This window comes from Lethenteron reissneri, chromosome 9, assembly GCF_015708825.2.
Source record: "Lethenteron reissneri isolate LAM-NWPU_2019-01 chromosome 9, ASM1570882v1, whole genome shotgun sequence".
Taxonomy (NCBI): Eukaryota; Metazoa; Chordata; class Hyperoartia; order Petromyzontiformes; family Petromyzontidae; genus Lethenteron; species Lethenteron reissneri.
The window spans coordinates 3,396,170-3,641,041 of NC_083787.1; the positions used below are offsets into that span (position 1 = coordinate 3,396,170).

Consider the following 244,872-nt stretch of genomic DNA (forward strand, 5'->3'; position numbering starts at 1 on the left):
TGTACCATTGTTACAGTTGTCATTCCACAGAATAAAGTTGGCTGTCACTTGTTTGATTTCACAAAATCTTTTTTTTCCCACAAAGATAAAAAAAATCTTAAACAAAACTCATCAACGCACCACTGCTCCTCCCAAATAAATGGTCGTAATGGGTCATTGTCTATCCGTTGCTGGATCTACTCTGAAATTAGTCGCTCAATCTCCTTGGTGGATATATATTCCGGAATGCATCTCTCCTTTGCTGACGCTCTGTAATTAGTCTTGACCTTTCAACAAACACGTCTTTCCCCAAGGCCGGTTACTTTGATTCACAATCAATACGATGATATGTCATAGCACTGTTTCAAGTTGCATGTCAAGTGGTTTGTCTCTATCTTGGGATAATAACTTTGCAAACGTGTCTGCTACCCGGTACTGGAGAAGATGGGTAAGCGGAGAAGTGTGGATTCGGCAGGTGTGTTTTGAAGTTTAGAATTACTCTTTCACAGAATAAATGTAGTTTTTTTTCCCGATGGTGTGTTAAAAATAATGAATAAAAATAATCTGACACTTGCCTTGAGCACATCGGTTGTGTCGCATCGCTGATCCCACTGGGATTCTGTTGTGAGAAGCCTCTAAGGGAAGGGTGAACAGGGCATGATTCTGCTGGCTATGATTCTCATGTATAATGGCAAGCGGCATGCTGCGATGGTGATCTGCAAGCATTGAGCAATGGCAAACACGAGTTCATTTATTTTCCTCTTTAAATTTGTAAACGTTAATCACAACGTCCGTGCGCGTGTCCATGGATAAATATTTACCTCAGAAACTTGTTTTTTTCTCCCGACACAAGATGTACCATCATCATTATTACTTTGTTGTGTGTTCCTGAGGTATGCACTATGTACTTTCCCCATTAAAACGTCTCATTCGATACCCTGGAAGCACAGTGGTCATATTCATTTAATATAACATTGAACCATGCAACCCGATTTAATATTCTAACTTTAGAATGAAATAAAAACTGCGAAATAAGATGTACTTATTATGTCATTGCTACGGTTATAACGAAAATAAAAATTTCCGCTGGTATTGATTTGAAATAAAAAAAGACGACCAATTAATATGTAAAGAGGATAACGAGCTGCGTGTGAAACAAGCACGAATGGGAATTAATCGCAGCAATTTCATCAACTAACTAGTGACGGTCGCCCTAGATTTTCTTATTCTTTCATTATTTTACACATTTTATGGCGACTTTTTTCCCATTGAAACTGTGGCTATAGGGACCGGCGGTATATGCCACGTGATCCCTTGGGATTGCCTGAGAGATTTCTGGCTCAAAAACTTTTCGTGAAAAAAAAACACTTTGCAAAAAAATTTAAACACCTCAAACTTGTGCCGCGTGTCCGCTGGGCCGTTACGACGTGCAATTGTGAATCATTCACGGAGCAGGATAACACAGTGGTGAAGCAAATGGGAAGCGTAGTGGAATTACGCGACTCGTGGTGGGGTACAGGAGATCTCTCCGTCACGGAGGGTGTCTGGCCCTGCTAGGATTGGACGAATGTCAATGTTTACAGCCGATCTCACCCTCGCCGTTGGCTTAACGTTCAGCGCATTGTGAAAGGTGAAAAACGCGAATGGTTGCGCATCGCCAGTGATTTGCAATGCAGTAAAACAGTGCAATGGCTCTTTAGAATTGGGAAATTATTTTAAACTGTTCTGTGAAATGTTTCGTTGAGACGAGTTTGTCGGTACATTAAATGCCTTGCTGCTATTTTTATTGCTATGTATGGAGCTTTGCTTGTTGTGCTTTAGCTCACTTTGAATTACCTTAATACCCGCCAACTTTACACCAGCAGTTTAACACGTAGGCTTTCGCGACCAATATTATTCATAATCAACGTTTTTGGGTTAGATCGCATTATTTATAAATGTGTTGTAACCCTACACCACCCGACACGGTCAATCAGCAAAGAAGGGTCACGTTGACAAAAGACAAATAGTTCACTGCTTTAGCCCACCGGATGTGTTGAAGCGTGAAACCACAACATTTACAATTTTTGAGTACGACGTTTCGCTGGTAATTGCATCCAGCATCATCGGGCAATTCGCCAGAATGATTTACACCAGCAGCTGTTAGCAGATAATAACCATAACCATTATTTGTATGATTATCAGCAATGATGCATCCACCGCTGGATGAAGGCATCCGCACACCATGACCGACACTCATGGGTCTCATGATTCACAGATCCATCGAGCACCTGTGCATGCGCCAATTTCATTGCTCCATCTCCACGGTTTGGAAGCCACTGGAGCTATATCACTTTTAAATCTAGATTGAAAACTAATGTCGTTCGAACTGCGTTCTCTGTCTCAGTTTGTTGTCCCCCCCCCCCGCACCTCTGATTAGCACGGTTGGGTACATACGGTGCAAAAGAAGTTCAACATACGGGTGACATACCTCTGAGTGATGTATCCTCTTTAGGCTACCACTCCATCATTAGTCTCGATCACCTGACCATCATCTCTTCCACTGACTTGTCTTGATCTGGTCCGCTTACTGAACAGTGAATACGACCATGCAATAACAACCAGTAGTTTTATGCCCATGTACGTACATATGTTGAACTTCTTTTGCACCGTACGTAGCCAACCGTGCTGATCGAAGGTGCTGGGGAAGGACAGCAATATGCCCATATTAGATCAATCGTAAATGGTTGTGTTCAGTAAATGTGTATTAAAAAAATAGTTTAGTCTAAAAACCACATACGTTTTTTCTTTTCTTTTTCCATACCACATCCAATTTACCTTTGAAATAAGAGCATTGCTAAACACGTATTTTAATATAAAAAGTGCATGTTGACCCACAATTAAAATGGGCTTAAGTAGACCCCGCATGTCCAGAATCCACAAAAGAGGGTAGGTCAAAAAAAGTGAAAAGAAACAGTCTTCCATGTGATCATTACAAAAAAAACATTCTGATTAGACACCAGTCAAAGCCCCACATCCTTACCTCCCTCACCATTTCCCATGCTCCCTCCCTCTCTACACCCGCCCACTCTTGCCAATAAATCAGTCGAGCATAGATTTACTCACCATCACCAGCTCCTCCACATTCCCCTACTTTCCACCCATCAAAGAAAGAAAAAAAATCGTCTGTCCTCCCCAGATGATTATTCTCAAAAGTTGGCAAGGAAACTGTCTATTTATCTATCTGTCTATGGGCATGCGTCTCTCCACACATTGGCCGATTGTCTGGCCTGACTCCTAATTCTGGGATGCATCATTGCAATGACGCATACTGTTTGCAGTTTAGTCCTCACAACATCGTACAACAACATGCCTTTCCTGACAAGGAGAATGATACGCATTTAAGAGCCTTAAATCATAAAAAAAAAATTCAAAAACATATTATACTTCGTGATTAATTACCAAAGGGCAGACCTACAGACTTAGCACCCTCCGAGCAAGCCACTGTTTCACGTATTTGCTTACCTTTACACTTGTATACAACTTTTTTTCTTCTTGGTTCTTTCGGTAAAGTCACGTAGAAGGGAAGTAATAAAAGAATAAAAATAAAACATTATTTTTATTATTTTACTACTTCCCTTCTACGTGACTTTACCGAAAGAACCAAGAAGATGAATCCCTGCAGTCACGAAAGCTTTACATCGGAACTTGTATACAAATTAACCCACGGCTCATTTTCACCTTTCAATGCGTTTGGGTGAAAACGTAAAAATGCACGAAGCAGGACACAGGGAGTAAAGTTGAGGCAACATTGTCAGTAGAGATATATTACTTCTGTGGGCATTGCTAATAAAAATTCAACTTTAATAATTAATGTGTGTACCAAATGGTGTGCGCGTGTGTAGACATATATGAGGTTCGCACAGCTAGAGCATTCGGAAACGCATGAGTTTCTTTTTTTCTGTTAATTGCTTTCCCTCTGTAACTCACCATATCAGAATCAGAATTGTTATTTATACTGCAAGAATCCGAAGAGCTATACATCTCTTTTTCACAGATGTCCAGTAGGAGTGCGTCAAAAAGTTAAAACAAAAAACAATACAAAAACATGATAGGAGTGAAAAGTATAGGAAAGTGAACCAAATTACAAAACAAAAATTAGTTTTGTCCTCGATAAGGCCCACTGAGCTATTAGCTTCTTTATCAGAAGCAACCTGGTCACAAATGACCGCTCAACGAAGTGGCTTATCACGTGCAAATTCATAGTAGCCAAATAATCTAAGTAATCTAAACGCAAATTTATAAATGTTGAGAAAGAAAACCAGATGACCCGGATAAAAAAAAAGAATCCACGCGACCACAGGGAGAACATGCAAACTCCAAGTATTGCAGGCGTTAGGGTCAGGATAAAACCCCCAACCTCGTACATACCAAGCAAGGAAGATAATATCACGCAACCATAGCGCCCCTTAAATAAATAAATATCAAGAGTATATAAGTTCAAAATGCATAGAGAGAAGATTGGTGCCGTGGCTGTATAAAATGTACAACACTGAGTCATTACCATCGTGTCAATTTACATTTATATACAGAAAACAACATGTTCTACCTAAAATACACTTTTTTTTGCTTCGAAAATATTACCTTTTTTACCAAAGGCCAACCAGTTTTAAAGTGAAAATCTAATAAATAGTTGTGACAACTTGTTAAGTGATTTATTAACAACTATATGTGTGGTCATAATCTTGGTTCTTTCGGTAAAGTCACGTGACTTTACCGAGAGAATCAAACATATGAGTCCCTGCAGTCACGAAAGCTTTAAATCGAAATTTACGTGTGTTCCCCGTCTTTTAATCCCCCGCTTTTCATAACCGGTTTGGCTTGTGTTGATGGTGTGTGCAGGTGCGTCACGACGTGATGTATCGGGCCCACACATTGCCTCGATGAAAATAAATAAATAACTATTTTACGTATCATGTATCATCATTATCATCATAATCCACGATCAATCTACGACTGGATTAAGGCCTCTCCAAGCCATCGTCATCGATCAATCATGGTCTTGGCAACACGACAATCCATCTATGAACTGCATACGAACCAATCTCAGACGCTTCATCTGCCGGGCACACGTGGCCCACGTGCGCGTGTTTTCCCACCTTTGGATGCCACTCCACTGTTAGTCTCGACCACCGGGTCATCACTACATCTCGCGACTGTGTCCTGCCCCTCGCCCGCTGACGTTTCGTGACGGTCAATGCGATGCCTCTAACTCGAGTGCGTGCCCTAATCCACGTGTACGTCCTCTTGCTTTTCATTAAAATTCCAAGCATGCACGTCTGCGTGTGCGCCTGTACAAAGCTGTGTTGTGTGCCGCTAAACTGAGACTGCCCACTTTGTGTTGTCCTCTGTTCCTTTCCAGGGCAACGCACGGGTTTCGTTACGTGCTGCGTGCGTGCGTTTCATTTGATAAGTAATGTATACGCCCTGACGTTGATGAACTTTATTTAGCTAAAATGTTAAGCTTACATTTTAAAATATAGAAAATAAAACTCTGAAATGCCCCGACAGATGATTCAGCCAGAGGCAAAGTGATACTCCCATAGGCTTGCCGAAGCAGCCGCTGTCTGCTCTCATAATGTGGCAATAAGCCTCAAAAGTTGGTCATCGGTCATGTTCGGTGATATTAATGATCTCAAACGCGGTGAACATCGTTCACCTGCACCTTCACTCTCAGCGTTGTGAAGCACGCCGAAGAATGAACAATTGATGCCCAGCAGCTTCGTTAGAGCAATTATTAATGTCATTGGTGCGCAGTGGTGCTAGACGTTTGTGCTGTTGTGACAACGCATGCAGATTATGCTCTTGTGCTAGGGGGGGGGGACAAACATGCATTACAAAAATATATAATGAACGCATTCATTCACGCCAACGTGCAATATACACACACACACGTGTATGCGGAGTAAAAATAACACCATGCACACATGTAAAATACATCACTCAGTAGATTGCCGCATGAGAGTGAGTACACCCAGCATGCATGCTGTGATAAGGGCAAGATCTTAACGTCTAATGCAAACCCGCATTCAAAATCACCTTAATGCTCAATTACTGCAAGTGCAATCGTACTGCAGTACCAGCTGGACTGCCGCTGTGTAATCATTCAGCGATTCAATATTTAGCTGCATGTGATGTATGCTCCAGTACCACAAAAAAAGCACGACGTTGAAATAAGCCAATTATTGTTTTTATAAAAAAAAAAAAACCTTGATGGGGCATTCCTATTGGGAGACGCGGTTTTTTTTCTTGCAGTTAATAATTGAGTGTGCCGAAATCCCCTGCCCCCCCCCCCCCCCAAAAAAAAAAACACAATTATGAACAGCCTTTGCTTTTCATCGTTCAAGAAGTTTTGAAAGGCAAATACAACGAAATGTCGATGAGTCTACATTTTAAAACCGGGGTACAAATGCGCGCGGCTCTTCACAAACGGACGTGCCCGTGTCTCGCCAGCGTTGTAGAGAGATTTTATTCGGCAGCTGAAATGTGGAAATCTGCAGAAGGGGACTAAAATATGCACATTTGCAGAAGGGGGGCAGCCGTAATCAATGGTGTCTATAGGGTCGGATGGTTCTTCATTCGCTGTCATTGCCATCGATAATGCGAATGATTCACTCGATGGTTTATGAAGTTCCCTCTTGGGAATCAAGACTGCAGGCCCCTTTCCAACCTTTGAGCTGCGTTAAAGCCGAACGGTGCAGATATTCCCGATGGGCCAAAGTCGCTGTTGCGACTGAACGTGTCAGTGACGAGGGTGAACCTGCGTTCATTGGTGCATCTGTGCGCAACTTATCAGTCAGCGGTCGTAACAGCGATCGACAGGCCCGGGTGTTGTAGAAGTTAACATCTGCACCGTCTATTTAGGCAACGTAAATTCCAGATTTTGATTACGAAAACGCGAGCGTACATGCAAAGCTCTTCTTTGATACAATGACAGTGGGAATTCCTTTGTATACAAATCAGTATATGGTATTTAAGACTACGCCGTGCATTATTTTCCAGAGCCGTGTTGTTTTTGAAATAAATATGTAACGAAAAATATATTTCATGTGTTTCTATTTCAGTGTACTTTCATCTAAAATGTGTCTGGAATATCAGTCTGCCCTGACTTGTAAGAAAGCGGTGTCTTAAAACTGCCCGCAGTTATATTACCCGGTGCAATTTATTGGGTGCAAAAGCCAAAAAAAAGCTAGATTGACAATTCAATTTAAATATTTCATTAAAATATACTCTCCAGCCCACGAACTGCAATCATAGCTAATGTTGAAAGGGTGAAGGAAGGGAGGGAGGGAAGGGAGGGGGAAAACGAGAAAAAATGGTCGAGTAAATTGCCTCTGCACCTCCCCTATTTGTATGCAGTTGACGCTGTATGGAATTGAATGAGCACGGCAGCTGTTAGACTTGTGCCGTAATCCTGGGAAATCTGAGCAGCGCTCGCGCGCGTGCCGCACTGACCCCCTCGATGAATTATGTATGATACGTGTGTGGGGGGAAGAGGGATGGAGAAGCAGAAGAGGAGGGGCAGGCGGGTAGAGGGAGGATAGGGGCTTGGGGGGTGGAGGTGTGGGTGTTGGAATGATGGTACGTGTGTGGGAAGGGGGAGGTGGAATTTTTGGGGGCTCGTGGGAGGTGCCGGGGGGTTGGGTAGGGGGTGCTGGGCCGGGCAACCGCGGAGACTCAGATGGATGAGGAGTAAAGTAACGAATATCCGCTGGTTTCCAGGGGAATGACCGGTGTCAAAAAGGCAAGGCCCCTTGCGTTCTGGTCAGAGGCCCACCAGCATTCAAACTTTACCCCTTCCCCACGCGCACCTCCTCCCTTTCTCCCAGAAGCCATCTCTCCCGCCTCATCCTCCTGCTCCCACCCTTAGCCACCCTTCACCCCCCCACACCTCACCGTCAAAAGCAACCCACCCCAGAATTCCACCTCCTGTCTGCCCGAACGCACAGCCACCCTCCGGCCCCCTTCCCATGACGTCATCACACCCCCCGTCCCATAATCACCACCCCCCCCACCTTCCTACGCACGCTCATTCTCCCTTCCCCCCCCAACCAAATCTGTGTCTCGCTGACTTAATGTCCTCCAAAATGTCTTGCTCTGCCTTCATCTCCCTCGAATTATTTCGCGCTCCCCCCTACCCCCACCAGCTCCGTCCCTGCCAGCTTTCATCCCCCCCCCGCGCGCCCAGCCGCCCACGCCCCACCGCCTCCCACCTCTCCTGCCTCGTCACCCAACACCAATCCACCTTATCCTCACACAACGGTGGTGCAAGCCACAGGCACCACCCCATCGGACCACGACGCTCGGTGCAGCGCTGATTAACGCACCGTCCCCATCCCCGTTAATTAGAGCAGCGTCCGGGCATGACGAGCTCTCAGTAGACCAGCCCATCCATTAACCCTTTAAAGCATTACACTCAATTCATCAAGCCCGGCCGGTTCAGTATTGTTAAAGCGCCTCGCTCAGGAGTTGCACCTTTCGGCTCGGGTGATGAATATTCATTGGGATTTCATGAGTTATATTCAAATCTGTGTAGAGCATTGAACTTCCTCTGACCTCTTGCATCTGCGGGGGATTCTCGAATATTTTCACGGCAAAAAGTCACCCCGGAACAAAAGCATGCTGGAGGTAGAGAGAAGATCCACGATTATTAATAATAATAATAGTTCGTTTATTTCGGTGTCGGATTTGTGTTGTTGTTGTTGTTGTTGTTTGCAGCTCACGCACATCGAGAACATGTGCCAAAAAAAACAACAGATTCTGTAATTAAATCAGACAATGTGTGAGCTTGTTTGTGTCTACGGTAGTTGGATCGCCCCGTTAAGTGTATTAGTGTCGAGGCCTCACAGCAGGGACAATATTACACTCACATCTTGTCACGTTCAAATTCAGTGGAAATATGCACAAGCACAAACTTCGCGAAAGTAATTGTTCAAATTAAGCAAAGGGACGTCGTAGCGCAGGTTTTCCTCGGAGTAAAATATGCGCAGACACATTTCGTGTGAAGAAAAAACCAACGTTGGATTTTTATCGAGCAAAATGTGTGCCCCAATCCCCTCCATGTATATGTCGGCCTGAAACAATGCCTACATTTGCATGTAATTCTTTTACTGTATTTGAGTTGTATTTATCTTTTACCGGGTGGGTGTGCATACGGCTACGAAGGGTTATGTAAAAAAAAGATCAATGGATTGAGAAGTCTCCATCGTCCAGCCGAATGCTGCCACAATTGTTGCGGCAAATGCTCATACAACAAACTGTTGTTGCTTCAACAGTTGTGTGTACGTTGATTTATCCACGACTTTTTGTTACTTTACTGAATTTAAAGCGAATATATCTACTGTACCTCGATTATTTGCGTTGGCAAAACACTTCTTCTTTTTCGATTTCGAGCTTTCGTGACTGCAGGGATTCATATGTTTGGTTCTTTCGGTAAAGTCACGTAGAAGGGAAATAATAAAATAATAAAAATATAACATAATAAAATAAAATTCTCACGACGTTTCGGCCACAACGCAAGCAGCCTGAGGAAGGCACGAGGAAGGCTGCTTGCGCTGTTATTTTATTATATTTCATTTTTATTATTTTATTATTTCCCTTCTACGTGACTTTACCGAAAGAACCAACAATATGAACACTTATTCTGTTTGTACTTCTATGTATGTACGACTTCTTTCGCACCGCACGTTGTCAACCGCGGCTAATGGGAGGTGCGATAATAACCTCAAGACGAGGTGAAACAAACTAATTTTGTCATCTCTTTTGAATATAAATTTCATCTTAGCTGTCTTCGTTCAAGTGTTGGTAAAATTACATTTTCCATTGACGTTAGGTATCAATACAGCAACATCTATCATAAATAATGGTAGTTTTGTCATTTTTGCACCGTATAATTCCGTGCGGCTTTCATGGCTGTGCTGTACAGCGCTGTGACATGTTTGTGGGGCGTACCGGGTATTGTTTGGCATGATATCCACATTCCGGAAGCTTATTGAGGGACGAAATTAATTGGAGGTGTTTCTGGGACTCAAATAAAAGCGCTCTGGGCATGTGGGGCAAAACGTCAGACATCGTGTCCAAACAACACGTGGTATGACCTGAAAACACACCAGAGAGATACATTGCACGATATGTTGGCGAAAAGTATTTTGATTACAACGCATTAATTATTCTGAGCAAGATGCATTCTAGAATATGAATGGTTCCCCATAATCTGGGCCTAATAGGGTCGTACGTGTTCATGAATGCACATTACTTCGTAAAATGAGAAAATCTCTCTTTTCGCATTCAGTTCGTGAAATAATGTAATATTTATTATTTAATTTACAATTCACTGTCAATGTTTACGGTATTGTCACTGAAACTGCTAAGGTGATAATAATGATGAATTATCGAATTAGCAAAATCAACCCCTGTGAATTAGTGTTAATAGCAGTGAAAGTTAATTAACCTAAATGTTAACATATAGAAAGCATCGAGCTCATTCGTCAATGGCATTCTCAGATTAATAATAAATGCTTCAAATTCTCGGGATGTGAAAAGATCGTTGAATCTATTACCTTTTCAATGCAGTGCTCCCAATCACTTAATGTCAATCGACGCCTTCGGTTTAACTTTCAGAATCTTTATTCTGGAGAAATCCGATGAGCTACGAAGCTGTTCTTCACAGATGTCCAGGAGGGGCGGGTAAGAAAGTTACAACAACAGACGATACAAAAAAAACACGATAGGAGCGCAAAGCATGGGAAAGGTAAACGTATCACTAAAATAAATACGTTAAATATATAAAAGTCTATAGTTCAACTTTTTCAATTCATCCAGCAAACAATTGACTGAAAATTACTTGTGTTATTACTTTTATATACATTGTAGTCACAGAGGGCTTCCATCCCTGTAGTATCCAGGTTAAACCCAGCTTAGCTTCTGAGATATAATGAGATACGGAGCTTGCTGGGTGATTTGGTCATCGGCTATAGATAACGTTGTGGTTACAAAAGGCCACACAGTGCAGCAATATTTACTTTTCTCTCCCTTCCATGTTCACAGCCTTCAACAAACCACAGTGTGGTGAAGTATGGTCAAATAACCCCAAATGACACACACGACGAAGGGAATTCCGCATCGAGTAGTGGATTTACACAAGGGCTGTACTCACACATACATTATATAGGAGCAGTGGTGCAGTGATTCATGCACTGCGATGTGAACTCTAATGACGCCGATTTGATTCTTGGCCACGGGCTAACGTCGGTGGCGAGTGATACCTGAACCAGTCCTGGGCACCCCATTACTGACTCGATGTCCCAAGGTTGTATGACGCCCGATTGTTAAAGGACGTAATGCATTGGTGAGGACATCCACGAAGGAGATGGAGGAGTGAAATAAGCTTGAGTGCGGGAAAGGTGTCGGGTGGATATTGCATCATGAATTTCGATAGATGTGGGAGGTCTTTAAACCATAAGTGGATTGGTCAAGGCTGATGATGACGATAATAGAGGAAATACAGTTCTTCATGATGCCAATGTGAGGTTTTACTTAACAATTTATAATCCATTAGATTGCTTTAAACGCTTTTGACCTGCGATAACAATAAACTCCACTTTAAATACAACATTGTACATTCCACATGTGAATATGAACCTACATATTTAATATTTATTTCACCGAATAAATGCATTTTTTTTATTGAAAGTTAATATTTTGATTCTGTGAAAAATGTACTTATATTTCACACGCGATTAATGATTTAAAGCATTTTTTTTGGTTCAATCCCACCACCCTTCAGAATTCTCTCATATTTTGTAAATAAGGAAAACATTTACCCGGGGTCATTGCGATGGCAGAGTATCACCTTTAAGATTGAAATCCGCGAGACCGAAAATGTCAGGGACGCTTCCGTTTGCGAATACGCTGGGCGTGTAGCCGTCTCCGTCAGGGGATGCTTATGACGATGGAACCACAATCAGCGGTAGACGGACGCTGGAGTGAATAAACTTCCAGGCAAAATTATGCATCAAGATGCAGGGCGGAATTGAAGGACAGTGCCCCATGATAGCTATCACTTTCCAGGGATGATAGAGTCGGCAGGTTTGTGTCGGTGACAGGTTTTTGTGTGCGCTGCAAGTTCCACAATTTGCGAAACGCCTCGGTTTGTTAGCCGCGATGAGACCTCCCTCCTGGCCACCGGAGTAAATTTCACAACTTATTGTCGAGCTGGATGAATAATCAAAGTCACGAAATAATAAATAAACACTTAAAAACCACGCAAAGTGTGCTTAAATGTAACAATTACCAGCAACCCGTGCATTTTACAATTCTTCACGGTATTCTTTGTTACTTTTGTCGAGCTGGTGTCGCCCTGTGAGACGTCCTAATCACTGTCCTGTTTTGCAGGCTCCATTCACCTTGTAGAAGACGAACGGCCGTGATCACCAATCAACGCCATGCGGCGCGGGGTGGACACGGCAGTAGACAACACTTCCACTGGAGGCGACCTTCATCCTCCCAGATTGCATTTGAGAAATGTCCTTCTTTAAATTACACAATTACAGGCAGGCACGCAACGGCGCATTTATGCATTGACTGAAATAAGATTCCGACGCTTGCGACACCACACATGCGTCGCGTTGAATTGTGCGCTTGAGAATCGATCTTTCGCGATTCATGCAAATATCATGCAAACGATATGCTAATGTCACATTTAGGCTAATGGAGCGAGCAAAACTATACCAGCGAGATGGGGGGGGGGGGGGGTGGAATTGGAAGCAACGCCAAATGAGATGGCGATAACAAGACAATACAACGCGGAAAAATTATGACGTCCTGAATCGAATCACGGTGCCAAAATGGGACAATTTATTCAATTGCTTTCTGTATGGGGGGGGGGGGGGGTACATGCTAAATCACAGCAGACTAGCATTGCCATCATCAGCCTGTGTGCTGACGACAAGAATTGTGGATAAGTCTTACTGTTTGTGATATGAAATAGGGTAAGGTCGTGTCATCACTGCGAGCTTACAAGCGCGAAACACCTAGGGAGGTTAATGCACTCTTCACAATTCTGACAATCGCATGAGGATGCTGATTTTATTAACGAACGAAACGTCGTACTCAAAATTTTAAATGTTGTGGGTTCGCTCTCTAGCACGCCGGTGTGCTAAAGTAGTAGCAAATTGGTAAATTTTTTTCACGTGACAAACCTTACGAATTGGCTGTATCGGGTGCTGGTGGGTTTATGAAACATTTACATTGACGTGATCTAACCCACAAAACGTTATCATGACAAATAATAATGGTCACGAAAGCCTACATCTTTAGTTGACGCCAAGCTTTGCGGAAATAACCCCGTACCGAACTTGACTCTTCATCGTTGCGAAATGATCTTGGCACCCAGCCACATCCATCTCACCTTATTCTGCCCTGGTGATGTTTATGATTTATAGGATTATAGGAATATGGGGTACAATAATATAGGATTATCGGAGGCGGCAGAAGGCAGCAGTCAGTGGCTCTGGATGAAGAGGAAAGACCCCAGCTGGGCCCCAAAGTGAGAGGGCCAGGAGGTATGCAGTCAACAATGCTTGACTCAGGGAGGAGGACGCCCCTGCCATGCATAGTCCCATGGGATGTTGGCTATCAACAACAAGGCAACTCCTATGACTAATTGGGAATGGGACGCAAGCGTAGGATTGATCACCCTGTCGCTGGCCGCCTTTAGGGAGGGTGTATAGTATGAAAGGCCGAAACACCCTAGGCCCCAAAGGTTCACTACTGACGATGCGCTCCCCAAATTTCACCAGGCTCACTGTTCATGAACTCTTGGAAGTGCTTGCACAAAGGATAATAACATCTCATCCTGTGTTCTTTGGAATCTGAATTAGGAATATGGGGTACAATAATACAGGATTATTATAGATAGTTCAACCAAAAAATCCCGACTCCAGGGCCAGTCTAGCAAGAAATTAGCGCCGTGTTCCCATTGCCGAAAACTTAGAGCTCACTGTATCTCATCAGCGACACCCTACTTCATCATTTTCTAAGAGACAAATTAAGTTCCACCCTAAATCCTTTGCTCGGAGCCTTAACGAGAATTGCCACTCTCTCACTCACTCTCACTCTCTCTCTCCGACCGAGTCATTTTGAACCAAATAAAACCACCCACGTTTGGGACTGCCTCTGCACTTATCCCGGCATAACTCTGTCGGTTAATCTATTCGGATCTATGTAATTACACGGCTGTGCCATTAAAGTGTGGCTTGTTCCTGAAAAAAAAACCCAACATATATATACACACAAACACATAAGGCTTAGAAGATAGCTCTGAGTGGCTCTATATGTATGATCGCCCTCAGTACCCTCTTCTCACAGCCTCGCCTTTCCTCTCATTCCGCCAGTACAGGACACACATGAAGATGAAATCAGGACGCAAGTTTTGATATTTCCCGGTGGACTTGAATTATTGCAATCGTGATTTTGCTCGTCCATACTGGATGTAACGGGCAAGCATTGACACGTATGTGTTTTGTGTGAAAATAAAGTATAAAATATTATTTTGGCATCCACGTGAAGAGGTCATCCTTCTTAGCAACGCACTATCTCGTCAGTTTGTAATGTTCACTGACGTATTTGCCATGTGTGCCTCTATTAAAGTGGTTCTAGATTGGAAGCTTTCGTGACTGCAAGGATTCATATTCTTAGGTTTTTTCGGTAAAGTCACGTAGGTAAAAAATTAAAATTAATAAAAGTAAAATAAAATAAAAATCACGACGTTTCGGAGGCAACACCTGAAGACGGAGGCTTGTGTTGCCTCCGAAACGTCGTGATCTTTATTTTATTTTACTTTTATTAATTTTAATTTCATACCTACGTGACTTTACCGAAAAAACCTAAGAATATATCTATTAAAGTGTTTTTTTCCTTCAGGAATTTGCCGTGGCTTCTTACCTCCGTGGCCAAGCCTGCTGGCTCGAACCCCAAAGGCTCCGCTCGCTGTCTACCCGTGCCCTGTTTGGGGTGCGCGCCCATGTGTTGGGTACAAAACGCCCCAAATCCAATCGTCTCCAGATTGGGAGATAACTCAGTATATCCGAGAAACTGCCGAGACCACCAAGGGAATTTTAATGCTACCAATGGAGTTGATCTTCTTCGAGCTGTATGCTGCTGCAACCAATTTTAATGTCAGCATTCAGCGAACAGTGGTGAGTCCTAACATGTTTGAGCGATGCATGGATGTTGCGTAAGGGTACACAATTAATGTCGCTTTAATTAATGGGGCTGTAGCTTGGTTGAAATCAGCCATGGATTACATCAGTGGGGAGTGATATCTGAATCTGTCCTTAACCTCTCCTCTTCGCCAACCTGCACTGACCGGCAAAGAACTATGGACCAAGAGCCCCCGTGACCAACAGAGTTTTGATCCAATAAGGGGCTGACAAAGGGCTGATATCTTTTTAATATTTTTTATTTAATGATTTTGACAATGATGAATGTATATATATATAGCGATGGAGTGGGTGTGACGAGTTATACCCAACTGGCTTTGTGAAACCAGTCCAAACGTTGGGCTTTAATTATTGGACAATGTTGCGTTACGTAAATGATGCACACGAACATTGTCATCGTCAAGAGCTATGATCAATCCACTGCTAGATCGAGGCATCCCCATGTTATTCCCATGCCACGCGGTCTGGTGATGTGACACTCCTGCGCAGGAGCCGGTCTCCTTGATCCATCTCCACGATGGTAGCGCGCTCTTTGGCGCACTGTCCTTTGGCTGCCATTTTGTCACGAGTCAATTGACCAGCATCCTCTAGAACGATGTGTCCGGCCCAAGCCGCTTACTTTTATTAAAATTTAACACGATGACTCCCATTTGCATTTGTGCTCAAATCAATGCATTTCTCTTCCTCTCCCCATTGTGTATATCCAATCTCTCCGTGCACTTTTCAGTTTTGTGTTTCGTCGTCTGTGTTAAGTCCACATTCCCTATTGGGGAGAAAAAAAATATCTTCTTTTTGCATGCATTAGTTGCTTTTGATGATCAAATTAAATTTTCAAAAAAATTACTTGAACCTTGCAAGCGCCAGCCTCGCTATTTAATCGTTTTGATCGCTATCTGTCCTCAAATAATTATTTAAAAAGAGAAGAGGAAAAAAACCGCTGTCACTTTTACTCAATTTCTACAAAGGGGGATGGTGCGGGGGGGGGTAGCATTTACACACTAATTGAACGAGAACCTTCGAACACCGGGTTTCAAAAATAAAACACTGCGCTTTCTATCACCCCAAGGAAGGTTTTTTTGTTTTAAATAAGCCACTCACTCCCAGCGCCATGGCTTTGGCAATCAGAGGTGACGTCCCAATAGCATTACGAGACAGTCCATCTCTTCCAAGCACTCACCCAGAGGGTGTGTTGAATCTCAGGACCTACGTGTTGGTCGTTTAGCATTGTCTGGCAGAGAAGATGCATCTCTATGCAATAAAGGAAATCCTTTTCCCTGGATAACGATCACCCTGGGTTTCCCTGCGCGTCTTGAATGCATGAATATACCCTAATCCTTGAAACACAACCTTCTGTTTATGCCTATAAATGTACCGCGCTGCAGTAAGCGCCGAGCGGTCGTGTTTTACAAAACGAAATTAATTTGATCCGTCTGTTACCATTGCATGTTAATGGTGGCGTTAAACCGTGCGGACGTTATTCTGAAGAGCGGTGGAGCCCAATTGCCTGTTCGTAATCCTCGTCATCTGTCTTTTTTTCGGCAACTCATGTGCACCGCTGTGGAGGAGCACAATCCGTTCGCCCATTCCAATGTGCGTATGTGTTTATCGCGTGGGTTTAGACAACTCAAATTGTCACAATTATGCACGGTGGGAATGGCCGCAAGCCGCAGTGTGCGGCTTAAACAGGATTATGCTCGAGTGGGGTTTGACCGCTGACGATAGAAATCCTGCACGCGTTCAACTACAACTGAGAAATGTTACATTCAATTCCAATAGGATAATGCAAAAAAAAAAACACGCGTAGGTGTTTGTGGGAGGCCGTGGTGGTGACTAGGCGCGTGGCCTGTAATCCAGCACTGTGGAGAAAGCGAGGGTTGGTAGATCACACACACGGGCGTTGTTAACACCCCGCAGGCTTAAAGGAGGTGCCATAACCCCTGGCTCGACAGAAGGCAGGCAGTACAGCAAGTGTGGACTAATCTTCATTTGTTCCGACTGTATGGGATAGAGTGTTGCCCCCTCGCACGCGTGAGACAAGTATTTTTCTAGCAAGCACTTATCAAGTCCAGAGTGGCATGCAAGTGCATGTTGTGGACAGGACCTGCACACCTCGGATGCCTTTGTCTCCCCAGTGTTGATGTTGACCGCGCCACCATTCTGGGAACTCAATTCAGGCTTAGGCCACCGCTAGGAGGCCAAGACGAGGTTCAGATACTCATCACTTCTGGTGTCACAAACCATAACAACAACAACTGCCATCCGCCACTAATTAGCAGAGACTTGATGACGGTGTTTGTGCCAGGCTAGGTTACACAGGCAGAGACAACGATTCCCAGTAGTCTTGTTGACTGTCGGGGAGAGGACTGCCAAGTGAGCACCTACTGAGACTATAATGGTGCATGACGGGTTTGTGTGGTCAGACAAACACCTGGCCACATTTGTAACTCCAGCACTGATGCATGCGCACCGATTTAAGGCTGAGTCAACTTGGGGGAGGCCAAGGACAGGTTAGATAACACTTGCCATCGATGTTATCTATGGAAGGCAAGCAGAGTTTGTAGCGCAGTGGAGGTCGCGCACACAAACACAAGGAGGGCACCAGTTTGCTCAAATATAATAGGCAACGTTTCAGGCAATGACACTGTCATAGCACCACTGCCAAAGCAGCAGCAGCAGCATCAAAGAGACATCAGTTACACAACAGCACAGATGAGGTCTTATAACAAGACACTTAAAGTAATCTGAAAATGATGAAACGAGCTTCACCAAAATAACAACAAAACATTCGTCAGCGTCAATACTAAGAATGAAGGGCGTTAGACGATTTAACTTGAACGAGCCACATCATTGTCCATGGCAGTGCATCTTCAACCTTTATTTATTTATCTAGCTTTCTAAATTCCTGCATGGGGATGATGGGAGTGGGGGGAGGGTGAGGATTAATTCGGTTTTATTTTTAAAATGTTTTCCGCATGCGAGGGAATAACGGCGCACAACCTTTCACACTCAATTGAGAGCCCGTATATATTTGTTTATATATTTCTCACATGTTAAAACCCATATGCCTGGAGGGACGGAACAGCACCAAAATGATTGACTTGAATTTATTCACATTACAAGGCTCCATATTTGGCACTTACATGAGCTATGCGAGGCAATATATCAAAGCCGCGTATTTCACAGCACCCCTTTTATTGACTGTAACATTTTTTTTTCTTACACGTTAAGGTAATAAGCTTGAATGTGCGCATTTTCGCCTCGCTGCGAGGAGGTACAATACAACGTGGACATCACCACTTTAATTAATGACGCCTGGATATGTCGAGATGTATGCGTCGTGGGACGTACTGCGCGTTATCCCAGCGCGTTCATTTCTGCCGGGGGTGTCTCGTGGCGGGCAGAATGCGATGTCCGTGACGGCTTCATCCCCTCCCATGCATTCTACAAAAGAAAAATCCTCGGAGCTCAACGCTCGCTCCGCCGGATGGACGACTCTGAAGCCGCGTCATCATCGACATCATCATCATCTTCTTATTCTTGGGTTTTTTGCGGTAAAGTCACGTAGATAAAAAAATAAAATTAATGAAAGTAAAATAAAATTAAAATAAAATACTATAAAAATCGCGACGTTTCGGAGGCAACACAAGCTTCCGTCTTCAGGTGGAACCGTCACAGCACGCTTGCTGTATCAAGTATGATACACGCGTGCTGATACAGCAAGCGTGCTGTGACGGTTCCACCTGAAGACGGAAGCTTGTGTTGCCTCCGAAACGTCGTGATTTTTAATGTATTTTATTTAACTTTTATTAATTTTAATTGAAATTTTTTATCTACGTGACTTTACCGAAAAAACCCAAGAATATGAATCCTTGCAGTCACGAAAGCTTCAAATCTAGACATCATCATCGTCGTCATCATGAGCCAGTATCTATCCACTGTTGCATCAAGGTCTTCCCACTCGGTCGCCATCTGATATATGGTCCTGCGATGACGCAATACCGTGTCCACACCGGTCGCCCCCATCTCGAGCACGTTCACTCGTTTAGCTGTCGTTCCTTGCACCCGTCTCAACCATTGCTATTGGTCCCTTCAGGTAACTAGTATGTATCCCGCGCAGGCCCACTTAGCTTCTCGTTATTTTTTGTGTTTATTCATTCGGAATCAGAATCATCTCGATTCGTCCTGGAGCAATGCGTTGGGCTATAAAGCTCCTTTTCACAGATGTCCAGTAAGGGGCGCGGGTCATAAAGTTACAATGACGAGACACTGCAAACAACGTTAGGAGTGCAACGTTTAGGAAAGGTAAGATAAATTACTGAACATAAATAAAATCGATAAAGTATATACGTTCAAACTCCATAAGTACACCAATTCCCAAAGCTTGCTGAAAGGCATCAAACGGCAGCAAAGGGAGTGTCGGGATTTTTTAAATAATTATCATTGTTCCTCATGCTCCATTCCGCGTTCTATCTCTGAGTGTAGTTCCAAGCAATAGTCCTCATTTTTTGCAACACTTTCAAAGTTTTGCTCCACGCAAAAAAAATGATAATTACACGCAGGCTTAAATTCTCTATCTCACGTGTTGCACCTTCTTACATTCCTCTCCTGACGCTTCCGTCTTTAAAATATAGAGCATATACATCGTGGGCAATTTACGAGGCCAGCCAAAAAAGTTTATAATACATGTTGAGTTACATCAGCTTCGAGTTCGGCTTACATAGAACTCCTCATATTAATATGCAAATCACGTAAAGTCACATGAATAATATATTAATATGGGTGACCATATTGAAATATCAAGTGCAGTCGTAACTGTAAATCAGTGCGTACTATCTTGTTTGCATAATGTTTTGACCGTCATATAAATGTCACATTAATCACATTAATCCTCGGTACTTATCTTAATTTTATTTGTCAGGCTTTTTTTCTTTCCCGCGACAATAACGAAGCAGTCGTAAGATTACTTTTTTTCTTACATTTATATAATAGAGTTAATATATCATCGCTGAAAACCCCCTCTCTTTTGCAATGACATATTCAAATCGATTGACACGTATTCCAAATGGTTACCAAGTTGTAAAATTACGTCGGGATCCTGTTTTCTAGATGTTCGAATGTTTTGCAATATTCGACAACGGGACAGATATTAATTAGATGAGACGTCTTTTGTTGTTGTCATATTGCATTGGCAGTGGTGTACACGCAACAACAACACCGCTCAGCACATTCGTCAATAACTCTGTACTCAACGGAAAATACATATAGATATGGAAGAAGAGCCATTGCCCCAATGTTGTCTATAGCACGATATAAATCTTATATTTTTTCCATTGAGGGCAGTATTATTGTTCCTGAGATTAGGTTATTTTCAAACAGTAATGCCATCATTATACGCTCTCCACATCCAGTAACACAATTCTCACAAGTTGCATCTGTCAGCTTAAATTCAACGTCACCGGGGATGATGCTGTGATGTAATTCTCGCGATGTCGTAGCATCCGACAAATATTATTGCCACTTCCATTTTGCATTTTCATTTATGTATGTGTATGTGGATACGTAAATGAGTGTACGAGCACGAGCTGTCTTCACACATATGCACAAAGACCAAGATTACACCCCCCCCCCCCACCTCCCGTATACAGCCTTCACGAAAACAAATTGAGCAAAGGGCTGTTAGCGAGCACCTATAGAGACCAGCAGAGCACGGGTGAGTTGCGAGGCCACTGCTACATGTGTTTCCCCAGTGCTAAGATGTTTTAAACACCGCACTAAGTACTCATTTAAGGCGGAGTCGACCTAGGGGAGGCCCAGGACTGGTACAGATATTCGCCATTAGTCTGGTTCAGATCATTTCATAGGGCAGTGCCGTAACAACTACACCACCGCTCCCCACAAGGAAGACAACGATCCTCCATATAGCTGTAACAGACTGTTGGGGCAAGTGCTGTTACCGAGCACCTGTAAAGGCTGGAACAAGCACCACCACACATGGCCACCTTTTTCTTCCTGGTTGCAATGTTTACACATCACACCAGGTACTCATTTACACACAACAATTGAAGCGGTGATGCACATGTGTAAGTCAAAATTATCTTTAGAATGTTTAAGGTTAAAAGTTAGTTCCCAAGTCTCACATAATCCAGAATAAGGAAGCTTTGGGCCAGACTTAGGCAACTTTTTGATTAGTGTTCGAAATGATTGCCCAAACTTAAGAAAGCCTTACATCAACAGGGGCAGAACGACAAACCCGCCTACGATCTCCATAATTGTTGGAAGTGACTCTATCTGGCTTTAGTGCTCATCTTGCAGTCTAAGGAGGAAATGTGCCCATGAGGACATCCACCGTAGACGATGAGCAGTTAAATCAGCTCATGTGCAGGTCCTAGATCAGTGTTCTTCACTTACTTTCAGGGGAGGGCATTTTCGCCAGTAACATATCATCGGTGTAAGGGCCGCCACACATTTTGAAACCATTGTTGGCTTTGACAGCAGCACGATGATGATGATGATGGGAGGAGTGTTCACTATTTGTGTAGTGTCGGGGGCCGCACCAAAGGCCACCAGATGCTGCCAGTGGCCAGCGGGCCATGCAACGAAGGCCCCTGTCCTCGATGGATGTTTGCATCAGCGGTGAGAGACGGTGACAGCTCAGGGAGCCTTTCATCAAATGATGGCATCGTGCCGAGGCCCAGTATTCTGAACACTGAATCCAGAAAGGTGCTTGACTGACTGCGCGTTGCCTCTGCTAAGGTGAGGAATTGAAACGTGTCTCTTATTCCCTCCACCCTGTAATACAAGAAGGGGGACAGAGAGAGTGAAATACATAGCGAATCTGTCTTGACGTTTATTGAGGATTTTATGACATTTATCTCTGTGGTAACCCGGCTAGGTTGCGGCGAGGGTAAGTATGGGCTCTGGCGAATGACTAAAAGTCTGCAAGAAGGGTTGCCAACTTTGCAATCATGCCGTGGCTCTTTGGAGGAGTAAGTTAATCCTGCTGTCCCATCCGATAGTTGTTGCAGAGTTGTGAAAGGAAAACCAGCCGAGCAATATAGTCTGCGAATCGAGTCTAGGCTTACTCTTGTGAAAGAACTTAAAAGTTATGCCCCACAACATGAGTCAGCCTAAATCCCACACCCACTGAAACGGGAAGGGCTTTATATTTGTCATGCATGAGCTCGTGATTAATAAATGCGTTACTTGTTCGTCCTGGTCTTTGTAATACGTCCACACCGCTGCCGGCTGCCACGTGCCACGCAGGAAAAGCAACACGACCGACAATTTAAGAAGCAATTCTTTTTAGCACCCGCATATGTAATATAGCGTTTGCAAAGGTTAACGTATTCTAACCTGGGATAGATATATATTTAAAAGTTGTGATTAATTGTTTTTGGCGTGGCGTAATGCGTTACAAAAGTCAGGTGATGTTGCGAGTAACACTCGCCAACACGAGTCGTGTGCACACGCGAATGCACGCGTGCACACTCTGGGCGATTTTAATAAGCGCGGGTGCCTTTGGAGTCTCTGGAAAGAAAAGAAACGTGCACAATCCAACTGTGCTCCATCCAATAGCGTGCCATTGTGTGCCTGTGTTGTGGCCAAATTCATCTTGCCAGCGAAAGTAATATAATACCACACTGCTTAAGAGGGTGGCCTTTGATTTATCACCGTACCACGCTACTGGGTATCCCGGCACTGCAGTGTATGAAGGTAAATAAATCTGTTGCAAGCGTGATTGACATCCAGCAAGTGTAGGCGGCACTGCAGACACTCCAAAGACGAGAGCGAGGCAACAAACACCTCCATGTCCTGGCACCACGAAGTCGCCGTTTCAAACTTTCGCTTTTCATCCGAAGGACCCTTTGCTATAAGTTCGGATGGACGGATGCGCGAGTTTTCCACAGTTCTCGACACTCTCGTCCCTTATCCCCGCTGCGCCTCGCCACGTGTCCGTCTTTTGCTCGGCCGATCGAGATCGGTTCCGCCTCGACGCCCCGGATGGCGAGGTCGCTCGCGCGTCTTCCTGTAAACGAAGCGGACGCCGCTCGCGCCAGTCTGGCTGTCTCTGTGTGTGCGTGTGTGTGTGCCGGCATCCGAGTGGGTCTCCTCGATCGGTCGAGTGAAAACTTTCGGCGATGTGACCTTGTCTTCTCTTTGTACTAACTACCTTGCCTGGTATGTCGGAGAACGTGGGTCCGATCCCGACCCTGACGCCTGTATAGTTGGAAAAGTGTCACGTTGACCAAAGACAAATACAGTAGTTCACTGCTTTAGCCCACCGGTGTGTTGAAGCGTGAAACCACATCATTTACAATTTTTGAGTTGTGTTTGCTGGATGCAATTACCAGCGAAACGTCGTACTCAAAAATTGTCTTTTGTAAACGTGACACTTTTTTACTGATTGGCCGTGTTGGGTGGTGCAGGGTTACGACACATTTATAAATAACGCGATCTAAACCCAAAAACGTTGATTATTAATAATATTGGTCGCGAAAGCCTACGTGTTAAACTGTATAGTTGGAGTTTGCATGTCTCTCTCTCTCCCCGTGGTTATATAGATTTTTCTCCGGGTCCTCCGGGTTTTCCCTCCACATTTACAAACATTCCTTTAGAGTATTTGGCTGTTAAACATTTCCACGTGATAAGCCATTTCGTTGAGCTATCATTTGTGGCCAGGTCGCTTCTGACAAAGAGCTATGTAGCTCAGTGGGCCTTACCTAGTAAAATAAAAAAAATATATAGTTTAGTTTTAGTATACTAAAGTTGCTCCTTGCTGGGCATGTGTCGACTGTTGTACCATCTTTCCCGGATTATGAAGATCAACCCGCCAACATTTGCTTTAAAATACAAGAACAAAAACGCGCGCAATAATCTGGAGAGTACAGCAGCAGTCGCAGAAGGAATGAAGTGACGGTGTAGCGGATTTGACGGCTTAAGCCGTGATGACCTTTTCACGAATTTTCACTTGCTTGCATGGCGTTGATGCCCATACATATGTGTTGCCACCACCGCCACCATTAGCTAGTGGCCCGTTCCAAGGTCACACGGAATAATTATGTCGCTGTTATTTTCGGTGTAAACATTTCTGTGATAGCACAGTGCCGCTGGGAGATTAAATGTTTGGGAACAATTTTTGATAATGGGCGCACACCCACACACAGAGAGCTACAAGGGGCCTTAAGAATCAGACCCAAAACCCATTGCACAAGCTAAGCTCGCATTTAAATATAAAGCCTCATGTTTAGTTACGAATCATGAAATATGGTGAGGGCACGTCACTGATGTTAGGGGTGACTTTACTGAAACACAAGAGTATAATAATGAGCCTACATAAACATGACAATAAATATCTTGTTCTAACAAATGCCATTCATCACCACTGGTGAATGCACATCTGTTGAAGTAACAACGGTAATCGCTTGTAAATAAATACAGTAATCTAAAAACAATTTAGCGCGTGCAGATGCATAGTCTTTTAAATCTAGATTGAAAACTCATTTCTTTCTCACTGCTTTGTGTGTTTCGCTTGTTGTGTCCGCACCTCCAATGAGCGTGGTTGGCTACGTGCGGTGTGGAAGAAGTCAACATACGTAGATGCATCACGTTCACAGTTTCTTTGGTGAGCGTATAACCTTGAAATTAACCCGTGTGCCGCAGTTGTTCTTGGAACCTCATTTTAAAACACAAAGCAGAATGTATGATGCGAGTGTGTCAGGGACGGGGTGGGAGGTGCTTGGGTGTGAGGGCGGTGTGGCGTGCTGGAGAGGGGGATGCGAGAATGGGGACAGATTTTTCCATTTCCAATAATGTGAATCGCGTGATTTTTTTTTACTCATTTTTTTTTGTTACCACGGGCACTTGGTTTTAAAACTACCGGCACCCCGGGGGAATAAGCAGGGACACGGGAAATAGATGAGTACACACCATTTAACAACATTTATTACCTATTTCAGTACATTTGAAAATACGGGGACAATATCCACTCAGTATATTTAAATACAACTACCCAGTTTACCTCTTTTTAATCTGCAAAGGCAAGAGCTGTTCGCAAGCGACTGATGTTTGCGTTTAGTTTAGTCTCCTTCCCTTGCACCTCCGATTATCACGGTTAGCTATGTAGAGTGTGAAAGAAGTTCAGCATGCATACATTTAGTTCAATTCTTCTTTCGTATGGCTGATGTAAATGCAGAGCAACATCTACAATTCCACATTCAGGTGGGACATTGAGTCGTCGTTATATGCTGAGATGTTTTTTTCTTCCCATTTGTGCATCAGGTATCCGCAACTGACACGGTGTGTGCGAATGTGATTTAAAGTGGACTATGAGCTTCGAGGAAGATCAAATCCAGGGATCTTCTTGCGTTGGGTCTGTCACAAGGTGTTTGTGAGTTATTTTGAACTCGATTCGGCTCTCCAAGTATCATTGGCGTTGAAATTGCATTGTTTCGAGATACGTGCATATTTAGGTCAGTGCAGCTATTCCGCTCAACTTGGCCTTACCTGGTAAAATGAAAATTCGTTTTTAGTTTAAACTCAAAGTTTGATGCGGCCAATACTAATTTTGACTGCAGATTTCTTCCAAGTTGTGGTGGTGGACACGCCCATAGCGCAAGGTTCTCATCATCAGGCTGGCAGTATCTACTTGCAGGTCTCCATTCAGATACCGATTGCAAGTGGAGATCACGTCCCGGAATTGCTGCCCCACGTTCCACGCATTTTCTATCATACACACCTGGACAGACTACATTCACAGCCACGAGTTGGGGGCATAACGACCCTGGTTCCTCATCAAGTGAGATGGCTTGACTGACTAGTTTAAAGAATTTACACTATTAGATCTCCTTTACCAGTGGCAAAATATAGTAATAGATTTTTACCCTTTAACTGGTACACAAACTGACACCTTTATACAAGGCATCATGTTTGCAATAACCTCAACACAAGAAGTCAAAATGCAAACAAAAAGAAACAACTCTGATGATGATAATGATATGCACTGTCCTTGAAGTTGATTGGTCCACACCCGAGACAGCTTTCTTTAGAGCCTAGTCTCCATTGGTGTTGGACCAGATGTCCTTGTATAAAGGTGTCAGATTTTGTACCAGTTAAAAGGGTAAAAACCTATTACTATTACTAGTTTAAAGAAATTAAGAGGCTTGAATAGACCCAGATCCCACCTTGAGTGGCGGTGTCCGCGGTGTGAGCAGTCACATGGCGGTGGCGGACATTGCCCCACACCCCCCCGCCTCGCAGTTCAATGATAACTGTCGTCACGATTCAGAGTCAAAATTTAGGGTCACGATTGGATGCAACAACGTTCGCGTGTATATTTAACAACGTGGTGAACACAGTGCCGCTTCTAGTTTATTCAGCTGGTCGCGTGACCCAGTCACCCGCAACGTAGACAGATTACAAATCGTTGTTTATCTGCAAGCATTTTTCGCTGCATTAATCGTGAGCCTAAGAATATATTTTCATTGATCAAATCGACGTACCATTGCAACAAATTATAGCTACGTGTATGTACAGTTCGTTTCCAATACGATCAAATAATTTCTCATTCGTACAGTTTTATCTGCTGCATTGGCCTCAATGTAACATTCACGTACAACAGTATTTATAACAACTTAGAGGCCTTGTTTAATCAATTAACTGCCGGATGAAGGTCTCCCCTTGCCATATTGTTCACGGGGAAATATTTTGACGAGACACTACCACGCTGATCAGTGTAAGTTGGCGAAGGGAAGAAGACACCAGGATCGCTTCACATATCACGCACCAAGGGTGATATCCGGTCAACAGATTCACAGTGAGGTGCGCTGCGCCACCGCCGCCGCCACCCACCGTTAGCACATCGTTTGCCGATGATTCGCTAAACGTTCAAATAATTGATTCTCACAAGCACGATTACACGTGCATATCGCGAGCGTGAGAATCAATTTCGTCCAACGAGTCGGCAGGACGCCGAACGCCGCGCGCACGCTGATTCCACTGATTGTACTGCTACCGTTGTGCACGTCCTCTCGCTGCACAAGTGACCATGACTGGACTATTGACCTCCCAAGGGAGTACAACGCACGGACTCATCAAACTAATACATCCGATGTAAATTCACAAATGCACATTGTGGGGTAGGATTTGTTTTGGGCGGTGGTGGACGGTAGAATGAAAGCGCATGCTGGGCAAGCGTCCTCGTCCTTGCTCCCAAATCGTTTGCTCGCCTCCCACTCCCCCCCTCGCCTCTACCGCATCACAAATTGTCCCGGTTAGAAATATTAAGTCTCTGCTCTTGGGGGTGGAGGGGGAGGGTGGAGAAGACACGGACGGACCCATTCCCCGTCGCCGCTGAGGCTGCACGTGCATGTCCACGTGGATTACAATCTGCTCCACCTCTCTTTGTGGCTCTTGAAATGAATGAAATGTTGTTGTGGTCGCCTCTGATGCAGGACGGGCCGTAAGGCTCAGTGGTCCTAATGCACCGTGTCAGGCGACTGAGCCAGCAGCTCTGTGATCTCGGGGTTCAAGCCTTCGGGTTGATGAAGGCAGGAGGAGAAGAAAAAGAATAAAACTTCGCTCCACTGGGCCACGAGGGTGCTATGATGTAGCAAGTTTGATGATCTTGGCTCAGCCAGTAACTGCACGACTTTTAATTTTTATTTCTTGACCGTATTTCAAGTCAATTGGGACTACGAGGCTCCGTTATTTCCTTTACGTATATATGCATACAATGCATATTTAAAGCCATGCCGTGTTAAGCCCCTTTACATTAGGGAAATTATTTTACAAATTGTTAAAGAAATCGTTTCTGGGGAAAAAAAACTATTGATATTACTGGTGGACTTATTTAAAACTCGACGAGGACCCATACTTTCTCTAACCCAATTTTTGTCAAATACCTTCGAATGTTGCTGTGAATGGCCCTGGTGAGAGTGCCTCCCCCCCCCCCACCCCTGCCTTATTCGGCTTTTGATGAGCACATTTTCGTTCTCTTTATGCAATCTCAGTGTAGCCGGTCCCTTCCTCGCAAATGGTTTTGTTAATACAACGACACCGAAAATGGAACAAGAACTGAAATTGCACGCGGAAGCATGAACAGATGCACTCCCGTGTTTAGCAGCGCACATCGCTGGGCCGTATGAAGGCCAATAAACAAGACTGCCGATGGCATGGCGAGACCTCGCTAAGTAGGACACTCACCGTGGAGACGAAGCGATTGGATCGGCTCATGTGCGGGAAGAGCAAGATGAAGTACGCCGTCGCAGGATTGTGTAAGGGACGGCAATGGCATTAGGGGAGGCCTTCATGCAGCAGTGGATAGACCACGGCTCATAGTGATGATGAGAGCCCTTTGAGAATAATAATTTTTCGAGAGACAACTGGATCGTAGTTTTACTTGAGCATGGTAAGAATTGGACATTGTCAACCTACACATTTCATAGTCACGTGTGCCTATATTCGACGATTCAGGGTGGTTGTGTATTATCGTGGCTTAATTGTAATTAGGTTCGACCTCATGAGATTTTATACGACCGGCCATATATATTGTTTTTTGAATAATTTATAAAATTTTAATCCTATTTGCAGTTCACGGTTCGTGTGTGCGCTAGGTCACTGGCCTCCAGGTTATGTGGTTTGCAACCAGTGGTGCGCAGGCCATGGGAGGTGGTCTGCAGACTGGTTGCAGATACGAGAGCTTAGAGTAGTTTTCATTAAGACAAATATATAGTTGGGGCATGGTGATCCCATCAAATGTGTTTTTTTACACGCTTTCATTTAACTCACTGTCTGTTGTTGTTGTTGTTGTCGTTGTATCCTCAAATCTTGTAACTCAATTTTAACCCACTTCCCAATGTGGTATCGACTGCAAACTTGGTATACTTATGTCATACTGATGGAAATACTATATTCTATCATAAAAAATAAGACATATATATTTTTAAACATTATTTTTTATATGTTATGTTTCGACTTGGGTCTAATTGTCCACGGTCAACTGAGGGCCACTTCCTGGAGTCGTGGAGTTCTTCCATTACTAGTACATTTAATAAAAGCGTGTTTTTAAAAACGTTAAAAAAATATTACTTATTTGTTGGACGGCTAGCAGTAGTGTGCAGGCCCAGGAAGGTGTATTGACAACTCCCGTTGTATTTTATTTGACGTTTCCTTATACATTACTTCACGTATGCAGTTATTTCTCAGTGGGCTTTACATGGCAAGATAAACCATCGTTGAGTTTTTTAATCTATTTTAAGTGATTGGTTTACTTTCCCTATACTTTGCATTAATATCGTGTTATTGTATTGTAGTTGTAGCGTTCTTACCCCTGTGAAAAAGAGCTTCATAACTCATCGGATTCTTCCAGTACGAATAAATATTCGGAGAGCGAACGTCTGTTGATGCACCTATTGATAATACACCATAACAATGTATTCTAATTATTACATTTAAGTGCATTTCGTATACATTAGTGGTGTGGCACATGATTGGAGCAACCCAATTAACACCAACACCCGCGGGATGACGCGATCGAGGTGGGAGGTGGAGGCGGAGTTGGGGAAAGATCACGCAGCGAGCGCACGACGACACTCAAGTTTGCAGAGCATGTTCAGAAAGCGTCGTAAATAACCACTATTTTGAGGCCACTTCCCGAGGTGGTCTCTAAAGGCTTATTTACAGCCATTTCAAGCCTCAGCTGCTTCAGCCCTGGATGAGGCGTACGCTTGATTAAGCGCGCCGCCAGTCACGCTTGTTGAGTGTGCGCTGTACGCAGTCACGTGACGCCCCTGAATCGGCCGCATGACCACGTCGGGATATATCATGAGCGGATTTTCTTTTTTCGTATTTTTTTATGAATATATTATTTGGGGGGGGGGGGGTAAGGGGTGGGGGGAGGGACATTTCCCCCCAGATTTTGTTCCAATTGTTCGATCGGTGTCATGTCGTGAGATGACGAAAACCATTTGGATCCATCGCAGAGCGGTGTTCGGCAATGGCCCGCGGAAGTGGATGACTCAGAGCTACCTCCGCGATCTCTTCGAGTAACCTCTGGTCCACACGGGGGGAGGAAATCACTTTCCCCGCCCACTTTGCTTACGAGAGTAAACGTTCGTAGCACATGCAGTCAAACACTTCCTTAAATTCTCAAAGCCGCACTGTCTGGTGAACGGGCTGAGGACGTCAACTCACTCAGTTTCATCAACGGGTGACTTCCTGCATCGGAGCCCAGGAGGATCTCAGCTCGACGATCTGACGTTTGAGCCACCCGTGGGATGTGACCGTGCACCGCAAGTTTCTTATTTTGTTATAACGGCGTGATTTTGGTTCACATCATTGTTCGTATCCAAGTTGTTCCACCCCAGTCAGGTGATGAGGCGAATACATTTTTGTTGCAACGTTTTTTTTTTAACACCGACAGAGCGAGCACACGTGGCATGTCAGAGGATGATCCTGCTAAATGTCTCCATAGAACCACTTTGAGAGTCACTTTAATGGGCCTCTAAACACAAGACAGTGCTCTTTTATACTCTTTAAATCACTGTTCATCAAGTGTCAATGAAATATGTATTTGGTCTCTCTCCCCACCCCCAATGTTATTGTGATTTGACTTTTGGCACCATTATCATGACACCGAGTGTCCATCCAGAGGTTTTATACAGCCATGCTTCACCCTGTGTTAGGGGGTAGCCTTTAACAGCAGATATCAGAGATCTGCTTTTGAGATGCCTTCAAGTGCTTTTAAAAAAATACAAATGCACTACGAAGGGGCATAGCTACCCAGATGCGCTTCGCAGATAAAACGCTCGTCACGTGCTAGTCAATCCAATAATTCCAATTCTCGCAGCTGCTAGTTAGCCAGATTTAAGTGTCAAATCATATTTAATGCGATGTGGCATTTTGTTTGCGTGTGCAGACAGCCTCCAGTGACTGCCGTGAGAACATACGCCCACTGCACTCGAGAATCTTCGCTGATAACGGGCGCCTGAAACCTGAAATAATAAAACCTGGATCTCAGTGGGGCCTGCCCAGTGCTCTGACCTTTGACTTCCGAGCCGCTTAACCGCTTCGTTAAATTTCACGCGATCCTTTTCTTTTTGCGAGCAAGTTTTCACAGTTGACCTTAAATCGAGATGCTACACCCTTGCGAGCGTCGGGTTGTCACTGCGATATGTACCGCGCGTCGTCAAAGATCCCCTGTAGAGCCTTAACGGACTCCATAATATAGGTTGTTGGGGCAAGTGCTGTTAGCGAGCACCTATGAAGGCCAGAACGGCACACGAGGGGGTGGGTGGCCAGCACAACGCCCAGCCGCCTTTGTCTCACTCGTAGCGATGTTTTCACGCACCAGGTACTCATTTGAGGCTGAGTCGACCTAGGGGATGCCCAGGACCGCTTCAGATAATCGTCACTGATGTTGGCCATGAGCGGGAATCGAACTCGGGTCGCCAGGTTCGTAGCGCAGCGTAGCGCTAACCGCTGCACCACCGCTCCCCACACACTACCACCATAGGGCACAACCACAGACACACACACACACAAAACACCCACGCAGTAGTGGTGGTGGTGGTGTGTACGTGCTTGTGAGTTATTCCCGTTCAGCATGATGGGGACAAGGGGGGGGGAAAAAACACGCGAATGTCGTTTGCATTTCCATTGAGATGGGACGGGCGGGAGGGGAGGGGATGCAGGTGTCTGGAACCGGGGCAAGGCAGGAGAGGTTTCCAGGGATTTAAACGCTCAGGGATTTCGATTGAGAGACTGCACATCCCCTAGGCTCTTGTGTCCCAGTGTCGCTCGGAACATCTGGGCTTGAAGTCACGCAGCCTCCTTCCACCTTCTCCCCGCAGCAGGAGGCGTCTGTTTGCTCGCTTGCTGGGTATGATGTGGCAAGGGTTGTTCTCTATCATTTGCGGAAGCGTTTGTCTTCGGTATAATTTCTTGTGACGAGGGACGTTACCCATGCCTCAACCTTGACACAACAAATCGGGCTTCACCAGCTGCGCATTGTACGCGCAATTGCAATCTGCTTTAAAAAAAAAAAGGTGTCAAAGTGTGGAGCGGGCACACGCTAAGCTTACGCAGAAAATAATAGAACACTCCCACTCATTGACAGTGCAAATTGAGTGTGTCTCTACATGACGTTTGACTGAACACTGTGAAGTCCCACTGAGCGCCATGGCTCTTCTTCAGAAGCAAAATGGCTTCATCACATGGAAATTTAGCGCAGCCAAATAGTCAAAACGCATGTTTCTAAATGTGGAAGGGAAAACCGGAGGATGCGGAGAAACATCTACACTACCACGGCGAGAGAGACGCCGCACACACCAAACATACAGCAGGCGAGGTAGTTAACTTCTCACCACGTGGCTGGTGATTGTTGCTTCAGGGAAAAAAGCAACTTCAAGCTGTAAGCTCTCTTGCACCTCCTCACACTCTACTGATGGCTGGCAAAGTTACCTGCACAGGAACTGAATAAAAAAATGTACAAATTTGCAGCCGTGAAAGTCGTCTTGGTTCTTTCGATGAAGTCACGTAGAAGGGAAATAATAAAATAATAAAAATAAAACATAATAAAATAATAATTCTCACGACGTTTCGGCCACAACGCAAGCAGCCGTCCTCAGGAATTGTTTGCTAACACCACTCCTGGCTAAGGGGCCTCCGCTAGAGGAAGCTGATCGACTAATTGCGGTGAGCACCATTCACACCACCGGGTGGACGCAGGTTTGAGGGGGATTTAAGAAACTGGCACAAATGCCGTGCAGTGTGCTGGCCATTGCACACCACTGCGGCGGAACCCACATCCTTGCTTTGCATAATTGTTCAAGTTGACGGTTGGCCGCAGACATTGCAGCGTGGAGGGCGTAAGATAGAGCATCTTTAAACCATCTGGGAGTTGGCGCCCGCGAGATGGGAGAAAGCTGCCGTCAGCTGAGCACAAAATGAGTTGCGTGGCACCTGGGCCACGCACACACACGCACGCACGCACGTGCGCTCTCTCTCTCCCCGCGAGCGCGGATATTCGCACGAATCCATACACGCACCGGCAAACGATGAACACGTCCGTGCAACACATTACAAATGAAGAACGCACGACAAAACTTTCTCACCTGATGCAGAACCACATTGGCGAGGGTGGCACGCACGGGGGTGGGTGGGGGGGGGGTACACGAGCCAAGAAGAGGTCTTTGCCCTTCACGCCACGACACGTGCCCTTTGCAGCCTTTTAGAGGCAGCCAATTACAGCTGCTGTAATTTTATATTAAGCCTGCAGCAAAATGCTGCCTTTCCCGCTCGTTCACAGCCCCTTTACAGCGGAGCAGAAAAGTAGCACGCTGACCCCATGTCCTCTTCAACCCGACCTGGTACTGACGACGGGGGCCCCATTTTGCACTCGAGTTATTGGCTTTGCCAGCCAACGCTTTCTTGATACGAAACCAGGATTTCGTAATATTTTTGCGAGCGAGAGAGTGAGCTGAACATGTTGCTGTATGCTGGAACATTAGCACGAGAGTAACACCTGCGTGAAATATTAATGCTTATCCAACTATTCGGAAGAGACCAAATTATCGCAGCTCCTTAGATATATTTGATTAAAAACAGCACAGAGGGAGATTAAATTGCTGTGATGTGTGTGTGCACGGGCCAAAATAACTATGCAATACCAGTTGAAAAGTTTTTAATCTGTAATTTTGTTTTAATGTAAACTTTTGTAAACCCAATGATTAAGTAAATGTTTCTTTAAAATATTTAAATTACCCAGAAACATCTTCTAACATGACATCAACCAATTGTGACCTAAATTGCGTCCAGCTCGCGTCTGTAAAGTTTTATACTTTAATTAGTCTCTGTGTGTGTACAACAATTCGCGTGCGTGTGTGCCTGCGTCCGCCTGTTTGTGGGAGACATTTCAGCCAGTTAACCAATTATTCCTGAGCCTGACCTGTCACCTCCTGCCCGCAAGCCTTCGACACAACACGTGGCTATGAAATGCCCCTCGCCTGGTGAGCAGCACTGCGGTGACGTCACTGCCACTAAGTGGCGAATGTTGTGCGAATCAGGCCTAATTCCTGACCATGTGCAAGTAGCAGCATCGCCAATTGGTATCTAAACCGGACCCGAAACTTTCCGAGGTCAACTCAGCCTAAAATCAACTCAAACGCAAGGCCAGCATTGAGGCTCACCGCCGCCAATGTGTTATCCGGTCCAGAGTGGTTGCCTCGCTCTCTAAATGCCATGATAAAATTAGGCAATGTGAGTGCAATCTTTAGCAGCGAAGGTCACCGACAATAGTTGCCTCCACAGGTTTACACTGTAAGAAATGTCGTTGCCCAAATGTGAACAAATCTGATCACCGCTCCCCAGTATGCAAATGCGCTGGAAACTTCCAATTATATCGGAGACAAACGTCTCATGGCTACCCAGAGGTTGTGTGTTCGGTATAATTATCACCGTTCATCACATTTCTCAAAAAACTTGGCGTGCATTGCCGACACAAAATTCCATCTGTCCTACTACTACACTGAATTGCAATATTCTGCTCAAAGTGAATGTGTTGGCGATGATTATTGCCAGGGATAATTGTCTTTAAATTGCCCCAGTGACCGAATATTATAGCCTGAAGACTAAATGGGAGTCTTTGATTTTGACAGGTTTGTAGTTTTACGCGTGCATTATATCTCTTCATAATAATTACAGCCCTTTGTCAATAGGCCACTGGATAAAGGCTCCCGAATACTGTGTTGGTCACGGGGGTTGTTTGACCATACTTCAGCAAACAAGTCTGCTTGGGAATAGGTTTTTCCTCTTTTATTTCTGGCAACAAAACTGAAACCTTTCACACAGAGAATCATGTCTGCATTAACCACGATACTTGTGGTCAGAATGCAAACAAAAAAAGACTCTGATAATATATGCAATGTCCTTGAAACTGATTGGTCCACACCTGCTTGGGTTGGTTAAGGCAGCTGGGGGCAGATATGTGTGGTCGAAAACGATCATTGAAAAAATATAAATTCATACTTCCACGCGCTTATTTACATGCCTTTGTTACATCAAAGAACAAGGACACAATGATTGATATTAACGGCAGTATCATTTGCATGCTTAGATGTCGGTACAGTATTACCAACGACACATTTGCAATTATATGCACTCGATTTAATATATAGAGCTCAAAGTTATTTGAAAGTTACCTCGGTTTAATTGGTCCGTATTTAAGTTGAGTGTACAAAACACCTACAAATTAAATGGTGTTTTTTTAATCCCCCCTTCTGCGAAATTGTTAATATTCCAAAGTGCGTGCATGTGTCATACATGATTACTACTCAATTCATACTCTATTAACGGTGCAAGAATGTGATATTTTATCGCGTGCAATACGGATTGTTGGTAGGAACGTTTGTTATTTTAGCTTTTGTGAAATACATCATTTTAGAAATCGGGTGTTATAATCTAATTGTGTGGAATAACAATGACACTTCACGAAACGACGGTCAGTATGCATGTGCAGTGGTGCCGTAGTTGCCCACACTGCACACACTAAACCTCGCAAACCGAGTTCAATTCCTCGGTACTGTGGGTCAACGTCAGCGGCAAGTGATATTTGAACCAGTGTGGTGAAGTATGGTTAAAACAACCCACATGACTGACACACCTTCATCCAGCAGCGGAGTGACGTAGGTTTGACAATGAGAATTTTTTAATTGTGCAATCCGCTTATATATTGGGCATTTTGTCCAACGTCTCTGAACGTAATTTCTGCGTGATAGATAATTAATAAATCAGTTCGCTTAACTTTGAACGTATCTGACTACCAAACTAATGGACCGATTTTTTGATGGGCGATGACTCATTCTAAAGGTCCTACTCTAATTAGAAATGGACTTGGCCGCCCTGACAGTTTTAATGTATCTCCTTGACCCTGAAAACTCGGAGAATTGTAGTACCACTCTTTAATGATTGTCCTGCGAGGACGAGGTGAAATATTATACAACCGGTGGCTTTTACCAGGATTGCATGCATGCTATTGAAATGTATGTGTGGGGGGGGGGGGGGGGAGGCAGCGTGGGGGAGTGCCACGCATTTTCCTTCACGCATGGCTCCAAAAGTATAATTCCTAAGGTTGTCTACTAAAAATATAACAACAATCATGATGGAAATACTCTCCAGGGTGGTCTCTCTTCAGCTCTCTCTAGCGGGAGGCCCTTCTGGCAGCAGTGGCGTGAGCCAGGAATCACAAGGAAGGCTGCAACGTTACCTTTTTTTGTTTTCGGGAAGTATCCGTGTCACCCTCTCCATTGATTAATATCAAGAACATCGATATTTACGCTCGCAATGAAATTGAATCGTACACGTGGTAATTGGGTATTCACGATTCGTGTCAATTATACGCACGTTATCTTTAGGCTAGTGGGCGAGAAAGTGAAAGCGTACAGGCAGCTCACAACAACTGATTTAAAAAAAATGGGTTTTAAAAATAATTGATTCAGAACCTGATTCGCAAATCGTCGATGGAACGAGTTGCTAAACATGCACTTAAACTCTGATGATTCACCCCGTAACTCAATAATCTTGTTTGTATATATATTGGAAACGTATGTATCATGATAATGCATCCCTTACAATGTATATGTATACAAAGATAAAGACCCCCCGCATAGCCTGAACAGACACTAGGAGCAGTCTGTTAAGGCTATGAAGGCTGGCACGACACACGAGGGGGTGGGTGAGTGGGTGGCCAGCACCACTCTCGGCCGCCTTTCTCTCCCATGTGGCGATGTTTACACACCGCCGGACCAGGTACTCAGTTGAGTCGACCTAAGGGAGACCCAGGACCAATTCTAACAATCCGTTACTGGTGTTGGCCGTGAGCAGTCATCGAATTTTGGGCCGCCGGGTTCATAGCGCAGCGTGCTAACCACTGCACTAACACATACAACTCCCCTTCGCATATGCCGCAGCCTCGATTCATCTCCCTGCTTCAATTAAACACCTAAAGGCGATGCCCCTGTTCCGGTGAGCTTCTTCAGTTGCTCCGAGCTGGGCTCTGCACCTCGAAGTCGCACGGACTTGAGTCGTAATCGCGATATTTACTGCGTTACAAGTCTCATCATCATCATCATCAGTAGAGAACAGATATCAGGTCAACGAATAAATGCATCAGGATACCTCTGGCAGTCACAACCACAGCTCCAAGCAGATGGGTCAGAAACCAACATTCTTTACTGCCCATTATGAGTCATCTCATTGTCCCATGGGGTGTCTATGTCGCACAGGTGACTCCGTCTCAGCACGATCCATCAACCCTCGCGTCGCTGGATCGCGTGCGTGCGTCACAGCGCGCCTGCCCGCGGCGCCGCGTTGAACTTCTTTCGCACCGTACGTAGCCAACCGTGCTAATCGGTTCAGCTGCACGTTGGGTAACGAGGCTGGCATCGCGGCGCTGGCTGCCCCCCTCTGAGCTGTGCCACGTGGGAGGGAGGGAGGGAGGGAGGGGAGGGAGGGGAGGGAGGGGAGGGAGGGGAGGGAGGGAGGTGCCTTCGCCGCTATGGTACTGGTAGCGCAGCAGCAGCAGGTGATCTGGTGACGGGTTTTTGAGGGTGATTTGTGTTTCTTGTTGGTGTCTATGAACACAGTAACACACAATGGGACTAATGTCACACGGGAAACCCGCGTTATATCTTTGATTAAAAAAAAGAGAGCACATAAGTAAAAAAAAAAATAGAAAAAAATACAAACAAACGACACGATGAACGAAGTAAAGTGCTGAAAGACTGAGCATCTTTCTAGTCTGATCGTTTTAAAAAAAAAGGAGGGAGGGAGGGGGTGGTGGTGGGGCTCCCTGACACGTGCCGAGAGCCCTACTGCCGTTGGCGCGCGCCCGCCACACTCCGCTACGCTCAGCTGCAGCAGTCACGTCCCCAAGACCGCCTGGGTCCCCAGTCGATGCTCGATGCGTGGGCATCTCCCCCCCGCCCTCCTCGTCCTCGACTCACGCGGTTTCTCAGGAGCGCGCTCCCACCCTCGGCCAGCGAGCCCCGGACCAGGTGGCTCAGCGGTGCAGCGAGCGGCTCGCGATCAGAAGTTTGTGAGTTCCAGGTCCCGGTTGCGGAAAGGTTGACTCGGCTCGCCATCTCTCTAGGTTCAAGCGAATTTGTATCGCTTCGTGGGGGGGGGGGGGGGGGGGGGGGAAGTCGACAGTGGTTGTCGTACGGATATACTTGCCCCCCCCCCAGTCACAAGAATGAGGAATTTCCACCCCTGGTTCAGGCCTGTAAAGAGATGGAAACATGAGCACCGCCTCAATGCTCATTTGAGCAAAAAACATTTAGGCGTTTGTCTTAACTCGCCTCTGCGAGTGAACGTCCCAATTAAATGTGTTGCATTTGTAAGAGTCGACGAGTGATTTCTCGTTGATATTTCTCCCAAGTGGGCAAATGTTTGCCGGTGCTCATCCCCAGACATATCTGGCTGAAATTAAGCTTTTATATTCGTAATAATAATAATAATAGATGAACCAAGAATATGAATCCCTGTTGCAGTCACGAAATCTTTAAATCGAAATAAAAATAAATGCCACTGCTGGATGAAGGCCTCTCTGTGCTGTGTTTGTTTGACCATATTTCACCACGCTGGGAATCCAACTCAGGATGCTGGTTTCAGGGCTCCGTTGTGCTTATACATGAAGGAGTTTGAGAAATCTAATCGTATTATAATTCACGTATTTTACACCAACCTAAGGTTCGGCCTTTTTTTAAAGCTTCATCTATGTTATGGGGGTTGCCTGTCGTTGAACAAAAATAGAATCCACTCGTAATTATAATTCACAGATTCATAGTCAGGCAATCCACTGCTGGATGGAGCCGGTTGTTGTGGTTGATTGATTACGAAGGATTCTTATATCTCCGCCGATGTGGAATTGAATTACGCTCACGCGTGTGCATTGTGCAGTTTTCAGCACTTGAGTGTTCCACCACTGCAGCGACCTCCAACATCCCCTCCCGCCCATGGAAACATAACTTCTCAAGTCGTTTTCTCCTTAAAAACATACCATTCCTCGTTGATTAAACCTATGACAAATTGGAAGCAATGTTGAAGAAGACCATTAGTTTGGAATGTGAAATTATTTATCGCTCGAAAAAATCAGATTTGTTTATATTGTTTTCTAATTAACGTGTGCATAATCCATTGAAGTGGCATACGCATAAATGCAACGAATTATTATGCAAAAACAAACGCCCACGCAGACGATTTGAGCATTAGGGAGCTCAAAATAATGCTTAATTGCCACTGGAAAGCAGAGGCAATGGCACATAACATGTTGGGTATGTCCCAAATGTGGTAAACAAACAAGAGAGTTACATTAAAAATGCCATCGGTGTTTCGCCTGATAACCAAGTGTGTGCCTCTTCACTGCTCCATTCTCCATGTTGCCGCTGTACCTCGAGAGAAGCGGTGGCGAGGTGTTAACTCCCTCGCCTGGTATGCCGGAGGTTGTGGGCTCGATCCCGGCCCTGACGCCTGCTGTATATTTGGAGTTTGCATGTTCTCCCCGTGGTCGCGTGGATTTTGGCTCCGGTTCCTCCAGTTTTTCCTCCCAATATTTAGAATCACGCGTTTTGAGTATTTGGCTGCTTATTCATATTCTTAGGTTTTTTCGGTAAAGTCACGTAGGTAAAAAATTTAAATTAATAAAAGTAAAATAAAAAATAAAATAAAAATCACGACGTTTCGGAGGCAACACAAGCTTCCGTCTTCAGGTGGAACTTGGTTGCTATTACTTCCGTCTTCAGGTGGAATTTGGCTGCTATTACATTTCCGCATCAAAAAGTCCCTGAATTCAGCGATCACTTGTGGCCAGGTCGCTTCTGAAAAAGTGCTGTCTAGCTCAATGGGCCTTAGCTGGTAAAATAAAAATAGTAGAAGCCCTCTGGAAAACGATTGCCTTTTTTTTTACTCTACAAAAAACCCTCAACTCAATAACTCTTTATCCACGTTCACCGACTCAGCATTGGCCCTGATTACAAGCGTTCATTTGCCTGTCTTCTCTGCTGAGGAGGCATCCGTCATGGGCTTCGCGATTGCTCGTCAGGGTAATGGGCATCATGAACAGGGTTTAACTGCGTTAGAAACAGCATTTGTTGTGTCGTGTTGTGGATTTTATGTGACCAATACACCACGTGAACGCTCTCGGTGTTTTAGCGTAATGTGCGGGCTTGCGTGTGTGCTGTGTGTGTGTGTGTGCACGTATGACCTGTCTCGAATTCCGATGTAAAACATTTCATTCAAGTTGACAGTGTGCGATTTTTTTTTAAAGATGCGTCGTACAAGGTGGGCCGAGAAGACCATCGTTGCCAAGCAAATTCCCCAATGGCTCAGTTGGCAGCTCACCGCTCACTTTGGTATCCAGCTTCCAATATTGCTCATTTGATACACAGATACAGAGTACAGACTCATTATTGACCGATGTAAATGATGGTGTTTGAGAAGAGTCAAAACGCCGTATAATTACACGTACATAGTCGAGTCTAATATTGCAACTAGGACGGTACAAAAACTCTTTTGTGGCCAAATTTGGGCTCCAAATATTCTGGACTGGAGGTCGATTGGATTTACTTATGAAGGGCTCTCGTTTTTGCGATCGCGGATCGATATCCAAATCACTCAAGCACTTGATTGCCACGTCATTAAGTTCAGTCAGCCTTTTCGTTCCACCCCCTCGCCGCCACCGTTCCAAAGTGGTCGACAGTGCGGACGGACATTTGCGTGAGCACCTCTGCTGGTACAAAGTAAAGGTGTAGGGTGGCGTGAAAACCAGTGGCGCATCGGCGTCGAGAAAGGTCATTCCCAAATCGTTCTGAATTGATTTCAGATATTTCAGTACTTGCTCGCCAGATACCCGCGCGCAAAGGAAAAGGGACGGAGCGCATCATCTGCGAAGACCTACAACGAGAAGATGGAGCAACCCACAGGCTCTCAGTTGCATTGTGACATTGCAGCACGGTGAGAGACGGTTGGAGTTTTTGGGGACGCCTGTATTATCCACCAGTGGATTGACTAAATGCTAATGGTGATGACCCTCGTGCTAAACACACGTAGACAAACTAAAGGATGCCTCATCATCAGTAAAGAAATTAATTTTCTGTGGAATGTGAGGCTAAAGCCAGTAGAACACTGACGAAGACCACTCCTGATAATTATTATTATTATTATCAGGATATATAAGCCTGAATTTTAAACTACACTTGATTATCTTACGCGAATTTGAATCGTTTACAAGCACCGTTGTATTTTTGACTCTATGTATGTCAAACTAAATTGCTGTACAATATTGGGGGGGGGGGGGGGGCTTATTTTCCTCGCGAGGTTTCAGTACATTTGAAGGCTGACCTGGTCTGTACAAATATTTACCTGGCCAAAGAGGCGTTCGTGTTATTCGTTGGTTCACATTTAAAAGGAAAATAAGGCGGGCAACAACAGCACTTGCTTCCAATGCTTAAGGACAACCGCAGAATACTCTTTGAGAATGGAGGACTTTGAATGCTCCGCTGATTCGAACAAATACATGGAGCTTTGAAATCACAGAGTGTGTGCCCCATTACAATAGCAGAAGCGAGTATGTAGTCACATGGAATCAAATGGCCCCTATTTGCTTGGATGGAGCTATTGCCCCTCCAGAATCATACAGATACCTCTGTTCACCCTGCATTGTCGTGGAATTCTAAACACAAATTTGAACACCTCTGTAACACAATCAAGAGGACGGGGGTAGTGGTAGAGCAGTGGTGAGCGTACTGTGTGAGAAAGCCAGCAGCAACTCAAGTTTGATTCGCAGCCAAAGCCAATATCAGTGGTAAGTAACATCTGAATCAGTCCAGCCAAACCACCACCCACATCTCCCCCCCCCCACCACCACTCCTTCATCAGCGTGGTGAAGTATGGTCAAACAACCCTGATAACACTGCCAATGCATGTGTTGGACTCCAATCAAGTCATGAACAGTCAACTGGTAGCTGAAAATAATGTTTTACCCATAATGGCAGAAGAAAACATATCGATGCAGGACAACAGTAATTGTCATGTATGCGTGCGTGCTTTTGAATAGATTAATTTACCGATTTCATTTTGACCATCAACACATTTTGTTTGCAAACATTTATAATCAACAGTTGTTAGCCACCGGGCAGCCAGATACAGCAAACCGTTTTCAGCCCAGCTGGGCGAGAGAAAAGGTTAATTACATTGATTACAGCATACAGATTCATCTTTGCCGTACCTCCTTGCGTTACCCCCCCCCGCCTTCCCCATTGACAGCTCGGGGCCTCCCAGGCCGTGTGCGTGTGTACGCCTGTGCTGGTCCTCCCCGATGTCGACTCAGCCTCAAATGTGTACCCGGTGCGACGTGTGAACATCGCCACTGTGGGGAGACAAAGGTGTCCGGGTTTGGCGCTGCCCCCCCCCCACTCTCCTGTGGCGTGGCAGCCTTCATAGGTGGTGCTGCTACTTTCTGCTAACGGCACTTGCCCCGACAGTCTGTTGAGGCTATACTGGGGGGGCGGGGGGGGAGTGGGAGAGATCGTTGCCTTTGGTGCGTGCGGCGCTCCAACACCGCGTGGCGCAGCAGATGCCACGCGGTGGCACGCAGCAGAGGGGGCGATGCGATCGAGAAGCAGAGCCCACGTGCAGAGAGAGAGAGAGACAACGATACTCGCAGGGGGACGCCGCCTACTAAATGAGCTGTTTCTCAAACTTTTCACGGATGAGGGCAGCGGGGGGGGGGGGGGGGGGCTGCGTGGCGTGCGTGGGAAGAGCCGAGGTGGCAGACGTCACGAGAGAAACGCGGTTAAATGAATAAAGGAACAATAACAAAATATGTAAAAACAAAAATGCGACATTTATAATTTCAACATTTGAATTCATGTAAGCAGTCTCTACTGATGTGGCACGGTGTTTTGTGTGTGTTTTTTTTGTGTATATTCAGGAGGCGTGCTTTGATGTGGCCTCGCGCACGGGACACCTACGTGCTCAACCCGGAATATTTTACTGTTACAAGTACAGCCGCAAAAAAAGGGTTGAAGAGTCATTGATAAAAAAAAATTCTCAGAAATTTGATGTTCCGCGCCATTCTTATTTGATTTCACCAGGTAAGGCTCACTGAGCTACATAGCTCTTTTTCAGAAGTGACTTGACCACGAATGAAAGCTCAACTAAGTGGCTTATCGCATGGAAATGCATAGCAACCAAATTCTCTAAACGCATGTTTCTAAATGTGGAGGGAAAAACCGTAGGACCGAGTGAAAAATCCATGGGACCACGGGGTGAGAGACATGCAAACTCCAAATATAGAGGCATCAGGGTTGGGATCGAACCCACGATCACCTGTATACAAGGCGAGGTAGTTAACATCTCGGCACGGGGGCATCCATGTTTCACAGAGAAGTATCGTCTTCCAGTAAGGAACGATGTTATTTACTGTACGTGGTTTTGCCCAATTAAGTACTTTTCAAGGAATGTTTATAATTTGGCAAATTTTGGACCTTGATTCTATTATTAATACAGCTGCGACATTAACCGTGGCGGCCACTAGGCTGGAACCGCGAATCTCTGCAACAAGCATCGAACACGTTTTTTTTTAGGTCTGCGCGCATGAGGACATCCCAGCTCGATGCACCGTGTAGGTAGCAGCCACAGCTAAAAGCCACACACATTATTACCATGTTTGCCAGCTGAGTGGCCACCAGAGGAATATCACTACTCAACCGATGCTGTTACATGTCCATCGGGCTCATGTAAACAAGGCCCTTAAGGCCCCCAATGTTGACTGCCCGGCGCATTCCATAATCCCAGCGTAATCCACGGAAGTTGCAGTACTTTGTCAGATCGTATCCTCAAATGCACTCGTGCTGAGGTGTTGCCTTCGCCGAAACACGGCCCGCGTGCGTTCATTTGAGTGCATGAGGGGACGTGCATGTGTGTTGTTCACGTCCGCGCATGTGCTTGGCCGGCTGATGCGCCATCTGTTGAGGAAGTGCATCGGGTTATCCGGAGCCCCAGACCAAGTAAAGCACCAGAGATGGCATTTCAAGCGAACTGCTGAGGGAATGGCAATTGTGTGCAGGCTGTCCTATATCACATAATTACAACCGTCTGGTCCACAGGACAGATTCCACATGATTATAAGTATGCCTTTGTGGTCACCCTTTTTTAATAATCTGTGGATGAAATGTTCCTTACAAATGTAATGTATTATTATATTCTCTGTCGGCTTCAGCAGAGGTGTAGGAAATGTCAACGGGACCTACACCCCTGCTTTTTTGACGTGATCAAGGCCTATAATTCCATCAATAGGCCAGGGCTTTGGGTTATTATTCGTCTTCTCAGGGTCCCTGACTCTCTTCTTGTAATTATTAAGGATCTTCATGATGGTAGGCTGGCTTACGTCGAGCTATGAGGATGGGAGGTAGCAACAGGGATGTCCGCTGGTTCCGACACTTTGAGGAATTCCTATTGGATAGCGATACAATTGGAGGTTGATTGATCCCTAGGTGTGGTCAAGCAATGGTTGTCTATAAGTTAAACAAGTTACGTATACTGATCATTTGGTAATTGCTGCACACTCTGCGGAGTTGGAGATGCTATTCTGAACCTGTAAGTGTGTCACTAAGAGATGGAGCCTTTACCGTCAGCCCCCCCAAAATAAAGCATCTGCCTGGATATTTTATTTAATCAAATACTCAACCCCTTCAACTCTCCATGAATAATGGTACTGTTGTGGAGAGAACGGGGAACTGTCTATACCTGGGCAGTGTGCTTATGGTAAACTCTAGTTTGGAAACGGAGGTTTCACTCCAAATTGGTTGAGTGGCATATTTTCATTAGCTGCTTAATGCTGTGTGGAAGCTACCTGACCTTTCCCTAGCGCTCCATAACAATCTCTGGATCATCTTGTCAATGTTGATGCTCTATCTTTTCTATGCTTGAAAAACGCCTTTGAAGGAATATCTGCAGCCAGTTTGAAACATTCAGGCAGGCCTGCCTATCGTCCATCCTGTGTTTAACCAGGCAGGATTGTGTGAGGAGCCCACAGATCTGGACACAATCTCACGAGTGAGCATCTCCGACAGGCGAGGCTGCATCGGCTAGGTCATGTAGCATGCATGCCCAGACACCACATGCACGAACAGCTTCTGTTTGCCCAGATAGAGAGGGATAAATGGGTGCAGCAGAGGCTGGAGAGCAGATAGGCTGATGCGGTGCAGAAGGATATGGAGCTGATTGGACTTGTTGATGACTGGTACCAGCGGTCTCAAGAATGGCCTCTGTTGAGGAGGCTCGTGAAGGACGCTATTAGGCAGTGCCAGGCTAGTAACAATTCGAGGCTACTGGGCAGTTGGACAATAATAGCTGATGGCAGAGGAGTCACAACAATAAGCAGAGTGTTGGGCAAACAGAACACGGCAAGTTGGCACAGTGGGGAGCACAGGCGGTGCATCTGCCAATCATCTTAGTTTGTGTGTCATGTGACTGCCTGCCAGCAAGCATTCGACACGTCACGTGGTCTCAAGGTGCACCAAGGCTGGTACAAGCGCCATAATGACGTCACCACCATTTTCGTGTTGAACGAGGTAGCCGTTGTGCACGTGGGTAGCACTGTGACCAGAAATTGATTCTCAACCACGGCTAAATCAGTGAGAAGAATATAATCCGGTCCTAGTCCTCCCCTAGGTTGACTCAGTCTTAACTTAGTACATGGTGCATTGTGTAAACATCAGCGTTGGGCAGACAATGGGGGCCGGGCAATGTTCTGTCCACACCACCCCCTCGCATGCCACGCTAGTCTGCATAGGTTTTCGCTAACAGCACTTGCCCCAAAACCCTATGCAGGTTATATGGGGGATATTTGTCTTTGTTCGTGTGTGCAAGCATGCACACATGTGAGCGCAATATGGCTTATTTAGCTAACGCGTGAGCAATGTGACGATAGGTGACTCCAGCTAAAATAGCCGCAAGGCCTAAAATGCCCTGCTATTGCACAAGCTGTTTTATCATTGTTACCTCTGCCTACACGACCTAACGTACCGTGCTGATTATGCACAAGTGACCACGGCAATGCCCAGCTGTGTCTGTTATTAACCCAATGCTGTTTCCGCGTTGTAAATGAGATGATGTGTCCCAGCTGTGGATCTTAATTTAGCTGTAAGCTGAATATTCCCGAAGTCGGGCCAAAGACTGATAACGTTAAAACTGCCGTTTATGGATGTCCGGATTCTTGTAAATTACTGAGTCTCCTCTTATTGGTTCTTTCGGTAAAGTCACGTAAAATGGAAATAATAAAATAATAAAAATAAAACATAATCAAATAATTCTCCCGACGTTTCGGCCACAACGCAGGCAGCCGTCCTCAGGTGGAGAACAGGTCTGTCGAGAAGACAGAGTCTCCGTCAAGAATAACAGGTTTTGGCTGAGCTATTGTTCTTTTTTGGTATCTATCAACAGCAAGTGATAATACAAGAACATGATGCTTTCGTGATTTTAACTCTTCAAACGACAGATTGGAAAGGGCTACGGCATGCATTATCACATATTTTAGTGGACATGTTTGTTCGCATGATTTAAATACCGCTTTGGTGTTGCTTATTTATATTGGTGTACCGATGACGAATCACATGGGTGTTCAAAAATTACAATTTCTTAAATATATGTCTCGATCGTTGGTGTGTACTCCTTCGTATTTCTTTAAGCCCGGCTATCGGTAGAGCTGAGTGTGCAGGCACGCAACACGAGGGCCATCTTTCTGCGCACGCCCTGACGTTCGCTCATGTTGAAAAGTTTGTGCTCGGCAACCACGTGCTGATGACATCAATCGTTAGAAAACGACAGCCGAAGTGATATTTTGCAAATGCTATCACGCAAGTCAGAAAGCCTTCACCCGGCAAAATCGCTGATCGGTAGAGATAGCCAATAAAATGTTACAGGTAATCCATGGAACTTATCCCCCCCCCCCGCCTCCGCCGAATCATACGATTCCACGGGGTAATATTTTTTTCCCCGCTCATAAAATTAATTTTCAGTCTCACGGGACGTTAATGTTCTGATGTCTAACATGCAATGCACATCTCCTGGAATTTAAACGTTTTACTAACGATCGGCATGAGATCGCGAAACATTATTAGATTCGTCCCATTTCTTTGTTCCAAAAAAAATTAACCGTATCTTTGACGGCAAGCGTTTGTCTACCCTCGTGCCTTGTGCGTACGCTTGCACAAATAATAATAATATTTTTTTATAATTAATAAAGACATATAAAAGCGATAAGTGGGCAATATCTCATCATATTCTCTCGACTGCTTGCATGCGCACGCCACTGCCATTTAACCACAAAGCCTGAGAGTATAACCTTTTTTTGCTGGATTGATGTAACGAAGAAGCCTCTGCATTTCGGAAACGATGACGTGGCAAGGGGTTAATGTAGCATTGCGTGGGCAGCGTGTTATTTTCTCATTTTGTAATTGAAAATAAATTATACCGTGTTGCGCCTTCCGTATTGGTGTGGAAGAGGTACTTGATGCACAGTCAAGCGGGTAAGTATATACGGAGAAAGGTTTTGATTGATTCAAACGACTGATCAGATATGAACCGGCGAACAATTTTGTTGGGCGTAATTTATCAGAGAGAAATTTTGTAAAGTGTGGCTATATGTTTAATTCTGTTTCAGTCTTTAGACGCTGCACTTCGTAACTTTATTGCTTGCACTTTTCTATCGCGATTGTTTTAAATTATGTTGTCTGTTTATGTTATTAAAGAGTGAGTTTTCATCTTTAGCACTCCGTGGACGTTTGCTGCTATGAATGTGACCGCTGTGGTGTTTAAACATGCACCTTTAATTTGCTACGCTGTAAACCTGGGTGCCCCTCCGATCCATTTGTCCCAATCCGGGTGTGCCATGAAAAATGCAACTCCCAGTGTCAGACACTGCTTGGGTGGCAGGGTGGCGCAATGGAAACACTCTTGGCGCAGAGCAAGAAAGTCCTGAGTTCGAAGTGCCAACTGGCACAGTTTGCACACGCAGAGAGACACAGGCACACAAAGACAATGACACACACACAGGCGCACTTAAAACACACAGAAACCGTGATTTCAATCCTGTAAAGTGTCCAGGGTGGTGCGGTTAACGAGCACGGAGTAGGGTGAACATCATCCCAGACTCGGACCACCTTTCTGTGTGAAGTTTCTATGTTCTCCCCCTGTTCTGCATGAGTTTATTCCTAAAGCTGATAGAAACGACCGTACAATATCACCGTAACTGCCATTAGACCAAACATCCTAAATTGGATTACACGCAGCAGCAGCAGCATCACCCTCCGCTTGTGAAACACCCGACAGGTCCGTCCCGAAAAAGGGTCTTGAGACTCAGCGTGGCTTTCCTGGGTAAACAAGTGAAACAATAATAATAATAATAATAATTAATAACAACAGCCTCTGAGCTGCTTTAAAATCGATGAATGATATTGCGCATCTACACTCGTGTGTAGCACAAAGTGACTGCCTGCAGACACGCCTCTTAAAGGCCATTATTATGGGCGTATATGAGACCTGTCAAACCCAGAGGGCGCACATAGGTGCTACTTTGCGATGGGAAAGGCAGCACGGATGATTGGACCCTGTCCGACAGTTATGTACTATATGCACGGACGAGGGGAGCGGCTGTGCATTGATGAGTCTGGTGACCATAATTTAGATTCCAGGCCATGACTATCATTGGTGACAAGAGGGCCAGTGTTTAAATCAATCTATATAAACACGAGATCGAGAGGGCATTTGGAAGAGTACCAAGCCATGTTGGACACCCGACGTACAACTATTTTACGAGGTCCACTGAGCTATTCAGTTCTCTTCTAGATTGGAAGCTTTCGTGACTGCAAGGATTCATACTCTTAGTTCTTTCGGTAAAGTCACGTAGGTAAAAAAAATGAAATTAAAATTCATTTTAAAAAATCATCATTCTTTTTATACATTTTAATTTCATTTTTTACCTACGTGACTTTACCGAAAGAACTAAGAGTATATTCAGTTCTCTGTTGCGGAAGTGACCTGGCTGCCACAAATGATAGCTCCACGAAGATGGCGGCTTATCACGTGGACATGTCTAGCAGCAGCAGCCAAATACTCTAAACGCGAAATGTCGAGTCTCAATGTGGAGGGAGAAAAAAAACCCGAGGACCCGGAGAAAAATCCACGCGACCACGTGGCAAGAAAGAGAGAGAGAGACACGCAAACTCCAAACACACAGCAGGTGTCAGTGGTCGGGATCGAACCGACGTCCTCCTGTATACCAGGCGAGGTAGTTAACATCTCACCACCGTAGCGCCCCTCATACGTAGATTGCACCCGCCCCCCCCCCCCCAACCTCCCCAACAGGCATTGCATGAAGCATAGATGCCTCATCTTGTTAGGTTTTTTCGGTAAAGTCACGTAGGTAAAAATAAAAATAAATAATAAAAATAATAGAAATAATAATAGAAATAAAATAACACCTCATCTGTCAAGCACCCTGCCCCCTTCCCTACCCCTGTACCCCCATGGGCTACATACGGTGCGAAATAAGTTCAACGCACATACATTTACCCAGCCCCACCACCGCGTGTATCTTCCCCTCGACGTTTCGCCTTCTTACCTTAATTTGTCTTTCGTCGCGTGGAGAGACTCCTCACGTCGTCGAGAGTGAGAATCGCTTCAACGCCGATTATGGGTTGCCCCATCCTCCCAGAGACTCACAAACAAAGCCAGAGGGTAGATCTATACTATCTTTTTTTTATTCACTCATACCATGTCATGTACATGGTGGTCCAGATGTGTTGCGACCCCACCCCCATACCCCAAATAATTGACCCCTAAGATTCTGTTTCCTTTGCTTATTCATTTCGGTTTTCACACCCCCATTGGTATACAAAAGTATCACGTTTTAAATAACTAAATAGGGTTCACAAGACGTCTGGACCACCCGGTATATTGTGACGTCCCAACATTAGAAGGAGTGGCGTGGTGCGTGTTGCGTGGTGCAGTGGTTAGTGCGCTGCGCCGTGAACCCGGCGACCCGAGTTTGATTCGAGGCCACGGCTAACGTCAAGTTAGTTGCAAGTGACATCAGTACCGGGGTCTTACCAGTCCTCTCCGTTCACCAACTCGTACTGACCAGCGTGGTGAAGTGTGGACTAAAAGAACGCTCATGTCTGACAACAGTGGGAACACGTTCAATCGTTGGTGGATTGATACAGGCTGGAGTCTATGCTAATTTTAACGTTTGTGAAAACCTACATGTAAACATAAATCGTTGCAGCCCTTTTCCCGAGTTCACACTCCCTCCCGCATGGTAGATCCATAAGAGCGGTGTTTGGTCTCACGGCGGAGGCTGTATTTGGCTCTCTAATGAGTTTGAATCCTGGCAATCATTGGGGCAAGCACTTGAGCAGGGGAACAGAGCCCTGTGGCGAACACAAAAATCCATATCTCGGCAAAGGGCTACCGGTGTGAGGGATATTTTTTTATTTTGTTTCCAAATTAGTTCGCATTTGCCCATTCCAGGTGTGCAATTGTCGTAATTTGAGACCCGCGTGGAAATGGACGTTTCGAGTGAATGTAATCGATCGCACCTGGCCCAGAGTGCCCGACAAATGACCAAATGAGTCACGAATTGTGCGACTGTTATCGTCATCAGAGGTCAAATAAAAAAACGCGTTGCCATTGGAGGTGGCATGAGGCTCGAGCACAGGAGGAGAGGGAGGGAAACGTTGAGGATACGAACACAGCTCCAACGGGGGGATGAAGTCAGTACACGGCGGGTTAATGAGTTGGTATGTATTATTTATAATCGAGCGAGAGACAACATCACTCTCTTGCTTGCTTGCTTTGCCAAGAAGAACTGCTATGCAATTAAATCGGGAGCTATTTTTTTTTAAACCAAAGAATAAAGAGTGAAAACTACATTCCACAGAGTAAATCGGTTTTTTGTGTGCAGAATTATTATTATTAGTTCAGATATATATATTGCCCGAGGCTGACACTCCAACGTGAACTAATTCAGCTTGCACTCCTGGCCAGAGCACTTGAGGATCTTGACGCCCCCCAAGTTCAAGCCGTCTGTGTGCGCAAGCGAAAGGTGGCAACTTGGTTAGGTGGTGCACCTCGGGTTAAGGGACACCACTGGCTGAGACGCGCTGGGTGGTGCTGTTCTGGTGCCTTGGAGAGGATCGGTCGCTAAACGCGTAAACACTGCCGCGAAAGACCTCGCCACCGGATACAAATGTTAACGGAGGGTGGTGGGAATGGGAATTAGGGGCGGTGCGTGGTGAGCGAAGTGTGGAGGGGGGAGAGGCGGGGGACGGCGCGCACAGTGAACTGTAGGAACTTGAGTTGATGGCACGGCTTGAATGCAGTCGCACGCGGCGTGAAGTCGCTCGCAACAGCAATTGGACGCGGCTCGCGCACCTGGCGTCAGGGAAGTTGCAATCGCCGCAGCGGATCGCCGGTGGCTTTCACGGAAGCCACGGCGAGCCTTCTCGTCGCCTCCTGGAAGTGTGCGTGCGGTCACGACGCGCGCCACGAGACCGGCCTGGCGCTACGTGGCACCGCGCCGCGCGTGCGAAAAATCGAGTACTCGCCGAGGCCAATTTGTCCTGACCGCGGGCATCTTTTCACCCTCTCCGCTCTCGTCTATATTGCCGAACATCCTCCTCGCCTTTCCCAGCCATCGTTACACGGGAGTGGCGGGTTGCGGGGAGGGGGGCGGGGGGCTGGTCTGCGTGTCTGTTTGTGGCACCGCGTGTTCCTTCTTTTTGGCCGAATAGAAAGTTCGGGGGGGCGGGGGTGGAGGTGGCCGGCGGAATGGCCACAGCGGGGTGGTGGGCAGGTAGCGAGAGGAGATTGTTTGGCGGTGGCGATGGGGATAGTGGGGGGGAGGGGGGGGGCAAAGCAAGCGGGTGCGCTGTGGGTGCGTGGAGGGAGAGGGGGAAGGTTACAGGAGGGGTGAAAATGAGAAAGAGACGAATGCGGAGAGCGTAACGCAGCCCGGATGGAGATGCACGAGGCAGTGCCCTGAAGGAGCGAGCGGAAGACACGGGAAGACAGGGGAAAAGCGCCACGCTCGCTGACGGATGTTTACCTCGGACTCCCCACGACTCTCAATCTTCGCCCCGCTCGCCCTACGTCTCATTAACCCCCTTCGCGTTTCGAGTCTTCCACGTGGAAGATGAGAAAAAAAAACCTTCGCCTCCTTACACAAAACGCAACTTGGCTCCGTTTTCCCCGCAGCCCGAGCGAATCCACTTCAAATACAACAATGCGAGAAAAAAATTCGTATATTTGCGCACGCAAAGTTTTTTCGCCATAAATCGGGACCGACAGCCACGATAGGAGCAGAAATGAGGACGCTCAGTGGCAGTGGCACTGGGTGTCTGGGCCGCGAGGCGTAATGAGATTTGCCACGTCTCCTCCATCGCCTCCTGCCAGCCGTCGCGCGCTGGTGCTGCACGCGAGCAACGCGGCTTCCAGATGTTTGAAGTGGCGAGGGTTAATTACGTGGCGTGGACAGGAATGAAAATGGGAGCAAAGACGGCCACAGGGACTGTGCTTGCGAGCGTACACGGAGGAGCGACCTCGGTGCTCCCCCCGTCTCCCCCCCCCACAACTCCTCCTCCTCCCCCGTGTCCGTAGCCCTCAAACCCTTCTCGGCATTGCGCCATCTCTCAGTTCTCGACAGCGATGTCTCCTCTCCCCCGTCTCCCATGTTTCCTGCCTCTCCCACACATTCCATCTTCTTTCTGGCCGTGTCTGCCTTTTGTCAAGTCATTCCCTCAGTTAACCCCTCTCTCTTTATCCCCCTCCCCCCGCCCTTCCTTCCCCCCCCCCCTTTCTCATCTTCTTCTACGTTTCCACATTATTTCTCTCTGTCTCTCCGCATCTTCTGAAATGCCCCAATCTTCTTCCATCTCTGAGTGCGCATGCTCTCATCCTGCATGCATTCTTTCCCCCTATTCTCTGCCATCCCTTCCTTCTGTCTCTCCGTCTATCTTTGTCTCCCTCTCTCTCTCTCTTACTTGGCCCGATTGAGTTAGGGGATGCGGAATTTGACAGGACATCAGTTTCCAAGCGCCCGGCAGGCCGGCCCGACAGTGATGAAGAGCTTGGCCGTGTGCAGCAAAGGGGGTTTCTGCGCCCACCAGTAGCCCCCCCCATCCTCCAACCCACCCCTCACCCTTTCGCCCCCCACCAATACATCCAGCCCCCCCCCCCTCCTTCCACTCCCCCATCAAACACGTGCCAACACCCCCCCCCCCCTCTTTGCTTGTTTACTTCTGATGTCTATACACCTTGGTGCAAGCGGGAGGGCAATCTCGCGTGCGTGGCTCTGTATACCCCGACGATTGCAGCATGGATGAGTGGGGGGGGGGGGGGCAAGAGGCTGGCTGTGGGGTTTCACAGTGAGGAGAAACTCAAGGACGCAGGATTACGCGCGGTAATCATCGAGAGGGAGATACCGCCTGGCCATGCTTTGCTCGCACAACGTACAAATGGCATTAATTCTCAGCCCGGCTCTGAAAAGTAATGGGACTCGCTAAGCCATTGTTGTGTTCTACTCTCCGCCTTAGTGATGAAACACGTTTCAAGCCTGTCTCCCACACTCCGTGCAAATTCCCCAAATAGCGGAATCACATTTATAATGGCACTGCACTGCGCTCGCTGCTCGGGGAGCTGTCGCGCAGCTCGCACGGCCAGGGAAACGACTGATGATGTTCGCGTTACCCGTGAGCAAAACTCACGATCCATCACAGCACCCACCCAGCGTGGTTAAATATACGTACGGGATAAATGCGCAGCGGTTCGCTTTGGAAGATGGTCCCACGAATGGGAGATCGGCGGCTCGTTGTCATCATCGTTGATATCCCACTTTACGCGCTCGCGAGCGTCTCCCACACCGCGTGAGCTGCCTTCTTCCACCCGGCAACGAACACGATAACCAAACCGCTCCCGAGTAAATGCGAATGTTAGGCATTGCCATTAATTCGCTTGCCATTCAATATGACGCCACGTTCAGTGGGTCATTACCCACACTGGCATTTTCACGTTTTACTCACACGAGGCTGTAGCCTATTCACAACTTGGTCTGAAAAGTGGGTGGACAGTTTGTGTGTGTGTGGGGGGGGGGGGGGTGACAGGGAGCGCTCGGAGAGTCGGGCTGAACGCCTCCTGGGGTGCAACCGTTGTGCAACCTCATTGTGTCGCAAATTGGATTATGTGACAAAGATCCACCCCCCCCCCCCCCCCCCCAGTATAGCCTTCACTGACTGTTGGGAGCACCCTTATGAAGGCCGGCACGGCACACGAGGGGGTGGGGTGGCCGACACCACGCCCGGTCGCCTTGTTGTCTCCCCATGGTGATGTTTACACCACTGGTATTCATTTGAGGCTGAGTCGACCTAGGAGAGGCCCAAGACCGGTTAAGATAATCGTGTTGGTGGCCGTTCGTGGTAACGTTTACACACATCACCACTGGTACTCATTTGAGGCCGACTCGACATCGAGGAGGCCCAGGACCGGTTAAGATAATCGTCACTTGTGCTGGTGGCCGTTAGTGGTAATTAAACTCGGGTCGAAGGGTTCGTAAGCGCAGCGCGCTCACCGCTACAAAGATAAAGATCCCCCGTATAGCCTTAACAGACTGTAGGGGCAAGTGCTGTTAGCGAGCACCTATGAAGGCCGGAACGGTACACGAACGAGGGGGTGGGTGGCCAGCACCACGCTCACCGCGAGAACACCAGACCGAGAGAGAGAGAGACAGACAGACGGAAGGAATGAGGGGTACGAGTGGACGCATAAGGCGGTCGGACGCTCCATCATTCCACGCGGCTCCGCCAGCATCGCGCGCACGGGGGTTGCGGAGAAGGGAAGGAATCTTAGCCATGCGGCGAGGCTTGATTCCATATCCATATGCCGAGCGCGCAGCAGCTTGTGGTAAATTCATCAAGGTGAATGCACATTAGTTATACACTGTATACATGACTTCCTTTACAACACTTGGCAGGCAATGCGGTCGCATTATGAATGATGATGGTGGTTTATTTTTCACACTACTTCGCATTGCGTAATGGTATGTGCTTGACCTTCAGCCATAACCTTTCTCGCCGCGCATCGTTCCTGCATATGGAAGCTCGTCGCGTTTTGCATGGGACAGAATGAACGTCGTTGCGGCGTCTCACTGCGGAGAGATGCGTGTTCACGAGCAGGACATTTCATTTTTTAAATGTGTATGCATGGCAATATTCGTTTATTTGATGTATATTTTCTTTACACCCCAAACCCTCTGTGATTTGGTTAAAGCCATCTGGTTTGATTCCAAAAAAATGCAAATAAAATTTGGAGCATTTATGTATTTATTTCCCGTGATATATAGGTGTGGATTTGCACAGGGTCTGACTTATGACCTGACACTAAATTGAAAATGTTAATGTTAAGATTGGGTTAAACGTTACATCAGATAGCACATCTCAGATTATGGAAAGGCTATGCAAAATACCCACCGGCACTGGAAGCTGGATTTAGTGTTTGAGGCTATATAACAGGAGTTCATAATGAAATACGTGAAATATGTCTACATTTCAGCATTCCAACATCCCAGTATATACACAATATTTTCTGTGTTTTAACGTCAGACGTTTACAGCTTTTCCATTTATATGAACATGAGCATGGCTTAGTGGGAGGTCAGCGGTGATTGTTCTTTGGAGAGATTGGCCTTTCTCACAGAAATGTGGAATTTCCACTTCTGGCTCAGGGCTACCAGCAGAGATGAGCAAGACCCATGATCGGTTTGAATGTGGAGATGGGATAAAAAAAAAAACGTGTCAATGCCTACATCATGATCACTGCTGTATAAAATTCCTCCCAAAGCCATCAGAATCTTTCATGGTCGCACGATGCAACAATCCATCAAACTCCTGCCCCAAGTGCTGATTTCATCACTCCATCTCTTCAGCGGATGTACTTTTGGGATGTTCTCTTCTTTGGCTGATACTCCGTCATTAGTTTTATCACGGGCCATCATCCTTACTCGCAACGCGTACTGCCAAATCCCACTTACTTTTCTTAACAATCCTTATGACCGATGCATCTCCCTTGCACACGTTCTCATCTCCATACGTTCACGTTCATGTCTATCAGTGTATTTCCAAACAGGCACCCTCCCGGCTTTTGTTACGTTCCCTTTGTCAATGTTCATGTTTCTGGCCGATACTTCACACGGTCGGTATCATCCATACGTCAATGTACGTCTCCATTAAAACTAGACAAATAATCAAGGGGATGTATTTTAGCTGATTCATCAAGATGTGATTTGACACTTTGACTTTCTGACCTACCATCCTCTACATGCTTACCTCTAGCACCATTATTGACCGCGTCATTGACACTGACCAATGACCACGCACAGTATCAATGGTTCAGCCAGCGGTTGAGTCATTGATATTCTGTATAGCCATCCGTATTGTCATCTGTATCGTCATTGACTCGGCCAGTGGCTGTCCAAAGCAGTGCAGCACGAATGAAATAGCTTTAGAATGTGGGCAAGCTGACTATTAAATATTCAATTGTTATCAGCATCCTCCCCACGGTGTAACCGTTAACGTAGCGGACTTGCAATCTGTCCACCCATCAGTGTAACATGGGTTCACCACGGCTAGTCCTGCAGTTCATGCGTTGGTGGTGTGTGGCTACTCCCACCTCTGCCAACGTCTGACCAACGGGAATTCTCTATAGGGGGCAGGGGGCCTCTCTCTAGCGCCGTCTAGTGGTGGCCCGTCCACCAGCGGTGCCCTGAGAAAGCCATTGCAGGGATGTGCCTTTAACCATGTCAGCATCTTTCCCCATATCTTAGGCGATGTCGCTAGCCTATGTATGTATGTATGATGCACTTCTTTTGCACCGTACGTAGCCAACCGTGCTAACCCAGCGAATAACACTGCTCTGGTGAATAACAACCCAGAGCAGGAAAAAAACCCTAACGCAGATAAAGAACAATCTACCCGCTTGTCAGCAACCTACTTGCTGTGCTGCATCCAAACAAGCAGCTGTTGTTGTTGTTATTGTTGTTGTTCCTGCAGGTAAAGGCATATCGCACACCGGCTCCGTCTTTGACTGATCCACAAACCCGGGGCACTCACATCGCCGCACTTATTGTCGCCATTAGCACTGGAAGGTCCGTGAATTATCCCTCGGGGTATATTCAACCGGGCCAGCTGCACCTCCTTAGTAGGTAATCTTCGCGTGTGGATTCTGTGAACCCTTCAAGGGACAGATGGTGATTCTTTCTCGTGTGCATGCAGAGGAGCTGCGCTTGGAGGTGATGCCCCGAAAACCATCTGCTTGCCACAAGTCACCCCTGGGCGAGGCAATTAATAAAAAAAAGGTTTGCTTCATTGCGGTGTTGTGTAGCGTGTGACACCGCTAAATTCTCCCACGCAAGGTGAAAGTTAATTAAGTGGTGCTATCAGCACGTAACCCAACGGTTCAGACAATTAAAATCTCAGAGGCGGCCGTAGCAAGACAGGCTGATAGAGGCCCGCCGAATTCATTTCTCTTTGTTGGGCATTTAACTGCCTTTGCACGGTCCACGAGCTAATTGGCGCATCATTTTTGGGTGCGAAAGTTACAGCTCCGCTGTAATTAAAGCTGACAAATGGGTGGCGTAATTCCAGGGCGCATAGGAAAACATGGCTAAGCGTTGCAACAGGGGACTATCTGTGTGTGCAGCGGGGGGGCGAGCAGGCATAGGTTGTTGCTGCACGGACGCACACACAAATACAAAAGTTCCGTGTCGTATTAACAGACTGTTGGGGCAAGTGCTGTTAGCGAGCACCTATGAAGGCCGGTACGGTACACGAGGGGGTGGGTGGCCAGCACCACGCCCGGTCGCCTTTGTCTACCCAGTGGCGATGTTTACTACTCATTAGAGGCTGAGTCGACCTAGGGGAGGTTGAGGACCGATTACAGACAATCGTCGCTGGTGTTGGCCGTGAGCGGGAATCGAACTCGGGTCGCTGGGTTCGGAGCGCACACACAAGACAAAGACAAAGATTCCCCGTGTAGCCTTAACAGACTGTAGGGGCAAGTGCTGTTAGCGAGCACCTTTGAAGGCCGGCACGGCACACGAGGGGGTGGGTGGCCAGCACCACGCCCGACCGCCTTTGTCTCCCCAGTGGCGATGTTTACATACCGCACCAGGTACTCATTTAAGGCTGAGTCGACCTAGGGAAGGCCCAGGACCGGTTCAGATAATCGTCAATGGTGTTAGCCGTGAGCGGGAATCGAACTCGGGTCGCCAGGTTCATAGCGCAGCGCGCTAACCGCTACACTACCGCTCCCCACACACATGCACACACACACGTACACACACATGCACACACACACGTACACACACACGCACACATACGCACATACATACACACACGCACACACGCACATACACACACGCACACACACGCACACACACACACACGCGCACACACACGCACACACATACGCACACACACACGCACACACACACGCACACACACACGCACACAAGCACACACACACGCACACACACACACGCATACGCAAAAGACAATGACCCTCCAGTCTTGTCTATTGTAGACCGTCGGGGCAAAGTGGTGTCAGCGAGCACCTATTGATGCCCGCGGGGTGCCTTCGGAGAAGCAGCAGAAGAAGGTTCCAATCGCGCTTGCCAGCGACGTCAGCGACCGGCGAGCATCAAACCCCCGGTAGCCGGGTTCGTAAGGTCGTGCGCTCATCGTAATGCCAGCAAACTCCCCACACAAAGACAACGGTGCCTCGGATTGCCAAGGGGGTGGGTTGGGTGGCCAAAACCACGCCCAGCTTCCTTTGTCTCCCAAGTGCTGATGATTACACACCACCCCATGCACCCGTTTTCGGGCTGAGTAGAACTAGGGGATCAGTTAACATACTGCTCTTGGTCGTGAATGGGATTTGAGCTTGGGTTACCAAGCTCGTAGTGCAGTGCGCTAACCACTGCACCGCCACACACACACACACAGGTGTCCACTTGTGCACGTGTGAAATGAACAAGAATAAATGGTGGTGTAGAGGAAATAGCCAAAAGCCGGACACATACATAGCCATGCAGCCACGTATCTATATGTGTGTCGAGAGAGAAAAATAAGACAATTGTTTTCTCCAGTGTATCCAAATGGCAGAAGTGTCCTTGAGAGGGGTGTCATTGTAGCTGATCCATGGTGGAGCCAAGCAGACCCTGCCTGTGGGATTTCTTCTCCCCGGATCTTTCTGAGCCCCCACCCCCCCTCGTCCACCACCTTCCACACGCATGCACCGGCGCACAAAGACAAAGATCCCCCGGTGTAGCCTTAGCAGACTGTTGGGGCAAGTGCTGTTAGCGAGCACCGATGAAGACCGGGCACGGCACGCGAGGGGGGTGGGTTGCCAGCATCGCGCTTGGCCGTCTTTGTCTCCCTAGTGGCGATATTTAGACACCGCACCGAGTGCTCATTTGAGGCTGAGTCGATCTAGAGGAGGCCCAAAACCGGCTCAGATAATCGTCACGGTTGTTGGGCCGCAAGCGAGAATCGAACTCGGCTCGCTACCGCTCCCCAACCGCGCACAAACACACACGTACGTAGGCTTTTAATAAAAAGGCTTCCTCCTCGACTGGACTGTGATGGATGCAAAAGCTCGTGCGATAGTGTTTGTAATGAAGATAAGTGTGCAGGTCGAGCAGCAGGCCTTGAAAGGAGGTGCCTACATGTTGGTTGTGGTGTACAGCTGACTGTTTGCAGTGCCGTGACCTGGGACTTAGGGTGTCATCGCAAATCACAACAGTGGCACGGATGTTGCTCTACGTGGCCCAACGCGATATAGACACAGAGATGCTTGGAGTTTACACTGCGAGGCAGCAAAGGGGACCGCGTGGATTGCAGGACATGAAAGCGCGAGTTTGAGGCATCGCGCTGACTTTAAAGGATTGTGCAGGAGATGTTGCTCCAAGAGATGACAGCTGCTGGTTGAGACTAACAATAGAGTGATAGCCACGAAGTCCCCATACCCCTTTTACCTGCGTCAGTTAATGCATGCTTGTTGAACTTCTTTCGCACCGTACGTAGCCAACCGTGCTAATGGGAGGTGGAGGGGAAGGGCAAAAAACTAAACACAAAAAGCAGTTATAAAAGCAGTTATTTCACTTTCTTGCTTTATTTATTACGTCCCAGATCGTTGCCGGGGGCTGCTGCTGTTGCATTTGAAAGTTTGCGTATCCTGATTATTTTTCTCTCTCTGCTTGTTTTTTTTTAACTCTCATTAAATGATAGTAATAATGATCGTAATAAAAATGCACGTGTGTAGAGTGGCTTTTCCCCCACCGCGTGAATGCACGCGTCTTTAAAGAACGTCAAATTGAAGGTGAGAACAATCGCACCAATTACAAATCTTTTTTAGCATGGAAATTCAACAAATATTTTTTTGTTATGCTGCTGCGTTGGCAGTGAAGCACCAGCACAAATAAATAAATAAAATATTCACAACACGCCTTCAAAGAAATACAATCTAACCATAATTAAGGGGTTTTTTTTATTAATATAAATGAGTCTTTAACCCACCACCGCCACCACACGACAAAGATTCGTCACTCAAACAAAACGCGCCAATTAGTTACTACTTCAGCACACCGGTGCGTTGGAGAATAAACCCGCAACATTTACAATTTGAATGCGAAGTTTCGCTGGTGATTACGACCAGCTTCATCAGGCGATTTTCCATAATTTTGAAAATATATATACAATAGGTGACGTTTCGAGCAAAGGCCCTTCTAATTTCTATTAAAGAAGGGCCGTTGCTTGAAAAGACAGCGATCACACATTTCTACCCATCTTTTTTCTTTATATGGCCACAATGTTAACGACAAATGTGGTGCGTTTTTGTCTTTTTTTTCCCTTTAAAAATGAAAACAACGTACTCTATTTTGACCGTCGATGCATTTTTACCAGGAAAATCACGAAACACAAAAAATGGGTCTTGAAATAAGCGCGGCTTCGGCGCCTTTCGACGTCGTTTTCATTTGCCTTGTGGACCTCACGCGCGCGCGTACTGCAGGCCAAAACACGGGGGTTATACAGCGCCATATTCTTAGGTTTTTATCGGGAAAGTCACGTAGGTAAAAATTTTTAATTAATAAAAGTTAAATAAAAATAAAATAAAAATCGTCGTGATTTTTATTTTATTTTTATTTTACTTTTATTAATTTTTATTTTTTACCTACGTGACTTTACCGAAAAAAACCTAAGAATATGAATCCTTGCAGTCACGAAAGCTTCAAATGTAGAATTATACAGCGCCACTCTGGGCCCAATGTTCTGCAGGCACTTGGACCCTGTTAAATCTGTGATACGCTGCTGCACGCGCAAACTAGGGGATGCACACGCGGCGCATGCATAAGCACAATGCCGAAGCCGAATATCGAACAAACTAATTTAGAAATCATACACACGTAGAGCTTGCGGTGCATGCGATGCATGAATGAATGCATGCGTTCAAAGAAAAAAAAACACGATGCACACAAAGGCTGGATATTCCTTTTTCAACCAGAGTACAAAGCAACTGCGTACATAACACACACACACGGCATATTCAAATGTTAATGATGTGGATGGAAGGTAATCGTAAATTTCATTCATTGTGCGGAGACCGACACTTTGGTGATATCCTTTCAACTAGAGATATGAATACACGATGTGTTCCCATCCCCCTTAACATAATACAGTGCAAAGATGTGTTTTATTATGTTGTCTTTTTCCCCACTGATATTTTCCCGATTGGGGATGGAGCGGTGGGGCATAGATTAGTGCACTGCGCTATGAATCCGGCAATCTAGTTCCACTCCTGGCCAAGGCTAATTAACGGCAGTGTCGGGCGACACCTGAACTGCTCCTTGCCTGCGCCCAACCCTCCTCTCTCTACCAACGTGCACTGCCGATGTGTTTTTGTAAAGAAAAGTCAAACAAACTCCCATGAATGACACGGCATGGTTGTGGCCTTGTGTTGAACCTCTTTAGTACCGTACGTAGCCAACCGTGCAAATCGGAGATGTGGGGGAAGGACGAAAAATGAACAAGATTGACGAAGGGCTGTAAATTGTTATCCCTATTGTGCTCTCGGCATTATGTCACGAGAGAAAGAATCCATTCGTAAATCTCACAAAGCAAATGAATCACCTCCAGTAAAAAAAAGAGGGGATATCACACAAGTGTTTGTGAGATCTCTTCAACAGGAAAGTTTTTGTCCAACTTGCAGGCAGCACCTTCTCCGCCGCATCTGCGACAGAGAACTGTTTAAATTGTGATTTAAAGCTTTTGTGACTGCAGGGATTCATATTCTTGGTTCTTTCGGTAAAGTCAAGTAGAAGGGAAATAATAAAATAATAAAATATTAAACAATACAAATTCTCACGACGTTTCGACTGCAGTCGAAACGTCGTGAGAATTTCGTGAGAATTTCTACTGCAGTCGAAACGTCGTGAGCATTTTTATTGTTTTATTGTTTTATTATTTTATTATTTCCCTTCTACGTGACTTTACCGAAAGAACCAAGAATAGAGAACTGTTCGTTTGCGTGACAGCCCAAAATGGAAATTTTTCCATTTTCAGAGTTGAAACGTTGCCAAACTGAATTGAACGTGACCATTGTGTTGCGCAAGTTAGGAGTGGTGCCGTACTGACAGTATCAGCTAACGAAACTTGAGAGCTCACTTTTCATCAAAAGTAGCTGTAAAAGTTTACACATTTGAGCTCAGGACATTCGCGCTCTGGTCTCCGAGCCGCCCGATTAAGCGTCCAGCAACAGCGGACAAGTCACCCTTCCTCGGTGGCCAAGTCTCGGGTAAGCCAAACACTCCGGTGTCCGCCGACTCTCGCTGCAAAAACAAAAAACAGCTGACAATTAAACGATGATATATCACCAATCGCACCATGGGGCTGGCACCGACGCAACCTGGCAGAACGATCCACCAGCGATGGTTGCCACCCTCCCAGCCCTCCAAACTGCCAGGTAATGATCAAATCTGTCCTAATTACAAGCCTCGCAAAGCAAGCAAGCTGTCATCACCGACGGCATTTAAACAGACGAGACACGATTACATTGCATTATGGTTTTAATGGGTTTGGTTTTTGCTTAGATCGTTGTATATTATTGTCATTTAATAGCGGACTGCTTACTTGTCCGAAGAGATGCCCGTTGTGTTGGCTTCATCGTTTTGGAGGATTACCGTCAACGGGCAGTGGAGTGCGCAAATGAGTTTGTGACAAACGAGAGATTGAATGAAGAGGGCACAGCCTGCGAAAGTCTTTATCTACACACAACAAGCCGGCTAATCTGTATGTGCATGTGTAAGTTGCATGTAAGAGCAGAGCCTAAGTAATTCCCAGACGCCTGCTGACAAAGAAGAGCGTTTTAGTTTAACACGGAGGCTTTCGCCACCAATATTATCCATGAAAGAAGTTTTTTGGTTGTGGGTTTACTCATTTTTGAATTGTGGGCTTACTCTCCAACACACCGGTGTACTTTACTAATAACGAATTGGCATGTTTAATTGACGTAAAAAAATGTCTGTGTCGGGTGGTGGTGGGTTTAACGACATTTATATTTAAGCGATCGAACCCAAAGAGCGTTTTAATTCCAGGGTCACGGCAGGTCACATATTTCTCAAACACATTTTACATCCACAGCACAGGGCTTCTCCCAGTCAACACCCTCACAGTCACAAAAGATCCCCCGTTTAGCCTTATCTGACTGTTGTGATCAAGTGCTATTTGAGAGTACCTATGAAGACCGGCACGGCACACAAGAGGGTGAGTGGCGAGCACCACTCCCGGTCGCCTTTGTCTCCTCAATGGGAATGTTTACACATCCTACCAGGTACTCATTTGAGGCTGTGTCGACCTTGAGGAGGCCCAGGACCGGTTCATATAATCGTCACTAGTGTTGGTCGTGAGCGGCAATCGAACTCGGGTCGCCGGGTTTATAGTGCAGCACGCTAACCGCTAGTCACCACACTCACAACCACAGCCACCACAACCACAACCACCACAACCACAACCACAGCCACCACAACCACAGCCACCACAACCACAGATGCAGCTACCACAACCACAGCCACCACACTCACAACTACAGTCACCACAACCACAACCACCACAACCACGACCACAGCCACAGCTACCACAACCACAACCACCACAACCACAACCACAGTCACCACAACCACAACCACAGCCACCACAACCACAGCCAACACACTCACAACCACATTCACCACAACCACAACCACCACAGCCACCACAACCACAGCCACCACAACCACAGATACAGCCACCACAATCACAGTCACCACAACCACAGCCACCACAACCACAACCACAGTCACCACAACCACAACCACCACACTCACAACCACAGCCACTACAATTACAGGCACACCCATCACAAACGCAACACTTCTCTCACCGATGCACAGGTGCCCGAATGCCCAAATGCAGCATGGAATGAAGCGTCTCTCTGCTTGAACCATTTCAGGAGACACGTCTTCACTTCGTCATCTGATTGGAATCATCACCCACTCAAGTGCTCCTCCGTCAGAGGGCCGCACAGATGGAGTTCGCAAGGCGCTGAGTTTGGACTGCAAGGGGGGTGGAGGGGGTTATCAGAGAGTATCCCAGCCCAAAGAACTCCTGTTCGACCAGTCCACCTATTTCAATGATTGAGGTGTCATTTGGAAGGTCATTAAAATGACGATTATGCAAATGAGGTCAACATTGTTTACCCTTGACCCAACAATTCAGCCCATTCGGCTTATTGAATCCGGTCGCATTTAGCCATTGTATTATTTACAATAGCCTGGCACCTGATGCGAGTCCTTATTGAAAATGATACAATAACCACTGACCAAGTTTAAACTTCAGCTCCTGTGCAGTTTACTGCTAAACAACCAGTTTATATTTACTCTCATAATCATATCCATGTTGATTATTATAATTTTACAGTCATATCCAGCCTGATACACCACCATCACTAAGGAAAAAGCCTGATTTACAACTGTGTTTCATTCCCATTCGCACCGTACATGCAGTGTACAAGCACCGTACATGCATTGTACAAGCACCGTACATGCAGTGTACAAGCACCGTACATGCAGTGTACAAGCACCGTACATGCAGTGTACAAGCACCGTACATGCAGTGTACAAGCACCGTACATGCGGTGTACAAGCACCGTACATGCGGTGTACAAGCACCGTACATGCGGTGTACAAGCACCGTACATGCGGTGTACAAGCACCGTACATGCAGTGTACAAGCACCGTACATGCATTGTACAAGCACCGTACATGCGGTGTACAAGCACCGTACATGCGGTGTACAAGCACCGTACATGCAGTGTACAAGCACCGTACATGCATTGTACAAGCACCGTACATGCAGTGTACAAGCACCGTACATGCAGTGTACAAGCACCGTACATGCAGTGTACAAGCACCGTACATGCAGTGCACAAGCACCGTACATGCAGTGCACAAGCACCGTACATGCAGTGTACAAGCACCGTACATGCAGTGTACAAGCACCGTACATGCAGTGTACAAGCACCGTACATGCAGTGTACAAGCACCGTACATGCAGTGCACAAGCACCGTACATGCAGTGCACAAGCACCGTACATGCAGTGTACAAGCACCGTACATGCAGTGTACAAGCACCGTACATGCATTGTACAAGCACCGTACATGCAGTGTACAAGCACCGTACATGCAGTGTACAAGCACCGTACATGCAGTGTACAAGCACCGTACATGCAGTGTACAAGCACCGTACATGCATTGTACAAGCACCGTACATGCATTGTACAAGCACCGTATATGCAGTGTACAAGCACCGTACATGCATTGTACAAGCACCGTACATGCAGTGTACAAGCACCGTACATGCAGTGTACAAGCACCGTACATGCAGTGTACAAGCACCGTACATGCATTGTACAAGCACCGTACATGCAGTGTACAAGCACCGTACATGCATTGTACAAGCACCGTATATGCAGTGTACAAGCACCGTACATGCAGTGTACAAGCACCGTACATGCAGTGTACAAGCACCGTACATGCAGTGTACAAGCACCTTACATGTAGTGTACAAGCACCGTACATGCAGTGTACAAGCACCGTACTTGCAGTGTACAAGCACCGTACATGCAGTGTACAAGCACCGCACATGCGGTGTACAAGCACCGAGATGGTTATCCCGCCCCCGACCCATTGACTCCTCCCTGCCCAGCACCCGATATAAACACGTGTCTGGAATAGCTTTCTTTACACGCTACAGTAATTTTACTGGAGCAGTTACACCTGATGATGGAGGCTTGCGTTGCTTCCGAAACGTCGTGATTTAATTTCGTTATTTTCATTTATTATTATTTTTAAAAAAATATCTACGTGACTTTACCGAAACAACCTAAGAATATGAATCCTTGCAGCCAAGAAAAAAATCAAATCTAGACTTAATAACCACTGAATCTCAATGAGTAGACGAAACGCATCACAGTTACGTGTGTCCCGCACACACTGAAGGCAGTGGGGCCTTGTTGGGAAGATGAACAAAGCGATACGCACCTCACCCATATGCTGCCCGACTACAACAATCAATCCCCCAGCCACGTAAACATTTCAAGGAAATGTTTGACGTATACCGTATAACAAAGAATTAAAACAATGTCATCCACTTCTTCTTGGGAACTAAAATACGACTGACATTTCAAAGCAGTCCGTTTAAAGGTGCATTGACGCACTTGGGAGTATGATCGCAAAAATGTGGATGTTGGTTGAAGATACGGGAGAGATTGATGTGACTGCCGCAAGGATTATTAAAGTGGAGGTGGGCGCTGAAACAGATACCGTTTTAAAGTCTCCGCTGACGCAATCTGTGCAGGAATAATATTTCAGGACGCCCCTGCTCTGGGTTTGGATGTGAAAATAATGTGAAACATGATGCTGGTGCCCATTTTGTCATCTGTAAAAGAGATGAAATGTAATGTTTTCTCATTGGGCAATCACTGATGAAAACACGTGCTTATTTATTTATTTATTCATGCAATTAAGTTAGAGGGAGAAAACCTAGGCATACAATTATTATCGTAATACTGCTGAGCGGCAGTTTTTAGCCCAAGTCTAATGCATGAATGGATGACTAAGCCATGATGCGCTATTAAAAGGTTGTTCCTTTGTCAAAGAGGCCTTGAATATAAACACGACTACGCTTCTTTTTGCAGGTCCACAAGAAGTGTCATTGTGTACTGCATGCAGAGAGGAGGAATTTCGTTTGGAACTCTTTAGAATTAATGGCTTCTCAAATACGGCCTGAATAACGGAGCAGTCACTGCAGTGAAGAGACAAAACCTTAATCAATACTTGTCATTTCCAATGCTGTTCTCTCTAAATCACGCTTTGCTAAAGCGGATTTAAATTGATATGAATTCAGGGATGACCGACGCACAACGCCAATAAAAATCGGATTTGCTCCTGAGCATCATCGTCTTGAATTGAAAAGAAGGGAGCGGAGTAGTGCACAGGACTGAGATGTTATTTGGCAAATTGTCCGCTCTGAGTTGCGCCGCATTAACGCAGACTCGCGATATCGTTTTTCCGAACCATCAAATTTAATGTTTGTATCTTCGGTAGTATGAAGTGAACATTTTAGCATTTTTCATTACATACCCAATATTATAATTGTATATATATGTGTGTGTTCGTTTGTAAATATATGGTTTATATATTAATTAAATCACAGGTGATGAGAGCAGTGTGGCTTAGCAAGGATGTACAGTGGTCGTGGGTTGCTAGGATGGTGGAAACTGCATCAGAGAATTTCTCGCAGAGCAATGGCGATTACTAAGCTTTACGGAAAGACAGGGTTGTAGGTTTTCTGGTCGTGTCTGTGAGGTCTTGTGGGAGGAGTAACCCCTTGGCTCAGATAGCATCAGGGGCAAGGGGCCGTCCATAAATGACGTCACGCACCTGGGGGGGGGGGGGTCCGACATCTGTGACGATGTGTGACGATGGGGGGGGGGGGGTTAATAAATGTGACGTCACATCAAAATGCGCAACTTTAAAATAATATAGACAACACGTTCTACTTAATAAAAAAAAGCGATTTGAAGCATGTTTTATTTTTATTTTTGGGGGGGGGGGGGGGGGCAGAGCTGTGTGACGTTTTTTAACCAGGTAAAGCCTTAACTGGTTGTTGATGTTTCTATCCTACCTGCGATGGTCAGCAGTTATTTCCGACTCTCTGAGTTACATTACCAATTTTCTTTACCAAGTTCAATGTCTTCACATTAACGGGCTAAATGTTTCACTAACAAAGCCAACGTGGCCCCTTTCCCTCGATGTGGCGGTGGCTCTCGGTTTTTTATCAGACTATAACTGGCTGTGATGTTGTTGTGTGTGTGTGTCTTTGTGTGTGTGTCTCTTGGTTTGTGTGTCTCTCCCTCTCTCTGTGTGTCTCCATATATGTCTCTCTCGTGTCTCTTTGTGTGTATGTGTGTCTCTCCTTGTGTGTGGGTGTGTCTTTCTGTGTGTGTCTCTCTCTGGGTGTGTCCCTCTGTGTGTCTCTGTGTGTCTCTCTGTGGGTCTTTCTCTCTCTGGGTGTGTCCCTCTGTGTGTCTCTGTGTGTGTCTCTCTCTGTGTATGTCTCTCTGTGTGTGTCTCTGTGTGTGTGTCTCTCTCTGTGTGTGTCTCTCTGTGTGTGTCTCTCTCTCTCTCTCTGTGTCTCTCTGTGTGTGTCTCTCTCTGTGTGTGTCTCTCTCTGGGTGTGTCCCTCTGTGTGTCTCTCTCTCTGTGTGTCTCTCTCTGTGTGTGTCTCTCTCTCTCTCTGTGTGTCCCTCTGTGTGTCTCTGTGTGTGTCTCTCTGTGTGTGTCTCTCTCTGTGTGTCTCTCTCTCTCTGTGTGTGTGTCCCTCTGTGTGTCTCTGTGTGTGTCTCTCTGTGTGTGTGTCTCTCTCTCTGTGTGTGTCTCTCTCTGTGTGGGTCTCTCTCTCTGTGTGTCTTTGTGTGTGTCTCTCTCTGTGTGTCTCTCTCTCCTTTTCTCGATGTGGTGTTGTCCCTCGTTTGCTAACGTGCTGGATGTCTCACTCGCACAGCCACCGTTTCGTTGGTTCGTTAACATTGACATGCTCATCTCTCTCGCATCACCCCCCCCCCCCCCATATCGGTTCCCATATTTGGATTTCCTACTCACTAGGCACAATCTCTAGCCCCCACCCTCGTGCCCGATGCGGCACCCCCCCCCCTCGTCCCCCCTCTCGGCTCTATATATATAAGGACTTGTTTCAGCAGCCTGTTTCTCTCTCCCACCTGAAGACGATTGCTTGTGTGGCGATCAAAACATCGTGATCTATTCTTTTTTCTACCCACGTGACTTTACCGAAAGAACCAAAGAGTATGGATTCCTGCAGTCACGAAAAGCTGACAATCATGACGAGCTAAAGTGCCTGGCAGCGATGACCTCCCAAGCAAACTGCTTAGGTTTGTGAGGTGTGGCTGTAGGCTGAACATAGCTTTGAGAAGCTTTGAGTGTTATCCCGAGTTGTGTGCATGGGTTTTCTCCAGCCACTGTGGTTTTTTCCTACTTGTTTAAGCATCCATTAATGTAACTGGCAAAACATCGCAATGCAGGACTATCCTGTTGTCATTTATCATTATTATAAGTGGTCGTATAGTAACTCACATAATGTGCTGGAATACCAGAGATCCTCGTTAATTTCTCGGCAATGCATAACGCCTGTAGAAATTGTTATTTCAAGTTTGGACTCACAACTCACCATAATCTGAGTACCTGGTATGGTGCGTGAGGGCACAGCTGGTGCATCTGTCAGTCAACTCGGTCAGTCAACCCATGGCACCCGGTCTGTCCCGTGACCTCGTGTCAAAGAACCTTCGACACTTCACGTGGCCTCAAAGTGCACCTAGCTTGGCACAAGCGCCGTGGTAACGTTACCACCACTTAGTGGCGAGGTCCGGGTGGTGTTGTTGTTGTTTATTGCAGCACTCACCCTTAGCTGTCTACGTGGATAATGTAGGAATCACAACGCACAGTATATACACACGTTCATGAAGTTATCAATTGTGTAAGAGCGTACTTTGATATTAACTGTGATATTAAATTTTTTACATTCAACCGAGTTTAATTGAATGCATTTCATTATATAACAGTGCTTTTTTTAAATTAAATAATGTGTGCAAATCAGCCTTACCAAATCTTTCGGGCATTTCTACATCAAATTTAACAAATCATTTTAAATAAAATTATCAATTTCGCACATTTCAAATTGCATTATAACTTGCCAAAAAACCTTTTTTTAATTCCTATAAATTCGACGTAATTATGCACTCAGATAATCTGTAGCCAATAGAAACAATTCTTTGTGTTTGAAAATAGGTTTTGATTAAGTCTTCACAGATAACTAAAATATTTTTTTATCGCGTATGTATCACATTCTTGCTCAGACATAATGGTTTGCATAATTACACAAGTAATCAGTGCTTCTGTTCATGTATTAACGATGTCCCTACACTTTTGAGCAGTTTAAATGTGCGACTTACCCATTACTATAACATGACATGAATTTGCATTACATGCAATTTACATTACATTTTGCTACAATAATATTTACATTACCTTTTTTCCCCTACAATACATTCTAGATTATTATTGTGTGTGTGCGTATTTATGTTACACTATATATGCCAATTATCCACATTGCATTAGTTACCACCAGAGAATGCCCGCAGCGTGTCGCGTCACAGGATTTCACGGCTCCAGATAAGTTGGAACATTTTCAGCAATTATTTTGGCAAACAATGGCTGTCTCTGGTGAGTTGAGCGATCACACGATGCCTCATACACACACGTGCGGTTATGTGCTGGGTTCATAGTAACGGCGCACACACTTTGTATTGCTGGGTTTTGTATTCAAATCAACGAACACTCGTTGTTTGTGCATGTATTATACTAATTTGCACGTGTGTGTCCGCGCACTTATGTGGAGAGCGGTGGCGTAGTGGTTAGGGCACTGCACTATGAACCCAGGCGAGCCGAGTTCGATTTCCGGTCATGGTCAACACCGATGACGATTATCTGAACCGGTCCTGGGCTTCCCTAGGTCGACTCAGCCTGAAATGAGTATCTGGTGCTGTGTGTAAACATCGCCACTCGGGAGACAAAGCGGCCGGGCATGGTACTGGCCACTCACACCCTCGTGTGTCGTGGCGGCCTTCATAGGTGCTCGCTAACAGCACTTTCCAATAAGTATGTTAAGGCTACACGGGGGATCTTTGTCTTTGTGCACTTTCGTGAGGAGCGGTACCACAGTGTGTTTAACACATTAAGCCAGAGTTTGATTCCCGGCCAAGATATCTGAACTGATCCTGGGCCTTTCCCTTTGTCAACTCAGCTTGTTCAATGTGTGCCTGGCGCAGTGCGGTGTGTGAACGTCAGCCACTGGGGAGACGAAGGCTAGGTTAGGCACGGTGCCAGATCCACCCCCCCCCCCCTCGTGTACCGTGCTGGCCTGCCGAGGCTACTCAAACGCAGCACCACTTGCCCCTTGCAGTCTGTTAAAGGCAATACTTGGGGATCGTTGTGTATTTGTGCACTTATTTTCAGACACAAGCATTTGGGTGTGTTATTGAGCAGGTATCAATTCAGCATTTTAAAATGAATCTGAAAATCATTATTACATGCATTAAATAATGCACATTATGATAAAAAATTACATTACGCCATGGAGCAGTGGCACTGTGCTGCGTAGATTAGCGCCTTGTGCTATGAATCTTGCAACCTCAGTTCGATTTCTCCGCCACGCCAAACGCGCATCTTTGTCGTGTGAGTCAGAGGCGTGGGGAGGCAGCCAAGAACTGGTACTGGGCCAACAATTTTCCCAAGCTCTGTGGCCCTACATTTGGGACGTTTGGCCAACTCCGCGCGGAAGTGGACAAAACTTCCCAAACGAGATACCGGACAAACGGGAAGCAACCGAAATGTTACATTCATCACAAGACAGGGGGGGGGGGGGAGAAACACGCCTAGAATAGAATCGTCACCACAAACCACTGCAATTCACCAAATAGCTGGTGGGGCGGGTGGGTGGTTGTTAAGGGGCGGGTGGAGGGGGGGGGGTGAATTGTTATATGCCTGGTATGTATAGATAAGTGGTAATCTGTAAAAAGATGTCTATTCAATTAACTTGGGCATGTTGCGTAGACCCACTTTCAATTTTGCACATCGCGAGCCGAGCGCTCTGGGCGATAGACAACACAAGTGCGCTCATTAGGTCCGAGCGTGATGCCGACATACGTTGACATATGTCGATACATGTGCAGTTTACTCCGAAATTGGACGCACAATGCAATTTCGGGGACTTGACTAGATTGGTAACATTATATCTGGCAATACAATGCAATCGACTCAACCGGCTGAATTTCCACGAAGTGGTAATCCCTCGAAAGGTGGCGTGCGGTTGCGCGTAGGCTCGCCTGCACGTGGCCGTGCCACCGCTGGTGCTGTGGTTTGTTTATATCGAGTTATCGACATTTATCGTCGGCTGTGGACAGCCGCTGCTACAAAGGTTTTATGAAGACAACATCAGCGCGTCCTTCGCGCGCAGCCGCTCAAAAGGTGAGTCGCGAAAAACATTGCGGGCGACAGCGGCCGCCAAAGCCGTTGGCATTTATGGTTTAATGAAAGGAAAACAAAACGAGAGGGTGTACGGAACATTTTTCGCCCGTGCACCAACTAGGACATCTTTTTCACTTGTCTTCAAAATCCCACGGCCTTGCCGCGACTTCACCTTTGTGATCTCATCTCTCCACGACCGTCCCCTCCCGCCCGCTCTTCCCCACGCCGGCAAACACCTGCCTCCACTTATCATCTCATTGGTTTCTGCACCTTTTTTTTTTAAACGGGGTAGGGGGGGGGGGTCAACTCTTTTCTGCTGCTGCTCCACGGTCTGGTTCGGCCCCGTTTCTCCTCCTCAAATCTCTGGTTGTTTAAATCCAACCTTTAGAGCGATCTCGATCGCACATGATTGATTGCCCTTAAACGTCACCGCTTTACTGCTTTTATTAATATTTCGTTGTGCATTTATGTGTGTGTGTGAATAAATATATGCTTAATTCCTACCTGTCTCTCATTCTGTATTGCCCTGCCATGACTGCAGAGCATCCTGAGATACATTTGACACTCTATAAAGACAAATTGTATTTTTCCCTTCTCGTTGCAAAAGCAGCAAGTTATTGACATTTCAGCCAGCTGGCAGCACGTTTAAGGGTAGAATTTTAAAAACGGAAATGAATGCAAACTTGGGAGGCTTAAAAAGCCAGGAACGAAGTGGCCAAAGCATCCATTTTAAACCCGTTTCGCTCAAGTGAGACTGGCGCTTTGCTGAAAATCATCATGAACCCATCCACGGCCACTGGAAGATACCACAACTCTGGATGAAATTGGGAAATTAAGTGCAATTCTACTCGTTTATTGCCTACCGATTAATGAATGCTGCTATGAAGAAGGACCGTTATCTAAAACATCACCGATTTTATATATATTTTTTCCCATTCAAGGCCAGTGTTCTTTACGAAGATGTTGATTAGTTGATGTTTTTTTTTCTCTGATTAATTTATGGTTAACTGCTTAGGTGTTAGATTTTGAGATTATGGATCATGTTTAGACTGTTCACACGGATTGTTGACTGCATTGTCTTGTCGTAACCCACATTCTCCCTCGAACATGAGACTTTTAGTCTGAGCAGGCTCTCATTATGGGTTAATTAAAGCATCACATGCAAGTGCTGTATATGCAATGTGTATGTGTATACAATCGGTCTGGAACAATGCACAATATGATCGTCACGTCACAGGATGGCAATTCGGTAAATAAAATAAAAAATAATAAAACGTATTACATCGCGATGAATGGACGGCATCAACACATAAAAAATACAACTATAAAACACTTTTTTATTTTACTAGCTAAGGCCCACCATATAGCTCTTATTTCAAAAGAGACATTGCCACAAATTATAGCTCAACTAAGTGGCTTATCATGTGCACATTTATAGCTGTCAAATACTCTAAACGCATGTTTCTAAATATGGAGAGAAAGACCCTAGAAAATTTCACGTGACCCTAGAAAATTTCACGTGACCACGGGCAGAACATACAAACTCCGTTTATACAGGCGTTAGGGTCGGGACCGAACCCACAACCTCCTGTATACCAGGACAAAGTAGTTAACATCTCGCCACCGTGGCGCCCCATTATATGCAGCATATGCGAAGCGAAACAAAAAATCAGTTATCACATGCACGATTCAATCGGTATAAGTGCAAAAATCGAACTTATGAAACATATTGCCGCATCACCACAACCCTAATACAGTGGTGGTATACACGATCCCAGTATCTCACTCATTCAATTCCCATTGCCTCCCAATTGCTCGCTCCGCGATTGGATCATTCCTCTTCTTACACGACTGAACTCAGATCGTTGCTCTGTGAATTGGAGTGATTCGCCAGTGCAGGAGATGACGGGTATCAGGGCTGGAATTGTTGTTAAGAAGGTCGCTGAGATTTGGCAATACTACAATACATTGGAAGTTCACAGGAATGGTATAATTCGTTTTGTGAATCGTTGTTTAATCATGTTCAGTAATTTAATGATTTCAACTGGTAATGCACCACACAGTATTTGCTGATGGTTTATGCTCCTTCATCATTCTTGTTATTTTGGGTTGGTGAATGTGAGACTCGGGACTCGGTCGGATGTCACTCGCCGACGACGTGTGTCGGCTTAGTTGGTGGGACAAATGTGAGAAGTGGGATGCAACTCTGCATGATGCTCATGATCACATCCGTCATTGTCATCAAGGACTACACTTTTTTTTTTATTAAATCCTTTATATTAAGTTCTATTGCTTGCTTGCTTGCGCGCTTACGACCGTGCAAATCTTTCGGTCGTTTTTTAACCCACTTCCCGTGATCCAATCGAGCTGACATTTTGCACATAGACTCGTTGTGCGTGACAATCTATTTTCGTGAAAAAAATTCCAAAATTTTACACTTTTTAGGAAAAAATAAATTGTATTTAATTGCCAATTGCTTAATGGTGGCAGGCAATCATCTGACCCATAGGTGGCAGCCATCTCAAGCCAGAGGACGAGAGGACTCTAGCCGCCACGCATATAAAGGATTTATAGTGAAAAACTTTGTTTTTACGGGTTAATTTTTTAGATGGATAGTAACGCTATCGCACTCATTACACACAAAGTGCTTGTCACAAATGAACCACAATACCTGATCTCGTCAAGGAGCGTACACCATCATGCAAACTCCGGTCATCCTCGCAGCGACTTTTGGCTCAGCCATCGGACAAAGACGGTCACTGCATCGCGCGCTTTCAGATGCGCTTCTGCGGCCGTCTGGAATGCTCTTCCTGCCGATGTTAGGAAGCCACTTGAGCCGTGCACATTTAAAGCGAGATTGAAAACTCACTTCTTTACAAATGCTTTTTTGTGTTTAGTTTCTTGTCCTTTCCCCGCACCTCCGATTTGCAAGGTTGGCTACATACGGTGCGAAAGAAGTTCAACCCACACACACACATACAGAGATACATACGTGACCGTGAATCGGCCAAACTCCGTTCTCCAGCTTCATAGCGCGGCGTGCTCACCGCTTACGCCACTGCTCCGCTGCTAAGCAATGAGTTATTTTAGCATGGATAAATCTGATATGAAATCGATGCATGAATGAATAGGAAGCCACAGATAAATTTAGGAATGGAAGGCTAGAAAGATAATATACACGTCGGCAACATAAACACACATTGCGGAGCCACCAGGTCTGCTTACGGGGGTCATATTTACGCATTAATTTGGCTCTTATAATTTAAACGCACGCCGTAATTCGATATTCTCCTCGCCTTGCTTCGTCCATGTAAACAGCAGCGACCGGCGAGGAATAAAACAGCTCGCACAATTTACGTTGCCGTATAATGGCTCGGCAAATCTTTATCGATATCCTCCTTACATGCAGCAATTCGTCACGAAGTCTGCAGCGCGTACATTTACCCGGCGAGGATGTAGCAATTTGCCCTCTCCCACCCCGCCAATTCCTCAATCGCCCCCACCCCCCCCCACCACGTGATTAAAAAAATTGCGTCACAAATTTGATTAAGGAATACATTCTTTGTTATATATCGTAAGTGGTTAATGTAGCGGCCTCTAGTGGCTGGAGGGGGTCGCAGGACGCAATTACATACGACAGATACGAATTGAAAAGAAGCATCTGTTCGCACAACAAAACAATGCAATGCATTGTGGAGAAATTAATAATTGATGACACGAATCGATTACTCATTCTACCCCAGTGCTTAGCAATAATTTGTTGCCTTTCATTCCATAGCCTTATTAATATTACGATCCCATAGGCTTGTGTCACGATTATAATTCCACTCGCTTCTTTTAGTATTTGGCGTAAAATAAGTCTCTCTACCATATAGTATGACATTTATTCGGCCATCTGTCATAGTCTGAAGTATGTTCTCTTTCTTTTAATTCATTTTCCCACGCCTCTGTATTTTTTAAAAAGTTCAATTTGTACGTGTTACAAATATCATAAATGATGATTGAATGAGTTCATTGGTATTCAGTGGTAATAATAATAATAAATGAGTAAGAACTCACAGTTTTTGTCAATCCATTGCTGGAAGAAGGCCTCGCCACACTTCTTCTATTATTGTGACCATGCTTCACCATGCTGGTCGGAGCACGTTAGCAAAGGGAAGAGCCAAGGGCCACTTCTGCTGTAATTCTCTGCTGGGGATAACCATGCCTAGCAGTTGAAATCAGGTCGCCAGATTCATAGTGCAGTGCGTGAACCACTGGACCACCACCTTCTAATGAGTCTTTTGTTTGTGCGAGGAAACGGGAGTAGCAAGAAATAATCCATACACACCAGGGGTCCGCGCTAAAAACTCTATGGAGATAGATTTAATCATATGTTGCTGTACTACCACAACGCCTGGTCACCTTGCAGCCAAAGATTAGAGCATCTGGTATTCCGAGGCAGTCCCCCATCCAAGAACTATCGAGGCTTCAATGTCTACTTAGCTTCAGAGATGTGACAAAGATCAGGAGCATTTGATGTGTGGTGAATCTATGCCAACTAATTTCTCAATCATCCTGACTGGGTATCCATATATATACATTTATTTAAAATGGATATTGGTTTGTCTGCAAGCATAAACCGTCAAATTAATAGTTGGTGTGGTGGCCATCACGTGAGCACGCCATATCGAAGATGCATTTTTTTTTAGTTTTTCACGTCGACGCATTTTTTTTGTTGGTCGACATAAATACACGTCCACCCGCCACCCAGGCTGGAGAAACATACGCGCCAAAGGTCAGCTTTTTTTATGCAAACGCAGCTATAGATACTGAGATACAAAATCTCCATATAAACGAGCCAGGCTGCTGCATTTATGTGCGCCAGCTATGAATTTTGAATATGACATTGTCAAAGTCGGGGGAGGAACTATTTGAACAGTGCACCGGCAGGGAACATATACTCTGGTCAGAAATGGTTGACCTTGAGGTTACCTTTCAGGATTTATGCACAGCTGCAATTTATATGTAACTGCATACTGACGGAAATTACAAGCTTAATATTTAGACATTAATGAAGCTTTGAATTTCATTTTTTATTTCGCTTAATTTTTTTTTTTCATTATTCCTTCTAATTTTGGCCACTGGTATTGATGAACTGTGGCGGAGAGGTTTGTAGTGTGAATGATTTAGGGTTTTTTGCAGTTTTATTTTCTTATGTGCGAACGTACATAGTGTCCTTGGAAGGCAGACAATATATCCCGGGCGCAATAATAAGTAAGTGTCCTATCTGGTCTCTTAAAAACAAGTCAACACATCGCTTGGGCGACACCAGAAAATGTCAGTGACAGTTAATGTGTGCGGTGCTCTGAACGGTAAAAAGCACTTTAAGCCCGCGCCGCTGGAGTGAGAGTGTCACTTAGTAGAGCAATAGCAGCGGGGCAACGTTTTTATTTTAGTAACTTGAGAGTCGCGCTCTTTTTTACGTAACCCAATAATTGAACGATTGAACATGTGATGTAATATCCGGATCTAGCACCCTTCTGTTTTGTAGGCCGAGGTTGTTTTTTGTTAAACCCATCCAAGTTAGCGGCGCATAGGATGGCGGTATTTGGGGAAGTGTCAGGGCTAAATTGATAATGCAGCTTTTACATTTGTAAAAAAAAAAATCTGACGTCATATTTAGATTTATGCACTGTTCCAAATGATCATACGCAGACTTTTGTGGGCCTAGGTTCTAAAAAGACAAAAAGGTCACACACATAAATATCGCCCCACCCACGCCCCCCAAAATTCGTAGTGTAAATGTTTTAAAATATTCTTTCAAATGTTTTTACATTTTTCACGTCATGTTTGCATTCTTCTAGTTATAAGCGTCGGTTGGGGTAAATTTGTACTGATTTGCAGCTCCATAGTTCTTCTAGACCGTCATTATAATCTACATCGTGCAGTCTCACCCACGCACAACTGCCTATAGTTACGAGGTGATGGTGTGTGCACGTCTTTGTGTGCGTGGATGTATTTTGTAGCCTATTATTTAATAAGGTTCCACCTGAGGTTGGATGCAATAGAATTTGGCCGTGACAAAAGCTATAAAGGAAGTCTGCTCAGCTTATTACAGCTCCTATTTTGTTTAATGCCCATGCCCGTGTATAGCAGTTAATTGACTGATGTTTCCAACGCGCGCCTCGTGGAGAGTTCATTGTTTGCGTCGAGGGAGGGGGGGAGGGGGGTGGAAATCGAACACAATTTTTTATGAGGTTTTTTTCCTGCAAAATCATTCACGACTGGAAACGCAATTTAAACTCGTGCAGATATATATATAAAGCAATGCGTTACATTGCAGGGTTTTGTTTGTTCGTTATCCCCCCCCCTCTCCAAGAGTTAAATTCCAAGCATAATATACCATCCCCGCAGGCGAGTGCACATTTGGCGTTAGCTTCCTGCCAATGGGCAGTGAACGAGGCGACACATTTGAAAAGCGAACTCCGTTCTACAAGTATAGTGACTGACTCAAGGACATTAAGAGGTGGAGGCACTCTGCTTATTAACACGGCCTTAACAGTTAACACGTGGTAACTACGGTTCCCAGTCAGGACAGTGAGTAGACTGCCTCTGACTGGCGACGCCGAGACGGTGAAGACTCCATCAGCACGACGGGGACCCCCCCCCCCCGAGTCGGATAACATCAAAAACGTTGGGGTGGGGGGGGGTGAGAAAAAAAAACTCGGATCTCTTTCCGCATGTGCCGCTGTACGGGAGGTGTTGAGTGGGGCTTGATGACGTCATTGGCTTGCATGCATGTATGTACGTTGAACTTCTGTCGCGCCGTACGTAGCCAACCGCGCTAATCGGAGGTGCGGGAGCTTCGTCAGCTCTGGGACGTTGATCGTCACTTTGTATTCAAACCGCTCTTTTTTTGGAGTGACCCGAATAATCGACCGCAAAACAAAGTCGCAGATTATGTTTTTTTTTTGTTTAGCCCCTGCGCCCATCTACTCATGGCCGCGCTGTCCTACAGCGAGCTGAATGCAATTACTGTGACGGCGAGAGAGTCTGCAGCATTATTTACATTCACGTTACACACTAACTGTAAATAATTGAGCTTAGACAACAGTGCAATGCATCATTTATCCCAGCTCTCTCCACTTAACCGAACACCGTCTTGTCTCTCAATCTCCCATCAATCTCCGCATGATGGAAAGTCACTCCTATGCATTTCAACCTCCCCATGATTTTGGAACCGTGGTGTCTGTTGTATTAACGCATAGATATATATATATATTACAACTATGAAGCTATGCACCTAATGTGTATAAAAATGCCTATTGAAATGACTTCTAATGTGTTTCACTGACATCATCCTCAGGGGATCTCTCTTTGACACAGGGTTGTGCGCTGCTCACTATGAGTGAGGGAAATTCCTTAAGCACATCACGATACTGATTACTACAGTTTGTAATAATATGTGTTCACCGGGTAATATGTTCACCTGGTAGAGCGGCAGGTATCAGTCTGGAAACGAGTCGGCTGCTTGTGAGGGGTGTGGCCTTAACTCTGATCTATGTCTGGCCTTCAGAGTAGCATGGCACGGCAGTCTTCACAGCATTATCATGATACCTTTGCCCTCTGTTGAGTATACTGTACCGCATCCTTTTGTGTTTTCTTCTGCTTTGGTGAAGTTATTAATCCTGTCTATTTCCTGATACTTTATTGTTTTTTCTTTTAAAAAAATTCCGGTTCCAATACTTGTTTGAAATCTATTGCTGTGGCTAAAACGATGTATTCGGTAAAATTGATATCTTGACGCAAACGATACATGCATTGAAACACTCGTCCAAAAATAAATGGTGCTGTATTATGCAGATCATATGCAAACAATATTCTATGATATGTAAATTGCATGCAAATGCACATACTAATGTGACACAGACAGACAGAGATGAAATGGTGGTAACAACCATGCACAAAACAGGTTAAAAAAAATACAAGTTTAATAAAATACAGAAAAGCAGGATGAAAATGCAGCGTAGAGGACAAAACAAGAATTCAGGATGAATGAGAATGTGGAAATTTGACATTGACAAAAGCAGTCCACACACTTAGAGGCTGTTTTCAACTCGTGAAGGAAGCAGTGGAAAATAAGGTAGGTCAGGGTGAAGTGAGAGTCACATTCAATGGGAATTATTGTATTTATTTATTCATAACCATGATTAATAGCGTCATAAAAAAATAAAACCATAACACCATCCCATTGACTGTAATGGGAAAGAAACCCAATTCGATTGAAGAATCGAATCATCCACCTTTTTATTGATGCATGCATAGAATTGTCGGGGGATTTAATTATCCCGGCCCTATCTCTTACGACAACATCCGCATGTTTTTACTGTTTACTTTTTGTTATTTTCCAGTAACCTTGGTTGTTCAATACCTTTCAAATGTGATATTTTTGTATTTTCGGCCATTGATCCTCACGCAGACTCACGCATGGCCAAAATCAGCAGTTGATGTCAAGGAAAGCATCGTCCCCTAATGAGGCTTGAGAAACGTTTTTAGAATCAGACAGATACATCTTCGCAAGCCTGCATTGGGCCACACTCATCCCCGCCTCCTTTCCTTTGGGCCCCAATCGTCTCCATGTACCTACTTGCCCAATTAACGCGCGCTTGCGGGAGTTGGTCTGTTAGGCGTCTTGTTTGGGTACACTTTGCAAATCACACGGCTACCCCACTCACGATTTTATTGGCCGTGCTAATGGCGCAATGCACTGCAACACGGCCAGTCAGAGGTTTGGCTGCAGTCAGAGCTTCATGTTATGGACAATTTGCCGTAATGCGTGTGGCCTTTGGTCGGTTGCTCCCACTTACTGAATCTTGATTTTTCCTCTCCCCCCCCCCCCCCCTCTCTCTGCAAACTCCCACCTCCGTTTCAGACTAAGAACGGGCTTTGGGAACATTGGGCATTTGAATAATTAAAAAGGGTGCTAGAGTGGAATGGGGGGGTAGGGCTGTCATCTCATAACGCGCGAAGCTTTAATGGCGGTTTTCGACATTGGTGAAAGTTGGCAAGCGCAGTTTGTGTTTTATGGCGGAACAGGATGTGGTCAAATTGTTGTTGTTGCTGCGGATTTTGGCAAAAATACATTCTAGAGGATTTGTCAAAAATACATTCTAGAGGATTTGTCAAAAATACATTCTAGAGGATTTTGGCAAAAAAATTATTCTAGAAGATTTGGGGAAAATACCTACTAGCGGATTTGGCAAAAAATAATTCTAGAGGATTTGGCAAAAAATAAATTCTAGAGCCACTGACTACAGTGGGAAAATGAAGATATTTCAGCGCTACACCTTTACTACTTTCACTAAATAGTTTTATGTTGAACTTCTTTCGCACCGTACGTCACTAACCGTGCTAATGGTAGGTGTGGGGGAAGGACAACACGCTAAACACACAATCTCAGGTCATTTGAGTCGATGGCAATCGCAAGGGCGTTCTGCAGAAAGCACAGAAGGACCTGTGGCTTCATCTCGATATGCACGGCATGCTGGGATCCGTGTGTTTTTTTGCCGATAAAGACACCTTTATTTGCGCGTATATTCTCATTTTTTTTCTCTCTCTCTCTCGCGATCATCGTAATGACAGCGTAATGAAAGCCTTTGCCCCGAGACGCGCACTTATGAACATTTATCGCAGCTCCCGCTGCTGCGTCAGACATGGCGCGTCCACAGCTGCCTCTCCCAAAGTAAGTGGAGCTCATATTTTCTCGAGCGTTAGGGGCCCGGTATCCTGCTCGATGTGAGCCTTCTTTGGTGGCTTTCAGCCGTAAGAGTGAATTCCCATCTCGTTGGCTCGGGTAATCTTAAAGTAACTCGTTCTCAGCGTTTTTCAGCAATGTCCACAGTGCGTGTCTTTTCCCATAAAGGGCGCCGTTTCGCGCCATCCGAGCCCGGCGGTGGCGGTTAAATTGTACCGATCGGCAAACGTGGGCTGCGTAATTGACTTGGGTCACAGCAGGTTGTAGCTTGCATGCCCGGGATCTCTACGGAACGTATTATCATAGAGACATGAAGCACTCTTTTTTTTTTGCCTTCAAGCTTTTGGTGCAATGACGCTGCTCTCGAAAATGTGTGTCAAACAACATTGTATTATTATTTACAATGGATTTTACTATATTTCACGTTTTGCACATTTATAGGGTACACAAAGATGCGTGCTACTTACATACATATGTTTACACGCCTCCTTTTGATATTGAAAATCCGTGCCTGACCTTCTGAGTTTGCACCCACTTTTCACTTTGTATATACGCTATGTGATTTGCTGGAACAGCTTGATGTCGCTTGGTCCTGCACCACCTTATCTTGCTTCTCTTTCGTATCTCTCTCACTACCGTGTCCCATCCCGCCCTCTGCACTAATCCAATCTCTACAGTCCCTCTCTGTGCCTCCCTCGCCCCGCACCAAGTCACGCTCTCTCGTTCATTTTCCATTGTTGCTCCCGTTCACTGGAACCAACTCCCACTGCACACACAAGAATCATCTCCACAAACCAGCTTCTGTTCCTCCCTTAAAACAACCCCCATCTCTTCTCCGTTTTCCATCCTGCTATTCCCTGCCCCGACCCCCAGCTACAACCAGGCCTCCCCAAACCCCTATAACTATCACGATTACTACCCCTATCACAACCCCTATCACTACCCCAACCCCTCCAAAACCACTCACGCCTGTCTTCCTCACTGTCACCGTAACTACACCACCACTTAGAATAGCCCCACTCCTACTCTGCCGTGGCTCTACTCTGCCGTGGCTCTACTCTGCCGTTGCCCTACTCTGCCGTGGCTCTACTCTGCCGTGGCTCTACTCTGCCGTTGTCCTACTCTGCCGTGGCTCTACTCTGCCGTGGCTCTACTCTGCCGTGGCTCTACTCTGCCGTTGCCCTACTCTGCCGTTGCCCTACTCTGCCGTTGTCCTACTCTGCCGTGGCTCTACTCTGCCGTGGCTCTACTCTGCCGTGGCTCTACTCTGCCGTTGCCCTACTCTGCCGTTGCCCTACTCTGCCGTTGTCCTACTCTGCCGTGGCTCTACTCTGCCGTTGCCCTACTCTGCCGTGGCTCTACTCTGCCGTGGCTCTACTCTGCCGTTGCTCTACTCTGCCGTTGCTCTACTCTGCCGTTGCTCTACTCTGCCGTTGCTCTACTCTGCCGTTGCTCTACTCTGCCGTTGCTCTACTCTGCCGTTGCTCTACTCTGCCGTGGCTCTACTCTGCCGTGGCTCTACTCTGCCGTTGCTCTACTCTGCCGTGGCTCTACTCTGCCGTTGCTCTACTCTGCCGTTGCTCTACTCTGCTCTACTCTGCCGTTGCTCTACTCTGCCGTTGCTCTACTCTGGGCTACTTGCCGTTGCTCTACTCTGCCGTGGCTCTACTCTGCCGTTGCTCTACTCTGCCGTGGCTCTACTCTGCCGTTGCTCTACTCTGCCGTGGCTCTACTCTGCCGTGGCTCTACTCTGCCGTGGCTCTACTCTGCCGTGGCTCTACTCTGCCGTTGCTCTACTCTGCCGTGGCTCTACTCTGCCGTTGCTCTACTCTGCCGTGGCTCTACTCTGCCGTTGCCCTACTCTGCCGTGGCTCTACTTTGCCGTTTCCCTACTCTGCCGTGGCTCTACTCTGCCGTTGCTCTACTCTGCCGTGGCTCTACTCTGCCGTTGTCCTACTCTGCCGTGGCTCTACTCTGCCGTAGCTCTACTCTGCCGTTGCTCTACTCTGCCGTGGCTCTACTCTGCCGTTGCCCTACTCTGCCGTTGCTCTACTCTGCCGTGGCTCTACTCTGCCGTTGTCCTACTCTGCCGTGGCTCTACTCTGCCGTTGCCCTACTCTGCCGTTGCCCTACTCTGCCGTTGTCCTACTCTGCCGTGGCTCTACTCTGCCGTTGTCCTACTCTGCCGTGGCTCTACTCTGCCGTTGTCCTACTCTGCCGTGGCTCTACTCTGCCGTTGCTCTACTCTGCCGTTGCCCTACTCTGCCGTGGCTCTACTTCTGCCGTTGCCCTACTCTGCCGTGGCTCTACTCTGCCGTGGCTCTACTCTGCCGTGGCTCTACTCTGCCGTTTCCCTACTCTGCCGTGGCTCTACTCTGCCGTGGCTCTACTCTGCCGTGGCTCTACTCTGCCGTGGCTCTACTCTGCCGTGGCTCTACTCTGCCGTGGCTCTACTCTGCCGTGGCTCTACTCTGCCGTTGCCCTACTCTGCCGTTGCCCTACTCTGCCGTTGTCCTACTCTGCCGTGGCTCTACTCTGCCGTTGCCCTACTCTGCCGTGGCTCTACTCTGCCGTGGCTCTACTCTGCCGTTGCTCTACTCTGCCGTTGCTCTACTCTGCCGTTGCTCTACTCTGCCGTTGCTCTACTCTGCCGTGGCTCTACTCTGCCGTTGCTCTACTCTGCCGTTGCTCTACTCTGCCGTGGCTCTACTCTGCCGTGGCTCTACTCTGCCGTGGCTCTACTCTGCCGTGGCTCTACTCTGCCGTTGCTCTACTCTGCCGTTGCTCTACTCTGCCGTTGCTCTACTCTGCCGTTGCTCTACTCTGCCGTGGCTCTACTCTGCCGTGGCTCTACTCTGCCGTGGCTCTACTCTGCCGTGGCTCTACTCTGCCGTTGCTCTACTCTGCCGTGGCTCTACTCTGCCGTTGCTCTACTCTGCCGTGGCTCTACTCTGCCGTTGCCCTACTCTGCCGTGGCTCTACTTTGCCGTTTCCCTACTCTGCCGTGGCTCTACTCTGCCGTTGCTCTACTCTGCCGTGGCTCTACTCTGCCGTTGTCCTACTCTGCCGTGGCTCTACTCTGCCGTAGCTCTACTCTGCCGTTGCTCTACTCTGCCGTGGCTCTACTCTGCCGTTGCCCTACTCTGCCGTTGCTCTACTCTGCCGTGGCTCTACTCTGCCGTGGCTCTACTCTGCCGTTGCCCTACTCTGCCGTTGCTCTACTCTGCCGTTGTCCTACTCTGCCGTGGCTCTACTCTGCCGTTGTCCTACTCTGCCGTGGCTCTACTCTGCCGTTGTCCTACTCTGCCGTGGCTCTACTCTGCCGTTGCTCTACTCTGCCGTTGCCCTACTCTGCCGTGGCTCTACTTTGCCGTGGCTCTACTCTGCCGTGGCTCTACTCTGCCGTGGCTCTACTCTGCCGTTTCCCTACTCTGCCGTGGCTCTACTCTGCCGTGGCTCTACTCTGCCGTGGCTCTACTCTGCCGTGGCTCTACTCTGCCGTGGCTCTACTCTGCCGTGGCTCTACTCTGCCGTGGCTCTACTCTGCCGTGGCTCTACTCTGCTGTTGCCCTACTCTGCCGTGGCTCTACTCTGCCGTGGCCCTACTCTGCCGTGGCTCTACTCTGCCGTGGCTCTACTCTGCCGTTGCCCTACTCTGCCGTGGCTCTACTCTGCCGTTGCCCTACTCTGCCGTGGCTCTACTCTGCCGTTGCCCTACTCTGCCGTGGCTCTACTCTGCCGTGGCTCTACTCTGCCGTGGCTCTACTCTGCCGTGGCTCTACTCTGCCGTGGCTCTACTCTGCCGTGGCTCTACTCTGCTGTTGCCCTACTCTGCCGTGGCTCTACGCTGCCGTTGTTCTACTCTCGGGCGCATTCTCTCCTTTGACTGCCATTCCATCACAACGTCGCCACGGTGGCGAGACGTTAACTACCTCGCCTGGTACACAGGAGGTCGTGGGTTTTATAACGACCCTGACGCCTGCTGTATATTTGGAGTCTGCGTCTCTCTCTCTCGTGGTCACGTGGTTTTTCTCCGGGTCCTTCGGTTTTTCCCTCCACATTTAGAATCATGCTTTGGGAGTATTTGGCTGCAATACATTTCCACGTGATAAGCCACTTCGTTGAGCTATCATTTGTGGCCAGGTCGCTGCTGAAAAAGAACTGTATAGCTCAGTGGGCCTTAGCTCGTAAAATAAAAACAATATATATTTTTCAATCTCATCCATCGGCCATAATCCCTTCCAGACCAAACCCACTTTACTCTCCTGCAAGCTCTTCCCACTGGCCAGCGTGGTGAAGCATGGTCAGATGCCACGACAGACATGTCTACTGTTTGTTTAACACGTAGGCTTTCGCGACCAATGTTATTCATAATCAACGTTTTTGGGTTTAGATCGCGTTATTTATAAATGTGTCGTAACCCTCCACCACCCGACACGGCCAATCAGTAAAAAAAGTGTCACGTTGACAAAAGACAAATAGTTCACTGCTTTAGCCCACCGGTGTGTTGAAGCCACAACATTTACAATTTGAGTACGACGTTTCGCTGGTAATTGCATCCAGCATCATCGGGCAATTCGCCAGAATGGTGAGGCTCTGCTGTGTCTCCCGTTCTTATATAGAGCAGCAGCAGAGTGACGTCATCATTAACTCATTTTGAAGGAGATTATAGCCCGAGGCAGGGATTATAAGTACCGTGGTGTCGTTTAAACGCAGTTGTTGTCGTGTGATATCCGCTCGGCGACTTTTTCAGAAAATGAATCGTTCTTTTACTGAAACTGAATAACTCGGTTCATCTAGAAGCTCAAATTAAGTTCATGGAAAAAAACGATCTTTCAACGTGCGGAACGAAACGTCGGACATCATGCAGAACAACACGTAGCGTCGTGTGAGCTTCTCTCATGGTGCCATCCCAATTCGTTTGTGAGAATGGTCGACGGTTTAAACTGAAGCTGGGTCGGAGGGCGGTGGGCGGTGGCGGCGCGGTGGAGGGGGAGCGCTCCTGTGCAACGGAATAAGTCGAGGGGATGTTGGGAACCTTCCCCCTGCGACTGGTTTTACAAATGGAGCGCGACAGGTGCGCCCAAAGGAGTTAGTGCCAATTGTGTGCAAAACCATCAATCATCCCATTAGCCACTACGGTCACACCTGATGCAGGGAACGCGGAAAAAGCCACACCGCATGATGGCCCTGCAATCTCTGCGGACCCCATAATTCCGTTGTATGCATGTATGAGTCGTGCATACTGTGATGACAATTTCAACTGACCGAATTGTATCAGGGATGCCGTATGCACGAATGTACGCCTTGTTTGCATCGAGTGTAATTTATACCGAGCGGCGCCGTGCAATGAACGCGTTCAAATTAATATGGGGCTTTTCAATTCCGAGCTAAAGCGCCGAGCGTATTCCGAGTTGTATTTTTGTTTTGCCGCATAGCCGACCCTCTGGGTCCCTCCACTTCACGTTGAGATTTGTGTCCCGTCAGATGCTGCGCTTCACTGCTGCGCGAACTCACCGGCGCTGAGGCCACCCCGTAAATATTCCGTGCTTAAAAGTCGTCGAGAAAATTGTTGCACACGTGGCCACCTGCATAGGTGTTAGGACACGGTCGTGCTTGTTCAAATAAAACCAACTCGCCACCCCATTGGTCACACTCCCCTATAAGAGATAAATATGTTCTACAGTAGTAGATTAACAGTTCAGCGATACTGAGCTAAACCAACTGAGCCCAAATAGTTTATTTCACCTGGTTGAGTCAGTTCTGAGCTAAAATGGTTATCTATTGTTTTACTTGACTTTTGTGTATTCATCTGTTTCAGCTGGTTTGGTGCAAATTTTGAGCTAAAATGCCAAGCTTATTTTGTGTATGTTTATGTATTCTGTATTCATTTATTTCACCTGGTTCAGGGTAAAACATTGAGCTTCATTAATATTTTTAGTTTGCCTCTGTTTCATCTGGTTCAGGCAATCCCCCGTGCCAAATCGCTGGGCTTATACGTGAAGGTGTTGCAAGCGACGCCTTCACTGTCGCTTGTGCTCTCGCCGATTCTGAGACACGATGGTGCGGGTGGTGGTGGTTGGTGGGGCAGTAAGCAGGCTAGCGCCCGGCGTGAGCGAGCATTGTGCAGCTGTGCTCGACACAATTGCAATCCGCGCGGCCCCAGAGCGGGGAACCGCGGGGGCCCCCCCAATGCCGTGGCGAGGTGTAACGGGGTATCATGAATCCGCGACAGAATAAATTATAATTATTCTGACGCTGTCTTTCTGACAGACTTGTTCTGCATCTGAGGACAGCTGCTTGCGTTGTGGCCGAAACGTCGTGAGAATTATTTCATTGTTTTATTTAAATTATTTTATTATTTCCATTCTACGTGACTTTACCGAAAGAACAAAGAAGATGAATCCCTGCAGTCACGAAAGCTTTAAATCGAAAAAAAAATGAAAAATTACTTGATGACATTTTGAATGCATGTGTCTATATGTTCGAGCATTGTTCGAGCTTTGGATCGTTGAAAATCGGTCGATTTCTGTTTAATCGACCTTTGGATTGTAAATTTTTTATTATGTATGTTGAACTTCTTTCGCACCGTACTTAGCCAACCGTGCTAATCGGCAGTGCAGGGAAGGGCAAAAAAGTAAATACATAAGTAATTACGAATGTTTTTTTTTCTATCCAGATTTAAAAGTGTATAGCTCCAGTGGCATCCTAATACCGGAAGGAAGAGTGTTCCAGACTGCCGCAGAAGCACATCTGAAATCGCTCAATGCGGTGACCGTCTTTGCAAATCCGTCTATTCCCCTTACAGTATTCCTTATATGGGCAAAGCCACGCCCAATTGCATCATATTTGCGCCTGACATTTTTCACGTAATTCATCATCACATTGCGTCGCTAATCCATTGCATATCCTTGTCGCAGGGCGTTGCACGGCAGAGCCGTTACAGTCCGCGCTGCCCCCGAGCGAGCCTCCCAGCGCTGTGGCGAGAGCTGAGGAGAGACCCTGCGAGCAGCGACCACCACCACGACCACCACGACCCTCAAGTCTCTCCGCTGACACTCGGCCTAACCGGAGCGGGCAGTGCGCCCACAACCCGGGTGCGCCGTCTTGAAATGCTCATTCGACCCGCGTGACCGCTCGATTTAAAGCAAAAAAAAAAACACAGATTCGGCCGGCTTTTGTGGAGGCTATCTGAGAAATCCACTAACACCGCAATTAGTCACGGCTTCGAGGCAAACAGAGGAAACGGAAAAGCATAAAATTGGGAAGCAGAAAGCCATGTAAAGGGTATTGGGCGTGAAGGGAGGGGCTGTGCACAATGAGAGGGCTTCTCTCGAGACTGACTGAGGATTTGTGATCATGAATGATGGAGGGAGAATGCGCGTGTATATACGTGGTGAATATAAATATATCCCCAAAGAGGCGAGGGCAAGGCACCGATCAAAACGCAGCGAGATGAGCCTTTTAGTAAACCGCATGAGAAAAGTGGAGGCGAGGGAGATGGGGAAGAATTGAAATGGGATCGAGAGCGAAACTGGCATAGCCGTGAAAAAAAAATGGACGAGAGCAGAGAGCGGGGAGCGCAGAAGATTGGGATGTGGATGGCAAAAAGCAAAACCAATTAAAAAAAATGTCAATGTAAGTGAAAATTAAAAATGTAACAAAAATGTAAAGGCATCTTTCGGAACGGATTGGAGTCGCTCAGTCAGACAGTGACTTCACTGCTTAACCGGCGGTGCAATATTTTGACAGGCAAGCGACAACGCATGAAGTGCACCCACACACCGCTTCCCATGATCCGCAACACACACGCACCCCATCACTATCCCCTATAGCCCATGGGCCCCCAACCGCATTGTTCGCCCTCACACGGGGCGTCCGTTACACGGGGAGGACTCGTTTGAGCGAAAAAGAAGAATAAGAAGAATAAAAAATGATTCCCCGCTGAGAAGTCGCGCGCGGGTAAGAGGCGACGTCTCGGCCGTGCTCGCGTTGTCAGGGCGCGGGGCGGTAATTGGAGCCAGCCCCTCGCTGCCCACGTCCTTCTTCGCACCTTTGCCGGGGGGGGGGGGGTCGGGAGGGGGGGGGGAGAGATTTCCGTGCCACTGTCGAACGCCGCAGTGTACGCGCACAAGCGGCAGGCGGACCGAGGCGGAAATAATCTGCTAAGGGGGCATTCCACTCGGTACGTACGCATGGAGGGGGGGTTAAGCCAAATGAGTTCGCTTGCGTATGGGGGGTCTACTGACTATGTGCGTACGAATAGGAAACGAGGTGGGGGGTGGGGGGTGAAGCCTCGATAATAATGTGTCTACGTTGGCCTTCAAATGAGCCACACTTCAGTGTCTCCAGCTGTCAGACAACAAGTCCTGCCAGGAGAGGTGGGACTGTGGGAGAGGTGTCACTCGTGTGCCGCCCCTGACTGCAGCTATCATGCAGCTCAGCAAAATAAGTGGCCAGGGTACGCAAACTTAATTCTTTAATGCAGCCGGCGTGAGATTATCTGTTTGCTTTAACACGTTAATCGTGTCTCCGTGGATTAAATATCTGCCGTTCTATAGGATTCAGGGGGGGTGGGGGGGGTGCGTCAGGTGTGCGTACACAGGCGGGGGGGGGGGGTGTAAAAAGTCCGCGTGCGTACAGGGGGGGGGGGGGGGTCAAGTTTGGACAGATTTTGCGTACGTACTAAATGAGATGTTGAGAAATCCCGCAGTAAGTCTTTACTTGATAAAAAATAATTATTTATAAATATAAATTTATAAATTTATAAATATAAATTATTTATAAATATATAATTATTTATAAATATAAATTATAAAAAAAATAATTATTTATAAATATAAAAAATAATTATTTATAAATATTTTTTATGTTCAAATTATGTTGGCTTGAACTAATTTGTATTTATCATGCTTGCTGTACTAAATAAGATACTAACTTAACTGTTTTGGTGTTACAATTCATCATTTATATGATGTCGGTGCAACATGACATTGTATGTACATTTGCATGTTGAACTTCTTTCGCACCCTACATAGTCAACCGCGCTAATCGGATATGCAGGGAAAAATTATCTGTTGTCAGGATCCTACATGGATTTCCCCTGGGCGACTTCTTCCCCCTCATCTCACTCTGCTCCCCTCCACGCACTCTCCTACCTCTCCCCTCTCATGTCACTCTACTCCCCTCCACGCACATCTCCTACCTCTCCCCTCTCATATCACTCTACTCCCCTCCACGCACTCTCCTACCTCTCCCCTCCCATCTCATCTCACTCTGCTCCCTTCCACGCACTCTCCTACCTCTCCCCTCTCATCTCACTCCACTCCCCTCCACGCACTCTCCTACCTCTCCCTCTCATCTCACTCTACTCCCCTCCACGCACTCTCCTACCTCTCCCCTCTCATCTCACTCCACTCCCCTCCACGCACTCTCCTACCTCTCCCCTCTCATCTCACTCCACTCCCCTCCACGCACTCTCCTACCTCTCCCCTCTCATCTGACTCTACTCCCTTCCACGCACTCTCCTGCCTTTCCCCTCTCATCTCACTCTACTCCTTTCCACGCACTCTCTTACCTCTCCCCTCTCGTCTCACTCTGCTCCCCTCCACGCACTCTCCTACCTCTCCCCTCTCAGTCACTCTACTCCCCTCCACGCACTCTCTACCTCTCCCCTCTCATCTCACTCCCTCCACGCACTCCCTACCTCTCCCCTCTCATCTCACTCTACTCCCCTCCACGCACTCTCCTACCTCTCCCCCTCTCCTCACTCTACCCCTCCACGCACTCTCCTACCTCTCCCCTCTCATCTCACTCTACTCCCCTCCACGCACTCTCCTACCTCTCCCCTCTCATCTCACTCTACTCCCCTCCACGCACTCTCCTACCTCTCCCTCTCATCTCACTCTACTCCCCTCCACGCACTCTCCTACCTCTCCCCTCCTCTCACTCTACTCCCTCCACGCCTCTCCTACCTCTCCCCTCTCATCTACTCTACCCCTCCACGCACTCTCCTACCTCTCCCCTCTCATCTCACTCTACTCCCCTCCACGCTCTCTCTCCTACCTCTCCCCTCTCATCTCACTCTACTCCCCTCCACGCACTCTCCGACTCTCCCCTCTCATCTCACTCTACTCCCCTCCACGCACTCTCCTACCTCTCCCCTCTCATGTCACTCTACTCCCTTCCACGCACTCTCTTACCTCTCCCTCTCGTCTCACTCTACTCCCCTCCACGCACTCTCCTACCTCTCCCCCTCTCATCTCACTCTACTCCCCTCCACGCACTCTCCTACCTCTCCCCTCTCATGTCACTCTACCTACTCCTCCCTTCCACGCACTCTCCTACCTCTCCCCTCTCATCTCACTCTACTCCCCTCCACGCACTCTCCTACCTCTCCCCTCTCATCTCACTCTACTCCCCTCCACGCACTCTCCTACCTCTCCCCTCTCATCTCACTCTACTCCCCTCCACGCACTCTCCTACCTCTCCCCTCTCATGTCGCTTGACTCCCCTCCACGCACTCTCCTACCTCTCCCCTCTCATGTCATTCTACTGCCCTTCACGCACTCTCCTACCTCTCCCCTCTCGTCTCACTACTACTCTACTCCCTTCCACGCACTCTCCTACCTCTCCCCTCTCATCTCACTCTACTCCCCTCCACGCACTCTCCTACCTCTCCCCTCATCATGTCCTTACTCCCCTCCACGCACTCTCCTACCTCTCCCCTCTCATTCACTCTACTCCCCTCCACGCACTCTCCTACCTCTCCCCTCTCATCTCACTCTACTCCCTCCACGCACTCTCCTACCTCTCCCCTCTCATCTCACTCTACTCCCCTCCACGCACTCTCCTACCTCTCCCCTCTCATCTCCTTACTCCCCTCCACGCACTCTCCTACCTCTCCCCTCTCATCTCACTCTACTCCCTCACGCACTCCTACCTCTCCCCTCTCTCTCACTCTACTCACTCCCCCTCCACGCACTCTCCTACCTCTCCCCTCTCATCTCACTCTACTCCCCTCCACGCACTCTCCTACCTCTCCCCTCCATCTCACTCTACTCCCCTCCACGCACTCTCCTACCTCTCCCCTCTCATCTCACTCTACTCCCCTCCACGCACTCTCCTACCTCTCCCCTCTCATCTCACTCTACTCCCCTCCACGCACTCTCCTACCTCTCCCCTCTCATCTCGCTTGACTCCCCTCCACGCACTCTCCTACCTCTCCCCTCTCATGTCACTCGACTCCCCTCCACGCACTCTCCGATCTCTCCACGATCATCTCACTCTATATTCTTCCTCTACATTGTTGGTGTCTTGCTAATACGAGCATAAGTTTGGTTCTAGAGTTATGAATATAATGTCGAAGACATTTAAATAAATCAGTAGAGTGTAATGCCACATATTTCACTCCCTGCAGATTGAGGTATAGTGGAATTTGTGATAATGTGATATCTGTGACCATCTATAGGAAATTACAGCTACATCACCAGGTACAAATAAGTTACTGGAAAAAAAAGTGTGCACACGTATGCGAGATTTATAGCTTCATAGTTTAGTTTCAAAATTCGTCCACCGAGGATATGAAGTGATGAAATCAGCTCGTGTGCAGATGCTAGATGGATTATTAAATCGAAGGATCATGAGACACGGCTACAGATTGGAGACGTCTTTTTCCAGCAGTGGATCGAACAGCGATAATGACAATTATGAACATTTGAATAGTGATTTAAAGCTTTGGTGACTGCAGGGATTCATCTTCTTGGTTCTTTCGGTAAAGTCACGTAGAAGGGAAGTTATAAAATAATAAAAATAAAACATAATAAAACAATTCTCACGACGTTTCGGCCACAACGCAAGGACGGCTGCTTGCGTTGTGGCCGAAACGTCGTGAGAATTGTTTTATTATGTTTTATTTTTATTATTTTATTACTTCCCTTCTACGTGACTTTACCGAAAGAACCAAGAAGATTTAAATAGTGCTAAATTTGCTAACTGCACTTTCATTGTGTTGTGCGGTTTAATTTTGGGGAAAACTTTTAAGCAGCGTCGTTAATTAAAAGTGAGAATTATTTTCCTTTATCAATAGATAGGTGTTTTTTAACTTGTGGCAAAAAGACAACGTGTAAATGTTCTATATCCCCACACGTGTTTGGGTTAATAATAGGGGGGAGCGTTAGTGTAGCGGTTAGCGCACTGCGCTGTGAGCACGGCGACTCGAGTTCGATTCCCGCTCACGGCCAACGCCAGTGACGATTATCTGAGCCTTCCCTAGGTCGACTCTGCCTTCAATGGAGTACCTGGTGCGGTGTGTAAAACATTGGCACTGGGGAGACAAAGGCGGTCCGGGCGTGGTGTTGACCATCCACCCCGTCGTGTGCTTTGCCGGTCTTCATCGGTGCCTGCTAACAGCACTTGCCCCAACAGTCTGTTCAGGTTATACGGGCGGGAATGTTTTGTCTTTGTGTTAATAATGGTAATAATTATCCCATCTAAATGTGTTCAGGAATCCATACGCTTTGGTTCTTTCGGTAAAGTCACGTAGGTATAAAATAAAATAAAATGTTATACCTACGTGACTTTACCGAAAGAACCAACGAGTATGGATTCCTGCTGTCACGAAAGCTTCAAATCAAGATTGTGTTCAGGAAATCAAGCGCTCGACATTTAAAAGCTCAGAGACATGGCATCCTTACAACTTGGAAACCCAACTCTTGATAAAGACATGACCCAAACCCTCCCCTGTGAATAGACTACTTGATGTTTAAGCTTTTATGAGCCAGTGGTAAACTGAACCATAATATCAAGAAAGTACAAGATGAATTCAGTTGTCGAACAGCTTTAAGACCACTTCAGTCAGTACATTTCAGGGTCCTGTGTTATAGCTGTGCTCATACCTCAAATGTAAAGATCTTGCTATTCTTTTTTTCGTCTACCAGTCTAGACATAACAAAGTGAAACCCTACTTTAACGTTTTATAAAAGTCTACATCATATACATCAATGCATGTTTGACACTCAAGTCGTTGGTGAATTTGTAGCTTGGAGAATTACGTGATTGACCTGCAAGCAGAATGCTGTGGGTTAAATGTAGTCACGTGCAGTTTAATGGTCAATCTAAGTGGTTACACACTTCATATGTCCGATGATTGTTTGTTATCCGCATCCCATGTGTTGCATAGAGGATGAAAATTGCATTCTCCCTGTCACGTTGGGGACACACAAACACTCAAACAAGATCTCTATTTTAAATTTGAATGATCGCTCTTTACATCGCATGGGACACTAAGCCAAATAACCCCGTATAACCTGCACAGGCTGTTTGGGTAAGCGCCATGAGCGAGTTCTTATCAACGCAGGTACGGAATATGAGGGGGGGGGGGGGTTGGGGGTTTGCCAGAACCATGCCTGCAACCCTTTCCTCCCGAGTGCTGATGTTTTGGACGACATGCTAAGTACAGCATTAATATAAGGCCGCGTTGACCTAGTGGAGGGCCAATCCAAAAAAATCGCCACTGATGTTGGCTAAGGTCGCTTGGTAGTGCAGCGCGCTAACTACTACACCACTGTTCTGTCGCGTGGGATACTCACGCTTTCACATGTACACACACGTAACAGATCTCAGTCGTAATGCGAATTAGTGGGCCCGTGCGTCACAAGGGATACACATGGAATGCATGCACAGGATCACTATCTGAATATTAATCAACTTGCTCCACATCCTAGGTCATGTTTACTAACCATCAGGCACGTGCAGTATGTAAGGACGTAATCTGAATGGGAACGGAGAAAGCCTGATGAACGGAGAAGGCCTGGTGAACGTGCAAAGGTGCACGAAGTTGGCTCGTGAGGACTGCCCGAGCAAATGATGATGATACGCTTTCTAGTTTTTTTGTGGCCATACTATTGAGCAATAAACTTAATTTGGAGCTATGTATCTCTGTGATATCTGTTTCTACTTTTATGTCTGTCTATATGTCTCTGGTTCTGTGTTTTATCAACCAGGTAGGGTGTTGACTGTTATGTTATCCGACTCTCTGTTGTATTACATTACATTTCTAAGTATACTAGATTTGTGTTTCTATTTCATTTATACCTGATGATGATTGCTTGTGTTGCAATCGAAACGTCGTATGCTAGTATTTAATTTATTATTTTATCTTTATACGTCACTTTAACGAAAGAACCATAGAGTATTGAGCAATAGTTAGTTGATCTGTAGGCCATGTGTGATGGGGTCAAGTGTGGGGCTTCTCCGACTTCTTCCAAAGAAGAGTAGACCAAATACCGCTCCAGCAGGGATCTTTATTGGAGACCCTTCCACCAGCAGTGACGTGAGAGCAAGACATTGCAGGGACGCACCTCTATCTCTCGGCGGGACGACATGAAACATCATTTGCATGCGGATGACAATCAAATTTGCTTTTAAATTTCAATTTAAAGCTTTCGTGACTGCAGGGATTCATCTTCTTGGTTCTTTCGGTAAAGTCACGTAGAATGGAAATAATAAAATAATAAAAATAAAACAGGTGGAGAACAGGTCTGTCGAGAAGACAGAGTCTGAATACATTCAGACTCTGTCTTCTCGACAGACCTGTTCTGACCTCCACCTGAAGACGGCTGCTTGCGTTGTGGCCGAAACGTCGTGAGAATTATTTTATTATGTTTTATTTTATTATTTCCATTCTACGTGACTTTACCGAAAGAACCAAGAAGATGAATAAAATTTGCATTTCGTCAAAATGTCGCCGTTGAGACCAACGTCAGCCGGTGGTTTACATTCTACCGCTCAGCAGTCAAGCGGCAGTGTGGGTCCGGGGCTCGTGGGCTCTCGGCATCCACTGCATTCTGCTGGAAATGCGAAAAGTTCGCGTTGGTATTGATGACCGTTTCATTTCGCCGCTTTCCAGTTGTTAAATGTCTCGGTGATTTTTTTTTTCTTACTCGGCCTCTGTCACTCAAGGCTCATTTTTTTTTCATTTTAGAAACGTCGCTCGTCTTAGTCTTTACTTGTCCATGTCTCATTTTTGGAAATGCCGATCCATGCCTTGGGGTGTCTCAAGGATTGATTGTTGCTATGGTGTTCTGTTTGGTGCCTCTTCCCAAGTCCTGGATGAAATACAATAAAGTCGAAGAAGTCAACTGGCAGAATGTTATCAAGAGTATTTGCGTGTGAACGTATTAGTCCGGTGCTGGTGGACTTCCTACAACGTTTTTAGTAGGTTTGAAGATTCTCCTCCTGACATATTAGGCTATAAAAGAGTGGACAACCAAGTTATCTCACATTTATTGACCACCACCCCCCCCCCCCCCATATGTGTGGCCTTCCTCTTTAGCTTTGTTTGTCGATGGCTGGTGTCCCCCTGTCCGCCCCCCTCCCTCCCACTGGACATCTGTGAAAAAAGGAGATTCACAGCTCATCAGATTCCTCCGGCAGTCTAAATAAAAGATTCTGATTCCGACTCGGCGCCTCCGTGGCGAGATGTTAACCGAAGGTCGTGGGTTCGATCGCGACCCTGACGCCTGCTGTATATTTTGAGTTTGCGTGTCCCTCTCCCCGTGGTCGTGTGAATTTTTCTCCGGGTATTTCGGGTATTTCCTCCCAAATTTAAAATCAACGTGCGATGATAAGCCACTTCGTCGAGCTTGTCTTTATGATGGCCAGCTCGCTTCTGAACAAACGAGCTAGATCGTTGAGTGGGCCTTACCTGGTAAAATAAAATAAAAAAAGTTTAGTTTCAATGGGCGACCGTGGCTTCTATTGTGCGGCAGTTCCGCGGCCTTGGAACGAGCGCCCTGCCCCCAGCGTCACTCGGGGGAAGAGGGCCTCGTTCAGACCCCTGCCTCTGCACGCGCTTTATTCTCTCTCGCTTTCGAGTCTCGCAATTGTCGCCTATTTATTTGCCGTCTTGGGCTTCTTTTTTCTCCGCCTTCGCCTGTGATATATTTTTTTGTGATGTGCGGTGTCTTTCTAGTATCGAGTAGAGGGAACACTTTATCAATTGTATTTTTGCCGTGTTATTATTATTATCGATACGGACATTCTTTTGGACAAAATTGCCGTCAATCAATACTCGACTCATTAATCGCTGCATCGCACGCCTTCAGATGCGCTTCTGCGACCGTCTGGAACGCTCCTCCTTAAAATATTAGGAAGCCACTGGAGCTGTGCACTTTTAAATCTCGATTGAAAACTCATTTCTTTGGAACTGCTTTTAACATTTAGTTTTTTGTCATTCCCCCGCACCTCCGATTAGCACGGTCGGCTAGGTGCGGCGCGAAAGAAGTTCAACGTACACGTGTAAACCATGTCACGCTGTCCGTAAGATTCTCTGGAAAGGGGACTCACTTCGCGCGTAGATTAACGCCTTGGCTTCTCTCTCAACAGAGAGAAAGAAAGAGAGAAAGAGGGCCTCGGCGAGTTTCGCAGAGTTCCTCCATGCTCGCGCCGGCGTGTGGCCCCCGCGTTCACTCTCCTGTAACCGTCAATTAGCTCCGCAATCCCAATGTTAATGACCGCAGGGGTAAGCCAAGCAAGCAGATGGCAAGCTTCTTGATACCGTGCCCACGGCACATTGGCGGCTTAGACCAGATGGGCGTTTGATTTCGCCGAACTTTGCACCCGCCCAGAGGTGAGGTCCCGATCCCTGCCCCTCCCCCCTCGCAAGCGCTGACATTTTTTTTGTCGGATTTGGCCAGCAGAGCGGTCAACGCCAACCGTTTTCATTTCATGGGCAGATCTGCTAACGACGTAAAATACATGTGCGTAGTGTTTATATATATAGATATTCATATATATTTTAAATCCCCCAAATGATATTCCAGTTCATCTTCTTGGTTCTTTCGGTAAAGTCACGTAGAAGGGAAATAATGAAATAATAAAAATAATACATAATAAAATAAAATTGTCACGACGTTTCGGCCACAAAGCAAGCAGCCGTCCACGGGTGAAGAACAGGGCTGTCGGAAAGACAGCGTCCGAATGAAAGTCATTCCGACCAAGAAGATGAATCCCTGCATTCACGACAGCTTTAAATCGAAAGAAATTCCAGTTGTCCGAAGAACCGTATCACATCATTCTACGAATACGATTCCTTCCAGTTGCGAAACTTGCAGTCAGCGGCGCATCACCGCGCGCCCGACGATGGCTCTGCTCCTGAAATCGCTGAGATAAAACATCTTCATCCACCAGTGCGATATGCGCCTTTTAATTCGTTTAAAAGCGTGCGCTTTGTTGAATGTCAATCGCACCGATACAGCACATTTACGTGGCATAGCTTGAGTTTAGCCAGGGTAAATTAAAAAAACATTTCGCGCGCATTTTTTTTGATGCAGTCATTGGTGACTGGGCACCACTGACTCACTCTGAACTCCCGGCATAACAAACAAAAATGGGGGGGGGGGGGGGGGGGTGTGATTTCTGGATTAAAACCCAGCGGCTCCGCATTGCCAAGCTCAGTGCTCTGACTCCTTCATCAAACCGGCCCAGCTCTCACGTCCCAAAGACAGCCGTGCACAGAAATCCGGGGCATTAAGGTGCCTTAGTTTGGGTTCTCTGAGCTTTGCAGACATTCTCGCTTAGTCATACGAATTTATAGCATACACACGCTGTATATATGAGGGGGGGGGGGGGTGCCCAGTCAGCTGCAGACACCGCAGTAAATTCCGTTGAAAAATTCTCCGGCCAACATCAATTGGCTCCTAGGGCGACTCACGTGGAGTCTGCACGGTGGTGACTTTCAGAGGAGAGAAAAAAAGTAAATCACGGACGAGGGTGAGAAGCAGGAGATGAAAAGGTGAGGGATGTTGACTGGGTTCGTTTTGGAGCGAGTAGTGTCCGGGGTAAAAACGTCGTGATTTTTATTGTTTTATTTTTTATAAATTTTAATTTCATTTTTTACCTACGTGACTTTACCGAAAGAACTAAGAGTATGAATCCTTGCAGTCACGAAAGCTTCAAATCTAGAGATTGGGGAGGTTGGAGCAGGGGGCATCGGCGAGGTTGGGGTGCCTCCGCTTTATTTTGGAAGTGCCGTGGGCGAGAGGAGACAATGGGAGAACGCTGGGGGAGACGAGAGAATGCTGGCGACTGTCGATGTGCACACAAACGGCGGTGGCAGATACACTTACACACGACGTTCAAGCTGAGAAACGTTTTACGTTGCTGCTGCTGCTGCCCAAACTCTGCCAAAATGGATTTTAGTGGAGGCTCGGGGTGGAGGTTGGAGAGTGGGCGGAGAGAAGGCGGTGCCGTGAAACTTGGGATTGTACAGCCGCTAAATTTAAGCTCGTTCCAAAAGACCGCCCCTCCTCCCCTCTCCCCCTTGCCCACCCCGTCCCCCGCCTCTACCCAATCAGAGTGCCGTGGACTCATAAAAGAAACGAGCATCTGGCACGGAATTTATTTTTTTGCTGTGGCGGAGGGATCGGGATCGTGATCGTGCCTTGTGCGTCGCACGTGGCCGAGACTCGATTCGTGGTTGCGCGGCCGACGACTCCGCGTCGTCGCCTGCCTCTCGCCAATGATCGTCCCATCACCCGCTCCTCGTTGTGTATCCAAAGAGCACCGCGGCAGCGTGAATATATACATTTTCGTGTCTTAAATTGGGTAAAATGCTAAGTCGTACAACAACAATAATAACGTTGCATATCCACCCATCGCATGTCCGCCCTGACCAATTATGCGGCCACATCCATGTCAGCAGTTGTGCGTGTTGCAACTCTCAGTTCACATTGTAGAGAGCAATACAAGGGGACCTGTCGACGTTGCAGATGGTCCACAAAGCTGAGCGAGAATGTTGCTGGCCCGACGGACGTTGTTTTGCAAATGCTTATTGTCAAAACTTGAACAGGACCCAGAACAAGTTTGCACAAATTTAATTAAGAGGACATATTGAGCATATGGTGTGAGGGATGACTTTGGAGAGCTATATTCCCATGGTTCCAGACTAATAACAATATACAGGCCTTTGTCAATTCATAGCTAGACGATGTAGGCCTGCCTGTGCTGGGTTGTTGGTGGGTATCGTTGGACCATACTTCACTAAACGAGTCCGTGCCGGTTGGTGAAGGTGGGAGCCCAGGAGCAGTTCAGATGCCACTCACCACCGATATTAGCCATGGCCACAAATTACAATATCAGGAAGCCAGGTTCATAACTCTGCGCTCGAACCGCTGCACCACTAATCCACCCCAATAGTAAGAACTATTCATAATCAACGTTTTTGGGTTTAGATCGCGTTATTTATAAATGTGTCGTAACCCTCCACCACCCGACACGGCCAATCAGTAAAAAACGTGTCACGTTGACAAAGGATAAATAGTTCACTGCTTTAGCCCACCGGTGTGTTGAAGCATGAAACCACAACATTTACAATTTGAGTACGACGTTTCGCTGGTAATTGCATCCAGCATCATCGGGCAATTCGCCAGAATGGTGAGGCTCTGCTGTGTCTCCCGTTCTTATATAGAGCAGCAGCAGGGTGACGTCATCATTAAGTAAGAAATATGCCAATTATTTACCCAGGAAAACCTTGCTGAGTCTTAAGGGGGTTTTTTTTCAGCAGGGTTTTACATTAGGAGAGTTTGACCAATTCTATGTATGAGTGCTTGGGTTGACTCGCCTTGTTGGAAATGAAAAATCGTTGTCAATTCATACGGAAGGGATGAAGAGTCAGTAAGAATCAAATGGAGAAATACTTCTGCTGGAGTTTTGCTTGCTGGATGGGGCTGCAAAAGTAACAGGAGTTGAACTCAACTCTGGAAGATGCCTGCGGTCGTGGGTGGCGACAGCTCAAGAGAGGAAACACTCAATGTGCAGCTAGACACGCAAAATCACACTATGTTCATTTTCGTTGATTGTTTTGTTTTTTTGGCACGGCCAAAAACCCATTTGGTAAATAAATGCTCATTTTTGATTGGGACCTGGTGACACCATAGCAACCGGGTTATCGCGAAAAAACACAACAAATGAAACGATCCAAAAACAACTGCATTTGTTCGTGGTATATTGACCTAAAGTCCATCACAGGATTTTATTTCGATTTAAAGCTTTCGTGACTGCAGGGATTCATCTTCTTGGGTTCTTTTGGTAAAGTCACGTAGAATGGAAATAATAAAATAATACAAATAAAACATAATAAAATAATTCTCATCCAGAGAATAATAATAAAAATAAAACATAATAAAATAATTCTCATACAGAGAATTATTTTATTATGTTTTATTTATTTTATTTTATTATTTACATTCTACGTGACTTTACCGAAAAAACCAAGAAGATCCATCACAGGATCTTTCTGAAAAAGAGCATTGCTATTATTCATTCACCGGCATCGCGATTGTGTAGCTCGCGATCAGTCGGAGTTTTCTGCTTGATTTACTGTCATACTCGGCAGGAGATGCATTACATAGTTCACTGGTGACAAGAATGATATTTATTTTTTATCTTTAGCATTAAACTTAACGCAATTTGGACCTTCACTTCAAACCTGTCCGATGTGTAAGAATAACCAACTTCCTGGATCATAACATTTTTTAAGGGTTAATATTCCAATGTTTTCGGTTGTCAGATTGTTCTGGTTATTAACAATACACTCGACTCTGTTTTGTGGAAATGACACTTTTGCAGCCATTCTAGAACACCATGAAAATGTTACATCAGTCACTCAGTCACTCAGTCATCATCTGTATTATGTATTCAACGTGAACGTGCGGCTGTGGTGTGTAGACATTGTTACACAGACACCTGTCTGGGTTTCAATGCCGATCATGGTGCGCTTCAGTAGCTAATAAACCCCTGGGCTGGATTTCAGTGTAAAGCCTTCCGTCCAGGTGAAGTCATGATCGGTGGGGATGCAAAGGTGGTTGGTGTAGGTGTATTTGGCACGAAAGCCATGTCGCGTAGCCAGCAGGCCACAATAAGCGTTCATTCGTAGACGCATTTCTCAGCCGTTTATCGTAAATTCATAGGTGTGTGTCAAAGTAGTGAAGGTTGCTTTAACAGTATTTCATCTCCAACATTGTTGTTGTTTTGAACTCCTGGTTACTTCCAACACACGCATTATGTCAAGTGGTTAATTTTGGAATTGATCAAATGATAATACTAATATAATGAGAAGAAAATTGATAATCGCCTTTATCAATCCAGGAAAGTTTAACCGAGCCTCAAAAGTATATTTTTTCAGGAGGATTCTGTAACGAGATGTTTGCCCAATTCCTTCAGCAGAGCCTTGCCACTTGGGAGGAAACTGGGGCACCGAAAGAAAGTTTTCAAGCAAAGTTGGTTAAGGCTCAAAATGTGTCCACACAGATGGGTTATATAATCTATTGTTCTACACTATGGGGACCTCATTTGCCAGTAAAAATATGATAATTGGTTCTTTACCCTTCTATCTGGCAACAAAACTGACACCTTTTTGCAAGGAGTCATGTTTGCATAGACCGCAATACCTGCAGTCATAACACAAACAAAAGAACATAACTCTGATAATGTGCACTGTCCTTGAAGTTGATTGGTCCACACCCGAGACAGCTTTCCTTCGAGCCTAGTCTCATATGGGTTGGACCAGATGACGCCAAAAGGCGCACCTTTTGGCGTCATCTGGCCTTTTGGCGTCATCTGGTCCAACCCATATGAGACTAGGCTCGAAGGAAAGCTGTCTCGGGTGTGGACCAATCAACTTCAAGGACAGTGCACATTATCAGAGTTATGTTCTTTTGTTTGTATTATGACTGCAGGTATTGCGGTCTATGCAAACATGACTCCTTGCAAAAAAAGGTGTCAGTTTTGTTGCCAGATAGAAGGGTAAAGAACCAATTATCATCTATTGTTGTAATTGCCAACCCCCTGGCTGCTCTGCAGCGCGAGCCTTCAACACCTGCTGTGGGCAGGCAGTGGCTCCCGTCCAATTGCCGAGCAAACTCATCTACCCGCTAAGTGCGTTGAGCTCTTCAAAGATGTGAAGAGAGAAGGGGCACATTCCCTCTCGGGGGCTTGGTCCTCGGCGGGTGGACGAAGCGAAGATGGCCAAATAAAACAAGGTGGGAGGGGAGGGGGGGCGATTGACTGAGTAGCCCCCTCTCTGGATTCGCCTGCCGCAAAGGGCACCACTCACAGCAGAGGGTGGAAGGGGCGGGAGCCATTGACTGAAGAGCACAAAGGGCGTGGAGGTGAGTGGTCAATTAAGGTCGAGTTGGATTGCATCCCGAGGCTCGCTTGTTTTAAGCAGTCGCTGTACTGGTAAAATCATGATGAGGATGATGACGACGATAATAATTCTAAATCTAGAATTGTTATAACAACACTCCTGCAACATCAGAGCCCAGCGCCACATTAAATACGCACTACAATGACAATAGTTGAAAGCGATTTGAAGCATGTTTTAATGGTTTTGGGTGGGTCTGACTTTTTTTGACGCCGTGTGACGAGGAGGGGGGGGGGGGGTCCAAAATCGTCCAAAATCGCGTGACGTCATTTATGGACGACCCCATACCACGAGAGACCGTTTGGGTCATTGTCGGAAGAAACCCGAGCAACCCGGAGAAAACCCACACGCAGCGACGCGAGGCCGTGACACTCAGCACCCCCCCCCCACCTCCTGACAACAGCTTGGAGCCTCACGCCCACTACGACATCTGGCAAGTTCGAGTAGTGGCCGATCCAAGCAAGTTCTAACTGGGCACGACAACTGCTTTAGCCTTGCGAGGCCGACGGGATCGAGCCCGTTAAAGTGATTTGGCCGCAGGCATAGAGAAGTCGTACGCGCGTGCACACACACACACAGGACTTCGTCTCTTTCGCTCTCTCAGTGCATTCGCTTTTCTCCACCCCCCTACCCCCGCCCTAAGAAAGTAGAGTGTGAATGCAGAAGAGCGCATTAATCATCGCCTGGACCACAGCCCGCTCCCACTCCCGTCGCACTCATGCGTGGAGAGGCTTCTGCACGGGCATGCAGATTGCGACTCGCACAATGACTTCATAGTGCGCTCCACCAAAGACTGTCGTAGCGGCTCAGATGGGAGGGGGGGGGGAGAGAGAAAAAATACAATAAGCACCACACTCGGCGTGACCATCAGAATGCTAAAGTTGCCGCTGGCTTTTTTTGCCCCTCGTTTGCATTTATCAGTGGACAGGCGCCCTGGGAGCGACTTTTCGCGATGAGAGAGCGAGAGAGATGGGTCGGTTGGGCTATTGCGCTCCTTGATCGCTGCAAGATTTATTGCTGCAAATTATGAAGTGAATAACTTCCCCGTGAGTGAGAATCGCCGTGGAAAAGTGAACGGAGGTGAGAATCCCCGTAGAGGAGATTAATTCTAGATTTGAAGTTTTCGTGACTGCAAGGATCCATACTCTTTGGTTTTTTCGGTAAAGTCACGTAGGTGAAAAGTAAATAAAAAAGAAAACAACTGAATTAAATCACGACGTTTCGGAAGCAACACAAGCCTCCGTCATCAGGTGTGACTGCTCCAGCAAAATTATTTTTCATACGCTACAGTAATTTTGCTGGAGCAGTCACACCTGATGACGGAGGCTTGTGTTGCTTCCGAAACGTCGTGATTTAATTTAGTTGTTTTCTTTTTTTTTGGTTTTCACCTACGTGACTTTACCGGAAAAAAAACCCAAAGAGTAGATAATCTCCGTGTTTGCAAGCTGCAGTGGTGCGCACGCGTGCAAACGATGTTTAAAATGTTTATTTCTTCCTCAATCCACTGCTGGATGAAGGCCCTCCCCACACTCTGTTATTTTTAACGTGCTTTGCCTACTTTGTTCAGTGCGGATTGAGAAGTGGGGGGGGGGGGGGCAGAATTGGTGTTAGCCATGGCTGGGAATTGAACCAAGGTCGCCGGATTCATAGCGCAGTGGCTCTTAGCTGCTGCACCACCACTCTGCTCACGAACTCTTTTACTGTGACCTAAATTTCAGTTTCATATGTTGTGTGTGTGTGTCCGTGACTCGCCCAGTGCCCTGACACATCGTATTTATAATTCAGTAGCATTGTAAAGTGCCTTGTTCTAAATCAAACCCAAAGACCCCAATTTCACCCTGGTCAGACCGTCGGTGCTGAAAGCTGCTGTTAGCGAGCACCCACATCATAATAAAGCAAATTATTTACCGGAGAAGGCTCACTGAGTCTGTAGTACAACACGTGTGTTAACATCCAAGCGTGATGATTATATCGCTTAACCCTCCGATTGGCCCCACAGTGGGGAACGTTATGTTGCAGTGTAAATAATAATAATACCACTAAAATACTCGGGAAAAAATTCAATGAGTCTCAGGACTTTTTATTTTTTTAATGAGAGTCCACGTAGTAAAGGGATGTTTTGGCTGATTCCACTGTGCGATTTGCTCGTGGGAGGCAACTGCATTTCTGTGCTTGGGTGAAACCCCATGCACACTAGGGGGTGACTATCAGCACTGCCAACTCTTTGCCTCACCTCCAATGAGCGCGGTTGGCTACGTATGGTGCGAAAGAAGTTCAACATACATACACCTCGCCCACCCCATGTCTACAACACGTGGCGAGCTCTGGTGGTCACCCGTCCGAGTATTACCCAATCTCGATCATGTCTAGCTTCCGAGATCTGACGAAAATGGGCACATTTATGCTTATCTGACTGAAGGATTTTTTTTTAATTAGAGCTGGCCTGTCGGGTGATTTACGTAATCGATGACCCAACCGACAATCAGTTTGATGACGTGACGAATCGATGAAAGGAAAAGGTTGGGACAAAAGTGTCTCCTGTGCCACCACATGTGACCCTGGACGAGAATCAGACACGTGATGAGCCCCTTGGTTGAGCTATCACTTGTGGCCAGGTCGCTTCTACATACGTAATATTTTAAAATACTTTTTTAAAAACACGCTTTAATGAAATGTAGCGTACTCGTAATGGCAGAACTCCACGACCTAAGGGACCATGGTGAGTTACAGCCAACGTTAGTTGAGCGTGGACAATTAGACCCAAGCCGAAACATAACATATAAAAAAGAATGTTTATTTTTATAGAATATAGTATTGTCATCAGTATGACATAAGTATACCAAGTTTGCAATCGATACCACATTGGGAAGTGGGTTAAAATTGAGTTACACGATTTGAGGATACAACAACAAGACACAGAGTGAGTTAATAGAAAGCGTGTAAAAAAAGAAGCTAAATGCTTTATCTGTTAAAATAAACGTAGATGTTGATTTGAAATGTTTAATGATTTGCCTGCCCTTCCGATACGTTGCACTCGTGTCGTATTTTCATATTGTTGTTGTAACTTTATGATCCACTCCAACTGGGCATCTGTGAAAAAGAGCTTTATAGCTCATCGGATTCCTCCAGTGTAAATAAAGATTCTGATGAGCAGGACTTGATCATGTCAGGCCTTGTCAGTTCATTTCAAATATATATGTGTATTGTAGCTTTGTGCTTATCTATCGTAAAATTGTGTTCCGTTATAGCTGTATAAAAGTTCTTAGTTTGGGTCTCATTGGGGTCTTAATTATACCCAAACACACACCACGTAACTCTAATGGTTATACGATTCACTGTGCTGGTGTGGACATGTATTATGTAAAACAAAGCGCATGACAGACACTAATTCTCAGGCCGTGCGCGAGCCCAGCCTTCGTCTCTAAGTTCTCGCAGTGTACGCTTCTCTAAACTAATTTGAGCTTCACCCAGACAACTCATTGGGGTGAAGAAAATATAAAGAAACTTCAAATGTTTTAATCAAAGTGTATTCAAATACGTTGGGCAACGTGTTTTGTGTTTTTTGGAAGCGAGTGGTTTCTCATCAACGGCCACTCCAGGCATTGTGCGCTGTGATTTACGCATTGTTTATGCCGCAACGGTTCATCGATTTGCGGATTGTGTGTGGTCGGGAATGGTGTGCGTATTCTCGCCTCTTCTAAGGCGTCGTGCCACCGTGGTAGAGTGGGCAAGATGCCCTCTGGAGGAGTGATCATGACCTCGCTTTAGTGGAGGCTGTTCTGCAAGCAGTGACGTGAGCAGGAAATCGCAGGGCTGCAGCTTGACTATTTTTTCCCCCGCTCACGTTTTAACTGTCTCTGAATGGATGGAATCCACCACGCGTTCTCTTATTTAAACTTAAATTATATTCACTACATCCTAAACTATTTTTTTCAATCAAATATATTTTTACGCATCGAATGAGTAATTTTGTTGTTGGTAGGGCGTCCACATTTGCATTCGAAGTGATCCTATCAAGTTTTACAAACGTTTTATAAATTTGTTACGTAATACAAATGTGTAAAACGGAAACAATCCGCAGATGTACATGTTGGCATCGCTTGACACAATGCTCGTACGTGCATTGTCGTGCGCACAGTAAATAAAGATGTAAGGGAATAAACATACGAGTGAAATGGTAACAAAGCGTGCGTCGTACGTAAGGGGTCTGCCCTGAGCCTTGGCATATCTCAGACAGATGGTCTGCGGCTGTGTTTGGCTGCGTGTAATGTGAGGAGCGCGCGTACACTCGCATACGGCTGCTCTTCAAGACGAACGGTTACATTTCCCACTCATCAGAGATGCACATGGAATACATAGATAGGATTGTTACTCACGGATGTACAATCTAATAATGCTCCACAAGGGCCAGAGAGTCGAGGCTTGGCACAAATGTGGTCAAGTGCATGCTTGCAATGAGACAAATCTGAAAACCTCCACAGATATATTTGTGCCCAATATAATGTGGCCCCGAGGTTGATTGGTTTCACTCAAGGGAGAGGATCAGCACACATTTCTACGTTGCTCAAGGCTCGTGATAAACACTTAATATATGGTCTCCATCATCAATGAACCTGGTAAACTGCCTCCCAATGGTGGGTGAAACTAAAGGCAATCGAATGAGAGAAAACAATGCAACTGCTTACAAATACACAAAACCCATGCACCAATTCACACTTAAATAGAACCTAAGCAGATCGGAGTGCAGTTCGTACTTTGATAGGAGACGGCCTGAAAATACCGAGTGCTGTAGGTTTGGGCTGCGAGGTGGCCTGGAGTAGGCAGTACACAAATGTACGCTTTGGTCTGTCCGTGCAGACCTTTGACTGTTATCCACTAATGTGAATGGATTTCCCATGTGTACTCCACTTTCCTCCTCCATGACAGATTCCTCATGGATGGAATTGTCCAAACATAAAAAAACACGTGACTCTCTTGAAAAAGCGAGTTCCTTAGGGCCCGTACATAAATGACGTCACGCACCTGGGAGGGGGGGGTCAGACATTTGTGACGATGTGTGACGAGGGGGGGGGAGTTTGAGAAATGTGACGTCACATCAAAATGCGCAACTTTAAATAAATATAGACAACACGTTCTACTTAATTAAATCGACTTTTTGATAAAAAATAATTATCCTACACATCAGAGTGCAGCGCCACATTGAATACGCACTACAATGACAATAGTTTAAAGCGATTTGAAGCATGTTTTTATTTTTTTTGGGGGGGGGGGGCAGAGCTTTGTAACATTTATATTTGAGGGGGGTCTGACTTTTGTACAAAATCGCGTGACGTTATTTATGGACGGCCCCTTATTGAGACGAAGTACAGGTTTCCTGGGCAATGGGTATAACTTTGTGATTCGTATTGTAGAGTTGAACAGTTCAACGCTGAGAATAGAATGAACAGCACATACAAAGATGTGCCATTGCATGTACAAGAGCTTAGCCTTGTGAAATGTTTCTTTCGTTGTGTCTCAGACCAAGGACTCTATACGGTTGGGAAACTGTGGCCAACCACACGGTCGCGATGGGACTTCTCTGCTGCCACCTGCTTTCTCGTCATTTACAGCTCTGAATTTTCAAGCTGAAAATGTGTACAAATAAAAGTGGTGAAACAACACACTCGGAATTACAGTGAGAGACTGGCGGCAGACCTCGTGGATATGAGAATGCATGCTAAATTATGGATCTCGAATTGAAATCTTACGGAAGTGGGGGCGTGCTGATGGAACAGCGGGTTAAAGCACTATTGGTGATGGATAGGAACGATGGCAGAGCGGTTAGCCAGAGGAAAGAATGTGTTTGAGAGAGGACGACCATCACGGAATATGGAGTGATGAGATGAACTCGCGTGCAGGAGTGAGATGGTACGTGGCATCGTAATACCACGAGGTATTGTTGACTTTTCAGGGAGACCGTCAACCAGCGGTGGACAGATCATAGCACAGACAATCCATACGAGTCCAAAAATAGGACGACCATGTATGTAATTACCTTATTTCCGGCAACACATTTCTCGTGCAGAAGTACTATTTGAGCTCCGGTAACAAATGCTCGGGGAGGACCGCAGTTACGGTTACAGTGTTCAAAGGATGTTGTGGTCTCATGCACAGGAGTGCCTGTTGGTGGTGCCTCTAGGGGGCAGCACTGAAAGCCTGTGGACGGGAGATGAGGGTCTGAGAATCTCCAATTTTCCACGTGGGGATTTCTCTTGGCACTGGTTAAATGTCCAAGGCAGGACCCCTAGTTAAAAAAAAACTGGTTTTGGAGACTCGGTGGTGCTATATGCTGTATTTGTGTTGTGAGGCCCTATTATAGCTCACATTTCATCACGACAATCATCATCATCAACCATGGTCACTCCACTCCTGCACAAAAGCCTCCCAGGCCACCACCAACCCTCGTGATTCAACAATGCAACAACCTACGCATAAGATGAATCCATCACTCCATCTCCCCCGTGGACGTAATTTTGGATGAACAGTATTCCCTTCCTTGACTTTCACTCCATCAATATCTTTAGCCATTGGCAATGATCCCATCTGAAGCGACATTTTACATTAAATTAAAATTCCATATAAAATGTTGGAATTATAGAAAGAATATTAATCAACATGTTCTGGAAATTATCCCAGGTAAATGAAGTAATAATATACAGTAAGTCTGTTTTATATGCGCTTTAATTGATCATACTAATATTATAGTACTATGATATACTATGATATAGTACTAGTTTACTTTAAACATGTTCATCATAGCATCATGATGGCATTGTCATGTCAGTTTTTATGATCCACGTTTGTGACGACACATTTGCAATGATATTTGACAAATAAGCCGTTGGCATACCACATAATCCCATTCATTCAAAAAAACATGCTGTTTCATAATCCCGTTCTCTGCACGAGGTTTAGTCTAACAGGCAAATTCAAGCCAACTGGTAGATCTGCTGAATGGAATATCCACACAATGAGAGAGCCCATTATAGTTTAGTTAGACAAACCGCACGCTAGCGTTTGGGAATGCATTCAAACTTTTCAAACGCATGTCAGTGAGTCCAACACCCAACATCACCTCCGACCTTTGCCTTCACCAAGCTTATGTTGTACTCTCTCTCTCTCTGTCTGTAAACCTAAATATTTCCCTGAGAAGGCCAGTTTGTTGACATGACATGGGGGAGGCCTTCATCCAGCAGTAGTTTTTCGAAGGGATGCAACTGTCACGTGCTGTTTTTTTCAACGTTGAAAATATTCTTATAGACTGACAGTAATCATAGTCATTCACAATTGAATAAAGATGGCTGTGGAAAGTTAAGGCTTAAGATACATGAGCAAAACAAACGTAATGTACAGCAAGTGCGCTCAACAAATATATTTCCTTAAGGGGCACAACTGCGAAACAAACACGGACCGTCTATGCCGAGGGGCTACCCGAGTTTACTTAATTACTGAAGGTGGACCGAGATACCAAAGTGATTAAAGCAGCGAGCTGCAGCAGCGTGGAGTGCTGATGGTAAACTTAACCTGATCGTTATGTTCCAGTGCGGCTACTATTAATCGCAGTACTGCAAATAACTGTAAGGTGAATCATCGTGCTACTGCAGTGTATACCTAACGAGCATTGTAATTGTACGAGTTTACTGCACTTTTATTAGTTACAGCCCTATCTATCTGTAGCTACCCATCTATCCACTGGTGTTGCGCATGAGATGGGATGGATTATTTGACCATACTTCCCCACGCTGGTCAGTGCGGGTTGATGATGAGCCTAGCGCCAGTCAAGATTATAATTTACCGCTAATTTTAGCCGTGACTAGGAATGGAACTTAGGTGCCTGGCCTCAGCGCCGTGTGATAATCACTGTGCCACCGCTGCACCCCAACTACTATGCACTATTTTTTTAATGTCATCAGGGTAAATGTAGGACATGACTTGATTGAATGAGAGGTACGCTCACTGCCGTGTTGTATCTTAAAATACAGATTCCCCCCATTCACCACTATAGGCGTAATATAATGTTGCGGCAAGCGCTGTTAGCGAGCACCTATTAAGGCATACACCGCACACAATGGGGGTGGGTGTCCAGCACCATGCCCGGCCGCCTTTGTCCCCCTGTGCTGATGTTTGCACCCCGCAAGCAGGTACTGTACTCCTTCGAGACTGAGTCGATCTAGGAGGAGGCGGAGGAGCTGCTCAGATTACCGTCACCGATGTTGGCCGTGAGCGGGGGAATGGAACTCGTGTGTGGTTCACACACACACTGTGTGGTACACACAGTGTGTGTGTGTGTGTGTACCACACACACACACACACTGTGTGGTTCTAACGCACACACACTGTGTGGTTCTAACGCACACTGTGTGGTTCTAACGCACACACACGTCTGTGCTTCACACACACACACACACGAGTGTGCTTCACACACACACAGTGTGTGGTTCTAACGCACACACACGAGTGTGCTTCACACACACACACTGCGTGGTTCACACACACACACACACGTGTGTGGTTCTAACGCACACACACGTCTGTGCTTCACACACACACACACACACACGAGTGTGCTTCACACACACACACACTGTGTGGTTCTAACGCACACACACTGTGCCACACGGTGACATTGGTATTCCAAGTCCTGCCTCTGCGCCTCTCGCCGCGACGTGCGGATGGATGTCTCTGACTCTCACTCACGCACAGCGGCAGATGCGCTTGCTGGCTCGTGCACCAGGCTCCGCTACATTACACGTAACACACGGGCATTTCTTGTTGTTGGTTGCGTTTATTCTACAACACGTGGCTTAATTTCTCGTGGAATGTTTTGCTTCCCTTGCGGTGAAATACTTTTCCGGAGCTCAGCCCCGGGCAGACTTGCTCCGGTTAAAATCACAAGCCCCAGATTGTCAGCACCCCATCCGCGGGCCCTGACAAACTCCAAAGTGTTTGTTGGTGTTGTGCCCGATTTTTTTTTTAAATCCCCCTCTTGCGTCGCGGGAGAATCGGGCGAGATGTGTGCTGGCCTCTTAAAAAAAAAACGATCCATCCCGCGCACTCCGATGCAGACACGGGGCTCGAATGCAGAATGTCAGTTCCCCGCGGGAGGATTCGAACATCGCGCTACAGATGTTGCCTCTCGAAAGCGGCATGACTTGAAACATATTTGTCACAGCCATTGAGTCTCACGCTGTGGTGTCCTTGATATATTAAAAACTGTGCGACTGGATTGGCGGGCGCTCAGGGTAGAGAGTGGTGGTGCCATGGGCGAGCCCACTGCCGCTGTATGTTATTATTCACCTAACCGATGCTGGGTAGGTGACCCCACTAGTACTCGCTCGGGTGGTTAAGTATGGGGGGGGGGTGTGGGTGAGATGACAGCCCCCCAGTGCAATGATGAACTCGGCATGAGCGAAAGCTGCATCCGGCAAGTGGCCTGCGAAATATATTACAGCTCGCGCGTTAATTACTCAACATTTAATACTGGTAAGTATCATAACACAAAACAATACGTCTATTCACTTGGGGTCGTGGATAGCTGTACTAAAATTTGTTTTTTTTTTATCGCCGTGCTGTGTTGACATATGGAGCGGTGTACACTTAGAGACGTGCAGCGTGACGCTTCCCCGTGTGATGAGTTGGGAAACAGCAGCAGCAGCAGTAGTCTCAGCGTCTGTGCGAGAATGACAATTGTGGTCGATACTGTGTCGGTCCACTGCCGTCGTGTAAAGGCGTGCACGACCAAGACTCCGGCGGGCTCGTATATAGGCTACTGTATGCCGTAGTGCCCCTCCATCCCTTCCCGGCTCCCTCCTGCTTTGTATAATTAACACGCAGTGGCAATCAATAAGGCACAAGGCACGCGAGCCGCGTACGATGAGCGCACATTATTTTTTTGACACACGCACGCACGCACTGCAATTGCGCACATATACATGCACAATGTTTGCATACAGAACGACACAATTGATGCTCATACACAACCGTGTAGTTATTAAATCACGTATGTAGATTGTGTGTGTGTGTTCTTAAGGCGCTGTGGGGAAAAAAAAAATTATCGGGCTCCGGAGCGCAGCGCACCGTGAGATGCGTCCTCCATCACAATGGCTCCTCGTCTCATCCAGCACGGTCTCCTCCCTCCAATGGATGCACAATGCGGCTCTCAGATCCCTCCCTCCCTCCGCCCGAGCCTGACTCCTCCTGCTGTGGTGGTGGTGGGGCAGTGATTCCCTCATTCCTCCCCCCCTCTTTCGCCCCATCGCCCATCCGTCCCATCCAAGCCACTGCCCACGCCTCCATCCCCGTGTCTCTCCCCACCCACCCACACAGACACACACGCCAGCTAGCCACATCTCCCACCCACCCGCCCGACAAGTCATCCAGCCCGCCCCGAGCTTATCTCAAGTGCGGCGGCTCGTTTCTAGCGGAGTTCAGTGCGGGACGGGGCGTGCATCCCGCGCCGAGTTGCGTGGCCCCACGTCGGGAATTGATCCCATGCAACGCCGCGACTTAGAGCATCGTCCTCGTCGTTATCATCGCCACTGTGTGTGGTGTGTGTATGTGTGTGCATCGAGATAAACACAATCAGCCGCAATGGGTCAGTAAGGCTTCGTTGAATTGTTAAAGCGCAAGAAGATTTCGTCCGAGCGCTTTGCGGCGAGGGGGCGGTGGAGTGACTTGGGATAAAGCGCTCGCTCTGATCGTCGAGAAGGAAGAAGGGAAGGAAGGAAGGAAGAAGGGAAGGACTGACAGAAGCACGAGAGGAAGAGACACACGTGAGCTCGTATAACTGAACGCACGGGCAAACAGGGAGCGAGGCGCTTGCGCGGTAGTGGGTGGTGGGGGGGTTGGGTGCCTGAAGCTCATCGCATCTCATCCTGCACCGCTCTTCGCCACAGCGCCTCAGTCTCTGCTACTCGCCTCTCCGGCTCGGTGTCTCTGCTCTCCGAGGGGTAAGTTGTGCGGATAGACGCGTGCCAACATCTGCCTCCAATTGATGCGCTCGCGGCTGGTGATGCAGCCGACGTTCTGGATGTTCCGAGACAATTGTCCCTATCCGCTGTGCGTGTGTGCGTGCGTTTGCGCACCTTAAGGTGCACCTAGCCTGGCACAAGCGCCGTGAATGACGTATTCGCCACTTAGTGGCGGGCGGCGGTTGTTGTTGTTGTTTTGCTCCGTGATGGAGAGTTGTGTGTGTGTGTGTGGGTTTTTTTTTCTTTAAGCTTCGTGCCAACCCATGCTGTGAAATCCGACTGTCAATCCGAATGCTTGTCTATGCATAAGTGCCTGGGTGCCAGTTTGTGTGGCATTGCTTGTTGTTGTGTGCGCGCGTTACCAAATCTCCTTCTTTAGATTTGCGTGCTTGTGCCTTCTGATGATGTTTGTGTGCGCGTGTGCGCATATGCATGGGTAGGTGTACGTGTGTATGTAGGGGAGCGGTAGTGTAGCGGTTAGCGCTACGAACGTGGCGACGAGTTCGATTCCCACTCACGGCCAACACCAAGTGACGATTATCGGAACCGGTGCTGGGCCTCCTCTAGGTCGACTCAGCCTCAAACGAGTACCCGGTGCGATGTGTGAACATCGCCACTAGGGGAGACAAAGGCGGTCGGGCGTGGTGCTGGCCACCCCACCCCGTTGTGTGCCGTGCCGGCCTCTCATAAGCGCTCGCAAACAGCACTTGCCCCAACAGTCTGTTAAGGCTATCCGGGGGATCTTTTTCTTTGTTTATGAATGCTCTGTGTTCACTGTATTTAAATACCCCCTGCGTCCGTTCGCAGTGTTGTATGTGAGAAGCCTGCAAACATCCATGGGCGGCGTAGCTGCCTTTGGGGGTCCAAATAATGGGCTGTTCTCATGATTTGTTCTCTGCATGAGCTGCTTTTCTTCAGAGCCGGCAAAGTGAGAAGCGATTGAAATAAGAGAGGGGTTAAAAATAAATTGCAATCATTGATTAATGAGGCAAAAAAAAACAATCTGAGCAATTTCTCCATCATCGTATACAATATCGCCGGCATTTGAAATGGTAATTTATGTTTTTCAAATCGAGGCAATCATTTCTCCCCAAGTTTTTTTTTGTTACACTAAATTCTGACGGCGTGATACGCTGCATACTAAAAGCTTTCAATTGAATTGAGTAAACAGCCCAAATACGCCATTTAACAGCAAATCAATATCGTTTTGCACCTGAAGTCATTTTTATTCAACAACAACAACAAGAAAACCCACCCCTGAAAATGTTTAGTTGACAGCTAATTAATCAATTTTGCGGTATTATAGAACAAATGTGTGAAATCTAGGATGATATTTGGAAACTGTCCACGTGTGATATGAGTGAATCCATCAGGCGCACACCTCAATGAGCTCCTCGGTCTCAGAGTTCATGGCTTGTAAACCACCTCGGGTCAAGTTAGAATGCCCAAGTGCATAATTATGCTTCACAATCGCCACGGGTTATCAATTACATCTTCACGACAAGTGTACGTGGGTATGTGTGTGTACACTCTTCACCTGGGCTTGTTGGTGTACAGTAAGCAAGTAAGTCGTAATGGCCACAGGGTGTGCACCCACCGTGTGAGATGTGATCGTGTTGACAATAATTGTTTGAGCCCTCTTTATTGTTTGACACGATTATAAGGTCCGCATTACACGGGCACTTAAATTGTACAGCCCTTTTATAAGTGGGATAATTGGCGTGGGTATGGGTGGGACTTAATTTAAAATCCCAAAATCACCAAATGCAACGATTCATAATTTGATGTGACGACTTTTAATCCGTATTATACCTATGTAATTTTAATTACGCTGTTTAAGCTTGACACAACAAAACTACTAAACTGTGCTGGCTCTCAGCGGAGGACCATTATTTTGTCGAGAAGTTCAAAGAAAAACAATACAATCTTAAAACATAAAATTGCTCGATAATAACCGCCAGTTACTTCACCTAGTTCCACAGAAAACAAACAAAACCGTGATCGTCACACACTCATGTTGGAAGCAATGCCCCACAGAGAGCGGCGGATACAATTAGGACAAGCTTGGGTCCCACGTGGTTCATGAAAAATCAACGTTATTAGCTCGCAGTAGATTATTACCGTGTTTGAGTCTGCCCTAGTGGCAACGAAGGTAAAGGCAGTCGGTTCACACGTGGGCTGCGTAAGCCCCCGAGATTAATCCCTGCAGGATATCAGCAAAACCACAGGCAAAGATTCATGTCGGGGGAGGAGATAAGGCGTGGAAGGCGTCTGTTCCCCACACGTTTTACTAGGGCATTGCCTAGCGGCGCACGATGCGAGTATCCGATCGTGTCCTCTATCTCTCCAGCCTATGGCAGCTTTGCGTTGACTGTAAAGGCACATTGTGTTGCCAAATCTGGCAAATGTAACGTGGACATGCAAATAAACAAACAAACAAACGCACCATCTAGAATAAAGACTACAACGAAACAAAAACGACAATTGAATTGCAGTGTAGTCGTGCAACTGACCTATCAGTGAGTTAAGTGAATTACAGTCAAGAATTATTTGGGACAATTCAGCACGTTTTCTTATAACGCAATGAAGGTGTGTGCTCTGCTCCATGTGCCCAGGTAACCGTGGAGGAGGTGATCCTCTTGAGTAGCAGTTGATCGTAAAAGGTGATTGGGAAGAGACATGGTGGTTGAGGAAATCTGTCGATATTTTTGTATCACCTCAATATAGGAATCAAACTGGGTCGGTCTGGATACTGAGTCCAGCCGTGCTCGCCTTCTCGTCCAAGTCGGCTCGACAATTTAATTGAGCCAGTGAAATAAGTCATACATTTCCCTTCAAAGAGCACGGCGGCTGGCTGTGTTGTGGTGGAAACATTTTCCGAGCTTGCAATCGGAAAGGGGAAGGGGTTAAAAAATACAATCTCACATCTCTGGCATTAAATTACATTTACGCTGAGTGTGCATGTGACTCTGGGCGAATGGGTTACTGATGCTTGTCCGATTGGACTTTGCGTGGCACGGGACGAGAACGCCTCACGATGAGCCGCTCGCGAAGTGGGCGAATAAATAGTGAATAGCGTTGGCCATTAGTGTATCGGCCTGCTAAGAGGGCCGGTCTTTGGGCAGATAAATAGTGGATGGAGCTGTCGACAGAAATCCGTCAGCTTGCCTAAACGCCCACCGGTGGGTCGAGGCGTCCCGGCGAGATCCGTTCTCCTTGAGCAGCAGGTCCTCGCTCGAATTGCACGCCCACCTTGCAACCCGCTCAACTTCGTAGCCGCTAATTACGAGGCTGGCTTCGCTTAATTGGTACCCAATTAATGCATTTGATGTGCACATTTCCGAGGGCGACATGAAAGTGCAAGGCGAGGGAAATGCATCTGCGGCGCGCGCGAAAAATGTGGGTCGCGGGTTTAACGCGTCGGGAAATCATTCATCGTGCATCATTTGTGCGCATGCGGTTATGCACATGGCATGTTTGCGTCGCATAATTCGAGCTATTCTGTGTGCCCTGATAGAGCATAGCCCGTGCCATATTGCGGTATGTGGTGTTCCAGCAGGAGGGCGTTCGTGTGGACATCTAGTGTAACAAACAAGGCTCAACAACAGGGGCCAATGGGTTTTATTTCTTTGTAAGTGTAGCGACTCGTGCATCACCCGTTGTGTTGAGGCTACGTTGTAGCCGGTAGCGCAGCGACACGCGGTCCAGCAGCCGTCTGAGTTGCGTTTGTTGGCGCTTGCGTTATGATGGGTGGGCGGGGGGGGCATACGTGCGAGTGCTACACTGTGCGTCGTGAGACCTGGCCTCGGACACGCCAGGCTCACGGTTGTGTTTGGGCGGTCGCGACTTACAAACAAACAAAAGGGCATTGGCATTTAATAGCCAGCGGCCCAACAGGCGCTGCCCACTCACGGGCAATGGATAGGCAAACGAGTGAGCATCATCCACTGCTGCGCTTCCGAGTTAAAGATGAACCTGCGTTCTCTGACCCTGGCGGCCAGAGGCTGATTTTCGCAGGACGTTGAAGTCCACCCTGTTCTCGTCTGTCCAGAATGGGTTGGCGTGAGCTGTAGCCGACCCACACTTTGCCCCACCGAAAAGTGATATCCCCCCCCCCGTACCCCCCCCGATTGGATTGTTGCAGTATTACGGTTTGGCCATGAGGGGGCAGGGGAAGAGAGGCAACACGAACAAGTTTCCACTCCATTAAGAAGGGACTGAACACAGCTGGGCACTTGTGAGGCGGTTACTTTGGAGGTCAGATGTCTGAGCTTTATATATATATATGTTATAAATGGGAATTTTGTGAAAAGTTTGAAAAGTTTTCAACTCAGAGCAATGCTTGCAAAATGATGTTGCTGACATTTTGCTAAATATGGTTCACGACTTTGATTCCTTACAACTACGACAACAAATAACGAAACAAGTATTAAAATAGAGAAGTCAATGCTAAAACACGATTAGTATGCCGCTACTTAAACATATGCAATGCGTGCACATGTTTCACTCGAAACAATTCCTCGCAGTTTGAATTGGCTCATACTCTCACCGCGTGTGCATAAACATCGGGAAATTGGCAGCGTCATCGGGATTCCATACGTCGGGGGGGACAGTTCTGCTGTTCTTCAAATCTGTGGTTGATTTTACACTTCAGTCCAGTGTACCGCTTGTTTTTTTTTCTCGTGAGGAACTTTCATGTCCTCTGAAGCACGTCGATCTATTGGCATAATGTATGCCGTGAGATCAAAAGTAATGAATATAATAATATAATGTAAAGCTCTTCAGAGGAAGGGGATGTTTTCTTTATACTTCAGATTTATATCTAGAGTACTTTTCTAAAAGCCTCCCAGTTCGTCGTGTTTTTGCTTTGTTCGTGCTTTCTCTGCTTGACATTTAGGGTTTTTCAGAAGCAGTTGTTTATGACCAGTTTTTTTCAAATCTTTTTCCTCCAAGGTCCATATGTGTTCGAATAGCTTGGCGATGTGGCCGGCTATGATAAAAAAATATTTATTAAGACACAAAAAACGTTTGGAAACGAATGCATGTGTAAATAATTCATATGCCATATATAACCATATGGGATATTGCATCACAGATATATATATATATATATATATTTTTCCCTGTGGACAAAACCAGCATAACAAAAAAACAGTTCCAGCCAGTAAAGTAATTTCCTTGCTGTCTGCGGCTAACATCTGTTGTGCACATGGATATGGGTTTAAATATTTGTTTGAAATCACACATAAATAAACTAATGCATTCATTCATTCAATAATTCATTTCGAGTCAAGAATTGCTTTTGATAAATATGGGATGCCCAACAGTGCCGGGTGGCTCATGACTTCAGTTTGCAACACAACAAACAGTACCTCTGGTTTTCAAGTTTCCAGCATCACATACAGTCAGATTAATGTATGATTAGAGTGTGAAGGCAACGCATGATAATCATAATAATAATGCTGCTCCCTCACAAAATGTGAGCCTCAAGATTATTTGTTCTCCTGGAAAACTGTGTGGGCTCAAAGATGCCTGTCTGTCTGATGGCGAATGCTGATGAGGAGGTTACTGGCATAGCGTTCCAGTTTCTCGATCCACCTCCACGCGGCATCGCCTGACCGTGGAAAAGCAGCGGGTACCGTCTGTTGCCTCCTCCAGCTGAAGCCCAAGAGCAGACACCGTTCCCAAATATGATGCCACCCACCTCACACCGATCTCTCAATGTACACAGTGTATGCGATAGGATGTCATAATCGTCACTGGCCGTGAGCTATCCACTGCTTGGATGAAGGTCTCGCCAAGCCGTTGCCATCTCTCACAGCCCTGCGATGCAACAATTCATTTGGTGCCCGTACAAGGTGCGGTGTCGTCGCTTCATCTCCTCTGTGGGCGTGATCACGGGATTGTTCCCTGCTCGCAGCAGCCACCGAACATCGCCCCTTCTAGCGACGCGTCCTGCCCAGGCCCACTTAATACGACGCCTCAAATCTGTGTTGGCTCCCTAATGAACGTGTTCCTCCTCCTGAGTCGAATTGCAAGCAGTTTTGGTCTATTTTCTCTGCCAATGTCCACGTTTCTGAGCCACGTGTCATCGTATGTAATATACTCATGTATCCATAATACATGCATTTTTTTTTGACAAACGATTCACCATGCATTGGCACAGCAGTATATAAAACAACACGATTATTAATAGAATCGAATGCCCGTGGCCTTATCCGAATCTTACGGGTACCATGTCACTTCTGTTACAGACATCGCAAATTCTCATGTACTCATGTTTGAATGTGCCTGCTTGTCTATGTGGCTGGCTGAACGGTCTATTTTGCTGGCTGACTGCACAGAGGAACGGCTGGATGGCTGGTCTGTGAGTCAGACATGACTCTTTTTTTGGCCCAATTGTTTTGGCAGATGTCTACACAGCATTAATGCAATCCTGCATGGCTTTCGTATGTTGGGAGCAGTGGCGAATCTCGGCCCTTTTCTTGAACGCCACCGGGACGTTCGAAGGGCCTTGTGGTATTTGCAACGTCAACAAACGTGCGACAGGCAAACACCGATATCTCCTTTTGCCGTGAAATCGCAACACAAAGAGCCAAAGCTTATGGCTGATATTTCAATCACTTTGTTGCAGCTACTGCGGCCTTTTTCACTCTTCAGGAAGGCGAATAAAAAAAACGATATATACGTATTCCGCTCTGGTATATACTGCGTGTGAATTATCACCACTTAGCTTCACATTTTTATTGTTTTGATTTGTATCGCCAAAACCGAATTGAGTTTTCGCGATCAATATGTGCTCCCGGCTTTAAATTTTAACTCGGCGGGGGAGGGGAGAAGGACTCTGTTTTAGTAACTAAAGTTATTAACTGTCTCTCTCCAGGGACCGCGATGTGTCCTCAGGATATAGGTGAGAGCGACGTGCATTGTCGTCTGTTTTAGGGGGATGTCGTTCAGTGGCTGCTGTCCAATAAATGTGTTTACCATAAACATTCTCTTCTCGAGTGTCAGCTCGCACGCTGTGTGCCTGGCTGACGAAAGCAAGGCGATGAGTTGTCTCATTCAGCGTGCCAACATCTCCAATAGACTTCGTCCAGAGGCACCCGGCGAGTGAAAACGTGTACGCTCGTGAGCATTTCGGCCCATATTAAAGCGGGATCGATTCGGATTGAAAAACGTCTATAAGTTCAATTGTACGAGTCACGGTGCATTTTACGGCATTAACGTGCTCAGCTGCAGATTGACAGCTGCTTACAAATCCATCTCAAAATGCGCAGTCGTCGCTCTGACAGGACAACCCCACGTTTTCATAGCGCACATTGTTCGCAAATCACTGCTTTGCCATCTTGCGCGGACACATTGGCGTGACAGGTCCTCTTGAAAAAAAAACCTGTCGGGGGCGTTTGTTTTCCAACAAAATTTTTTCGTCCGCTTTTCAAAGATGCCGATTCGCATTAATCCCCAATGTCCATCGCCGTGATCATTCGCGCCTCTGGAACCCCCCCGCGCGGCCGCGGCTCAGCCCTCCAAGACGAGAGGCGAGCAGGGCCCGTCACTCGGCTCGGCTTCTGTCGCGGGCGGCGTGCGGAGCCCACCACTCCGGGGGGGGGGGGCTGACTCTTTTCGTCGATCCTCGCCGCGTCCTCCCTCCCCTTTGCGCGCGCGCCGCTGCACGTCGGCCCCAGGCTGTCGCCGTGAATCGCGGGGGGAGCCGGCACCGGCTGTGGCGACACGTGCCGCGCTCGCGCGTTATTCCGCGGACTCCGTTCTGTTTTGCCTGGCGGTCGCGCTGTCCTCGCGACTGCTTGGCGTCTGTTTTTTTTTTTGCCCGCGGGCTGTGACCAAAAATCGGGCGGCGTCGTTTGTTTTGGGGTGGTAATGGGTGGGGGGGGTCTTCTGTTTTTAAACGAAACGTCGGAGGATTTCAAAGTGACGTTTCACTCATTCGCACGCACGCGCGCGCGTTTGTTGTCACTGAGCGAGCAAAACAAACGAATGGACGATAACGACAACAAAAAAGCGGACCTACACGAGCTTTTTAGCCGTCAAAAAGTCAGGTGCCGTGAGCGAGCGTCTATTAAGGCTGGAATGGTGCTCAATGAAAGGGGGTGATGGCCCTCTGCCGTGCATACCTCACCACCTTTGTCTCCCGAGGGCTGGCATCTGGCTGCACCTCACCTGCATCAGCTGTTCATTTCAGGCTGAGTTGGTTGCGGCAAGGGTCAGGCCAGAGACAGAGAGACCTTAATAGCTGGGACCTGAATCCCAGTCGCTGGGTTCATAGCGCGGCGCAACATCCACGGGTCAACAGGATGCACGCTCACGGAGTTTGCAACCGCAACAAAAAAAAGAGAGACAGGATTACACTGAGGTTAGCAAATTCTATCTTTCGACACTCTTTCATTGTGTCATAATGCAACTCCAACACATTCCGACTTGTGTGCCGTCTCCTCGCAAGCAGTTCCTCATACGGCAAACACGCACAAGACGGCGCTTTTTTAGGTAAAACCACGGCATGCATTGAACGGTTGCCGTTGCTGCATTGCGCAAGCGTCGCATTTGATGGACTACAGAATAACCGAAGTAATCTTGTGTCTGAGATTAATTTTGGAGACGACAAAAAGCAACACACGAATGCGCTGCGACGATTATAATGGGTGTTGTTTTTGTACGGAAGTTAACAGCGTTAACTGGAGTTGTTTTAGAGTCCTATTAAGGCATTGTAAAGCAACTACATTGCACTTATTTGAAAGGAAAACATGAAGATGTCTCAAACAATATTGTGAGGAAATAACACCATTATCGTAAAACATGTGGTTAAACATATTGGAACAAATCACTGAACAAAGACGCACATTTCTCATTGCAGGGCGATAATGTTTTAATAACTGCGGTGTCTTATTGCTGAATAAAAAATAAACATTAAATACATGTTTCAGTTTAACATTTCTCACGCAGAAATCAGTGCAATTAAGATTGCGAGCGTTATTGTGCTAAATTCTGATGAACATCAAGAGGCAGGGAAACCTCAAGAGTAAACGATTTGGGGTGAGTGCTTTTCTGTCCTATTCAATTCCAGTTGTTGAAGCAGATTTTCATCTATACAGCATACAATAAACAAACAAATAAATAAGCGTCACGATATATCTATTTTGTGAATAATAGCGAGTATCTATCTCGTGATACGTGCATCGAATTGCATTCGTAAAAATTGTATGACATTCATTGTGTAAAATTTGGATGTATTGGCTTAATGTGACCCCTGCAGCCTCTGGAGTCCGCTAGAGTCACTAACATATGAAAATAAAAATATATCTTTTGAATCGGATCATGAATGTGGATAACGACAATTGATCAAATCGCCATCAGGCTAAATTGCTGCACGCCAAAAAGCACAACACTCTGTGCGCGTGAATGGCATCATCTGCACGCAGAGTTTGTAGAGCAACAGCTCCTCCTAACTTCACATTCGTGAGAGCCTGAGTTCAAAGATCAAATCAGTCCATCATCCCTGGAAACATGACCATCACCGTGTAAAAAAGCATTTGTCAATAACACTGCGAAAACAATATATAATAAATGACATATCTGGCAATGGCGATATTTTTTTTTTACAGCACATGGCCTCTCTATGTGCTCTAAAGAAGGACCATTGCCTGACAAAATTCTTAATGCCGCACCACCCTAAATCATTTGTTAAATCACATAATGAAGCTCAGCAGTGCTCATCTTATGGACGACCTGTCCTCTGTCATAGAAATGTTAAATGTTCACCCCCTGGCTTAGGACGTATATTGGTGATGACATTCCCCATTCCTCACGTGAGCTTGGGAACAAACTCGATATATTACGCACAGCATAAACCATGAATAGCAGAGGTGAGTATATACTTCGTGTTGTTAAATTATCATGAGATTATATATATTTTTGTTACATTTTGTCCATGACTATAATAAACAAAACAAAAACTATAGCCATTGAAATAGTTACGGTTGTAATCTTTTTCGCCCTCTTATTTCAACACAAAAGATTGCAAGGGTTCTGTAGAATTTGTACCCAATAGATTGTCCCCTTTCTCACTGGGTAATTGCCACATCTATTCATGCCCCGTTTCAGAGTAACAGATGTCCATTCAGCGGAGGGCCACATCGAGCACAATTTGTTCAGTGTCCGCTGCTCCGATGGGTGTGTCTGCCGTGTTTTGTCACTTGAGGAAATTAGGGCCGAGGAGAGAGAGAGCGAGAGAGGCGGGGGGGGACATTCTGACGCACAAAACGGCGGTGGTGCGGAGGATTTTGACGACGTGGTGAGGTTGACAGCTCGGAGATCGCAGTGAGAATGTGCAACTTCAGACACGATTTCCAAAAGCCTGAAGGATGTTGGCACTCGTGATCTGCTAAAGTCTTTTTTTTGTTATGGCTGCCGTTTGGCTCACAAATAAATATAGCATGTAAATTAAAGCCTCACCCATCCCACCACTCGCAAGAAATAAGCCATTGAATGAACATTCACCGCATAATACGCCGTGGATGCTTTTTCTCTTCACGCAGCGGGCAAAAACAAGATTATGTTCAGAGATTGGCAGAACAACAGTAGTAGTCACAGTAGTAGCAATAATAAGTGACACCCTAAGGGTGGCTTTGCAAGCCAGGATCGTAGTAAGTGCTCGCCTCTGTGAAGAAGCTGTGCTGCTTTGAGTTCCCTCTATGTCTGTCTTGGTAACGTATTGAGGCAGCTTTTTCCCCCCCCAGGGTGTTGTGACTCACATCTTTAATCAGTAGACTTTGAGGAAGGGTTGGTGGTTCGCGCACAAGTCACGCGCCTGAGACACGCGCCCATAAAGCAGCGAGGAGGAAGTACAGCAAGTAGATTCATGTCAATCTGTGTGTAATATATGCATGGGTTATGCCCGGCTTGCCCAGCATTTTTTTCTCTCACGCATGCAAAATGAAAAAAATATTTGCAAACACCTTATCGAACATTGTATATATTTATTTGTGTGTGTGTGTGAATGTACAAGGGTTATAGAGGACTGAATGAGAATTTCATGACTCTGTCAAAAAATAAACGGGGAGGGGTAGGGGTGCGTGGAGGTCAGGGGTAGTGCCGAGGCTACACGAGGAAATGAAACGAGAAAGAACGAGTGTTTACTGGTGTCCTGGCCTTGTCGTCTGGCCGTGCTGACGCTCGGATGATCCACATACAGTGGGCGTTGCACGCACGCATGCACTTGCCCGCGTACGGACTCTCACGCGCGCACACGAGCGCTCTCGTGCACGCTCGCAGGGAAATAACTCCGGATAAAAAAAGTAATACTGCATTGTCCAGTCCTGTGTATAGAACTCATTTCCCGGCCCCCTTTCAAGCGAAACAGTATTTTGGATAGCCACTTACCCATACACAATTCATGGGGGATTACTTTTTTTTTGTAATATCAAGAGGAAAAATACTTAAGAGATCTGCCCTGCACAGAAATAACACGAGTAATAACGGTAAAAACAACAACAATAATCTCTAATGGCAGTGTTTGGATTTATTGCATTTTATTTTTTCAGTTTATAACAATATTTTACGTAGGATGCCCTGCTATGAAGTTTATAAAATTTGATAACTTGTGTCCCTGTAGAATTTTCTGGAGGCTGATGTAAAAAAAAGATGACGTTTGACCCCCTAGAATTGTTTGTCGTTTCAAAAGTTTATTTTCAGTCTCAGATGTCTGCAAAGACAAAGATCCCCCATAAAGCCTTTACCAGACTGTTAGGGCTAGTGCTGTTACCGAGGACGTATGAAGGCCTTCACATAAGAGGGTGGGTGGCCAGCACCACGCCCGGCCGCCTTTGTCTCTCCAGTGGTAATGTTTAAACACCGCACCAGGTACCAATTTGAGGCTGAGTCGACCTAGGGGGGAGGCCCAGGACCGCTTCAGATGATCGTCATTGTTGTTGGCCTTGAGCGGGAATCGAACTTGGGTCGCCGGGTCCATAGCTCAGTGTGCTAACAGATGCATCTCCAGACGCACTTTCACACTTCGATGTGTAAGCACTTGCCTTGTAAGCTTCTTTGCAATTAAATCCAATTACATCTAATGCCGGTGAAATTAATTTCGGAATGAATTGAGTGATGAGAATTTGGTGTTACTGGTCAAACGACAATTATCCTTTTGGGGTTCATTTCAAGCTATTGAAACCTTCGGCCACGTTGATGCAAAAAAGAAACAATCAAATGACATCAGCTGCTGCTCTCTCGACAAACTAGTTAAAGGGCAGTTGTTGGAACTGAAATGTGCCATTGTGGATGTATAAAATGAGACACCTAAAGGCAATGTAATATCAGCTTTATGAAGGCAATATTTAAATATATATAAAGCACTTATTGCAAGTAGATGAAAGCTAAAAAAGCAAACCCCAACCAATTTCATTTCAACTTTGAATTGGAATTACAATTTATTCAAATTACTCTTAAGCTTGATGTGTAAACAAGCCAACATCACAGACGTGGATCTGTGAGCCTGGATCTCTGACCGTGGATCTCTGAGTGTAGATCTGTGAGTGTGGATCTGTGAATGTGGATCTGTGAGTGTGGATCTGTGAGCGTGGATCTGTGAGCGTGGATCTGTGAGCGTGGATCACTGAGTCTGGATCTCAGAGTGTGGATCTCTGAGTGTGGATCTGTGAGCGTGGATCTGTGAGTGTGGATCTGTGAGTGTGGATCTGTGAGTGTGGATCTCTGAGTGTAGATCTGTGAGTCTGGATCTGTGAGTGTGGAGATCTGAGTCTTGATCTGTGAGTCTGGATCTGTGAGTGTGGATCTGTGAGTGTGGATCTCTGAGTGTAGATCTCTGAGTCTTGATCTGTGAGTGTGGATCTGTGAGTGTGGATCTGTGAGTCTGGATCTGTGAGTGTGGATCTCTGAGTGTGGATCTGTGAGTCTGGATCTGTGAGTGTGGATCTCTGAGTGTGGATCTGTGAATCTGGATCTGTGAGTCTGGATCTCTGAGTGTGGATCTCTGAGTGTGGATCTCTGAGTGTGGATCTCTGAGTGTGGATCTCTGAGCGTGGATCTATGAGCGTAGATCTGTGAGCGTGGATCTGTGAGTGTGGATATCTGAGTGTGGATCTCTGACCGTGGATCTCTGAGTGTGGATCTCTGAGTGTGGATCTCTGACCGTGGATCTCTGAGTGTGGATCTGTGAGTGTGGATCTGTGAGTGTGGATCTCTGAGTGTAGATCTGTGATGGTGGATCTGTGAGTGTGGATCTGTGAGTGTGGATCTGTTAGTGTGGATCTGTGAGTCTGGATCTCTGAGTGTGCATCTGTGAGTGTGGATCTCTGACCGTGGATCTCTGACCGTGGATCTGTGAGTGTGGATCTGTGAGTGTGGATCTCTGAGTGTGGATCTCTGAGTCTGGATCTGTGAGTGTGGATCTCTGAGTGTAGATCTGTGAGTGTGGATCTGTGAGTGTGGATCTCTGAGTGTGGATCTGTTAGTGTGGATCTGTGAGTCTGGATCTCTGAGTGTGGATCTGTGAGTGTGGATCTCTGAGTGTGGATCTCTGGGTGTGGATCTGTGAGCGTGGATCTGTGAGGGTGGATCTATGAGTGGATCTCTGAGTGTGGATCTGTGAGTGTGGATCTCTGAGTCTGGATCTGTGAGCGTGGATCTCTGAGCGTGGATCTATGAGTCTGGATCTATGAGTCTGTATTTCTGAGTGTGGCTTTATGAGTCTGGATCTGTGAGCGTGGCTCTATGCGTCTGGATTTGTGAGCGTGCTCAAATGCTTACAGTTTTCTGAGCACAGCGTCTCAAATCAAACTTGTCTCATCTAGGGCAGTAAGTCTACGTGAGCGAGATTACTGATTAAGTCACTAATGAGTCTAATTAGAACACGGCTGTCTTTGTAGTAATTAATAGTAAACAAAAAAATGCATATATTATACATGAATGACACACCAGCCTAGACTTGGGACTTATGGTGGCATTTTTGTTTTACAATAAGCATTTAAATTGCAGCATAATTAACTTAAAATAAAGATATATGGTTCTTACTTAGCATGCAAATTACAAGAATTAGCAATGTCATGTATTTGTGGCAGAGCACCTTGAAAGTCATGGGCTAATGCAATTCTCACAATGTGTGCCTTTGGCTTGCTAACTTTGCGTGATAATGACAACACCAACAACTTCGGAAAGAAACATGCGCATCTTAGCGGAATTACATTTGTAAACAGCTGCTTGCTATGCATCCTGAATCGTTGCGCCCTACACTTGTACTGAATGGGCGATAGCAAACAAACACAACTAGAACATTAACGGTAATTATTAGACTTCGGAACAATTCCCAGAGTTTACTTCACTGCAATTTTGTTCTCGTCAATTTATCTGCTAATTCGGAACAGCGCTCGCTGTGCTAGATCGGCTCGCACATTTGTGTCGTTCCTGGAATGGATACCATTTTTGCTGGAGCATCATCTACAATGGTTGCCTGCTGTTTCGATGTGCAGGAGGGTGCGACTGCGGGACGAGCGGTGGCAAGGGTGTGAGCTTCACGATCCTGGTACGTCCCCGAAACTGCATGCTGACATCAAGAGGTCTACTCAACCCACGTCTGCCGCTAGAGCTAAGACACTGCTGGTAAGAATAACTCCCATCGGACACCTTTGAAATACAGTATTCACGTATGCCACAGATTGTGTTTGTGTATGGCTCGTGTGTAACTGAGATAAGTGCGACACAATGTCTCAAAAACAAAACAAAAATCTGTATTGGCTCACCGGTTATCCGTGGTGGCTTAAATCCCGGTTACCAGAGTTATATTCTTGGCCACGACACAAAATAAGTGGTAAGTGATATCACCCCCACCCCCCCTCCTCTGAATTAACACGCACTGGCCAACGTGGTGAGGTATGGTCAAACAACAAATAACACCCATGACTGTCATTGCCTGGGCAGGCCTTCATCTATAGTTGCATTGAGAACGACATGGATCTATGTATTTATTCATCACACAATTATGGGTGCAACTAGACAGTGACTCTGTACTGATGTTTGCACATTCTCATTTGTCATGCAAATTCCGCAAAACAAAATAGGGCAATTACGAGGAAAATGACACACAGTCAAGAAAACAATTTAAAAAACTAATCTGAGATGTAACTGATTAGGAGAGCCAATCAAACTCAAGTGCCCTTGTGGCATAGCAATGACGAGATGATCAAAGGGAAAGATGTGAGAATGAGGTCAGGGGCAGACACATTGGCGGAAAGGTGATTAAGAGCTGCACAACGCCAGTGGCAACAGCACCGGGAGCACTTATTCCAGCAGTGGATTATGCATGGCAAACAACGATCATTATTTATTAACCTTAGCCCGATCATTAGGGTCCCTCTCAATATTGTGCTGCTGCAGGAAAAAAAAAATCAGACGACTGACAGAACACAGTGTCCTTGCCTTGCATTGAGTGGGCTTTCGTTGATTCCGATGTTCAGGATATAATGGAACGTCGTTCTCAGGTGAAGGTGAATCAGTGTTGATATATCGTTAAAAGGGGATTGGATGTAACAAATATTAACCACCTACCCTTGCCAATTTAACTGCCACTCGTGGATGAAAATCATCTTTCGAAAATTTCACCATCCTTTTATTCCAACATGATTTGTTTAACCTTTGTAGCCCCAATGAGCTTAATGCATATGAGTATAGATCTATTATTATATTTGCACACGAATCAGCCCGCAATTGTCTGTCATCAGTGATCCACTCAGCATATTAAGGTTCATACTTTAATCATGGATATCTTCTACCTTTTTCACCCCTGAAATTTGGTGCATTAATCCAAGCAAAAATGTGCGTGGCCTTGAAATGTGGGTTGTTCCAATTTTTTAAGGGGCGATCCATTTTGTGAATGAATGAAATTAGGTCAAGTGAAGAGCAAATTGCTTGACAGATTGATTTTATTGTTTTTTCTTAAGCAATGTACTTGTTTTTTTCTGAAAATGCGATGTGGTTTCTCAGAAGAGGAAAACATATAAGACTCGGAGCGGAACAAACAGTCTGATCAACTCAAATGTCACTTATTTACTTTACGAATATTACACTCGGCGAAGACGAGGGCATTTCTGTGCACGTGCCCATTGCATACAAATCCGCGCGCGAAAAACCCCAAGCATGTGCCAACGTTATACACCACGGTGACTTTTATATACCGCATCGATAAACAAAGATCAGTTCTGTAAAGAAATAAACTGGTTCTCTCTCTTTCTCTTTTACATTGAAAACTGTTTACCGTGATCGTCGTGCTTCTACGCACCCGTGTGCCCGTGCTTTACTGGCACGGCGTTTTGAAAGCCAGATCTCTTCCATCTGTCTACATTTCTTTGGCGGTGGACCTCGGAGAAGGCCACCCGAGATGTAGGCCAAACTCAGCGGTAGAGGCAAACAAGAAAGAAGTAACATCTCAACTGCATGTATATATATACACTCATTGTTCGATGAAAAAGAGAGAGCGAGAGGGGGGGGGGGACGTCTCAGCCAATTATTTAGCATCATCATCGTAATGGCCTTCAAAGCCTCTCTCCATCATCGCTATCATTGCTCGCTGAACGTCGGTGTTTCTGCGGGGCTAGCTGAGGAAGATGGGGAGGTTATTTTCCAGAAGTGGGGGGAGGATTGTGGGTAAATGCCGCCGGGCAGAGCTTTGCCCCGACGGCGGCGCCCTGCTAACATCGTTTCGGCAGATGCTGCTTCCTTAACGGCGGAATGCATCACTCTCGGTGAAATTGGTGGACAAAATTGGTTGTCCGTAGCCCTGGGCGAGACTCGAGCGAATCTTCGCGAGCCAAGCGGCGGGATTAGTTTGTAATGTGGACGAACCGATGCTGGGCATGTCGGGATAGTCTCAAGCAGAGCTGGAGGGTGGTAGTCGCGCCGTTTGGTTATTTGGCAGCGGTAAGGACGTTGTTATAAACGCAGCGTCCTCGCCGTCTCTATTTACTTTAATGGGTCTCATCCCAGGACTTGGCATATAAAAGTGTCCATATTGCACTGAAATCAAGCGCAAATGCATGATTAATAAAGTGAATATATTTGCATAAAGATTGCTGATTAGACCCAATTTCGCTCCAAGGAAATGCTCTGAAATCTGTGCTGGCTGCAACTGATTTTATTAACAAAATATAGCGAACGGGTTCATGGAGGTTTCCTCGGTGGGCATTCATGTGAATGAGCAATATATGGAGCTTTTTCATATTTGTAATTTAGATTTCGAGGTTAATGGCACAACATAAAACCACATCTGCTCACTATAACTTTGATTTCATTTGACAACCACTGGCCTTTTGTGAACATAAGGAAATCGGTGAAACGATTTAAATGCTTTCATGATAGAACAGTTTACAATTATAGAGGGGCGTAAAAATGCACCCACCCCAGCGATTCAATAGATTATGGTTCATGGTACCGATTTGTGTAAAGATTCTTTTTTACGTATTGCAGTGAATGGTAGCACTTCTAGTAGCTGCAGAGGTCAAATGAACACATTGCATGCAACAAACATATTGGGATCAAAACACGTTGGATCTTAAATACACGATTCAATGCACGTATTGTGAGCTTTCAGATGTTGTATTACTCTAATTGATTCCTCTTCCTCCCAACATCCCATTTATCCCAGGCTGAGCCCTATGTTGGACTCAGACAGTCAGACTGATACCGATGAAAATAATGCATGCCAACGTGACGTTTTCCATTATTAAACCCGTGGCCGCCACTGTGAATTAGCATGCCGCCATCATTGCTCTCAAACCTTGGGCTCTGCCCTGAGCAGTGGCCAAACCCACGTCATCTAGTTTCATCCAATCAGAGAGCTGATGGATAGATAGATAGTTAGATCGCTCGCTCGATACAAAGGGAGACAAGTAATGTTACGTTCGGGGTGGTGCCGTGGTGTGGTGGTTAGCACACGGGGCTTGATAACCAGAGTTCAATCTCCCAGCGAAGCAATTGGAAAACATGCTATTGAGCCCATTGATATTCTGTATCGTCATTGACAGTTAAATATTGAATTGTAATGGGCATTTTCCCCATGGTGTAACGGTTAGCACAGCGGACTTGTGATCTAGAGGTCGCCAGTTCGATCTGCTGGCATGGCAGCCGAAACAGTGTGACATTTCGATTTAAAGCTTTCGTGACTGCAGGGATTCATCTTCTTGGTTCTTTCGGTAAAGTCACATAGAAGGGAAATAATAAAATAATAAAAATAAAACAATCAAATAATTTCACAAGTAGTACTAATCCCATATCTGCATTTCCCATAAATATGCTAAATTGATCTTGATATGCAAATTATTTTGTCAAGGCGCTCTTCCCCCTCCAACCCAGCTTAAATAGACGCTCCAAGCCTGGTGTTGTTTCATTCAGACTCTGTCTTCTCGACAGACCTATTCTTCACCTGAGGACGGCTGCTTGCGTTGTGGCCGAAACGTCGTGAGAATTATTTTATTATGTTTTATTTTTATTATTTTATTATTTCCATTCTACGTGACTTTACCGAAAGAACCAAGAAGACAGTGTGACAAGTTTCTTAAATCCACTCCGCCTCTGTTCACCCAGCAGTATGCATGTGAAGACCACATTTAGTTGATTGGCAGATCGCCTGTGATGGGGTCAATTTTGGGTACTCTCACCTCTTTCAAGACATCTGGATAGAATGGAAGAGTAGGCCAAATACATATAGAGGGGCTCTCTACAGCTCCATTGATTGGAGATGTGTTTTTTTCTGCCAGCATTGGTATGAGCAAGAAATTGGAGGGCTGGACCTTTAACTTATGTCATTGATTTGTTATATCGAATATGAAAATCCCCACAATTGAAACAAAATACTCTGCTAAGCATGGTTTTCTGCTTCTCGACATTATTAGGATACCCACTCCTCCAGCAATGGCATCCTCTCTTTACACATTCACTGTGAAAAGTGAAAAAATAACAACAGATTTTAATTGCGTACTGCATGCTATATTGTTTACCATATATATGTGCCGTTGTTAATTACAACAGGTGATAACGCGATGAGATTAATTTATTTTCTAAGGGAAATCTCTGTAACCATAGTTGGCATTGTTTTTTTAAGAGCTTTATTTTTGTTAAGTTGTCAAAATATATTTTTGTAATTCATATTTGCAAATTTTCCGATTGTCAAACACATTTCCATATCACAGGGATTTTAAAGGTCACTTTTTTTGGAGAAAATCACTAGTTGGGATTGTCTCCTTCAGAAATGATGAGCAACCTGGAGAACAAAAAAATCAACCCTATGTAAACTAACCCCTTGGAAATTAGCAGCCAATGTCACATTTATATGTAATAAATACTTTTAATTTGCTCAATTTTCACACTCGCTAAATGGGATGTCTATACAATGAGAAATAAAGTTTCACTTATGTCAAACAATCTGCATATTAATTTGTGGAATGCGTTACAAAAAAAAACAATCTTATGCTCATGACTCACTGCCCTGCAGTAAATCTATTATCTGACCCAACTTCACCTACCAAGACTACTTAAGGCACTCTAGTAAAGAAAAGTGATATACATGAGGTGTTACACATATACAAACGTATAAACCGGTAATTAATTTTGATTAACCTCTTAAATTATCTGTAAGTCTAGAGAATCGGTAACTTCATAGATTACCTGCGAATCGCTCACCCACTTCCCCAACAAAATGAACAGAGCCACCTTGTGTAAGGTGGCAATGCCGTAATTGCAGCAGAGCCCTTTATCATTATTATTATTCTCATGCAGCAACTCAGCTTGACATTAAACACTCAGGTGTATTTAGGTTGCTCTTAGTTTACCCTTCTCTGCGGGCACGCACGCACACACGCATTCCGTGTGATCGTTGTGCACACCGTATACGGTGGTTTCCTCGCAATTAAGGGCAAACTGAACGCGAAGCACGGTCTGCTTCACCCTGTAATGTCATTTGAAAGAGACTGTAATTAGGCTTAATTGTGTTTGCGGTGCTGGGCGCTGCCTGCCGGCTTTACCCACCGCCGTGCCAACTTTGGTCAAAAATGATGGCCGTGTCTGTCTGAGGAAGAGCCCAGCCCTGTTGTTGCACGCTGAGCATTCGTCTGAATTCTACGATGGAGGAAATTCTAGAGTGGCCAAGCGTGGCTCCCAATGAAAATTCCTCACACTGCAAATTAAGATGACCTTAGCTTTACACTGTTAGTACGTTATTCTGGCTCCGAGATCGTTTGTTTGCGGAGTGGTTTTTTTACACTCCTGCCTTAATTGCAGGGCTGTTTGTGGAATTTTAATGGGAAAACTGTATCAAATAGAACATCATTCTGTGAAATAATAACAGGGTGAGCATGGCTGAGAAGAAGAAATATAAATGAGACATTTAACAGCTTCAATATAAAAAAAAAACTTCAGGTTTGCTGAATGTCACGTGCTGGCTGAAATACAATCATATCTATGTGTGTGTGTGATGGATGGTTAAACATATTTCGACTGGGTGATTAAAACTGAATGTTACTTCAAATTCATTTTCTAGTTTTATACATCTTTAGTGGTATCGCACTTTATTATATGATTAGCATATATAGATGGGTATTCGAACCAAACGTTGTTACATGTACGTAAAAAAGAAGTATTAATTGGACCGCTTCTTTACGACATAAAAATAGCAATGCTTCTTAAAACGAGGGCCTCTTTCGGTTGCTTGAGACTCTGACGCGAACAAATCGATCTCGGGCAGCCGAGGAAGTCACGTGTTAATTCCTGCAGCGGTGATGCAAGTGTGTGTGCTCAGACTGGCAGGGGTTGCTCTTACTCCGAGAACACGCGGAGCACACGGTGTGCGATGCGTACGGGGTCTGCATGCGTTCGCGGAAAGGTTGTGCATTAATAAGCGATGCCGCTCGGAGAAGACTGCTCAGGTGATGGGAGAAGTGAACCGCTGTTGTAAATATGGAGGTCAACACAGCTGCCTGTGGACACATTCACCCCAAATGCATCTAATGTCATTGGACCTCTGAAGCTAAGCAGAATTTTGGGCCTGGTCTGTACTACTTAGGCGATCACCAGGTCATCCTGGGTGCAGTCGGCATGATACTTACGAAGTGGCCGTGATCGGGTAGTCCAGTAATGGGTCTGGTTGCAATCACGATTCAACGCATTGGATCTATTTACGGATTTGCATCTAATTCATGCAGAGCTTCGAGTGATATCTCCTCGTATGCGACGGTTTTCTCCGGATACTCCAGCTTTATCCTCTTTGTCGACATACCCATGTACTCAACAAAGAGACGGTGATTAAGCCGCGCTATTGCTGTTGTTGTTATTATATATTAGTCTTACTCGTCTGTCTGTACGTGCGTGGGTCCATGCTGGTTTGCCAGCGCAGTGAATGCAGCCTCGTCTGTCTACTTGGCATTACGCTGCGGAATTGGATATCCTGATGATTGCATCAACCTTTCTCTCCCTCTTGACTATTCTGACTGTCTGCAAGTATCATGTGTGTTTGTGCAAGGTGCCTTCCTGGTTTCCCCTGCACATTTTTTCGCAGCGTTGGAGGCCAATTACATTTTGCATTTTCGCGTCCAGAATTCGGTCATTATTTAAAAAACGCTGCCGTGCGTGCACATTTAGTATTTGCTGCGCGTTCGCGCAAGTCCATGTGCTTTTATGTGTGTGCGTGTGTTTATGTTGAACTTCTTTCGCACCGTACGTAGCCAAACGTGTGAGTGAGAGTGTGTGTGGGAGGGGGCGGTAGTGCAGTCATTAGCGCGCAGTGCTACAAACTCGGATTCTGAGCATGCCCCCGGGCCGTCCTTTGGTCGTCTCAGCCTCAAATGAGTACGTGGTACAGTGCGCAAACATTGCCACCAGGGAGCCAAAGGAGGCCAGGCGTGGTGGTGCTGGCCATCCACCCCCTCGTGTGCTGCGCTGGCCTGCATAGGTGCTCGCTCACAGCATTCGCCCTAAAAGTCGAAGGCTAAATGGAGGATCTTCGTCTTATCTTGTGAGAATGAGCCAAGAACGTCAGAACCTTGCACCAAACAAAACGGGCAGTCACTCGCTGTGCTCGCGGCGTGAGCTGCTGGCAGATCAGCATCTGCAGAGCATCACATTGTCGGCCTGGCGGCGCTGGGGCCATTGTTGAATAGTTGGGCCCTGAATGGATCGATGAGGCGATGATGCGTTTTTCGCAAACTCCCATGTGCTGTGCGCATTGGGGGGGAAACAGCCGCACACACCAAAAAAAACCCCAGAAAAACGAGCACCAACTAACGGCACCGTTACCGTCATAATAGATTCAAGTTACCAACTCTCTTGAATTTGCTATGCTCTCGTTAACAATTTGTGCAATTTTTTTTTACAATGGGTGGGGAATTCCCAAGTGGAACAGATCGAGGGAAGGAGCGGGCCAAGAACGCGCGGTGACTAAACGCAGGACGGCCAAGCGTGGACATCCAGGCCACTCTTGCAAAATCAGACGACATAACCCGGCGCCTTGGGTTCTCACCTGGTTCAGCAAACCAGACTCAAACTGCACATGTTCTTGCACACACGCATGCATGCACACGCACACGCCGGCTCGGTCACGAGCGCATTAACATACGCAAGTAGTTCATCACATGCGCCGGAAATCTGAAATTGCTTACTCTGTGGTTTTTTTTTTGCGTTTGGCCCTTTTCCTGTTTATTTTTGGTTAAGTACAGTCTAAATATTTCCGCTAGCCGATGAGCTCCACAACTGGGTTTGTGTGATCTCTCTGTCTCCAACACCCCCCCAGCCCAGCTCCCGCCACAACAGGAAGACCATCACACTGGCATCATTGTGGCGGCATAAAAGCAGCAGTCCCGTACCAAATCAATCCACCGAACCTGGCCCCTTAAGCAATCGAGCGCGCGCAACACACTGGCAGTTCTCAGTCACTGCTCCTCGCTTGTCCCACGGTCTCGCCTTTTCATGTCCTGCCCCCTCCCCCCCCCAAAATCTCGTCGCTCATTAGCATGGAAATTAGATCATGCACACTCGCGTGCTTCTCCCAAGCGTGCAAGAAAAAAAACTACGCGATAAGATGCTGCGTCTGACTGTGAGCAGAGGTCACGTGAAAATACTTGACGGCGCTGTAACATCAAATCGGCCGTATGGAGACCCACGTTGCATTGCACAAAGTTTAAGCTCGGGGACGATAACAACAGAAAAGAGCGAGCACGCATTGTACGGATTATTGTCACGTTTGAGTTATTCAAGGGACTCGACGCACTCGTTCGAAAAAACATGAGTCGAAACGTCCGTGCTGTGAGTCAGACGATAAAAAAACACAACGTGTCCCAGTGTGGCATCGCAGCAGCCGTGATACGTAGCGAGACAGATAATATCACGCACACCAAAACACCTCTGCCGATCTGGCGTCGATGGCTATGCTAAGGGAAGTCTGTCTGGCGAGATGTTTGCGTAGCTGGCGACGTTGGGGCCTTCCAGACGCTTTGCTTTTGCGAAAGAGAAATTCTGGACCTGTGCGATGTAGCAATCTGGTTAATGCAAGCTAATTGGATTCTAAGATATGACGTGCGCACATTTAGAGGACAAGCAGATTGTATATTGGAGACGGTGCGGTATTCAGGTTACTGGCCTATCTGTGCAGAGCTCTAAGTCGTCTTCCCTTCGTACGTTTCCTCCGGAAAGCTTACTTGGACTGCATTCGGCAGGCAAACGGGATTGTTTGGTGATGCTCGATGGGTCCGTGGCACTGGGTGCACAAGCACAATTAACGGGAGGGGTGGGGGAATAAACATATTCGTCAACAACACCGTGGCTTTGAAAGATAAAGGGACAATCTTTATAGCGCGCACAGGCCAGAGAGACAGAGTGGATAATAAGAGTTGGAGACTGCACTTTACACCATGGGGCCTAATAGGAATTACATTTTTTTATGACAAACTGTTCATAAATAGCTCATGAATATTTACCTCACAGTAGCTTTTGAGTAATTCAAAGAAGAAATTGGCCAAGTAGGACCATAATACTTTTATATTTTTTGTTGAAATGATTTTTTTTTCTCAACAAGGCTGAGTCTGAATATATTTTTGTTTACATGTGTCCTTAATTGGGATATTTGGCCATTTCCTGTTTAAGGAGTGGTTTGTGTGTGAGAGGAAACTACAGCAGTCGGAGAAAAAACGCACACGGAAGAGAAGAACACTTAAAGGTCTGCACAGATGGATCCACTAATGAACCCACTTGCTCTACTCCCATATTCTGGCCACCTCTCATCCCGTCAGCTTTGAGAGATTCACAAATATTTGCAGTCCACCGAACCTTGCCCACAGAGTGCTGTCTCACAGGCATTATCGATCACACTTTGCTCATAAATAAGAATCTGCCGGTAAAGTATGGTCAAACAAACCCCCGTTAATAGCAGCACATCATGGGTAGGCCTCCATTGAACAGTGCATTGAAAAATGTCTGTCAATTGTAATTTATGATTATTATAGAAAATACGACTAGAGTCATTACAAAATATTTATCCCACGAAGAAAAATTATCCAAATCCACGCGAATTTGACAATTGTCACGAACAAAAAATCCGCGGATATTTATCCCCACCCCAGAAAAATACAAAATTTTGGCAACACGAGGAAAGCAAGCAAAAAAAAAACACCTGACATCAATAAAACGTATTCCCTGCCCCATTATTTCATTCCCCCACCCCCCCCCAGTTTCCCCCACACCCCCCAAATCTCAGTGGGCAGCAAATGTTGGAAGCGTGCGCGAGGCACGAGTGGGGGAAATGAGAAACTGTCGCGCCGGCCACGCGATGTTTTATTTAACGCCCAAAACCCTCTGGGGGGTGGGCGAGGAGGAGGAGGTGGGGGGGCCTCATGCCGTCGGCTCCGGGAGGCCCGGCTCGCCGCGGCCACCGCTGCGCCGATTGTGATGACCGTGCGACGCGTGATGACCGTGTGATGGACACGAACGCCGGCCACGGCCGAGACCTCGTGTGGTAATGGATTAGGGACTAATAAAGCCACACCTCTGAATACGCACGCGAACCCTAACGGGGGTGTCCGGGAGATTACGCCTCGCCGGGCGTTTGCGTGTCTCGCTTGCGTAATTTTTCGGGCGATGATTTGCAGTACACGGTCGTGCGCGTCGCGAGCGGGGGGGTGGGGGGGGGTCTCGCGTTGTCTGGGATGTCCAATTACATATTTACATTGTCGGTTTATGACGGGAACCATGGCGTTGTTGTGACAACCTGCGAAGATACGTGGGGAACGTCTCTCTCTCTCTGTAATTGGTGTAAGAAGATGCGCGCGTGTACGGCACCTCCGATTAGCACGGTTGGCTACGTACGGTGCGAAAGAAGTTCAACGTACGTGCATACGGCTTAGTAGATGGTATCTGCTTATTGTCATTTGAGCTTTATTTACCTGCCACATTTTTCATTGATATGATTAGAGCAGCGTTAATTGTGTGTACGATGCGAATCACTGTTTAATTCGATCCAAATATCATTTACCAGATTCTACTCGGCGGTAGCTTTGCTGCTGTGTCTGCGCTTCCGAGAAAAGCGTTGACTTTTCTTTCTGCAACGATGCATTTTTGCTGTTGTTTTACACTGACACTGATTTACATTGTACACGTGTCCCTCGATTATTGCGGTTTCGGTTTGTGCGGTCTCGCATACATGCGGCTCCCCAATTTCTGCCCTAAAATGTTCCAAATGCCGTTTGAAGTCACCCACGCGCGGCTCTGCGGTCGGGCGTGGGACAACACCGTGTGTGTGTGCGCGTGTGCCAACTCTAATGGGGAGCGGTGGTGTAGTGGTTAGCACTACGCTGCGCTACGAACCCAGTGTCTCGAGTTCGATGCCCGCTCACGGCCAACATCGGTGATTATTATTTCAACCGGTCCTGGGCCTCCCCTAGGTCGACTCAGCCTGAAATGAGTACCTGGTGCGGTGTGTAAGGCGGCTGGGCGTGTTGCTGGCCACCCACCCCCCACCTGTGCCGTTCTGGTCTTCATAGGTGCTTGCTAACTGCACTTGTCTCAACAGTCTGTTTAAGGCTACACGGGGGCTCTTTGCCCTTGTTCATTATTGCATGCGCTACTTGCCAGGCAGCTGTCTCGTGCTGTTGCGCTTTGTGCAGCTTTTAGTTGGAACGCGTCTACCGCATACAGCCAGGGGAACATTAATTAAAAACAAATAATAAACATCCTCCCCGCCCGCTGCATATGTGTGAAATAGTGTAAGCCATCCGCATACACTCCGGCGGGTGTCATCTGTGTGTGTAAGGAGTGAGAACATGCACAATGGTAACTATCCACAAATGCGTCGTCTTGCTGTAAGAATATCAAATTCCTCACACAAAAGCTACTTGAGAGAGGGAGGAGAAAAAAACCCAATCAAATTCCCATTATGCATGCTCTCTGCACTCACGCTGCAAGCCCAGGGTTGGTCCGTAGATTCGTCCTGCCGTTGTGGAAACATTTACATATACGAGCACAATGCACATGCTTGATTACATTTGGGTGAAGACGGTGATGTCCAGCTTTCTATATAATTGTTTTGCTTCTTGTTTATTCATTCGTTTTATATCTGGCGTTAAAAGGTAACGTTGAGCTCCGCGTGCAGTATCTGTCACGGGGTTTCTCAAGCTCCAGTCCTGAGGACACCATCACAGTAGGCATTTCCACAATCGTAACAAGAACAACAATAATATTTAGTTTGTTCCCAGTAGCGTCAATCATGATACTGCACCACGCAACACTGTGCATTCTGCAAACACGAGGACGCGTAGACTGAGATGCATTCGTCCGCGCAATGGGTGCCCGCTGCATGTGGGAGCAACGCGCTCTCCGATACGAAAGGGACAGATGGAGGTCAGTCCGAATTTGCTGTACCGCATTCTCTTTGGCAAGCCACGGAAAGGGAGTTTCTCGACCGTTTGTCTGATGCACCAACCCTCGCTGTCTCCACGACGCAGCAGCGTTCCACGGCTGTATGGTTGCCACCACCCACCACCGTGTTCACCAATTTTGTTTGACATTTTTTTTTTACGTTAACCAAAAAAAAAACGCGTTCAATCGTTGTACGTCGCATGATTTCCGTAACCAGTTCGAAAAAAATGCCGCTTAATTCGAATCGGCACCGCTCTGCATTGCATGAGGGACACTTGTGGGCGCGCACACACAGTCTCTATCTTAATTAGGAATCGGCACCATCGTGTCGTGTGTTCTGATCAATCATCAGACATGTGCAGCGTGCAATGATTCGATTTGTATTTGAAGATATAAGAGTGGTAAGCACTTGGCGCGTAGCAATTCACCCTGCCAAACGGTTGGATGGATTTTCACGGTTCGAGGTCATATTTCCATATCCCATTTTTCCTTACTTTGTTTGTATTATTTTTATTGATGAATCGGTGGTGCATCGTTAAAACAAATCGCAACGAGGCATTAATTTCAGCCGGAGTTCTGGACTGAAGTGCAGAAAATATTTCCCTCCACCGCACCACCCCACTGCTACCAAAGGATCACACTTCAACGTTTTCAGCAAAGCGACATGAGGCAAGAGAGCGAGCGGCTGATCAATGCTACGTTGCTGAGCAATAACCCATTTGGCCTGCAGTCCAGGCCCGCTCGTGCAAACACTACAAATCTATGACTACGTTTTTACATCGATGCGAAGTATTTATTTAAACAAATTCAGCCCTTTATCATGGGACCTCTCTTGCCAGTACCAAAATATAAGAATAGGTTTTACCCTTTCTGACAATAAAACAGGTGTTAAGATGTTCAGACAACAAACTGAAATTTTTTGCAAGGAATCACATCCGCATTAGCCACATATACTTGTGAACATGCAAAAAAACATGCTCTGATAGTATATACATTGTCTTTGAAACTGATTGGTGCACACCAGAGACAGCTTTCTTTCGAGCCTTTTACTTTTCTAGCAACAACAACAAAACATGTTTTATTTAGAAAATAGCGCACAGACTTGCAAACCAAATAAATATGGCGATGACATGTTTTGTATTAGGTTCTCAGTCCTTCATTTGAGAAAAAAAAGTAATCTGTAATGTAATGACATTTTTTGTTTGTTTTATTTTCGTGAGTTAAGCACTTTGTTTTCTTCATGGCTTGGTGTGTTACATCATTGCACGTCCAAAATGTTGCACTTTGAGAAGTCACAATGTGTGCACAAATGCAGCAATATATCCCGCAGTGCACATGCACATTCTAAAATATACTTCAGAGCGTAGTAATCCACCATTTATTCGCTCATGCATTGAAAGTGAAATATATCAGATCAAATCCCAGTGGTTTATTTGTCTTGATCATATTTATTTTCTTTGGGAGGTGGGCAAGTAGGGGGTAGTAAGGTTTATTTCATGTCCTTGCATTCAAGTAGACATAAAAACCACGCCTTTTTATTTTTAAATACGATTTTAAACCAAGTATTATCTAAATTTCTTTAAATAACATGTTCTCAAAGTCATGTATTTTCCGCTGCAGACTGCTTTTGTGTATACCAATATTCTCACATCTCACTGGAATCAAACAACTATGCTCTTGATTTATCCACTGATTGTAAGACATTTGCAGGCAATCATTTTCTATAAAAAAGAAAACTTATTTAAATAGTCTATTAAATGAGCCATTGTGCAAAACCGTGATATTGAACAAAATTGAATCACTCCTTTCACAGTTAAAATCCCCAATAAGTCAGTGACATGGCTTTACATTTTTACGTCATTGGTTGGGAGTTGTGTTGTTAAAAAGCGGACAAAAACTACCCCTTATTCCATACATCTGTACGAAGTGTAGAGTTGCAACAGATGCAGGCATAGACAACGCATTGTCCCTCCTCAGTGAATGTGGCATCTGAATGCATTGAAGGGTCTGCGTCAGTTGTAACCTCTGCCCCGTCTCTGCCTGGCTACGACCACTCATTAGTCAAAGCATTATTCCTCGTAACAGGCTTCCCCTTCTGCAGACACGCTTGTTAGAGATGCAAAGTAGGAGAGATAGAGGAAGGGAACTGTGGGAATGGTGGCGGATGGGAGGGTGGCATGGTGCAGCGAGACGCACACAATGTGGGCAGTGTGGAGGGGGGGAGGGGGGGAGTAGACGATGAGGTGTGTGGGTGGAGAGAGAGGGGCGGTGTGAATGAGTTTGTGGGTGGCGTTGTCATAATGCACAACGCCTCGGTGGACTGCGCAGATTTCAATCCGTGACCTCACGTTCGTGCATTCTGATTTAATTTGGCACTAACCCACTGTAATTCTGTCACGTATTATATCACATTAGTGGAGTTTGTGTTAACATCCAATAAAATAATGTTGATAAATGAAGGGTTGGTGCCTAAATCCAACAGTTTTGCTTTGAATAACTACGGAATGCCAACATAGCTGAAAAGCCATTTATTTGTTTCTCCATCTGTTTATTTTGGTTGTAGATCAATAGATTAAATAAAATTAGGGTACGATACAGGACTGCACACACACACACACGAAAATACAATAAACAAGTATAATAATCAGAATCATTCACAGCCCTTTGCCAATCCACTACTGGATGAAGGCCTCCCCCATACTCTGTCGGTTATGGAGGTCATCTGAAGGTACTTTCTCCACATTGGTCAGTGTGGCTTGGCGAAGGTGGGACACCCAGGACCAGTGCAGATATCACTCGCTGCTGATATCAGCCGTGGCCCAAAATTGAACTCGGGGGGATTGGGTTCATAGTGCAGGGCGTAAACCACCACTACCACTGCACCCCCACCCACAAATATGGTAACACATCATCAGCCACTGTCAATCCATTGTTGGATAATAGTCTCACCAAGCCGCCACCATCTCTCACAATCCAACGATTTTACAGAATCCGTCATATAGATATTCAAATGCACAAGTATATATATCATAGCACACGTCTGACCCATTTGTCATTTTCAGTCATTAACAGGCAATTCATCATGGTAATATATATGTAACAATTTCACGTAATAGTTTTGCACAATGAATGCAATTGTTACTCTAATTTGTCATGAGGAAAAAACTCAGGCCACTTCCTGAAAGAGCATCAATCTGCCCAACTCGAAAGATGTAGGTGACGCTGTGACTGCTTGCGTCATGAAATTGTGCATTAATTGGTGCCTTAAGAGAGCATCTGCTTGGCTCTTAGCCAGAGCCCCCAGTGCCCATGTGTGAGCCCTAATTGTCATGTCCATTGGGAATGTTTATTCTTCAATTAGTGGTACCTACACATTGTTTGTACTGCAAGGATAGTACATGAATGCGTATTAATTAAAATGTAACAAATGTATACTTTTTTGACAAGTTTATTAACATGTGAGCAGCTTAAAATATTTTTCCGTTGTTATTTCGTTTGCCTTTGCACGGAAATCTAAGTGTCTTTCTTTTGCTGATTGCTTTTTGCATCCTAAAATGCAGCTTTACGTGTTCCAAAAATGTTTATTTTTCTCATTTTCAATTTCGCTGTACTTCATGAATAAAATAAAAAACACGTTTTGTGAAATTAATTACCAAAGATGTAGACAGATGAGTGAATAATTGGAAAACTTTTCTGTTCAAGGAAATGGAGATCAAAAATAGTTTTTTTCAAAGAAGAGACGTTCAGATAAAGAACATCCATTCACGAGGTGAACTTTTTGGCATGTTAAAGCAAGTAGACACCCACGATTTCGGTTTTTTTGGAAGTGCATTTAATCATCGGCACACACAGTACCAATGACGTGAATAATAATAATAAAGCCTCTTCATCATGAGGACACTTGGTGATGTGTGCCAAGCAGTGAAACTACCGGCAACAGGAGGCTTCCTTAGCTATGGGCTTTATGAGTGATGGAAAGTCCAGGTTTACTCATAGGCACATCATTATTATTGTCACCATTACCATCATCATCATCAGCCTTTGTCTACCCATTGGTGGATGAAGTCCTCCACGCACCGCTACCATACTTTTCGTGCTGGTGCCGTCTATCCACACCTACTGAATACCTGTGAAAAGAGCTGTATAGCTCAGCGGATTCCTCGAGGATAAATTCATATTCTGATTCTGATCTCATTCGTCCGCTCGAGTAGGTCACCTTGGATGGGTTCGTCTGCCATCTCCATCACTGGTCTCGTCCATCGGCCATCATCCCAAGCCCTCGTTTTAATTGTCATCTCTCTGATTTGCAATTGGTTCCCTGGTTAGATGAGTTCTTCTGTCTGCCAGTGCAATTCCAAGCATGTATGTACTGTATGTAAAACTTTTTTTGCACCGTACGTAGGCAACAGCACTGATCGGAGGATCGGGGGAAGGGCAACAAAGTAAACACAAAAAGCAGTTCTAAAGAAATGACCTTTCAATCTAGATTTAAAAGTGCATAGCTTCAGTGGCTTCCTGTTATCAGAAGGAAGCGCAATCGAGATGGCCTCAGAGGCGCATGCATCTCTCCAATGCTTCTTTGTGCACTTTTCATCCTTTTCTTTGTCAGTGTCCATTCGGCACATGTTAAACAATTATTTACTTTTGTATTGCCGTTTAAACGGACACGCAATATATCCAAATATATATTTATATACATATCGTTGATTTACAATCAAATGGAGATGCCTGAAAGTCGAGATAACCATGACCATTGCCACTGATGTCACCACAACGTACAATTTTTTTTCCATTCTTACGCTAGATCCCATCGCAGTTGCAAGGTCAACAACCGACCTTCAATGTTCACTCTTACAGCTTTCCACCATCTTGGTTTGTGGTCTTCACCACGCTCACCTTTCCTGGATAAATCGGGGACATTTTGCGGAGTATTATTTGTATAACTGTTATAATTGCATTATGTTCTCTTTGTTGGTTGTCTTCATCCACGTGTTACACGCTTCATCCGCCGTCGTGTGCATTAGCGGACTACGTTTGGCAGGGTAAAGTACAGATTCAGTTGTCCCATCTGGTCAGTGCGTGTCGCGAGTCTCGGACGGTCATGGCATTCAGTGTCAAGAGATTGTTGACTCTCAAGGACATCTCTTAGTCAACGTTGTTGAGGATGCAGAAACGAACGCCAATGTATTTAATTATCTCCATTGTGTAAAGGGGCTCTTATTGTGTCAGGCTTAAAACGGGCAATTGTAAGCGATTGTTTGATGATCAGAGTGTAAATGTGAAGCTATTGCATTTATTCTTTCCTCTTTTATGTTTCCACTTAATCGTTCCTTCTCATTCCAAAATTACAAAGTTCAAACGTGGCTTGTCTCTGAGCGGGCAGTTAGAATTTTTTTAAACCCCACTGTAGTCCTTCCATTCATGTTCGTTTGATATGTTTTGTTGTTGTTGCAATTATCTTGTAAGGGAGGATATTGTTAAAACAACGCATGCTTGCGATGGGGGTGGGGGTGGTGGTGGGGTGTGCAAATGAACACTACAGATGTGAGCGAATTTTAGTTCAAGTTCATGCGATCCGCGTGTTGTGCGAGACTGCTCCCGGCTATACGGCCATCGTTTTAGCTTTTCGCCCACCCTACGTCCTTATTTCCTTCCGTCTTGAGACATGGCAAGCGGAGAGCGGAGGGTGACTGCGGCAGCACCTTAACGCGAGCCACTTTCTCGTGGAAACGGGGGTAGGGGGTGGCGACTACACTAAAACGTGCTGTGACCACGTGATTACTGGAGGCTTACAGCCAATAGGAGCAGGGCACCCGGTACCAAATATTCCCGTCGCTCGTCGGCTGAAGGAGGCTTTAAATATTCCCACCATCCTGCGCCCGTCCTCCTTGGCTCCTCTCCCTCCTACTCTTAATTCTTTCGGTAAAGTCACGTAGGTAAAAAATGAAATTAAAATTAATACAAATAAAACAATAACAATGTCTCACCACAAATAACTCTCGCTACAGCTATTTTGCTGTGCCTGCTTACACCTGATGAGGGAGGCTTGTGTTGCCTCCGAAACGTTGTGATTTAATTTAGTTGTTTTCATTTATTTTATTGTTTTACCTATGTGACTTTACCGAAAAAAACAAAGAGTATGAATCCTTGCAGTCACGAAAGCTTCAAATCTAGGATTAAGAACAACCGTAGCCACTCATAACTGTGTTGGCTCGGAGGTAGATCTGGTTCCTGTCATGCGTACAACACAAAATTCTGTCGCTTACCTATCGAAAGTGTTTATTCAGGATAGAAACATCATAGATGCCCAACTACAGCCAAAGTTCGCTATCGAGGACAAAAAACTCACGTGGTTCTCACTCATTCTCTGTTAATGCCCCAGACACCTGGCATTCCATCGCTTCAGAAATGTCCTTGGTTATGCTCCCAACTAAATCACAATTTGATGTTAGGCTGTCGATCCTTTACAATAGCTTCACTGGCAATTGCATTTGACGGACATCCTTGTCTGTTTACATATGAGGGCAATAGTTACCTCACATCTGTTTTATGTTTGTGTCACGCAATTGTAAATTGTACTGTGATCAGTCAAAAAATAACCTGTCCCAGCTGACTGGCGTTAGAGAGAATCTATTATTTAACGACGATTTATGTTTGTGTACTATTTTTTTTTACTTCGCATGTGCCAACAGTTGTTTTGACACTGATTTTTATACTCGTTTTGCTTTGCCGTTGTCATTTGGTGAGTCCCCTCCCCTAAGGTATGAAACTCATCCTGGCCTCTTGAATTCTCACCTGCTGAAACAAAATCACCTTGACCTGACAGTGACCCTGTTCATGAAAAGGAAACGATGCTCGGGCCACCCCACACATTTGCTCCCATCCCCCGCCACTCCCATTTGTTTACAAATGTAGTGACGTGAAACGAGTCAATGGAGCGCGTGCCGCTGGGAGATTGGAAGACAATAGAATTAGGGGCAACAGCCCCCGTTCTACCACTTGCACCTGTGGGCAAGGCACGGAGCCCTCTGGGAGATCCAGAGCAGAGGTCGCAAACGGGTTTTGATTCCTTAACCGTACCCGGCTGCACCAGGGTCGCAAACGGGTACCCGTACCCGGCCGAACCCGTACCCTACCCGTACCCGCCCGGGTACGGGTAGGGTACGGGTATCGGGTACCTGATTGCGACCTCTGGGATGAAGCCATGTTGCAGGCGCGGGTGGGTTGATTCTAGGAACTTGAATTGTGAGAAGAGACAAGACGTTGGGAAATGAGTGACCAACAGTTACTCACCAGTGACTCACGGTCTACCCGTACCCGTACCCGGCCGCACCAGGGTCGCAAACGGGTATCTGGTAGGGTACGGGTATCGGGTACCCGGTTGCGACCTCTGATCCAGAGGGGTGCGGGAGGCCGAGGGCGGAGCCTGGCCACGCTGGGAAGAGTAGAAAGCGAGCTCCGACTCACTAGTCGGGGCGGCTGCGATCTGGAATGGAACTCGTTGGTCCGTCGTCTCTCTTCGAGCTGTGGGTCGGGCAGGATGTTGGCTGTCCCGTACCTGGTGTGTGGTTATCCCCCAAAGGCTGCGAAGGCCGAAATAAAAGAGAGGGAGAGAGAGAATACCTGCGACTCGCACACTACACATATGTTGTTGTTTGGTCGGCACCCTTGTAACCCCCCACCATATCTGCACCTCCGATTAGCGTGGATAGCTACGTACGGTACGAAAAAAAGCTCAACATACCTCCATCCAGCAACTCCGATTAGCACGGTTGGCTACGTACGGTGCAAAAGAAGTTCAAAATACATATTATTAAGGCACTATAAAATTAGAATCATCATATTCTTCTTATTGTTATATATTTATACATCAAACACAGCCAGGTATGTTTTTTTTTATACAAAGGTTGTGGTACTTAAGGAGGAGTAGTGTTGTGTGTGTGTGTATATATGTTGAACTTTTTTCGCACCGTATGTTTTGTTTCTTTGAAACAATGACTGTCGTGCTCACACAGTGTTTATACCTTGACAGTGGGGCACTTCTCTAAAAATACACTGCATCAGACTTTGAAAAAGGCTCTTAATGGGTCTAAAACTAAAAGCATTTTCTCGGATTTAAATGAGCACAGAGGAAATGTAAAAAGGCCAAATTAAATGGAGTTGCTTTTACAGAGCGCAAGAGGTAGTAATTTGAAAAGGAAATGAAGCCTAGTGGTTGACTCTAGCCGTGTTACTGGGAGGCACAGAGCCCCACTTCTAGATATTTGACATTGGATGCAAAACTCGAGGCGGCTGGGTGGTGACTCAAAGATCAGAGCACCGAGCTGCCGCGAACGAGGGGTCCGCGATCGTTCCTGGTTCTCAGGCGTCGTGAGTTGATGCTCTCGGCCAAGGCAGTAATGACTGTACAAATTAAACCATCACGGTAGTTTGAGGTGTAATCTACCTTAATTCCAGCTATGAGATTAAAACATATAAATTGTTTAGTCTTCCGTGAAACGAACATCTCCCTGCGTGCAAACGCGCATTGGGGATAGTGTGTGGATAAAAGGGGCCGATGGCGGAGACGTCAGAAGTTTTGTTACGTCTTGTTGTTGTTGTTGCGACGAGCTTTTCTCTAAAATGGGTTGGTCTCCTCCGAATGAATACTTGGTCTCGTGGCATGCTGCCAATATCGTAATTGAAAAAACATGGTGAGCAGGACAACAATAAAACACAAGAGTTCTTTTGACCACTTACATTTCATGCATCGGGTAGAAGTGCTGCCATTTTAAGAGTATGCAGGGAACACACAAAAAAACGAGGCTTCCACCTCATTAAAGTTGCACTCTGTGCATCTGCCGAAGCAGTCTGGCGTCTATTCCAGCTTCCGTGCGTGTTGCCTGGCCCCTAGGTTGTCTCGGAATAAAATGATAAAGCATTCATTGGAGCATTTCTGGGATATGAGTGGCCTCGCACAGGAACACCTGGCAAGTTGCTATCCAGACGCACGTGTCGCTGTACCTTTTGCAGCTGTCAATTTATCCTCTGGTATCAATTCCCCCCCCCCCCCCCCATGACTGGCATAAGCTAAATGTGCACAATCTCAGACCACGAAGGCTCCGTAGGGGTTTAGCCAGGTTAGCACTGGGATGAGAGAACATGATGGACTATCGTGCATTGTAGGCCCATTGTAGGCTGGGAGATGGCAGAGAAGGGGGCAGCAATGAACTCTTTAACGCCCTGTAGAGGCAAGTGTGGGGTTTATTTATGTTGCCAGGTTCTCCGGTTTCCTCTCTTTGAATTTGGCCAACGCTTACCAATGGAGGACCCCTCTAAAGGTCCTCATTATTATGAGTCAGGCTTTCCTGGGTATTATTATTATTGTCGTTGTGTATGAATTAAGCGAATTAAATGAGAAGCATTTAATTTTTTCTTACATATCTTAATATCCCTTTGTAAGTCTGAAACCTTCGAATTACGATGTTGTATGGGCTGCACGAACGCCTCGTTCTAGCGCAGCGCAAGGTGCGATGGTGATGTTCCACGTGTGCCACTCGTAATTATTTCATGTCGTGTAAACTCTGCGGTGCGCTGACGCACATTTTATTAACACTTTCTTCTCGCTGAAGAAACCTCCTCCAAAAACAAACCTAAATTCACTTAAGTTGCCAAATAATTATATTGCTTCAGGCTTTCATTTTTTTTATATATATAAATTTGATTTAGGAATTTTGCTGCAATGTAAGCGTACGCTGCCATCCAGGGGTTTATTAACGGGCTTCCGAGGAATGGGATGAAAACAATTGGCTTTGAGAAATATATGTTCTCTGCACAAAAGACTATCTGTGCTGCAATGCACGGCTCTTAATGCTGTGATCAGGTGCATCGGCATACATTTCCACGGGTGTTTTGTGTATTCAAATCCGTCCTTCCTCTGTCTCTCCCGGGCACAAAGACGAACGGTTCGCATGAAACTTCATAAGGAGTGGAAGAAGGAAAGTGACAGGCAGCAATTCCATTTCACAACCTTAACACACACTCACTCATTTCCCTAAAAATAGGCATCGTTTCTTTTTCTTAATGGCCGCACCACATTGACACGCACAGACGTATGTATGTGTGCATGTTGAACTTTAGTCGCACCGTACGTAGCCAACGGCGCTAATCGGAGGTGCGGGGGAAGAACAACAAACGAGACACAAAAAGGCAGTTCCAAATAAATGACTTTTCAATCTGGATTTAAAAGTGGAAAGCTCCAGTGGCTTCCTAATGTCGGAAGGAAGAGAATTCCTGACGGTCGCAGAAGCGAATCTGAAATCCCGCTATGCGGTGAACGTCTTTGTCCGATGGCCAGCCAAAAGCCGTTGCGAGGATGAGCGGACGTAAGTGCACACAGGCCGGCTGCAGAAACACACAATGCAAAATAAGACGCGTTTTGGCTTCTGCGAATGACTGGGAAAATAAAAGGTCTATTATAATTACTTATTTATCAAACGAGCATTGAGACAGTATACATCTTCCCAATGACAGCCCTGAGCCAGCGGCATACATTCCACATTCGTATGGTTGGGACCGAGTGTGTCCATAGGTCAACCACCGTTGACTTCCACACAAAGTGATATTCATTTATTCGACCCCAGAGGGATGATGGACTGGATCAACCCCCCACCACCACTACCATCCCGAGCCAGGTTCTGAACTCGCAATCTTCCGATCGCGAGCCGCTCGCTCTCCCGCTGAGCTGCCTGCTTAGTGGCTGGAGGCTGTGAATTGTCAGCGTGGCTCTGGCTGCTGCGTGTGTGCGTGTATCCGTGTGTGTGTGTGCGTGTATCCGTGTGTGCGTGTATCCGTGTGTGTGGGGGGGGGGAGCGGTAGTGTAGCGGTTAGCGCGCTGCGCTATGAACCTAGCGACCCGGGTTCGATTCCCGCTCACGGCCAACACCAGTGACGATTATCTGAACCGGTCCTGGGCCTCCCCTAGGTCGACTCAGCCTCAAATGAGTACCTGGTGCGGTGTGTAAACATCGCCACTAGGGAGACAAAGGCGGTCGGGCGTGGTCCTGGCCACCCACCCCCTCGTGTACCGTTCCGGCCTTCATAGGTGCTCGCTAACAGCACTTGCCCCTACAGTCTGTTAAGGCTATACGGGGGATCTTTGTCTTTGTGTGTGCCTGTGTGTGCGTGTGTGTGCCTGTGTGTGCCTGTGTGTGAGTGTGTGCGCATTGTGTGTGCATGTGTGCGCATTGTGCCATCGCTGCTCTGTGAGTTCGTCTCGTGGGATTTGCGGTGACAAGGCGCCTGGCCTTACGAGCTGACATGTGTGTGCGAGCCAACGAGAGTGCCCTGCTTTCCCCGGCCGTATTTGTCGCCTGTCAATTCCCGCGATGATAGCAATGGTGAGCTACGCTAACGTCTGTGAACACATGCACACCTTTTTACTCATAGTCTTCCACGTCTTGGGGTTCCTCTGAGGCTGTGGGGGGGGGGGGGGTGAAAATAAATGTGCTACATATGTCCTGTGTACTTGTAAGAATCGTGTGTGCATGTGTATGTGCAGCCCAGTGTGTCAATCCACTGATGGATGAGAGCCTTCCCACACCAAGGAAGGCAAGTGAGGGTTAGTTTAACCATTACCTCACCGTCATGGTCAGTGGGGATTTGTGAGGGTGTGGGGGGTAGCAGAACACTTGAGAGATAGTGCTGCGATGCCCTCTGCTGCTACAATTGCTTACTAAACCTATTTTATGCACAGTGTTCGATTGTGTTAGTGTCTGAGATCTGACAGAATCACAAGCATTCCATGAGATTTGGTCAAAGGCGCGTCATTAATTATATAGAATGAAAATCCACTTTTTCAGAAATGTCATCAAAGTTTAGTTTCCCTTCAATCACTGGTGGAGTTGCTTTGTTTTTCGCCCCCCGAATATTTATTCAGAACGCACATTCAGGAATGCACACTTGCTGCTGGGATTTGTTGCCAAGGAATGTTTCTTTATTTTCTGCCTTGTGGGTATGAGAGTTGCTGAGCGCAGCATTGTAAAAATAAGTGTCCTGTTTTCAATTGCAAAGTGTTGGATTTTTCAAGAACTGTTTTCAAAAACAATTTAGATAAAAATACGTGCACGGGGACTTGTGGAAAGCCCTTAAAAAACCTCCCTCAGCCTTTAGCTTTGATCTGCTGCGGCCCCTAAGTTTTAAATTGGTTGCAGGCATCGTGTTCGAGTTGGGAGTGGGAGCTTATCCCCCCCCTCCCCTTTGTCTCCATTCCCAAACAGACTGATGAAACGAAAACAATGCGGGAACAGGTGCCAGAAATTGTCCCATTCCGCTGTAACAATCAAAGGCGCAGCCGTGTTTTTGGACTTGTCGGACGTGTGCAGGGGATACAAACGGTGGGGGGCGGTGGGGATGGAAATGCAACAAATGCAAGAATACTACCCCCCAAAAAAAACAAGTTGTCACCCGAAACGTCGTGATCACGACAGGACGACTCACAAACAACTGCGCTGAGGCTTTGTTGTAGGGTGGCTTTTTTTGTTGAATTATGTCTGAAGCTACTACAGACAGACACGCGCACACAAACACACACGTACGACAAACATTTGGCAAAAGGATTTTTATTTGTTCCCCAACCAACCCAACCCCACGAGTCTGCTTCGGATGGAGCGTTCCCTGCTGGGGAGAGAACGAGGAGAGAGAGAGAGAGAGCTCGCAAACTCTTGCACAAATCCTCCCACTGTCACAGCGCCAAATCATTTAGGTGATGACGCGCGGTCGTGATTTGTCGCTGTGGTCACAACAGAAGTGGACCGCGGCGGAATCGTCGATCTCGATGCTGATGTTAGCCAATCAAACCAAGGGAGGATGTTGTGGTGGGGCGGATGTCACATCGTGACTCGATCCGTTGATCGATTGGTTGATGAATCGACACAGCGACTAAAACCCGCAAATTACGATTGACGCCGGAATTATTATTGACGTTTGTTTCATTATGGATCGACTGCAGCGGGAGTCGATGCGATTAATCTCGATTAGAGATCCGCAGTGACCATCGATGAGGGGGGCAAATCTCTGATCGGTAATCTTTGTCGGGCGTACGATTTTATCGCTCTATTGGGCCGTCCATAAATGACGTCACGCACCTAGAGGAGGGGGGGGGGGTCAGACATTTGTGACGATGTGTGACGAGGGGTGGGGGTTGGGAAATGTGACGTCACATCAAAATGTGCAACTTTAAATAAATATAGACAACACGTTCTACTTAATTAAATAGACTTTTTTTAAATAAATGTTTTCTCCTACAACATCAGAGTGCAGCGCTACATTAAACTGCAATGACAATAGTTTAAAGCGATTTGAAGCAAAGCATGTTTTATTTTCTAAATAGAAATATGGTTTGGGGGGGGGGGTAGAGCTTTGTGACGTCATATTTGAGGGGGGGGTCTGACTTTTTGTGACGCCGTGTGACGAGAGGGGGGGGGGTCAAAAATCATCCAAAATCAAGTGACGTCATTTATGGACGGCCCCTATGACAGCACCAGCGTGTAGAGTCGCGACTGGCTCGGGTTTTTTTTTCTTGTAAAATAATAATTTTTTAAAATATTCCCTCTCACTTTAGCCTCGTCTATTGACGCCCCTCCCCCCCCGGATTGATCGCCCTTCATTGCGACGAGCCTGACCCGTGAAGACCACCCCCCCAGTCGCCTCCCCGTTATAAATTTATGAATGATCGCTTCCATAATAGAGGTTTTTTGGTTAGATCGCGTAAAAATATAAATGTGTCGTTTAACCCGCCACCACCCGACACAGCCAACTAGTAAGGGTTGTCACGTAAACAGAACGTGGCCAATTCGTCACTAGTACAGCACACCGGTGTGTTGGAGAGCCAAGCCACAATATTTACAATCTGAGTACGACGTTTCGCCAGTAATTACAACCAGCTTCATCAGGCGACAGACAGATTTGTGGAGAAGTCCACCTGTTTCGTTCCTTATATAGAGGCGTAGATGTGGTGACCACCCTTCTGCGCTCTTGCACAATGAGGGGGGGGGAATTACTGAGTCAACGTACATGAGGCATGTGCATTACGCGAGCCCTTTGAACTTGTGGGAAGTCTGTAAGTCTTCCCAGGACGTTAAAAGTTTCGTGATAATGACACGTCACTCAAGACGATGCATGCACACTTAGTTATTCAGTACTTACGGTCTTTGGGAGGTAATCTTCTTCCAAAGGTATGTCCTGGTACCCACAAACGGTGGCAACCTTAACATCAACATAGCCCACATCATCATCATCTATATGCCTATGAAATGTATCTATTATCACATTTTATATCTCTATTGCCCCGGTTTGCACGGTTGGCTACGTACGGTGCGAAATAAGTTCAACATACGTACATACTGGTCCCGTGAACTTCCACTCGATGATTCCTCCTCCTCCTCCCGCGTTGACGGACGACTCCACGTACTCGACAGTTTCTTCTTCTCATCCACACTTGTCTGGCGGCATCGAGAGGGCATTCTTCCTCCAATGATATATCCTCATAGGTGGCAACCCTAACCGAGTCCTCGTGCCATTGAATGAGCGTGAGGCTGGGTGGCAAGGCGACACGCATGCACACATGTGCGTCACATCACGCTGTCGCTCTGCCAGTTGAACGTCGTCGGTTAGAGACAAACCCCCTCGCTTTGTTTCGCTGCCAGATTAAAAGATGGAATAAAAACACAAAAATGTTTGGACACTTCCACCCAGGTGGCAAGGCAGCTATTTTATATGCTGCGTGTTCATGTATGCGAATTCATTGCACCAGTGCAGATGAATACAAATTTATTACACTTAATGGTTCCTCTGCAGGAGATCACTAATCTATTTCGTTCATATAAATCTGGCTCGTTTCTGGCACATGTTGTTGCCGTGATGATTTTGTTTGTAAACGCACATCGAAGGATTATGACTTTTCCCCCCATGAATCTCGTCCAGAGTCCATGTTCTTGTTGCGCTCAGCAAAACTTTAACCCGCAGTCAAACAATTCTATTTTATGTAAATTTCAAATTGTCAAAAAATGCCCCTTTGGCAAAGTACAAAACCCTGGCCTGCATATTATATTAATTAACTTTGTGTTTTTATGCAACAAAAATAGACTTAAGGAAATTGTCATCAGCGTGTGCCTAATTACTCAGCCGCAATGGTGCTTAATAACCAAGCGCCCGGGGCTTGCTGCGTTGTTGTTACGCCTTGGCATGGCGCACAGCAGTGCTGGTTTACAGGTGTGACTCACTTCTGTTGGGGGGTGAGGCTCTGGGAATTACTCCGAGAGACTGGGGAGAAGGGGGAAGCCCACCTCCTACGACCTGGATTATGTTGCACAGGAATTGAACACCTCCCATGTCTGCGCGTGTAATATACACGAGACCGCACTGATATACCTGCGGTTGTGGTGTAACAGCCAGCGCCGTTGAACTGTGACCTCAGCTGCCGATGGTGGCCCGCTGCTGGGTGGCTCAGTGGTAAGCGCACGCGGCCGTCAATTGGAAGGTTCGGAGTTCAAATCCCGGTTTGGAGGTGGCCTCAACACAATTTCCTTATGGGTGGTCGACCTTTTGGTTTGACTGATGACCGCCGTGGGGAATGTGGAGCTTTCACGACTGGCTCAGGGTTGTTAAAGAGATGAGCACTGTCCCAATGCGCACGCGAGCAAGGAAATCATTTTGACTTTTGTTTCACTTTGGGTCAATTCCTGGCCATAAATGGGAAGTGGTACCTGCAAACTGGCCTGTGCTTCTCCTAGGTCACATCAGACTGAGATGAATATAACTTGCAGTGTGTTAAAATCACCACTCGGGTGACAAAGGTCGCCTATTTGTATGCTGTGCTCACCAACACAAGTGCTCATTGATAGCACTTTACTCATAATTCCATCTGCTCAAAAAGGGAAATGAATCATTTTTGTTTTACAAATACAATAACATGTATTGTATAATACAATTGCAAAATCGAACTTAAAATATTTCAAAATAACATGACAAAGTTTATCAACAATGGGTTTAAATCCATGCAGCCACCTGTACTTAAACTGGTTCTCAAGTGCAGTGAGATGTCAATCTGGGCACCAATTACCACGCAGATAAAAACCCATCATATCACATTCATTTTTTGTACTTAATGCGGCTAAACTCCAGCTCTATAATTTCACAAACAAAACATATTTTTAAATATTGTGCAACTAACATTTCTCTGTGTAGCAAGGCACGTGGGACATTTAAACACCAGTTCTGTGATATTTCCTTCCGCGGGCCATTCTTAACCACGGGGAGATTCACCGCTCTCTGAGATTAACCGCTCTCAGGATTTGTGGGCAAATGGCAAAATATGTATTTACACAAACAAGGCCAGTTTTAACGTGCTAAACATATAGCAACGAATTTTCACGCAATTCAAAATTTCCCCTCCTCAAACGTATTTGATCTTGCCTCCTATAAAATACCGCGATACATTACAGGAAGCTTTAAGCCCGTCAACTATCGCCAGAGATAGAGATGCCCGTGTCTGAACGGCAGCTTCTCACTAAGCAAATGGAATCCAGCCTGTAATAGCGTCTCGCTTGTTATTTTAATGCGTGGGATTACTGACAAAGTGCGGCTACATTATGGCAGGATTTGCTCGAACTTGGATTGTAAATGGGGGGAGTGTTGGTCGGGGATTGTCGGGACGCTGCGCAAAATCAGAAGCATTGGCTCGTTACTTCTTCTGATTATTTCCGTATTTGAAAGACTTCAAGGGTCTATTTCGTGAGCCCCCTACCCACCCCACCCCCCCCGCCCCCCGCCTCCCCCCGTTCATCATGCGGCGTCATTATTGCGCCGGCGACTTCTTCTGGGGGATTGTGGCGCGGCGGGCGAAGAAAGCAAAGGGGGGCGAATAACTGAAACGGATTGAAGCAGTGAAGGGAAAACTTGTGACAATAAAGAAATGGAACGGTTAGCGGACTCTCCTCTCTCTTGCGCGCCACTTTTTGTCACGTGCTCCTGAACGAGATCCGTCACTGTCGCCACGGAGGTCAGCGACGTGCATCTCGAATGAGCAGCGTGGCAGATTGGTCAACTGTTGGGGTCAGGGAGAAAAAGCGAGCATGTGAATGCCCACAATTGGGCATTGATCATGGCATGAGCTGTGATCCATACAAACGGACGTTTGTGCCTTTCTTGCGCACTCTTGCCCCGAGAATAGTCGGGAGCTTGTTGAAAAAAGGATGGAAAGAAAGGAAAAATGAAAGCCGTTCCCTCCGGCAAGACCTCTGGGTTTTTTTGGTCTTTTTCTATCTCTATTTGACGTGTGTGTGCGCGCGCGCGTGTGTGTTCGTGTGTGTATGCCTGTGTGCGTGCACACTCAATGTGGGTGTGAATGTGTGATGCGTGATAGTGGGTGCATGCCTGTATGCATGCATGTGTGCGGGAGCAGTAGTGCAGCGGTTAGCGCTACGCTGCGCTACGAACCCGGCCACCCGAGTTCAATTCCCGTTCATGACAATCCTCAGCAAGATAGACTCAGCCTCAAATGAGTACCTTGTGTTGTGCATAAACATCGCCACTGGGGAGACATGGTGCTGGCCACCCATCCCCTCGTGTGCCGTGCTGGCCTTCATAGGTGATGGGTATCAGCACTTTCCCCAAAAGTCTGTTTAGGCTTTAGGGGGGATCTTTGCCTTATGCCTGTGTGTCCGCTTGTGCGCTCACCGCGTGCATACGCGCGTGTGCGTGACATTTTTAGCGACGTTAATGTATTGAATTATCTCCATTCTTTACCCGAGATGTTTATTGATGCGAATGTGCGCGCGAGAATCCGCGTGAGGCGCGCGTGTTCACGTGCGCTCTCGCACGCGTGCATTTTCAGATACAGCGCTTGCCTTTTGTGCCGACGCGCATGTGCTCAGCGATATGCGCTTGGCAACATGAAAGTGATTTTGTTTGAAGGGTGGTTTTTTTTCAGTTTTTTTTTTTTGGGGGGGGGGGGTGTGGGTAAAGAGAATGTTATAGTGAATATTACTTACTGCGCCCAATTAAATGTTATGTCTATTAAATAAAAAAAAGAATGCCCGCTCACCGCTCACAGATTCAGCGAGCGGAGTGTGACCAGTGATTAAAACGTTGTTTTTGCTGCGCTGCTGCTGCAAATAATGGGGTGGGGTTGCCGATAAAGTGACTTCAAAAACTAGACGGGCGTGTCAGGCCTCACCAAAAAGCACTTAATATGATGACAGTCACAGGTAATACATGCTCTGCCTTCTTTCTCTTTCTTCTTTATTTATTCATATATCGGCAGTGGGACTGTATTAGCGACGCTAACCGTCGTATTAACGCTGGTTAGAACACGGGAACTGTAATCCAGACGTCAACCGGTTTCGCGTTGATATCCCCGGCACGGCAGCTAACACTGTGGGGCGACTTTCTCCAGCCCCTCTCATCTTGCCCGCCTCTGTCCAGTGTGGTGGGGCAGAGTGCGGCTACTCCCATCGCTTCCAAGAACGCCTGCTCGGCGTGGAAGGAGTGTCTCAAAAAGTACAATTTCGTGGATGGCCCTTCCACCGGAAGTTGCGTGAGCAATTGCAGGGCTGCAACTTTACCTCCATTCTTTTTGTTTTAAATTGCGGCACTTGCTGAGGAATTTGTTTCTATCGTTAAGGGAAGCAGGAGGCAAGTGTTCGCTTTTGCGGGGGGCGGGAGGGGGGTCTAGGGTGTGATATAATCAGCAATTGGGCTGGGAACAGAACAGGGAAAATAAGTCAAGTGGCGACTGATTGCGGTTTGTCGCTGTTCCCACAGGGAAAGAAGCACAGCAATTATCTGGAATTTGCTACAAATCCATCTAACTCCACCCTATAATTATTATCCGTAGGGATCGACGCTTGCTCATCAGATCCCATAAGCAATTTCTTATGAGAGTGTATGATATACATACATCGAGACACATGTGCATGGCTCAGCCTCAATTCACTACTGACACATCGTAGAACGGTGTGGCTAGCAATCATGCCAGACAAACTGTATTTCCTCTCCATTGCTTAGATCAGAGCGCAATCTTTTTTTTATTTGTATGCATTTTTAGGCTGAGTTAACATAGGGGGAGATCTATGCTTCCTTAGAGAAACCGTTTAGCATTAATGTAAATGACACATTACACCTGGGTTGTTACGCTTGTCGCGTGTTGCACGTGGAGTGAGCGACTTCGTGTAGAAGGCTTCTAATTTATTCTCACACTTTAAGCACAACACTGGGCTATACATCGATGTGACGATCTATGTAGCTACACATAGCCGACCCTTCTACACAACCACATCGTCGTCGTTCCAAATACACAGCTGTCTGACTAGTGCAGCGACAGCGACGATGTGAGCCTTGCAGAACATCGGCCACGTGGCCGGACGACGAAGAGACATGACGTCGAGCGGCGACGCAGCCAGGATCCAGGTTCGGTCCTCCTTATATACACCTCGGTGCGGCCAAGCCCCGCCTCCGGACACTCCCCCTTCCAGAACCTTCGAGGAGGTTCCCGACTGACTCCGCCTTTCACCTTTACCCCAGATACGCCACCTTCATAATTAGGAATTACGTAACTTGCACATAACCGCAATTACCTCTTCCGGCCGACTGGTGACACCCTGTCATTACGTACGTATGGATACATAAAATACGCTACGTGCTTATTACACGTACGGATAGTGACACACAAACTTTTAACCTTCAATAAGAAGTGTAAATATTATTTGGGTCTTTCGGTAAAGTCAGGTAGATAGGTTCAAAGAAAATGACAAAAAAGAACAAAAAACTACGACGTTTCGATCGCAACACAAGCGTTCGTTAAAATAACTGAAAATAACAAAAATTATGATGAACGCTTGTGTTGCTATAGAAACGTCATAGTTTTTTTGTACTTTTGTCATTTTCTTTGAACCTATCTACGTGACATTACCGAAAGACCCACAGAATATGAATTCCTGCACTCACGAAAGCTTTAAGTCAATATTTAAGAAGTGAAAACATTTTATATATTTTCAAGACGAGCGTTTATCTGGCTGAGACGAATGTTTGTAAGATTACGCTTTTTGTTTCCTGCCGTTGTTATTATTGTTGTTATCAACATCGGTTGATACAGTCGCGGTCCCAACGGTCGCGGGCAGCATCAGAGTTCCTCTCCAAGAATAATTACGATGTGAATCACTTCCCAAGGAAACACTTAGAAGTTAGCGCAAACAAGATAATTGCACTCGTAAACGGTTGTGTTTAAATACTTGCACGCAACAACATTGCGGGGGGGGGGGGCGGTGGGGGGCGTGAAGCGATTCCATGAGATAAGCAGAGGCAACTATAATAGGATGAGTCTGCTTGCAAGCGGTACTCATGCAATAATGAATTCCGCAAAAGTAAAAAATTTCCGAATTTGGCGGGAAATTAATAATGTTACATGTCCCCCTGGACTTTTGGAATTGCGATATCTTATTCAATACACAACACCTCACGGCACGCACACGTGCGTGGACTGTATTTTAAGTAACCCTGGCAAAAAGCAGCTGTTCTTTGAAGGTAGCAAAAATCAAACCCCTCTTTTCTACGCCGCGATGCACTCGAGAGAAGCTACAGCGGCACACATTGTGAGCATATTAAGACCGATTATTTTTGGAGCCTCGGCTTAGAACGGCGCTAAGGGGCGGCACTTACGGCATTTTTCTTTTAAAATAACGGAATTGCCCGTTTATTTTTCTTCCTTCTCTCCTTTTTGTTCTTATCGCCGGCTCAGATTTTTTTTTATCTCTTGCCACTGGCATATCACAGCTGTATCGAATTGTCTCGTGTGCTTGGCCCATATCTGACTGTCGCAGTCAAACGGCAGGTAACGGTGTCAAATGAACAGTTGAAGTCTCACCAAGATTTCCTCGAGTGATAGTGAGAGTGTTTTTTTTTTCTTTTACCCCCAGCCAAAACCCTTTTATTATAGATACTGTTGCAGCATGTCGCAAGGTGTGCCGTATCGCACCGAATCGCACTTTTAAATCTTACTGCGCCCTGCTTTGTAATTTCCCTGGAGACCAGTGGACAAGGCGGTCCTCTTTGACTGATGCTCCGATGCAGCTCATGTGCGCTTTTATTTTAAGAATCAAAACGGGGGCCCGTGGTCTTTCCAGACATGCATAGGAAGGAAGTTGCGCCCGAATGTCATACCAACTGAAATACAACGCGAAGCTTTCAATTTTCACACGGGTACATCTTAGTGTCTAAGCAGCATTGTGTTTTGTTTGTTTGTTAACGTGGGAGTATGATGGGTTAATGCAAGCACGAGACGTACTTCGCAGCGACGGGGAGTATATGAATAAATATTTCAACTTCGTTCGTGGCATGACCTGGACGTGTGACTGTGTCGCCAGGCGCTGCTGCGATAGATGTGACTTTAATCAACAACCGGCGACATAGCCTCACACACAGTCACATCCGAATGAAGTTTAAGCGTGTATTTCAGTCAAGGCTACACTCGCAACACATGCACCTCGACAGCCACGCACGTGCGCCCACGCCTGTGAATGTAACAGAGGGACACCCTCTGTAAAGTTTCCACGATAGAACACGGAATGTGTCCGGAGCAACCCTGCACCATGCTGATGGGAGCCAACAAATCCAATCGTCGCACATATTCTTCTGCTGTGCCGATACATCTGAAAATAAATTACCTGGTCATTAGAGCATGTCCTCTCCATAGTATTTATCGCGTTTGGCAGGAGAGGAGTAGTGGTTAGGCCATTATATTATAATCATTACAACCAGGGGTTCAATTGCTCGCTAAGCTCTGGGCCAGCCCTAGGTCAACTCAGCCTTTAATGAGCACCTTGCATAGCAGTAGTAGTAGTAATAATGATTTATAATCATTTACACTTCTAAAGCACCTTTAACCCAGAGGTCACAAGGCACTGTACAAATACACACACACGAAGGCTCACTCCAATAAAATCCAACCCCAAAACTAATTATTCAAGAAATATATATTTGTTTTTTTTATAATTGCGTCTCGAGGTGGGATTTGAATGTATGCATGTTGAACTTCTTTCACACCCTACATAGACAACCGTGCTAATTGGAAGTGCGAGGAAGGACAACAAATGAAAGGCAAAAAACAGCTCTAAAGAGATGTGGATAGCTCCATTGGCTTCCTAATGTCGGATGGAGGAGTGTTCCAGACGGCCACCAAAGCGCATCTTAAAGCGCACGATGCGGTGGCCGTCTTTGTTCAATGGCCAGCCACACGACGCTGCTCCGAGGATGACCGCAGTTCGAGTGATGGTTCATGCTCCTTGACGAAATCATCAAGGTGTTGTGACTTGTTTGTGGCGAGCACTCTGTGTGTGATGAATGCGACCTTATAATAAAGCAAGTGGTGGGGGGGGGGGGAGTCAGCGGAGCGAACGTCCAACGGAAGTGAATTCCACAGCCTTGGGGCCACGGGAGACAAGGTCACCCATCATCGTTCAGCGACGGGAACCTCGGCACACTCAACAGGCCAGACTCGGGAGACCGACATCCTCTCGTTGGAACATGTGGGGCAAAGGAGATCCTGCACATATGAGGGAGCATCATCACTGTAGGGTCTTGTAGGTGAGGAGAATGATTTTGAACTCTACCCCGAAACCAGACCGGCAGCCAATGGAGAGATGCCAGCCCAACAGATTTAGGTGAGTCAAACTTAAAGAAAGGGAAGCTAACAGACGAAGAAGAGAGCTAGTGGAGCAGAGCAGGAGTGGCAAAAAAAAGTCTGCCCACCCTCACAATTAGTAAGCCAGTTGGACAGGCTGCTGGCCACACCTGTGTGTCAGTATCATCTGTTTAGGACCAATACCACAATTCCGTGCGGCTGAAATGCACTTCCCTGAACCTGTGCGCACCGACTTTATGTGCAACAGTGAAGATGCATTTAGGAGGAACGGTGGCGCAGGGGTTCATGCACCGTGCTATGAACTCGGCGACCTGAGTTCGATTCCTGGCCACTGCTGACATCAGTGGGGGGGGCGACATCTAAAGCAGTCCTGGGTTCCCCCTTGGCCAATCCGCGCTCATCGGCGTAGTGAATTACGGTCAAACAACCGTCGCCATTTTTCGATTTAAAGCTTTCGTGACTGCAGGGATTCATATTCTTTTTATTTTATTATTTTTTATTATTATTTTGTTTTTTTATTTTCCTTCTACGTGACTTTACCGAAAGAACCAATAACATAACCGTCGCCATGGCCGATACAGCACGGGGAGGTATTCATCCTGCATTGGAATGACAAATGGTTGTAAATGATAAATTATTATTATGATTTTCCGAGCACTGGTGTCCGTGGATGTGTGTGGGGAGCGGTGGTGCGGCGGTTAGCACGTCGCGCTATGAGCCCAGCGACCACATTTTGATTCCCAACACCGGTGACGATTGTAATTGTCTGAAATTGTCCCGGCCCCCCCCTTCCCCAGGTCGACTCAGCCTCGTGTAAAACCATCAGCGCTGAGGAGACAAAGGCGGTTAGGCGCGGCATTGGCCACTCACCCCTTCGTGTACAATGCCGGCCTTAATAGGTGCTTTCTAACTGCACTCAGCCCTAAAGTCTGTCAAGGTTACACTAGGGGATATTTGTGCTGTTTGTCTGTGTGCGTGTGTAAGTCCCGTGCACCGATATCCGTGCGCGCCACGCGCGTGCGTGTTGCCGCCTGATAGAGAGGTTATTAAACACAGGAACACACTTGGGGGCTTTAGCGCTAAGAGTTGCAACCAGCAGCCTGGGCATAGGTTGTGGGGGGGGGGTGAACAATGAGCAGGCACCAAACACACACCTCCACCCCTCCTGCCCCTAACCAACCACCTTGTAGCCGCTCCTCCTCCACGCTCCCCTCTTCGGATGGCCCCAGGACCAATCTCGCTGGCCCGTGCACGCGCGCGCGGTAGGGGAGGGCATTACTTTCAGTCGCTGCTACGCCGCAGATAGGAAGCGCGAAATTCGGGCCTGCGGGTCATATTTTACGAACGCCCGCACGCTTCGATTCGCGTGGCCCAGCTGCCAGGGACGTTTCACCCGGTGGGCCCCAGCGCCGTGTACACTGCCGCTCCATCTGTTGGAGGGAAACATGCAAATACGTCAAGGTGCCTTGAGTTCGCTTGCCACTTAGAGCCCAGTCGTCTTACCAGCCGCCTCCCACACCCCCCCCCCCCCCACCGGGCCAACCACTCTGCCCAGTTGTGGCTCGCGTCTCCACGCAGCGCGCGTCGCTTGGTCTGGCCCACATCGTCCGCAGCAAGAGACGAGCATGGCAGGTTTGAAGTGCAGGTGGTCAGCACACACACACAACGTAAATGCAGAAATCCCGCAATGGTCTCGATCACTGCTGGCGCAAGTGCTGCCAGGCACACCTAATTAAAGTGGGCACAGCACGTGAAGATTTCTTGTGGCCAGAACCACGCCCAGCCACCTTTGTCTCCCCAACGCTGGCTGAGTTTGAGTCTAGGGCCGTGGCTAACATCAGTGGTCAGTGATAGCTTAGTCTCCTTTCACCAACCGGTACTGGCCATTGTGGTGTAGTATGGTGATTCAACCCATATGACCAACATGGGATGTGGAGGCCTTCATTCAGCAGTGGATTGATCCAGGGCTGCCCATCAATATTATAATCATTAATAATGCAATGATTACTATTGTACATTTGTGTACACCACTGTTTAAAACAATCTGGACCCGTGGCTGCAGATCTTCCATTTTTAAAAAAAGCATGCGCTGTATTGTTCGAGTGAGCCAGAGTCAGAGTGGGTGTGAATGATCAATTTCACCTCCGATACTTTGCCGTGGTTAAAGCGATCGTCTCTAATCGCGCAGCGTACGGTCAACGCAGCGTTCCGTTCGCCGGTCAGACGCCGTGAAAACATTGTGGCTCTTTCATAACGGCGGAGGAGGTTGAAAAAAAACATCATGACTGACTGCAGCCCGCTGTCCGCTACAATAATTATGCAGAGGTTTGAAAGCTGAATTTCACACAAAGTGAAAATGAATAAGGACGTGTGTGAAACAAGAATGAAAAGGAGATTATATTCATTGAAAAGTCCTCCCAGACTCATTAAAATAAAAGAGAGTTGTCTCTTACGTTCATTTTCGAAAGAAACGGTTCTTGTTTGATGTACATAATTGGCGGAAATTTATGTGTAATATATTGTTTTAAAATAAAGGAAGCGAAGTGCATGAAAAGGAATTTTCATGCATTCCTGTAGATTGATAATTATCCTTAACTTACTTCAGCATATTCTTAGTTCTTTCGGTAAAGTCACGTAGAAGAGAAATAATATAAATATAAAACAATACAAATTCTCACGACGTTTCGACTGCAACACAAGCAATCATCATCAGGTGTGAAATCCACAGAAAGAACATTTGAAAAATTTAAATTTGTATTGTTTAATATTTATATTATTTTATTATTTCCCTTCTACGTGACTTTACCGAAAGAACTAAGAATATGAATCCCTCCAGTCACGAAAGCTTTAAATCTAAATTTACTTCGGCATCTTACGTGACTTGTTTGCAGTCATTAAATTGGTAATTCCTGAGCTTGTCATGAATCTATCATTCACATGTAAGACATATGTATATCAAACAAAATGTGTGTTTTTTTACCCGAGTATAGACGAGCCTAGATATCACCTGGATATAGACTGTTGGGGCAAGTCCACGTGAGTGACAATTGATGCCTTAGACCTGACCGCAACGATCTAGAAGAAGACTCGGCCTACAACAGGTTCCTGATCAAGGTGCACCAACATCAGCACTGGGGAGACAAAGGTGACTGGGTCTCGCATTAAGCAGCGTTTCTTCCGACAATAAACACACGCACACTTCAAATTTCTACATTGTTATATGCGAATGCTTAATAACTGTAACCCCAGCGAACACATCTTGATTGATGGCAAAGTTCTGACCATTCCTGTTTACGCCGCACACCGCATATGATAAACTATCTCTCACGGGCGTGAAACATTTTTTATTGACTTATTTATATATTTTGTGTCCGATACCAATCGCGATGTCTCGCGAAAGGGCAGGCGTGCGTTTGTGCAAGCACATGGCCACACGGCAGTGCCTCAGATTGTGTCAGGACCCGATGTGACACGGACCCTGAAATCATGCGGTGAGTAAATGGCCAAAAGAACAAAATGAAGGTTGCAGTCATTTCAAGGAGGGCCTGGCGACTCATCCCGTGAAACATCGCATGGTAAAGGCGTTATGGTCCATCACAACACTCTGTATGGATGCCACTTTTGATAAACATTCACATGGACAGGCACAATAGCTGTGTAACCCAGGGCGATGACGCCTGTTCAGATAGTGATCCAGCACCTCGGAGAAGATGGGTTCGATCCCTGCGTTTGAGCATTGCTTGACACACACAAGTCCTATTGTTAAGCCGGGAAGGACTGAACAAATTCAGTCCGGGTAATGTCCTCCCCCTAAGGGTTTGGAGGAGAGGTCGAGAGAAGAGAGGACAGGCTGGAATTTATTTATTTTAAAATGCGTGCGACTGCTAAAAGGATCTGCCCGGTGTCTCAGAGGAAGCGTGCGTTTGAACGGAATGCGCTTTCCAGAGCAGTGATTTCAGTCCCAAAGCAAGCGCTCGCGCTCAACCATTTCCAATTCCTATTTTTCCATCGGCAGCCACTATGTGGCTGTAACTGGGTGGTTGCTAAGGCGTACACTCTCATGATGAAACCGAGAGCCTCCGCCAGGAACACTTTTTGATTAATTCCAACAACAACAAAAATTGCGCATTTATTATCAGTATTGATAAAATGTATCACGCCAAAAAAAGTGACAGTCTTTCGGAAGCGTAGGTCAATGTTGTTTTATAAATATGGTCTAAAGTGAGCTGCGGTTGAATGCATAGTCCAAGGGAGAAACTCAGGCACAATATGCGAAATTAAACAGTTATAGCTGTACTTACTCATCAGGCATTGTGCGTTTTATGATTACTGGGTTTGTCTACCTCTGCTCTGCTGATGGAAATTTGCCTAAAAGATTGGCGTTGAAATTGGTCGTAGCATTGTGTGTGTGTGCACTGATGTGTACAAGTGTGGCGTGGTAGACTCGTGGTTACACGCTTTAAGATCGAGACAATTTGGGAATGATTCCTAGCCACCACAATATTCTATATATGGACTTGGCCAGGGTCTCCCCTAGGTCAACTCGGCCTTAAAACAAAAAGATGTTTTTCAGTGTGTTCTAAAGCTTTGCTTGCTCACATCACGACATGGCAGAAGAGCCTTCACTAGAGTGAGTCCTAGAGAGTCCCTGTCCAGGGTTTTGGTCTACTCTTCCCCGCCAGTTGGGAGAACTCACGCTTTGCCACACCACGCTCGAGCCGTCAATCGACTCACTGTCACGCAGCTATTTATACTGCAGGGTGGACACGGGGCGGGGCAGAGCGTATTCAAGAACGTTCCCATTGTTTCAGCTGTCGAGATGGGAGATCGAACCGTCCATCTCCGAGGAATCCAATGTTCTCACCGCGGCAGCGTCCCCGCCAAATGTTGGCCGGGTGTGTGTACTGCTGGGCCCCTCTGCGTGTGTCGTCGGTCTTCATAGGAACTCGCTCACAACGCTTGCCCCGACAGCTCGCGAGGATAAATTTGGTATCCCTTGTGACTCATACCTGGAGGCAATTTTTTTTTTCATAAAAAGAACCACCGCAGTATTGTACCTCTGTGGGGAGAACCTAAGGAGGCTGCTAAGAAGCCTAATTGACTTGGGCATGGAGAGAGAACAGCCCTGCGCAAGCTCATCTCGGAGGGTCACGTGCTGCGTTGTGCTGCCGAGACGGCGAGAGCCTCACGCCAGAGGAACAGGCAGAGACACGGATTCAGAGCGGAGCACAGATGTATCCTCTGGCACACGCTCCTGCTTCGGATGTTTTTGCTTTTCAAGAAAGTTTGCGTTCTACATTGTGTAGCCATATGTGTGTGTGTGCGTGCGTGCGTTTCTTTGTCATCGCTTTCACTGGAAAAAGAGATCGGATCTTCTTCTTGGTTCTTTCGGTAAAGTCACGTAGAAGGGAAGTAATAAAATAATAAAAATAAAACATAATAAAATAATTCTCACGACGTTTCGGCCACAACGCAAGCAGCCGTCCTCAGGTGAAGAAGCTTGGTGGTGTTTCATTCTTCACCTGAGGACGGCTGCTTGCGTTGTGGCCGAAACGTCGTGAGAATTATTTTATTATGTTTTATTATTTTATTACTTCCCTTCTACGTGACTTTACCGAAAGAACCAAGAAGATGAATCCCTGCAGTCACGAAAGCTTTAAATCGAAATTTAATTATTTTATTATATTTAATTTTTATTATTTTATTATTTCCATTCTACGTGATGACTTTACCGAAAGAACCAAGAAGATGAATCCCTGCAGTCACGAAAGCTTTAAATCGAAATTTAATTATTTTATTATATTTAATTTTTATTATTTTATTATTTCCATTCTACGTGATGACTTTACCGAAAGAACCAAGAAGATGAATCCCTGCAGTCACGAAAGCTTTGAATCGAGATCGGATCTTGACATTTGGTGTGTGCTTTGCGGGTCCCTGCCGGGTGTCGTTGGGCACGACGCCCGACGTGTCGGTCCAAGTGATGGGAGCATCTTCCGGGGACAGCACACGGAGTGAAACGTTGGACAACCCGAAAACATTTCAGGAAGCTATGCAACTCAATCGCGAAAAACCTTACGCAGCAGCACTGACCCTTTCGTATAAATGAAATAGATTAGGTCTTAAACGTGCTGGACAGACAAAAAGGATGGGGAAGGTGGGCATCCAAAATTGAAGATGCATTATTTTAAAGACTTCCTGGGCCCAACCCACGTCCTTCCTGAGGAAAGGCAGTGGTACAAATATGCAACATCTTCTTTTCCTCTCAGGAACTCAAAAAGAGTTGAATGCATTGTGTAAGACCGCTGAATCAGTCAAAATCCACAGCATTGTTTAAGAGTGTTGATTTTAATTTGCCGATCAAATAAAAAAAAGTATACTCCTCGTGAAAACACTCCCCCAGTAGGAATTGGCCAAACATCTTCTTGCAGCCTCGTCTGACAAACGACTCTTGTTTCGCCAGACTTTCTTGTTTAAATATAACACGTTATAATTGCTACTATTATAATTCTTGAAGTAGAAGAAGGCTCTATGGAAACGGGTACAAAAATTAGTTTGCCTTAAACTGAACAAGGAAGTCACGCAGGATGCATTGGAGCCATTCTCCTGCTGCTCCAAGGAACTGCGATTAGTTCTGTTAATTTGGCTCTTTGAGCCGTTGGTGTTTTAGCTCAATTGTCAGAATCCTACGCATGTTCTGGTGTGAATTAGGTAATTTTCAGTAGAGGTTTCTCTCGCTTTTCACGCTGTTATAGAGCTGACATATCTCTACCCAAAATTCGCTATATATGGTTTGAATTCACTCGTGTGCAGCTGGACGTGGGGCAACATCGTGTGTGTGTGCCGTGTGTGTGTGCCGTGTGTGTGTGTGCCGTGTGTGTGTGTGCCGTGTGTGTGTGTGCCGTGTGTGCTACTCGGCCGGCAGCCGTCTCACACAGAGAGATACACACAGAGAGATACACACAGATAGATACACACAGAGAGATACACACAGAGATGCACACACACAGATGCACACACATATACAAGCACAGAGATACATACAGAGAGATACACACAGAGAGATACACACAGAAATGCACACACATATACAAGCACAGAGATACACACAGAGACATACACACAGAGAGATACACACAGATATACACACAGAGATACACACAGAGAGATACACACAGAGATACACAAAGAGAGATACACATAGATACAGCATTGTGCATGCGTGCTGCGTGTGCTATTCGGCAGGCAGCTGTCTCGTGTGGTACATTGTCGGTTGGTAGATCCAGAATCTGTGTGTCTCTGTGTGTCTCTCTCTGCTTGTGCGTCTGTCTGTGTGTCCCCGTGTCTGTGTTTTATCTCTCTCACAAATTTAGCAATCTTTGGAAGAACGTAATCAACCAGTTAAGGTGCTGACTGTTGTGTTAGCCGACTTGCTGTGTCGGATTGCATTGTATTTATAAGCTCACTATGTTTGTTTTCTACCTGATAACGATTGCTTGTGTTGCTATCGAAACGTGGTATTGTATTATTTATTTTATTTTATTTCTACGTCACTTTACCGAAAGAACCAAAGAGTAATTCCTGCAGTCACGAAAGCTTCAAATCAAGTTTTAAGGATCATGATTTATTTACCTTTGTATCATTTACATGATGTGATGGTTTAATCGAGCGAACAAAAGAGACATACTACAACTTTTGGTGGAAAAAGCATTTGCCGAATATAAACTGACGTCTACTTTCGTATCAGTCTGAAACATTTTAAAACCATCCAACATTTCGTAATCTGGGTCCAATTTTCAGATGATCTAAAATTTATATAAAAAATATATTTAAAAAATCGCAAACGCATCCTAAATAAATACATCTTTAAACATCGCCCAACCGAATATATATTTCCCTGCAGCAAAAAAAAAATTTGGTTCCTTAAAATCGTGAGCACATTTGCCCAGTGCCGCTGTGGGTGCTTTGCACGCCAATGCCTCGACATCGCCGGACGGACAGAGTGAGGACGCCCAATGCGATCGGCCCTGGGAGAGAGAGGCGGTGATTTGCGAGGGCCCTTCCCACTGGTGACTCCGCGAGCCCCATGTGTAATACAGCAGCGGCAGCAGCAGCAGGGTGGAGCGGGCGACACGGCCAGTAAGTAGCAAGGCAGCCCCTCTCATTCTCATCCTCCTCCTAGGACAATTAAATGTTTTTTTTTTATTTCGCATGCTGCCTGTCAATGCCAGGGGGAGCCAGAATCGATACGACCATCTTGGTCACATGTGGGCTATAGAGCCAAGAGGAAGAGAGGTGAAGATAAAGCAGGTAGCAGTCAGTGGAGATAAAGGAAATCGTCAGACAAAATCGTTTTCTCATTTTCTTGCGATATAACTTTCTTTTTTCGCTTTCGCTCACCTCCGACCGCCCGCGCTGTATGCAGAGAGATGCTCACGTCTCCAACCACAGAGTTTCTTGAAGAGAGACGCATATGGAACACAGAGGGAATTGTCGCCCGTGGATATTACTCGGCAGCGTTTAAGCAGGCAGAAATATTTTTTCATTGAATCAATATATTTGGCAAAGGGAAACAAATTCGAGGTTTAGCAACGAAGAACTTGAGACGGTGATAACGACGGCAATAAAAGAAAGCAACAGAGACCCAAAGACACACAACTGTGAGCCCAAAAAATAATTGCCGGCCCAATTTAGTTACATACATTTGCTATGTTTTCCTTTTTCATAACAGTAATTTTATCAAACGAGCAATTCCCTGCAAAATGTTGCTCCGCGCAGCAATGCAGCGTAACTTTGTACTGAAAAAAATGAAACGAAAGAGGCCGTGCGAGCGGCAAAAAAAAAAAAAGGCAACTGTGAAAAATGACACTTAATGCAGCTCGCCGTGCTTCTTTCTTCCCTTTCAATATTTCCTTATTCTTCTTCTTCACAATTTCCCCACCGCCTTTCATTCATCGTAGAACCAAATTCGCCCAGCAGATCGCCAATAAGCATGAGCACGCCCAGCACACACCTCGAGCCTCGTGGTGCAGAGGTGCGGGCAGCAAAGCCGGGGGCCGGCGGTGATGAGGGGGTTGGCGGAGGAGCGGTGGGGGGAGGTCTGAGAGGCTGAAGCGGTGGATCTGTACTCCAAGCTCATTCTGAACGGCGGCCTCTACAGGGACCGCCCGCACGGTGATGTAATGTAATGTGTCAGTCACAGCTTGCCTCGGTGGAGAGACGCGCTGCAGAGGAAGGAACGTGGCTCTGCAGAGGGCCACGGTGGAAGCCGCTCGAGGGGGCCGTGTGGGATAAATTGGAAACGGGATCCGGGTGTTCATTTTTTTTTGCTTTGCGACGATGATTCGGAAAGGCGGGGCCTGAGGGAGGTAGAGGAATCATGTTTTCCTGTTTATCCTATTAGTGTCATTAGACTGAAAGCATTTCTTGTGGCACACACCTGATGTCACCATTAATTGGCGAAGGAGACTGTTTTATGCTCAGTGGGGAGGGGAAGTAGAGCAAATGGGGTTTTAACAAGATGTCATAACGTGTATGTTACGGCTTCATTCCGAAACTATGAAAATTAATTGAAAGAAATGATGGTGAAAAAGTGTGTGGCAATATGAAAAGCTTGATTTCCTCAATTAGATAATGCATTTCATATTTTAGCTGTGATTCCGCTGTTTCCCGAGAATCTCTCGAGATGCCATCTGCACCGTCGCTGCATCTGCCTTCAAAATCGTAACAATCGTGCACGTCATTTTTTTTTTCCGTTAACCCCATGTGTCAATTATCCTGCAGTAATTAATTGGATAAATTAAAGTTTAATTCTTCGCACTGTCAAACACAATTTCTCTGGTTTTATTCTGTGTAATTTATTTTTTTTTTCAATTTCTCCCATCTTTTAATCTCTTTTTTTTCTTCTTATCGCTGTATCCCAAGGGCATCAGTAGAGTCTGAGGGCATTTGATTAGCGGTTGCCTGTTAAAGGCATACATGATACATCACCTGCTGTCACGACACAAAATGTGAGAGAGAGAAAATTACCAACAATTTGGCAAACATTGTTTGAATCACCTCTGGACCTATTACAGACTTTGGTGTCAACCCATCAAATGCATTAAAGCACATGCACACACAAAGCCCTGGTAGAGAGAAAAAAATACTTAAGAATGTGATAATTGGTACACTGTTAGATATGTGTTTGGAGACATGCTGAGTTTTAGAATATTTAAAAATGTTGGACTTTTGCCAATGGAAAAACACTTGGAAGAGCAATCCTCCCTCTGGCATGCCCCTTTAATCCATAGCCTTCATTAGCAAAGGAAATGCCTCTCTCCACTCGCAGTAGACTAATAAGTGTCAGAAAAGTAGGACAGCGAGAGAAAGGAGAGGAAGGGAGATGGAGGGGGAAAGTAAAGGAGATAGAGAGAGTGAGAGAGACATGGAGCCTCAGAAAGACAGATATGGAGATTGGAAAGGAGGGGTGAGTGGTGACTACTCATTCTTATGACTTCTGTGTACAACTTTACAAACATCTCTCGCTTTCATATTTAAATCAAACAACGGGCGACTTTGCTTTCAAATTTAATTCAACAAAATAAGTCTGTTTGATATATATATGAAAAAAAAATCTGTATATAAACTTTTCTTTCAAATGCGACGTTATAAAATAATAATATCTCGATGCTCATACTTAATTTTCCCAGATTGGGTCATAAGAGCGTTACTGCATGCGACGCGTATTGTAAAGGCTTCCATTCGAGAGAGCCTTGGATTTTCAGAGGGAATGCGTCTGGCCAAGTGTCCCCACATGGGCCAAGCGCTGTCTCTCGATACGTGGTGGTGGTGGGGGGATCGCTTAATAGATTCCTTTTCTGCAAGGGCTGCAGCACGACGGCCCACAGTGTGCGCACGCGTAAAGCTGCCAAGAAGGGGAATAACCGCTGAGCCTCATGAAATGGAAATGGGGGGCGTTGGTGGTGGATAGGGGTGGCGGCAAGGGTAGGCTTGGTGGGGTGGGCGTGGGGGGTGTGGTGGGGTGGTGTGGGCATGGGGGGTGGGGTGTTGTGGGCATGGGGGGTGGGGTGGTGTGAGCGTGGGGGGGGTGTGGTGGGGTGGTGTGGGCATGGGGGGTGGGGTGGGCATGGGGGGTGGGGTGGGGTGGGCATGTGGGGTGGGGTGGTGTGGGGGGTGGGGTGGTGTAGGCATGGGGGGTGAATTGGGGTGGTGTGGGCATGGGGGGTGCGGTGGAGTTCGCCGAATAGAGTGCAACAGCGCAGTGCGACGTGGGAGAATAAGTGACTGAAGGATAAAAAAAACTAAAGACGACGTCAAACCATGGATGGGCTTAACGCACATTATGGCATTAAATGGGGCAGCATCAACTTTTCAAGCCAAAAGTCAAACGAAATTCTTCGACACGCACCGTTAACCGACGCTAAGGTCGTGTGCGCACGAGCTTCGATGGCCTTGCAAGTCCAGCCGGCTTGCCTCCGAGCTCGCGTTTTTCCGTTTCGAGCCCCCATCTTGACCCCAGCGATAATTTATGATGACACGCTCCGAGAAACGTCCACAAAATAAATCTGCCATCCTTCGGAGGAAACGTCGCATCGGATAACTCGTGGATGCAGCTGTAACGTCATTTGCGAGCGTGAGCCGCTGCGTGCTGGAGTCACAGTCACTTTGTGTTAAGAAAGCCAACAAGAATTTGCAATGCTTGCCCCAATAAGGATACTTCTTTGTCTGATTGTACGTAAATGAACCGTCCGCTGCTTAATGAGATGTGTGTAGATGAGTAGAGCTCTCCTGTGCAAAGTAACAGGAAGACAAGTAGGAAAGAAGACACGTGTTTGTTTCAATCGTGTTATTCGGATTAAATGGGATCACGCATCAGATGCTTATATTGACTGTCACTTTGGCCGAGTGGCTCAGAGATCGGAGCACTGAGCCTGGACCGCTGAGAATTTGGGTTTGAATTGGGGCAGCCACCCGTGGTTAAACCGGGTTCTCAGGTGCTGTGAATTGATGACTTTATCCCAGTTACCAATGACTGCATGCCCAAAAAAAGATGTATATTGTGTTTTTTTTTCCCACTTCATTTAGCCACAATCCAGCATTTTTGAAAAACATTTAGTTCGACAAACATGTGCCAAACATTTCTATGCATCAGAGTGTGTCGAAGAGTCAGCTGTTTAGTGTGTGGACGATGAGGTCACGTGAAGAGATTTCAGAAGCAGCTTCATGATGTCTCCTTCCACGGGCGATTTGACTTGCACGGGCTTGCGCCACTCGGAGAGAGATCTCATGATATGATGCGCAATAACGTTTGGAAATATTCAACGCGAATTTTCTTTTTCCCATTCCACCCTCTGCATTTTCCTATCGATGTACCCTTATGGCGATTCACTACTTAAACGCTGGCACGTTGTCTCATTAAAGTGAGTAATTATTGCAATTTACACTTCAGCGATGGTCATTGTGCTCTTCATTCTTACGCTACACTTCCCATTGTTCATGCAAGCATTTAATCAAATAGCGGTTACCACGTTTATGATTTTGCTTAACGGTTTTTGTTTTTATTCACTGAATAAATGCGTTTTTTGTTGTTGTTACAATGCACACGTGCGCAACATTGCAAGATAATCACTCCGACTGATGTTTCAAAAACTGTTGGCCCTCGTTTAGCTGCTACACATCGTCCTTCGTGTTCACGTGTATCGAGATAACAGCCGTGTGGATGTGGAATTAGACTTTTACTTGCTCCTTCCTTTACACAACGGCAGCGCACGGAAGTGGACTTTAAAGACGATATCACGATCATAATAATATTGATTTATTGACATGTTTGTCATTCCACTTACAACTCAAGAATGAAAATGAATATAAAGATGAGCTCGACATGTACGGCCCATTTGTCAATACACCGCTGCACGTGGGCCTCCCCGTGCCTAGGATCATTTGACCATACTTCCTCAAGCTGGTCAGTGCAGGTTGGTGACGGAGAGGCGGAGTACAGAACAGCAGTGGATTTTCTTTGCTGCACTGCTCTTCAATGCCCACGAGACGACTTTCACCTGCTTTATGCGTGATGGCCCACCCATCCGAGCACTATCCCGACCTGATTTTGCTTAGCTACAAATATGAGTTATTCGTAATATTGTTTTTTTGTGGGGGTTAGATCGCGTAAATAGAGATGTGTCGTTAAACCTGCCACTACCCGACACAGACAATTAGTAAGGGTTGTCACGTTAACAGAACGTGGCCAATTCGATACTAGTTCAGCACACCGGTGTGTTGAAGAGCCAAGTCACAACATTTACAATCTGAGTACGACGTTTCACCAGTAATTACAACTAGCATCATCAGGCGGAGAGCCAGATTTGTGGAAAAATCCTACTGTTTCGCGATCTAACCCCAAAAAACTGACATTATGGATGATGTTGGTCGCGAAAGCCTACGTGTTAAAATGAGCTATTCACCACGTATTAGGGCAAAATATCCTATTTACCAAAAATACACGGTTGTGTTTTTTGACAGCAAATGACTTAACCTGAAGAGCAGGCAATACTTTCCTTTCTTATTTGCATCGGCTTTCTTGGCGCCGATGAATACCAATGCGGTGAGCTTTGCTGTCCATCACGACGGGGTGCCAATTGGGTAGGTCTCGTCATGCAAATCAGCATGGCGAGAGTGGTCGGGGGGGGGGGGAGTAAGGGGAGGAGTTGGGGAGGGTCGAGGCGGCGGGGATTGGGGAAGGGGGGGGCCATCCATCATTCGGCTTTTGAGTCGAGAAACCAGAGGAAGTGGCACGTGAATGAGCCCCCTGCGCACGCGGTCACCTTCCTTTGTGCACGGACGCCGCCAAAGCCACTAATGAAGCTCACGTGAAAAGAGAAAACCGGACAAGAAAAGCGGCGACATTAAAGATCACCCTCCCTCGTACATCACGTGCCCCATTAGAACGTGATTTGTTAGTAGTAGGAGGAGGAGGGGGGGATACCTGCCCGTCTCCTCAGAGCATGTGGAAATGCTTTTGAAATGTTGTGAGGGCAGCTAGCTAAGGGGGATGTCATCTATATATATAAAGGGACATTTGTGAATGTGTCTGTTCGAAATGTTTAGCATACAAACTTTCAATTTGGCATGTGGGTAGCTTCCAGACTTTTGTATTTGGGGGGGGGGGGGGTGGCACAATAATGAATATATTTTGCACGGCAAGTGAGCGGTGACGTCTCATCTGTGATGTCACCCGCATGCGGCAGCGTCACGCAGTGTGCCTGCTGACGTCACGCATCCCCCCCCCCACCCTCCGCGTAGGCCGTGTATTAATCCAAGACAAGAATACAAGTCCCGGGCGAAGCCGGCTAGTAAAACTAGTTAAGCATATTAGCAATGGCTTCCCCTTCTTGGCCTTGCGTCGGTGTGGAATAATGATAAGCATCGAAATATATATCCTGGAAAGCACACGTGGGTGTCAACCATGCTTCGGCCAGGAGTCATGCCCTGTTTGTGATATTTGGTGAATTACCTTTGCATGTTATTTTGCAAGTGGCAGAAAAGCACCGTGTCCAGAGAAAATATATCTTACGTACTTAAAACTAGGCAATATAATGGGAATAGGAATATCTCACAATACCGGAGAAGGAGGAGGTAACGAAATGTACATGCATTGTTGAGAGTGGCGTGTTATTACGGAATGGGCAAACGCCAGGATTTTTTTTATATCCCGAGGAGACTTAGAGATTTTCTGGGACAGCTACCTCCACACGAGGATGATCTTATGAAAACCAGGAAAGTTGGAATCCCTCTCCATTACAAAGCAGCTTGAATGCATTTCCACACAGTCCTTCCGAACTGAACAAAACAGATAAGCAGACATCATGGGACCTCCTTTGCCACACCTGGCAAAGGAGGTCCCATGATGTAGATGCTCACCCCGAGATCTCATTACTCTAATAGTGCATTGTCTTTGTGCTGTACGCCTTTTGGCGTCCTCTGGTCTAACACTGTTTGAGACGAGGCTCAAAAGAAAGCTGTCTCTGGTGTGGACCAATCAGTTTCAAGGACAATGCATATATTATCAGAGTATGTTTTTTTTGCATTTTGACCACAGGCATTGTGGTTAATTCAGACATGAATCCTTGTAAAAGGTTTCAGTTTGGTGTTTTTGTTGCCAGAAAAAAGGGGAAAACCTTATTTTCAGAAAAGCAGACAATGTTTAATTCGTATGTCATTACACATGAAAACAAATTTTAACACAAAACCCATTGCTTCCATGGCCTTTTGTGAGTGCATACATTCAATAGAATTGATTCTGTAGAAGCAAACTGTGGGCCGATTTCAACATTCAGTGACTCATCAGCAGATCCAGGATGTATTGCTGCAAATGAGAAACAGGTCCAGAATTTGCTTGTACTGTACCGAATCAGTGGTGCCGAAATGGAGATCCCAGAAGGTCGTGGGACAGGATGGGTTGTGTAAAATGTCTTTCAAAGTGGATGGACATATACGAAGTAAACATTGCCCGTCTAGTTTGTGACTTATATTCTCCACAAGGACACGAATGGTTATCGTGGGTCCTGTAGAACGTAGGTCATCTCACACGCCAGCTGGTGGAGGCTATCCCTACGCAGTCCTACCTGGGCAGAGGAACGAGAATGGGCAAGAACGGTGGAGCGTTTCCTCCTCTCAAACATGACATTGCGCCTTGTAAAAAAATGCAGTCAGAGATCCATCGCATGTCGAATTATTACCAGAAAGGTGGGGTGTAGTTGCGGGGGCGGAGGGCAGGGAGGGAGGGAGGGACGTGGAGAGGTTTCTCACGGAGTAGGAAAGTGGACCTTTGTGGGAGAAGCAGCCAGGAGGCTGGCGCGAAAACGGCAAATTCAATATTGCGCGCGGGAAGCGTGCAGAATATTGAATAAGATCTGCAGAGGCAGCACAAAATGGCTCGCGAATTTAGTAACGTCAGCAGGGTGGGCGCTCGGACGTACATCACGCCGCATTACGTCCGCACAACGATAATCCGCTGTGAATCCGCAACGGCTCACTTGCCGTTTCACGTTCCACACGGATGCGTCGCGATTTATTGCCGGTGCACATTCACATTTTGCCCGTCGACCCCGACACACCCCCCCCCCCCTTCTTGCACTCCCGACAAAAAAAGAGAGTTAAAAACCACCACTACCACCACCTCCTCCTGCACCTCCTCCTCCTCCTCGTCCGGCTTGCAGCACGCTCAGAGAAAAGTGCTCGTTCGGCGGAGGCAAAACAGCGCAGTGGGGGGAATTGAAGAGGGTGCGCTCCAGCGCCAGCGCGCGCGCCTCTTTGTGTGCGCGCGCGCGTGCGTCCGTGGCTTTGAAAATGCAACAATGCACGGGATAATTGAGTTTGCTGGAAAAATACAAGGGGAGAGCAGTCGGGGGAAAAAAATGAAGACTGTGCATTATTGGAGAACGGCTGCATTTCACATTTGTGTACAGACGTTAGTGTAATCCTATTGTGTATTGAATGACACAATGTCATCCATCAGACCACAAAGATCAATAACAATTCCCATTATCTATGGGGGAAATACCCCAGGGTAAATATATAAACGTTAAGCATACACATTATTTTTAATACTATGTTTTTTTACATATATATATTATACATTAATTGAAATTTGGTTATATATTTCACTTTTAATGATGATTGTTTATTTACTTGTTATTATGCAGGGATGGGCACGATGTTGGCTATTGCACTGGGTTAGTCGATTTGGAGGTGGCAAGCCCAGCATGACCCAACGTTGGCCCATCGTTCCATGTTTACTGGGATCTCTGAGTCTGCTGCCTGGTTCTCAGCCATTACCGGAATTCTGTTACGAAAGAATTTTGAGCTTGTTTTATTTTTCATTAGTTTCACCCTCTCCGCTTATACACGATCAAACAGTGATTATTTATGACCAAGCAGTGAGTACATGTATATATATATATACATACACGTGTTACAGTAACTATGTACATCACTAGCCTATGCAATGCGAGTGTTGTGCCACAGGCATTTTCTTAGTCACGCTCGTGTGCTGTGTTTTAATGACCGATGTATGTGCCTTCACGAAAGACCAAATCACATGGAATTCGCCCAATCTAGTGAGATCTGGAAAGCTGAGTAGCGTTGCTTCTGGATAGTGTTCATGTATTGGTGACCGCCATGCCTAACAGGCACTCTAGGTTGTGGGGCTACGCTGTGGGCTACAGAAGACGGCACGGCAAAATCAATTATTGTACTGCCCAGCTTTGTCTTGAACGTACGTCATTCGGCACTTGCCCCTTGCGTGTTCCAGTCGTGGTGTCTTAACGTTACAAATGTCCCTTGCTGCCGCTTGATATCATCCACAACTGGAAATGCCGCTTGAATGTAAACAAAATACAAACGGTGTAAACATTGCATGCACTTTTTAAACAGTTGTCCATGACTATGTGTGTGTAGTTCAGTAGTGTTGTAATACTGTGCTATATACATTCATAGACTTTTGTCAAACCATTGTTGAATGGTTTGCCTCCCATAGTTGTGTTACTCATGGGAGTATGTTTTACACCATACTTCACCACATTGGTCAGTGAGGTTTTATGAAGAGAACCCCAGGATCAGTTCAGATATCGCTCGCCACTGATGTGAGCCGTGGGCCGGGAATGAAAAGCATAGCACAGAGTATTACCTACACCACTGTCACTTTCCTCCAGGATTAAATATTCACTTTTAAATACTTCTACGAGTGTTGAATCTGTGTACTTCCAGCAGCAGAAACGAATGAACATTATTTGGGGGTAGTTTATTTCTGTTTGCTTTTTCATCCTTTTATGTTCCAGTGTTACGAATCATTTTACATTTGCAATGAATTCATGTACACTTATCCCAGCCAAACATCTGGCACATTTCCTCGTTTTTCAGAGACGATGGCACTCCAGGCTACGCAATAAATCAATCCATCACCCAGTCAGCCATTGTCCTTTATTTAACCAGGTGACAGCCCATTGAGACACATTCATTGTTATACAAGGGCAAGCTGAGAAAGGACTTTTCTTTTTGTCGTCACTCAGTTCGGAGAAATTTTCAAATTGCTATTTGGGCCTCAGCACTAACATGCAATGACATAGTCTTGCGCGCGATTTTGTGGGGTCTTTAACAATTACTTTAGTGATTCCTTGCGTTCAAAAAAACCTATATATTTGCTGGAATCTAACCATCCACTGTGTGCCAACTGGCTCGTTGTCAAATGCATTCACCACTTAGTTGTTGCGTCACCTGATTGTGTTGCACCTACTAATTTGACACTTTCTGCTGTGCCTTTTTCCAGACGTCGTGAGCATCGCCCTTCCTATTTATTCACTGTCAGCGCATTTACTTATTCATTCGCCGAGTCGTGAGTGTGCATTAAGCGGGATTTGGCATGTCGAATTGCCCCACTGTTGCTGAGATTGTAGAATCGAGGTTGCTCGGGAAGCAGACAAAGTGTGATCTTTAACACTGGGCAAACGTCCAGAGGAGGGGCGAGTTTCAAATGACAGGTTTTACATTTTATCGGGCCAGGTTTGGATTTAATTTCAGTTTTTGGGGGAATTTTTATAATTTTGATAACTTTCAGGGTTTATGCACTGAATTCAACCATTTTCATTATTTCAAATGGTAATAGTTCCGTTTTTAATATCACATTTAATTGGAAAAAAAACAATAACCTTATTGTAAACATTTATTATATCCCAATAAATTTTGATTTAAAGCTTTCGTGACTGCAGGGATTCATATTCTTGGTTCTTTTGGTAAAATCACGTAGAAGGGAAATAATAAAATAATACTGATATTAAACAATAAAAATGATCACGACGTTTCGACTGCAACACAAGCAATCATCATAAGGTGTGAAATCCACAGCAAGAATTTTTTTCCAAATTTTTTCAAATTTTCTTGCTGTGGATTTCACACCTGATGATGATTGCTTGTGTTGCAGTCGAAATATCGTGAGAATTGTTATTGTTTTATATTTGTATTATTTTATTATTTCCCCTCTACGTGACTTTACCGAAAGAACCAAGAATATATATCCCAATAGTTTAAGCAAAAGTGGCATCGTGGAGGTGATGTCACTTCCTGTGGTGTCACATTTACAGAACAATCCCTCGCAAAAAAATTCCGGATCATTGCAATTTTTGTATCGAGGTCTGATTTTCAGGTATTCCTGATACATCTGGGGGGGGGGGGGGGAGAAAGGGGGAACAATGTTCCCAAGTCCACAGTGGTTTGTACTCAAATGAGACAAAATACGTGGCCTTGTGGCTGTGCTGAAGCTGCAGTTGAACGGAATGAGAAGCAAGGCGAACGTTAAATGCTGCTGGAATTTTTCCTGGTAGGAACCTCCTGGTTACACCAGCCCACAGGGGATTATTGTGTCCGTCCGTCGTGCAGCGAGGGGCTGGGTGGGGAGGGAGCGGCTGGGTGGGGAGCTGGAGGGTGGGGAGGGGCTGGGTGGGGATGGTGGGGATGGGCTGGGTGGGGAGGGGCTGGGTGGGGAAGGGCTGGGTGGGGAGAGTGGGGCTGGGTGGGGGGTGGGAGGGGTGGGGCTGGGTGGGGAGGGGCTGGTCACCCCGTGGTGCCCTTATAAAACTCAACGTTTAACCTACTCACGCCGGCTTGTGCCCGCCCTCACAGTCGAGCATTTTACGGAATACACCACGCCGCCGTTGACCCTGGCCATTGACCGAGCAACCCAACGTTCCTACCAGCTCCCTTCGCAGGAATGTGTTCTTTTTTAAAAGGCGAGACTATAACTGCTGGGAACATTGTTCAGTGTTTACTTTGACAAAGTTGCCCAATTGCAAAAACACTGTTCAATATGGACAAAAATCAACATTTTACAACGGTGTTGGAATATGGTGGCAAAAATGTATGAATGCTGCCTTTTGTTCTATATTACAAAATATTGACTAAGTAAAACGTGTATAGGTTGCTTTGTTTAATCATTTATTTTAGATAATGGTAATAATTTCCCTCTTTTGGAAAAGTCTCGATAATTAATCCGTTTTTCCATGAGCATTGTTGATCTGCCGTCTATAAAACCACACTTTAAACGCCAGTGTAATTTTAATCCGAAATGTATGTGATTATGGCTTTGTTATCAGATGCAGTGCACACTTGAACTGTAACTTTTGTTTTATTAGTTAGCCTGCCAGAATACATTTATGGAAAAGAATTACAACATTTATGGGAAAAAAAATATTTAGTGTATTCAGTTGAAATAATCAGATCTCGGAAGCTAAGAAGTTTAAAGCCTGGTTCGTACCTCTGTGGGAAATTTCCTTTAAATACGAGGTGATGTAAGCTTGAACTACAAAAAGATGCAATATAACCATGGATTATTGAATCAAACTGTGTGTAGCTTTGAGTATGATCCAAATCCCTTGAATGAAATTGGCCAAACATCCTAATGCCAGACTGCTGATAACTATTCTTGAGGCTCAGCGAAGCTATTCTTGATAAATAAAGGGCATTGTTATGACGACATGAAATAATTTGATGTCAAAATACAATCCAATATATGTAACCTATTGCCCCCAGTGCTCAGTTGAAAACTGGAGGGTGATGCTGTTATCCATCAATAGCTGCGGTATCAATTCCACATTATTATGGCAGGGACCAGTCGATCCAAAACGCATACACGTTTGAGATACAAGTCTAAATTTAGGGTATTACAAATGTCGCCAGATGCAGGTGAGATATATCACAGGTTTACAGGACTTTTTAAATTTGCCCAACTAAAAAGCAATCTAGCACCTCCTCTCTTGTGATTTAAGGAACTCGCACGCACAATCCCACGTCCACAGTATAATGAACCAAGATGTAACGAGTGAAAAATATGTACACCACAAACAACAAATGACAAAGAACAAGCCGATAAGCCTGCACCAAATGTCGACACAATCCCTTAATCCCTGAAGTTTCTTGAAATACAAATAGCGCCACTAAATGACAGACGAAGGCTGCATTTTTGTTGCTGTCAAAGGATGCTTTTGCATAAGCAAAAGCAGTGTCAGTCCCCCTTAAAATAAGTCGCCTGAGGTGGCCTCGTGCTTAAGTGCAAAGAGAGTTGGTTGCCTTGGCCCAATCATGAATTAATGTACACCATTTTAATCAACGCGAGGCTTTACACCACATTTGGCAAAGTTCCAGCTCTGAAAATTAAAACATTTGATTTGACTGTCTTATAAGAAGCGATAAAACCACTGCAGGGATAGTTTTGAATGTGCGCACATTGTTTTGATGACCTGTCACCAACAACACAATTTGAAATACAACTTACAGAAAGACAAACAAATTGTTTTGTTCACAAAATCTATCTGGCATGCAGCTTGCATGCACACTGGAATTTGTTATTCTGTTTTACATCAGCTGAAGGATACAACATATACATACAATGAAAACAACACTTCATATATTTACCATAATGAAAAGGGCTCCTCCAATTGTTGCTTTTTTCCGAGCCCTCTCCTGTCGGGGGGTAGGAATGTTTAGTTATATTGAAAATGCCTTTGTGTCTGTGTCAATTGCCATTGAAAAGAGTGACATTCTTTTTTTACTGAAGCCCCCCCAACCGAGCTGTACAGGGGCACTTAGACAGAATAGCACAAAGGTCTTTTATGGCCCGAAGCACCGGCTCCTTTTGCACGAAGTTTACCAATACATGTAGCCGTTTCAACAAGGACTGTTAAAAAAAAAACCCTTTACAGCTCAGGGGAGTCTCTCTCTCTCTCTTTGTCATGCAAATGAATGAATCATTGCACGAAACAAAGACTGAATGAATTGCTCTTTATTGCCAGGTCAGGCCTAAAAACATCATTTAATGACTAACAGATGCCAACCTGTCAACATGGGTGGCCTGGGAGCTAATTGTGTGCATAATTGTTGGATGAACTAGCCTGAAATAAAGGTGCAAATGTGAAGGGTCCAAAATCATTCATGCAAAGTGCTGTAAAATATATCGCTTTGTTTTCCAAACTATATTAATTACAGTCCGTCTCATAGTTACAACGCATGCATGCCGTTGAACTAACCGCTTGTCATTTATTTACAAGACGGGACTTTTTGGAGTGTGCTTAAGTATTTTCTTCCATGAGAAGCAATGCAATGCTGTGTAGCTGCTAACAGTGACAGGCAGACGAACATGTGGCAAGACCAATTCGGGACCAAAAACAGATTCGCTCGAAAATAATTTAATTCACTCAAAGCGATTCTTACGATGCACTGGAGCAGTGCTGCAGTGAGCTCCGTTAGCGAAATGCGTGTAGTTTTCTTAATGGCCTGATTAAAATACAATATATGTCCCCCATTTACATAATTGGCCTCCCTGAAATACTATGGGAATTGTTACTTATAAACGCACCCCAATTGAAGGTTGTACCAGTAGCAAAGAAGAAAGATGTACCGCGCCAGTCTCGTTAAGGCTTAATAATTGCAGTCGCAATGGTGATAATGATGGTAATGATGATAAAGGTGCTAGGTGATTAAGGTGAATTGTGATATATGTTGATGGCTAAGATAATGATGATGATGGAGGTGATTATCATGAATTGTGATAATAATGATTGATGATAATCGTGATGGTGATTAAGGAAACTGACAAAACTTGCATAAATGATGATGATGACGATAGTGATGTGATGATGGTAACAAGTTCGCATAGTAAGTATGATGTTATAGAGGCAATAATGACGCCGCTAGTGGTCTTGATGATAATAATAATGATGCCCAACATTGGTGGTGGTGGTGATAATGATGTTGATGGTGATAGTGGTGTTGATACTCATATTATTAATGATGCCGATGATTGTGATTCTAATAGTGATGATGATGATAATAACAATGGTGTCATCAGTAAACAGAACGTGTTGGATAGTTTTGACATTAACTGCCTTGATAATCCGATTGATCTGGGCTACGCCATGTATGTAATGTTTCGCATACATGAATGCATGCAGCTGTGCTTTTAAGTGTGTGCACTTTGTAGTTTTGGAAATGAGAAAGGCATGTGCGCGCATCTGTTTACATATGCGCGTGTATGTGGGGAGCCGAGTGTAGCGGTTAATGCGCTGCGCTACGAACCTGGCGACCCGAGTTCGATTCCCGCTCACGGTCATGGGCCTCCCCTAGGTCGACTCAGCCTCAAATAAATACCTGGTGCGGTGTATAAACATCGCTACTAGGTAGACGAAGGCGCAGTCGGGCATGGTGCTGGCCACCCACCCACTCGTGCGCCGTGTCGCCCTTCGCACAATTAAAATGTGGACATCTTGGTGAATGTGAATCGGATAGATGCATATTTAACTTATTTTAGTGACATGAGGGCAGAAACATGCTTCGCGTTATTTGTTTTGTTTAAACAAAAAAAAACCTCTCCAATTGTTTCTATTGTGTATATTTTTTTTAAGCATGACCATCTTCTGAGAAAGTAGATGTCAGATTGTGATCCTCTGCAGCGATGCTTTTGAGCAGCCTGGGCTGCACTGAATCCCTTCGTAGGTGCTCGCTCAACAGCACTTGCCCCAACAGTCCGTTCAGACTATATGGGGGATCTTTGCCTTGTCTTCGTGTGTGTGCTAGTGGTTAGCGCATGACGGTACAAACTCGGCCACCTGAGTTTGATTCACCCGGTCATGGCCAACATCTGCGATAGATATGTAAACCTCAAATGAGTACCTTGTGTGATGTGTACAAAAAAACATTTTCATTGCACCCGTGCCGGCCGTCCTATTTTACTCGCGAGCAGCACTTGCTCTAGCAGCCTGCGGAGGCTACACAGGGAAGTCTGCCTTTGTCTTTGTGTGCGAGGCGAGGTGGCGCAGTGGGTAGCTCGCTCCGTTGCCAACTCGGTGACCTGTGTTTGATTCCCACCCATGGCTCGCATCAGTGGGCAAGTGATACGTGTCCGAACTGGTCCTGAGCCTGCAATAGGTCGACTCAGCCTCAAATAAATACCTGACCCGGTGCATAAACAACCCGATTGGGGTGAATAAGAGCAGTTGATGACCCCACCATCCTGCCACGATGCTGTGAGCCTGTTTCAATAGGTGCTCGCTAACGGCACTTGCCCCCGACCGTTTTGTTGTTTTATGGCGACATGGAGGATCTTTGTCATTGTGCGCAGAGCGCGCGACGTGAGAGGACGAACAGAGCAAGTTGGGGGAGGGGAAAAGGATGACGCGGGCGGGCGGGCGGGGTAGCAGACAACGCTCTGAGGCAGATATCAATTACTCTGGGGAGTCGTCACACACGCGCACACGCACACACGCGCGCACACGCGCACGCACACGCTCGCGCACACGCACACACACACGTGCACACGCACGCGCACACGCACGCGCACACACGCACACGCGTGCGCACACGGACACACACACACGCGCACGCACACACACACACACGCGCACACACACGTGCACGCGCACGCGCACACACGCACACGCGTGCGCACACGCACACACGCACACGCGCACGCACACACACGCACGCACACGCGCACACACACACACAAAAATCACTGTGGGTGTGGGGAGCCAAAAAAGGGAAGGGGAAAAAAAGTTAATTACCTGTTGTCAAGGCAACTGCTCACAATTAGGAGATGAAGGGAGAGGCTGTGGCGTGAAGAGCTGACTGGTGCTGAGGCAGCAGTGGAACGTGCGCTGGAGCGTTGCCGCCAGCGCAGCGGCAGTAAGCAGCAGAGAAGAAGCCCTCTTGTCTGACCCGCTACGCGGTCCGCCGCAGTTCGCGTATTTTTTAGAGGCCGCATTTAACAACAGGCGAGCCCGACTTTTTTATTTTCTTTTTCCAATGTGTACGCAAGCAGAGCTTGTCGAGACGGTTATTAATTTTGTTTTGTAATTGTGGCTCATTTCTGGTATTCATCACCCGCCCGCCCCTCTCCCCTTAAATAAACAATGGGCCGTAGGGTCAACCAGAGGCTGAGCTTTTTTTGTTGGTGGTCAAATTCTTAAATGAAAGCTTGAAGGCAAGGCTTGTAGAGAGGAGAGAGAGAGGAGGGAGCATTTTATCGTGCTTGCCTTGCGGGTGTCTGTGGGATGATCCCAGCGATATCTGCTGTGATGACCTCGCATTTTGAGTAAGGTGAGTGTTTAAATGTTTAATTTTTTTTTGCCGCTAAATTAAATCCAGCCATATGCCACCCGTGCCGTTTTTAATGGTAACATTCGTCTTGAATAAGGCCGCAGATTTAATCCATATTTTATGTTACCGTCTTTGTTTTGCCCCTGAAGTTCAAGAATGGGCTGAATTATGTTTTGGTGTGTTCTACTTTTTTCTTCTTCTCGTGATGCCTTTGATGTGCACGCATGTTTCATGAATTAATTCTTACTTCAAACAGGAAAAGTTGTCATCCCCATGTGCCACACATATGGGGTATATAGATCTTAAAACATTTTCGCGAAGGTAAACCGTCTGATTGAATACAGCCTTTGCACTCTAAGAGAGAATGTTTTCATCTTGCAAGATAAAAACAGGTGGGGGGGGGGGAGGGGGTCTTGGGCTTGAGGCTGCATGATGCAAGAGAAATAATTCGTGCCACCTTAAAAAAGTTCTACATATAATGGACATTTAAACGTCTCTTGTAGGAGTTTTCCATGGTTTCAGCTCATGAAAAAACAGTTATTCCATGTGATCACATTAACTTGAACCCTTCAAAGGAGATTTCTTGCTAAGGAAGTGAACCCCCCCCCCCCCCCAGAAAGTGGAGCTTCCTCAATGATCGTCATTTATTCATTGTGCGTATAGATTCGACTAAACATACACTGGAACGTGCGTAAGTAGAGCATATGTGAAGGCCCTGCTGTGGCGAGCGGTGGGATGCACGCGCGGTTCTTGCTTTCCGTTGATTGACGAACAAAACAAGCGCGTGTATAAACACGTCTACAAGTGTGCACGGCACGAGCGGGGAATTAGAAGTTGATCAGACGTTTCGCGCCACCCTCCTAATGACCGCAACAGCTCTCTCCGTGCGTGGACATGAGGTGTCGCGCTCTCGGTGCATTTAGCGCCACAGCGCGTGGATTTATAGCGTCTGTTTATTTGTTTGCTGGTGACTTTGTGTATTTCATATTGGAATCGCCTCCAGCGCTGTCGCTACTGGCGGCAATGAAAGTTGTTTAAAAGTCAAAGTCTCGCACGTACGGTGGTCGGCCTCGCTTCGCGCATCTTGTGCTGCGTGGGACAGAACTGAAGTGAAACCGCACCGCCGCGTGCCGTTCTGGCACCTCGGGGCTTCGGGCAGGCTCTGTGGGATGCCCACGGGATCATTGCATTAGGAAGGGGGCTCTTTCTTGGCCAAATGACACAGTATTGCCAAGTATATCCATATATATGTGTGTGTATATATGCCCAATGTGTATATTCAGATGTGCATACCGACTAGGGATGTGATGTCATGCCACAGCAAAGCAATCAATGCACTGTCGCGATTTCTTGGTGGATATTCGATTCAAGGATGGATTCTTGGTTGTCTTGTTTGCACCATCTCGTTTGTATTGTTTCTCATGTTTTGCTGTCCTGTTTGTTCAGTTTGTAGACCCTCCATTAGCCTGAATGTGTCATATAATTTGCACATAGCCAGCAAATTATAATTAATCAATTGTTACGGGCATAGATAAAATGTGTCTATCATGAGCCTCAAGAATCGATATAAATTGGTGATATCGATGATGTGTACGCCGGCATGGCACCAATATAAATAACATGGAGAAAACATTTACAAGATACGTATTAACTTGGACCAAAAGCAGTTGGGCACTAACACACGTTCTGTTGTGCTTTGCTTGTTTTGTGTTTGTCGTTGCAGTTCTTCCAAGTGCTGAGCAAAGGAGACTCTTTGGCTGACAAAATCATAGCTGAAGCCAGTTGGACATCACCTAACAGAATAGGGGAAGAAATAAAAAAACACAAGCCACTTTGTTCAAGCCTCCGCCGCTTACGCGCGCAACCCACTCGGAGAACGCATTTGTTTCGCACGCACGAGTCTTTTTTTAATATCCTCCGCGCTTTAACGATGGCAGCGACGGCGTTCCTCCTCGCGCTCTGCGTGACGCTCCTCGGCGTTCACCAAGCGGCGGCAATCGACGTCGACGCAAAATCGGGACTCAAGTCGGACGCCGACGACCGGAAGGTTCCCTCGCTCGTCGCGCTGGGATCCGCTGCCGGGGACGGCGGAGTCCCGCCAAGCGGCACCTCCACCTCCTCCTCCTCCGCCGCGGCTCAGCCTCGGGAGGGCGAGGCGGCGCGCAGGGCCCGGCCGGGTCACGTCGGCAGGGCCCACGACGCCAAGAGAGGGCGCACGAGGACGAAGCGTGGCTGGGTGTGGAACCAGTTCTTCGTGCTGGAGGAGTACATGGGCAACGATCCTCTCCACGTCGGCAAGGTACACGGCTGTGACGCGCTCGTCTCCAGATGAGTTTTTATTTTGTTGGTGACGTGCTGCTTTCTCTTTGTGTCAAAGAGTTCCGATGCTGCGGTTCGACGCTCTGCACCCGTGAGAAATTACCGTGATGCTCGCGGCGTCGAGGGTGCACACGTGCGGTGATTTTAACTGCAATATAACCGTTTGCAAAGGGGTCTCCACACATGCTTTTGTCTCAGCCCTTTGTGTTCAACATTTTCTTTTTGTTTTCACCCCCCCACCCCGAGGCCACCCCCCCCCCCAAAAAATGATTTCAATTTTGTTTTCACCGTTGTACCGGGGTTTCAAACGCCTGTTCGGAACCCTGACCCAGCAGTCCAATGAAGCACCATGTTGTTGTGGAACAGCCCGCAGCAGCTTCTGATATTCCTTCAAGTGACTTATTCACAATAGGGGGGCAGTTCTTTCCCTACCGCCCTGCTGTGTGTGTGTGTACGTGTGCTTCTTACATGTAAAGCAAAACCTCTTTACACAAGTTGTCTTACATCAACGGCCATGGCCGTTCAGACGAAATGCTGCTCATCAAGATTGCCTTCAGAAACTCAGTGGGAACAAGGTTCCTTTACAAAGCTTCAAATATGCACACTCGGAGCAAAAGTATACATTGCGTGTCGTGTCTTCAGCTCTCGCTGCACACATCACCAGCACCACGCAGAGGTTAAAAGCTCCATGGCTCACGTCATTCTACAGACAACGCTCATCGATTGGCTGATTACATCTTCATAGGAAACAAAAACCCATTGCAGGACCGTCCTGAAAAAAATAGTGCTTGGAACTAACTCGGTGTGGCTTTCCTGGGTAAATTAAGTAATTTGTTAACATTATTGTTGTTTACACCATTGGAACCTCATTTGCCAGTAAAAAATATGATAATTGGTTTTTTACCCTTCTATCTGCCAACAAAACTGACACATTTTTTTACAAGGAGTCATGTTTGCATAGACCACAATACCTGCAGCCATAATTAAAAAAAAAACATAACACCCGAGCTGTCTCGGGTGTGGACCAATCAACTTCAATGACAGTGCATATATTATCAGAGTTATGTTTTTTGTTTGCATTATGGTTGCAGGTATTGTGGTCTATGCAAACATGACTCCTTGTAAAAAAAAAGGTGTCAGTTTTGTTGCCAGATAGAAGGGTAAAAAACCAATTATCATTATTGTTGTTACGCCTTAGCTGCACATGCTCATGGCAAGGACTTTGCTGGTGGGTGGCCAGGAAACGGTGAGCATCGGGGGCGGTGGCAGGAGTGCAAACGTTCAACCGTTTACAGATTGAATGGCGCCGTGAAGTCTGTAGGATGCACTCCGGCAGTCGGCCGTTCCTTCCACGTTGCGCAGACGTGGAAGGGTGTTTGCTCGTCCGGCCTCCGTGTCCTCACTTCCCGAGACGACCCCCTTGCTTGCCTCGTGGGTTAAATCGAGCTGCGAACGGGAGGGGCCCGTGCTCAGGAACGTGCCCTTGAGCTCTCGCGATCGCAAATTCCGTTTGGAACCCAAACCGGCCTGCCGTTCGTGGCCCGAAGCCACAATTAGGACCCGTGATACCGGCACAGTGCGTAAAATGCAAATTTCCCTTTCTTCTACATTAACAGCGGTGCTTGGCTTCTCCCAACGCCACCAGAGGCAGGCTTCCTCGCTAACAGGAGCCGTTGAGAAATTGTGGGAAGTCGCCGCGTGGGCTGTGTGGCTGCATGTCAGCCTGCCGTCAATGGCGCTGTTGGGGTGAGGAGATTTTTAATGGCCTACCAAGGTCACTATGAATAGCCTGACCAGAGGCCACTGGCTGTGTTGTTTTCACCACATTGTGGCTTTGTGGGTTACGTGCTCATGGTAATGAATTGTGCGCAAGTCAGCGTGACATTTTTTGTGAAAAGTTAATGCCTTTAGAAAAAAAATCCTTCCCAAATAATTTGTTAGATTCTTAATGTCCAAGATATACCAAGGCAAGTGAAGTACTCTTTCTGCAAATAGAGATGTAAAGTACTTATTACGCCATACATACCTCCAACAAAATCACCCTAAGTGTGCATTCCCTTCTGAGATGGGGTCAGCTAAGCAGGTTTGAGCCTGATTATTATTTGGATAGGTGCCCACCAAGACTTGCCAGGTATTGAAGGCATGCGGCTGTGCAATAAATACATTTTAATGTGGTTTCCTCCCAAATATTCATTAATGTTCATCAAAATGCAGAACCATCCTGACAGGGAGTCACGTGACTCAATGAGGCTTTCCTGGATATATAATATTTTTACATCAAATGGCTCTTGCGTTTCACAAATGTATAATGCCACGATATATGTTGTCTCGTCAACATGATTGCTTGTAGGAATCGATTGCCTCCAAGTGCACATCTTCCGAGGAGACGGAGCAAATACAATCAGCTCGGGTGTAGGTGCTAGATGGATTTTTACATCGCATAACCGTGAGAGATGGTGACTTGGGGAGGCATCCATTCAGCAGTGGATTGATCATGGCTGATGGTGATGAGTGTTGGTGTGCATTATAAAAATGTAGCAGATGAATTAGAAACCACCATGGAGCCTATTAAAACCAACAAATTAGTACGCCACCCTCTCATTAATGTTAGGCCTCCCACCTCCACAGCTGTTCCCTCTGAGCGTGAACTAAACTCAAATCGACGAAAGATTTCACGCCGCGTTTCTTGCCAGCATTGCCATGGCATTGGCATTGAAATGTGGGCTCAGCTTGCAACATTTAGCGTGTCTAGCCTGTAGTCCACCCTGGACTCTAGCCAGGTTTGCTAATGTGAAAAAAGTCACGGATTCTAGAAGGAGTTGAACATCATCCTGTCTGCCAGCAGGCACCTCCAGCAGGTGAAGGCGGCACTGGCTGGGTCACGTAGCATGCATGCCCAAACAGGTTTCGCTTGGCAAACTAGCAAGGATTAATTTTTCATTCGATATTTTTCGGGAATGCTAATCGGCATTTTGTGGTACTACCATCAGAGTACAAGGATAGACCTGTCAATAATTACTCAACATCAGTGCTCCCTATATTCGTATAATCGTATGAATAAGTTTAAGACAAAATGATACTGGATGGATGTGATGTGCAAAAGAAATGTGTTCCCAGAATCGCGTTCTGGGCTGTTTTGAATGAAAATAAGCACTAACCAGACAGACAGAACCAAATGGATGCAGGAGAAAACTCATCATCTATAGAATTGTGTGGTACAGGTGGAACTGGAGCTGATAAATCTTGCCGAGAGGCAAAACGTACAATTCCGGACTCGTGGGAGCACTTATTTGAACAATGCTCCTGGTCACCTAGTCAAAGTTTCAAGTAAAAGTTACTTCTTGCTCAAACGAGCATCGGGGGCAGTGCTAATATCCGGCTCAAGGCTCTGAACAAGTGGTGGAAACTCCACATTTATTTTGCAAAGGGGGAAAAGTATTTCTAGATTTGAAGCTTTCGTGACTGCAAGGATTCATATTCTTAGTTTTTTTCGGTAAAGTCACGTAGGTAAAAATTTTAAATTTCAATTATTAAAAGTAAAATGAAAAACAATCCACCTGAAGACGCCTATGGACGGAAGCTTTTGTTGCCTCCGAAACGTCGTGATTTTTATTTTATTTTTATTTTACTTTTATTAATTACAATTTTTTACCTACGTGACTTTACCGAAAAAACCTAAGAATATGGGGAAAAGTATATCCATCGGGGAACCACCATTGACTTGTATCGACTGAACTCGGAGATCTTTTGATTCGTGAGCAACTTGCTCTACCACTGAATCACAACACGATAACAACAGGAGGTGGAGCGTCCATTACTCACGACGAACAACGGTGCCGCTGGAGCTGCAACAAACGAGTTGGCACGATGGCGAAATACAGCCGATACATCTGCTTCATCTGACAGACCACCCAACCCCCCCTGCCCCCCGCCCAGCCCTCGTGTGTTCGCTTGTAGCAAGCGAATGATTTCGTCCATCATCGTGATTCATTGAAGGATCACGATTCGGGGGGTCGTCATTCAACTCAAGAAGCGCTTCCATCGTCCGTACGTTTGTGGTGTAAGGGTAGCCCCCTCTACTGGGCACAGGCCTCAATTGGAGGAATTACATACAGCACGTACGGATTTATAATCAATTCGTGATAGACGCTTATGATGGGTATATAAATCTAGTTTTACTTGATGGAAAAACTCAACGCACTGGTTAGAATCAGTGCGGCCTTAAAAAAAATAGGCAACATTTTGGACAATGGCCCTTCATAGCATACAAATGATGTTGCTAGAATTGTTGCATCTGCTGCTGGTGAACTTGTCATTGCCCTTGTTGTTGTTCGTGCCATTGTTGTGTACTTCCGTTGCAGTTGTTGTATGGAGGTGTGTTGAACTTCTTTCGCACCATACGTAGTCAACCACGATAAGCGGAGGTGCGGGGGAAGGACAACAAACACAAAAAGCAGCTCTGATTAAATGAGGTTTCAATGTAGATTTTAAAAAATTGCATAGCTCAAGTGGCTTCCGAATATCGGAAGGAAGAGCGTTCCAGACGGCCGCAGAAGCGCATCTGCAAGCGCGCGATGCGGCGGCCGTCTTTGTTCGATGGCCAGCAGCCAAAAGCTGCTGCTGCTGCTGCGAGGATGGACCCGAGTTCGCGTGACGGTTCATGCTCCTTGACGAGACGCCATTTATTGTTGTCGTCGATGTTGTTGGTGTCCTCCCGCAGCTGCACTCCGACTCGGACAAGGGAGACGGCTCGGTCAAGTACATCCTGTCGGGCGACGGCGCGGGCACGCTGTTCGTGGTGGACGACCGCACGGGAGACGTCCACGCCACGCGGCGGCTCGACCGCGAAGAGCAGGCCTACTACACGCTCACGGCGCAGGCCATCGACCGTCGCACGGGCCACCCCATGGAGCCGCCCTCCGAGTTCATCGTCAAAGTGCAGGACGTCAACGACAACGAGCCGCGCTTCCTCGAGGGGCCCTACCGCGCCTCGGTGCCCGAGATGGCCAATGTCGGTAGGTGGCTGGCGACACGGTAGCATGCGCGTGCGGGCGAGTGCGCGTGCGGGTGAGTGCGCGTGCGGGTGAGTGCACTTGCAAATGAGCTGTAGTGCAAGGGTTAGCATGCTGCGCTACGAACCCGGCGAGCCAAGTTCGATTCCCGCCCATGGCCAACACCAGTGATGGTTATGTAAATCGGTCCTGGGCCTCCCATAGGTCGACTCGGCCTCAAATGAGTACCTGGTGCGATTTTTAAACATCACTACTGGGGAGACAAAGGCGGCCGGGCGTGATGTTGGCCAACCACCCCCTCGTGTGCCATGCCATCCTTCAAAAGTCCTCACTAACAGCACTTGTTCCAACAGTCTGGTAAGGCTATACAGGGGATCTTTGTATGTGTGTGTCTGAGTGAGTGCAAGGGTGAGTCTGTGTGTGTGAGTGTCTGATTGCAGTGATAACTTTTGGGGAGTGGTCATGTCGATGGTAGTGCACTGTGCTGCCAAGCCTGGAAACCCACGTTCAAGTTCTGATGAAGATCAAATCACAGTGGTGAATTCTTCAGACGGTCCTTGGCCTCCCCTAGGTTGACCCAGCCTTAATGATTACCTCGTGCAGTGTCTCTAAAACATCATCACTGGGCCGGCAAAGGTGCTCGGACATGGCGTTGTCTACTCACCCTTTCATGTGCTGTGCCAGTCGTCATAGGTGCACTTGCCCTAAGAGCCTGAAGAGGCTACATGGACTATCTTTGTTTGTGTGTGTGTGTGGGAAGCCATGGTGGACATTGCTTTATGTGCAGATGTGGCCATGTGCGTTGGATTCCCGGCCTAGGATAAAATGATCGAAACCCTGTCTTAAATTTATACTTTGTGCAGTGCATTAACATCAGCACTGGGGAGACAAAGGTGATGGGGAATTGTTCTGGCCACACCACCCCCTTCGTCTGTCAATCCGGCTTACATAGGCTAGGCGAGAACTCTGTGCATTGTGTGTGGTGAGGAGGGGGTGGGACATTGTTTTTACTCTCATATGGAGCAGTTAGCACACTCCGATACAATGATTCTCGGACGTGTCAAATATGGGTAGCAGTTCCTACCTGTGCATTACCTGGGCCCCTCCATCAACCCGTTCTACGATGAGTGGTGGTGCTATTCAGCGCTGGAAATGGGAAGACATTAATGGGGGAACTCATAAATGGTTCCCCCCACCCGCACCAAAAATCCAAGGAGGAGGAACTTCGCTCCGTAGGTGGGTCTCTGTGCGGGTCCGTGGGTCCCTTTCTTAGTCTATCTGCGAGTCAAATAAATAGAGATGAATCCTTGATTCCTTCCGGAACGCAGTCTGGTTCAAATGTTCACTATCGCCACGGTGTTCCGGGGCGTTCCGGTCCATTTCCACCACTGGTGCTGTGTGTCAACTTAACAACCGTTGAAACAAAGGCATCCCGGGCCTGTGCGGTGCTTATCACACTTCCCCTTTGCGTCCTCTTCTGGCCCGCAATTAGTCACTCAACTCGTGCTCCAGAAAATAACAGTACACAAAGGTGCGCTCACAAAACAGCAGGACGGCACTGACATGCCTCGCATGCATGTCACGTGTCTCCGACATTGCACTTGCTGGTGCATCAGCAGTGCATTAAGCTGTCTTTCTCTCCCTATTGTTTCTTACGGCTGTAATGGGTTTGTTTTTTCTAGCTACGTGTTAGGCTATACACGTGGCTTAATGGTTACAGTCACACTTTTCGTAACGCTCACAGTGAAATCAATATTCTGATTCTGACTTTGCTTAGATTCAGAGGAATGGGAAACCACGGATGGGCAGGAAGGTGGCCAGGACTGAGGTCAATAATTTCCCGAGCTCTGCAGCCCTTGATTAGGATGTTTGGCCAACTCCATCAATGAGTGATTAATGCATTCGGAAGGAAACACCGGTCCACTCAGTCCCCGTACAGATGGAAACAGAATGTAAATCCATTCACTTGCCGTCTCGCCATCTCCTGACGAGTCAGAACATGGTGACATCGACGCCCAACCGATGAGCGCAGTTGGCTACGTACGATGCGAAAGAAGTTCAACACACGTGCATCTGTACGAGGGCGTTTCGCAACGTTTGTGCGACCCACAGTGCTGAGTGGCAAGCGTGTGCCACCACCGCCGCCCGCCTTTAACGCTGTGTCAAGGAGAATGTGACATCATTCGGTGATTGCCGTCGCTGAATATACTCGATCGTTACAAGTGATCTTCCGTGGATAGAAATTTAAATTATTGAATGTAATTTTTGAAAAGGCTCTAAAAAGCCTTTTTGCAAATCCACCGCTCAAGGCGAGCGTCTGTCTCGTTTTTGTTTTGTTTAACCAGCCTTCCATCATCATCACGAGCTGTGGCGTTAATCAAATGTGTCCCATGTGTTTTTGATCTGCCTCCCAAATTGATAAATTAGCCATGCTCTCCCCCCTCCATCAACAAATCAGCCAAACAATTAACCACGCCTTGGCCCTAAAGGGGAGCGACCCTGGCTGGCTGGGCCCGCGTGATTGGCTGATCACCCCCCCCCCCTCACCCCCCTGATGGGGTGGAGCAAACGCGGAAATAATCCATCAACTGCTGTTCGATCATCGGAGTTCGCGTCATCTCCACTCTTGGACGAGTTTAGCACGCCACTCGCATGCAGATCCCTGCAATTGTGTGCAAAGATGTGCTTCACCACTCGTTTAAGGCGAGTGGGAAAGCGTTCCCTCTCGTTATTCGGAAGCCGCTGGAGCTATGCATTTTTAAATCTAACGACTTGTTGAAACACGATTAGCAATAATTTACACATTCTCTGCTTTTCGCAGATACGTTGATGTGTCTCGAGTTTGTTACCGTTATTATTATTATTGTACGTTATCTTTGCGAAACAAATGAAGGTAGTGTATGTAGGTTGCACTTCGATTGCACCGTACGTAGCCGACCGTGCTAATAGGAGCAGCAGGTATAGGACAACAAACTAAACACAAAGCAAACTGTTCTAAAGAGAAGATGCTTGAATCGGCATTTAAAAATGGATAGTTCCAGTTACTTCCTAATAATGAGAGTGAATGCTATCCACTGATCTTCACCGCTCATTATATCTGATACTCTGCAACCTAATTAGCCAATAGGGAGGTGGAGTGGTGGCGCAGTGGTGAGTGCTTTGCGCAATAAATCTAGACACCTCACTCAACTTGCTCCAGTTGCAAGGCATGTCTGAACTGTTGTTTAAATTTCTCTCGACAATGCGCAGTGACCGGCATGGTGATGTATGGCCAACTAGCCCTCGTAGTAAAATAAAATGCATGGGGAGGCTGTCAGCAGTTGATCGAGAAGGAGCTGAGAAGTATGATTTTGTTGATTATTAATTCAACTGATCTGCCACGTGTTTCAACATTATATTGGGAGGGGAGGGGGGGGGCAAAGCAGGAAAGGAATGCTATGCATCTTCAAATATTTTTGTGTGAAAATTATCACACTGTCAATTGAAGCCCATTTATTAATAATATATGGCTACGTTGATAAATGGTCGCTTTCGGCTTCATGAGAACCGTGGGTGATTTCGTGTGTACAATGGCTTGCTTTGTTATGAATACATTCATTATCCGAAGCTGAGCTTACCGAAAATAGTTTGGACCTTAATTGAAATGAACATGTCGCAATGCACGTGCAGCAGCTTAATTCACCCAAAATTACTTTGAGAGTGGCGGTGGGGGCGGGGGGAGGGGAGGCCGCAAATGTGGTGAAAAATGCCCATTAATTCTATAGCATGGTCTTCTTTATTTAACCCACGGGCTTTTTTTCTAATGAAGCAGTCACACTCGCGTCTCTTCCTCGTCGTGAAAGGAAATGGCACACGCAGAACCAGCCCAGCCGTTTGCTCGCTTAGCTGTTTGGACTCCCAGCAACAAACAAAAACCCCCTCGTAATCTGTTAGTCTGGATTAAAATCCACACGCGAGATAGTGTTTTGTTTGTGAGCGCAGCCGGCTGAACTAAGCTGCATGTTAGAGGAAAATCCAGGTATCATCCCTTCCAGTGGTGGCTGTAATTGAATGGATGATGTTCCAAACTTGATTTTATCGGCATGGACGCTCTGATGTGGAACTAAGCCCCTGATGAGGTCAAAGAGGTGATCTGACTTAACCAGAAAAAGGGAGGAAAACCGAACAGAACGAATGCCGTTTGGTTGTGGGCGTGCACATTTGGCTTGCGCTCTCTTCATCAAACATCCAGCTGCTGATTTCGGGAATTTTTTGTTATCACTTTTTTCTACACGAATGAGTATGCCACCGTTGTGTGTGCACAGAGTGTCCAGAAATGGCGCATGCGTTTTTATTCTTAGCTGTTAATCGTAACAACGAATTGGTTTACAATAGCAATCATAATAATAATTATTGGGTAAATAAACAAATCTATTTAAGTGGCCACCCCCAGGTTAGATTGGGCCTAAAATAAGTACGCAGAGAGGACCTCCCCTGGACCAAATGTAATTCAAATGAGTAGCTGGTGTTGCGCGTGTGCGTTCTGGAGGAAAACCGTTGGCAGCCGCACGTCGAGTTTACATTCTCATTCCAATCCGTATCTTAGCTTTTTTGCCTTTGGTCCTTAAGCAAATACAAATTGCACTACTTCTTAGGAAGTGTCACACTCTGAGGTGCGTGGGTGCCTGTTTCCTTTCCCATAATTGTGTTTTCTTAAGTGTCCCCTGCATCTGAAATCTATTTTGGTAAATATTTAGAAAACCAATTACTGGTCAGCTTTTAGCTCATATCCCCTGTAGTGGAGGAACTACAGTGATTAGAGAGTTGTGCGTTCTGTGTGTGTGTGTACTTTTTCTGGTGTGTATGTATGTATGTATGCGTACTTTGCCATGTTGATTTTACAGACTTTTGGGTCCAATACTGAGAATGAATAAAGTAAAAACTCCTGATGGAGGGCATGCATCCCAGCCCGACAGACTCACTTTCGCAAGCTCGTTTCGTAATTTATTCTGAAAGTAAATAACGCAACGGCATGACCGCGCTTTGATGCGAATGTTTTGTCTTCTGTACGTTTGCAACACGTTCACGAATTTCCACCCGGTCATCTCATGCCGCACCATGCCACGGCATGACACTTTGCCAAGTGTATGAGTGGAGCATATTTCGGCTTTGAATTCCAAAATTTATTCTGGAAATCCACACTGGCACGAATGACCACGTTGCAACCCATTGCGGTGATTGGGTGATGGGTGATGCGGTGGGGGGGGGGAAAGTGAAAATCGTTTTTTTTTTACATTAATTTGAAGCGTGGAGTAGAGAAGGTGTGAACGTGGAGTTTGATGGCCCTTGCAGGTACACCAGTGATCCGCGTCACCGCCACCGACGCAGACGACCCGACGTACGGGAGCAGCGCTCGCGTGGTGTACAGCCTGCTCGAAGGCCACCCCTACTTCTCTGTGGATCCACACACCGGTGAGGAGCACCGCGGAGCAGTTCGATAACATTTCAACAGCCTCCGACAGTCTAACCTTCGCTGTCGTCCTAGTCGTGCACGTGGGGGTTCTCAATTGGAAGCCATTTCTCTGCAGGTTTAGAAAATACGGCGTATTTATGGAATAATTAGCTTGTTTGACACGTGCGATTTTTTTTTTCTATAAGGATTGGCATTTATTGGGCGCTAAAATTCCACGGCATCTCAATACGTCCACGCCATTTAACCGCAGATGAAAAATATCACTTCATCTGGGCATATCTGACACTGTGGTATTTTATGTGCATTTTTCCCATATCGAGAATGGTGGAAACATAATTTCTGCCCGAATTACAGTCCTAATTGGGATGACATACTTTTGCAGAGAAAAAGCCACTTGGCGATATACACTAATGACCTTGAAAGCCTCTGAAATGTGTTTGAAATGTACGTCTGGAAATGTGCAGCTGCCCACCGGGGAAGCAAAATGGTGGTGAAGTGAAATTGTTCCCAGTTCTGTCGCTGATTTAAAAAAAAATCGAATACATTTTTTTTATTAGAAATTAAGGTTAAACCCAACGTCAGGAACAATTTGTCAACGAAAGCATTTGGATTAAACATCAGACACCTACGTTACATGTCTTGTTGTGTTTAAAGTAAAAAAAATGAAGCGCAATTGGCCGAACATTTGTTCAAAATGTGTTAATTTTTAAATGTTTAAAATATATTTCGTCTTCTTACCCTTGCGAAAGAGGCAATGACGCTTCAATGTGTCCCAATGGGTTAATTCGATCCAGCGGTTATATAAAGGTTACTGAAGGGATCGTGCTGGCGTTGCGTGCGCGCAGGAGGAAAAACTAAAAAGTGCCCGCTACTGCTCATGGGGGGGGGGGGGGGGGGGGGGCTACGATTTCTTGACTCTGGAAATATGTTGGGTGGCTGTAAGATTTCCACGGGCAGCCTTTTGACATTAATTGCACATTAGGGCTCCCACCACAGCTGTCATGCGGGCAAAGCGGTGACGGCCGGTGCCGTTGACCGTTTTATTTTTTAATTTCCCAGCAATGAGCCAAGGAGATTTGACGGATGACAGCGCAGCATAGGAGAGCTAACATAAATATTGAAATTATTTCATGAGCCCTATGAAATGTAACCTTTGGCTCGGTGTGTGGAGGGGATTTGCGGTGACGGCTGCGAAGATGCGAAGGGCACTCCGTGATGTTCGTCCTCTCCACGCAAATTGTGCTGCAAGTGGCAATTTTGGTTGCGTTGTGCCATTGTCTCGCCCCTACCCACGTGGGGCAGCTGGAATGAAATTCGAGCGCAGTCGCTCTCTCGTGCTGTCGAGGATGCAAGCGCCTTTGTTGTCATAGCCCCCGCCATTAGCGGTGCGTTGTATGAATGCTTAATACGGCAGCTGTTTCAATCATCCTAATCCAGTCGGGTGGTGGAGTGCATGATTTTCAATCGGGAGGTTGCGAATTAAAATCCCAGTCAGGGATCGAAGCAGAGATTCATCTCTCCGGGGGTCAATAAAAAAAAAGTACCACTTTGTTTGGGAAGTCAACAGTGGTTGTCCGATGGAAAGTCTCTTTTATTTTACAAGAAAGTGGAATTTCCATCACTGGCTCAGGGCTGTAAGCATGGGATTAGCACCACCCCACGCTCAATTGGGCAGGAAACCACTGCGACCTTGACATTCAGTGTAACCTTTGGAACTACGGCGCTTTGGAAAAGGAAAGAAAATAATCACCTCCAGTTAACACTTCCATCCCTCATGTAGTTACCTGGGCGGCTGGCGAGGGGGTGGAGGCGACTTCGGAAAATAAATCTGCCCGAATGTGCGTTTCCTTTTGTCGTTGATCGTTAATCGCCTTCTTCACCGGCATCCCCTTCCCAGGCGAGATCCGCACGGCGTTGCCCAACATGGACCGTGAGGCGCGGGAGGAGTACCGCGTCGTGATTCAGGGCAAGGACATGGGAGGCCACCAGGGAGGCCTCAGCGGCACAACCACCGTCACCATCTCGCTGTCCGACGTCAACGACAACCCGCCCAAGTTCGCTCGCAGTGAGTCCCTCCGTCGTTCTGCGCAAGTCTCCCGCAAACGCACTGCGAGCGAGCGTTTGCCGTGCCGTGCGTAAAAGACGCGGGTAAAAAAAAAACGGGGGGGGGGGGGGTGCGGCCCTGCGGTTGTCATTTGCTCACAACCACTGCTGGAGGGAAGGTCCTCCGCTCGACGGAGAGCAGGGAGAGGATAGAGGATGTTTTGGCCGACTCTTGCACACCGGCCAGACGTCTTGGAAGAGGATGGAGAGTGCCCAACACTTTACCCCACCCAAATTCGACCTGCCAATCGACGAGCTGCGGTTGTACCGAATTTATACTGCAGGGGTGGACAGAGGCTGGGGCAATGTTTCGTCACGGTTTCTCCGTGGGGGGACTGAGCTGACCGACCTCTGGAGTTGCAAGTCCATTGTCCTCACCGTAACATTGTGTTGCGTCAGTGTGATTGTTAGTGGGTATGTAGGCATGAGGGAAGTATTGGCATAGTGGTTAGCGCACCTCACTTCAAACACGGCATCCTGGGTTTAAATCCCGGCCATGGCTCACATCAGCAGACAATTATATCTGCACCTGTTCTGGGCATCCTTTAGGTTGACTCGGCATAAAATAATGACCTGGACAAGTGTGTAAATGTCAGCGATATCGTTGTAGTTAATTTTAAAATAATACATACTCTTTCTCTGTATTTATAGACAACATATTTAATCTAACTTCAGGAAATGTATGACATTACAAACCTGACAAAATGACTTTCAACTGAAAGTTATCGACATGTCCCACTGACTTGCAGAAATCTCTCTGCCATAGTTAGCATGTCGTCTACTCAGCGCAAACGAGTACCTGGAGCAGTGTGCGCGTGTGAAAATCAGCAATAGGGAGACAAAAGGAGGCATGGTGCATTCCAGACCACCCCCCCCCCCCCCACCTTGTGCTGTGCTGGCCTTCATTAGGTTGTCACTCAAAGCGCCTTCCTCCACAATCTATAAACGTCGATACACAGATCTTTATTTTTTCAACGCCCCCACCACCATGCCCCATCAAAACAACGATTTGATTATACGATTTGGGGTCATGATTTGAGTCATGAATTGATTGATTTTATCGCATTTTTACCGTGTGGTTAATGTTGTTTATTGGATGAGGGGGGTGTTGCATGAGTACAGTTTTTTTTAGACCGTTTGAGACGAGCCTTGAAAGAAAGCTATCTCTGGTGTGGACGAATCAGTTTCAAAGACAATGCAGATATTATCAGAGTGTGTTTTTTGTTTGCATTCTGACCACAAGTATGGTGGTTAATGCACACATGATCCCTTGTTAAAGGTTTCAGTTTGGTGTTTTAACATCTTGACACCTGTTTTGTTGCCAGAAAAAAAGGTGAAAACCTATTCTCATATTTTGGTACTGGCAAAGGAGGTCCCATGATGACCTGATCTTGTTAAAATAATATTCTGATCTATGCTCAGTGATCTAATCATCTGATCCAATAAAAAAACAATTGCAAAAAGTTTGATTGGATGTGATTCAGATATAAACCAAAAGTGCTTTTCAAGTTTTTTTTATATATATGCATAAATATGCATTTATTACACATGAAGAGCATATGTATCTCCTTGCTTGAATCCTTGTGTTATGTATTGTGTTAATTTCCTCGTGCATTCTCAGCATAGGCATTCCATTATTGTGGATGGTTTTCATTTTTTATAAAATATATATTTTTAAATGTATTCTTTCTGAGAGCCTGGGATGATGGCATCACATTCCATAGCGATCAAATGCCTTTTCATTGACTACAAAGACTAGACAATAATGGAATTTGATATCCATTTGACTTTTCCAGAATCCGATCGATAGTTTTTTTGCGTGGTTGCCAAAGTTATTCGCAGCAATTATTAGAAGATGTTTTCCTGATAATTGGATTGGGGAGAAATATAAAATCATCCACCTACATGGAAAAGTTATTAACCGTCTCGGATTTTTTTTTCGACGACACAGTCATTCTAAAAAAAAAACCTGCAGAAATGAATGTTACACAATGTGATGGAGGAACTCACTAAATGAGGCTGCAAAATTTGGCTCGATATAAATAGGAAAAAGTAATGCACACCGAGTTTGCTAACAAAATTAAGATAGTTGATTGGCAGCTGGAAAGAGTGTGTTTATCGAGTGAAATTTCGGAAGTTGGACTGGGATTCAAATTACTCATGAATAGGTGAGTGAGAGAAGAGTGGAGCAATAAAATGTTTTATCGTGAAAAGCAAAAAAACGGTGTGCCTGAAAGAAGCAGTGTCTCAATGAGTGCATATGATCCTGCTATGACACATTGGTCAAAAACGTGGACATTGACAAAGGAAATGGAACAAAAGCTGAAAAGTGCACAAAGAGGCATGGAGAGGCGCCTGCTTGCAACTTACACTGAGACCCAAAATTATAGGGATGCCGTGGTGGCGAGATGTTGACTACCTCGCCTTGTATACAGGATGTCGTGAGTTTGATCCCGACCCTGACGCCTGTATATTTGGAGTTTGCATGTTCTCCCCGTGGTCATGTGGATTTGTATCCTATCCGGGTCCTCCGGTTTTGCCCTCCATTTAGAATCAACAAGCGTTGAAGAGGATCTGGCTGCTATAAATGTCCACGTGATAAGCCACTTCGTTGAGCTATCGTCTGTGGCCAGGTCGCTTCTGAGAAATAGCTTCACTGCTCAGTGAGCCTTACTTTGGAAAATAGAAAAAATGTTTTTTGCGGATCGGAGAACACAAATTATAATGGCTAGAATTATAGCCATTATTTTTAACTGTTAAAAAGAGGTAAGTGGGATAAGTCAGGACACACCGCAAGAAGGAATGTTGACGGAAGTTCTAGATTCATGATGGAGGGACAGCCAATGCAGGGAATACCTCCAGGAACTTCGAGACTTTCAAGGTTAGAAAAGATGACGTGAATTTTGGAAGATTACTCATTGCTCGTGTGCACTCGTGCCTACGTTATTGAGAGCGAGATTGGCATGTAAAATAAAGATGTATCGATATCTAGACCAATACTTCTGATTGGTCTCTATCCTCTTTCTGTCGGCTTGAGCATCACAATTCTACGAAAGGCACACTTGGCCACTTATCCTTGGGATTGTATATTTCCAAGTATTCAGTACGATGCTTAAAGCAATATACAACTTCAAGATACCCCTCCCCTGTTCGTGCGTAAAACCAGTCAAACTCTGAGCATTCATTGTTTGTGAGCCAAATTAGAAAATGTAGCTCTTCTAATATTTCGTTAAAGTTTAGACTCAAAAATATGTTTGTGCCAAACTTCATCTTATTCAATCCGTGCTCGCACATCATTATAATTTACATCAAATCAATCACTCACTCGCAGTTTTGTGTGTATATTAATTTTATGTAGAGACTTACATTCCCTTTTAATTGCAACAAATTTGCCTGAATCCTTGGAGACGGCCGTCTAATCAGATCATGTTTAAATACACTTTAATCTCTTGGACAAAAAATGCAAGGTCAACATCAAAGAAGGAAACTTCTAAAATTAAAACTTTGGCAATCCTGCCCACGACTCCGGCTGGTGGTCTGTTGCTGCTCAGCTGTTTGTTTTGATCACGTAAATATTTCTATATTTACATTTGCATCCCGCTTGTTTTTTTTCCCCACCCCATGCTGGTGGCAGATCTCTGCTTAAATTGCCCGCACACTTGTGCTGGGACGGCGAAAGCGGATAGGCGGGGGTGGCTCAAATTTCCACGTGGCTTTCCATCCGCCGAAGAGATCAAAAACCGCACAGAGCTTCCCGCTACGAGCGCGCGATGCAACGGACTAAGCGCGGGATTTTTCGTCAGCGTGGGGTCCCTCCCATAGGCATCCAGTGGCTGGAAATTATTTTATTTGTGCAGAACGTCCTTGGATGGGGGAACGGTGTAGTTCAATTAGTCGATCAGAGGATCCAGTCGAGAGCTTGTGAGTTTAAGTTGTTTATAATGACTTTGTTCCTTGTAACTTTGAACCTCTAACTTTCACTACATATTTCCCAGGACACCCTTGAGAAGGAGATGTGTATCTCAGTGGAACCCAGCATGCTTTAATTAATAGTGTAGGTCCCTTTATCAATCCACAGCTGGATGGATCCTCCCCCACCCTCTATGCATTGTCAGTCATGGGAGTTGTTTGACCTTACTTCATCACGATGTCTGGTACAGGTTGGTTAGTGGAGGTGAGGCCAGGAGCAGTCGGGATGTCGCTCACCGCTGTGTTAGTCGTGGCTGAGTATCACACTCGGGTTGCCCGGTTCATACCGCAATGTCTGTATGTTGAACTTCTTTCGCACCCTACGTAGCAGATCGTGCTAATTGAAAGCTCCAGCGGCTTCCGCATGTCGGAATGAAAAGCATTCGTGGAAATCGCACAGGGCAGGGAATGAGCCCCCTTTGTGTTGGAGCACGGGCATGCGGATGCAGATGTCACAGAGCTACCTCTGAGATTCCGTCTTCCAGTCACCTGGTCCGCACACAATAGTCAGCAGCACCTTCCCACTCGCTCTGACATACGAGAGTAATGCTCGTCCTATGATGCTCAAACCGATAGTTTTATTCACAGAGCATGAATTCAGCGAAATGAAGTGTGCTAACCACTGTACTACCACTCTACTCGTTGATGAAGACGTCCCTATGCTACCTTGTTCAAGGAAGGAGGGCTAATTAAAGGATATAAACTAAAAGATAGACAATAAAATGTTTACCTTCTCTGAGTCTGTTCATGTCATCCCACAATGTTTTTTTTATAAAATGTGTACCACTCAACTGCGTTTGTATAATGGTAGATGGGTTCTCACCTAAATTGCGTCGACTTTATACCATCAGCTCAAGACAACCAATTGGGTTGAAGTTTCTGGTGATTGTTTAAATAAGAAAGACTAACTTAAAAAAAAAAATCAGACCTACAGAGGCAGTCTTGCTTCTCGTGCGTGTTTTTAAAGAATGTAAGGATAGCGATCTGCCGTCATCATCATCGTCATGGAGTTTTCTCCACGTGGTCGCGTGGACATATTGTCCCCGGGTTGTCCGGGTTTTCCCCTCCACATTTAGGAACGCGCGTTTAGATTGCTTGTCTGCTATGCATTTCCACGTGATGATGAGCCGCTTCGTTGAGCTATTATCTGTGGCCAGGTTGCTTCTGAAAAAAGAAGCTAATTGCTCAGTCGACTTTACCTGGTAAAATATAAAACGTTTTTTTGTGTGATTATCTTACCTTTCCTATACTCTGCACTCTTTTTGTATTTTTGTATCGGTTCTCGTTGTAACTTTCTCACCCGCCCCTACTGGACATATGCCAAAAAGAGCTTCATAGCTCATCGGATTCCACCAGTATGAATACATAGTCTGATTGAGATCAATCAGTGGCATAAATAAACACCGGAGTGAAATGCTTTCAGTTGCAAAATAATGCTGCACGATTGCCGCCAAGCGGCCGAACCTTTTGAGTCGGCCCTAATTTTACTAAATTCATCTTGGAAGATCTACCGCTCTGCAGGCCAGCCTTTACTCGGAGAGTTCAGAATTTCACTTTTATACTCCTGGTGAATTTTTGTCTCGCTGAGAGATCGATCATGTTAATTGCATTCCTCCAAAGCGTCGGTGCTTAACGCCAGGCAACCGGGCCGGCATGATTTGTTCGTCCCTTTGAAATGCTCAGCTTTTTACATCTGCCTGCTCCCCTGTCACGATTAATATTCAAAAGTTAAATTATGCTGGAAATGAATGCAACATTTGTAATTTATTGAATAATATGAATAACTTTCAGTTTCATAACCTCCACTCAAAAGTCTCAGAGCAGTGCTTATTATGTTAAACGCCCTTATCTGAAAATGTAAATATCTAAGCAATTATGTTCCTCAATGTTTTAGATGCACTCTACGGTATAATAAAGCTTGTCTGTTTCCCTAATGTCCAATCATCAGGGGTCGCGTCTTCAACCACAATGGGAGTAAAAATAAACCCTCTTTGTTGTCTCTCGTGGTGCCTGGTCTACTGCGCGTAATTAACGGATTGAAAGCTTTCCAAGCAATTATATAACCTAGGGCCAAGCAACATGGAATTGCCGACAACATCTCCCCCCCTTTAGGAGGCGGCGCGTTACTCTCCGCTGTTGCGTCCGAGGCATTTCTCTTTTTCTGCAGAGTGCGGCGAGCGTCGCGTCCCGAATTGGAGGCGCGAGGCGTCGCTTTTGATCCTTCATGCCGTGGTCGGCCCGCGCTTCCACGCCCGTCGCGTTCGGGCGTTGATACACGCGCTTTGCCCATGGGGAAAATGAGGATCAAATTGCGCGGCCTCTCATGATGAAAATCCAATTGTTTTGAGCGGAACGGCGCGCCATCACGGGTTAAAATAATCTACACTCCCTCCAGTGCTTTGGTGTCCGCACGCTTGTGTATTCATTTTCATGTATTTACGTTGCGTGTTCGAGGTACGGAAAGGCTCTTGAGGAAAGGTTATTGAATGCATGCTCAGCCTCGAACACAATACTTTGTACGCGACCTTAACATCAATGGGTTGTTTTGTATGTTTTTGAAGAATGATACTGGGTGGAGAGTGGTGGTTCAGCGGTTCGTACTCTGCATCATAAAACCAGGTTACACGTTTTAAAGCTTTCGTGACTGCAGGGATTCATCTTCTTGGTTCTTTCGGTAAAGTCACGTAGAATGGAAATAATAAAATAATAAAAATAAAACATAATAAAATAATTCTCACGACGTTTCGGCCACAACGCAAGCAGCCGTCCTCAGGTGAAGAACAGGTCTGTCGAGAAGACAGACTCTGTCTTCTCGACAGACCTTTACCGAAAGAACCAAGAAGACAGGTTACACGTGTTCAATTCCCAGCCATGGGTAACATCAGTGGCTGGTGCTATCTGAGCCGGTCCTGAGCTCTCCCCCCAAACCCGCACTAGCTAGCACAGTGAAGTATAATCAAACAACCCACATGACCAATGTGGCATCGGAAGGCTTTTGGCCAGTAGTGGATTAACAAAGGGTTGGAAATTATAATTTATTATTATTCTAAATGTTGTGGCTTGGCTCTCCAACACACCGGTGTGCTGTACTAGTGACGAATTGTCACGTTCTGTTTACGTGACAACCCTTACTAGTTGGCTGCGTCGGGTGGTGGTGGGTTTTAACGACGTATTTATATATTTACGCGATCTAACCCCCCAAAAAAACTCTTATATTACCAAATTCAAGTCAAACACCGTATTTTCACAAACATACCAAATAATAGATTGCAGTCAATAGCATAAAGAAATTACTCTTCCTCCTTGTTTAGAGACTGCGGTGAGATGCCCTTGCTTTGAAGTGAGAGGCACCTACAAGATCAAAATGACTTCAAGTCAAATAAGTGGCACACAAACAACGTGCACGCAATACAATACGCGGTTATGAGAAGTAAAATGAACACTCGCTGCGGTTTTTCAATTTACATTTGCTTTCTCCCAATTTTTTTATTTCGGGACTTTTTTGGACGTTGTTATTTATCTATTTATTTGGATTGGTTCTACATGATGGCTGGTTGTCGACTGCATTGTTTAAAATTGGCGCACTGTTGCTTTGCATCCTTCACTTGCAAATTGTGTTTACACGTAAAATAGGCATCCCGGTTGCAAAAATATAAATCTGAAATTGAAGAATCACCATGGTGTTTTCCAATGTTCCCAATGCAAACCCATATAAATTACTAACATGAATGCATAAAAACATTACGCAGCGTGCACATATACATCATGAAACCTAATCCAACATCGATGGCAGTTGTGACAGCTAATACCTCAAAAAAAGCATAAAACGCCAGGGCACTGCTTCACCATTTTGGCAGCATGCTGCTGCGTATTAACGACGTATTTTGATTACAGAAACTTGCGCCATTCCGTGATGATGATTTGCCTTAATTCTCACGCTGTTCCAGTTTTTTTTTTTAATTTGTGGCTTCTGATGACTTGCATTTTAATTTTTGTTAAGGCACGCTCACGGCACGCTCATAGTTCAAACGCTGCTATGGAGGCGGGCGTTGCATTTGCGCAACGTTACGATCTCAGCTGCCCATGAGTTTCAAATGTGGGTAGGAGCTTCGGAGCATCCAATGCGATGGGGCAGAAATGGCATTCCTCTTCTTCTTGGTTCTTTCGGTAAAGTCACGTAGAAAGGAAGTAATAAAATAATAAAAATAAAACATAATAAAATAATTCTCACGACGTTTCGGCCACAACGCAAGCAGCCGTCCATCGTCTGTCCGACAGACCTGGTCTTCACCTGAGGACGGCTGCTTGCGTTGTGGCCGAAACGTCGTGAAAATTATTTATTATGTTTTATTTTTATTATTTTATTACTTCCCTTCTACGTGACTTTACCGAAAGAACCAAGAAGATGAATCCCTGCAGTCACGAAAGCATTCCTCTTGTTTCCCAATTCGTTTAATTTTACAACTTTATTTTTCAAAAAAGTTTCATCATCTTTAAAACAAAAACAAACAAACGGGTCGATTAGCCTGGGTGAGATGAGCCAGAACAGGAAGCAGCACAATAAATACAGCATGTAGGTTGTTGATTAGTCTCCTCATCCTATGGCGTTGCACCTCGTATATTGCAACTCAGAAACCTCCAGAAAAATTGGCACTTTATTCAGGAAACAAACAAAGTCGTAATAATTTGTATTTTTTTTACAATAATTATTATTGCGACCACATTTGCCAACTTTGAAGTTACAGGAAATTGCTAAATGAAAACAGAGCAACATTTCCCTGCCGATGCATAACTCGGCAGGATCTGAGACTCGGGTTGGCTTTCCTGGGTAAACAAACATTGTCTTGCTCCTCTTCCCTTGCTGCGGGTCCCATCATTCCTCCCCTTCCAGTTCTCTCCCTCTTCTCCCCTCCTTTTGCTGTCCCGCTTCTCTCTCCTCCTCCTCCGCCTCACTATCCAGTTTCTCCCTGCACCCTAACCCCGGCGTGTCCGCCACGCGTGTCGTCTGTGCGTGCGTCCGCGTGCGAGCAGGCACGTATCCGCTGTCCGTGTCGGAGGCGGCGGGCGTCCGCTCCGTGGTCGGAAGGATCCGCGCGGACGACGCCGACGTCGGGGAGAACGCTGCCATGGCGTACACGCTGATCGAATCCGACGCTCCGGGCATGTTCGACGTCACCACGGATTCTGACACGCAGGAGGCCATCATCACCCTCAAGAAGGTGCCTGACCCCGCCCCTCTCCCGATCCCCCCCCCCCCCCCAAAACAAAAATCTCCAGCTGGGTCGTACTCCCAGTGCACAGGGAAGACGAGGTGTGGTGGTCGCGGTGAAGCCCGCGCACGCGTGGAGACGGACACGGGGATGCATGGGGATGCACATTGGAAACACAAGATGGCACAGATCGAGAGACAATGGAGACACGCGGGGATCCGAGGGGACGTGTCCAGAGAGCACAGATTAACACAATGTAGGCAAGCAAGGCCACGTATGGGCAAAGGCAGAGACACACAGGGACACACAGGGACACGCACAAGGACACAAACATGGGAACATACGGTGACACACTCAGACCCATGATATACTCTTGGGAAAAAACTGACACAAATGGAGACACGCACACAGGAATTTGCACAGTGACACATGGGAACTTACAAAGGCACACTGAGATGCTCATGCTAACACACAAAGACACGTGACTAGATAAACACGGTGACACGTGGATACTCGTGGCTATTTATACACTGGAATGATGCACGTGGGGATTTACACATCCAGAATGATGCTGTGAGTTCTGTACAGGCACTTGGTCGCATCTGCTGCGGCAAAGCATTTCGTGTTTCTGAGCAGCTGCCTCTTGTGATGTTTCAAGAGTTGTCCTCTTGTGTGTGTGCATGCGTGCGTTCTCTGGGGACTCCGGTTCTTGCTGTCGCACAGCGGGTTCATGAAAACAGTGGAATTGGCCAAATTGTCCTGAAGCCAGGACCCTCATGAAAGATGTCTGTGACACCCATTTGAGGTCTTTCCGACAGCCCTGTTCTTCACCTGAGGACGGCTGCTTGCGTTGTGGTCGAAACGTCGTGAAAATTTTATGATGTTTTATTTTTATTATTTTATTATTTCCATTCTATGTGACTTTACCGAAAGAACCAAAAAGATGAATCCCTACGGTCACGAAAGCTTTAAATCGAAACCCATGTGAGGCTTCAACATTATTACGTCTTGCCCACTAATTGCAGACTTACATGAAAATACGGGGGCAAATGTTTATCGTGCGATTGCACTTGAAGGAGGAAATTTTATGGAATGTTTAGTCAATGGCTCCGGATGCACAAGTCAAACTTAAAGCAAAGTCCCGCATCACAATTCACCTTTACTCCCTTGCAGTGACTGATAACGGAAGTCATTTCAACGATAGGCATCAACTGGAGTGGCAGTGTCTCCTTTGTATGCAGTGGAGTGCGATTTTTTTTGTCGTGTGTCCGGCGCAGGATGAATTGGTGCCGCACCTATTGTGCACCCCGAGACTTAAACAAATCTTAGTGGCTTCTCTTTAATTATTTTTTGCGTCACGAATTAAAGCTCACCACATGTATATATTTGATTGTATTGCTGATGCTCCCTTTGAAAGTTCTGTCTGTGTTCTGCATTTAGCTACGTCCTTCTTTTTGTTAATTTCACCGTGGATCGTAGTTAGTAAGAACGCAGGCGAACGTCCCAGGCATGATTAACGCGCAGAATTCGAGGAACGATTTCCAATTAAAGTGGCTGAATTCTTGTTACAGTTCTGTTTTTCAACCGTCGATTCCGTGCATAATTTCAACCGTAACATCATTAAAATTCCACACCAGGATCCTCAACAACCCACTCCTGCATCGAGGTATACGGAATCCTAGAATGCTGCTTCGCGAAACCAGCGGGGAGACAGCTAACGATTCCGATGAGCATCGTGAGAACATTCCCAAAGGGCATCATTAATATCTGCCAGCATCTGACTCCTAATGATGCCATCACAATCCTCACCGCTCATGCATTCGTCACCCACAAACGTAATGCTATTCAGCAACGGCGCAAGCCCGCTATGCGAATTCACACCCATTCAGATTTCCCAAAGCCCTATTTCCCCGTGGGAGCGTTGATGTGTGTTTTGATCGTGGAAGCTGACTGATTTGGCCCTGCAGAGCCGTGCTGCTATCCCCAAGCGATCCTGCGATTACGACTCAGAATCTCCCAATCAGCATTCATGCCGTTCATTTGTAGCATCACTGACAAAGGCTTGTCTTGTTTCCATTAAACATAACCATATGCTTCAACTCTCTATGATGAATAAGAACATGTGGCTTTTTTTTCTATCCTCACTGGGGTTGTGTCTGTCAGCGCCAGGCAGGGTATGGGGGTGGGTGGGAGACGGACAATATTTATTCTCTAATTTTGGCAAGTTTTGACCGTGGTCACGTGGAAATTTGCTAAGAAAAAAGTTAATTATGCACTCCCCCGGTATATTGTCGTAACAAATGAAACTTTTACCGTCTGAAAATTAAGTTTTGTCTAATGATAATTATTATTATATTCCGCAGTGGATGTGCATTAACTTGATTAATCATCTGTACGTTGATTTATACACTGTACACAATGTGTGTGTGGGTGTGAGAGCTCGCATGCAATGCTCCTTATGACCAGCGGAACGCGGTAAATCGTGGGCAAAATGTGAGAACGATGCCTGCTTTTGGCTTAATTGAAATAAATTATAGAGGAAATGTCAGATAAAGCGTGGGAGAGAACAACTGAATTATTCCCATCGTGTTAATGACCTTCAAAGAATATTGAAAACAGAACCGCGTTCTGCATGATACCCGTAGGGTTTGTGTGTGGGAGGATGGGGGGGGGGAGGTAGGAGATGGATGTGTGGGAGAAAAGGAGATCAAGAGTAAAGCAGGACAAATGTATGGCAGGCTATAAGTTTGCCACCGTCCACCTTTCCACTCGCCGGCCTTTAAAATGTAAAGTGCAGGAGCCTTTTTTCTCCTCTTTGAAGGTCCAATACTTTGTCTATTCACGGATTATCTGCACCAAACCGCAATGGGCAGCGTGCTGGTGGTTAAGTGTGGTGTATCAGCCCCCATCAGCAAATACGTTGTGGAGGCCTTCATCCAGGAGTGGATCGACAGAGAATGGTTGCGAATGACAGTGTTTTATATTCGGGCTAAACAAGGTTTAGGCCAATGACCAAAGCAAGGTTATAAGCAATTCAACCATCAAAATTCCCCATCGCACGAGATCTCAGAAGCTAAGCAGGATTGAGCCTGTGGATAGATAATGGCTGATGATGATTATGGTTATGATGATGATCATTGACATCATTTCTGACTCGATATTTTGCCTGAAAATGCTAAAGCACAAGTCACGGAGCGCCGCCAGAATTAAGAAGCGCAATTGACCGTGGCGCTGGACATGGTTAGCAGCACCTGAACTGAGAATCAAAACAGGTTTCCAAGACAACCAATGAATACGAATAAACAGACACGGAGAACAACCGCACGTGTATGCAGTTGTACCAACAGGGCCTGATGCTTAAGACGCTATGAAGCCTGGTGCACACCTGACTAATCATTTGCACAACTGATTGTGGTCATGCAGCCCAGACTATGAATCATAAAGCGAACCACTGTAGGTCGGTGCTCCTTGCTAAACGAACTCTCTCCCGAAGCCCTCTCGTCATGGCTGGTAGACCGCGACATTGGCATTCGGCTCCCGTGCACGACTGAGTCGCTCCAGAAATGTGCCTGCAGCTGCCTTGTCCACATCTGAGCGAGCGGTTGCGCAACAAGAACATTCAAAGAGCACATTCAGGAATCGCAGCAACCACTTTGAGTTCGCCTGAAAGCAGTCCTTCGCTGCTGCAAGCAACCAGTTACTCAACTGCTAGTCGCAGCGATCGGTTTGCCTGCAACCGTATCGTACAATTGATCACTCCGGTAGCGACCCATCTTTAGGCTGAACGTGTCACCTTCTCCCAAGTGTGTGCACGTGACCTTGTCCGGCATGTGACCTTGTCCCGCGTGTGACCTTGCCCCGCGTGTGCGTGTGTGTCCCACGCAGCCGCTGGACTTCGAGAACCGGGAGTCATACACGCTGCGCGTGCAGGCAGCGAACACGCACGTCGACTCGCGCTACTCGGGCGTGGGATCGGCGCGCGGCGTCATCCTCGGGGGCGGCGGCGGCGGCGGTGGCGGCGGCGGCGGAGCGCCGCTGGGAGGGCCGTTCCGCGACACGGCGCTGGTGCGCGTCGCCGTGAAGGACGAGGACGAGCCGCCTGTGTTCGGCGCCGGCGAGTACCGCATGGAGGTGCCCGAGAACGGCACGGAGGGAGCCTACGTGGGCAGCGTGTCGGCACGCGACCCCGACCGCGCCAAGCTGCCCGTGCGGTACGTTCTCGCAAGCGTGGAACGTGAACGCGTGGTTGGACGTACCCTCGGGGCAGTGACGTGGCTAAGTGGTGGCACGTCCGCGGCTTTGTTTCAGAGGTTCACGGTTCCGACGCAATAGCTGTGCCTGCATTTATTGTAAATGTGCGTGCCCTCTGCTTCAGAGTGACTGTTAAAGATTGCTTGACGTAATTCGCAAGCGTGGGCCATTGTATGCCGGCGTCGTGGCCCAAATTTGTCAACGCAATCATCACCGACTACTGCGAAAACTTGGCAGAGAAAGAGGCATGAGATTCATGGAGGCTTTCCTGGGTAAACAAGTGGAATAATAATAATGTTTTGTCTGGGCATGTGTGGCGCTGGCCATTTTGTGTCGGTCTTAACGGATGCCTGAAAAGAACACTTTGGTACCCAGCACTGACAAGTATAGGTGCAGTCGTAAAATGACTTGCTCATGACCACTGTTAGTAGAAGTGCCCCCACTAGAGTGAGCTCTTGAGAACCCCTCCTAGGGTCTTATTTGGTCTACTATTCTACTCTTAGAACAGGTGGGAGTACCCACACTTTACCCCACCACACGTGACCTACCAATCAACTGACCGTGGTGTGCCCACTCATACCACGGGGTGGATGGAGACGGTAGGAATCGAGGAGTTTGCCAACGTTGTTTTTTGACTGCCTCGCACGCCAGGAGATCGAATAGAACCGGTGACCTCTGGAACGCAGGTCCATTGGCGCTCGCCATTAAACTAAAATCTAGAAACTAAACTATTTTATGTTACCAGGTAAGGTCCACTGAGCTATATAGTTCTGTTTCAGAAGCGACCTGCCCCACAAATGATAGCCCAATAAAGTGGCTGATCGAGTGGATATGTAGAGTTGCCAAATGCTCTAAACGCATGTTGAATCTAAATGCAGAGAGTAAAAGTGGTGGAGCCGGAGAAAAAATCCACGCGACCAAAGGGTGGGCATGCAAACGCCAAACATACAGGCATCAGGGTCGGGATCGAACTCATGACCCTACTGTATACCAGGCGAGGGAGTTAACATCTCGCCACCACGACGGCGTCCCATTAAACCAGGTAGTGAATTAATGAAATGTTAATCTGATGATTGGATTAAGATTGTAATGCCCGGGTGCAAAGGGCTTCGTTGTAATCTTTGAAGTTGGTTGACGTCGTGCCTTCTTATGCAAACATTTTTGTTCGGTGAAGGTCGAAGGTTCCGTTCGTTCCTCCAAGGTCAAACAACCAATTTCATTGCCCCACGTGACCTTCTCCTGGTAATTCTAATTACAATGAAAGCACATTTATCAATATTTGCTCATTTCTTTACGCACACAGAAACGTGCTTGCAGACACAGGCAAGCAAACATACATTCCTGCAAGCTCATACAATATATATCGTGACGATTAGTAGTGTCTGTAGAAAGCAGTACAGCAAGGAGGGTGTCGAGCTATCTGTGCAGCATGTGAGTATTGTCTTCCCGAGTGCGGCTTTCCCTCCAGACACTTGGCTTTCGGGACACATGCATGAATTACTAAAAATAGGCAATTAGCCAAGCAATCCAAAGCAACACCGTCTTTAATAAGCGTCTTGAGGGTCGATTATTCGTTTCTGCATCCCCCCAGGCTACTTTCCTCCAATAAGCATTCATCATAATTGCCATCAAAATCCATTACCATCAATCATCCCGTTGAAAGCGGTCTTTAGAAAAAGAAAAAAACACTTTTAGAACCTTAATAATGCACCTGCAAATTATTTCAACTTTTACCGTATAATTGAGATTCACTGATGTCTGTCCAATTTTTTTTTGCACCCCCCCACCCGTCCATCTCCTGCGAGAACCGAGGCCGTTTCGTGTTCACGGAGGTCCCGCAGGAGTGCGGCTTCGTGTTGTAAGCCCGATAGGAATCAATGGAGAGGCCACATCTTTGGGGAACACTTTTATGCAACCTTAAACATTGTCAGTTGACTGCACACTGAACGCAACCTAAAAAGCAAGCTTTCTCACACCCAGACTGTTGGGGCAACTGCTGTTAGTGAGCACTGACCAAGGCTGGCAAGGCACACGAGGGGGTGTGTGGCCAACACCATGCCCGGGCACCTTGGTCTCCCGAGTGCTGATGATTACGCACTTGCACCAGGTACTCTTTCAAGGCTGAGTCGATCTAGCAGAAGCCCACAATCGTCACTGGTGTTGGCCGCGAGTGGGAATTCAATTCGGGTCGCGTAGCGCAGCATGCTAATCTCTACGCTAGTCGCTGACCTCCATTCCCTACACACATTCAGAAATACACATACATGCATGGACATAATAACATACATGTTGGCATCCATACAATACATATGTGAAATAATGCATGCATCATACACACCTGCATCAGACATTTAAACTAATTAAGATATTCAGGAAATATCTCATTCCACAGGAGAACATTAATCAAGAGCAGGTTCTTTGTTCTGCTGCATTAATTCGTTGCCTCGTGAGTGACCTCCCAGTTCCGTGATATTTAAAAAGAAAAAATGAATTGGTTATATTTAGAGCGTGCTCAATGTCACTGAGAGATTTAAAGGAAATCTGCAAAACTGTGTATATCTAATTACAATCTAAACTTGCATTTTTATTTTCAAACGTACAATTCGGCGTGCGTGATATTTGTTGATGAGGCCGGCGGGCTTCACTGTGCCGGTGTCGTGACGCTCACCGGGGAATGTGTTTTGGTCGGTGTGGCAGAGCGAGCGGCTCGCGATCGGGAGGTTCCAAGTCCACATCTCGCTTGCGGCTTTGACTCATCATTATCATAATCATTCCTCCGAAGTCGATGAGATTAGTTCCACTTTGCGGGAAAAGTTAACAGTGCTTGTCTTATGAAAGACTACCCCCCCCTCCCCCGCCATAGGAATGTGGAATGTTCTCCAACGACTCATATGAGCCGGAAGTAGCTTTTGACTTTGAAATAGCATTGCTTACTGTGCCTCATTCTGGACAACTTTTTGGGATCGCAAATCCTTCGTTATGTCACTGGAGATTCTGCTTTCTTCGACAAAATGCGTGCAGGACGATAAAAATACTGAATTACGTACTGGAGTTTGACAATGGCGATGCAGCGGTTAACGCGCGCTTCACTATAATGAACCCAGCCACCTGAGTTCGATTCCCGGCTACATCTAACATCAGCCGTGAGTGATATCTGCACCGGTCTTGGGCCCCCGGCCCTTCCACCAACCCATTGTCAAAAACCCCCAAGACCAACCACGGCATAGGGAGGGATCCATTGAGAAATTGATTCACAAAGGGCTCGAAATCATTCCCATTGATATGAATATCGAGGCAAAATGACAAACAACGTATGTGCATGTGACTGATCAATTCATCAATAGCCTCTATTTATGACTGGGCCATTGTCCATTGAGGCACTATATTTATGTTTCGAGAGAGAATACAATACGAGTGTTCAGCGTACAAACCAACACAATGCAGACAGAAATCAATCTTTCCAAAAAAGAACACGCACACACACATATATATGTACAGCGTAAAAATAACAAGATCTCATTAAAGCTTTGTATTACAATATAGTTTGTTGCGGTCTTGCTCTATAGCTTGGTTGTGGGTTCTCAGGTAGGACCACGGTCGGGAAACTTGCTCCACGTGCTGGAGATCCCTCAGTTGCTGAACAATTCTGAATAATTGCTTACCAAAAATTATAAATAATTGTTTCCCCAAAAATCCACACAGAGTGCAACGGCTCAGTCTGGCTTTTCAGACATTTCGTGAACATTTATGCACGTAGGAGAAAAGCAGAGCACCCCGATAAAAGCCACACGTGCGAGGGGACAACGCTCTATCCCTGTAGAGATGGGACAGGTGATGATAGTCGACTCTTGATGTCACCGCCTCTTCCTGGCAAGACAGGGTACGGCAGCTCGAAGGCCAACTAAACCGTGAAGGGAGTTTTTTTTTACAATGGAGTGAAACGTCAGACTCATCTAACAACGAAACTAATCTATTTTCTATTGTACAAGGTAAGGCGCACTGAGCTATATAGTTCTTTTTCAGAAGCGATCTGGCCTCAAATTATTGCACAACGAAGTGGCTTTTGGTGTGGAAATGTATAGCAGCCAAATCTTCTGAACGTGCGATGTCGATTCTAAATGTGGAGGGAAAAACCGGATGACCCAAAGAAAAATCCACTCAACCACGGAGAGAGAGACACCACAAACTCCAAATATACAACAGGGATCAGGGTCGGGATCAAACCCACGACACCCTGCATACCAGGCGAGGTAGTTAACATCTCACCACCTGGACAACAGCGAAACGTCGGACTTGAATAACGGCGAACACTGCACAACACAGGCCGAGAGGCGAACCGGTGAGCTAAAGCGCTGCCGTTGTTTTTTTGTTCATTTGATCACTCGCTCGCGCGCAGGTACTACATCGACCGCAACACGGACTTCGAGCTCTTCTTCAACATCGAGCCGAACAGCGGTGCCCTGAGCACAGCGCGCGCCCTGGACCGCGAGGCGAGCGCGTGGCACAACCTGAGCGTGTTTGCCCAGGAGGAGGGCAACGTGGCGAGTAAGAACAGCGTGCGAGTCAGCGTCCGCGTCACCGACGTCAACGACAACGCGCCCGCCATCGCCATGCCCGACCCCCCAGACGCCACCGTGTGCGAGAACGCGCGGCCTGGCAAGGTGAGTGGGAGGGGACGGTGTTGGGGGGGGAAGGGGGTGGAGGTAGAAGGAAGGAGGTGGTGGGGGGGGAGGTGGACATACAAATGGACAGATGTGACGGACAAAATTTAATATCCGGAAAAGAGCAGACAGATGAACAGATGGGCGACCAGATCGATTAGCAGAGGGACAAATAGGCAGATGAACATATGGACACATACACAGATGCACGTACACACACACACGCGCGCGCGCGCACGTGCATTAAAGTCTCGTGTCATACACTCACTTGTGCACCGGCTCGTGAATGTGCATGCACTTCGCGTCATCTGTGTGACATTGAGAGAACACGGCAGGAGCAGTGCAGAGCCAGCTCAGCTTAAAAGACTCATCCTCGATGTGCCTGTGCATGTGTCTGCCTGTGCGCGTGCGTGTGTCTGCCTGCCCGTGTGCGTGCGTGTGTCTGCCCGTGTGCGTGCATGTGTCTGCTTGCCCGTGTGCGTGCGCGTGCGTGCCTGTGTGTTGTGTGCGCGATTGTCTGCATGTTCGCCTGTATGCACGTGTGTTTGTGCTCCGAAGGGAGCGGTGGTGGAGCGGTTAGCGCTACGCCGCGCTACGAACCCGGCGACCCGAGTTCGATTCCCGCACACGACCAACACCGGTGACGATTATCCGAACCGGTCCTGGGCCTCCCCTAGATCGACTCAGCCTCGAATGAGTACCTGGTGCGGTGTGTAAACATCACCACTGGGGAGACAAAGGCGGCCGGGCGTGGTTGTGGCCACCCGCCCCCTCGCGTGCCATGCCGGCCTTCATAGGAGCTCGCTAACAGCCCTTGCCCCAACAGTCCGTTAAGGCTATGCGGGGGGGATCTTTGTCTTTGTGCTACTCACGTGCAGCTGATCCAGACGATCGGCGCGGTCGACCGGGATGAGCCACTGCCAGGACAAAGGTTCTTCTTCTCCCTCTCGGCCGACAATCCAAACTTCACCATCGTCGACAACGGAGGTGCGTCAAGAGCCCCGCGGACTGCCAGTGCAGCTGCCTCACGGCACACTTCCTGCCACCAGCCCAGTGTCACAATGGACTGCACTGTGAGCTGGATATAAGCGGCACATGCTTGCATTGCACTGGTGGAGGGGGAAAGCGAAGGGCCACTTCTGATATAAGCACACTGCTTCGGATATAAGCCCCAGATGGCCTTGCTCCCAAGTGGTGTGCTCATATCCAGCTTCTACTGCACCGCCCCTTCTGATGTTATGTTAAGGCTTTACTTCCATGCCACCTTGCAAATTTCAGAATGCCTGGACCTGCTATGCATATCTTCGTGGTATGTATCACAGTTGCGTTTTAACACGTGTGTTACTACATGTGATGTGCGGGGCAGCAGGCGGCAATTTGGCAAAGTACATTGTTGTACTGTACTTCTATGATCCCAAGCCTATGTTCCCCACGTTCACCAATGAGAACTGGTCAGTGTGGTGAAGTACCCTATTGTCAAATAACACCCACGACCTGCAAGGCATTGGCACTCCCTCATCCAGCAGTGGATTGATAAGGGGACTGTACATTTACACGCGTGCCTCAGGAAATGATGTACCTGATAAAGCTTAAATATGTCCAGAGTGATATATTTGCAAATCCTTAACGCATTTGTGAAAGCGGCGTGCTATTGCTTTCAGCAGCAGAAAATCCTCCGTAAAAAAATTATCACTTCAATTATTGCTTCGAGGTTCTTAAGAATTAATTTTGTTAAAAGCCACGTATGTAATGTAAATATTTTAAAAGCATTCTCTAAACTTGGATTTCGACCACCCTTGGCAAGTGATACAGAAAGTGCATGACGGCAAGGCACATTCATGCATAGCCCCCGCTCGTTTCTGATTGCCTCATGTGAGTGAGACATATTTTTTGGGATGAAATTGTGAAAATTGTGCACATTATCACATCATAATTTCCCTTTCTTCACGTGACACCTTTAAAGACCCGAGAACTCCACAAAGTGCCCATTCCAATACGAACCAGGTAACTCTTCGCAGCCCTAGGATATTTGCACTCAACGATGCAATCTTCAGATTAACACCAAGTCTTGGTTGAGGTCAAAAGGTCACAGGCGGCATGGCTGAATACTTGAGCTCAAGTCCGGACAGCCACCTGTAATTCGACCCAAAACAACTCCACATATTTGTCGAAAAACAAATTTGTTGTGAAGCGTTGGGAGTTGATGGTCTGAGCACAGTCACTGATGACTGCACAAAAAAATACATCGCAATTGCTTTGGCTGTATTCCGGCTCTGACAGTGGGTGGGAAAGTGCTCTCCTTTTCCTGTACAGATCAGAGGTCACGAAAGGATCTCAGGGGTAGCTCTGCAATATCTACTTCTGTGGGCTGTTCTCCAGCACGAAGGGTTGTTCTGCTCTGCGTGAAATCCAAACGGTTACTTCATGCATACGATATTATCGGTTGTCTTGCAATCTTGTTTCCGTTTAGGTTGACACGCTCTACTGCCCATTCGGTACGCTGTTCGATTGTGTCTTTTAAGTTCATTGGCGCTTTGGGATTTGTTTAAATTCTTCCGCGATATGCAAAATCGAGTTGACGCATGATGATTGATGATGACGACCTTCTCGTGACATGATGTCGGCAGCGCAAAAAACCAAGAGCCTTCATTCCCTGGCAGCTTGCCGAGTGACAGCCTCACGATCCTCACCCTAATGCACCCTCAACGCTCACCGTCTCACCTCCCCCCACCTCCGCCACCCCCCCCCCCCCCCCGCCATCCTGCGGCAGACAACACCGCGGGCCTGGTGACGCGGAGGCACGGCTACCGGCGACGGGACGATGGGCCGCACCTCGTGCCGGTGGCGGTCAGCGACGGCGGGAGCCCATCGCTGACGGGCACGGGCACGCTGACGGTGCGCGTGTGCGCGTGCGACGCCGAGGGCGCCGTGCTGTCCTGCACGGCCGAGGCGCTCGCCCTCCCGGCCGGACTCAGCCCCAAGGCCCTGATCGCCATGCTGGCCTGCCTCCTGCTGCTGCTGAGTGAGTGCTGCTTCACGTGCCGCTCGTGCGCAGGAGCCCGCCTGCGGGGTCCAAGATGCAGAGCGCTTGATGCATCAACGCGAGATGCAGAACGCTACTTTCGGAATGCTGCATACCGAACACCGGGATACAGAAAACATTTCACGTCGGCTCCCTTTCATACAGCACCATGCTTGCTGACAGAAGTGAAGCTGTGAGTTGCCTTTGGCAGGTTAATGGGATTCTCATATGTGGAAGTACAACAAGTAGGTTTATAATCTATGGATAGAGCGTAGGAATTTAAATGTTTTTTTTTCCCCACATAAGAGTGGGGTTATTCCGGTACCCCCAGGTTCATCTCACATGCATACAAACAAACATACGCAAATAAACGTACACCTTCAGTGATGTTTGCCATGCATCACCAGCAGGACTCTCCTGAAGATAAGTCTTGAGATTCAGTTGATGTTTACACGCCCGCAAGCGAATAATCCATTATGTACATTAGTTGAATGCGTTCTGGCAATATGACCTCATTCTGAACGATCAATTACAACGACAATAATTTATAATTGCAATAATTCACCTAACATTTTTGTTTCATAATTCACCATTACTTTTTTTTCATAAGTTGTCATACCATTGATACGACGTGATAATTAATCTCATAAAACCCCTCAGATTAATAATACATTGATTCAGAGCCGTACATTTATATTTATACATTTTCTGGAAAACGCCGCTTGTAAAAAAAAATAACAGCCCTTGAGCTATGTCTATGACTCGAAATGAAATCATTTTAAATCACCTATGTGCATTAGGTGTGTTCACAAAATTAAACATTGATGCGGCGTTTCGTGGCAAGAATTAAATGACGTGCGGTATTGAAATGGTCTTCATATGCATCTGACTGTCACAAATGATACTTATACCCGGTCCCCATTTCACTCGAAAATATATTCATCCGGCCATCGCTGTGCATACGGTGCATCATGAGTAACCCTTTTAAAACACGATTTCCAAATTGCTCCAGCTGTTTTCATCCATTGATAACATCCTAGTGCGAGTGATCTTAAACAGTCTGCATTGTGCTGAGCATTGGTTCAGAAATGTTGAACCATGTCACCGACTGACACCGCCAACCCAGACAGAACCTCGACTTCACTTCACGCTCATCGACAAAATGCCAAAGAAACATTGTCAGGGATCTTTGTCGGGCAACCTTTTTTGTGCATTCGTGCCGTCAATGATTGGCCAAAAGCAACACTTTTTTCAGAGTAGTATTCAGGTCTACTCCGGGAAACGTGTTTCCTTGTTTCTGGAAATGTCAGAACATGGAGCTCACGGGATGAAACATTTTGCCTGGAAACGCGTTCAGTCCGCTACAGCCTTTGCATTGACGCGTCTGAGGTGCATGCATTTATTTCTATATATTTTACATTTTATTTTACATTTAGCACCTTTCACTTGTGAGTACGAATTAGCTTGAGCACTTTATGAGGCCATTGTCTCTTTTGTGTGGCCAAGCTCGGTCCTTGTAAAAAAGAAAATCGACACTGCTGAAACCACACCTTTACCGTGACCCAGTTCCACCTCTCAATTGTCAATCCCTGGCAGCTTAACCTCTTAATCGAATCAGGGGGCCTACCCGCACGCTTGCTCTCCGTAGCACGGACGCGGGAAGCGTGCGGTCCGTTGGAGGCCGTGCCGCCCTCGGCGGTTGCCTCAGATTTTGATGGCCGTTGCCAAAGTGCCCCCTTTGAGATTCTTTATATTCCTAACGCTCTGAGGTCGCCATCACAGTCCACGCGCTTTTGTGCCACGGCGATTCACGCAAAACTCCGGTAGTAGCCCTGGGCTTGCTCGGAGATAAAGCACCCCAGTGCCTGGCCACCAACAACAGCAAAAAATACAGAACAGAAATAAAATAAGGATCACGAAAGGAAAATGACTTGGCGGAGAAGGAGATTAAGGACGTTCGCGTGATATGTTACTCCGCTATCGTTTACGCGAAGCGACAGGCGTGCTCTGCTTTCAAAAGTTTCCAACGAAATCTTTTAAAAATGAAACGGCGCTGTGTGGCCCCGGATTGACGGCTGCGAGAGAAGGGGGGGTGGGATGTACGGCGGCGGAGTAGGATTAGTCGTGCTGCTGCTGTAATGGGGAACTAAATTAATACAATCGCAAGCGAAGGTAACTTACCTCGAGCTCATGTTGACACATCCTAAAACATGACCTTTGCCGGCGATGCTGCCCATTGAACTAAGCCTGTAGAGTGTTTAATGGATTTTGGCCTTGAATCTAAATGTTAATTCTTCACTTGCAAACATCCCCTGCACAGCCGTTGATCAATTCAACCATCAACATTTGACTTCAGTTTAATTGTAAATAATACAATAATAATCATAATACTTTACTGCTGTTTATCAAGCTTTTGATGAAGGTCTCCCCACACTGCGTGGTGCCGAGTTGGCCCTTGGGGTTGTTTGACCATACTTCACCATGCCGGCCAGTGCAGGTTAATGAAGGGGGGATTCCGCCAGGATCCATTCATAATCAACGTTTTTGGGTTTAGATCGCGTTTATTTATAAATGAGTCGTAACCCTCCACCACCCGACACGGCCAATCAGTAAAAATGTGTCACGTTGACAAAGACAAATAGTTCACTGCTTTAGCCCACCGGTGTGTTGAAGCGTGAAACCACAACATTTACAATTTGAGTACGACGTTTCGCTGGTAATTGCAACCAGCATCATCGGGCAATTCGCCAGAATGGTGAGGCTCTGCTGTGTCTCCCGTTCTTATATAGAGCAGCAGCAGGGTGACGTCATCATTAACTCATTAACTCATCAGGTGGTCGCGAAAGCCTACGTGTTAAACATCCATTCAGGTATCACTCAATGATCGCTGTGACCAGGAATCGGTGAGCGAACCACTGCAGGACAATACCTTCCTCCTCGGTGGATCAGATTATTATCGTCAATGTCCTTTTGTGCATTGTCAGCGAAAACATTGAAACAAACTCGAGGGTAGCATTTTAATGCGTACGCTTCACACGGCACAAAGTAATGACACTCGAGCATTTATCAGTATCGGGGTTGTGTCATATCAGGGTTATAAAGGGGCTGAAAGGTGAGTCACAGACGTCTGGAATAAATAGCCCTTGCGATCAATATTGACACTGCTATGAGGTATTCATATAGAGGTCAGGGGAAAAACACTAATGATACCGAGATGGGCATTCACTGCTGCTGGTAGCATGCTATTAAATTTCATAATGCACCAGGGTATGGGGCCTCTAAATAATGCATTGCGTATCAAGGAATTCTTGAAATCAGATTTTTTATACACTACCCCTGTATTTTTCTTTGGGATTTTGAGTTTGTTGGTAGGAGGGGATGTTGTGTTGTTGATGGATGGGGGTCACTGGTTTTTCTTGGGGTTTTTTTTTTTTTACAAATAAGGTCACTACTAAAAATCTGGGACCTTCATTTGTGAACAGGTAATGGAATGCTTCCGCACGCAGAGAATATGAACAGGATCCATTCTTTTTCCTCTGGATGAAATTGCTCCAATGCCAAACAAGTCATATTCTTTATATTAAATGTAGACCTGCACAGTTTTTATTTATATGTATGTATGTACTCTATGTATATAGTTATTTTGTGTTGGGCTTTGGCATATAGATGACCCTTTCAACTTCTAACCTTTCACCTTCTGTCTCAACTATCTCAAGGCAATGTGGCATTAATGAGAGTACTAATGCGAAGGATCGTGATGGCGTGGGGAGGCATGCATTCAGCAGTGGATAGACCATGGATTAATGATGTTGAGGCAAAGTACTGATGCCTTGGCTATTTCATTGTTTAATTTATCCTCAACTTGAACATTTCCAAACACCCCATGTTATGTCGGCAACATCTGCAATATTCGTGTTGTGCTCCAGAAGAATATAACATATTTGCTAATAATATATTTTCATCACCACTCTTAAATCATTTTACAAAATGTATTGCTCTTAAATAAGGACACAGGTAAACAAAGAAAATGTATTAAAAATATCAACTTGGATTTTTTTTTTTACAAGCAAGGCGCTGGTATTCCCTCCCGTGAAGTATATCATATGCCACCGTGAAAATAATTATTGACACGCACACTTTAATTTGGCCAAAGTTGCGACATGCGGCGATTACGCGGCCAATATTAAACTCAAATTAGCGTTGGTGAGAGAGTAAAAAAAAAAAGTTAATATCGCAAGCAGATTTTTCTTATATTTTCACAAGGTGGTTTCACACAGCGGTGTCAGTGCGAAAACTAAAACATCCCCCAGGCGTGCAGCTCAGTGGTAGAGCGAGCGGCTCGCAATCGGAAGGTGGTGAGATCACATCCCGGTTTTGGTGCGGGGGGGAGGGAGATTGCTTCTGCCCATCATCCCTCTGGGATGACTAAATTAAGCACCAATTGTGAGAAAGTCAACAGTGGTGGTATGAAGAGACTTGCCATAGGAACGTGGAACTTCCACCACTGACTCAGGGCTGTAAAGAAGAGATGAGCACTGCCAAAAAGCTCAATTGAGCGAGGGGTTAGTTTTTTTTTGGGGGGGTGGGGGGGGGCAGGTGGGTGTAAGTAGAGGCCATGTCTGCTTGTCAGAATGAAGACATCTTCCCAGACTGGTGTCCACGCGGCCCCGAGGGGAGCTGCCAGCATCGATACCAACGTCACCGGGGGGGGGGGGGGGGGGAATGTGCGATGAGCCTTTAGCTGTTGCAACAACGTCGCCGAATCCGTTCACAGTTTAAAGGGAGCCGATACCCAGCAGCGTTCTTTTTTCCATTCTTATTTTTTATTCTTAAACGGTCGCGTTACAGTTCAGGGCTTCACGCATGCCCCCCCCCCCCCGCCCCCCCCCCCCCCCCCCAGGCCAACGCTCTCCCTTGAAGGATTACCGTACTAGGTGAAGATGCGGCCCGGGGTGATGAGATGGTGGCGGTCGTCGCAACGCGGCGTGAGCGCCCGTCGCTAAAATTCTGCGGTGGCGTCGTACGCCGCGGCAGAATTTTAACCACGGAGGAGAGCTTGCTCCTTCTCGCCCCAATTAGGCGGGTGGCTGCTAAAGAGACTGAATTCCTACGCCACAAAGCCAGCCAGCCAGCCCAATGCAAAGGGTTAGATATTAAATAAATAACATGACATTTTTTGTCTAATTTTTTTTTTATACCACCTGAAGTGATTTATACGTAAATTGGATGAATGATAGTGATAAATAATTCATTGTATCTGTTCACACCTATTCCTATCTCTACATATATCTCACTCTCACTTGCTCATTTTCTGTTCTATTTCTTTCTTGAAACGTGCCTGACTGTGCGTGTGTGTGTCTCTGTGTCCGCCCTCCCACTGTCATCACCACCAACGTCATCATCACCACCACCAAAACCACCACAACCACCACTGTCGCCACCGCCGCCGCCGCAGTCATCGTGGTGCTGTGCGTCACGCTGCGCCGGCGCCGCAAGGAGCCGCTCATGGCCGAGTCGGAGGGCGACGTGCGCGAGACGGTGGTGAGCTACGACGACGAGGGCGGCGGAGAAGAGGACACCGAGGCCTTCGACATCGCGGCGCTCAAACGCTCCGAGAACGGCGACGCCAGCGGGCGGCGCGACGTCAAACCCGCCGAGCCTCAGCTGCCTCCCGGGGCGCGACGGTATGTGGGGGGGAGGGGGGGCACGTGCGGTCATCCGCGCGAGCATCGCGTGCAGCGTCGCCGTACTGTCGTCGGAAGTTCTTGTGCTCCTCGCGTCCTCGCGCCGCTCGACTTTGTCACTCCTAATTCCCGTCGTCTCTATTTTCTTTTTTGCCAAACTCGCATGAAACATTGGTCAATTGGAGAATCCTGCTAGTTCTAATCCGCTGCAGCATCGCCAGTGCTGGCTACTTTGCTTAATACACGTTTGGGCCTGTGTTGAGGTAAATCTGGTATAAAACATCGAAAGTGATGTGTAGGTGCTGTCATCATCATTGTCATCAGAATCATCACAAATATCATCATCTGTTACATTCCATGATGGCAGCATATTGTGCCTCTGTGTCTTGACCCACCTCGTATTCAAATCTTGACATTATTCATCCTCCTACAATCGTACAAAGACCAAGTGTGGGCTTATATGAGGAGGGGATCGTTAGGTGGTCAGGTGGCTGGTGGTTGGCCACGTGGTTCATGTTTGAGGTGTCCATTGAGCCTACTGGTTTCAAACTCAGAGTCCTGTGGTTGAACTACATTATTAAGTATAGCCAATGGTCTTAGCCCGGTCACCAACGACTACAGACATTTTTTCAAAATGTAAATTGGTTTTAAGTCTAGATTTGAAGCTTTCGTGACTGCAAGGATTCATACTCTTTTGGGTTTTTCGGTAAAGTCACGTAGGTAAAACAATTAATAAAATAAATGAAAACAACTAAATTAAATCACGACTTTAGCTAAAGTTATTTTGCTGTGCCTTTTTCACACCTGATGAGGGAGGCTTGTGTTGCCTCCGAAACGTCGTGGTTTAATTTAGTTTTCATTTATTTCATTTTATTAATTGTTTTACCTACGTGACTTTACCGAAAAAACCAAAGAGAATAAATTGGTTTTGTTCGCTGAACTCTAATGCTCATTCCAGCACTGAGAAGATAACCTTTTGGTTTGTTTCACGCGAAGATAAACAACGTTTTGCAGAGCATATAAATGGGAGACGTTCTGCCAGCCACGTTTTTTTAATATATAAATGTCCTTATCTTGTGACATTGTGCTGCCGATAGCACAATTGATATATAATTGGGGTGGAAGATAAATTAGGTCAATTACATTGCTGCCGCTTGATTGGTGAAGGTGGAAAGAATGAAACGTGAGTGCTTGTGGATAACTAGTCGGACAAAGTCACTGAAATACCCAAGGGAGCAAGATAAAGCTTTTCACGATTTGAGATTATGGTGATTAAATAGAAACATTTAAAAAGCAGTGGTTGTGAAAATTATATTACAAGCATGAAATCATATTAGCACCTTGTCGAACACGGGTTAATTGTAATCTTAATGGACTATTAGGCAAGATTTAAAAATCACCAAGTCATCACTTTTACAAATACTCCTGGGAAGGTGGTCTGGGCCGGAGATAATGTGAGCCATTGTGGACATTTAAAATTGAAACTGTAACCTCTTATGTTAAATAGAAGTCCATGTGGAAATATTGCGTGCCGTTGCCAACAGGGCATGGGACGATGGGTCGTTTCGCTGATTCAAATCTTGACAGACTCGTTGAATTTGTTCGCATGCAAATCAATTATTTGCAAGTAAAGTAAAAATTTTTATTAATGAAATGCTGATGCTACCTTTTTTTGCTCATTGAGAAAACTAAAAAGTGCAAAGTGTACGTGTGACATTGAGGCATCACACAGATGAGATGGTAAACACTGGACAGATTGGTTATCTTAAACGTAATATGTGTTTTAAAGTAAGGTTTATTAAAAACAGAAGTGAATACGCAAAGGAGAGAAATGTTAGGGGTCAATTGATTGGGGATCACAAGACATCTGGACCATCCTGTACAAACACAGGGGGACGGTTGGTTCAAAGGTCAGAGACCTGATACGACTGAGATCCTGGACTCATTCTGTGGTTCAACCGGGTTCTCAACTGGAGTGAATTCTCAAGTGGGTGGGGTAAGAGTGGTGTTTGGTGAACAATTGCATGTTGTGTATGTATGTACTTATTTTGCACTGGATGTAGCCAACCATAGTAATCAGAAGTGCAGGGGAAGGACAACAAACTATACACAATAAGCAGTTATGACGGAATGAGTTTTCACTCGAGATTTAAAAGTGCATAGCTCCAGTGGCTTCCTAATATCGGAAGGAAGAACGTTCCAGACGGCCGTAGAAGTGCATCTGAAAGCGCGCGATGCAGTGACCGTCTTTGTGCAATGGCCAGCCAAAACGTCACTGTTGCGAGGATGGCCAGAGTTGACGTGATGGTTTATGCTCCTTGACAAGGTGTTGTGGTTCAGCAAGGTATTGTGGTTCATTTATGTGTGTAATGTGTGACTTTATAATGTATTCGTTTGGCAACTGGAAGCCAATGCAGCTCAGCAGTCCGTCATTGCTCACCCAATTACATTCCACTCTAACAATTGCCCATTGTGTGCCTAAAGGCATGATGGATAATTTAAAAACTAAAAAAATTGCCCGCAACACCCCCAAACATTTCCATCCGTAGATCCTCCACATGAAATCGTCATGGTGTGCTCTTTATATATATATGGGACGTTTCATCTCTGCGAACTCTCGTTGGAGATATCGATAAAACACTTGAAGTCACTTGTGTGGGGCATGTACGCCCAACACGATTCACGGAATCCGGCCTGAAGCGTGGCAGAGAAGAGGACCGGTCGGGAGCCAGAGCGGCGCAGCAGGGAGCTGCTGGGGAGCAGGCGTAGGAGAGAGTGGAGGGGGGGGGCAGGACCCGGTGTAAGGGGGAGGCGGTGGTGATGCCCACATTTTGGAGCTACAATCGAACGATTTCAACTATGCAGAGCCGCAACAGTTGTGATGGAAAATCTACCTACTTGGCAGATTTTTACTTTGTCAAGTCAAACACATTACAAAAACCTCACTTGCAAAATTAAGTTTTCATTCATTAAACAAATTAAATGATAATGGTCTAAATACATCATATCTATAATTAAAACTGCGGCTTTATCAACCATGTGTATAGGTTTTTTTATTTAATTTGAACCTTTATTGTTTATATTTCAATTCAAGATCTGAGCATGTCCGTCCGGTGCTTGCCAAGCTGCATTGGCTTCCTGTTGCCAAACAAATTCTTTATAAGGACGCACCCATTACACACAAATTGCTTGCCACAGATGAACCACAATAACTTGATAATCTCGTCAAGGAGAGTAAACCATCACGCGAGCTCCGGTCATCCTCTCAGCGGATTTTGTCCGGCCATCAAACAAAGACGGTCACCGCACCCACACAGATGTGCTTCGGCGGCCGTCTGGAATGCCCTTGCTTCTAACGTGAGCAAGCCACTGGGGCTGTGCACTTTCAAATCTAGATTGAAAACTCATTTATTCCGAATACATTGTTGTGTTTCGTTTATTGTCCTTCCCCTGCACCTCCCATTAGCACGGTTGGCTACGTATGGTGCGAAAGAAGTTCAACATGCATGCATACAATTCGGTATCTGTTTAATTGTATGGTGCACGTGCCTTTGTCCTACTTTGGTTTATTCCGTGTGTGTACGAGGCCTCCACTGTCGGCTACTTTTTAACTCTCAGTTCGAAAGTGGAACAACAGCTAAACGAACCGAACTTTTTGAAAAGTACTTTTAACGGTAATATTATGATGATGATAATAAAAAAAATGTGTCGTTAAATGTGAACGATTCAGAAGATGATTAAAAAAGACGTAATTCGGGTATCCATCAATCGGGGTTCCTCGTGAACAATTAAAACCAAGCAATATAACTCAGGTCATGCCCTCTCAAAAAACTAAACTGGCATTTTGGAAAGGGTATTTGTTTTTTGCAGATTTTTGGTGGATTCATCATACTCGCTCTAGTATTGCTTCCCTAATTACGCCCAGAATGACGATCTTTCACCAAAGCCACAGCAGTGCCGTTTATGTGTTTTATTATGTTGTATTAGTTTAATGTATGAGTTCCATTCTCTCTTGCCTGGGTGGCACGCAGGGTGTGGGATGACCGCATCAGCCCCGGGTTCGTGCTCGGCGTGGCCGGAGCTCCGTCTTCCGGCTCGGGATCTGGAGGCATCGCCAGTGGGGCTGGCGGCGACATGGGCGGCTTCCTGCTCGACATGCTGCGCAGGGCCGACGGCGACCCGCAGGCACCGCCCTACGACTCCCTGCAGGCCTTTGCCTACGAAGGCCAGGGCTCTCTGGCCGGCTCGCTCTCCTCGCTCGAGTCGCGCGCCTCTTCCTCGGGCGCCGGGGCCGACCCGGACGCCGACCACTGCTACGACTACTTGGCCAACTGGGGGCCTCGCTTCGGCAAGCTCGCCGGCCTGTACGCCACGGTCGAGGGCAAGGCCGAGGATTGACGGCGCCGCCGCAGAAGACGCCATCGCGGTGCGAACCGGCCGCCGCCGGTCCGTGGAGGTTTTTTTGGTGCCAGGTGGAAAAAGCGCGTCGCTGCTCGCGTTTTAGCACCGTTGTGTTTCAGCGCTGGATACTGTACCGATTTGTATTAAAACGAGAGGGGAAAAATGGACGCAAAAAAAATACAAGAACAATGGACGGAAACGTCTGAAAAATACTGAAGATAAAAAAAAAATGAGAAAAAGTAACAAAGTAATAATTCTTGAAGAAAAACGTACGGTTTGTATTTTATCTTTTAGGTTTCGGAAGTGCAGTGAGCATTTACTCATTTAAATTCGGGAAGTGAAGTGACAGTATTTGAAACTACTGCATTTGGAGGGTGAACAGTTGCTGCATTTTGCAAGTTAACGATCCAGCATATGAGGCCAAGAAGATTCGACATTTCCCACCCAAGTGAGAAGAAGAAAATTGTGAAACGGCTGGAAGAACGATGAGGAAACCTCTTTAGATAGTCACCGGGAGACAACCCACCACGGAGGGAACGGCAGAAGAGTAATCTGAACTAGCGGATGGAAAAATAAAATGAGGCATGTATGTATTTACAAAATGGGGAACCAGGTGTAGTGAACCACGAAAAGTTTTACCAATGCTGAAATTAACGTGAGGACTCCCATGGAGTTAATTTTGAATCCGAGAGTTGGAGCAAGTTTGAGCGACTGTTCACTAAAGGACCCTTTGTAATTAGTTTGTGGGATTGATGGTCCTCATATATTCATGTTTTGAATACAATGTAGGTGAACATTAAAAGGAAAATGCCTGTAGTTCTTGCTCAAAAAACTTTATTTTTTATTTTAGCTTCTTTTTTCATGTTTAACTGACTACCCTTGTACAATTTGAATGTTCTAAGAAACGCCCTGACTTCTTGGAAACGAAAACAAGATTTGGATCTGTAGCTCAGACTTTCACTACCTGCGGGGTGGAAGACGAACATTACCTTGTATTGGCCGATCTAAAAAAAAAGACCTTAGTCAAAGGGAAATTAATGAAAGTCAAATGCTTGCATTATTCCAGGTGTGAGTGAGCTTAGCATTTTCCCAGTTAAAAGTATGAATTGCATGTTTTACAATCACACGTACTCTGTGCCTCAGCGCACAAGGCCACCGCTGTATCTGTGTCGTCATATTTTAGACATTTACGTTTTTAGCATTGCAGTATTATTATTGCGACATTATTACCACATGTCACCTTGGAGCAGTTTGGTCAATGCGATTCCGGCGTTCATTGAGAAATTGGAAATTTGGTTAAAAGGGGTTCCAGACATGGAAAGCAGTCGAGGAACAGACATTTCGGCAGGCACGGCATACAATGCCCTATTCATGTGAACAATAACGGCATAAGCACTATGATGATGATAATAATAATAATAATGCATTGTTGTCATTATTTTGTGTTGTTTCCTTTTTTTACATTCATAATATGTGTGAAGCCTGATATTATGTATGCGTCTCGTTCTATCGCTGACCTCTCGAACACAATCGTGTCTTCACTTTTGTGCAGACAAGTCACTGCATCTTTTAGTCTTTATGAAAATGTAACATGTTTTTTTTACTTAGGTGCATACTTATCAATAGCTATCCTAATGTAGAGTGTATTACCTTAAGGACCTTTTTCAAATGTTTAATATTAAAAACGTATTTATGATTGCATATTGTCATCATGTTAAAGCCATAACCATGATTTGTGCCTCCGCTAAACTTTTAAGAACACCTAATTAGGGCTGGACGGTTCATCAACTTGTCAATTGTTCATGGTCGCGAGTCATTCTCCACGTTGTTGTTGTTTGGACGATGGAACTTGCAGCCGTTGCGCCCTCCACCTTGTGAGACGGGTGACACGGGAGCAAAGTTAGCGGACCGGTAGAGCGTTGAGCGTTTTGTTTTCTTTCGACCATGACACTAGAGACCGAAGCGCCAGCCCTTTTCACGCATAGCAAGTTTCCATTGTGACAGTGTGGTTACCGCAGAGGGGGCGGGGGAGCAGACAAGCCTGTCCGTCCCAGTGTGACGTGAATACGCCTCCCGGGAGAGTGCAGCATGGTGGCAGAGACTGCACAAAAACAGCTGAAATGAAGTGGGTCAAAAAAAATGTACGACAAAAATCTTAATTGGCATGGAGCTAAGGCGTCACGGTTTCTGGGCCACTTCCTGAACATTGAGATCCGGGAGCTCTCAACGGACGGAAAGCCACAGCCATGCAACTGGCGGAGCTGCCATGGGTATGCATCGGCGCTCTATGCTTGCACGAGCTGCCAGTAATGCCCGCTAGCGTTACGTCGGGGCGGGCGAGGATAAGCCTGCTAATTGGAATCGGAGGGAGTTGTACTCCTCGTCCAGCCTACTTGCGCTTGGGTGGAGGAGGTGGGGTGGGCATGCAGTTTTAGGGGGGCAAAAGGCGAGGCTTGCTTCGCGACCCTCGCCGGGAAATATGCCGCGCCAAAAACGGTGTGCCAACCAGCCAGATTCGTGCCCGATCTTGGCCCCCCCCCAGTGCCAACCCGTGTGACCGTGATGTCACCGTGGTTGGCGTCCATGTCGAGCCAATGCTAGGTCGTGCCACAGAGGGTTAAAAAAAACCTTTTTGGAATATTGATGTTTGAAATATTGACGATGATGGAATATTGATGTGTGCAGACCGTAGGTTTGAGCCGCGTGGTACCGACGAGATGAATAGCAACGTGTTCGCTGGAGCGCTCCGGTGAGTTCTCGGGCTTCACCGCGTGTTGCTTGGCACGGTCTCCCGGCGTGGAGCGAACAAGGGACAAACTGTGCCGCTCAACGTGCAGTGCAACCCAAAAACCGGTCGTGCAGCTGAGCAGCGCAACAGAGAAAACCCTGCACGGCAGCAGCAGTAGCGTGTGCTGTGTGCATGAGCAATGTTGGTTCATGATGGACTTGAAAGACTAAACACTGTCCAACATCATGAAGAGAGAAAGAATCCTGTTTTTTTTTTTGCAACATCCTCCCAACAACAAAAAGGCTGTTCTCCCCGCCCCCCCCTACAAGTGTTTCAGCCTTCCCACACTTAATATTTCACGTGGGGTATTAACCTCAGTGCCCCAATTAAATCACCGCTATAGTGCAGCACCACCGACGGGTTTGGCGAAGTTTTATCTGTATGTCTAAATCATTCAAGAAAAACACGAGTTGTTTTTTTTCTCTCTCTCCACTGGGGGCTGGACATCCCTGTAAGCAACATATGCATCTTAGTGGATCTATCCACAATAAATATGCTTTAAATGAATAAAGCAAGATGTTTAGTGTTTTCCTATCATTCCACCTACAAAGGAGTACCAAACAAATGTGTAATCACATTGTGTGCTGTTTCTAATTGCAACGCCTTGCATGGGCTAATTGGGGCGCCACGGTGTTTTGTAAAAGTTGCTTTAATTTGCTGTTTTAAGTGCGGCCGTGTGGCTTGTGGGACTACCCATTTCACCATCACGACTGGGCTAGAAGCTCTGCTTTGCCTGAGCCTTGGGGTGGATTTGTAACGCAACAAAATTGCACGCAGCTCTTAGTCCGCAAAGAAACCAGGGCTCGGGGGTTCACAGTAGAGTTTGTAAGGCACGCAAAAAAAGTAACGACACCACAAGGGACGAACGTAACGTGAAGATCGCATGACGGCAGGCAACGATTTGGCTGAATGCAAGAACAGCATCTTAATACATTTTGATTTAAAGCTTTCGTGACTGCAGGGATTCATATTATTGGTTCTTTCGGTAAAGTCACGTAAAAGAGAAATAAAAAATATATAAAACAATTAAAATTCTCACGACGTTTTGACTGCAACACAAGCAATCATCATCTGGTGTGAAATCACAGCGAGAATTTTTTTTCCAAATTTCTTGATGATGATTGCTTGTGTTGCAGTCGAAACGTCGTGAGAATTTTAATTGTTTTATATTTTTATTTTTTTATTATTTCCCTTCTACGTGACTTTACCGAAAGAACAAAGAATAGCATATTCATAGTTGAGACTCCGTGTCCCCCCACCCCCTCCTGTATGATTGCCTACGAGTCTGTTGAACGGATCACATTCATTTGAAGCGTTGATTCCTTGAAACTTAGCGGCACCCCCTGCGTGTTCCCGCACACATGGCCCTTGTACGTGCGCGCGAATTGCACACCCACGTTGATCGTTGTAGGGAAGCGAGTGTGCACCCATCATGGCCCTCAGCCCACATCCCAGTGATCGTGTAGAAACGACGACGAAGAAGCAGAAGAACCTATAACGCTGTGGCTCAACTTCAATGCGGTGCTCTCGTCTGGGAGGATGTTGGGTGACGCAGGTAGCGTCACGGCTCGATTCCACTGGGCCAGTGGAGACTCCACACTGGCCGGCCACATTGGGCAGGAGGAGTTTGACAATTTGCCGCAGTGGTAAGAGGCAAAAGGCACTGGGGCCTGCCCTCCCGGTGCACTGATCTGAAAACCCCGGGCCACCCCAAAAACAATGCACGATAGCGGGCATCGAGGCGGCAGCGGTGCTGCGTTTCCTTGGCGGCGTTTGCCGGTCCAGCCCTGTGCTGCTCGTCGCCATTTGGTTCTGTATCGCGGTCGCAATGCTGCTACCGTGCATTGACAGCCGACGTCGTGACGCCACGGAGCCGAGGGCTGATTTCAACGAGACGAGTGTTGATAAACACAAATAAATACGGTATCAGATGTTTCTGTGCGCTTCGCGATTTAGTTACCCATTGCCGGGTGCTTGCCCTATTGACAGCGTGAGAGAGAGAAAGGACGTGCCCATCATTTTCTCAGCAGTTGTCTGCGTTGCAATTAAATCCAGATGATCGCGACTTTTGCTGTAGCAAAAGAAAATGGAGAAACAACCTCAGCTTGAACTGCATTCGGCACTGCGCTTTCGAATCGGCCGTTGGTCACGTCAGGTTTTCTGCGTTAAATCTTGATTTGACGCTTTCGTGACTGCAGTAATCCATACTCTTTGGTTCTTTCGGTAAAGTCAGTAGGTATAAAAATAATAGATCACGACTTGCTGTGATTGTCCCACCTGGTGACAATCGCTTGTGTTGCGATCGAAACGTCGTGATCTATTCTTTTTCTGCGTTCAGTTTTCGGTGGCTCGCGTCCGTGCCCCCCCCCCGCCTCCCGCCCACTCCCCGAAGCTTTCCTGCTTTGTGCACGAGCGTATGGGCAGGCACGCATTGTTACGAGCACGCCGGAGCTTTTGACGAAATGAGTAGTGAAAAGAGGAAAAATTTGGGAGAAAATAAATTGACCTGTCAAACTAAACCTTGTGCTCACTGCTGGGCGAGGCTGAGCAAGCGGTATTAACTGGGGGTGATGGAGCATCTTGGGAGTGATGGGAAGTGATGGGACGTCTTGGGAGTGATGGAGTATCTTGGGAGTGATGGGAAGTGATGGGACGTCTTGGGAGTGATGGGAAGTGATGGGACGTCTTGGGAGTGATGGGAGTGATTGGGACATTTAGGGAGTGGTGGGAGTTGTGGGGCATCTTGGGGCGTCTTGTGTGCTTTGTGCATCTCCTTCGTGCAGCGCAACACTGCTTAGTGCATGCCGAGCGATGCCACCTACATACGGGGAAAATTTCGAAGACAAGAAACCGACAGCTCTGTGTACATTACACGGTTTTTCATTACATTTGAAAAAAAAGTACATGGTTTTGCATTGGGTGAGGCTGTAGTTCAGTGTTCTAATATATAGTGGAATTCAATTTAACTTTGAGAGTAGTTTTCAGGGCACATAGTGCATGTGTATTGAATTTACAAAAGAGAAAATGCTGTTTACTGCTTAGGGGCTCGAGTTATTTTGTTCATCTGAGCGGGGGAGATTCATTGGGGAGGGTGGTGGGAGGGTTGCGGGGGAGGTGGGGGGTGCGGCAAGGGCACTGAACCAATGATTCCAGGGGGAAATCGGAGATGAGATTGGGAAGGGGAGCAAAGCGAGGAGTGGCGTTGGGGTCGTAAAAAAAAATATATAAAGAAATAAAAAAACACCAGCAGGGAATCGGCACGTGAAATAAATACATTTTTAATAAAGCAGGCAAAGTGAGAATAATAACGGTGTGCAGTCATAATAAAATAAAGAAACCCCAAACAAAACAAGTGGATGATCAAAAAGTAGGAAGCTTTCATGTATCCAGTTTGATTTAAATCCAAAACATCACGGCCAAGGAGTCTGGCGAATGTGTTTGGAGCCAAAGAAACCACTGAACGCCCATCACAATCACACGGGAGAATGGACGATCAGTCCCCGCTGCGGTAAATGGAAGGGTAGGTACATCATTTACCGTGGTCAGCTGGTGCTGTGGAAACCACTATTTTAGTTTTTTTTCTCTCTTTCTTTTTTCGTTGTTTTTTTTGTAATAATATCGATACCTGTGATTATTTATACACTCAAATAAAAAAGCTGCATTTGCACCAAAAAAAACATTTTCATGGAGCGTACTTTTGATTTCGTTGCAGCCATGCTTTTGTCTAATATGCTGTTTGTGTATTTTTTAAGCCATGCTTATTTACATACACGTGTTCAACTTAATGCACGTTCCCAGTGTCGCCTTGCGTATCCGTGACGGCGAGGCAAGTGTGTGCGCGCGTGTGTGTTTATACATTTCATGGGGAGCGGTTAGCACGCTGCGCTTTGAACTCGCCCGCCAAAGTTCAATTCTCGCTTACGGCCAACACCAGCGACGATTATCTGAACCAGTCCAGGGCCTCCTCTTGGTCGACTGAGTCTCAAATTAGTAGCTGGAGTGGTGTGTAAACATCAACACGAGGGAGACAAAGGCGGCCGGGTGTGGTGCTAGCCACCCACCCCTTTCGCGTGGCGTGCTGATCTTGGCACGTGCTAGCTAACAGCAATTTCCACAAAAGCCCGCTCTGTCTTTCGATTTAAAGCTTTCGTGACTGCAGGGATTCATCTTCTTGGTTCTTTCGGTAAAGTCACGTAGAAGGGAAATAATAAAAGAATAAAAATAAAACATGATAAAATACAATTCTCACGACGTTTCGGCCACAACGCAAGCAGCCGTGATGAACCTGTTCTTCACCTGAGGACGGCTGCTTGCGTTGTGGCCGAAACGTCGTGAGAATTGTATTTTATTATGTTTTATTTTTATTATTTTATTATTTCCCTTCTACGTGACTTTACCGAAAGAACCAAGAAGATCTCTGTCTTGTTTATGCATTAACCATGAGCATTCAGGACACTATCCTGCATTTGTCTGTCCACGCGATTTAGGAATCCCATTGAGTACGTGAACATCCCAATGAAGCCTATGTAACATTCCCCCTGTGATGCGAAGGAAGCTTAAGGATACCTGCAATTATGGTTTACAGTACTCAAATTGTAAATGTTGTGGCTTCAACACACCGGTGGGCTAAAGCAGTGAACTATTTGTCTTTGTCAACGTGACACATTTTTACTGATTGGCCGTGTCGGGTGGTGGAGGGTTACGACACATTTATAAATAAACGCGATCTAAACCCAAAAAAAACGTTAATTATGATTTACATGTTAATACGTTTGTATTCAAGTGAGAAAGTTTCAACAAGTGCATATCACCTCCTGTGATGGTGGATGATGAGAAGCACGAATGCTCATGGGTAGAGGACTGAAGAAACGAGCGTGAGCGGTGCCACCGGACACGTGGAGAGATGCAGGCTCGGGATCGCACTTGAGGCGGGACAAAGACAGGAGCCACGTGGGGTTAGAGGAACACGCACACGGGGTTTAAACAGGGGCGGTTTCTTCATTATGGCGATTGGGCGACGCACCACCAATGTCATTCAACCACAGAGTCACGCTAGCCGTCACTGTCAGCCTCTGGATATAGTCCAATCAGCGTCATGTCACGTTCTGTGGAGTACCGCCTCTTTTTGGGCGATTTCCCTCCAGCTGAGAATCGCCCCGAGTGGCCCCATAGACTTACATTCAAAGATGTTTTTTTTCGAACGGGGGGCGCTGCAATGCATTCTCTATGGCTTCCGGGAGGGCTCGCCCTAACGTGCTTACGTCATCATACGTGCTTACGTCATCATAC

General features: G+C 46.3%; 1 protein-coding gene across 2 annotated transcripts; it reads left to right on the forward strand.

The window, feature by feature from the left end:
* The first annotated feature begins 115,811 nt into the window (after window positions 1–115,811).
* On the forward strand, window positions 115,812–240,608 carry LOC133340435 (cadherin-7-like). 2 transcript variants are annotated; one of them, XM_061548660.1, is made up of 13 exons: window positions 115,812–115,959; window positions 130,482–130,611; window positions 192,435–193,010; window positions 197,751–198,045; window positions 203,374–203,493; window positions 205,392–205,559; window positions 214,598–214,785; window positions 218,662–218,987; window positions 223,424–223,688; window positions 224,567–224,675; window positions 226,459–226,710; window positions 232,166–232,394; window positions 236,426–240,608. In XM_061548660.1, exons 3-13 carry the CDS (start codon window positions 192,642–192,644, stop codon window positions 236,790–236,792), a joined length of 2,688 nt encoding a protein of 895 aa, XP_061404644.1. In that variant the 5' UTR covers window positions 115,812–115,959; window positions 130,482–130,611; window positions 192,435–192,641; the 3' UTR covers window positions 236,793–240,608. The 2 variants fall into 2 exon arrangements, with proteins under 2 accessions (XP_061404644.1, XP_061404643.1); XM_061548659.1 differs by lacking the exons at window positions 115,812–115,959; window positions 130,482–130,611 and adding an exon at window positions 190,175–190,711 and having other exon boundaries at window positions 236,426–240,607.
* The last annotated feature ends 4,264 nt before the right edge of the window (window positions 240,609–244,872 follow it).

Excerpts from the sequence above, each read along its gene's own strand:
- LOC133340435 (XM_061548660.1), top strand. The coding sequence starts at position 192,642 with ATGGCAGCGACGGCGTTCCTCCTCGCGCTCTGCGTGACGCTCCTCGGC. Across the intron at positions 193,011-197,750 it reads ATCCTCTCCACGTCGGCAAG|CTGCACTCCGACTCGGACAA; the intron begins GTACACGGCTGT and ends GTCCTCCCGCAG. Across the intron at positions 198,046-203,373 it reads GCCCGAGATGGCCAATGTCG|GTACACCAGTGATCCGCGTC; the intron begins GTAGGTGGCTGG and ends TGGCCCTTGCAG.